Source organism: Heloderma suspectum, chromosome 17 (assembly GCF_057233095.1).
Source record: "Heloderma suspectum isolate Gila_16-S chromosome 17, 16-S_ref, whole genome shotgun sequence".
In the NCBI taxonomy this organism is placed as follows: domain Eukaryota; kingdom Metazoa; phylum Chordata; class Lepidosauria; order Squamata; family Helodermatidae; genus Heloderma; species Heloderma suspectum.
Genome location: NC_139474.1, coordinates 11,702,086 through 11,985,543, shown reverse-complemented (window position 1 = coordinate 11,985,543; position 283,458 = coordinate 11,702,086). Strand labels below are relative to the sequence as shown.

Here is a 283,458-nt window from a genome sequence, read left to right as displayed (position 1 = left end):
GTCTCAGTCATTTTCAGCTCTCTCACGTGGGCCCTGGGGGCAGAAGGTTTGAGAACCCCTGTGTTTGGGGCAGTTGTGTGAAAATCAGTGCAAATTTTAAAAGAAATTCACAGATGGATGAGGAAGTGTGAGCAAATGGATTTAGGAAGGAATGCACACCAGTCTGACACAGACTGGATTCGACCGTCCCTAGTTCCTGGACCTTTAAATGCTCGGTTGTGCAGAAAAGGCCTGTCCCCTGCCACCCCACCCCTGCATGACAACTTCAGAAGGGCTGTAGTTCAGCTACGTACGTAGGCCACCAGCTGTGCATACAGAAGGAAAATCCCAGGTTCAGTCCATGGCTCCCCCAGGTAAAACAGCTGGGGAAGACACTCCCCCCACCCGCATTTTTCCACCCTATTTACAAATGGCAAAATACAGGGATGGGGGAATTTTGGCAAATATTCTCGGCGGGGGGCAATGGGGGACACACACAGAATTTTCCAACAGTTCCAGGGCGGAAGGCGAGGGGGAAAGTAAATGGTCTTCTGAGATATTTCAGTTCAGATCATAGCGATGAACGAAATTCTACAGCTGGTTTATAATGCTGGGTGAAGGAAACAATGGGATAAGGGAGCAGGGCTGGAAGGATCAGGGCCAGGGCACGTGCTTCCTTCATCCTAAAAGATACTAGTGGGGCAGGGCATGGTCTGAAAGCACATGAGGCTGACGCCTTGCTGAAGCTAAGCAGGTCTGAGTCTGGTCGGTGCCTGGAGGGGAGACCGCCTGGGAACCGCATGTAGCCACCTTGTGTTCCACGATGGGAAAAAAGTGGGATATAAACGTAACAAATAAATCAGTGGGGACTGGCTGCTACCAAATCTTGCAGTGTATATCCTTGCCACCTAACAGGTGACTGTTCACCTGTGACCACCTGTGACCATTCTTTCCCAGCAGGCTATTTTATTCCCCTGCCTCTACCTTTCCTGGTTACTTTTCCAACTAACACACAGTCTTATTGGGTTGTTTTTTGCTGTGTGGGGTGGGGAGGTAGAAGGGGGGTTGCATCCTTATTTTCGTTAAAGATTTTTGGGGGCACTTCTGTAAACCTTTGGGTTCCTGGGAACACGCCAACAGGCTCTGATCCTATTGGCACGCACCACATGAGTTGACTATTAGCAGGAGAAGGGAACTATGGTCCTCCAGATGTTGGTGTACTACAACTCCCATAATCCCCATCTGTTGTCCATGCTGGTTGGGGCTGGTGGGAATTGTAGTCCAACAACACCTGGGGGCCTATATTCTCTCTCACCTTTCTATCATCATCATTTCTATACTGCCCCATCATCGGACTCGATGGTCTTGTAGGCCCCTTCCAGCCCTATGATTCTATGAGTTATATGATCATCATTATCATCATCATCACTTCTATACTGACCCATAACTGAAGCTTTCTATTAGGGTAGAGTAGCCATATATGCTACTGTGCAGGGACGGTCCTTAGATAACAGTCCTCTCTCTGACGGCAACCTCTGTTTGAAAGGCTGCCCAGTCCAAGTCCGGTTTGAAGATAAAGAACTGTAAGAAAGGTGAGCAGAGCAATGTTGCCCAGCCACAGTGAGCCCCTGAGCGAGCACACGGGTCACCTGGTTGCAGGCTTCCCCACTCGGGCTGATGTATTTCTGTTTCACTGAGAGCCATTATTTCTAATTTTGCATCTATGGATATAAATTAGCATAAGGAAATTGTATGCAGCTCTATATTGTATCCTGTCCTCTATTTGCTGAGGGGCCACCCTATATTATTGTAAGGGGCCACCCTATATTAGAGGGTGAGGAAGTGGGTGGGATCCATGGTTGTGTCCAAAGCTATTTGTGGGGGACAAAGTGGGGGAAGGGTGCCGAATATTCTCAGGGATTGGGGGAGACCTGAAATTCTCCAAGGGCGGAATTCATCTGGGCACTTATACCTCTGCTGGTTCTCTGAGGCCCCACTGTTTCTGTTGCACAAGTGGTGGGTCCTGCCAATTGCGAGTGGGACCCACAGCCTGCATGACAGAGATTTAGTGCTTCCCAGAGGAAGCCCTGCAACGAGCGGAAACAGCAGGGACAGTTTCTCAATAGGGACAGGTCAGCAGAGCTCCCTACAGTGAGCTCCGTTGACCTGCCCCGTTTCAGAAATGAGTGTTTTGACTTGTTTCCGGCTGCCCCGGAAGCGCTAAATCTTCGTGGCGCAAGTGGGTGGGCCCCCCTTGCAGATGGGAATTAGCATGAGGGAAATGGTGGAGGTGGAAGCACCCTGTTGGATTCCATCCCAACAGTTCACACAAAGCCCCAAATATTAAATTTTCAGAACTGTTACCAGCAAATTATTTTCTGAGAATTTTCAGGTCAATTGTGTAGATGGTCCTCTTGTGATCATACTGTAAGGGTGTGAATCAGCAAGAAATTCCCTCTGTCCCCTTCGGCTGTGTTAAGGTTGCAGCACTTACCATTTCCTCAATTGTCTTGTTCAACTGTATGAAGGCTGGGGTGTTTACAGACAACATGTCATCGCTAAACTGCCTGTTGGTGATGTGATAATTGACATAGGAAGCTTGAAGGGCTACCGTTGTGGCCTTGTGGCCAGTGGTGGGAGATGCTGATGCCAGGGAGGTCTCTTTGGCAGCGGGAGAGGCCGGGGAGGTCTTGTCGGTGTCGGGAGAGGCCGGCGCCAGGGAGGTCTTGTCAGTGGCGGGAGAGGTCGGGGCCGTCTTGTCGGTGTCGGGAGAGGCCGGCGCCAGGGAGGTCTTGTCAGTGGCGGGAGAGGTTGGGGCCGTCTTGTCGGTGTCGGGAGAGGCCGGCGCCAGGGAGGTCTTGTCAGTGGCGGGAGAGGTCGGGGCCGTCTTGTCGGTGTCGGGAGAGGCCGGCGCCAGGGAGGTCTTGTCGGTGGCGGGAGAGGTCGGGGCCGTCTTGTCGGTGTCGGGAGAGGCTGGCGCCAGGGAGGTCTTGTCGGTGGCGGGAGAGGTCGGGGCCATCTTGTCGGTGTTGTGAGAGGCCAGCGCCGGGGAGGTCTCGGCGGCAGTGGGAGAGGCTGGGGAGGTCTCGGCGGTGGCGGGAGAGGCCAGGGAGGTCTTGTCGGTGGTGGGAGAGGTCGGGGAGGTCTTGTCGGTGTTGGGAGAGGCCGGCGCCAGGGAGATCTTGTCAGTGGCGGGAGAGGTCGGGGAGGTCTTGTCGGTGTCGGGAGAGGCCGGCGCCGGGGAGGTCTCGGTGGCGGCGGGAGAGGTCGGGGAGGTCTTGTCGGTGGCGGGAGAGGTCGGGGAGGTCTTGTCAGTGTCGGGAGAGGCCGGCGCCAGGGAGATCTTGTCGGTGGCGGGAGAGGTCGGGGAGGTCTTGTCGGTGTCAGGAGAGGCCTGTGCCGGGGAGGTCTCAGCGGTGGCGGGAGAGGCCGGGGAGGTCTTGTCGGTGGTGGGAGAGGTCAGGGAGGCCTTATTGGTGGTGGGAGAGGCCGGGGAGGTCTCGTCGGTGGTGGGAGAGGTCGGGGAGGTCTTGTCAGTGGCGGGAGAGGTCGGGGAGGTCTTGTCAGTGTCGGGAGAGGCCGGCGCCAGGGAGATCTTGTCGGTGGCGGGAGAGGTCGGGGAGGTCTTGTCGGTGTCAGGAGAGGCCTGTGCCGGGGAGGTCTCGGCGGTGGCGGGAGAGGCCGGGGAGGTCTTGTCGGTGGTGGGAGAGGTCAGGGAGGCCTTATTGGTGGTGGGAGAGGCCGGCGCCGGGGAGGTCTCGTCGGTGGTGGGAGAGGTCGGGGAGGTCTTGTCAGTGGCGGGAGAGGCCGGGGAGGTCTCGTCGGCGGTGGGAGAGGTCGGGGAGGTCTTGGCGGCAGCGGGAGAGGCCGGGGAGGTCTCAGCAGCGGCGGGAGAGGCCGAGGAGGTCTTGTCGGCCATGGGAGAGGTCGGGGAGGTCTTGTCGGCGGTGGGAGAGGCCGGGGAGGTCTCGTCGGTGGTGGGAGAGGCCAGCGCTGGGGAGGTCTCGGCGGCGGCGGGAGAGGCCGAGGAGGTCTTGTCGGCCATGGGAGAAGTCGAGGAGATCTCGGCGGCGGTGGGAGAGGCCAGGGAGGTCATGGTGGTGGTTGAGTTGTTGGCTGATGCCATGGATGCATGTTCACCTGCAAGAACCAGCCATGAAGAGATTGTGGAGAATATCATTAGTTACCCATCCTAGGAATATTGGTGGTTGAGGACTAAGGGACATATTTGTTGTTTTGTTTTTCTTTTGAGATTCCACTTATCCGTGTTACTTAAAGCCCCATTTGTGTTTTATTGCTTTTGCTAAAATCTTCGCTGTCTTGGGATGTTTTGTTCATTAGCGTTTCCTTTCTCTCATATTTGCCAATAGACGTTGTTGGGTCTTACCCCTGCCCCTGCTTTTGTTTTCTGTTTTCTGTTGTACTGTTTCTTTTACCATCTCCTGTAGTGGTGGTGGAAGAGAGGCAATGGGGATGTGCTGGGGGAATGGTGTTCCTCCACTGGTGGCTGCCATTCTCCTTCCCCAGAATGCCCTGGAGAGTGACGCAACCTCTGGGGCATTCTGGGAAAACCACAAAGTGGTGGCCACCAGGAACAGTTACCAAAGAGAGAAATTAAACCCTCTTCCCCAAATGGGCTCAAATGGCATGCCAAAGTGAGACTGGCTCATTTGTGCCTATCTTGGTTCACCTTGGGACCAATGGAACTGGAAATTATAACCCTTGGGCTTGTCACATGTGTGAAGGTAGGCCTGACTAGGCCTTGTAAGTAGTTTGGTTCAGACGATGTGCCTGATGGGATTGAGAGAATGTATATGTGTCTGCGCATAAGAAGGCAACTGTAACTTGCTCATTATAAGCAGGAAGTTCCCATCTACCAAAGTAAGCTCATCTGTAAAGATAAGAAGACAGCTGTGCTGATAAGACTATTGCTTAGCTAAATTAGCTCTTGAGCATGCATAGTGTGTTTTCCTGGTTCTCCAACTTTCATTCGGTATAAATGCATCCTGTTTCTTTTCTTTTTTTGGTGAGACACAGTGTTGACTATCTCTCCCTCAGCTGTGATGTGCTTTTATAAATTTCTGGCTGTTCGACCTAACCTGCCTTGGATAGTTCCTTAACACATGTGAGGCAGCCCTAAAGTAGAAGAGCGGGCCTCATAGATCAGGGGAAGACCCCCATAGCCCAGAGGCGGAGCCCCGCTTTGCGTGCAGAAGGTCACAGGTTCAATCTCTGCCATGTCCTGTTAATGAAAGGATTGGGGAGCCAAAGGTGGGGGAAACTCCTTTCTGCCCGAGACCCTGAAGGGAGCCGGCCAGCGTGGACCAGGGGTGCTGAACCTCTTTCACGTGGAGGGTCAGATTCCACTTTGGAGGAGCTCTTGGGGGACCACATTCCAGTGGTGGGTGGGGTGAGAGGCAAAAGGGGTGTGGCCAAAGGCAAAGGGGCAGGGCCTAAACGCCAACAGTACCAGCATATTTTTGCTTAAAGGTAACTAACTTTAAGAGAAGCATTTCAACCTTCTGGGGGAGGGGGGAACTACACAAAAGCCAGAAACAAAAAAATGATAGGCAGTCGGGGGTAAAGGGCTGAGGCCTGGGGAAAAGGGTGGAGTCCAGGGAAGGGGATGGCCATTTGGGGAACCCTGGAGGGCCAGGTGGGGACCCCAGGCAGGCCGGATTTGGCCCACAGGCCTACGGCTCTGCACACCAAGGTTGACAATACTGGGCTAAATGGACCAGCAGACAGTCTCGACGCATGGCGGTATGTTCACAAGAATGGCATTGAGGAAGGACTCCGTATTTGTGACACTTTGCTGCTTGAATGGCAGCTGTCAAGGCCAGCCCTAGCCTTGGGCAGAGTGAGGTGGCCCCCTCAAGCGGCTGCTTTTCAGTGTCATGAAAGGGCGGCAAATGGTTACTTATTTGATTTTTTTATGGGTTGTGTTTACCACCGGGGAGGAGAAGAGGCGCTTGTGAAAAATAACTTGACTGGTTTTAGGTACTATACATTTTGACTGGGGATGGGGGGGTCGTTTGCCGCTCTGTCTCAGGCAGCAAAATGTTTTGGGGCTGTGTCCCCTCATCGACAAGACCAGGGAACGGGAGCTGCCTCTTTTGAAGTAGCTGATGGAAGCACTCAAATGCTAGCCGAGACGAAGGAGAATGTGGAACAGTGTCTGCTCCAAAGCATAAAATGGCCGACAGGCGAGGCGGTATGTGGGCTAGGCGGGCTAGGCCATCGTCTATTCTCCAGCACCTCATGGCCACTCATGAGGCGGAAGCCTCACTCTGCCTAACGGCAGGGCCGGCCCTGGCCCCCTGGTCTGATGTGAAAACAGGTGTTTGCTTTGGGCTTTGAAAGGGTTTTTAGTTGGTGCTGTTTCTTTTCTTGTTGCGCTTCTAATTCTGCATTTTAATTTGTTTGGCTTCATGGTATGTTTTAATTAAGGTTTTGTTTGTATTTTACTGTTAGCTGCCTCGAGCGCCATTCCTGGGTGGAAAGGCGGGCTGTAAGTTAATTAATTAAAAAAATTAATGTACGCACACACACAACCCTAACACACACTGTTAGTAGGTGGGTCCTAAGAATGTAAGAACATAAGAAGAGCCCCGCTCGATCGGACCGAGGATCTGTTTCGTCCCGGGGCATGGAACCTCTGTCAGCTTGAGGGCGGCGTTCAGCTTAAGGGGGCCGCATTTCAGTGGTGGGCAGGGCCGAGGCCAAAAGAGGGCAGGGCCAAAAAGTACCAGCATATTTTAGCGCAAAGCTCTTATTGACGCTAACTGAGCCTGAAGAGAGAGATGCATGGCGACCTTTTAGAATGGGGCGGGGGGGGCTGCAAAAGCCGGGAAACCACCAATTCCTTTGGGGGGGAGCCCGAGGAAGAGGGAGTGGCCATCTGGGAAACCTAGGTTTGACCCACAGTCGGGCCGGATTTGTGTTTTAGTCCAACATGAACCTAGGAAGCTGCCTTATACCAAGGCAGACCCCTGATCCATCTAGCTCAGTATTGTCAACACTGACTGGCAGTGGCTCTCCAGGGTTTCAAGCAGGGGTTATTATTATAGTTATAATATATATTATAATTATATAATATAATTATATAATAATAATAATAATAATTATTATTATTATAAACGTTTCTCGACCGCCTTTCAGGGCAGAACTCCTCCCAAGGCAGCTCACAGCAATAAATAGGGTTTTCTCAGCCTTAAGTGTAGATGCCGGGGATCGAACCTGGGACCTTCTGCATGCAAGGTAGGTGCTCCCCCACTGAGCTATGGTGCCTCCAGGAATTCTGTTATCTCTCCCATGCCAGTTGTCTGTCAGCAACTCTTATTTGAAACTGCTTCTGTGCCTGAATGTTTTGTTTGGCGATTGTAACTAATAACCATCGATAAGAAGTGTGCCTCCAGTAACCGACCAAAGATTCGTTTAGACCAGCATGCTGTTAATGTTGCTGGCCAGCCGGATGTTTCCAGGAAGCCCGAAAGCAGAACATGAAGGTAAACACCTTTCCTCTGTTTGTCCCTCAATGTATCCGGCACTCGGATAAACTGCACAGCAACATGGAAGTTCTGAGGATTGACTATCATTGGCTGGGTGTTGCTAGACATGGGTCCATTGGGCTCCAACCCCGAACCTATTTCCCAGAGCCCTAAGTGCCCATCGGTGCCAAATGAACCAGTATAAAGGTGTTATTAATAAATAAATAACACAGCAAAGGGATTTTTTCCCCTTCTCAGCCGAATTGTCATACATGCATGGTACTTTAGCTTAGAAAAAGCTGAATTACCAGCTTTTGGTGCTAATACGAGTTTTTCCTTAGCTGCCGTGCAAGGCAGTGATTTCCAGGGGGATCATATTTGGGCGGCAGGGAAGGGTTATCCCCTGTTCCCTGTGCCCCTCCACATGGTCATTAAGCTTAGAAAAATAAAACCTTGCTTTGATACCAATGGTTAGATTGGAACCCAAATATATTAAGCGCCCCTATGTTTAGTCAAATACATTGGTTAGACGAATCACTTAAAAAAAAACACACAAGCACACACATTGTGACCAGCTAAAGACATGCTCTGATGAATTGGGCAGTACAGTTTAAAAACATGTTTGTATTATTTTAATACAGGTAGTTATAAACAGAGCAGGTGGCCAGGGCCATCTTAGAAGAGGTATTCCTTCCTCTTCTGTAAGGGTACCCATCTTCTGAGATGATGGGTGCTCTGGCACAGATGCACATGATCTAAGGTATTCTCCCCCCGCCCCCCCAATTGGGAAAGGTTGTTTTTTCTAATATACCAACGGAGGCAGATCTTATTGAAGGATTAGGTGATTAATTGCCCCACACATATATGATGGTTCAAACAAAACTTCCTAACAGTAAGAGCTGTTGGACAGTGGAACGGGTTACCTTGGGAGATGGCAGTCTCACTCCTTCGCTGGTGGGTATTTAAGCAGGGGCGGGCTGGCCATCTGTCAGAGATGGTTTAGTTGCAAGAATTTTACTTTGACTGGGGTGGGGGTTGGATTAGATGACCTTCAGTTGCCCTTTCAGCTCTAAAATGCTATAATTCTAAGCATTGGTGCAGCTAGGTAATTTCAGACCTAAGATTGAGTGCGCAATCCTGGGGCATGTTGGGAGTTGTAGGACTTTTTTTCTGTCTAAACCTGCATAGGATTGTGACTTTATGGGCCTTCCTTTCAGATGGCCATTTGTATCCCTTCAAATGTGACACACACAACTCTCATTTCTCCTCCCATCCACCCCAGCCGCAGTTCCACTCTTTACAATTAATTGCTTCTACACTCCTGATTTAGAGAGAAAAGCAGCTAGTGCTCCTGACTTGGAAGAGATGCAAGATCCCTGGGCAAAAGTACTTAGCAGCCAAGGCCTTGATTGCCTGCCACTCTCTGGGCGGTCATGGGGCGGGGCGGGGGGGAGCTTTAGCCTGTCCAACCCTAGGTGCACCACTGATTTGAAGATCTCTCTAACTGGAGATCAGCTGTTGATGGGCTTTGTGTGTGTCTGTGTTCCAGCACAACGCCTTCTACAATTCCTGTTTGCTGGCCTTCCCCCAGCTCCTGTGCCCCAAGACCAGCTGAGAGCAGTTTGCCCAGTCTCTTTGGCAGAGTTGTGGTACCGGGCACACCCTTGCTAGCAATAAAGATCCAGGTTTTGCGTCATCCCTTATCCAAATCGCGTTCCCCCACTGCATAGCCCAGCTTGTCGCAATCCCCGAGGGCAGGTGAAACTTGAGTGGCTCTGAGACAGGTGCCTTCTGCCAAACCAGGAGCTGGATCCACTGATCCCAGGAAAGAAAATGCCCTAGAATTGGTTGCAACATTTGCAACATCACGACCGGAAAGGTCTGGAATTAGTCAGTTGGGACTTAAGAACATAAGAAGAGCCCTGCTGGATCAGGCCAAGGGTCCATCCAGTCCAGCACTCTGTTCACACAGTGGCCAACCAGCTGCCCACAGGAAACCCACAAGCAGGACATGGGTGCAATAGCACCCTCCTGCCCATGTTCCCCAGCAACCGGTGTACATGGGCAGACTGCCTCTGATACTGGAGGTGGCATATAGCCATCACGACTAGTAGCCATTGGCAGGTAGCCTTCTCCTCCAGGAATTTGTCCAGTCCCCCTTTAAAGTCATCCAAATTAGTGGCCATCACTACGTCTTGTGGAAGTGAGTTCCATAGTTTAACTCTGCATTGTGCGAAGAACAGTTGATCTCTCTTCCGTTGATCTCTCTGGAATCTCCCGCCAATCAGCTTCATGGGAGGACCGCATTGGGCTCTGGTATGATGAGAGAGGGAGAAAAATGTCTCCCTGTCCACTTGGAGGCCAGATTCTGTAGGAAGGGCGGCAACTCTCTTGGTTTGTACACAGTCTCAGGTTTGATCCCCGGCATGTCCGTTTAAAAGATTCTTGGGCCACCTTCCCCAACTTAGTGGTCTTCAGATGTGCTGTACTACAATTCTCAGCATCCTCAGCTGGCCTTATGATGATAATTTAAATAAATCATTGTACTTCCTTTGTTTTAAATTATGTCTCAATCATCTAATCGATGACGTTTTGATGGCTGGTGGCTGCTAGCTGCCAGATGCAAAAACTGTGGTTGGCAGGCAACATCTTACAAGAGGTATTACCTCAGTGACAGAGAAGGGTGACTACCTTGTGTTTAAGTACATAAGAAGGTAGTCCAGTTTAGAATAACAGGAGTATATCAGTTAAGAACAAAATTTCAAGGAAAGAAATCGGAATAATCAGAAATAGTAAAAGGTTGGTTTGGGTACATCTGCCTTTCCCAACCTGGCACCCTCAAAAAGTGTTAAGACTACAACTGCCCTTACCCCTCACCACCGACCATGCTGGCAGAGGCTAATGGGAGTTGTAGTCCAGTATATTTGGAGGGCATGAAGTTGAGGAAGGCTGATCTTGGGCAGCCTGAGTGTGTGTGTGTGTGTGTGTGTGTGTGAAATATTAGTTTGAAACCTTGGAGAGCAGAGCCAGAGGAGGCAACATTGGGGCAGATGGATGTACTCTACATACGGATGGGTCCAGGTTCGATCCCTGGCATCTCCAGGTAGGGCTTGGAAATATTCCTGCCTGAAACCCTGGAGAGCCGCTTTCAGTGTTGAAAATACTGGGCTAGATGGACCAAGGGTCTAACGCCATATAAGGCAACTTCTTAGGTTACTATTTATTTCAGCCCTTTATGCAGAACCACGAGGACCAGAACCTCTATTTTTAGAGATTTTTAAGATGCTTTGAATGCAGAGGGTCCCAGGTTCAGTCCCTGGAATCTCCAGGTAGGGCTGGAAAGGCCCCCTGCTTGAAACCCTGGAGAGATGCTGTCAGTCGTTGTTGAAAATACTGGGCTAGATGGACCAAGGGACTGACTAAGTATAAGGTGGCTTCCTAGGTTTCTGTTTAAAGTAGCCCTTTATTCAGAACTATGAGGACTGGAACCATATTTTTAGAGGACATAGCTCAGTGACAGAGTGCATATTTTGCTTGCAAAAGGTTCCAGGTTCGATCGCCTGGAAAGGAAATCCCCCCTGTCTGAAACCCTGGAGAGCTGCTGCCAATCAGTGTTGAAAATGTCAGGCTATATAGCCAAAGGATTTAATTCAGTATAGGGCAGATTCCTGTTTAAATAGACCATGAGGACTGGAATCTTAGTTTCTTTTTAGGGGAAGGGCCATAATTTAATGGCAGAGCCCATACTTGGCACGCAGAATGCCCCAGTTCAATCCCTGGCATCTCCAGGTAGAGAAAGACACCCTGTCTGAAACCCCGGAGAGCCGCAGCCAGTCAGCTTCGACGTTACTGAATGAAACAGACTGCCAGTTTGTCTCGGTAGAAGGCAGTCCCGTCCCCCCTGCTCCAGAGTATGGACCTAGTTGTGCTTTTGAAATCGGTGTCCAGTGCCTCTCCAAGAGCTAAATCGCCACAGCCTAGTAATGAGTTGCTTTCATCTCTGGCTCATTCATTATCATGCTGTCCTGAGTCCAATAATCCAGATGAAAGGGAGAACCGAAACAGAATCCGTGCGTGGGAAGCGGGCAGGGGTGGCTTTTGATGAAGCAGCCGTTCGTCTGCGAGAGCTTTATCCTATGCCAAATCTGTAAAGCCTTGGAAGCTGCCGCTGGACTCTTTGTTGTTCAGGTTAGACAGTTAACTCGGCTACAGGCAGCCCTGCGAGGCGGGATGGAGGGCGGATTGAGGCATGCTATCTTTGCAGATCCAGAACTGACTCATCTGCATCTCTGGGACTAATGCCAAGACCGGAATGTAGCGATCCACCGGATTGCGCACTTCTCCAAACATCGTGTGTGGTTTTCGGCACCATTGCAAAAAAAAAAAGTGCATTGGCGTGCCTTTAAAAATGCATCTTCTGAGCTAAAACATGCTTAGAAATGCATGTGTTGAGTTCAAATATGTTCAGAAATGTATCCATATATTTAAAATGTTCCAAAGTAAGCATTTAAGTGTGGATTTTTTAAAATTGTAGATTAATGGGAAACACGACCGAACGGATTTACGAGTGAACAGATATGGAAGTGACATGGAATGGAAATAGACTGATCCCTAGATTATGGGGGGGGGGGGGGCTGCATTCAAAACAGTGAGCGGGTAGGTGCAAAGGATGACAGGGGGTGCTCCACACCCCTCCTTTCAAAAATAACTTCCAGAATTCACCCGAATTGGGAGTGCAAGACGTTGGTTAATAATAAAGATTGGTTTAGACTCGGGGAGGGAAAGCAATGGCCATTTGGGCTAGGGAGTGGCTGGAAGCTTCCCCCCACACACACTCTTTCTCAATCTCTCCCCAGTCTTTGCCTCTGGGCCTTGACATTTGCCAGTACTATGGCCCTTTAGAGCCAGCCATAACCATCTGGAAATTTTGTGCGCCTATGTAGAAGGGAGAATCTCAGCCCATGCAACTTCTCCAGCAGGAGAGGGAGACAATCAGCTGAGATCCCCCACCCCTCCAGCACACAGCTGTTCAAGGATCCTTTGTGTGGGTCACCCTACAGCCATCCAGAAAAACAGGAGAGAGCTTCCCCAGATTTGCTCCTTCCCACCTTGTCTTGATGTCAGTGGGGTTGATCTCTCCTTCCCCCCCACTCCCGAGCTCCAAGCAACACCCACCCACCTACCCGTTTTATCAGCTCCTCACCTGTGTACAACACCAGCAGGGTCAGTGCCAGAGCAGCGGTGGGCAAACTCTTCTGTCCCATGGCAGCGATCTGGGTGGGTTAGTGTCTGTTCTTCTCTGTCTTTGTAATCTCCCTGGGCAAGTACACTTCAGTTCCAGGGATCAAGAACTGGCAGGAAGTACCGCTAGGTAGCGATTTATAACTGAAGCACCTGAGTACAGGTGAAGAGGGAGGGGGGGAGGCCACACCCCACGGGGCTGGCCCAGGAGAAGGAAATGTACGACCAAGAGGCCTGTTTCCTTGAAGAGAAGCATTTGTTCCCTTCCAGCCCCCTCCCACATTTGGAGTCTTTGCTTTTGATTTGGGGATGAGTTATGGGGCAACCACAGAGACACTGAAACTCAAGGATTCCACAAAGGCATGGAATCCTGTGCATATGATTTATTTACTCGGTATGTTTTTGTCCCTCCTATCTTTCGTCTCCAGAGCTCAGGGTGATATACACAGTTTCCCCCACACCCACCCATTTTATCCTCACGACAACCCTGTGAGGTAGGTGAGGTGGAGAGATAAGCCGGCCCAGGTTTCCCCCAAAATGGACCCGGCATGGGGATGGGGCAGGGCAAGAGGTGTAAACGTTAATGCTGTGTGAACCTGGAAATCGCAGAATCCCAAGTTCCGCTTCATGGCTCTTGGAAGTCCTTGTTTTCAAGCCTTTCGCTTGCACCAACCTTGCAGGGCAGGTTGCTCTGGGGGATATGCCTGTGCATTCTATGCATGCACAGTTAAGGAGGGATAAAAGAGTCCTTTGAATCCACACTTTGCAGCACCAACAGAAACCTATCTCACAGCGATCCCAGCTGCCAGTAAGAACATGTGTTAACTGGTTTTCTTAAGTGGGAGGGCTAGGCTCCAAGGAAGGTACCCCAGGGGTGCTCTGGTGCCTGCGGGCACCAGGTTGCCAACCCACGATCTAGAGGTTCTAGCTAAAAAACAGTTGATCCTGCAAGCCTGAAGTCTGCCCAGCCCTGGTTTCGGTGGAATAGATTTGATTCCCTGTCTCCCCTGACGCTGCTCTGTAAGACCAAAGGGCCAGTGTCAAGGTAGGCATGGTTGGACACCTGCCAAGGGCCCACAATTCAGCATGGGCCCACTGGCGAGAGCCCCCCAGAGTTGCTGCTCCTTTTCCCCATTGCAAGTGGCTTGCTCCAGCCCAGAAAACGGTGGTGGTGAGAAGGAGGAGCAGGAGATGCCATGGCTGGCTTCCTCCCTGGTGCTCTGCCTGCCAAGCAAGCAAGTGGGAGCCAGGATGAGAAAGAGGAGGGGCAGCTGGTGACGACGGCACTGGGAAAGGGGACTCACTGAGGGAGGGGGGCCCATGGAGGGGGCCTTGCCCAAGGGCCCTCCAGAGCCTGGCGCGGGCATTGACCTCTTTGCTCTCACCCTTCCAGGGCTCCACGGAGGCCCTACCAGTGGAGGTTGGTGGCTGCTATTTCAGTGGGGCTGTGAATCCACTTTGGGTTTGAGCCAGAACCAGTCAGAACGCTAAAGGAGCTCTCTAAGGTGTGGAACCCATTTTGGAGCCCAGAGGCCCCACTGAAATAGGAGCCACCAGCCTCCACTGGGCCCTACAACTTTCCCCCACTTGCACCCTGTCCGGAGTCAATGGTGTGTCACACCCCCTCAGCCTCCCTCCCTCTTAGCAAACAGGGGAGGTGACCAGGTGGGGAGACGGTGCCCCCTGGCTGTCAGGTTTTTGAAATGCGTGGAGTGAAGATGACTGCTTGTGGTGTCTCACGGGGCTGCAGAACGTTTTTCAGCCCGGGGCTAATCCCGTTTCCGAGGAGTTCTTGGGGCGGGCTGGCTGGGCTGTCACATTCCAGTGGCGGGCGGGGCCAAAGGCAAAAAGGTGTGTGGCAAAAGGCAAAGGGGGTGGAGCCCAAAATACCACCATATTTTAGCTTGAGGCTCTTTCTGCCAGTAAATAAGCCTCAGGAGAGGCATTTCACCCTTTTAGGAAAAAAAACTGCACAATAGCTGGGAAACAACCAAATAATTGGTAGTGGTGAGAAAGGTGGTGGGACCAGGGGAAGAGGCCATCTGAGGAAGCTGGAAGGGCCGATTTGGCCCCCAGACCTGAGGTTCTACGGCCCTGATCTCTCAGCTGAGTAGGAGCCCATTTCTGGTGGACGTCTAGCACTTCCTGGGTACTCTGATTCTTGCTTAGGGTGCTGGAATGGGTGCAGAAAAGGGCAGCCAGAGAGATCAAGGGGCTGGAGCAACTCGCCTATGAGGAAAGGTTATAATTTGGGGGGCTCTCATATGTGCCTACCCATGCACTAAAGCAGGAGTGAGGAACCTCTTCCATCCCAAGGGCCGAACTGCATTTCGGACAAGCTCTTGGGGGCCAGGTTCCAGTGGTGGGCGGGGCCAGGGGCAAAGGCGGTGTGGCCAAAATACAAAAAAATGCCAGCATATTTTAGTTTAAAGATCTTATTGGTGAGGGAAATGGGGGTGGCGCCACAGGAAGTGGTTGTGGCCATCTGGGAAACCAAGGGTTCCCCAACCCTGCCCTAAGGTGATCCATGGAGAGGTCCCTAATTCTGAACCCTGCAGGGTGGCTACAAAATAATGGGCCTTCTCAGTGGTAGCCCCCTAGTTGGGGAACAAGGAAAGTCATCCGGTGGCAACATTGTTTTCTTTCCGTTCCCAGGTTAAGACTTCTTTTGTTCTCCCAGGCCTTTCCAATATTTGCTCTTTCCATCGCTCTTACATGTTGGCAGTCTGAACTCTTGTTTCTTGGCTGGTTTGAGCTCCTTATTTTCTACTGTATTTTATCAGGTTGGCTTTACAGTTGAACACAAACCCTACACCAGGGGTTGGCAACTTCTGAGGCTCCAGGGGCTAATCCCCCCTCCCTCGGGAACCCAGTGGGGGCAACCCCCTCCCTCATGCCACTGAAATTGCTGCTGAAATTTGGTGGGCGCACCCTCCCTAATTATTCACTAAAAATGTATGAAGCTTACCATGAGTTCTATAGCAGGAGCAGCACTCAGCGGACTGAGATCACTATTGTTCTATATTATTTCTTCATCAGAAATCTCATGTGTGGGACACCACCACCACCAGAAATGTATTTTGCCTCTTCTGTGTCCCCTTCCTTCCCTGAGGTCTGTGGGTCTTTGAAGACTTTTTAAAATCCCAAACTGCCTTTAACTGATCTTTATGTTTGGTATTTCGTTGCTGCTAGGTTTATTGCGGGCGTTAAGTGTTGTTTTGAATCAATGGGCATTACTTTTTCTTTTCCTTTTGGTTTGTATATATTTATACTCTTCTGCTGGTATTGTTTTCTTACCTGCTACTGTAGTACTGTTTTTAGTGTATTTAAGATTACGGTGTAATGGTTTTGCAGTTTCCTACATCCTTATAGATGGTTTTAATGTGTCGAGAGCCACCTCGAAATATTGGGGGTGTGTGTGTGTTAGATTTTATGATAGGATGGCTGGGCTGAAATGAAATGGTTATACGGCTCTTTATAAATAAAACAAACTCAAAGTGGCTTCGAATTTCTTTCTCCCACGAAACACACTGAAATAGTTCAAGTCCCAGTGCAATAAAAAACACTTCAAAATTACTTAAAATCAATTTTGTACATTAAAACCAAGAACAGGATAAAACAACCCAGTAAAGAATGGCTAGGAGGCAGAACCCACATGAAAAACACTGCAAACTCAGAAGGTATTAGCCGCTCGCTTGAAGCTTAGAAGAAAGGGGGCCAACGGAATGGTTTATCATCTGTAGTGTTTTTCACTTCGTTTCCTTGTGGAAGTTATTCATCTCAAGGGAGTAAGGAGAGCCCTACTGGATCAGACCTGTGGTCCATCTTTTCCAGCCAGGCCTTCGCCTACTGTTTGTCTCCTGGAGCTGGTAATTAGTGGTGTACTGCCTCTGAACATAAAGGTTGCATGTAGCCACCATGTGCTATTAGCCACTGACAAGTGGGCCCCTGCAACAAAATGTTGCAGCATGGAATGTTGGTGTTTGACATTTCATTTGCTCCATTCTGTTCCCCTCCCCAGCAATCAGTTGACATTTTGAGGCCGATGAGTATGCTCAGTTGTCACTGGGCTATTTTGGCCCTACCCCAGGGCTTTCCCCCCACTAAATATTTTGCAAGGATACTTCCTTCTTGTGTGTGGGTGGTACGGCTTTGGCTGCATATAAGTGGTGGCACTCCCTGCCTGAGCATCGGAAATAGAAGGAAGAACAGTAGATGTTTCCTCCTCTGTCTGCTCCCTGCTTCAAAGAAATCATTCAAGACAGTGACCATTGCTATATCTTGTGGTGATGAATCCTGTAAGTTATTTCTGCAATGTGTGCCAAAGTATTTCCACTTGCCCAAGGGTGGCTTGCTGGTGGCCCTCCAGATGTTTTGGCCTACAACTCCCATCAGCCCTAACAAGCATAGCCAGTGGTAAGGGATGATGGGACTTGTAGGCCAATAACATCCGGAAGGCAACAAGAATATGACTAACAAGTTTCTGGTTTTCTCCCTCTTGTCACAGGACTGAAAAGAATTACCTTTCATTTATGATATTTCTATACCACCCCATAGACAAAGCTCTCGGGGCAGTTCACAAAAATGAAAAACCATTAAAAGTATATTATACAAAGTGCAAAAAGGACGTATAAGCAGGTAGTACACACACTGACGACATAGACCTAAAAGCCGTTTCTTGTCTCTGTGTGCCAGTTGCTGGGGAACACAACTAGGAGGGTGTTCTTGCGCTCTGCTCCTGCTTGTGGGCTTCCCACTGGGGCATCTGATCAGCCAGTGGGGGAACAGAATGCTGGACCAGAAACACCTCTGGTCTGATCCTGCAGGGCTCTTCTTAAGGTCTTCATTTTATTTCTTTTTTTAAAAAGAGATGTCTTTTTTCTGTTGTGGGCGTTCTGTGATTAGAACTCCTGTGAATAAAGGATGAGATACATTTACAGTGGGCTGGATGATCCATAGCCATGACAGCTGAGAATGGAAATTCTGTGTTCAGTAGCAGTCTACCTGTGAATAACAGAAGTTTGGGAGGGGGCAAGCAAAGCAGAGAAGGAGGGCGGTTTGCTTCCTGCCCTGCTGATGGGCTTCCTGAATTTCAGCATCAGGCTGGACACAGCTGGGGATGGGATGCTTGTCTGCAGTGTGGCTCCAGGTTATGGAGGGCCCTTGGGCAAGACACCTGCAGCGGGCCCCCTCCCTCAGTGAGTCTGTCTTTTCACCGCTGTTGGCACCAACTGCTCTTGCTTCTCCGCTTCCTCCTCATGGCTCCCACTTGCTTGCTTGACCGGCATTGAGCCCGTGAGCAAGCAGGCCGTGGCGTCTCCTGCTTCTCCTTCTCCCCACCACTTTGCCTGGGCCGGAGCGAGAGGCAGGGGAACCAGCAGGTTGCAGTGGGGAAGAGGAGGAGCAAGGCCAGGGGGCTTTGATCAGTGAGCCTCTACTGGGGCATGGGCTCTTGGCAAGTGCCCACCCATGCCTACCCTTGATGCCGGCCCTGCATGCCTGGACTTGATAGACTTTTGTCTATCCTCTTCTTACGCTTGGGGCAGCAGACAAACGTATTCTGAGATCATTCAGCAGTGGGGCTGTCCTGGGCTGCCTGCGGTGAAGACACCTTTCTGATGTCTGTGCTTCTCTCCTTTATCAGTCCCGGCACAAAGGGCAACGTTGGGGGATCAGGAATCTGAGGGCCAGAACAGGAGATGGCGGGGGCTTCTCTCCGCAGACTGATAAGCAGGGGTCAGCGCACTGCCTGTCCCCACGGAGGCTTATTTCGGTGTTTTTGTTCCCAACTTCCACACTTCAAGGGGCTCTTTCCCCATCGCCTCGTCTGCCGTGTGGTAATGTAGTCATAGTCAGTTTGTTTGCAAACTGCATTTCCAAGGTACGTTGTGCCCTGGTTGGTTCACAGAACAAACACACACAGCCACCGCAATTATAATTGTTACACTGCAACGTTGACTCAGTTACAGTTCATTTAAAACACATCCCGGTTTAATTACGTGCAGGGCATTCCAGTAGGTCAGTTAGCGATACCCCAGACCAATAATAACACACACTTGCATGAAACGATTCACTAAGGGCGCAAATCCTATGCATGTTTAGACAGGAAAAAAGTCCTACAATTCCCAGCAAGCTTGCTGGGAAGTTGTAGGACATTTTTCACCTGTCTAAATATGCATAGGATTGTGCCTGAAAACAGCCTTCCCCGACCCGACACCTTCCAGATGTGTTGGACCACTTCTCCCACAACCCCCCAGCCACTGCCGCCATTGGCCACACGTGGCTGGGGATAATGGGAGTTGTAGTCCAACACATCTGGAGGGCACCAGGTTGGGGCGGCTAACACTAAGCAGTTCATGTTAAGAGACCTAACGCTAAACATATCTCAACCACACCAAACTCACAACAAAAAAAGAAGTACTCCTCAACCTTTTTCGCATTTAACCCCAATTTAATCCTCGATTGCAACAGGGGAACCATTGGTGCTCAAAAAGTTATTTTGTCTCCTGCTGGGGATGCTCCATTAAGATGTGCTTAATGCGATTGCATGGCATCACACTATAAGTTAAATATCCTGAGTGGAGAATGGAGCATCTCGTCTCTAGCACTCATGACGATAAATACGTGCGCACGAACACTGAGGCACCAGGCGGTGCGCAGCCTGCCACGTTGCACCGCTTTCCCTGGTATGAACAAAACCAAACGTTCCAGATTACAAGGAATTGACTTGTGCATAATCTTATCAAGCAGCGACATCAGAAATGCCACTTCTGCAACTAAAAATCAGAAGAGAACATCATGAGCGCGATCGGCCCACTGGATAACTTCCTCTCTCTGAATGAACTCACATAATTTGTATGTGCGTGTGCACACACAAAGAGAGAGAGAAAGATGTTTCATTTGCATAATTATTGACTGAGGTTGCACGATAATTGTCATTTGCATCATGATATTGTTTGCAACCTATCACTTGCAATCATAATTAACATGTTACTTGCATAATAATTATCATTTGCAAAATAATTTGGTTCTTTTAAAATTTAAAGTTTCTTTTATTTTTGCAAAACCAGAGGTTGTTTTGGTCCATAGCTTCTACGGTTTCCTTCTGTGCATTTTTAACCCTGGAGGAAACTCTCCCTAAATGATGTGTGGACAGGTTTCAGTGAGGTAAAGGAAAAGCACCCTTCACAGACTCAGAAGCACTCTTGGTTCCTATTACAGTGTCACATTTTTTCTGGGGCTGAGCTTTGGCATTAAATAGAACAGTTTGGTCCACAATTTTATGCCAATTATCCTAATCCAAACTTCCTCATAGGATCAGAGAGTTGGAAGGGGGCATTTAGGCCATCAAGTCCACCTGTCTGTTCAGTGCAGGAATCCAGTTTAAAGCATCGCTGACTGATGGCTATTCAGTCTCTGGTTGAATACCTCCAGCAATCAAGAGCCCACCACCTCCACAGGCAGTTCGTTCCATTGTCTGAGTGCTCTGACCATTAGGAAGTTTTTCCTGATGTTCTTCCTGTAACTTAAGCCCATTATTTTGTGCCTTACAGTCTTGGGTGACAGAGAACAGGTTGCAGCCCTCTTCTATGCGACAACCCTTTAGGTGCTTGAAAACTGCTATGGTAAACACCCTCAGTCTTCTCAAGGCTAAACAAACCCAGTTCCTTCCGTCTTTCCTCCTAGGACTTAGTTTCTAGTCCTCTGATCATCTTTGTCGCCCTTATCTGTACTCATCTCTATTTACCTGAATCCTTCTTAAAGTGTGGTGTCCAGAACTGGACACAGTATCTGAGGTGAGGTCTGACCAGCAAAGAGCAGAGTGGAACTCTTACTTCCCATGATGTAGAAACAATACTTTTATTGATGCAACCTAATAGTGCATTTGCCTTTTTTGCAGCCGTATCACACTGCTGACTCATATTCAGCTTGGATTGAACACATGGACTGGAATGCAGTTGTCCTTTGGACTGTGTACGTCTTGGCTCGAAAAGTGCGTATTTATGGAAAATGTGTACAAAATTGCATATTTTATGGAAAAATGCATACAGAAGTGTACATTTTACAGGACAATATGTACAATTTAAATGTGAATTTTCATGCTTTTTGAAAAAAATGTGCAGAAAACAGGATGGAACAGACATGCTTGAATATGCATGAGACTAGAAATAGACTAATCTGTTCTGCTCTAGAGAGCAGCAAAAGGTCACTGGAAGAGTGTAAACAGCCCTTCGGGTGAGTCTATATTGGAAAGCACTAGGGGATATTCATTTTATTTATTTAACACAGTGTTCTCCAACTGACCACACCCTGGTGCCCTCCAGAAGTTTTGGACTACAATATCCATATTTCCTGGCCTTTGGCCATGCTGGCTGGAAATAATGTGAGTTGTAGTCCAAAACATCTGGAGGGCACCAGGGTGTAGAAAGCTGATTTTTCACATTTATAGCCCAGTTTTTCATTCAAGGAGCTGTAGGTGACATGCCTAGTTCTCTCCCCCTCTTTTATCCTCTGAACAACCCTGTGAGGTGGGTTGTTCAGCTGAGAGATAGCGACTGGCCCAACTTTCCTGGCTGAGCAGGGATTTCATGGCTGAGCAGGGATTTGTACCTAGGTCTCTCAAGTAATACGCTGGTGCTTTAACCACTCCACTCCACTGGGATCTTTTTGAGGGTGGTGAAGAAGCTTCTGGCTGTGATTGGGTGAAGGTGCCCTTATATCACAGCAGCTCTGATCACATGTGAATGAGAAGGAGACACAGTGGAGGCTGGTGGTGCAGTAGATGTGGCGTTCCACACACATACATCTCCTCAGAGGAGGCTGGTGGCTCTGATTTCGGTGGGGCTCTGAATCCATTCTGGGATTCAGTCAGAACCAGCCAGAACTCTAAAGGAGCTATCCAAGGTGCCGAGCCTGTTTTGGGGATAGGGTTCAGCTGGTTGGTTGGGTCACAGCCAGCATGTGAGGGAGGGGAGGGTGGGCCACTGTGGCTTAGTTCCCCTCCGTGATAGTGCGACCTTGTCTGTTCTGTGATGGGAAGGGTTGCACAATCACGGAGGGTTAGGGAGATTGTGGATAGGGAGACATTTCTCTCTTTGTGTCTCAAAATACTAGAACCTGGGGTCATCTCAAGATGCTGACTGGTGGGAGATTCAGGTCAGAAAAAAGGAAGGACTTCTTCACAACAGTGCAGAGTGAAACTATGGAACTCGCTTCCACAGGATGTAGTGATGGTCACCAATTTGAATGGCTTTAAAAGAGGACTGGACAAATTCATGGAGAAGGCTACCAATGGCTACTAGTCCTGATGGCTATGTGCTACCTCCAGTCCCAGAGGCAGTCTGCCTATGTACACCAGTTGCTGGGGAACATGGGCAGGAGGGTGCTGTTGCACTCATGTCCTTCTTGTGGGTTCCTGGCCGACAATTGGTTGGCCACTGTGTGAACCGAATGCTGGACTAGATGGGCCCCTGCTCTGATCCAGCAGGGCTCTTCTTGTGGTCTTATGTCTGATGATGGTTCTTCCCCTACCCATCCATTCTACCCTTATGACAACCCTGTGAGGTAGGTTAGGTTGAGAGAGAGAGAGTCATGCCACCACTGGAGGAATTTTCTTCAGAGGAGGACCTAGAGCTCGTGGAGACAAACCAGATCAAGGAGCAGCCTGTGCCAGGAAATGGGGAGGTGGACCAGGAGGCACCTGGGCCTTTGGGGCAGATGGTTTCAGGTTCATCCCCACGAGAGGAGGGGAGTGCATCCTCTGAGATGGAGGCTGAGTGATCACCAAGCCCGCGAGAGCATCTCAAGAGGCAGGCTAGAGGAGGAGCACCTGTTTGCGGAGGAAGGCTCCTCGTGAGTAAGGGACTCCTCGTAAGGGACTCCTCATGAGTAAGGGACTCTTCATGCGGAGGGCTTCTTTGATGTGCTGCAGCTGAACCCTGGGCGAGGATGTAGAAGCTCCAGTTTATAAGCCTCTGTCCTGGGCAGGGAGGGCTGGTAGAATGTTGTCTTTATGCCAGCCGTGGTCTGTGCTGACCTGACCTTGCCTCTAGCTTTCTGGCTCTCCCTCCTGTGAGTAGACCCTGGATTGCCTTGTGACTTTGTGTTCAGACTCTTCCTTGGCTGATACTGTACTCTGTGTGTGAACTCTGCTGGCCTTGACCTTGGATTGCCTGTTGACTGTGTGTTTGCACTCTTCCTTTCCTGGTGCTGTGCTCTTTGTGTGAACCCTGCTGGCTTAGATTTTGGGCTGCCCTGACTCTACATTAGAGTTTTCTCCTGCCTTGGTTCCCCCATAAGCGGGACAGTGAGAGAGACCGATGGTCACCTAGCGGGCTCCATGGCCGAGTGTGGATCTGAACTTGATCTGATGGATTAAATTTACTTGGCCATCCATTGATAAATATTATCTGGGTGGCTTAGCAGCCAGGACATGCAAAATAGTGTTTAAAATACAAAATACTGTAATGAGAAACAGCAAACAAAGAATTACACTTGCAGTACAAAGCACTTTCCTTCAAGGGGTGGCAGCATGAAACCGCCCTCCTTGGCCCAGTTTGCTCCAGAGGTGTTGGGCTACAAGCCCATCAACCCCAACCGGCACAGGGCATGCTGGCCCCTGGGGATACTGGGAGTTGTAGCCTGACTCATCTGCTACACACACACACACACACACCCGGTTGGGAAAGGCTGGAATAAAACACTGAGCTGCTCAGATTAAAACCCATACTAAAAGCCATGAGAGATACTAAAAAGTGAGAGGGTGAAGAGTGTTTAAAAGGCCTGGTGCTGAAAAGATCATAAAGAAAGGGCCAGGTGAAACTCTCTAAGGGATGCTGTTCTATGGTGGTGGGGCGCCACCACCAAGAAGGTCCTCTCCTTAGTAGCCACCCACCACACTTCATTTGCTGAGGGCACACAAAGCAGGGTCTCAGCAGGGGACAGTATAGCTCAGGATGACACTCCAGCCAGGGGTGGGCAGAAAGTAGATGTGCTGGACTTCAACTCGCAGCATACCTGATTGTTGTCCACGGGCTTCTGGGAGTTGAAGTCCAAAATGTCTGGAGACTTATCATCTGTCCACCCCTACTCTAACCCAGCGATAGGGAACATGTGGTCCTGCAGATGTTGTTGGACCACAGTTCCCATCATCGCTGACCATTGGAAATGCTGGCTGGTGCTGATGGAAAGTATAGTCCAGCAACATCTACAGGGCCACTCGTTCCCCGCTACTGCTGTCATCACTGCACCACATTGGCTTTTTCTGCAGCACGTAAGCAGGTGCATAGAGATATTAAGCAGTTGTAACTTCTCCCTCTCTTTCTGCCACCCCGTCTTCTTCCTCTCTTTTTCTGCTAGCCCTTTTTCTCTCTTTCTGCCTCCCTCCTTTTTTCTCCCTCTCTTCCCACCCCTTTCCTCTCTTTCTGCCACCCTCTGTTTTTTCACCTTTTCTCTCTGCCACCCCCTTTTCTCTCTGCCACCCCCTTTTCTCTCTGCCACCCTCCTTTTTTCTCCCTCTCTTTTTCCCCACTCCTTTCCCTCTCTTTCTGCCACCCCCTTTTCTCTTTGCCATCCTCTTTTTTCTCCCTCTCTTTCTGCCACCCTTTTTTTTTCTGTCCCTCTCTTTTTCTTTTTCTGCCACCTCCTCTCTCTCTCTCTCTTCCCCCCCCCCCGTTTCCCTCCCTCCCTGCCCAGAGGGCTGCTGGAAAAAGGACAGATTGCCCTTGCCGGAGGTCTGAACCGATCACTTTCAGAGGGCCTTTGTCCACCCCTGCATTAAAGCCTGATCACCTGTTATAGGGGCATTTCAACTTTCTCGCTATTGTGGAAGTGCCCTGAAGTTTTGCTAGCACCCCAGAGTCAGGAAAGCTCATGCTTCTTTACACAGAGTTACCAGCGCACCTAGTTTGCATTCTTTGCACTTTCTGAGAGTTCAAAACGCTTCACCTATGACAAGGCTGGTCTGTTTGCTACAGGAGCACGAAATGCTGAGAAGGGCACTTGCAACAGGAAACGCTGGTGGACAGACACAAAGAGGGACTATTTTTCCCCTCCTGCATGTGTTAAATCTGACATACATACATACATATCTGTCTGTTTATGGTTTTATGCTTCTGTGTTCTGTTCTCAGTGGCATTGTTTATATTATTATTATGGTTAAAGAATACAGTTGTTGACTGTTAGATGTAAAAATATTACAAGCACCTAAGAACTACTTTGCTCAAATCAGGCCAAAGTTTAGTCTCATCCAGCATCCTGGTTCACACCATGGCCAGCTGAATGTTTCTAGGAAATGGACAAGCCGGGCACCAAGGCAGCACTCCCTCCTCCCCCAGTTATTTTGCCCCCTAGCAACTGGTTTTCAGAGACACAGACTGCTCCTAAGCATGGAGGTTCTTTCACAACTAATAGGCACTGATAAACTCCCAAAAGCTTCTCCGAAATTGGATCTGGGCCTCAGGCTGAAAGAGGCTCAACACCCCTGATCTATGGGGTCTGTTTGTCTCCATCCACATGTTTTTATTTTCTTTTTGCATGGGGAAGCTGCACACATTCCACTGGGGAATTTAAAACGGCAGCTCATAACCACTGCTGCAGGTAATCCTGCACCTGAGGGGGGGGGGTGCTGATGCAGGAGGGGGCCCACAGAGTAGGGACATCTGTTGTTGGGAAATCCGGCTCTTTTTTTTTTTACTTGATGGAGTTCTGTGGCATGTATGACTCAAGTTGTGTTTGTGAACCGAGCTACAGGCTTTTCCCTGAACTCCAGGAACCTTTTTTGCGCATTTTCCCACAGGTTTTGCAAGTTGAACAGATGACGGCCAGATCTGCACAGATAATGGCCATATTTGCACAAATTTCGGCTGTGATTTGCCCAACTGGCTACAGTCAGGCACTGGAACAGGAACTGGAATTAAGTCCAAGGGGCTGAACCTAGGGATGTACGAAACTGACTTACCTTTTCGCGGAATCTTTCGCGGTGGGGGGGGAAGGTGCTCTTTCCCTCCCCCCAGAATCCTCGAGGGGGGCGGTGAGGCGATCCAGTCCTCCCTCCTGGAATCCTTGACAGCTGGCGGTTCTGGCGGCGGCTAGTCTCCTGGCTGGCCGTGGCCGGGCTGCTGCCGCCGCCATTGCCGTCCTGGCTTGCAGCCATGATAGGGTACGTAAGAATTTATGTAGCCTATCATGGCTGGGTTAAAAAAAACACAAAACCCAGCGTACGCAAATGGCGGCGGCTACGGCGGCCACCATTTGCATTCCCCTTTCTTTTGCTGTTTAATCTTACGTAAATATTTACATAAGATAAATCGGCGAAAAATAGGGAACGCAAATGGCGGCCGCCGTAGCCGCCGCCATTTGTGTACACTGGTTTTGGTTTTTGTTTTTTAACCCAGCCGTGATAGGCTACGTAAATTCTTACGTACCCTATCACGGCTGCAAGCCAGGACGGCAGTGGCGGCGGCAGCAGCCCAGCTGCGGCCGGCCCGGAGACCAGACACTGGAGCTGCCACCACCGAATCCGCCGCCGCCGCCAAATCCACCCCAGGTAAGTACCGTCCCGGGGGGATTCCGGGGGGGGGGGCAGGAGGCCATTCCGCCACGGATTCCGGGGGGCCAGATTCTTTAGAATCTCACTGGAATCTGTGGCGGAATTCTCCACCATCCCTAGCTGAATGTAGGAAAACTTGTCAAACTCCACCCTGCAAACAGATTTGTAGTCATCCCAGAGTGCAGGACGTAGAATAATGGGCTCAAGTTACAGGAAGCCAGATTCCGGCTGGACATCAGGAAAAACTTCCTGTTAGAGCAATACAACAATGGAACCAATGACCTAGGGAGGTCGGGGGCTCTCCCACACTGGAGGCATTCAAGACGAGGCTGGACAGCCACCTGACAGGGATGCTCTGACTTGGATTCCTGCATTGAGCAGGGGGTTGGACTTGATGGCCTTGTCCATCTGACACCACCCTACTGTTCTATGATTCTATGATTTCTCTGACATCCTTACCACAGAAAGCTCCTTCAATATAATTCCTTTTTCTTTGCTCTTTTTATTATAAGCCACCATCTGTCTCTCTGTCTGTCTAAGCCCCACATAAAAGTTATAAATATTTCCCCCAAGAGAAACAGAATCAGCTTCTCCTGAGCTGGTTTTGAAAAATTCAAAGTTTTCACTTCAATTCCAGTAGATTCTTGAGAGAGAATGAATGAAAACTTCAACACTGCTTTCATGTAAATGAGCAGAAATGTTTGGGTTTTGTTTTTTTTTACAGACGAATTTATTTCCATGAATGTTCCCCATCCCCATTGGTTTTTGAGAGAAAATACACATTTAAACAGTCTTTTGAGAGGATCTCTTAAAAACAAAACGAAAAAAGATCACGGCTGAATGAGGAAGCGAAACAGAATAATGGATAAACACATGCAACAGTGACATGAACTAGAAACAGATTTGCCCAAGTTTAGCTGTGGCCCGCTCATGCTGTTGGTCTTCAGCCAACTTACCTGTTGCCCAGAGGTGATGCTTGTGTCTTAAAATATTTGGAGTCAGAGTCCATTGGACACAAATCTGCATAAAATGCATATATTAAAATCTGTACGTGCAAATTTAGAAACAATGGCTAGGATTTATTTCAGTTTCACAGATGGCAAAGCCAGCCAGTTAAATTTCCTGTCCAAATCGCACCAGAGGAAAGAAATACTTTAATTTGCTCCCCAATCCCAGATCATCCTACATCAGTAGTTCCTCTTCAATTACAATTAATTTGCAATAGCTCTGAACAGGTGTAAAAATATGTGCAAAACAGAGCTGTTAGGTTTTTCCAGGAACCCTTTCATACACATTCCCTGGCCCACCAATGCAACTAAGGGCACAATCCTATGCATCTTTACACAGAAAAAAGTCCTACAACTCCCAGCATTCCCCAGCCAGCAAGGGGTTCTAGGAAAAGGTTTGGGGCCAGGATGTCTCGGGCCCATGGGTAACCACATCCCTGCTGTTGCCCAAGGTATTTGCTCACCATTAGGCTTCAGTGCCTGTAAAAATATTTGAGAAACAGGCAGAGGGGCAGAGCAGTTTAAAAAAAGTTGGCAGTCCTTTCCATCACATACACACCCACACTCTTGACTCTGCAAACTTTGCTAGGGAAGAATGAACCAAAGCCACCAAGAAATCTTGGACCTGTTCCTGATCACTCCTCAATCTACAAAACATTCAAGGACTTCCTTCTCCTTTTATCATCACCAAGCCAGCCAACGCCCTTCCATGAATGCAAAAGCATTAAAAGATTACCCCTGTATCTGTTAACGCAGGCACAGTCCCTTTTCAGAACCATGGCAGGCTAAAATTACTCTCTGCTGGGAAGAGGAAGTAGAAACAAAGCCAGGGGAAAGATTATGGTAGAAACATAAATATCCTATGGGTACTATTTATAGGAAACATGGCAACTGATGTCAATCCAGCTTTCCATTGCTTTTGCACAAGGCATTACCCTGCTTGCAGAAGCCGTTCTAGATGGCTCATAGTACTACGAATCGAAAGGCATTGTGTAGCTCTTCTACCTTTTTGTCCTCAACATTTTTTTTAATGCATGTTTAGCCAGAAAAAAGTCCTACAATTCCCAGCAGTGGAAAAGGGGAGTCCTGGTCCCTTTGGGGATATTCCTCTCTCAGTATTCTGTGTTCATTTAAAAACAAGTCTCTAGTTCCTTTTACTAGGAAGATAGAAGGAAAAGCCTGAAGGTAGGATTCTGCCCCCCCCCTCTAAGTTGTAGTAATATGATTAAGGTTGCAGTCCTGTGCCTGTTTAGACAGGAAAAAGCCCTACAACTCCCAGCATGCCCCAGCCAGCCAGGGGACTTTTGGATGTATAGGACTTTTTTCTGTCTGGCTGGGGGAATGCTGGGAGTTGTAGGACTTTTTTTATGTCTAACCATGCATAGGATAGCGTCCTAACATTACCAATAAAACCCAACAGCCCAATGAAATCCAACAGCATGGCTGGTTGGGGGAATACTGTTGTAGGACTTTTTTCTGTCTAAATATGCATAGGATTGCAACCTTAAGCACTCAAGTATTAATGACCCACAATGCGCAACCATAACAGTAAAATGCTGTGGGCAAGCTTTCCTAAGAACATCACAATAGCCCTACAGGATCAGACCATCAGATGCAAGCCCTCTCTAGTCCTGCATTCTGCTCCCACAGTGCCCAACCAGATGCCCCAGTGGGAAGCCCACAAGCAGGAGATGAGTGCAAGAACACCCTCCTGCTCGTGTTTCCGAGCTAGCTGGTATACAGCGGCATTCTGCCTCTGATACTGGAAGTAATATATAGCCATCAGGACTAGTAGCCTTTGGTAGTCTTCTCCTCCATGACTTTGTCTTTTATATAGCCATCCAAGTTGGCGGCCATCATAAAACCGTAAGTCCATAAGAAGAGCCCTGCTGGATCAGGCCAAGGGTCCATCTAATCCAGCATTCCGTTCACACAGTGGCCAACCAGCTGTTGACCAGGAACCCACAAGCAGGGCATGAGCACAGCAGCACCCTCTTGCCCATGTTCCCCAGCAACTGGTGTACATAGACACACTGCCTCTGATACTGAAGGTAGCATATAGCCAACAGGAACAGCAGCCATTGATAGCCTTCTCCAGGAATTTGTCCAACCCCCTTTTAAAGCCATCCAAATTGGTGGCCATCACTACATCCTGTGGAAGCGAGTTCCATAGACAAAGGGGAGGTGATTTGGGAAGGCTGTGGCTTGCACGGTCTGGATCCTCGTGTTCGGAGAGCTGGAGAAGATTGCTACATCTTCTGGAAGCAAATCTGTAATTTAACTCTTTTGTCTCTCCTGAATCTCCCACCATTCAGCTTTATGGGGTGACCTTACTGGGTTCTAGTATTATGCAAGATGGAGAACATAAGAATGTAAGAAGAGCCATGCATGGGTCCATCTCGGCCAGCTTTCTGCTCACATAGTGGTCCAACAGCTGCCCGTGGGAAACCCCCGAAAAGGACACGAGTGCAATAGCACCTTCTCGGTTTTTAAATTTTATTTTATTCATTTATTTAATTTCTATACCGCCCCATAGCTGAAGCTCTCTGAGTGGTTTACAAAGTTTGACAAAGGGGGTGTCTCCATGAGCAATTTACTCCGAGCTGGCTGCGTTTGGATGTCGTTAGGGATAGATGACGTCACGGCCATCCAGCAGCCACCCTGGAGCTTATCAGGGAAAACCTGGATTTCCTGAGACTGCTTAAAGTCCAATTATTTTCCTTAAGTCGGGTTCTCCCCGGTATAATTGCTGTGTGCCCCAACCCCCGCATTGTCCTCAGGTATGCTAGCCCTGCTCAGGGGTGTGTCTTTCACCGTAACCCCGGTCAAGGGGTGTTTCCTGTCCCTGTGTTTCCCAGCACAAACCAATTAGTGTCTACTCAGAAGTAATTCCCATTGTTGTGCCCTGAATGCGCACACCAGAGATCCCCCTCAATTGAAATAGCACATTTTAAAGCACTGGTTCCCTAAAGGCTGTAAAGCGCCATCTCGAAGCTGCGATTCTCCATTGTGTGGTTTGTTGCCTTTGGAAGTAACTAATTCAGACCTTTGTTTCTGCACTGCATCGGGTAGAAAGGGGGCTGGTTTCCCCTGCTTCTTTCCCAGCACAAACATATGTGTGTCTACTCAGAAGTAACTCCCATTGTGGTCAATGAGGCTTGTTCCCGAAATGCACACCGAGATTCCCATGAATCGAAATAATGCATTTAGAGAGCCTTCATGTTGAAGCTTTGAAGCGTCGATTGATCGTGTTCTGCAAAGGATTGTTCATTTAAGGAAGTAAGAGTGGGGGGCGGGGAGAAGGAGATTGTTTCTGTCCCTCCTGTGTTTCCAACACAAACCAATTAGTAACTCCCATTGTGAGCCACTCTTATTGGTTGAGCAGCCCCTGCCAGTCAGATGACATTCACTCCAACACCCCCATCCTACCCGGAAGTATGTTCTGCGAAGCGACTTTTACTGGTGCGATACACTCACGCATGGAGCCCTGTTTGGAGCAAAGTCGGCTCCTTGAAAAATCCAGGTAAGCCACGATTGGCTTCGCCTTCCGTTGTCGTGGAGACACCCCCAAAGTTGTGTTCCCCAGCAAGTGGTGTTCATAGGCAGACTGCCTCTGATACTGGAGGCAGCATACGGCCATCAGGACTAGTAGCCATTGAGAGCCTTCTCCTCCAGGAATTTGTCTAACCCCATTTTGCAGCCATCTAAATGGGTGGTCACCCCTGCATCTTGTGCTAGCAAATTCCATAGATTAATTCTGTGCCATGTGAAGTCTCCACTTCTAGTCTCCACTTCCTCCACACCATACATAATTTTGTTGCCTCTGTCGTATCCTTCCTTACTCACCTTTTTTCAAAGCTAAAAAGCCCCAAATGTTAACTTTTCCTCATAGGGAAACAGCTTCACCCCCTTGAGCATTTGAGTTGGCCTTTTCTGCACCTTTTCCAGCTCTTCCGTATCCATCTTTGAGACACAGTGACTAGAACTGCACACATTCTTCCAGGCGTGGTCATGCCATAGCTTTGTTGGAACGACATCCCACTGACGCCTTTCTCATCACATATTTACTATGGGCGTATGAGAGCCCCTGCGTGACGCAATCGCTGGTCTTGAAATGTTATAACAATGTTCCTTTATTTGTTTCCCCCCGCCCCCCGAAACAGACAGGGATGATTAAGTGTTCTTTAAGCTTTCAGAGATCCTTGAACTTTGGACTAGCCCGTGATCTTCAAGGCATCACATGAAGAGGCAGGGTGGGATTACAAGCGTCTGTTCCCGGAGCGCATCCTCTAGAATGGGATCATGCAAACCCAAACACAATTTTTCAAGTGCGGAATGTTTCTGAGCCAAAAAGGGCACCACCACCCCTGCACAAGAGGGAAGTCTTGGCAAGCTTGGGAGAACCCCATGATTTGCAGAAGTTAAAAAGAAGACAACTTTGGGGGGAAAAACCTTGTAATATTGGCTGACTGTTGGGAGGAGGAAGAGAAACATTGGTAGGAGGGAGAATGGAATGTTGCAATGGAGCACTTCCTGTTCCAGAAGCCAGCCCGTCAGTTATGCCCTTTCTACGATACTCTGTTTTGTTCTCCCTCCAACTGCGTTTCCATTTCCTCACCCCCAACAAGCAGTCAATGTTTTGTAGCCACTGAGCAGGCTATCCTCATTGGCCTATTTTGGGGTCTCCCCCATCCACCCACTGCAGGGTTCCCCCCCCCCAAATATTTGTTGTATTTCTGTCCAGCCCTGCTTGATAACCTCCCTCTTGTGCAGGGATGGTGCCATTTGGACAATGTATGGACCGGCATCCGGAGAATCAATTTACTCATGTGCGCACTAATTTTAGTGGAGAGGTGGGATATAAATATAACAAATGGATAGAGAGAGACGAGATAAATAAATATGAGATAAATAAAGCAACAAAGAAGTGACTAGAGTTGACATTGTTCAGGGGCTTCTCCCGGCAGCATCTCCAGAAGTTACACTTCTAAGATGGAGCCAAGCTTTTATTCAGACAGGCGTTGGGCATTTCGAAGCTGAAATCGTTGCTGTCTTAAGGTTTTAACCTGGTGGGTGCCACTTGTTACTGATGTATTTTTGGATCTGCTTTTTAATGGATGGGCTTTGACGTTTTAATTGTAACTTTGATCTTTCGTCTGCATTTTACTTTTCGCAGCCTGGAGCGCAATTTTTAGTGGAAAGGCTGGCTGTAAATTTAATAAATTAAATAAATAGGGGAAATGTATCAGGGAACAGATACAGCTCATCTATGAGCATAAAGGTGCGTGCATAGACACTATGCCACTCTAGTGCTCATGAGCATAAAGGTGTGCGCATGAACACTATGCGTTTCTAGTGCTCATGAGAATAAAGGTGTGTGCATAAATGCTATGCATCTCTAGCACTCATGAGCATAAAGGTGTGCGCATGAACACTATGCATTTCTACTGCTCATGAGCATAAAAGTGTGCGCATAAACACTATGCATCTCTAGCACTCATGAGCATAAAGGTACATGCATGTACACTATGCATCTCTAGCACACATGAGAATAAATGCATGAACACTATGCATTTCTAGTGCCCATGCATGTAAATGCATGCACATGAGCTCTATGCATCACTAGCATACATGAGCGTAAAGGCACATGTTTGAGGCTGACAAACGCAGTACATGGTCTGCCTTTTCACACACATAGCAAAGATGCGGAGGTATGTTTTTGAATTGCTGGTGACTTCTGGTAAAACTATTATGGGTTTTTATTATAGCTTTAAAACACAGAGAACAAACACTTCTTTGGCTTCTAAATCAAGGGAGGACAGGATATTGCTAAGTGAGTAAATACAGCAGGTGGGATAGCACATTGGGTGCATAAGAGCTGTGATCTTTGGCGTGGCGAGAGTGGTCTCCCGAGCATGTCCTTATTTTTATCTGGGAAATATCGGAGGTTACGTATAACATTAACACCCTGGCTGGGATTTCTAGCATGTGGCCCCAGACAGTATAACCTACAAACAGTGTTTTGTTTACAGCAGGGATGGGGAACTCAGGCCTGTGGGCCAAATTCCGGCCCTCCTGCGGTCTCGTTCTGGCACACTGGGTTTCCCCAGATGGATTCACACCCTCCTCTCCTAAGCTTACTTACTGGCAGTAAGAGCTTTAAGTGAAAATATGCTGGTGTTTTAGGGGGTTTTGGCCCTGCCCCTTTTGCTGGTGGCTCTGCCCTCCACTGGAATGCAGCCCCCGAGAACTTCTCCAAAATGGAATTTGGCCCTCAGGCTGAGAGGTTTGAGCCCCGTCCCCCAGTCTAGTCCATCTAGATCCAGGGGAGAGTGTGATGTTTTCCTAGATTGCCAGCTCGCTTTGCTTCCTCTCTGTGCCCTGAGAGAAACAGGGACCCCTTTTTCAGGGCATGGAGAGGGATCCAAGCAAACTGGTGTTCCAGGAAGAAATCACTCTTCTCCTGGAGTGTGTGTGTGAGAGAGAGAAATGGGGGGAGGGCTTGGGTTCTGGCTTCGCTCACTGCTGGCCTGCACCCCCGGACAGGTTTTCCCAGAGAAAAACTCCTCCACCTCATTGGAGTCTGAGATCAGCCTCAGGGTGGGACAGCCGTTTTTAGAGATGAAATGAAAGCTTTCTGCCTGCAAGCTCCATTCCCCAATAATCAGACAGGCCGGCAGGGGGCTATCGGCTGAACAGTCTTGGGCCACAGGTCTGATGGAAGCCCCCATTAAAAAGAAGCCAGACTAGGGAAAAACAAAACCAAATCAACTTTTTCCAGTGGTACAAACAACAAGAAAAAAGAGGCGGTCAGCCGTCAGGCGCCGTCAAGAGATCCAAATAGGTTCACCAGAAAACAAGGATGAATTATGCTTACAGGGCTCAGCCCCAGAACGTGCATAATAATGGGCGAGTGTTTTGTTGAGCATATGCAGAGTGCCTTTCACTCAGTGGCAGATGCTCACAAAGTGTTGCTAGCCTAAGGGAAACGCGTGCTTTTCTAAAAGTCCTTGGCTGTTCGGCTCAAGGAAGGACGTCGAAAAACAGCCACAGACATTCGCATGGGGCGAAATTTGGGGCCATTCTAGTTTCAGGTCTTATCTGCCTTTGCCTGCTGGAACAGGCTGGTTTGATGGACTGAGATTTGCTTTGATCCAGCAGGGCTCCACTTACGTTCTTTTGGCTCCCCTTCCCATCTTCCTAGTATCCCCTTAACCCACTCCCATCCCCAAATGTCTGGCTACAGGCCCCTGGTATCTGTCCTTTTTGCAAAACACAGAGACCTACACACCCTCTCCTATCGTTATTCGTCGATGGTTTGGGACCTTTGTGGCTGATGTGTTAATGGCTTCCATGCGTTCTGTCAGGTTTGCGTGGTGTGTCCCTGCCTGTTTGTTTTTTTAAAATGCCAGCCCTGAAGGAAAGAGGTGAAAGAACAAGGGTGCTTCTGAGCACATGCAGAGTGTTTTTTCCCTTCCCACAAAGAACCCTCTGCCAATCTGAGCTGTGACTGATTAGGGCAGCCTTCCCCAAGCTGGCGCCCTCTGGATGTTTGGACTGCAGCTCCCATCACCCCTGGCCATGGGCCCTGTTGACTGGGGATAATGGGAGTTGGGGCCCAACACATCTGGAGGGCCCCAGGTTGGGGGAAGGCTGGAATATGGGCATGTGATTTCTGTACTTGAGCTCCTGGTCCTCTTGCTTTAGAAATTCAAAGACTCCCACGTTAATCCTCACTGCGTCCTGCAATAAGCCCAGAATATACCTAATACTCTCCTCCTGCCCTTAGCAGAGGTGTGCGAAACACTTACCCCATTCCAGCTGGCAGTCCATGGTGTGGGGGGAGGCGATCCGTCCCTCCCCCCCTGGAATCCTCCCTGGCCGGCTCCGCTCCTGCCAGGTAGGCCTGTTCCGGGGGGGATTTTGGGGGGTGGCGGGGGGGTAGTCCATCCACCATGGACTCCGGGGGGCTGGATTCCAAAGAATCCGGCCTCACTGGAGTCCATTCTCCAACATCCCTAGCCCTTAGCATCACCATTCCTGGGGCTGCACCGCCACCCACTGGCTAGTTTTTCCCAGCAGCATCGCTGCAGCACCTTCTAAGCTTGAATTTCCCAGACTGTCATGTGGCACCTTGGTAATGCAGCGAGAGGGAGAAATTGGGGAATTAAAACTATTTCACTGGATCCCAAAGCCTCCACATGCACACGCAGTAGAGGCTGCTGGTAGAGTGCCTGCTTTGCATGCAGAAAGTCCTGGGTTCAATCCTGGCATCTCCAGGTAGAGCTGGAAAGACTCCTGCCTGAACCCCTGGAGTTTCTCCCAATCAGTGTGGACAGTACTGGGCTAGATGGACCAGTGCTCTGGCTCAGTATAAGGCAGCTTCTATATGGTACCTCTGTTTAGCAATCTAGCTTTGCCTCCTTTCCAACCAGCAGGGCACTTGGGTAGCGGGGTACCCCACATCAAGGGTAGGCATGATTGGGCACTTGCTGAGGGCCCACAGCCCAGCAGGGGCCCCCTGGCAAGAGCTCCCTGGAGTTGCTCCTCCTTGAAAAGCTTGAAAAGCATCGCAACCTGCTTGTTCCCCCACCTCTCACTCCAGCCCAGACAACGGCGGTGGGGAGAAGGAGAAGCAGGAGATGCCGCGGCCTGCTTGCTCCCTGGCAATCTGCCTGCCAAGCAAGCAAGCGGGAGCCAGGATGAGAGGGAGGCGGAGGAGCGAGAGCTGCTGGTGACCGTGGCGGTGAGAAGGCCGACTCCCTGAGGGAGGGGGCCCATGGAGGAGGTCTTGCCCAAGGGCTCGCAAAGGACTGGAGCCAGCATTGCCAGCCATCCTACACTAGAGGGCAGGACAGTTCACCACATGTCACATCGGCTGCGATCATATCATACAATCAGTGACGTTTGCAGAAGTACAGAACAAATATATTAGGAGGGCTGGCTAGAAACCTGAAGGGGTTGCCAGTCCCACTAAGAAATACTGCCGTTCTTATTGTCAGTATTGCTCTTATTATATTTATTTGCGTCTTTTATTAGCCCATTCCCATCCCGTCTTTCCATTTTAAATTTGATTTATTATTCCACCAAGGACCATGCCACTTTACCGAGTTGTGCAGCGCCTCTGCCCCAAGGAGCTTGCAATCTTAAACTGCAGGAAAGGGAAAGAAGAAGCGGGGGGGGGGGGAGGCTGAGTATTTTGGCAGGGCCGGATTAATGGGAAAAGGGCTTATGACATTCTGATCTGAAACGTCTGGATTTCGAAGTTTTTACGCATTTGAGTTTTCACATCCACTTATTTGGGGACTGTGTTGTTTTTAGCAAACGTATCTTCCATCTCATTGAGCTGGCATCCATTAAGGGTGCAATCCTATGCATGTTTAGACAGAGAAAAGGCCTACAACTCCCAGCATTCCCCATGCATAAGACTGTGCCCTAAGACAGTTAAGAAAAGCCATATTGGATCAATGGGCCAATTAGTCTAGCGTCCTGTTTCCGATTGATGCTTCCAGGAAACCCACAGGTTTCCTTTTCCCTTTTGTGTCATGTCTTTTCGGGTTGTAAGCCTGTGGGCAGAGACTGTCTTGTTTTTATTGACTGTCTATAAGCTGTTCCAGGAGCCTTTTTGGCTGAGGAGTGGGAGGTGTCCTTGCTTTGCATTCCCCCCCCCCCAAGGTTAAAATGCCTCTCCTAAGGCTTAGTTACTGGCAATAAGAGCTTTAATCTAAAATAGGATGGATTTTTTTGGGCCCCACCCCTTTTGCTTTCGGTCCCGCCCACCGCTGGAATGCTGCCCCCGAGAGCTTCTCTGAAATGGGCTGAAAGAGGTTTGACACCCCTGCTTTAAATATATAAGTAGGACATTAAGGTAATTATCATCTCCCACTGTGGTTCCTTGTATTCATTGTTAAGACTGCTTCTGCACATGGAGGCTCCATTCAACTTTTATGCCTAATAGCAATTGATAGACCTCTTGTCCTCCGTGAATTCGTCCTGTTCTCTTTTAAAATCCTCTAAACCAGTGGCCCATCAGAGCACCTTGTGGCAGTGAGTTCCCAGAGTTAATTCCATATTGCTTTGTCTATAGACCCTTAAGGCGGTAAAGCAGTGTTCCTCAACCAGGGGCCTTCCAGATGGTATGGATCACAATGGCATGGTTGGGGATAATGGGAGTTGGAGTCCAAAGCATCTGGATGGCACCAGGTTGGATAAGGATGCAGTAAATAATTAGAAACTGACTTGCTGTGTTCAGTATTTTGTATAGCTGTTGCATTTGTTTTTTAAAACCAGCACCATCCGCCATGCAGGCTGCGATCCAGTGTCCGGTTACCTGGGGCTACAGTGGGGCTTACTTCTAAGTAAACATGCACTGGGTTGCTCCACTAGAGCACAGCACCAAAATCCCAGTTAGGAAAAATATACATACGATTTGCGTTCCGGCAAGTTGATTTGAGTTAGGCAGGGAGAAAAAACTCATTTGAATTCGCATGTGTGTGCAATTTTGTCCCCCTTTGTGAACTTTTCGGAGTTTTCCCCTTGCAGAGAGAGCCAAGGTGGAGTAGAGTAGCCATCCCCAATCTGGCACCCTCCTGAAGCTTTGGACTACAGCTCCCAGCATTCCTAACCATTGCCCATGCTGGCTGAGGATGATGGGAGTTGAATTCCAGAACATTTGGAGGGCTCCAGGTTGAAGAAGGTTTAGAGGTTTGAGTGTTGGACTAAGGATTTGGGAGATCTGAGATCAAATCTCTCAGTCATGAAGCTTACTGAGTAACCTTCATCCAGCCACCCATCTCTTAGCTTAAGACAACCTCCCAAGGTTGTTGTGATGATAAGGGGGGGGCAAGGAGAGAACTATATTGGCTACCTTGAGCTCCTTGAACAGAAAACGGTGTATCAGTAAACAGGGCAAAATGCCTTGAGCGTCTTTGGGTAAAAAGACGGGATACACATTTAACAAATAAAAACAAAAATAACTACAAATGAAAAGCAGGCAGCGAGGGTGGCTGGCGCAACAAAAATTTACCCTTGGAATAAAGTTTGGGAAACCGATGACCCTAGAGGTGGGGGCGGGGAACCAGTGGCTTTCCAGATCTTGTCGAACTACAGCCCCCATCATCCCTGACCACTGGCCACACTGATGGGAGTTGGACTCCAACAACATTTGCAGGGCCCCGGCTTCCCTGGCCCTTCCCGTGGGCCCTCTTGGAAGCAAGGGGAAAGCAGCCTGCATGTGCTCAGAGGCACCCTCGGAGAGATGCAGGGTTGGATTTCCATCCGAACCGTTTCCAGGGTTGAGGAGCGTCTGTCCTTCCTAGGGCGGCATCAGGGGTGGGCATGGGCAGGCAGCTGTGGAGGGCCGGCTCCCTGGCTCCTTGCCTGCCAAGCACGCAAGCGGGAGCCACGAGGAGGGGAAGCGGGAGCAGCTGGTGAGCCCGCGCTGAGGAGGGAGACTCCCTGGGGAGGGGGGAGCATTGAGGGCGTCTTGCCCAAGGGGCCCCCCCACGCCTGGAGCCAGCCCTGCTCCTTCCCCCGCAACCCTCTCTCCGCGCGACCCGTGTGGCGCGGCCCCATCGCCCTTTGCAGCTCGAGCGTTGCCCTTTTAAGAGGATACTTTTTGCTGCTTGAATGGGCTTCGGAGTCCAAGCATGTTCATTGTTGCCAGTGCTCCCGTCCCGGGCAGCTCCATTGTGCGCCAGAAGAGCGGGGGGGGGGGGCTGCCGCCTTCCGAACAGAAGTTCTGCGAGAGCCAACGGCGGCCGGAGCCTGAACTGGGCGAGCACCTGACCCACGGGGAGCGGGTGTCAGCTGCAGGGAGCTGCCCAAGAAGCTGCATCGGGACCCGCAGCTCGCCAAGGCCAGGGCACAAGCCAGGCTCCCTTTCTACAGGCAAGTATATAGTGCTGGGAGGAAAGCGGCGGCAGAGGGGACACTCCACCCTTCTACGAAGAGGGGCTGGGAGCCCCGGCCGGGCCCTTTCGGCCTGTGGCCCATGCTTGCCAACAGGGGGCTGCCATGGGTGCGAACTTTCTCCCCCCAACCCCACCGGCAGAAGCTTCTGTGCCCCCTCATCATGAAAAGGGAACAGGAGTCCTGTTCCCTTTTCATGCTGAGGGATGAGGGGGCACAGAAGCTTCTGCCGTTCCCATTTCTCTTCCTCGGGGTGGCTCTCAAAAGCAGAGGAGCCGCCCCGTCGCAACAGGTGGCGACCCCAGCTTAACAAATGTGCGTGAATTCAGGAGGCAAAGGGGGTGGGCCGGCTATGTGGCTTGCGAATGACGCCCGGGAGATTGCACCGGTTTTGGAACGAGGCGGAAAAGTCTTCCTGGGGCTCGAGAACCTCGTGGGTGCCCCTTCTGTTACGTGGACGGCACTCCTGCAGGCCCTCTAGAGCGAATGGGGGGTGCTTCTCCCACCCACCCCAGCTCCTTGCCGCCTGCGAGCGCGGCATTCACTTGACCGTTGCCGGGACACCCGTCGCCACGGCAACGTCCGAGTGCCTCGGCCAGGCGGGTGATTATTTAACCAAATTCCCAGCTCCCAAGTGCCAGCAGTGACTTTGGCGCTCGGGGGACCCGCTTGGCGGCCGGGGACTCTCTGTGCTCCACGAGAGCGCTGGGGGACGTTCAAGAACCCTGTGATAAAACTTCTGAACTTCTTTTTGCAGGGCCAGTGGCATCATTCGGGCCGGCCGAGGGGCCCAGCAGTGACGATGCAGCACTTCCGAGGGCCTGTTCGGCCAGAGGCCTGTAAGCGTCCCGGTTTCCAGTTCAGCAGGAGGGATGGGACGCAGTGCAGTGTTGTTCGTTCTCCCGCTAATATTGCACTTGTCCCGGCCTCCCGCTGTCTTGGGCTCACCTACGGGTGCCTGCTGGGGACATACCTGGCCAAGAGACCTCCCTTGCACAACGTTGGCTACTGAGTCACACTCAGCTTTGGAAGGTTGGAGGAAGGGGGCAAAAGAGAACAGGAGAAAGCACACGTGTCCGGTTGCTTAAGCAGGTTGGGTTTTGTTGGGGCGAAGCTTCCTCGTGGGCCGTGCTTTCTGTTGCTGCAGCCAGAAGGAACAGTGTGCCGCATCAGAGAGGGAAGAATAAATTATAACAATATGAATAATTATTATTCTCTCTAGAATGCTTTCCTTAACGCTCAAAAATGCCTCTGTGCCTTGGCGGATAATTCAGATTTTTAAAAAGCAGAATGCAACCAGCTTTGAACATGGGTTTATCGACATGAACATCAGCTGGTTTAATGACCCCTCACATACACACACCCCTCCCCAGGAAATGCTGGAAATTGTAGCTGAGGTAGATGGAAGAGCTGGGGATCTCTCACAGAGAACTGGGAGAGCTCTCGCTAAACTTTTCCTTTTCGGGGAGGAAGAGAGAAGGTCAAAATAGTATAAAAAACCCTAATACGTAGCAGGCAAGGCCCGCTGTAGTATCTTTTCTATTGCACAAAACAGCCTTTGGCAGCTCCACAATGGGTGAAGCTTGCATGGTGAAAATTCAGAATATTCCACAAGGGTGAACAGGGACAGGAAGCTTAGAAAACGGGGTTTGTATCAGAAATGTTCCTCAGCCATCTGAGGCTTTCAAGACCCCTGACCCACAGCCAAAACAACCACAGGGACTGAGAAGTTAGAAAAACAGCCAGAACTTTTATGGGCGAATTCATGTTTCCCAAAAGGGACGGGAAGAAACACCGGAGGAGGCAGCATACCAGTGGGAATTAGCTCTGTAGCAGCCCTCTCCTATTGGCTGGTGCCCTCGCTGCCCCACAATCCTTTGCTGATTCCTTTGGTCAAGGATTCTTGTGAACCCACAGACGAGACTGTGTTTCCAAAAAGCTGCAGGGTGAGGTTTTCCAGTTCATGGTGTATCTGTGTGTGTGTGTTTGTGTATGGGGGCACAGAAATGATGCCCACTTTCTTGGGGTGGGACACCAGGAGTCTTTGTGAAGAGAAGTCCTGGTTTAGCATGGGTGGCAGGTCCCTGTGACGACCCCCATTCAAGCCCCTTCCAGTAAAATCCGGTGGAACGGCTCGAAATCTGCAGGGATGGTATCTACCGAGAGAGAAAGAGAGAGAGCTTGAGAAACAGAACATCAAAACTTCACGCTGAGCCTATAAAGTCCGGCCACTGCGAGTTCATTGATGCCACAAAATTATAGGTGTTTATACACCACTTCAACTGCTGTGGCTTCCTCACCCCATCGGCAAGGAATCATTGTGTGACAATTCTCCATGATCGTTGAATTCCCCCGAAGACTCCCTGGGGAACCGGAACTGAGTGTTAAGAGCCGTGCAGTGAAAGCCTTTGAGTTCAATGGGACTTGCTCCCAGCTCGGTATGCATTGTAGGATGTATTTATTTATTTCGTTACATTTATATTCCACTTTTTCCTCCAAGGAGCCCCAAAAGCTCCTCACTATTTTATCCTCACAACAACACTGTGAGGTAGGCTAGGCCGAGAGTCAGTGACTGTCACCGAGTGAGCTTTATGGCCGAGTGGGGAGCAGAACCTGGCTCTCCCAAGTCCCAGCCCAAAACTCTAACCACTACATGACACTGGCTCTCTTAAAAGTGCAGTCTAAGTAGGATCATTATATTCTCCCCAGAACAGAACTTAGCTTTCCCTTTTTTGAGGGGGGGGGGGGTTTCCTCTGCTTCCAATCCATCTCCACCCGCCTCCTGCTATGGTGGTGAATTCTCCGACATAATATGTTCTGTGAATGCAAGCAATCAGGCCTCGTTGGGGCTAACAAAGCTATGCTTAAACAGCCTGTGTTGTTCATGCACTGCCACGTGCTCACCGTTGCAACGATACTGCAGGTTGGACCAGATGATGTTCTCCTGGGAGAAGCAGAACACCCCCAAGCGGCCCCCTCGCATCGTCGTGTCGATGATGACGCCCGAGTCGGCCACCAGCTGGGTTCCTTCGTAAAGCAGCACCCTATGAGTGGGAGACAGAAGGAGACCAGGAGTGTGGAAATGTCATTACGGGGTACGCTATGGCCAGGAGACACATGTCTGGGGGAGGTTTTGCCCCTGGTTGGCAAGAGTGGATCTTAGGGAAGGAGTGTTGCCAAATTCTAAGAGCATGCTGTTTGTTTTTGGGGGAACTGGTGTCATTATGGGCTATGCCAGCTTTCCCCAACCTGGTACCCTCCAGATGTTTGGGACTACAACTCCCACCATCCCTAACCATTGGCCATCCTGGCTGGGGTTGATGGAAGTTGGTCCAAAATATCTGGAGGGCACCAGGTTGGTGAAGGCTGGGGTTATGGGCAGGAGACAGGAGTCTTGACTTTTTGCAGCTGGGGGTGTTGCAAAATCCCAACGGCATGCTGTGTGCTTTGGGGGGAACTGATGCTTTTCGGAAGGCCTCCAGGGCGCCCATCGCCTCCCCAACACTCATCTTGGGTACTTCTAGCTAAGCAGAGATGAGAAAATATGAGATGTCTCCAGGACTTGCAGTTCTGTCAAGGAAAATTTCTCCTGAGGCACACAGCCAGAACCAGGCAGTGTTTACATCCCCTCTCCCCCAGGCTGACGGAGCACTTTTTTCCTCTGGTCAAAATGCTGGTGGATTTGAGTAACTTCTGGGAGATGTAGGAGGAGGCCTAGTCTGGTTTGAGGCACGGAGGGGAGGTCCGGGCCGGATGGGGAAAGGGGGCAGCATGTGTGTTGTTGTTTTTTCTCATGGTCTTGCTGAGAAAGAGGGAAAGCGTTCCCAGGCCTCGTTCCTCCTCCTCCTACCCCACTCCTGGCCCTATTCTCCACACACTCACCCCCTACCATCACCACCACCATCACCGTCTCCCATTGTCCAGTTTCTTTTTGCATTTTAAAAAGGCCTGTGGTGGGCCAAAGCATTCCACGGGCACTGGGTTGCCATGGCAACCAAGACAATGGGCCTTGGGGCCCAGACTGAATGGTTCTCTGGGAAGGGAGTGGACGGAGGGGGGCACAAATTCCCAGTGGAAGGAGTCGTCCCCCCCACACACACACAGAACTGTCAACCCAGCATGAAGGCTGACCACGTTATTAAATAGGAAACGCTCCGGGTGGAGGGGTGCAGAGAGCTTTCACCCCCAAACCCTTTAGTTGCCCCCCAAACTCCATCTCGATGGTTTCCCATCTCACAAGCCAGAAGCCATCTCGTTTCTCCTCCCTACCCCTTTCCATCTATAAGTCATCCCTTTGCAATCCCAGACAGCTCTAGCGAGCAAGCCAAACTGCACGATCCCAAAGCAGGGCATGAGAGGCCTTTTAAGGTGCAATCCTATGCATATTTAGAAAGAAAAAAGTCCTACAACTCCCAGCATTCCCCAGCTCCAAAATGCAATATAAAATGTAAACGTTTAAAACTACAGTATAAAAGTAAAACCAGAATAAAACCTAACAGCAATGCAGAGATTTAAAATACGGCAACTGATTTAAAACAATGGAACTAAACGAACAAAATGAAAGAAACAAGTGTCTAGTCCTTCTGCTTGCAAATTCGTAAGAGATCCAACCCCTACTCCCACCTTCCCGTGTTTCTGCCTGTGAGTGCATGGGTGCTATGACCACTGACAAACCTTAGGCCAGCTTTCCCCAACCTGGGGCCCTCAAGATGTTTTGGACTACAACTCCCAGCATTCCTGGCTGTTGACCATGCTGGCTGGGGCTGAAGGGAGTTGAAGTCCAAAATATCTGGAGGATGCCAGATTGGAGATGGCTGTACTTTATACGCACGCATGCACGCGCGCGCACACAGAGTGGAATACTTCCAAACACATTTGGCTTCCTGTATTTAGTTGCACTGCTTGTTCTGCACTGAGTCCCGCCTTCCCTCGCAGAGGAATATAGGGAGCTGCTTTATTCACTGGGTCAGACTCAATCTGCCCATCTAGCCCAGTACTGTTGGCATTGATGGAGAGCAGCTCTCCAGGGTTTCAGGGAGAGAAAACTCCTTCCCGTCATCTCCTACCTGCAAGCACGTATGTGCCACGGCTACACCACACACAGTCTTCCGTTTACCCTGGGAGCTGCCTCACCAGATGATTTCTGGCTACAGGCCTGAGGACAGAGATCCTGGAAAGGGGGGGAATGGCACTCTGCCACAGCTGAAGAGTTCGAATAGCAAGGCGGTGTTGGGGGCTTACGAGGACATGATCCCAAGCAGGCTCCTCCACAATCCTGCTTCTTACCTGATATAGCCCACCTGGGGCCGGTGTAAGAGACGCCAGCGGTAAGACGTTTTGTCATTCCACCCCACATTGCGCGGGTCCTTCCAGAGCAGCCGCACGTGGTCAGGTGTGTGGCCTGTGTGCCACAGGGCGTTGCGCAGGTATTCGCCTGGGCCCGTGCTGGACTTCACCGCCTGCCAGTAAGGAGAGATGGGAGGGAACCCAGAGAAAATGCAACGTTTTTATCTGCACGCCTCCAAACGCTGAAGCGTTGCGGTATGTTCTGGGAAGGAAATGCTTGAATCGGCTCGTGAACCAAGGGTAATTTCGGACTTTCTCCTCCCCACCCCATTTGGGGGGGCAAAACAAATTTGTGCTTTTATAGCGTGGCTCCACTTTGGAGGGGGGGGCCCTTGGCAAGATCCCTCCATGGGCCCCCTCCCTCAGTGAACCTACCCTCTCACTGCCATCGTCACCAGCTGCTGCTGCTCCGCCTCTCTCTCATCCTGGCTCCCGCTTGCTTGCTTGGCAGGCAGAGAGCCAGGGAGCAAGCAGGCTGCGGCATCTCTGCTCCTCCTTCTCCCCACCTCCATCGTCTGGGCCGGAGCGAGAGGCAGGGGAACAAGCCGCTTGCACCGGGGAAGAGGAGGAGCAACTCCAGGGGGCTCTCATTAGCAGGCCCCTGCTATAGTGTGGGCCCTCAGCAAGTGCCCAACCATGCCGACCCCTGACGTCGGCCCTGTACGTTTAACTCATTTGTGGAAAATTCTGAATAAGTCAATGTTGTGTTGGATGTTTGGGCTACTTGTCCCATGGGGAAGGATCAACAGGGGAAGCTAGGACCCAGAAGATCCTTGGCCACCTCCTGACTTCCTAGTGGGCAGGGCTGGGGCTATGGCTCCTGTATATAAAGTGCTGGGCTGGCCAGGAGTCAAAAGCTCCACCTAAACGCATTGCAGGTGGTGGGTCTTTCCCTCCCCTCCCCTCTTGATCTATGTTTCTCTTGCAGGGGAATGTGTAAGGAAGACCCAAGGTCCCTGCCCATTGGCCATGCTGGCTGGGGCTGATGGGAATTGTAGTCAACCACCTCTGGACTCCTGGGCTAGGCTACGTTAGGCAGGAAGAGGCCCCGAAATCCTGAAAAGCCACTTGGCTAGTTGCTGTTCTTTGCCTCTCGATAGGGAGAGGCTTGATTTAGCCATTAATGGCTAATGGGTGGGAACAGCATGAGAGAGTTGTGGATAGGGTGTCCTACTGAAGAGAGGATGGTCCTCTATTTGAAGGCATCCTCTGCCCGGTCCAAGTCCGGTTTAAAGATAAAGAACTAAGAAGGGGGAGCAGAGCAGGGCCTCTGAGCTGCACATCCACAGCCAGCGGTACTTGGACAGCGGATAGAGCAGGCAGGTACACAGATCACCTGGTCACGGTCTTCCTCAGGTGAGATGCATTCTGTTTTTATTTAAACAATGGCAAGTATTTCTAAATCTGCATCTACGCATATCAAACAGCACATGCGCATTTTGTGCAAATGCCCCCCCCCCCGTGCTTTTTAAATGGACTTTCAAAATGCCTTTTCGCTCCTCTTTGGCCGTGTGTCAGTAGCCACCCTAGTCGTGCTGGGGGAGAGGGCTTTGGCAGATCAGGTGCATGCTATAGGAAGCCTGGCACCGTGCAAAAGGAGAGCGGCTCCCCCCATGCCATGTGGCTCTGGAGAGCTTCCTCAGACTGTGTGCCAGCCCACTACAGAGACAGTGCCCAGGTGACTTCTTGGCTGAAGGCTGCCTCCATGGTGGATGCTGATCCTCCCTCAGCTGTCACCACTAGCAGCCGTTTCAGCCAGCATCACAGAGGGAGATGAGCGAAGAAGCGGGGTCCTTCTGCTAGCCCTGCTTGGACAGGCTTATTTATTTTCCTCTTCCCTCCTCATCCCTATTTCCTTGTATGTCACACCTTTTTTAGAATGTAAGTTTGCAGGCAGGGATGGTCTTGTTTTATGGATTATACATAAACTGTATAATCCGGGAGTTTATGCTCCGGGAGCCTTTTTTGGCTGAGGAGCGAGATAAAAACCCTTTAAATAAAAAAAGGGTTTTTATCTCGCTCCTCAGAGATAAAAATTTAAATATTTTTTTTTTAAATAAAAAAATATTGGCTGGAAAGGGAACCCCTGACATCCTGAAGCCAGCTGTCACTGGGGCTAAAGGTACTGCGGCTGCAGCAGCAGATTTCCGCGTCGACAGGGGGATGGGCTGGATAACCCTTGAGGTCTGACTCAAGGCTTCTCTCAGGGGAAGATGACTGACCTTGAGCTGCAGGCCCGGCTCTGCCATGGCTCGGAACGGCGTAGCCTGCCAGTACGTCTGCTCCGTTTGTTTCCACATGACCACATAGAAGCTGGCGCTGTCCTGGTAGGCAAAGATGAAGCCGGCGTAGTCGTCGTCGGTGATGGTGTTGACGTGGAAGGTGCCCTCGAAGTCCACCCCATTGAATGCCGTGTACCCTGCCCCACAGAGCCAGAGTGAGTTAGGGAGTCAGGCGGAGCCAAGGGGAAGGGGACGGGCGGGCGGGAAAATGTCTGAGCTACAAATGTAGCCTGCCCACAGTTTGAGGTCATCAACAGAGGTGCTTCTCAGCTGCCCACTGGCAAGGGTGACTAGGCTGGTGAGAGGGCCTTCTCCAGGGTGGCTCTACACCTCTGGAATTTGCTTCTGTCAGGAGTTCTTCAGGCCCCTTCTTTGCAGGGCTTCAGGAAAGCTCTGAAGACCCACCTGTGTTTGCTGGCCTTCCCTTAAGCTGGGGCTGTTGGGTTTTATTGGTAAGTTTAGGACACAGCCCTATGCGTGTTTAGACAGAAAAAAAGTCCTACAACTCCCAGCATTCCCCAGCCAGCATAGCTGGCTGGGGAATGCTGGGAGCTGTAGGACATCTTTCTGTCTAAACATGCATAGGATTGCACTCTTAGTTTTTAATTATTTTAACTGGCAATCTCTGCTTTTATGGATTTTATTGAAAAACATTTTTATGGGTTTTAAATTGTATCCACTTTGTGTGGTTTTTATCTTGTCCGCTGCCTTGAGAGGGTTCCAACCTTAAAAGCAGCCCAGAGATAATTTTAGATAGAAATATATATGCCCCTTTTGCAATATGCTTCAAAGCTGCGGGCCGCGGACCCCCAGAAAACATGGCGCTGGGGAGGAGCAAGGGGGCCGCCCGCAAAGGGTCCTTGGTGCCCTTGCAAAAATTCCCGGAGGCTTCTCGGGGGAAGCGGCCACGGTGAAACTACCTTTGACACCAGAGCTCCAAAGTTTTGTTGGCCCAAGTCCAGCGGGGCTTGCTCCCAGGTAAGTGGGTAGAGCTGGGGCAGGCAACCTGGTGCCCTCCAGATGTTTTGGACTACAACTCCCATATGCCCCAGCCAGCAGAGAATCCCCGATGGGTGCTTCATGCCATTGGGGATTGTGGGAGTTTTAGTCCAAAATATGTGGAAGGCACCAAGTTGCCTACCACTGGGGTAGAGGACTGCAGCCGTAGTGTAACTAAGGGCAGAGACAGGGGAGGATGAGAAGGGGAAGCAGGACCATTCCACCATGCCTGCTGAAAGACTACTTAATTTTTTCCCCTCTTCCCTCCCCATCCCTTTTCCTTGCATGTCGTGACTTTTTTAAAAATTGCAAGCCCGCAGGCAGGGACTGTCTTGTTCTACTGATTGCACGTAAGCCATTACGGGAGGCTTTTGGACTGAACAGTGGGGTACAAATTCTTTAAATACATAAAGTAACTATGCCCCCATATGGGAGAAAGCCCCATTCATCTGGTCCCTCTTCCCCCCCTCCCCTGCCGTCCCATCATGCAGCAGCTGTTCACTTTGGGTGAACGTGTCAAGGAGCTTGCATGTTGTCATCTATGCATGTGTAATTCTAAAAGAAGCGCGTCTTTAAATTTCTCTTACCCACAGCCAAGCCTGGGTCGCTGTTCATTGTCTGTACGATTTCCATGCCCTGGTGGGGTAGGTGGGGAGAGAAAAAATCGCAAACGTTCCCCAAGAATTGCGTTCCTAGTCGTGTTCGGGTTTGCAAACGGAACATGTCCACACTATTTGCCAGCATGAACGAAATCCTCGTACGTCATAAGAACAGAGGAAGCTGCCTTATACCGAGCCAGTCCATGGATCCACATAGCCCAGTACTGGCTCTCCAGGGATTCAGGCAGGATTGTATTCCTGTGATACCTGGAGATGCCGGGGATCGAACCTGGGAACTTCTGCATGAACAGCAGGGGCTCTGCCACTGAGCCACAGCTCCACCCATAGTCTCCACCTGCTAATTCCCCTGTACAAGCCGTGGGTTGCCCTCCCCCAGGATGATAAATCCCTGCCACATTCACGCAGCCCTGTTTCTGAGCCCTGTGTAATCTTCCAGCATCCCCCGCTGTACCTGATTGAGAACCACCCAGTTGGGATCGATCTGAGCGTCGCCTTCAGGATCCAGGATGACCGTCTGGTACGCTCGGAAGTCGGTCAACGTCACCTCGGAGCTCTCCGGGCATACGTCGAATGGGTCGGCCACGGTGTCATTGTCAAAGTCCTCCTCGCACGCGTCGCCCACACCGTTGCCTGCATGGGAAGGTAAGCCTCAGAAAGCCCCATCCACCAAAATGTGTGAGAAGGACGAACCCATGTACACCTCCATCTTCGGTGTGGACGTGGGGAGCGAGTTGTTGCTTACAGAGCCCAGGGGTGCAGAACCTCTTTCAGCCCGAGGGCCAGGTCCAGTTTTAAAGAAGCTCTCGGAGGCCGCATTTCATTTGTGAGCAGGGCTGAAGGCAAGGGGGGAGGGGCAAAAATTCCAGCCAATTTTAGCTTAAAGCTCTTGCTGACAGGAACTAAGCTTTAGGAGAGGCATTTCAGCCTTTTAGAATGGGTGACACATGCAAAAGCTGGGAAAACACCCACATTTGTAGTTGGGGGAAGGAGCCCCAGAGGGCTAAATCAGGACCCTGGGCGGGCTGGATTTGACCCCCAGGACTAAGGTCCTGCATCCCCCGGTGTTCCCAATGCAACATCACCCATGTACAAAAGGGAAGGATCCGCACATGCGGGGGGAACCCTGAAGTGTGCAGGAGTACAGAAAATCTTTAGGGGAAAATGTCTTTTGGGGGAGGGAACTCCCCAAAAACGGTCCAGTGAGGATGCAGGGAGCTCAGCGGGTACAGAATGTGAAATGCCCTGAGGACAGGGGATGGAATGCTAGAGAGACACGAATAGTTTGCCTGCACATCTTCTTTACTGGCCTGTTGGCACCACCACCAAGAATGCTGTATCTCCTCCTGCCCACAACTACTTCAGTAGTGGCATCCACTATGGATCAAGGGGCTGGAGTGACTCTCCTATGAGGAAAGGTTACAACATCTGGGATTGTTTCACTTGGAGAAAAGGCAAGTGAGGGGAGACATGATAGAGGTGTACAAAATGATGCCTGGTGTGGAGAAAGTGGAGAGGGAGACATTTTTCTCCCTCTCTCAAAATACTAGAACCCAGCGGGCTCATCCCATGAAGCTGATTGGTGAGAGATTCAGGATAGATAAAAGGAAGGACTTCTTCACATAGTGCAGAGTTAAACTGTGGAACTCCCTTCCACAAGATGTAGTGATGGCCACCAATTTGGACGGCTTTAAAAGGGGGATCAGACAAATTCATGGAGGAGAAGGCTATCAGTGGCTACTAGTCCTGATGGCTATGTGCTACCTCCAGTATCAGAGGCAGTGTGTCTGTGTACACCAGTTGCTGGGGAACATGGGCAGGAGGGTGCTGTTGCACTCGTGTCCTGCTTGTGGGTTTCCTTTGGGCAACTGGTTGACACTGTGTGAGCAGAATTCTGGACTAGATGGACCCTTGGTCTGATCCAGCAGGGCTCTTACGTTCTTGTCCCCATCACTTCCTCCCCAATTACTTCCTCCTCCCAAGGACATCTACAAGAACCGATAAAGCAATAGGCACTATCTCTGCTAGAGAGTTGTCATCTCCTCCATTAGGTACCAGGTTAGTCTGTCTTCTCCTTAAAGTGTGCTGCCCAGAACTGGACCCAGTAGTCTCGATGGGCCCTGGCAGCTAGACCTCTGAAACTGACCTGAGCACGTGAGGCTTGTATGGGAGGAGATGGTCCATCATAGGATATTCATATATCAGGGTCTGTTTGTTTGGGAAAGAGTTCCAGATGGATTAGAATTTGGTGCCAGTCACAGTAACTCTCACCATCTGAATCCTTCTGGTTGGGGTTGGCAACGAGGCGGCAGTTGTCCGGGCCAGGGGGCACGTAGTCTGGGATCCCATCGTTGTCGTCGTCATTGTCGCACTCATCTCCCAGGCCGTCATTATCCGAATCCAGCTGCGAGCTGTTGGGGATCTCTGCGCAGTTGTCTTTTGTGTCCTGGTGGCCGTCACCATCACTGGTCAGGACAAGGAGAAAGCAGCAAAATTTTACAAGGAGCCATCCCATCAGTCGTGGGTGTTTGTGGGAGTAAGAGAGGAGCTTCTTGGAGAATGCCAGCTTTTGCTTGTTTCTAGCGAAGTTCTAGACCTCATGGCCTTGCATATATGTTCGAACGTGCTGCTAGATCTCAGGACCCAAAAGGTGGCTGAGGAAGTCCTGCCCACTGGGGCAACAGAGAACGTGTCTGTGCCCCCTTCTGCCACATGGCAGCCCTGCAGGCATCCAAAGCCAAAGGGAAACCCCTTAAGAACTGCCAAAAAAGCCAAGGGCAAAGGGGTAGAAAAAAGAATGTGTAATGCAATGAAAGAATGAAATACAACTCCGATGTGTTTTGGACCCTCAAGTCCTTCTTCAGGGTAATCTAAAAAGACAGTACATAATGTTTATACACTTGCATGTCCACCATTGTACATCAGATAAATCATACAAATATACATCCTCATATAAAATTATACATCTATAAAAGGGATGAGAGGCTCAAAGCATGCCAGCTATTTACAAACCAGCTATTTTACTTCATCTCTGGAAGATAAACTGACTCACTTGTTAGAATGATATCGATTGCATTCTAACAAGTGAGTCAGCTTATCTTTTAGATATGTGGATGTCTGTGAATAGCTTGTATGCTTGGAGCCTTTCATTCTTTGAGTGTTACCCTTTTATAAATTTATAATTTCATTACGTTCTAACAAGTGAGTCAGTTTATCTTCCAGATACGTGAATGTTTGTAAATAGCTGGCATGCTTTGAGACTTTCATTCTTTAAGCGTTATCCTTTTATAGATTTATACTGTTACATGAGGATTTGTATTTGTATGATTTATGTGATGTACAGTGGTGGACTTATGAGTGTATAAACATTATGTACTGTCTTTTTAGATTATCCTGAAGAAGGCCCTGAGGGTCCAGAATGCATCAGAGTTCTTTCATTGCATTAAACATTTTTCCTACTCCTTTGCCCTTGGCTTTTTTGGCAGCCCTTCAGGTGTGTCTGCTTTTTAAAGGAGCAAGTTTCTAGACCTCATTGCTGTAAATATATGCTTCAATGTGCCTCCTAAATTTCAGAAGCACAAAAGGTGGCTGAGAAAGCCCTGCCCTCTGGGGCAACAGAGAACAAGTCTGTTCCACTCTCTTTTGCGTGGCAGCCATGTCTCTCCCTTCCTCTCCAGGCTAAACATACGCAACTCTTTCAACCATTGGTTTAGACCCCTCATCAACAATGGTTTAGATTCCATCTCTCCAGTAAAAACGTTTGGGATTTCAAATGAGTGCCGGGAGTCTAATTCTAAAAATAGATTTATTAGTTATTACAAATATTTTTACGCCGCCCTTCATCTTACCATACCAGGGCAGTATGCGAAATATAATCAAAACCCCTCCTAGAATAAAACTAGTACTACTACATCAATAAAAGGCAGAAAATATATAAAATAGACTTTTGGGTTCTGCGATTTAGCAGGCACCTGCAAGTGGTGCAGAGTTGTTCAGGAATGGAGCAGACTCATTCTCTATTGCTCCGGAGGGCAGGACTATAGAACCAATGTTTGGAACTTGCAGGGAGGCAGATTTTGGCGAAACATTTGGAGAGACTTGCTAACCATGAGGGTTGTTTGGCAGTGGAACAGGCTGCCTAGGGAGGTGGTGGCAGAGCTGGGGTCAAAGGTAGGCATGGCTGGGCACCTGCCAGGAGCCCACCCCCCCGCAGGGGCCCACTGATAAGAGCCCCCCGGCGTTGCTCTGCCTTTTCCCCATTGCAGCCTGCTTCTTCCCCTGCCTCTTGCTGTGGCCCAGACAACGGTGGTGGTGAGAAGGAGCAGCGGCAAATGTCACTGCCCACTTGCTCTCTGCCTGCCAAGCAAGCAAGTGAGAACCATGCTGAAAAAGAGGAGGAGTGAGAGCAGCTGGAGACCGTGGCAAGGAGAAGGCAAACTCCTGAGGGAGGGGGCCCATGTGGCCGTGGGGAGTCACCTCATGAAATAAAGTCAATAGCTGAGATGATAGTTTGAGGTCTGGGTTTGGTTTGGCGACTTACAGGTCCTCGTTGGTATCGCAGACATCTCCCACCAGGTCACTGTCAGCATCTGTCTGAAAGAGACCACAGCCTCAGGTGAGCAAACGAGCAATGGGGGTGGGGGGGCGTTCTACTACAGTGGATGCACTTCTGACTTATTCAAGATTTGGTCGGATTCTGACATTTCAAAATGTGACTCGGAGGAGCACTCCTCAGAAAGAAAAAGAACAAAAATCCTAGCCTCTTACTTGCCAATTTAAAAGTCTACATTCTTAAGCCCTGGGCTTGAATACTTCCCATCCTGCACTCTGGAACCCTTAAAACAGGGGCGCCCAACCTTTTTGGCCTCCAGGGTTGCATGCGATGTGCACACACGCACGCACACACTTGCACATATGCGCACGCGCACACACCAGCTATCCTGATACAGATTGCTCTGTCCTCACGGCTGCTACCAGCAAGGAAAGAGCGGTCCGTATGAGGTTGGCCCTGTGAGGATCGCTGGAGGACGGAACTCGATGGGATACCCATGCAGAGCTGCAGTTCAGGCCTGGAGGGGTCCACCTGTGTGCCGGAAGCACAGGTCATGCGCCCTTGCCTTACAAATACTACAGTGCCTGTAAGTGAAAACAGTGTGTAACATTCACATGATGAAGGCTTGGTCTGTTTCTTCACTTTCGTAAGCTGATTCTGCTTAGGAGAATTGTTGCCTTGAGATTTCGTCCCCAGTGCATTTTGGCTCTGCTTAGCCCACTGCCCTTCATTCCTAACCTCAACTAAATCTAGGCACGTGTCACTGCACTGACTCGCGTTCAGTTCTGGTCACCTTGGCGAAGGACGTAAGAAATGCCCCGCCACCCTCAAGCCTCGCTCTCCACTTGGGTCCCGCCTGTATCACTTCAGATTGTAAGTGGAGGCAGGAGGGCTCACATGACTGAACCCTCCTCCATACAAAATCCCTGCTTATAGAAAGCTAGCATGTCAGGTAGATAGGTAGGCCCGGAACCCTTCTCCCTGACGCGCTCGTTTTCTAGGTTCAGTGTTTTGATTTCCTATGGAGGAGTGTTCAAACATGTGAGTCCCGCAACGGCAGCCTGAAGTAGTACGCTCCAGGCACAGGTTGACCCCCCTCCTAATGGGTGCTACCACCCCACTATCTTTTCCTTCCCACATGGCCTGCAGAGATACCCCACCCCCCTCCCCAGGCACCCTCACGCTCATACTTGAGTGGGGTTGCTCATCTCGGGGCAGCTGTCGCAGGCGTCTCCCACTCCATCTTCGTCACGGTCCGTCTGCAGTGGGTTGGGCACCTTGGGGCAATTGTCCAGCCCATTCGGGATCCCTAGGGGAGGGAAAAGGGAAGACAGCGAAAGGTGCGGCTTACTGCCCTGGCCTTGTTCGACGCCGTACCTTTGGCAGCTCCAATTGTTCCTTGCGTGCTTCCCTTAACCATTATGCCAGAGGAGAGTTTTGATTTCCTTCTCCGCTCTAGCATGCTTCTCTTCTCTTTCCTGCCCCACTTTTCTCCCGATGCCCCCCACAACCCTCCTTTCCTAGCCCCGCACCTCTGCCTCCTTTCCTCTCTCATGTTCTTCACTCCTCCATCCCAGCCCCCTCCGCCTTCTTTCGTTCCTCCCGTCATTCTCTTCCCTGGGTCTTTCTGACTACCTTGCTCCCCTTTGTAGGATCACAGCAGCTCATAGCACCTGGAGTGCCTTCTGTGATGTCAGGGCAGCTCAGCCAATCACTGCCTGAAGCGTCATCACTATTACAGTACAGATTCTCCCATCGGCCTGTGTGTGTGTGTGTACACCAGAAGACTCCAGCTCTGAAGGCTGCTTCCAGACGGAGGTTACCCCATTGAGCTGCGTCCCCGGGGGCATGCTTGGTCTGCTTCTGCGACACAGCCAGACCTAAAGGCTTCCCACCCCTTCGCTCTCCCTCCACCTCCTCCCCCGCTTGGCCTCACCATCCCCATCGATGTCGTTGTCACAGGCGTCCCCCTCGCCGTTGCCATCCGTGTCCTTCTGGTCGTTGTTGGGTACGTTGGGGCAGTTGTCGCAAGCATCCCCAAAAGAATCGGTGTCTGAATTCTGCTGGTCTTTGTTGGGGAAAAGGCGGCAGTTGTCCTATTTAAGAGAGGAGAGGATATATGGCTGCAGTTAAGGAGATTAAGGGCGCGATCCTATCGATTGTGCTTTCGCTGCTCGGAAGCCCCCAAACGCAGAGGTTCTGGGTCACCTAAACCCTACTGTGCTGAAGCCGACAGGGCGGGAGGAAGAGCGGAGGTGATCTTCGCCTCCCCGTCCTCCAGTGTTTTCCCTAGATGGGGTTTTCTAGTGAGGGTGCTTTGGAGGGGGAGGGAAGGAGGCTGGGGAACGCGCCAGTCTCCTTCCCTCCCCATCCACCAGGACTCCTTTTCCTGAGGTACCAAGGTCACTTTTCTGACCTCAGAGAGGCTGCTGGTGCGGTTCTCTCCGTACCGGCTGTGACAGGTCTGGGGCCAGACATCTTACTCCCCCTTCTGAGGTCGGAGTGCTGTCTCCGGCCTCAGAGGGGTTTGACAAGCCATCTAGTGGTCCCTGGGATGGCATTCTACACTGCCTTAAATTGAGCTAAACCATTGGTCCATCCAGTGTAGTACTGCCTGCTCTGTTTGGCAGAGAGAGGGTGTTGCCTCAAGCTCACTGCCAGTGATCCCGTTAATTCAGGCCTGGGGTCCAAATCTGGCCCTCCAAGATTCCCAAGATGGCCACGCCCTCTTCCCTGGGCCCGCCCCCTTCCCCCAACCACTGATTGTTCGGTAGTTTCCTGGCTTTTGTGCAGATTTCCCCCCGCCGTTCTAAAAGGTTGAAATGCCTCTCCAAAGCCTTAGTTACTGGCAGAAGACCTTCAAGCTAAAATATGCTGGCATCTTGGCTCTGCCCCTTTTGCCTTTGGCCCCATGCACCACTGGAATGCGGCCCCCGAGAGCTTCCCTGAAATGGAATTTGGCTGTCGGGCTGAAAGAGGTTCGACACCTTTGGCTTAGGTGTACCTCCACATTCTTGATCCCGTCGCCATCCGCATCATCATCACACTGGTCCCCGATGCCGTCGTTGTCTGCATCTTCTTGTCCCGAGTTGGGCGTCAACCGGCAGTTGTCCTGCATGAAAGGGGTGTGTGTGCATGAGACAAGATATGAAAGGGAATCCGCCTATCGGTCCATCTAGCCTAGCCATTAAAACCTATGACTTACAGCCACCTAATTAAGCTTTCCCCCAATCTGGGGGCCTCCAGATGTGTTGGACTACAATGCCTATCAATCCCTCAGCAACATGGTCAATGGCTGTGCTGGCTGGGAGGATGGGAATGGTAGCGGGTGCCGGGCTGGGGAAGGCTGATCTCACTAAAAAAAAAAGTGACTGACAAAACAGAAATCAGCCAATAGCTGGGGGATGATGGGAAACATAGTCCAAGATATTGCTGTTCAGAGTGACAGACAACACAGAAATTAAAATTTTTACATGTGGTTGTTCATATTTAGGGAACACAACGAAACAATCCACAAAATAACCACATCTTATTTAAGGGCTGAGCGCATTACAGCTATTGTTATCAACTGTTTACATCTGGTCCAAAATGAGTTAGTTTTCAGCTCCTGCCTGTAACACAAGGTGTTAAGGTTTCAGTATAGGAGCTAGACATATACTGACAAAGGTGGAAGCCAAGATCTTTTAACTAACATCCTTTGAACTAAATCAAACTGGACAGGAAAACAGAGATATGCTTTTCATTTATTCATTTGTTGCTATTTTAAAAAAGGCATCTGAGATGGAGGTGGTGATTTAATCCAACCCCCTTTCCTGGGTGGGTTTTAGCAAAAAAGACACAGGGAGATCATAGAATCCTAGGGTTGGAAGGGGCCTACAAGACCATCGAGTCCAACCCCCTGCTCAGTGCAGGAAGCCTGATTCCCAGGCGGTCTCCCATCCAAGTACTGACCCCTCTTTTGTCCACCGCTTATTTCTTTGAGGGTTGTGCAATTTTAACTGCCTCCCAGTAAGGATCCAGAGCCTCACTGGATTACTGTTTACTTTTCGCCGTTGTCAGTGAATGATGTACAAAACGAAAAGAGCAATACATGGGCAGTTGCTCTTTTTGGTGTGTGAGAACAGGATCTTACAGTGTCTGCCCCCTACACATCTGGGGGCTCCCTTGACAGCCCGTTTCTCCCACTGCTGCGTTCTACCTGGGAACAGTGCTTGTGGTTGTCAATGCAGGGCAACGGCTCGTCCGGGTAGCCGTCAATGTCCGTGTCCCGTCCGCACACATTCCCGTTTCCAGCCCAGCCCACGTTGCACTGGGGAGGCAAAGAGAACACGATGCTTGAATGCAGTTTTGATATGCATCCATGGCTTCTGTGTATTCACTGTTTTAATTTGTATGGTTCCTGGAGGAGAAGGCTATCAGTGGCTACTAGTCCTGATGCCACTATGCTGCCTCCAGTCTCAGAGGCAGTCTACCTGTGTACACCAGTTGCTGAGGAACATGGGCAGGAGGGTGCTGTTGCACTCCTGTCCTGCTTGTGGGTTTCCTGTGGGCAGCTGGTTGGCCACTGTGTGAACAGAATGCTGGACTAGATGGACCCTTGGTCAGATCCAGCAGGGCTCTTGTTCTGTTCTTTTGACCCCTTACATCAGGAGCACAGACCGATATTGCGGATTGCCACCCACCAAGCCCTCTGCAGGGCAGATGATGTCGGTGGGCGTTATCGCCATTTGTCCCCCCATCCATCCCTTTTAGCCTTTCTTCATGTCGGGGCGTTCCGTGCCTCTCCCACCTCGGAGAAAGGGACACGGAACCCCAGGAGGTTCTACGGGCCGCATGGGACAGCCCGTCCGGGGGGTTATGCATTCCTGCCTTACCTTCTGAAGCATCATGTCCCCTAATCTGGAACATGGCTGTTCTTATGTTCGGACACCACCTTTGTGGAAAGGCGGCATATCAATATTATGAACTAGTGAGTGGACCTGGCTTCACACAGGTGGGAATAGAATTCGCTTGATACAGTGACGCCTTCAAGGAAACATACGCAGATGTCAGAACTGGACACATTGTGCCCGCCCTGTCTGAAGGCACTCCCGCTGCCATGGTGCGCTGCTATAGCCTCCTGATGGAGGGGTCTGTCCACTCCATTCCCCTGAAAGGGGCTTCCCCACAGCAGGTGGGAAGGTGCAGGTGCATAACTCTGTGCCTCGGCCTACCAATCTCCCCTGGCTTCCAACCGTATGGACTGCAAAGCTGTGTGCTGCCTAGTGAAGTCTGCCACTTAGAGCACAATCCTATCAATTGCACCCTCGGTGCTTGGAAGCTTTCGAATTCGTTTATGGAACAAATCGCAAGTTTGGAAGCGTACAGATTTCTGACTGCAAATTGCGTTCAGTTCTGGGAGGTCATAAAATCACAGAATAGTAGGGCTGGAAGAGGCCTATAAGACCATCGAGTCCAACCCCCTGCTCAATGCAGGAATCCCAGTCAGAGCATCCCCGACAGGTGGCTGTCCAGCCTCGTCTCGAATGCCTCCAGTGTGGGAGAGCCCACCACCTCCCTGGGTAATTGGTTCCATTGTCGTATTGCTCTAATGGGCAGGAAGTTTTTCCTGATGTTCAGCCAGAATCTGGCTTCCTGTAACTTGAGCCCATGATTCCGTGTCCTTCACTCTGGGATGCTCGAGAAGAGTTCCTGGCCCTCCTCTCAAATACATAGTTTATTTAAAATTAGTTTGCAGACCATTTAAATATCATTACAAATAAAAGGGGAAAAGCTGATGTGAACAAAAAATTATAGGCTCGTAACAGTATGGGGACACCAACTGCATGCACTTAATGTTAAATGAGCAGAATCAAGGATCTGTATTTGCAAGCATGTCAGGTCTCATTATATTGGGACCTGGAGCGTTTACCTCCAGAAGCTCTAAAGGCAGAGTAATTAATCACTCGGGGGTTCGTTTAGCCGCTTTTGCAATGAGACTTGGGCTGAGTATTCTGGATGGTTTGGGTTCGCAAATAGGTAACCCTGCCCAAAAATGCGAAGCTGACGAATCGGTCACCTATCCCTGGCGTGCAATGATTTAGTTCCGTGTTTTGCATGTGAGAGTTTCCTCCGCCGCTTTGCCGTGAGAGGACTCACCGCGCAGGAAACATCCCCGTTGCGTTCGAAGAGGCAGTAGCCGTTGACGTCACAGGGGTTGTTGCTGGGGCTCTGGCAGGTCTTCTGGGGGGCGCAGCTGCCCGTCTGGTTCCCGACAAAACCTGACTTGCAAGGCCCGCATTTGAAGGATCCCTGGGTGAAGGGGACAGAACAAAAAGTTGCTGGGATGGGAAGGAGTGCCTGTCCGGTCCCAGGGACTCTGAACCAGGCTCTGCTTCTTCCTGGCCCCTGGACAGAGGAAGGAAATACAGGCCAGTTTTTTTTACGAGCACCACACAGAACCCAGAATCCTCCTGGGCCTGGGAGTCAGGTGATTCTGGGCAGCCAATCCTGTGCCATAGCCTGCTATATATCCCCAGGGCCTGCTGCCGTCTGTCAGTCCAGGCAACGCATTGCTAAGGGAGGCCACTAGGCTGCTCCTGTGCTTTTTCCAGGCTGTTGCCAAGCCTTTCGGCCCTGGTTCCTTCACTGTCCAGTCTACTATCCAGTTCCTGGGCCTATTCTGCCCGGTCATCCCCTTTAACTCCAGGAAACCACGGTCTGACCTGCCCATTCAACGGGGCAAGGTCAAGGAATCCTGAGGTGCTAATGGACTGCGCCACTTCAGACCAGGGGAGAGGGATGCCACTTTCGAATACTTCCCTCCCCTGCAATAAACCCCACGTGGATAGAAAAGTAGGGAGCTCTTAGCTGGCGAGGCATAGTGCCCAAGAGACCGGGCTGCAAGCAGGACATCCCTGGTTCGAATCTCACCCCTGCCATGAACCCCATAGGTCATGAATGCCTCAGTCCCCCCATTTGCAATATGGGAGATAACGATGTAGCTTACAGCAAAGATTTCACGTAGAGAAGGCAGGTGAAAAGTGGGGCAGCTAGGGCAGGACCATGGGACCAATGCCCAGGGGCCCCACAAATCACCCCCTGGAGCACAGCAAGAGATGGAGGCAGCGGCAAACGGTTCCGGCATCAGCGCCCAGGCTGGCATGGGTTCATTGGGGCTGACGGTGTCAAAGCACCCTCACCGCAGCACCCTTTTAACAATTAGTTTTACAAACATGTTCTAGTTAGGGGCGGCCAGGGAAGGCGACAGCTGAGTGAAGTCGGGCTGAGCAGCTTTGCCTGCCTCAGGTCCTTTCCCCAATGGGAGAAGCCCCACGCGCAATGAGTATTTTTAAGTATTAGTGCTACTGTTTCTCTTTCTCCTTCCAGGGAGTTTATACTCGGTAACAGAAATGTGATTCCCCATCTACTGCAGCACGGCCCAGTCAGCCACCTCAGACTTCTACACCGCCTCGTTCCGCTCCACCACGAGCCACGTGGTGCTGTCTGGGGCCTCCTGCCTGGGCTCCAAAGGCCAGCTCAGACCTTGCTCCCTGAGTCCTTACGACAGGGGGAGGCCATGAGGTGCTTGCGGGCACCAGTGCGCCCCCGGGCACCTTTCTGGGCTCCCGCAAAGGTGCTCTATCTTTCCCATGTTTTTTTTTTTTTAATAAACACATTTTTCTTACCAGCAGCTGGGCTGGCTGTGAAATAAGTTTCTGTTGGTGTGAAAAACTGTGGGTTCAAAGGAGTTGTTTAGTGTGTTGGGGCTCGGGCCCCGCCTTTGCCTTGTACGCAGTCATTTGGGGCAGGTGACTTGTACTTTGCCACGCCTCTCACAGCAGCCATTTTGTGTCGGTGCACAGGCCAGTTTCCTGAACGGCCAAAGGTGCCCACGGCTCAAAAAGGCTGCCCGCCCCCATCCTACAGGCTCCGCGGTTCCCATTTGGCTCATCGTATCCTCAGCGCCCTGAGCCCCCAGGGCGGACAGACTCACCATAGTGTTCGTGCAGATGGCGTTGGGGTCACACCCTCCATTGTTCCCGTCGTTGCACTCATCAACGTCCGTGCAAATCTAGCAGAAACAGGAAAGAGGGGGAAGGCCTAGCAAGGTGGGAGGGGCTGCCCAGGGCTGAAATCACTGGGGAACGGGGGGAACAGAACGGTGGGGTCCTTTCCCTTTTGCAACAGCCCCTTTAAGCTACTACATGACAGATCTTCATCTAGGCTGGGGGTGTGGCCCTCCAGAAAGATAGATAGATGAGAGAGACAGATATAGATACCCAGAGGGCCACACCCCTGGCCAAGCTGGAAATCTGTCAAGTAGTAACTTGCTTGCTTACTAATTAATTAATTACATTTCTATATTGCCCAATAGCTGAAGCTCTCTGGGTGATTTACAGCAATTAAAACAACGAAACGCATCATAAAATACAATATAATATGTAAAATTACAGTATAAAAGTACAAACCAAAACAACACCCAGCAGAGACAATGCAGAGAATGAAAATACAGTGACGGATTTAAAACCACGGAGCTAAACAACTTAAATGCCTGGGGAAATTTAAAAAGGTCTTCATCTGGTCCCGAGAAGAGTATGACATAGGCGCCAGGCGAGCCTCTCTAGGAAGCTCATTCCGCAACCAGGGTGCCACAGCAGAAAAGGCCCTCTTCCTAGTAGCCACTCTACTCCAGTTCTAAAGTCAGCCTGTCGGTTGGTTTTATTGCATACTAGTGAACGGCCCTGGCTTCACATTATGGAGTTGGATTAGCCGTTAGTTTGGTATAGCGAAGCCTTTGAGCAAACGTGCACAGCTGTCAGAGGTGGACACATCTCCCTGCCCTGTCTGAGTGAAGCCACACCCACTGGCACCCTGAGGGACGGGCCCGGCCAGGGTGCAGCCCGATAGCCCCCTCAGGGAGGGGGTCTGTCCACTTGTGAAGGGGGATGCCCCAGAGCATAGGAGAGGGGGCAGGTGTGTCATTCTGTTAGGGCACCATCTTATGCATGTTTTGTTCAGACAGAAAAAAAGTCCTACGACTCCCAGCATTCCTGGAAGGTGTAGGAATGTTTCTGTCCCCATACGCATAGGATTGCAGCCTTGCTCAGCCTCGTCATCTCCCCTGGCTTCAAACCATACGGACTGCAAATCGATGTGCCGGTTCGGGAAGCCTGCCCCTTGTGGCTGAGGATGGTACAGCAGGCTTCAACCACAGGGTTACATTTAAATGAATAAAAATGAATCCATTCATTAAAAAAAAATAAAAATCCTGAGGTGCACATCTCCTAGGGTCCTGTTAGTACCTTTTTACCACAGGTAGGGATGTATGGATTTTGTAAAATCTGTTCCATCTGCATTTCGTAGATTCTCAGGTGCCCTTTGTTCTGTCGTCTGCTCATGGTCAGAATCGGACTTTTTCCCAGTTTCCCAAATCTGCACTTGCAAAAATGCACAAATCCCCCAAATGTGCAAATCCGCCCAAAATGTGCATTTTCATCCTTTAGCCTATGGGGGAAATGTGCATTTTCGGCTGCTGTTGTTGTTTTTTTAAATGAGGTACTTTTCCATGACTAAATTTGCGTAAAATGTTGGAAAGTTTAAAAACAAACAAAAAACGGTTCACCAGGCCATGGAATCCGTGCAACTCTGCTGCTCCACTGCGGTATCCGGAGGTCAGGTTCATAGAAATACAAACTCATTTGAAGCCGTGGCAGATTTCTCTTACATCGCTCACCACAGGGAACTAAGCGACTTGACTGGTTACATAAAATTCTATATCCTCAACTGGTTTACACATTTGCTCAGCCAGTGGTCTGTTAGTCATGCCTCCCAACAGAGAAGCAAGATTTTTTTTCCTGGGACCTCCAATTCCCATCAGCCCCAGCCAGCCTGGCCAATGGGAGCTATAGTCCAAAAGCAGCTGGAGGGTCACAGGTTCTAGGCAACACACAGTGTGAGGGCCACATAAGCCCGCCCCCTCCCAGTCTTTTTTGCAGGCTTCACCACCGCTGAAATTTGATGGCGCAGCTGTCAAAAAGGGCTGATTTTTCCTTGAGTTAAGGAAAATAAGTTGCTGTTTGCTGCCGAATTTCTGCAGCAAATTCAGGGTCAGGGGCAGTGCTGTTGCCCCCCGTGAGTTCGGGGTGTGTGTGGAATTGACCCCACCAGAAATTGCCCACTCCTGGCCTAGGCCAAGGAAGAGAAACCTGTCAGCCATCTTGGTTTCAACCACAACCCGTTACATTTCTCACCTGCCGGCTGGCCTTAGCATAGTCTGCTCCCACACCAGAGATGAGGTTCCCCTTATAGCCAGGTGGACACGGTTCGCAACGGAAGCCAGGTGCGGTGTTGAGGCACTTGGATCCAGGAAAACAAGGGTTGGCGTGGGCACACTGTGGGGAACGAGAGACCTCAGCTGGAAGCCTGAGAGGGTGGCCATTTCCCCGTCCCCTGTTCCAGCCTCATGCCATCCCTCAATGCCCAGCCCTGCTTACCTCGTTGATGTCGGCACAGTGGGTGCCGTTGCCCTCAAAACCAGGCGGACAAGGCCCGCAACGGTAGCCTGGGTATTCGTACGTCTCCATGCAGTCGACGCCGCTAAAACAAGGATTTGGGTTGCAGCGGGAACGGTGTTCATGAAACCCTGTGGTGGGGGGGTGCAGAAATTATGGGGCTCAAGTGCCCGTTTGTTGGAGTAGAGAAATAATAGGAGGACTGAGAACATATTGACAATCTCAACTTTCCCCCCACCGCTAATGCAAGTTTCTAGTCCTCAAGAGTGCCGAACTAAGCTTGAGTCAGCATGGCAGAAACCAGAGTGTGGCTCCCAGTGCAAGAGGCTGAAGCATTCAGCACAGCTCCTCACAAAAGGTAAATCCCCACCTGTTTCTGTGTGGAAATGTTAAAGGTGAATACTGTAGGTGATTGGGAAGATGTAACTGATATTTCCCATATTTGTAGTGTATGTTTTCACCTGTCTTAAAACTACTTGTTTATCTGCCCCAAGCCTTTAGCCTTTAGCTTTCCCCAACCTGGTACCTTCCAGATGTTTTGGACTACAATTTCCATCAGCCTAAACCATCGGGAAAGATGGGAGACGTACTCCCAAACATCTGGAGGCCACCAGTCAGAGAATGCTGCTTTAGGATTTAAAGGTAAGCATTAGTTATGACTTATCCTGGGATAGAAAAACAGGTGAGTCAAAAGCCCCCTGATTATCTAGGGGCTTTTGGGGGGCACACTCAGTTTGGTTTGGCCTCAGATTACCTGTCAACTGTATATAAATAAGGCAGTGGCAGAAAGGATGGTTAACATCAGATAACAGATCATATTGTGAAGCTCTGTCGCAGGGGAGTAGGGACGTCTGTTGCTGGGAAATTCGTTTCTCTTTTTCCGCAGCGTACCCAACTTAGTTTGCATTTGCGGGACAAGCCATGGGTTTTTCCCAAATGCTGGGAATGTTTTGCATAGTTTTTGTGTGTGTGGTGAGCTATAACTTACGCAAGTAGAGATTTGTGCAAATTGTGACCACAAATTGCATAGCGTACAAATTTCAGCTGCATTTTTTGTAATTTGCACAAGTTGCAGCTGACATTTGTGCAACTTAAAAGATACAGAAAACGTGCAAACTGGCCCAACTTGATGCAGGTCAAAGGCTCTGCAGCAGAAAGCAGACCAAGGTCTGGGAGGGTGGGGGGAACCAAGGGTTTCTCATTGAGCTACTCTCCCCAAATGGATTCCTCCAACAGTCCCAGAGGGGAAGAAACTGGCCAATCTCTTAGTGTCCAGTCTCTCTGAGCCTAGTCTTTCCCACCTCCCTCGGCACTCACCGCACACCTGGCATTCCATAATGGTGTTCCGGATCAAGGACATCTCCTTCACCTGGAAAGAACAGACAGGCATCACAGTCTCATGCCGGAATGGAGGACACTGGAAGAGGGACTGGCTGGCGCACGGCCATCGGGGTGGACTGGGAGTGAAGACTATTCCCATTTGCTCCAAACTGCACAGACACCGAGTAAGCAGATGTCTTAGTGCCCCTGACCCTCAAGCGACGAGTTCCCAAGGGTCTCATACCCACCTGAGCTTATTGGCACTCACCTGGTCTCTCATGTCCTCTTGAAGTTCCATCAGGATCTGGTTGAAGAGGGTGAGCTGTTTCACGAGGGCCTTGGTTTGCTCACCTGCCGCACAGTTTGGAAATTCAGTTGCCCCTACCCTCTAAGACAGGGGTGGGTGACTTGTGTCCCTCCAGAGGTTTTGGCCCACAACTCCCAGTGGCCCTCACCAGCGTAGCAAATAGTGAGAGATTATAGGCGTTGTAGGCCAACACCTCTGGAGGGCCCCAAGTTGCCCGCCTGGACAAAGAACATCATCTCCCCCGCAACCCCAACACATCCACTCATACAACCTATCCTGGCTATCGGTCTCCACCCAAGAGGGTACAGACCCACTGAATCCTCCATCTTGACCCTTCTGGTATTAAACTGAATATTTAGGGATGTCTGTTGCTGTGGAATCCTACCCTTTGGGGGCTCGATGGACTCCTGGTGAGCACCCAACTCGGCTTGCATTTGCAACACCCCTCTACGTCCACAGAAAACCATGGACTATTGATCCTCCACCCCATGCCTCAGTTGGGGCAGCTTGGCCAGCCCCACACCTTCCCTCATTGGGGAGGACAAGGGGCGGGGGAAGCTCTTAGCATACCGCTTGCCCTCCCAATTGGGAGGAGAAGTGGCATGCTATAAGTAAGGGAAATTCCCCTGTTATCTCCGATCAGTGGTTGGAGATAACAGGGGGATTCTCTTTCCCACACCCTCCCCAAGCTTGGTGGGCCAGATGGGGAAATTTGGCATACCGGATGTTCCCCATCCCTGCTCTGGTGAAAAAATAATAACAACACTGTACCAGGACCTGTGCAGGATTGATTTATTATAAGAGGGTCTTGGATACGGCTGAAGACTGCCTCCCCAAACTGTGCTTGAGAGAGCAAATGAAGAAGGGTGCCTGGGCTAAATCTTGCCAAGAGTTGCTAATCTCCAAAAACCTACCACCTAATATTTTCACCAGCCAAGTGATTGGATATATGGGGTAGATGATAACCAGGACTTAGGTCTAATTAAGCTTTCAAATTTTTCCCAGTGGTACTGCCTGTTTAAAATGGATCATGAAGGAGCCCAGTACCTACAGACTCTCAGTTTTGCTTCTTTGAGAAGCTCATTTACAGAACTACGCCTCCAAACCACGCCCATGGCATTCTTGGAGGGAAGATAAAGGCATGTCCCAAGTAACCTTTGGTTCTCTATCTGCAGTCTGGGAGAGGCAGGGGATACCTCACAGTATTTACTGCACTGCATCTATAACAAAACCCCAGGGACAGATTCTTGGGACAGATTTTGGCATCTTTGTGGGGTAAAAGTATCTGTGTGAAGATCTGCTGGTTACTGTCAGATTATTATTTATTATTACATTTATAAAAAGGTAAAGGTGTCCCCAGCCAGTCGTGTCCGACTCTAGGGTGCGGTGCTCATCCCCGTTTCTAAGCCGAAGAGCCAGCGCTGTCCGAAGACGCTTCCATGGTCATGTGGCCGGCATGACTGAACACCAAGGTGCACGGAACGCTGTTACCTTTCCCGCCGAGGCGGTACCTATTTATCTACTTGCAATTTCTTGCTTTCGAACTGCTAGGTCGGCAGGAGCTGGGACTGAAGACGGGAGCTCACTCCATCACGCAGCACTTGGGTCTCGAACTGCTGACCTGCCGACCTTCCGGTCTGCAGTTCAGCGTCTTAATCACTAAGCCACTGCGGCCCCCTATTACATTTATATACCGCCCTTTTTCCTCTTGCAAAGAAACCAAGGCAGCTTACATGATCCTCCTTCTCTTCATTTTATCCTCACAACAACCCTGTGTGGCAGGCTAGGCTGAGAGTCAAAGTCACCCAGTGAGCTTAATAGTTGAGTGAGGACTAGAACCTGGATCTCCCGAGTCCCAGTCCAATACTCTAAGCACTACACCACACTGGCTCTTGCGACACTTTTGTTTCACACAAAACAGCCCTGTTTGCGAAGGCAGGAAAACATATTTGTGCAGTCACTCCAAATGCTATTGCAGTTGATTGTACAGGCAGTTTGTTAACTTGATTTATGTTTCTGTTCTGTCATCGCATGATGTATGAAGTTGTGTTGTTTGCCGTGGCTATTAGTCAAATACAGTACAATGTTCTTATGGATTGTTTGCCCGCCACTCACTACATGATGGAGCTGGGACCCTGAAACACAGGTGTAACCCCTCTTTGGGACTTTATTTCTCAGAGCCTGGATTCAAAGACAGACACAAGTGATACGGTGTGCAATTAAGGGGAAATCAACACCCGAGGGCGGCAGAGCCACCATCAAACTCACCGAAGAGGGAATTGATCACGTTGGATACTGAAAAGGAGGGGAAGAAAGAGGTATAAGTTGTGAGTGGAAGATTTGAAGTTCAGTAACAGACTGTGAGGAGACCCGATCAACAGACAGGCAGCAGAACCTCTGTGCCACTGTGAGTGGCCCCCAGATATTTTGGCCTACAACTCCCATCAGCCCTCACCACCTCAGTCAATGGTGAGGGACTATGGGAGTTGTAGGCGAAAACTTCTGGAGGGCCACAGGTGGCCTGCCTCTGCTTTAAAGACGTAGCTAGCAAAATCGTAAATCAGTTTTGAAAGGAACCGCGGAGGGGACTTGAAGGAGCATAAAGGCTCACATAAGCTGTCAGCAAGCGGAGTGGTTCCATCATGCTTTTTCCCATTTCTAAATCTCAAACGGGAGCTGAACATAAGGCCAGCCATGCTGGATCAGGTTGGTGGTCACGGTTGCCACGGAAAGCTGACGCGTCAAGCAGAGGAGGCAGGTGAGAGACGTCACAGCGCAAGTGGAGAAAGCAGCCTCATTGGAGCTAAAATGAACCGGGAGAGCCAGAAGCGAGCGGTCTGCAGCCTGAGGGTATACCCCAGAATCCTTTGCAACTTGCTACGGTTCCATGGTGGATTTGTAGGCAGGTGAGACAAGGCACTTCCATTCTCCCAGAGGATAGAAAGTCTGGGAGCTTCCAGACAGGGCATTTTATGGGGGGGGGGGAGGTCCAGATGGCGCATTCCGTGTGTAACCCTCCTGTGTTTCCCCGCTACTACTTACCTGTGTTCTGCATGGAGTCGTCGCCCTGGAAGGGGCACTCGCTTAAGGCTCCCACACGACCCATAGACCCTCCTAGGATCAGTTTCAGCGACTCCACAAAGCCCTAATGGTGGAAACAGGGCAGTGGCATTAAGCGGAGGCAAACCCTCCTGCAAGGACCATTGAGTTGCCATCCGATTCACACTTACCTAGGAGTAAACCCCAACAGAAGACAGGGGGATTTCAATTCCAAGAAAGTGTGCACAGGGTTGCAGTGCAGCTCTGCTCCCGCTCCTTTAAACCCACTTCTTTTGGGACTAAAAGAGAGTCCAGTTTCTCCCTTCCCGTGTGTTGTTCAGGCTCTGCTCAGATCGTCCTCTAAACCAGAGACAGGCAACCGGGTGCCCTGCAGATGTGCTGGCCTACAACTCACATCATTCCCTGCCAGTATGGCCAATAGTCAGGGATGATAGGAGTTGTAATCCCAAACAACTGGAGGGTGCTATGGTTTTAGAGCTGCCTTCCTGAACCTGGTGCTCTCCAGATGTGTTGGCCTAGAACACATCTGGAGAGCACCAGCTTGGGAAAGGATCAGAAACAAGACACAGGCTCACAGCCTCTGTCCTCCCCTTTCACACCCGGCTTCCCTCTGTTTTGCTATTTAGTACCAGCTGAAATCTGCACTGGCAAACAATCCTTAGTATTTGCCCTACAGCCAGGTTGGATGTGATACAGATAAGTTATTCGAGTTTTTTCGTTCGTGGTTTTCTTGGTTGCAAGCTACCATTAAGGTGTTGAAGCAGAAAAGCGGGGGATAAAACCAGTGCGACATAGGGGTTATAGTGTCAGTTCATGGAGACCTGGGTTCCAGTCCTGACTCACGCGTCCTACTTTATAAGGGCCACCAGGGGACAGTCCTGTATTTGAAGGTGTCCTCTCAAGGTGTCCTTGCTTGCTTGACAGGCCAAGACCCAGGGAGCAAATTGGCAGCAGTATCTGCTGCTCCTCCTTCTCCCCTGAAGGCAGGGGAACAAGCAGGTCGCAGTGGGGAAGAAGAGGAGCAACTCCAGGGGGCCCTTGTCAGTGGGCCCCTGCTGGGGTCTGGGCGCTCCTCAGCTGCCCAGCCATGCCGACCCTTGACGCCAGCCCTGCATAAGAGCCCTACTGGGAAGTAGAGAAAGCCAAGGTAGTAAACGACTCCAGGGGGCTTTTGTCAGTGGGCCCCTGCTGGGGTGTCAGCCCTCGCCAGGTGCCTACCCTTGACGCTGGCCCCTGTAAGCTTTGGAGGAAGAGCGGGACATTAAAAAAAGGGAGTTAAAAACATGTCCTTGGAACATAGGAAACAACAGCAGCCATTCTCGAGGTGGGCTAAACCTGTTCCCTGCTTGGGGTGACCCAGAGCTATTAAGAATTGGAACCGCCCCTTTCGTTTGCATAACTCTGCCCCTTTCGTTTGCATAGCCCTGCCCCGATTTCTGTTCCTTGGCTACGCTTGAGGATGGCAGAACATTGGGAACTGTTTGAGTGATCAATGCCCTCCTTACCTGCATGCGGAGGTAAGCTTTCTGCCCAGTCCGCACCTCCACGGCCTCCACCTGATCCAGCTCGACGGGCTTCATCTCGGGCAGGCCTGCGCTGGAGTCCACCTGCTTGCAGTCTACGTACAGCTGCGTGGCCAGGCTGCTTTCTTTCAGGCCACTCACCCGCAGGAGGGCGGTGTGGCTGCGCCCGTCCGCCAGGTTGGCGTTCTGCAGGTTGACTGAATGGATCTTGCCGTCAGCACGCAGGTATCGGATGAGGACTGGGGACAGGGGGATTGAGAGAGAGAGAGAGAGAGAGAGAGGCAATCTGGTTATGCTCAAGGCTGGGCATATGCTGCAATTCATTTGCAGAAAAAGTTGCAAAAATACGATTTTACAGAAAAAATTGGCCAAAGAAATTTGTAAAGAAATTCTGCCAAAGAAATTCTGCAAAAAAAAAATCTGCAAAAATTCTGCAAAAAACAATTTTGCAAAAAAAGATGCAAAAAAGAAAAAAGAGAAAAAGACAGGTGCCGGGGAAAGTGGCAGAAATGGGCAATCAAAATGATTGTGGGTTGGAGCACTCGAGGAAAGCCAGAAGATGACTTAAAGGGAGGGGAGATTTGTCCATCTGTCCATTTGCCAGATAGACAAATAGTCTTGACCAGGGATGATCATAGCTCAGTGGGTAAGAGGAGCTGCTTTGAACACAGAAGGACCCTGGTTCAATCCCCAGCATCCCCAGTTTGAAAGGTTCAGGTAGCAGGTGAAGCATCTTCTCTGCCCGCAACCCTGGAAAACCGCTGCCAGTCAGTGTAGACCAGGGGTGTTGAACCTCTTTCAGCCTGAGGGTTGAATCCCATTCCAGAGAAGCTCTCAGGGGCCACATTCCAGTGGTGGGCAGAGCCAAAGGCAAAAGGGCCGGACCAAAATACCAGTATATTGTCACTTACAGCTCTCCCTGCCAGCAGCTAAGCCTTAGGAGAGGCATTTCAACCTTTTAGAATGGGGAGGAAACTGCACAAACGCCTGGGAACCAGCAAACAATTGGGGGCCAGGGGAAAGGGTGTGTGGCCATCTTGGGAACCCTGGGGAGCTGGAATGGGACCCCACGTGGGCCAGATTTGGCCCACGGCTCTGAGGTTCTGCACACCTGGAGTAGACAACACTATGCTAGAAAGATTAATAGCCTAACCCAGTACAAGGCAGCCCCCAATGTTAAAGTCCCCATCGACCCTGGTTGCTTGGGACCCTTGCCGGACCGATATCGTTAAGCCTTTCCCCCCTCCACCCCTCACCTTTGTTGGTCTTTCCGACAACGGAGGCCTCGAACCAGCGGCTGTTGTCCTTCTTGTAGTAGAGCCCAAACAGCACCCCGCCTTGCTTGGGAGGCAGGCGGAAGGTGGAGAGCAAATAGATGTCGTTGACAGAGAGCAGTTCCATCCGGATCTTGCTGGCCACGCTGGCCATGTGTCGGGGCTCAGTTACCGTCAGGAGGTCAACCACTAGGGGAGGAAAGGAACAGAGGTGAAGTCACCGAGTCAGCAGAGCTTTTCTGTTGCGTTTGGTTTGTATTGTGTTGGAATTGCTTTTATGGTGCGTGCTGCTTTGAGAGGGGTCTTACCCTTGCAGGCGACCTGAAAATCCTTTAAAATAAATTCAGTTAATAAGGCTCCCAGAGTGGTTTACGCATAATTGGTAAAACAAGATGGCCCATGCCTGCAGGCTTACAATCTAAAAAAGACACGACACGCAAGGAAAAGGGCATGGGGAGGGAAGAGGAAAAAATGAGTAAAAACCAGACAGTCCTTGCTTGCAGGCTTACAGTATAAACAGACACAGCACGCAAGGAAAAGGGCATGGGGAGGGAAGAGGAAAAAATGAGTAAAAACCAGACAGTCCTTGCTTGCAGGCTTACAGTATAAACAGACACAGCACGCAAGGAAAAGGGCATGGGGAGGGAAGAGGAAAAAATGAGTAAAAACCAGACAGTCCTTGCTTGCAGGCTTACAGTATAAACAGACACAGCACGCAAGGAAAAAGGCCTGGGGAGGGAAGAGGAAAAAGTTAAATCTTTCAGCAGGGCTGGTGGAATGGCCCCACTTCCCCCGGAATGGCAAGGAAAAAGGCCTGGGGAGGGAAGAGGAAAAAGTTAAATCTTTCAGCAGGGCTGGTGGAATGGCCCCACTTCCCCCGGAATGGCCCCACTTCCCCCCTCTCATCTCCCTTAGTACAGCCTGCTAGAATTATAGAATGAGTCGGAAGGTCCTTGGAGGTCATCCAGTCCAAACCCCTGCAAAATGCAGGATCTACAATGCAACAAAACAGCTGCTTGCTGATGTCAACCCATGTGCATTCAAATTACAGCAGCAGAGGTCTATGAATGGCTGTCGGCCGTGACAGCTAACTAAAACCTCCACGTCCAGGGTTGGTCTACCTCCGTATACCAGCTGTGGGAAGCAACAACCAGAGAAGTCTAATGCAGTGGAGGCTGGTGGCATCGATGTCAGTGGGGTGGTAAATCCACTCCAGGTTTCAGTCAGAACCAGTCAGAACTCTAAAGGAGCTACAGTCAGGGCCAGAAATATTGGAACAAGGATAACTGTTTTGGCAGTTGGCCTCTGTACACCACCACATTGAAGTCAAAAGGAAACACACCCAGATGGGAGCGAAGTCAGGACTTTCAGCTGTAATTCAAGGGGTTTGACACAAGTGAGGCACTAACCATTCAGGATGTACAGCCAGTGGCATACACACACACACACACACATCATTGGTGGCTCATAAGTATTGGAACGAATGGCTGACAAGCAGCCGCATGGCCAGGTGTGGCCTGTTTCCTGGGTACCCCATGACCAATCAAGCAGATAAAAGTCCTGGAGGGGGTTCTGAGTGTTACATTTGCATTTGGTAGCTGTTCGCTGGAACCCACAGCATGAGGCCCAAAGAGGTGTCCATGCGAGTGAAGGAGGCCATCATTAGGCTGAGGAAACAGAATAAACCCATCAGAGAGATAGCAAAAACATTGGGAGTGGCCAATACAACAGTTTGGAACATCCTGAAAAAGAAGGAATTAACTGGCAAGCTCAGCAACAGCAAAAGGCCTGGAAGACCATGGAAGACAACTAAAGTGGATGACCGCAGAATTCTGCTCATGGTGAAGAGGAACCCTTTCACAACATCTAGCCAGGTCAAGAACGCTCTTGAGGAGGTAGGCATGTCACTGTCAACATCTACAGTCAAGAGACGGCTTTATGAATGTAAATACAGAGGCTTCACAACAAGGTGCAAACCACTGGTAATGCTCAAGAACCCAAAGGCCAGATTAGCCTTTGCCAGCAAATGCCTAAAAAAGCCTGCCCAGTTCTGGAATAAGATTCTTTGGACTGATGAGACCAAGTTTAACTTGTACCAGAATGATGGGAAGAGAAAAGTAGGGAGAAGGAAAGGAACAGCTCACGATCCAAAGCATACCACATCATCTGTCAAACATGGTGCTACATAGGCAGTGCTACAGCATGGGCATGTATGGCTGCCAATGGAACTGGGTCACTGGTGTTTATTGATGGCCTGGCTGCTGATAAAAGCCGCAGGACGAATCCTGAAGTGTATAGGGCTATACTTTCTGCTCAGATTCAGCCGAATGCTGCCAAACTGACAGGACGCCGCTTCGTATTGCAGATGGATAATGACCCAAAACATACAGCAAAAGCTACCCAAGAGTTTCTGAAGGCAAAGAAGTGGGATGTTCTTCAATGGCCAAGTCAGTCATCTGATCTCAGCCCAATAGAGCATGCTTTTCACTTACTGAAGACAAGACTGAAGGCAGAAGGACCCACAGACAAGCAGCAGCTGAAGGCAGCTGCAGTAAAGGCCTGGCAAAGCATCTTGAGGGAGGAAAGTCAGCATTTGGTCATGTCCATGGGTTCCAGACTTCAGGCAGTCATTGACTGCAAAGGATTTTCATCCAGGTATTACAGGCGATCCTTAAGTTTGAAATTATGTTGGTTTGTTCCATTACTTATGAGTCACCAATGATGGGGGGGGGAGTGTATGCCACTGGCTGTACTTCCTGAATGGTTAGTGCCCCACTTTTGTCAAATCCCTTGAATTACAGCTGAAAGTCCTGACTTTGCTCCCATCTGGGTGTGTTTCCTTTCGACTTCAATGTGGTGGTGTACAGAGGCCAACTGCCAAAACAGTTACCCTTGCTCCAATATTTCTGGCCCTGACTGTATCTAAGGCATGGAGTTCTGACTGGTTCTGACTGAAACCCAGGGTGGATTCACTGCCCCACTGACATCAGAGCCACCGGCCTCCACTGGTCTACTACCTTCAATGGCTTCCTAGAGACACCAGGCTAATGCCACTAGAGGAAACAGGATCTTGGGTGAGACGCGCCCTTTGCCTGAACCAGGAGCAGGGCTGTTTGCATTCTTAATTCCAGAATTTTGGATTTGGATTTGCAAGCGTGGACTTTGCTGCCACCAGACATTGGCAACGGCCACTGGCTTAGATAGTTTTAGGGGTCAAAGGGTCAAGCTTAGGAACTTTAGAGCTGGCAGGGACCTCGGAGGTCCTGTAGTCCAACCGTCTGCTCCAAGCAGAGATCTTGCATCGACAACATCCCTGAGACAGACGACCGCCAGCCTTTGCTTCGGTATCTCCGTGGAAGGAGAGCCCCTCGCCTGCCCACCCCCAGCCGAGGCAGAACAGCTCTTCCTAGTAGGAAGTTTCTCCTAATGTCCAGCCAAAACCTTCATCCCTGCCATTTCCACCCACTGGTTCTAGTCCTGCTCTCTGGAGCAACAGAGAACAGGTCTGCTCCATTTTCCTCATGGCATCCCTTCAGATATTTCAAGGCAACTATTACATCTCCCATTCATCTTCCCTTCGCCAGGCTAAAACGTACCCAGTCTTTTCAACGCTTCCCATAGGACCCTCACTGTCATGGCCATCCCCTCTGGATGCTGAAGGGGGTAGCAAAAGCCGATGCAACTGCTGTTCTCCACACAAGGTGGCGCCCTCACTGGGTATCATCTGTGTCTCATAGGCCTTAGCACGATGGGTCTGCTTTGCTTGAACTCCCCATAGAATCATAGGCCACGTTTGGACAAACAAGCCATGGGTTAACTTGGGGTTCTTTAACCCACAAACAACGCCATGTGTCATGGAATGTCATGGAAACAACCTACGAACGCCGCATTCTAATCGTATGCCATTCATCCCCTCTCCCCAGGCAAAAGGATGGTTGTTTCTCCCCTACCATTTTTGTGGCTTGGGAAGTGGTGGTTTGAATGTGTCAATGGCTGTTGAGCATTGAGCAGGGGTTAATCCTTACTCCAGATCAATTTAAGAGAGCAAATCTGTGACCTTGTGTAATGCAGATGGCTAAATAGATCCTCCATGTTCAGAAGAAGTCTGCACCCGACTACCTATTGCCAGGGTGGGTTGGGCGAGGACAGACAAAGCAGGAGAACTTTGCATTGGTCGCTTTAGGAAATGGGACGGAGACATGATAGAGGTGCACAAACTGATGCCTGGTGTGGAGAATGTGGACAGAGAGACCTTTTTCCCCCCTCTCATAATACTAGAACCCAGTGGGGTCATCCCATGAAGCTGACTGGTGGGAGATTCGGGACGGATAAAAGGAAGGGCTTCTTCACAGAGTTAAAACTATGGAATTTGCTTCCACGAGATGTAGTGATGGCCACCAATTCGTATGGCTTGAGAAGGGGATTGGACAATTCTTGGAGGAGAAGGCCATCAATGGCAACTAGTCCTGGTGGGTATATGCTACCTCTGGTATCAGAGGCAGTCTGCCTGTGTACACCAGTCACTGGGGATCACAGGCAGGAGGGTGCTGTTGCACTTGTGTCCTGCTTGTGGGTTCCTGGTCGGCAGCTGGTTGGCCACTGTGTGAACAGAATGCTGGACTAGATGGACCCTTGGTCTGATCCAGCAGGGCTCTTCTTCTGTTCTTATGACCCCTTACATCAGGAGTGCAGAACGATACTGTGGATTGCCACCCACCAAGTCCTCTGCAGGCCGGATGATGTCAGTGGGTGTTATCCCCCTGTGTGTGCCCCTCCCATCCATTTTAGCCTTTCTCCATGCTGGGGAGTTCTGTGACTTTCCTACCACAGAGAAAGAGACACAGAACCCCAGGAGGTTCTGCAGGCTGGAGAGCCCAGCCGGGGGGTTCTGCATTCCAGCCTTACCTTCTGAAGTATCACATCCCCTAATGTGGAACATGAGGCACTGGAAAGCAAAAGAGCTGGAAGGAAGAGGCCTCCAGTCGAAAAGCATCCAGTTCAATATTTATTTTCGAGAATGGCTGTAACACACACTGTCCCAGTTCAAACACACAGAAGCCTTAAGTCTGGATCTAGCTGGGGCTTTGAGGTCTCCTTCTGGCAGAGGCGGGTGTCCCTTTTTGCAACCCCCAGACCAGACCTCCCAAGGATAAGTGGCGCCTCTAGATAAGATTCCACCTGGGATAGACCCAGAAACCGCAGTTCCTGGCATAGATGGCCCCTGCCCAGAACTTTTGGGTACAAACAAATTTGGTTAACGCCACATATTTTGGACAAGTGGCCTAGAAAGGAATGTTATAGCCTTCAGCTAAGGTTGCCAGTTGGCTGGTTAAACAGCTGGCCTGGTTTGGGGGGCTGGCTGTTAGTCCAAGCAATACAGAAGCTGGACACAGTGCTGGTTCTGTTAGACAGGGAAAGGGATGTGCGTGTGTCACCTTGACTCAGCCTTCATCCACACAAGGTGGTAGAATGGATTCCAGCGGGAGGGAAAGGTGCCATTTCCCCTCCCCCCATGCTCCTCCATGTTAAAAGCTCCCTGCACATCTTTCTCCCTGAAGTGCTAGTTATCTACTTGCAGGGAGTCTGTTTCTGTGTTTGTTGTACACAGAGGAGCTTTCAAAAGTGGTTATCTCCTGCCTGCAGTCTGAAGTGGTACAGTCTGTTCTACTAATTTGTTCCCAGCTCCTTTTACTGCATGTGTAGACCCTAGAATCATAGAATAAATATCAGGGTTGGAAGGGGCCTACAAGGCCATCGAGTCCAACCCCCTGCTCAGTGCAGGAATCCAAGTCAGAGCATCCCTGACAGATGGCTGTCCAGCCTTGTCTTGAATGCCTCCAGTGTGGGAGAGCCCACTACCTCCCTAGGTCATTGGTTCCATTGTCGTATTGCTCTAACAGTCAGGAAGTTTTTCCTGATGTTCAGCCGGAACCTGGCTTCCTGTAACTTGAGCCCATTATTCCGTGCCCTGCACTCTGGGATGATCGAGAAGAGATCCTGGCCTTCTTCTCTGGGACAACCTTTCAAGTGCTTGGAACAGTGCTATCCTATCTCCCCTCAGTCTTCTCTTTTCAAGGCTAAACATGCCCAGTTCATCAGTCTCTCTTCATAGGACTTTGTTTCCAGTCCCCTGATCATCTTTGTTGCCCTCCTCTGAACCCTCTCCAGTTTGTCTGCATCCTTCTTAAAATGTGGTGCCCAGAACTGGACACAGTACTCCAGATGAGGCCTAACCAGTGCTGAGTAAAGGGGAACTAGTACTTCCTGGGATTTGGAAGCTATGCTTCTATTAATGCAGCACAAAATAGCATTGGCCTTTTTTGCAGCCACATCACATTGATGGCTCATATTCACCTTGTGATCGACAACAATTCCAAGATCCTTCTCGCTTGTAGTGTGGTTGAGCCACGTATCCCCCATCTTGTAACTGTGCATTTGGTTTCTTTTTCCTAGGTGCAGAACTTGGCATTTATCCCTATTAAATGTCATTCTGTTGTTTTCTGCCCAGCGCTCCATTCTATCCAGATCACTTTGAATTTTGGTTCTGTCTTCCAAAGTATTAGCTATCCCGCCCAATTTTGTGTCATCTGCAAATTTGATCAGCATTCCCTGCACCCCCTCCTCCAAGTCATTAATAAAAATGTTTGAAGAGCACTGGGCCCAGGGCTGAGCCCTGCGGTACCCCACTCGTTACCTCTCCCCAGGTTGAGAAGGTCCCATTGATAAGCACTCTTTGAGTCCGATTCTGTAGCCAACTGTGGATCCACCGGACCGTTGTTTCATCTAGCCCACTTTGAGCTAGTTTGCTCATCAGGAGATCATGGGGCACTTTGTCGAAAGCTTTGCTGAAGTCGAGGTATATGATGTCTACAGCATTCCCACAGTCCATAAGGGAGGTTACTTGATCAAAAAATGAGATCAGATTCGTCTGGCAGGACTTGTTCTTGACAAATCCATGTTGGCTTCAAGTAATCACTGCATTGTTTTCAAGGTGCTTCCAGATGGATTGCTTTATCATCTGTGCCAGAATTTTCCCAGGGATTGATGTCAGACTGACTGGTCTGTAGTTCCCAGGTTCCTCCTTTTTACCCTTTTTGAAGATAGGGACGTTAGCCCTCCTCCAGTCATCTGGCACTTCCCCCGTCCTCCATGATTTCTCAAAGAGAATAGACAGCGGTTCTGAGAGTTCTTCTGCCAGTTCCTTTATTACTCTAGAATGCAGTTCATCTGGCCCTGGAGATTTGAACTCATTCAAAGTAATTAGGCTAGAATGCTACAGTAGCAATATAGACTGTACCACTTCAGACATAGGTGGGAAGTACTAGTTCTGAATGCTCAGGACAGAACAGCAAGATCATTCAAAGAAGGGCCATTCTTCCTAGCCAGAAACCACAAGCAGCGACCTCACCAGGGACTAGAGGATTGCAGGGATGAGTTTGAAGAGACAGGGTATGGGTGAAGGAGTGTGGGAAATTGGGATATTCAAGGATCTAGTGAGCCAGAGGAACTGATGTCAAAGTTCCAGACTATGAAATTTGAATCAGGTGAACTAGGGTCACCAAAGTCCCTTTTGAGCTGGGGGTAGGGATGTATGGATTTTGTTAGATCTATTCCGTCTGTGTTTTGCAGATTGTCAGGTGTCTTTTGCTCTGAATTTCATTCTACTTGCGCTAATTCACAAGTGTGCATTCGCATGAATGCGCACTTGCACAAATGTGCTGATGTGCATTAGTGCAATTCCCCCCCCCACACACACACACACCATGAAAAACCAGCCTACAAGTCTACAGAACCAGCGTGGCTCGAAAAAAGCTGTCCCGCTGCAGAATTTTCAGGCCGAATTCATAGAAATCTGAACCCGTTGTGGATTTCTTCCACGTCCTTAGCTGGGTGTGTGTGCAGGGAATCAGGACAGCCATATGCTAAATGCCAACCGTTGTATAGAAAACAATGCCTCTACTTACATATCCCTCAGTAATCTTCCATTAATGTATAGTATAACCAAAAGAAGGAAGGCAGTATTTACGTCTGTACACCCACATTCCTTCTTTGCCCTCTGCTTCCAAGCCTGTAAAACAGCAGCAGCAATCTTTCTCTCCCCCCGCCCGGCCCCCCACTTTCTTTCATGTAAGTTAGCCTTCCCCAGCTTGGTGTCTTCTAGATGTTTTGAATGTTATCTCCCATCACCCCAAGCCAGCATGGCTAACAATCAGGAACTTTGGAGTTCTAATCCAACAGCTGGGGAAGGCCGGTGTAAAGTGTGTTGATTGCTAGGCATGTAAATAGGCCTGAGGGGAAGGTGGGGATTGGTTGTCCTTGTTGCTGATGTGACACAGGCACTGATGTCTCCCTATTTAGCTTCGTCGGGGAAGGCAGTAGTGCAGTTAGGTCATTTTAGAGTTAGGTCATTTCAGACCTAACTCCGGATTTCTTTTTACATGGCACTGTATATTACTTCACTCTCTTCATGCTCTGGTAAGCGAGCCACGCTGCATTTGGCACCTCCCTTACACATTCCATTCAGTGGGGACCCTTGAGTTCTGCTCCAAACTCGTACCCCAATGGCACCACTGGAGGAAGGGGCTTTGTGGGTTGGGTGGGGATGGGAATGTTTCAGGCTTTCCATGTTCTTGCTCTCTCTCCTCACACCTCCCCTGCCACCAACCCTCGGACACTATCTCTCTGAGGCGCAAAGGGGTTCAGCCAAAAACAGAGGGACCAGCAGAGGGCTTGGTGATGACAGAAGAAAGCTATTATTGCATTATGTTGTTGTCGCAGAAGGCATCATTTTCTCTTGCTCTGGAACTTGGTTCACTGGTGTGGCAACCCCCCAGCCCCTTGTGTGAGTATATATATATATACACAGTCTGGGGAGGGGGGTATTGTTCTTGCTCTGGTTTAGCTGCTGTTGTTCTGTCAACAGTCAAAGGTGTTGAGTGAACAGTCCCATGGGCAGACCCACATACGAAATCACCCTATACTGAGACAGACCATTGGTCCGTCCAGCCTGATATTGCCGATAGGGACTGACAGCTGCTCTCCAGGGTTTCAGGCAGGAGTTTTTCCCACCCTATCTGGAGATGCCAGGGATCAAACCTGGGACTGCCTGTGTGCAAAGCAAGGCTCTGCCACTAAGCTATGGCCCTCTGCTCATTCCTAGGCAGCACAGAATATTATTGGCTAGAGCTCCAGGCAGGTGCCAGACATATTAAAAAAAGAAAAGACAAAAGTGCCTAGTTGGATCAGTCTCTGAGATCTATCCAGTCCCAGCATCCTGTTTCCTGCAATCCAGCGGCCAACCAGGTGCTTCTGGGAAGCCTTCAAACAGGGCACCCTTCTCTTATTGTTTTCCCACAGCATCTGCTGTCCTGAGGTAGGCTGGCCTTGTGGGTGGAGGCTCTACTATCATGACAGCCATGAACAGCTCTCCATAAGAACTTACAAGAACTTATATCGCCTACCTTATAAGAACTAAGATCGCCTACCTGCATTGGACCAAGATTCCATCTATACAGCATCTTTTTTCCCTGGTGTCAGCAACCTGGTGCCCTCCAGATGTTTTTGACCACAGCTCCTCTAGTCCTTGGCTATGCAAGTTGGGGCTGTCATCCCACACATCTAGATGGCATCAGGTTGCCTCCCTCTGCTGGTCTTTCCCCTAATCTTTTGGTTGTGCCCTCTGCCCGCAGGAAACTGGTGTGCAGAGATAGACTGCCTTTGACCCTGCCGGTTCTAATTGAGCTCTCCTGGCTCAGTAGCCTTTAGTAGACTCTGAAATGGTGTCTAAAATGTCCTCCCGCCTTTTTGTTTTGTTTTTAAGGGCGCAATCCTATGTATCTTTAGACCAAAAAAGGTCCTCCAATTCCCAATATTTGTTGTAGGACTTTTGTAGGAGCTGTAGGACTTTTTTTTTCTGTCGAAACATAAATTTTATGATACGTTTTGTGTTTTTAATTGTTGTGAACCACCCAAAGAACTTTCGCTATTGGGCGGTAATAAATAAAACAAATAGGACTGTGCCCTGAGTTTGCCAAATCTCTAGACATCCCAGGCTCAGGCTCTCAGGATTCCAGGAGCGGCAACGGCCTGCTGGGGTGCGGTGGCGGACTTGCCTTTCCCAGAGCGTAGGCAGTGCTCTGGAGTTGTGCAGTGCTGGATGTAGGGGCATGTTTTGCATGGGAGGGGGCGGAAGGCAGGCGTCCCTAGAATCGGAAACCATGGAGGCATCCCCAAGATGTTCCAAGGGTGGTGCAGAGTGCCAAGAAGCGCATGGAAACGCATGGATTTTTTTCCCCTTTCTGGGGCGGCATGGTCGCTGGCAGAGAGCAGGGGGCGCCCAGGGTTAGGAACATAGGAAGTCGGACCCCCTGGATCCAACCTCCCCGAAGCTGGCGCGTTGGGACTACAACTCCCATCTCCCGGCGGTTGCGGACGATGGGCGTTGTAGTCCATCTCGTCGCGAAGGCTGGTCTGAACAGGTCCGGTTGGGGGGGGGGGGAGTTTCCGAAGGAGGGAGTCCTTTGCCTGGAGACGCCGGGGATCGAAGCGGGCACCTCCTCGGTGCCAAGGCGGCGCTCTCCCCGCGCGGAGCGGGACGGCTCTGCAAGACCAGGGGAGCGGCGCCGGGGCGGGGAGGGGGGCGAGATGTTCCTCGCTAGCTTACCTTGCAGTTCCTGCCTGACTGCGCCCGCTGCGCCCCAGAGAAGGAGAAGCAGGAGGGCGCGGGGTCTTCGGAGGAGCGTCCGCCGCTCCATCGCTGTTTCCCGGGGGGGTGGGGGCGCCCGATCGGGGGCCCCGAGGAAGGGGCGGCGCTGCTGGGACAAAGGGCAGCGGAGGCGCCTGGCTCTCTTTGAACGGCGCGGCCAACGCGCTGCCCTCCTCCGGCGTCCCTCCCCTTCCAGGATCAGGGCCAGCCCATCGAGGCCGGCCCCAAAGAGGGCAGCAGGATGGAGAGACTGGGTGGCGTTGTGGGGCGGGGGGGTGTGCTCTGATCGCCTTTGCAAAACCCGAGCACGACTACAGGACCTCGCTCCATTGGAGCGCCCCCCTCCCCCCGTCCACCCCCTCGCAAGGCGCCTGGCCCTTTAAGTGCCGCATGGAAGCGAGGTTTCCATTGCATCTGATGTGGCTGCACATTTTCCCTTCCCAAACATCAAAGAGAGGCGATGAGGGGAGAAGCAGCAGCGGGTGGAATTTTCCGTCCTGCCTGGAATCGCTCTTAAAGGGGCAGGAGCTCTCTGGGGGAGAGGAGAGCCCTCCTGGGGGCTCGAGAGACCAAGGGCCAGTCTAGTCCAAGCAACCCAGAGCCCGCCAGATGTTTTGGGATACAACTAGTCCTGGTGGCTGTATGCTACCTCCTGTCTCAGAGGCAGTCTGCCTATGTACACCAGTTGCTGGGGATCATGGGCAGGACGGTGCTGTTGCACTCCTGTCCTGCTTGTGGGTTTCCCCTGGGCACTTGGTTGGCCACTGTGTGAACAGAAGGCTGGACTAGATGGACCCTTGGTCTGATCCAGCAGGTCTGTTCTTCTGCTGTTATTCCTGATAAGAACATAATTCCTCCAGTGAAAGCAGTAATGTATCTAGAAAGTCTATGCAACCATCTGTGGGAAGCATCAACGTGCTAAACTCTGCAGGACTTTTGCAATGCATGAACCAACCAGAAGCAGCCCTCGTATAGAAAACTGCTTTATACCAGGGCAGACCAATACCATTACCAGTCCAATATTGTCTATTCCAACTGGAGGCGGCTCTCCAGGGTTTCAGGAAGAGAGAGAGAGGTATCTTTTCCTATCACCTGCTTACTGGTCTTCCTAACTGGAGATACTGGGGATTGAACCTGGGACCTTCTGTGTGCCAAGCACGTACTCTACAGCAGAGTTGCGGCCCCTCGCCTTAATGGGACGAGCTCCAGGGTCATCAGTGACCTGGGATTTGTCAAAAGCTTATTGATGGGAAGACCAGTAGGGTCAGTTATAACATCTTCTGTTTGTCACCTTCCTGGGTTTCCCCACCGTGTCTTCCGCCTTTTTTCTTACCACCCACACAGAATGTTAAGGAGGGAAGCAGAGAATGGCTACTTAGTGCCTTTTGGTTTGTAGCCCTAGGACAGAACTGCAAATGCTCAGGCCTGTAGCCAAATCTGGCTAACCCGGAGTCTCCATCTGCCCTTCCTGGGTGGTCAGACCCCTTCCCCCTGGCCACTGATGGTTGGGTGGTTTCTCAGCTTTTGTGCCATTTCTTCCCCATTCCAAAAGGCTGAAATGGCTCTCCTAAGGCTTAGCTGCTGGCAGGAGGAGCTTTCAGCAACAGTGCGCTGATATGTTTTGCCCCACCCCCTTTTCTCTTTGGCCCCGCCCACCACAGCAATGTGGCCCCCAAGAGCTTCTCTGACCGAAATTGAATTTGGGCCTGAAAGAGGTTTGACATCCCTGCACTAGGAACTGTCTGGAACCGTCTTGCCATTTCCTTGGCAATGTACCCGCCTCAGGAGAGTCCTGGGGACGTGATTGCTCTTGGCTCATGAGGGCAATGGTGCGGAGGTCCGACATGCCGGCCATGCCCTGCGTAAACTGAGGATGCATGCTAAAAAACCCAACAAATCCCCCCAGAGCCCTCTTCTACGTGCTTGGGTTCCATGACAGCTGAGTCAATGTTATAGGTCATTTGCTTTGACCCTAATCTAGGCTGTGCTTCGCACTCATCTCCCACGGAACAGCGTCTTTGGTCGGCGTTTCCGTCCAGCTGTGTCCCAGCTCCCATTGATCGGCAGGACGGCTGTGCTGTGCTGTGCTCTGCCTCTCCACCAAATTCCTGGTCTGGGCTCTCGTTGATCACAGAGCTTCCAAGATGACCTCATTGTTTTCTTCCAAGACTTGGGTTGACTCCCAGGAGCTGAAGGGATGGGTGTATGTGTTTTGGGGAGGTTGCTGCTGTTTCTGCTATGGCCTGGCTCCGTTCCCCCTCTCCACCCAGCGAGCACGGTGTCCTAATTTGGGGCTAACCCGTGAAAGGGACAAGGCAAAGGGAATCCCTGTCCATTTTGCAGAGGGCCGGATACGTTTCCTGGGAAGACATCTCCTGCAGAGCCTGTTTTTCTGTGGCCAAAAAACTGCTCTTGCATCTTTAACTTGTGTACCCAAGGCCGGCTCGAGATATTCCCACATATTCTTGACACATATTAATCAATATGGGGCACACTGACTGGAAAAACAACAAAGAGTCCTGTGGCACCTTAAAGACTAACAAATGTATTTATTCTGGCATACGTTTTCATGCGGAATAAATACATGTGTTAGTCTTTAAGGTCCCACAAGACGCTTGGTTGTTTTTACTGCAACAGGCTAACACAGCTACCCCTCTGGAATGGACTGGAATGTTCTCCTGTACACGCCCCTGCCATGGCTCCTTTATGTAGAACTTCCTGACAGATTTGGAAACTTCAGCTGGTGCAGCATGTGCCCCCAGCCCGTTTATCAGTCTGCTCATGTGACATCAGTAGTATTCTTGTAGCACTGGTTGTTAGTGCGTTTCCGAGCCCAATTTCAAATGCTGGTTTTAACCTTTAAAATCTTAAATCAATTTGGCACCAATTACCTGGAAGGCCATCTTCTCCCGTACCAGCCCCCCCACACTTTGCGGTTATCCAAAGAGGTCCTTCTCACCTGCACAACCGCCAAGGGCGGTTTGGCTGGTGAGTACAATGGAGAGGGTCTTCTCAGTGGTAGCCCCTCAACTCTGGTATCGGCTTCAGGAAGGATCCAAAGACCCATAGTTTGTGGGCTGCAGGTTTTATTGGGCGCTACCTGTTTTTATTGCATTTGCATTGAATATTGATTTTCTATTATATTTATTTTGCTTAGTTTTGTCTTGTTTTTATCTTGTATGCTGCCTTGGGAGGGTTCAACATTTAAAGGTGGCCTAAAAACATTTAAAATAAATAATCCAGTTTAGCATCCTGTTTCCTACAGTGGCCAGTGAAAATGCTGCTTCCAGAAAGCCCGCAAGCAGGACACAAAGGACTTGGTGCTCTCCCGCTGTTTGCTTGCCAGCAATTAGGATTGCAATGTAGACTGCCTCGGAACATAGATGCCCTACCCAACTATCACAGGCTCATAACCATTGATGAACTTTGCCTGTTCCATGTCTAATTGCCATTTAACGGTGCCTCAGCCAGTAGCCAACACCACCTTTTGCCGCAGTGAGTTCCATCAGCTAACTCTATGTTCTGTGAAGTATTCTGTATTGTCGTTTTTTGTCAGTTTTGACCCAGAGTTCTAGTGTTAGAAGACGTCTGGCTCCCACTCTGCCACCTTACCACATGCTCTGTGTCTGCCCGCCCATGCATGCATCTGTCCGTGCATAATGCGCCCGCTTCTCAACAATAAAATGGTAACCCCGTGGCAACATCTTGGAATTGTTTTTAAAAATTTTAAAGTTCCATTTTCTCTTTTAAAATTTGGCTTGAGAGGGATGCTTTAAAAAATAATATTAAGAGCCCAGTCATAGCGACGTTTACTCAGAAGTAAGTCCCACTGATTTCAACAAACTTGCTTTTTAGTACACGCACCTACATTTGCAGCCGTATGCTTGGTGAACTGTAAGGCAGAAGTATAATCTTGCCAAGTTCAATATTTTAAACTTAAAACTCCACAAATTCACCATCCATACGTGGCAAATGTTGGGGAGAAAGCAAATTCGAACAAGTCTCTAGAGCTGCAATTCTATGCACATTTACCTGGGAGTAAAGCTCCATTGAAACCAGTGAAACTTTATTATTTATTATTTTTGATGTTTTCTATTCTATTACTATTTCAGTATTAATCAATATTATTATTGAAGTTTTCTATTCTATTAATATTTCTCCAGGCCACTTTTCCACCAGGGAGGCATTCAAAGCTTACACAATAAAAACATAACTTAAGATCAAAAGTGTAAAAATATAATACTATATTTATTTACAAGTAAAAATATAATACTTTACTTGTTATAGGTAAAGAAAACAAAGCAGCAAAAAACAGGACCGTAAGAGTTTATTTCAGAGTAAACATGCATATGATTGCACTCCATTTAAACAAAATAAAACATTTCTAACACCACCCTTTCTTTTAGCCCATAAATGACTATCATAGGTATATTTTGGGCAGCAGGGAACTTTGCTGTGGACTAGTAACTTGCAAATCTGAATGAGATTGTTATTATTATTATTATTATTGCATTTTTATCCCACCTTTCCTCCAACAAGCTCAAGATGGCATATTTATTTATTTATTTACAATATTTATATACCGCTTGACATCAGAAAATTTCAGAGCGGTGAACAACACGGTAAAAGAATAAAAGTGCAGGTTAAAAGAGTTAAAACATTTTTAAAAAAGACAAACCCAATAAAGTGGAATTTAACAAACCATGGCTGGTCGTGCAAGGCCTCTTGAAATAACAACATCTTCAGGAGGCATGGGAAGGAACACAATGTTGGCACCTGCCTGACCTCTAGAGGCAGGGAATTCCACAGGAAGGGGGCCACCACACTGAAGACTCTTTTCCTGGTGGACTCCAACCGGGCCATGGGTTCCCTTCTCCCATTTTATCCTCACAACAACCCTGTGAGGTAGGTTGGGGTGGGGGAGAGAGAGAGAGACTGGCTCAAGGTTTCCCCCCTTTATTTTATTCTCACAACAACCCTGAGACTGGCCCGAAGTTACCCAGTGAACTTCTTGGCAGGTACGGGGGGGGGGGATTTGAGCAGTAACGTCTTGGACTACAACCCACATCACCCCCACCCAGACCTTGCTGATTGGAGCTGTAGCCCCGTACATCTGGTGGGCCCCAGGTTGGGGAAGGCTACTCTAACCACTACCCCACACTGTTCTTCAAACAATTACAAATGTGGTGGTTTGAAAACGATTTCAAATCTAAAGGATATGCTTAGAAAATGCAGACGCACACTCCCAAAAATGTGTTTCCGCTCTCTGTGAAGGCCCCAAGCCTTTGCGAGCTACTGAGATGCAGCTGTCGGTGGCTGGGGGAAGACCAAAGAGACCTCTCCTCCCTGTGAAGTTGGCCAGGAAGGTTTTCCCTGAGCGATGGCCAAGCCCTCAAGCTCTGTTTACTCTTTGTTTCCCCGGCAGCCATAACAACGGGGCCTAGTTGCTTCGCTAGGTCCAGGTGGGCCTTTCTGTGGCTTCTCGTCTTGCCTGCCCAGGCCGCAAAGCCAACTGACAGCGGGCTTTTGTGGTTGGACAAGACCCCAACCAAATCTTTAATGAAATGGGCTTCTTTGGGTTGGGGGGGCGGGGGAGGAAGGGGGATTGGAGGAATATTCATTTCCTGGATTGCCCCAAAATTACAGAGCGAGAGGGCTTTTTTCCACCCGCCGTCCAGAAGCCTTGTTTTCTCTCCATGGCAACCAATTTTGGAGACTCCCGCACGAGCCAGGTTTGGATTCAGCAGCAGCATGACCTCCCAAAAGACAATTGGCTACTGGCAAGAAAAGCAGTTAAGAGCTGAGAACGTGAAGGGTGTTTGCACGGGCCACTTGAAAACCGCTTTCTTTATCATGTCAGAACAGAGGAGCCCCGCTGGATCAGACTGAGGCGCCTTCTAGTCCAGACAGGTTCCTCTGAGAAACAAACAGGAACGGCATAAAGGCAATGAAGTCTTCGCTTGTTGGCTTGCACCAGCAGCGGGTATTTAGAGCGACATTGCCTCCACACATGGATGTTCCGTACTGCAGAATTTGAGGGTTGGAAGGGCTGTCAGAAGTCATCTAGTCCAGCCCTCTGTTCAATGCAGAAATCTTGCAACGGCAGTATCCCCGTGACCGATAGCCATCCAGCCTCTCCTTCAATATTTCCAGCAAAGGACAGAGCCCATACATAGTCAAACTATGGAATTCGCTAGCACAAGATGTAGTTATGGCTACCAGTTTCTATGGCTTTAAAAGGGGATTGGAGAAATTCACGGAGGTGGTTATCAATGGCTACTAGTCCTCATGGCTATATGCTGTCTCCAGTGTCAGAGGCAGTACACCAGTTGCTGGGGAACATGGGTGAGAGGGTGCTGTTGCACTCATGTCCTGCTTGTGGGCTTCCCATGGGTAGCTGTTTGGCCACTGTGCAAACAGAATGCTGGACTAGATGGACCCTTGGTTTGATCCAGCAGGGCTCTTCTTATGTTATTACCTCCCAAGCCGGTCTGTTCCACTGCCGAACACCTCGTACCATTAGGAAGTTTCTCCTAATGTTTACCCAAAATCTGCTCCCCACAATTTCCACTCATCGGTTCTAATCCTGCCCTCTGGAGCAACAGAAAATCAGTTTGCTCCATCTTCTCAATAACAGCCCTTTAGATCAGGGCTGTTGAACCTCAGGCTGACAGGCCAAATCTGGCCCACCTCAGGTTCCAATTTGGCCCTCTGGGGTTCCCCAAAGGACCACACCCTCTTCCCCTGGCTCCACCTCCTTTCCCCCAAACACCAATCGTTTGGTTTTCTGGCTTTTATGCACTTTTTCCCCCATTCTACAACCCTGAAATTCCCTTCCTAAAGCTTAGTTACTGGCAGTACAAGTTTTAAGCTAAAATATGCTGGTATTTTTGGTCCCACCCATTTTGCCTTTGGCCCCACCAGTGGAATGCGGCCCCCAAGAGCTTCTCCGAAATGGCATTTGGCCCTTGGGCGGAACGAGGTTCAACACCTTGGCTTTAGATACCTGAAAACTGGTATCTGAAGACAGTAGTTGATCAACCTCCTCCATGAATTTGCCATGAAAAGACATCTAAGCCAGTAGCTGTCACCACATCTCACGGAAGCAAATCCCATACATCGTGTCATGCGTTGCATACAATTTTGGCAGCATCAGCTTGGATCCAGCCAATTTGCTTAACACCCTCTTCACAAGTGAGGCTTCTCCCATTGAAAATGTCTCATTTTTTTAATGCCATCTTGAGCCAGTGTTTTTTGTGTGTGTGTGCGTGTCCCCATCCTGAATCTTGTGGCAGATTCTTATTATAAGCATGAAATAAGATTCTTATTTCATAAGTTAATTATCCCTTGTGTGAAGAAGCATCCCTTGTTCTCCAAAATCTGTTGCCACACAATTTTATCAGGTGGCCATGATCCCCAGTTTTCGGATTACGGGAGAGGAAGGGGAAAACATTTTCTCTGTGCCGGATGTGAATGTGAACTAGATTCTTGCACATTCAAAAATGCATTCGCACATCCACAGAAATAGGGAGAGAAAGATTTAAAGGCATTTATAGGGTCGCTTGGTGGTGGGCAGGGTGTTGAAAGAGCATCTTCTCTGGGAAGGCTGTAGCAAGGGAATCTAACCAGAACTTTCTTTTTCTGCTCCGGTTGAGGCTTAGCTACGGTCTCATGCTATTCAGGAAGCGTATCTGGGAAACTAATTACCCCAGCTATCCTTTTGCTCAGTGTAGCAAGCCAGTATTCCCTAAACTGCAGGAACTGAGCACCAAAATTAAGATCTGTCCCAATTTTCCTGTATACTGAAACTTTATTTAGTCAGTTCTAGCTCAGGATGTCTGAGAGGCAGTGTGGTGTAATGGTTAGCTTGTCAAATGAGGAATGGGCGGACATGGTTCAGATCCTCAGTGGGCCATGAAGGCAACTGGGAAATATTGGGCCAGAGCCTTATACTGTTGCCATCTGCCTAGCCTCGGAAGGCAGGGATGTCCATTGGAGTAAGGCAATGATGCAGGCAAAGAATCTCAAGTTTCTAGCCCTCATGTTCGCAATAATATGCTCAGAAGCGTGTCAGGAACGCCAGGTGAAAGAAATGTCACAGAGATGGCCGAACAAGATTTCTAGTGGCAAGAGAGGTATGGCTTCACGGTAACACTAGTGCAGATTAGTAGGGGGAAATTACATCCAGCTACTGAGCTCATATTGCCAGTGGACACTGTATGCTGATCACCTGAGAGACGCTGTCTCACGCGGTTCAGATGGAGCTGACAAGCCACAGTGATTGCAACAGAACAACCCATTCCTGAACTAAAGTGACAAGACACGCAAGAGAAGGGGAGTGAAGGGGAAAGGAAATGGAGGAAGATCATTTCAAGGCCAGAAGAAGCAGGCATTTAAATACGCTGTGAGGCAGGCTGATCCTCCCTTGTTGGTGTGTCCCTTTGGCCTTTCCTATGCCTGGCAAAATCAGACTAAAATCTGCAAAAGGAGCTGATGGCGGAATTCATTTTGGTTGCGGGATTTTCCGGGCACAAAATGTGGATGGGACGACCTGCGTGTACATTTTGCTTTTGCTTTGATCTCCCCCCACCCCCAGCTAAAGACTGTACATGCAGCAGATCTGAGCAACCGTGGCGCGAGAGAGGCTCTCCCTTTCTCCCTGCCCAGTAAAATATATACACACTTCTGCCCAGGATGTGATGGAATGGCATTTTGGTGTCCCCTCCGAAATGAGATCATGATGGAGGGACCACTTTGCAAGGGAAATAACATGCGGCAAAAGCCGCAGTGGAATGCACTGGCCGTTTGCCTGGGTCCTTTCTTAGCCAAGGGTGCCCCTGCGAGTGAGCTCTTTGCCTCAAACAGGAACAAGGTCCATATGTTGTAGCCTCAGAGCTGGATCTCACCTCCCTTGGCAAAGAGAGACAGAATGCGCCTGTCCACTGCCCTGGCCCACCCACCCCAAATCAATCCCTTCTTGTTTCTCCTCTCCTTGGGATCCTTCACTCTCCTACAAAGGCGAGAGCATCTTCAACGTCAAGTCTGCCCTCTGCATCTGGTGCTCAGCTAAGCAGGGGCAAAGGAAGTTATTTTTCAAAATGCGTTTATTTTAAATGGTTTAGATGCCGCCTTTTCTCTGAGAAGTTCCTAGGCGGCTTGCACAGAAGTCCCTTAAAAGCATCTTTCCAATGGACTCCCAGTGATGTAGTGTAGGCAGGGCGTGCAGGGAGGCACGGCGGGCACTTTTTTCATTAGCAGAGACGCTGATGTCATCTGCCGCCACCCCCACGCCCCTTCAGACTTCCTTGTTCCCTCTGAGCTTAGCTGCAATCTTCACAGTAGCTGGGGGAGGAAATGGATTTCCCAGCTACAATCTGTTCCCTGTTGTAATGAAAAGCATGTTGGGATAGTTTGGTCTTGAATGGACTATTGACGTCCATCAGTTTTACAGAAGACCTGCTCCTGGTGGAGATGAAAACTGCTAGAATTTGTTGATATGGATCAACACACCTGCTTGCGTTTTTGGACTCTCCTTGGGGGCGTGGCTATGGGGACTGTCAGGAGGAGCGCCTGCACTCCCAATTTTACCCTGCACCACTGCTGACAACATCACATAAAGCACGCCAACAGCAGCAGCAGACCAACACACCCATTATCAAAATTCATAATGATAAAAGGAATGTTCGAGAAGGCCTGACCCTAACAGGTAGAGGGGGTGGGGGTTTGGCGTTCCCTCTGTTTGATGACACCCAGAGAGAAGGTGAGTAGGTATACTGTAGCAGCTACAAGACTGAGGCACCTGGTTCGAATGTCGGGCCTGCCCCACAAACTCACTCGGTGTGTGGCCTTAGGAGAGCTGCTGTGCAACCTCAGTCCTTCCCCCTGCAGTAGGGGGATAATACTGACCAATCTTATAGGGTTGTTGCAAGTGTTATGGCAAGACAGTATACACGGAATGCTTTGAACGCAAGTATTAGGCTAACAGAAAGATTCCCTGTGCATGCTCAGAGAAACTCTTTGTTAATTATTTTCTAGGGTGAAGTTGTGATCTCTCTCGCTCCCCTGCGCACACTGGAAGCTATCTGAAAGTCCTTCCCCAAATCCCAGGTGAGTGAATGCCGAGTAGTAAAGTGAATGCATTCTGCATGTGATCAGGAGTCTCTGAAATGAGTCGGGGCTTCAATGCCCTGTGCAGCCGGATCTCTGTGCATGTTTACAGAGAAAGGAGTTCCACTGAGTTTAGCCAAGCTTAACTCCATTGCATAGAATCGCAATCTACCTGATCCCAGACACATTTAGCCAGAAGTACGTTCCTAAGTGGACCCTAACAGGACTTTCTGTGCCTAGAATTGCAGCTTGACCCCACTCACATTTAGTCAGAGATAAATCCCACTTGTCAGGCTACAGTCTTAGGCACTCTTATTTGGAACTTGCACTGAACAGGACTTACTTCTGAGTAAGCATGCAGAGGCATGGGCTCTTAGACTAGCACACATTTACCTGGGAATAAATCCCATGGATCTCAGTGGAATTTATTTCCATGCAAGTGTGCACCGGACCCCCGACCTGCAGTTCTAGGTAGGTGCCAGTGAAATGAGCGGGACCTAACTCCTAGGGTGTTTCCAGATGGACAGCTCTTTGCACTACCAACCCAAAGGCATTGTGCAGTTATTGAGTCTTTTCCTCCTCTATGGATTTGTTTCTGGTAAGAAAAAAGACAGAAGAACCAGTGGGGAAGCCACACCGGGGTTACAAGATGAAGACCAGTGGCTCCCGTCAAATGCTGTGAACGAGGTAGGGCGTTGCAAATAAGGATAGGATTGGGGCCGAAAGTCCCATTGCACTCTGCAGCACTTACATCTAAGCACCCATGCGTAATGCTGGGATCTGCAAACCTACCAATACACCAGCCCTCCCCAGCTGGGTGCCCCTCCAGATGTGTTGGGCTACAACTCCCAGCCTGGCTGGGGGATGCTGGGAGTTGTAGTCCCAACACATCTGGAGGGCACCAGGCTTAGGAAGGCTGCAACAGAGTTACAGAAGAGGAGGCTGCACTGAATACAGGGGGATTTGCGGCATGCCCCTAGCCATGTCTGCTCCAAAGTATGCCCTGCGGAATTCCGTGGGACTCTTACTCCCAGGCATTTATTGGCAGTCTACCCCAATCCTGTTGCTCTCCAGATGTTTTGGACTTCAACACCCATCAGCCCAGCCTAGCCAGTGGTCAATGCTGGGCATTGTAGCCCAAACCAGCTGGAGGTTGGGAAAGGCTACATGTATTTAAGGCACAATCCTATGCATGTTTAGACAGAAGTCCTACAACTCCCAGTATGCCCTAGCCAGCTGTTGACTGGGGCATGCTGGGAGTTGTAGGACTTCTGTCTAAACATGCACAGGATTAGACCTTTAGGCTGCAATCCTATTTCTGGTTTCCTGGCAGTAAGGCCCACTGAACTCAATGGGGCTTACTTGTAAGTAACTATATATGGGGTCGCGCTATTATCTTTAATATGAACCACCCTGGAAACCCCTACTAAAGGGAAGCAAACGAAAACTATTTAAAAATGTAAAAATAACAATTGCTTCCGCGAAAACGTGGGTGGGATCCCCTACTTGCAAGCGGGCCCCCCATTCAGTTGTCCTTCTACCCACGCACTTACCTGGGCGCAAGCCCCCGCTGACCCCAAAAGGGCTTACTTCCAAGTAGCGGCCCTGCATTTGCGACGCGTCCGATCCGCCTTGAACTCGGCGCGACTTACTCCGGAGTAAATGCGCCTCGATCGGCTCCGTGCTTCACACACGAAAACCACAATTTTTATTTTTTACCTGGGAGTAAAAGACCAGAGAGAGAGAGAGAGAGATGTTTTTAAAGGGGGGTGCTGCTGGGGGAGATTGGCATCCGTGCGTGCGAACGCGCGTTTGAGATCGGGCGAAACCGGAGTGACTCTTTTCCTGTTTTCCTTTTCTTTGCGTTCTCCTTTCGGTGCTGTGTGTTGTTCCGGGTCGGAAGGGCTGAAAGATGGCGGCGCCCATGGAGCTGTACTCCTGGGCCGGGGGCTGGGGGTTGCCCTCGGTGGATCCCGACTGCCTGGCCGTCTTGGTGAGTGGCTTCGCGGGGGCGCCTTTTGCAGGGCGACCTCCCCCAAATCTCTCCCCTTTGCAGGCCACCCCTTCGCCGGCACTGGCAGGCGCGTGGCTTTGCGGAACACAAGCAAACCAAAGTTTGGGGGGGCACACGCGCACAATTTCCAGGGGGGTCTCAGTCTGACTGCATGGATTAAAGGGTTGCCAACGTCGTCCTCCGGCCCTGCTCCTGTACCTTTTACGCAGCAGGGTTTTGAAGCCCTCCTCGCTTCATGTTAAGAGGTGGATGGAAAAGTCCAGAGACGGTCAGTTATTTAATTCCTGCCTTTTGGCTTGGCGGAATGGGGCTGGGGAGCATAGGAAGCATAGTTTTAAAAGAAAAGAAAGTTGACAACTCTCCCCTTAATCCCAGCAGAGTTTTGTTTCTTGAGAAGTGGACGTTCTGCCTCAACCTGGTGCCCTTTTCTGGGTGCCTTGGATTCCAGCTCCCATCATTCCCAGTCAGCATGGCCAAGAGTGATGGGAGTTGTAGTCCAGCACATCCGGCGGGCGCCAGGTTTGGCGGGATGGTTTGCCTTTGCGTCTTGCTCCCTTCTCGAATCACCGCCCCACCGTATGGAAAAAGATTGTCCTTTTTCAAAAACTTTGGGATTCTAACCGGTGTCAGCGCTGTATTTTGAGCCTTCATTCGGACGCTGGTTGTGAAGGGTGAGGCTTTTATGTTTTTGATGCTTTGGGGATGGCCGTTGAATCAGAGATCTGGAAGGGATCCCAGAGGTCATCTAGGCCAACCCACTGCTGATGCAGGAAATCCATTGCTACTGCATCCCTGCAAGGTGGCCTTCCAGCCTTTGCTTAAACGATTCTTCTTAACAAAGGGGAGGCCACCACCTCCCAAGGAAGTGTTTGCTCTGCCATCGAACAGCACTCCTACCCTTGGGAAGTTCTTCCTCCTGTTCAGTCAAAATCTCCTCTCTTGTAATTTGGTCCCATTGGTTTGGGTCCTACACTCTGGAGTGACACAGAACAAATTTGGCTCCATCTTCGACGTTATCCTTCTCCAACCTCGTGCCCTCCAGATGTGTTGGAATACAACTCCCATAATTCCCAGCCAGCATGGGAATCATAGAATAGTAGGGTTGGAAGAGGCGTATAAGACCGTCGAGTCCAACCCCTGCTCAATGCAGGAATATAAGTCCAACACATCTGGAGGGCAAGAGGTTGGGGAAGGCTGATCTACGTGACACAAAACAGCAGAGAAAATATTCTCAGGTGCCTGAAAAAGCTTTTATTATGCCCAGCATGTTTTGGGAAGGAGTTTCTTTTCTCAGAGGCCGCTTAACTTTCTCCAAATGTGTCGCAGAGAATCTTTCCCGTGCATCTTCTGTCTTAAAATGCTCAAATGCCTTCCCAACTTGGTGTTTCCTTGATCTACAGTCCTCCAAGTATAGTCTCTTAATCATCTGTTTGCCAGGCTGGTTTTTTACTGGTGTTTCGGTCACTTTCTGTTTTATCTTACAGTTCTCAGGTTTTAATTTTTTTGTGGTGGTTTGGGGGCTTGGGGTTTTCTCTCCCCCCCCCCCACCCCAAGTGTAGTGCCATGGTCCGAGTATTGGACTGGGATTCGGGAGATCTGGGTTCTTGTCCCCACTCGGCCATAAAGCTCACTGGGTGACTTGGGCCAGTCACTGTTTCTCAGCCTAACCTACCTCGCAGGGTTGTTGCGAGGGTAAAATGGAGAGGAGGAGGACCGACTGTGTAAGCCACCTTGGTTACTTGCAAGAGGAAGAAATGGTGGAATGTTAATGTTATGATAAAAAAATAATAAAAGCAGTTGTATTTAAAACGTTAAAAAAGAAGCTGCTGCCTGACTTCACTGAGATAAGGAGTATAGGGCACAATCCTATGCAAGTTTAGACAGGAAAAAGTCCTACAGCTCCCATGCTGGCTGGGGAATGCTGGGAGTTGCAGGACTTTTTTCTGTCTAAACATGTGTAACATTGCATCCTTAGTCCATTTCAGAGTTCTCCCAGCTGGACGCCTTCCCAATGGGTTATGTACTATATTTATATACCACTCCACAGCAGAAGATTTTGGGGCAGTGAACAACAAGCATAAAACAATAAAGCACCATATTAAACCAATTAAAACATTTTCAACGAAACACATTCTGAATTTCATAAACTGCAGCTGGTCACTTAAGGAAGGCCTCTCAAAATGATAATGTCTTCAGGAGGCGCTGAAAGCAACACAACGTTGGCGCCTGCCTGACCTCCAGAGGCAGGGAATTCCACAGGAAGGGGGCCACCACGCTGAAGGCTCTTTTCCTGGTGGGCTGCAGCCGGGCCATGGGTCCATGTGGAACCACCAGGGACAGGCCCTCTGATGACCTCCGTGATCGAGTAGGTTGGTAAAGAAGGAGGTGCTCCCTTCGGGTCCCAAGTTGTTTAGGGCATTGTTGTTTAGTACAACAATGTGTTGTGCTACAACTCCCATCACCCACAGCCAGCACAGCCAAGCTCCATGCTGCCTGGGAGTGATGGGAGTTGTAGGCCCACACATCTGGAAGACACAAGGTTCAGGAAAGTTGGTCTAATCATTTCAGTATTGCCACTCTGTTTGTAAGGGTTAACTGTAAAGTGTTATTCCCCCCCCCCCCCCGGCCAAAGAACCCACAACAGGCACACCAGCACACACACCAGTGAGAGCTAATATGGTGGTAGCAGTTTTAGCAGCTTTTCCCAACATGGAAAAAAGCCCTCCAGTTGTTTTGGACTTCAAGTCCCATCAGCCCCAGTCAACGTGGCCAATAGTCAGCATTGCTGGGAGTTTTGCTCAAAACATCTGGAAAGCACCAGGTTGGGAAAAGATGGTTTAGGACTGGGGTTACCCAGGTTCAAGTCCCAGCTGAAGTCGTGAAGCTCACTGGGTGATCATGGGTGAGTCACTCAGCTTAACCTACCTTACAAGGTTGTTATGAGGAAAAAGGGGAGGTGGGCGGAGCCATGTATGCCCCCCTAAGACCCTGGGAGGAAGGACAGGATAAAAGTACAAATAAATAATCTCATTCATGTTTGCAAGTTACTAGTCCTCAGTAAAGTTTACTGCCTGCCTGTCTGCAATATGCCAATGCTAGTCATTCATATTTATTGGTGAGTATGTTGGACCAGGACTGGGAAGAGTTGGATTCAAATCCATGCTCAGCCATGGAGCTCGCTGTGTGACCTTGGGCATTCACTCCTTCCTAGGCTAACCTACCTCACAGGGTTGTTGTTAGGATAAAAGCAGGGTGGAATCTTTTAAAGCCACCCTGAGCTTGTTGGGGGAATAAACAGTTTTATAAACAGCTGATAATAAAAAGCTGAGTTTGGGGAGTGTATTCATTTGTTTGTTTCCCCCCCCCCCTTTTCAGACTTATGCCCGGTTCACAGGAGCACCTCTCAAGGTTCACAAAATCACAAATCCTTGGCGAAGCCCCTCAGGTAACATTCTGGTGGGAAGGAGAATGGTGCGGTTGGGGAACATATGGAGGAAGAGAATTGATGACAAATTTCAGCGATGCCCGATCACCATCCTCTTATTATGGGGCACAAAAGCTGGTGGACCTGCCTGTAGAAAAGCCAAGAAATCTCAGTGTTTGCATTTTTAAAAGGGAGCGTGTCTCATGTTTCTAGTTCTCAAGATGGATGGCAGAACCTGGAAAACATGGGAGCAGGTCGAACGATGACCTGTAGGCTTAGATGATGTATCACCTCACCTGGAAGCTTTGCCCTCTGGATCCCAGGTGCATGGGTGGGGCTGGGGAAGGAAATATACTCTCTCATGGACAGAGGCACTTTTTATTATTACTTCCTATGCTGACCAGGGCCAAGGACAGATGGTGAATGCAGGTTCCGGATCTGAGCCTTGGTTAGCCAGATTAAGTGCTGGTCAGTGGCTGGTTTGCCCATCCCGAATCCCTCCTGATGTGGCAACCAGCAGTGGTGTTTGGCCACTGGCCAGCCCTCAGGAATGGTAATTGGTCATTGAAAGGCGAGAGATACATTTTAGGAAGAAATAGGCAATTGAGATAAAGAGGCTAGAACTTTTCCTGCCGTCCCCTTCCTGCCTACGCAAAGTCTGGCGGGATGGAAAGTTCCGGACAATGCTGCAGGGGGGGCAATTTGGAGCATTCTGTGTGCCTCGGCTGCGTTGCCCTGGCATTTTCTCTGCTAATGCTCTGCCGCCTCAACTGGGCCGGGTGTGGTGTGGAGAAAATGGGTGGAGGGAACTCTTTTGGGGGTTCCTCCGTTTGCCCTAATGCCAGAAGTTGCCCAGTGGACCTGATCGGTGGTGGAACTGGGACAAAAAAGTATTTCTTAACTCAAAGTTTCAAAGTTGTTTTTAGTTAGATGTTGTTTGTGTGTATGGTCTGTGTGGTTTTCTGTAAATGGCTTTTTAACTTTGTATGGTGTACTTTAATGTTTTAACTTCTGTAAGCCGCCCAGAAAGCTTCGGCTATGGAGTGCTATAGAAATGGAATGAATGAATGAATGAGGTGTAGTCCAGCTGGGCGCCATCCCGATGGGTTGGGCTACAGCTCACGCTACCCCCAGCCAGCATGGGTGGGGATGATGGGAGTTGTAGCCCAATCCATCGGGAGGGCGCCAGATTGAATTAAATAGACATTTGGCCTGATCCAGCAGGGTTTATGTTCCATGACGGGAGGGAACAGGTTTGGAAAATTTGGCCTTGCTGACAGCTTCGCACAAGACCCTTCTTCTGTTAGTTCCAGATCCCAGCGAAGGCTGAAAGGGGACCTTCCTCTAGCTACGTTTGCCAACATTTTTACTAGCCTTGCTCCTGTGCGGTTAAACCAAGGCCTGCAATGCAGCCTTCTGCGGCATGGGGGAGTAAGGATTTGACGGGGCCAGGTCTCTGCTGGTGGGAGAAGGACTCCACCGCCTCAGCATCCTGTTTTGTCTGGCATCTTTGCCGACAGGGGAGCATGCCCCACAGTTTTGAAATGCCACAGGTGGCAGGGCTTTGGGGGTAAAACCAGCTCTGTGGACCGTGTGTGAAAATCAGCCGGTCACTTCATTTTTTGTCTGCTTGCAGGAACCCTCCCAGCACTGAAGTCAAAGGAGGAGGGCACCATCTCAGATACTCAGCAAATCATCACACACCTCAGGAAACAGGTGATCACTAGCATCCCGTGACCTCCTTCTTATCTCTGGGGCAGTCCTAGAGGGACAAAGGTGGTGGGTCTCCCCAGGGTCACCCCCATACACGCACACACAGTTTAGATCAGACATGATTCTCAAATCATGACTGACCCCAACCTCTAGCACAGGGCTGGGGAACCTATTTTCTATTGAAGGCTGCATTCCTTCAGGGATGGTCTCTCAGGGCCCACATAGTATCAGTGGGTGGGACCAAAGCCAGAAGTGGGTGAGGCCACCCTTTCTCTCTCTCTTTGTGCCACCCCCCTCACTCTTTGCCATCCCTTTTCACTCTCTCTCTCTCTCTCTGCCATACCTTCTCTCTCTCTCTCTCTCTCTCTCTCTGACACCCGCTTTTTTCTCTCTGTGCCACCCCCTCCCCCCTCCCACTCTCTCACTCTGCCACTCTCTCTTTCTGTCTGCCACCCACTTTTCTTACTTCCTCCCTACCATTTCTAATTTGCTGTTCATGCCATGATCCTTGAGCCTATGCCTACGCCAAGCAGGGGATTGTATGGTGAAATATCCTTGGACTGTGCTGTTTCCTGCTGCAGGTTTGGGCACAGTGAAACACTCCCTGCACAGAAAACAAGCAAACAAATCTCCCTGCACATGGAAAACTGGCATGTCAAGGAGAAAGCTTGGGTAGAACCCCTTCTTTTAAATGCTAGTTTTCTATAGGCAAGCAGGGATGTGTGTGCGCGTGTTTTAAATATATGGGGAGTAATAAATTATGCAATTCACCCCCCTACCAGTCTGGAGTGATACATTCCAGGGACAACTGGACTGTGTGATCCGCTGTTTGTGTCCACTGGACTCTTTTGCCTGTGGCTAGAAGTGGTATAGTCCAGATGCAGTGCCACCAGTCCAAAGTGATATAATCCAGACACAGGGCCACCAGTCCAAAGTGGTATAATCTAGACACAGGGCCAACAGTTGGAACTTGGAAGTGGTACAGTCCAGACACAGGGCCGCCAGTCCAAAGTGGTACCACCAGACCACAGTATTGTCTCATCTCTTCTGTGGGTCTTGGATGAGTGGGTGATCTTCAGTGCGGCCCTGACCTGTCCCTGCTTCTCTGTAGAAATTCAATGCCGACTACGACCTCTCTGCTCGGCAGGGGGCCGACACGCTGGCCTTCGCGTCCTTGCTGCAGGAAAAGCTGCTGCCTGTGCTGGTGAGTAACAGCACCCAGGTTGGAGCAGCAGGGGAGGGCCTGCGACGGGGTGGGGAGGCTGCGCTGATCAGAGTGCCTGACTCTCCTTTCCTCTGGGCTTGTGGGGCCACAGTAGTCAGCACGCTGTATCTGCGATTGCGTTTGGGTAAGGGCAAGGACCATGGGGAGTGGAGTTGCATAAGCAGGAGTGAAGCAAGTGGGATCATCTCCTTGCTGTAGCTCAGTGGCAGAGCATCTGCTTTGCACTCAGAAGGTCCCAGGTTCAGTCCTTGGTGTCCAGGTTTAAGGGATCTGTGGAGGCAGTACAAGGAAAGGCTTTTTCGAATGAGACCCTAGACAGCCTCTACCAGTTCGAGTAGGCAATACTGTACCACATAAGCCAGTGGTCTGACTTGGTATAAGGCTGCCCCCTATAATTTTAACTAGAGCTCCAGAATTTTTAAGTTTACTCTATATGATCTGGGTTTAGCTTTATGTAAACATGTTATCCTTGTATTGATACTTAAGCCCTTTTGTTAAATGTTTGTTTTGTGGTGGTCTGGTGACTATATACAAATAAACAAATCTGATCCGTGGTGCCTGATGCTGCATTTGGGGTACAGGTATGGCGTATGCCCTGGGTGAAGATAGCAAGAATTGGGCTGGTGGGGAGCTGATTGTGCCTGGCTTCTCCTGCCAACAGATTCACACGTTCTGGGTGGACGCCAAGAATTATGTGGAGCACACGCGGAAGTGGTATGCTGAGGCCATCCCCTTCCCGCTGAACTTCTTCCTGCCGGGCCGCATGCAGAAGCGCCAGCTGGAGAGGCTGCAGATGGTCTGTGGGGAAAACTGCCTGGAAAATGAGGAGGAGCTGGAGAAGGAGGTGAGTAGGAGAGCCCAGGCCTGAGAGGCTAGGCCTCAGAGCCCAGAAGCTAAGCCTGAGAGCCCAGGCCTGAGAGGCTAGGCCTCAGAGCCCAGAAGCTAGACCTGAGAGCCCAGGCCTTCTTCCAGAAGAAGGGTGTGTGGCCCTCTGGAGAACCCGGGTGTGCTGAATCTGGCCCCCAGGCAGGCCGGATTTAGGCCTGAGGCTGTGCACACCTGGTGCAGACAATGGTGGCAGATTCCTACTTTATAGAGTGTTTGCCTAGGGGTAGCAGGCCGCAGGCAGATGGACCAATGTGGATTCCACCACTCCCTTAACGACTTAGAACCTCCAAGAGTTGTCTCAAGCGTGTAAATGGTAAACTATCAGTGGGGGGGATCTCTGCAGTCCCTTCCTGTGGCATGGAGCTATGCTTGATGGGATGGGTCACAGGCCTGAGAGGCTAGGGGGGCCTAAGGCTGGCCTAGTGGAGCCTCCCCTTTTCCCAGTCCTCCTGTTTAAAAAATGTACAGCTCTGGGCTGCGAAGAAAAGCACTGGGGTAGGCAACCGCTGCTGCCACCATCATTTTTGTTGTTTATTTTTATTCATCTGTTTACTGCATTTTCAGCCAGAAATGGCTCCCAGAAAGATGAATAAGCAGACAGCCCCTGGCTTCGGGCTTACGATCTAAAAGACATGACACAAAAGGAAAATGGATTGGGAGGGAGAAGCAGAAAAGGAGAAAGAAGCAGCAGCAAAACTCAGGCCCCAGTTCTTAGTTTCAATGTTAGTATAGGTGTTCTTTCTTGCAGGGGAGGGCCAAACAAACTCCCTTGTCTGGCTGATGGATGGGGTCAGCTTGGTCTCCCCCCTGATGTTCTTAATCAGAGGCAGGGGGGCTCCCTCCCAGTGGCCGTTGGATTTTTCCCCAGTGCCTCTGGGCTTTGCCTCTGACGTAGACTGCATTGGGGCCCAGAGGCATTAGGGATAATAAGAACATAAGAAGAGTAGACCAAGGTCCATGTAGTCCAGCATTCTGTTCACACAGTGGCCAACTAGCTGCCCATGGGAAACCTGCAAGCAGGGCAGGAGTGCAACAGCACCCTCCTTCTGCAGCAACTAGGGTATATAGCCTCTCTGGTTCTGGAGGGAGCATAGAGCCATGAGGACTAGTAGCCATTGACAGCCTGATCCTCCATGAATTTTTCTAACCCCCTTTTAAAGCCATCCACACAGATTGCTTTTAAAGCCATCTTGTGAAGAAGTCATGAAGGTGGCCATTGCAAGCCCCACGCTTGGTGCTTCTCTTCACAGGGCTGGGCTGAGGGACAGCCCAGTGGCTGGAGCACCACCGCCTGGCAAGCTCTGGGTCCCCAAGGGCGGTGCTGTTGTTCTCTGTCACGCCAGAGGGTAGGACTAGAGGAACCAACAGCTGGGAGTTGCAGAGAAGCATTCGGAGGAACATCCGATGGCAGGGGTGTTGAGCCCAGGGGCAAGTCCAGCCTGCCTGGAATCCAGATCCAGCCCCTGGGGTTCCCCAGAATCCCACCTCCCCCACGTCACCAGTTGGTTTCTGCTCCCTGCCACCCCCAGACAGCCAGTCGTTTGGTATTTTTCCAGCTTTTGCACACATGTTTTCCCCCCTTTTCAAAAGGTTGAAATGCCTCTCCAAACCCTTAGGGACTAGCAGCAAGAGCTAAAACATGCCGGTGTTCTGGCCACATTCTCCATTTTGGAGGAGCTCTCTGGGGCCAGGAGTGGACGGGGTCAAAAATATGAGCATCTTTTCGCTTAAAGCTCTTCCTGCTAAAAACTGAGCCTTAGGCGAGGCATTTCAACCTTTTAGAATGGGGAAAAACTGGCACAGATGCCAGGGAATCACCAAATGGCCAGGGGGAAAAGGGTGGGGCCAGAAGAAGGGAGCGTGGCCCTCTGGAGAACCCGGGTGTGCTGAATCTGGCCCCCAGGCAGGCCGGATTTAGGCCCGAGGCTATGCACACCTGGTGCAGACAATGGTGGCAGAATCCTACTTTATAGAGTGTTTGCCTAGGGGTAGCAGGCCGCAGGCAGATGGACCAATGTGGATTCCACCACTCCCTTAACGACTTAGAACCTCCAAGAGTTGTCTCGAGCGTGTAAATGGTGGGGGGGATCTCTGCAGTCCCTTCCTGTGGCGAGGAGCTATGCTTGATGGGATGGGTCACAGGCCAATGCATCTTCTCTCTCTCTCTTTCTCTCTCTCTGTGTCCCACAGCTGTACCGTGAAGCCCGCGAGTGCTTGACGCTCTTGTCCCAGCGCCTTGGCAGGCAGAAGTTCTTTTTTGGAGACTCGTAAGTAGCTTGCCGGGCGATGTTTGTCTGCAGCGAGGAGTCAGGAGGGAAATGTTTGCTTGCCTGTTGCTCCTGTTGAATTGGAATCCCTAAGCTTTTAATCCCTGGTTGTGGAAGCTATGCTTAAGTAATCAGCTATGAGGGAAAATGCTCTCTGCCTGTGCTCAGAGGCACTCTGTTCTCTAGTATTTATTTGACATGTTGGCACGGCTCCACCCTGGCATGAAAAATAGGGCTGGGAACAGAGCTGAGGCAACCTCAAGTCCTGTAGCAGCATGAGAGAAGGTGGAAATGGTTAAAGGGGAAACCTGATGTGAAGGGAGGTTTCGGTTTATAAGCTGGTGGCATGTTCAGGGCTAGCATTCCCTTGAGGATATTGGATAGCCTTTGTGTGTCTCTGGTGCTGTGGCCCCCTTTCTCGCCAGTGTTAAATGCAGCCTAGATGCAGCTTCCAAGAATTCCCTGCGGGTATTACAGCTGCCCAGGAAGCCAAACCACACAGCAAGATGGCCACTCCCAAGCGTGAGGCACAGTTACCTTCCTGCCTATAACCATTTCTTCATCCCCCTTCCTCTGTATTCAGAGCTGGAATTTACTGCTAGAGCCCCCCACCTTCCACGCCCCAGTGGGCCACAGTGGGGGATGTTTGGGCTCAGCAGGCGGAACATCAGTGGCTCAGTAGTGGGAGAATAATTCAATAATAAAAGGCAAAACAGGTCTGGTCATTTGGTGAGGTGGCCCATTTCAGGCCGTAGCTCCTGGGATACTGTGAAAAGGACAGCTGAGTTTTCAATTCTTGGGTCATTGCTCTATTTTTACCATCAATTGGCGATTTTTACCACCGGTGGCTAATGCCGTTTGGAATTTTTGCCTCAGGCACCAAAACAGGCTGTCTCTGAGGCGAAGGAAGATAGGTCGCCATGAATTGTGCTCTTCTGTAAGACGAAAGCCCCATGAATTACATCACGAAGCTGAGAAACAAAAGGCTGCACTCCCCAGTTGGATAATATCCTTCTTAGGGGGTGTTCTGTGGCCCTGCCTGCAAAGCTGAGAACAGGAGCACATCTCTCACACTGGAATTCCCAGTGTGCCCGTGTTTCCTTTTCTTTCTGTTTTTAGGCCTGCTTCCCTGGACGCCATAGTGTTCAGCCACTTGGCTCCGCTCCTGAAGGCCAAGCTGCCCAACGGGAAATTTCAGCAGCACCTCAAGTCCCTGCCGAACCTCTGCAATTACTGCACAGCCATCTTAACCCTCTACTTCCCTTGGGACGGAGGTTTGTTGGTTTCTTTATTTAAAGTATTTTTCATCCCTCTCCTCCACCAAAGAGGCTCCTGGAGAGGCCTACGTATAATCAGCAAAACAAGACCATCCCTGCCCACAGGCTTACAGCCTAAAAAAAAAAAAGACAGGACGCGCAAGGAGCAAGGGATGGGGAGGGAAGAGGGACAACAAAAGGAAGACTTGCAGCAGGGCTGGCGGAATGGCCCTGCTTCCTCCTCTCATCTCCCTCAGTACAGCTGCTGAAATGGCTGCTGCTGATGACAAGACAGTGCTGTTGCTCTGAAGATCGGAGCAGCAAGGGGGCAGTTGGCGGTGGGGTCTGGGGCTTGAAACCCCTGCCACTTATTGGCTGTATCCACAGACAGGCCATTTCCAAGCGGTCATCTCCGTCCCTGGCTGCTGGAAGGGTCGTAGGCAGGTCTGTGGAGAGTGTCTGTGTATCTCTTTCTCTGTGTGTGCTTGTATATATCTGTATGTGTGTGTGTGTGTAGATCAGGAGTGGGGAATTTCCGGTGGCCACACCCCCTTCCAGCCCCACCCCGTTCTCCCAAGCACCAATTGTTTGGTGATTTTTCTGCCTTTCCTGCTGTTTTTTTTCCCCCATGGCAAGAGGTTGAAACACCTCTCCTAAGGCCTAGTTACTGGCAACGAGAGCTTTAAGTAACTATGTGCTGATATCATTTGTTTTGGCCCCGCCCCTTTTGCCTTTGGCCCCGCCCACCACTGGAACGCAGCCCCCGAGAGCATCTCTGAAATTGGAGTTGGCTTTGGGCTGAAAGAGGTTCCACACCCCTGAGATCCATCGATGGCTGGATCTTCCAGCGTCAGAGGCAGCAGCCCTCTGAATACCACTTTTGAGGGAACACGAGCTGCTCCCCTCCAGCCCGGCAGCACATTGTTTCTTCAGCTAATGCAATAAGGTCAGCTCAGGCCGCTCAAGGGCTTTTGCCACCTGGCGAAGGATGAGATTCTCTCCCACCATTCAACAGAAACCACCTGGCCTGGCAGCTGAGTCGTAGTTCACCACCACCGCCTGGACAGCGTTCCTCACTGTTCCTGAGGGCAGAGGGCTGGCTGTGGGGGGCAGGCCCCATGGCTTAACCAGCGGAGTCCTCCCAACTCCCCGCCCCTCAGCACCTACCGCCTGAGGCGGCCACCTCACTCTGCCTTCACGGTAGGGCTGGTCCCAAAACGATTATGCGAAATTGTTATTCTTCACCGCGCGTTTATATTTTATTTGTTGCTTCTTCCCCAGGTGACCCCCCGCCCAGCGCCCCCAAGGCAGCTGCTGGGGATGGGAACGACGCCGAGGATGAGCCCTTCAAGCGCCGCAACCAAATCCTGTCAGTTCTGGTGGGCCTGGTGGCTATGGTCGGCTACGCGCTCTTCACGGGCATCGTCTCCATCCAGAAGCAGGTGCCCCGTCACGGGGGGCCTCGTGCCATCGCTCTGCAGCAGGAGGAGGAGGAGGAAGAGGAGGAGTGAGCCGCCCGGCTGAGGGATGATGTACTCTGTGCTCTTCAAACAGACTGTTGTTCTTTTACTACACTAGGCCCGATGCGGCCGTTGTTCCTCAGACTCTTCTTCCCCTCCCTCCGTCTCCCCTCTTGTTCATTCCGGAATTCGGGGCTGGGTGGGGAGCAGCCGAGGCCAATAAAACCCACCCTTTGCAGGTCCGCTTGCGTCCACCCAGCCTCCCTAGCCTCAGTCCTTGGAAGTTGTGGGTTGAAGTGGAACTAGCTGTTTCGCAGAAAAGATGCCGTGGCCCCCATGGCTGTGTTCCTTTATTTATTTACATAATTTTTGCTGCGCCCTTCAGCTGAAAAAGGCTCCCAGCTTGGCTCACAAAGACTAATCTTAAGACAGTCCCCGCCCTGAGGTTTACAAGCCAAAAGACACAACGCAAAAGGAAAAGGGACTGGGAGGGAGGAGGAAAAAAGCAAAACTTGGGCATTAGTTCTTAGTCTTAAAAAGGGCGTCTGGCAAATTCCTGAAGCAGGAGCAGTGGGCAATGTGTGGCCCTCCAGCAGCTGTTGGGCTGCATCTCCTATCAGCCCTAGCCAGCACAGTGAAGGATGATGGGAGTTGCAGTCCAACCACATCTGGAGGGCCAAACGTTCCCCATCTCTGTCCTAAAGGCAGTGGTAAATGTTCCTACGACGTATCCTCCATAAACAGGTCTCGTCCTCTTTTTAAATATGCCAGTGCACATCATTCTGTTTTCTGGTGGCGAGTTCCGCATGGCCGTTCCCCCTTGTTTGAATGAGCATTTATTTCCCTCTGCTCCCATGTCCTGAGGCTGCAGCCCCGCAGACCTTTCCCTCAATTCTAGTATGATGGCAGTGGGGGGGGTCCTCTCTCTTGCTCTCTGCCTTCTCCACACCACCTGCTCTTTTATAAATCTCTCTCCCACTCTCCTTCTGTAACTCCTCCCGGGAGAAAAAATAATAATTTAAAAATCCCAGAACTGTGGCTGGCCAGACATACAGATTCCCTGACCTCATTCATGCTGCCCAGTGTGCTCCATTTGGGCCCGCCGCTGCACAAACAGCTTGGCTGTTGCACTTTGGCCGTAGTCGGTTCCTGGCAGCGTTTGCCAGACAGAAGCTCTGGCCTGCCTTGGCTGTCGATCCAGACAGGGTGACGTCGGCCCTTCCGGGCCTGCCAAGTTCCACAGCGGCATCGTGCATCTGTGTCCGCAGCGAGGCCTGGAACGGGCCCAACCCCGCTCAGCCCCTTGCTGGCTTGGACATCTGTTAGCTGTATGCCTTCAACGTATGCAGTGTTGTGGTTGACCCATTTAGCTTGGCATCGCCTCTCCCCTGCTTCTATGGGCAGCATGAGTTTTTGGAATCCAGAGTTTTTTGTTTTTTTTTAAAGAGACTGGATCTTTGGGATTCTCAGTCGTTAAGCTACTGACATGCTGGTTGGCCTGGGTGGGTATGGGGGGGAGGGGTGGTAGACATGGTTGACCTCGCACCAAGCGGTATCTCTCAAGACTGGGGCCATCAGTGTCCCCTCTATTTCTGATGGCCAGGCTGTGAGTGCTGTTGCTTACACAGCCAAAACAGCACCACCCATGGACAAGCGGGAGGGGTCAGCAGGCAAGGTCTGCGGAAGTACCACAAAAAATTGGGATGCGGGGGGAGACCTCAGAAATAGCCCAGTGATGGTTGATCATTCTCAGTGCAGAATGCTGCCTGACTGTTGGGGGTGGGGGGATAATAGAATGAGGTTTGCAGGAATCCTGAACTGCACAATCCCACCCAGCCACACTTGTAATTCTCTAAACTAGAACCGTTAGTCTGCTAATCCCAGTTTGGGGCAGTGGGAGTTAGCTGGCATCATTTTGTAATAGGTTTGCGCTCTGCACATGCTCAAGGACCCAGTATTGTCTCTCCCATGTTAAGGCCATGTTAAAAAACATTACAGATGGGGGGGCCTAAGGAGAACCCCTTGCTTAGCCCTAATGTTTAAATTCTGTAGCCCCGTTTCAGCTAAGGTTAGCAGTGACTTAATCGCCCTGAGCAACGGGGCAGAGTTAGTCATGACTAACTTAAGAACTCGAGAATCTGCCCTTCCTGGATAAAGGCTGAAGTCGATCTAGCCAGACAAACTTCTCCCCCGAATGAATGCTTCTGGAAAGCCCATAAGGCAACCGTTTTTGATAGGAAAAAATACACTGCCTCTAACCATGGCAGTTCCATTTAGCTGTAATATGGAGCTGGTTATTCATCCATTTATTCAGTTTATTGGTTGCCCACTTACAGCAGTTCTCTGCTCAACACGCAGTGCGGGGAGACAAATCACAATGACAAACAAAAATTAGGAAGCAAATTAGGCAACTGCAAAATTGAAACACTTGTATACTAGAGATCAAAACTTTGCAGCAAGAATCCATTAGAGCAGGGAGGTGAAAGAAGACCGATTTCACCAAACCAAGCAGCCCTACTAAAACCAATGTATAATGTACGAGTATAAAAGGTCTATGCGGAAATAAATATGTCTTTGCCTGGTGCAGGCCAGTAGGTGCCAGGTATGCGTCTTTAGAGGCGTGGGGCCACTGGTGAACAAGGTCCCGCTCTTGTAGCCTTGTGCTGTATCTCAACTGGGGGCACGTTAAGAAGAGCTTCAGAGATTATGTCAAAGCTCAATCTGTGTGCAGACGGGCTCTAGACATTTTCCACTGTATTTGTGGAAAGCCTGACACGTTTTGGCCTCTTTTAGTTATTTTTTTTACTTTTAAGGCCTTCTTCAAGGTGTTATAAAATGCCTACAGACGTTCTAATAACAAAAATATCTCCTGCTGTAATTTACTGGCAACTTACAGCAGGAGATAGTTTGTTATAAGAATTTCTGCAGGTGTTTTTATACCTCCTTCAAGAAGGCCTTAAAAGTAGAAAAGAGGCCTAAACATGTTGGGCTTCCCACAAATAAAATTCTTGCATCCTGAGACGTTTCTCTCCTTTTTGCCCTCCAGATGTTTTGGCCTACAATCTCATCAATCCTAACCAGCACGGCCAATGGTGAGGAATCATGGGACTTGTCGGTCAAAACATCTGGAAGGCCAACGTTGCCCACCCCCACTTTATAATGTCATCAATGCCCTTTTTGTAGAGCATTAACTAATACTGCACTTCTCAAATAAAATGAGGTTCACTATGTAACAGGTGTGTGCGCATGCTTTTCTGCAGATGTTTAACTGCTGTCCACTCTAATGGCGGCCTCCAGTGAGTGGCAAAGGAAGTGGACATTTTTAAAAAACTGTCGGCAGCCATTTTTAATTTCCCAAAATTACAAACACACACACTTCAGAACAAGGCTTTCTGGGAAAGTCAAAATGGCAGCCGTTCCAATTCTCTTCCCACCCTGCCAAGACTGAGATAAAGGATGTTCTCATTGGGATAAAGGTTTTATTTTTTATCAGACTACGTGTGTTAGGTGCTTGTGTTATCAGCAACAACTACACTGTGACTGACCACTGTTAATGTGATTGTCACGTTTTGCATTTAATTTTCCTCTGCCCTCACTGTTTTTCTTCCCTGTTCTTCACTTTTCTTCTCCCCTCCCGCTCCCACCCCCACCCCACCCCTATTGCATATAAACCTGAACCTCTCCATGATAGTCCTTGCGCATCTGATGTAGTGGGTTCTAGCCCATGAAAGCTTATGCCAGAATAAACGTGTTGCTCTTTAAGGTGCCACAATCTTTGTTCTAATGGTTAAGATCTTCCAGAGGAAGCTTTATTTTGTTTTAGGAGCTGCTGCCTCCTTGAAGTCTGCTTGCAATTAGATTCTCCAAAGCAGGGGTGGGCAGAAGGTAGCTCTCCCGATGTTTTGGACTTCAGCTCCCAGAAGCCCTTGCCAGCATTCTGGGAAGTGAAGTCAAAAACATCTGGCGATCTACTTGCTGTGCTCACCCCTGCTCTAAAGTCCCCTCTCCTCCTTGGGAGACAAATGGTAGTTCTAGGGCAATGTTTTTTTTTCCCACAGCTGGTGCAGGAGGAAAGTCTACTTGCAGATCTGGGGGTTTGGAGTTCGAATCCTGTTTCAGGCATAAGCTGTTTTTATTTAACTCTGTGAGGCCTGAAATAGAACTTCTGAAACGTTATTCCAGCCGTTGATATAATGCAGAGGGGAAAGGGCATTAGTTGTGGGGCTAGTGGCCAGAAGTTGGAGTCTTCTTTGGATTATGTTTGTGTGTTTGTTTTTTACCTGAAAGGCTGCATGGGACAGGAGGCTGAAAGACAAGTTCTGAAAACTCTTGCTTTAGAGCTGCTGCACCTCAATGAGGAGAGAAGCCTGGGTTGAACATCTAGAGTTCAAATCTTGTCCTTGGTTTGTATTTTTTTTTTCCCCTTGAAAGGCAGCTTAGGTAGGAACTGAGCCTGAAATATAAGTTGTGAGGTACATCCTCCACCTACCAGTATAACATAGGGAGAGAGGCCAAGTGCTGGAGCTGGAGTGCAAATTCCCTTTGGACTGGTGTTTTGCCTTGTAAAAAACAAGCAAACAAAAGGCCTGCTGCCTGCAATATATGTTCCGAAAACCCCTTTTCCCAGCAGCTGCTCCGGCACAGGGAGGGAAGAAGCCGCGAGATGCAGTCCGAGGCTGAGCCTTCAGATCTCCCCCGTGGCACGTGCGCTCTTCGCCCGGAGAGGCGCCTTGGGCCGGGGCCTCGACTCGACGTCTGGCAAGGCTTGCTCCCCTGCGTGCGCGGCCCGTGGGGAAGAAGGCCCCCTGCTCGCAGCCCGGCCCCCCGCGTGGCCTATGCTTCTCCCTGGAAACGCGGCCTAGAAGCTGAGCCTCCAACAGAAGCCCCGGAGCACCTCTTCAGCCGGCGGCGTGGTGCCGGGGGAGGGGGCGCCGGTTGTGCCGCCAGGGGTTAGCGCCGCGGGAGGGGCGCCTGGCGCGGGCCTGAGGCCGCGCTCGACCCCGGGCGCCGCTTCGTTACGCGAAGGCGCCGGACAGGCGCGCCGGAGCTCTTCCCAGGCGCCGGGGCGGCGCAGCGGGCGCGGCGCGGGCCGGGAGGCCCGCAGCCGCCAGCCCGAGCCCGAGCCCCGCCGCGCGTCCGGGAGAGGCCGGCCGAGGGCGCCCGCAGCCGGCGCCCCTGGGCTCCGCGCCCCGCCCCGCCCCGCGCGGCCCGGCGCCCCTCGCCCCCGCCGGCGGAGGCCCGCGCGGCAGGGGCGCGCTGCGCAGGCCGGCCAGCGGGCGGCCGCCTGAGTCCCCCGGGGGCGTCGAGGGCCGCCCCCGGCGAGCAACCGCGCGCGCAGCCGCCTTTGGATACAGAAAATGAAGGCGCCAAACCTTGCGCGCTCGGCGCCCCCCCCCCCCAGCCCCGGGCGCTCCGCCGCGCAGCTCGCCCGGGGCTGCGGCGCTCTCAGTCGCGCCAGCCGAGCCACCCCCGCGGGATTCGAGCTCGCGCCGCGGCGCCGCGGCCAGGCGCCTCCGCCGCTGTGCTGCACCAGCTGGCGCGCGGGCCTCTTCGGAGCGCCTGTTGCAGGCGCCAGGCCCGCGCAGCTGCTCCGGGAAGGGAAGCGGGCCGGGGAGGGGCCCGAGCTCGCCGCCTCCGCGGCCGCGCGCACGGCCCCCCCGCCGGGCTGCGCCGCCAGCGGCTGCGAGGCCTCTGCGGGGCTTGGATTGGCGGCTCCGGGCCGGGAAGCTCGCGCCCCGCCCCTCGGCGCCCCGAACCGCGATGCCCTCAGCCCCGGGGAGCCGCGCGGGCGACCGTCTGCGGGGCCCTGCCACAGCTCCCGGTGCCGGCTGCCGCGGAGGGCTCGGGCCGCGCTCCCGTGCCTCGGCTCCGCGCCCGCCGGCCTTCCAGGGCGCGCCGAGGGAGCCGCGATGCGGGCAAGCGCCGCCCGCGGATGGCTCGCGGCGCCAGGGGCGGCCGCCGCGCGCGGCCTCTCGCGTCGTTCCGGCCGGGGGCCGCCGAAGACGCGGGCCCCGCTGCTGGCTCCGCGGGGCCGGCCGCGCGCCCCACGCAGCCGGCGCCGGGCAGGGCGGGGGCAGCGACGGCGGAAGGCCGCCTCGGGGGCCGCGCCTTCGGGCGCCCGGCCCGCGGGCGGCGAAGCCCCGCTCGGGAGGCCGCCCCGGGGTCCTTCGACGCCAGCCAGGGGCGCCCGCGCGGAGCGGCCCGCTCGCTCCCCGGCCCGACCGCGGCGCGGGCGCCCCGCGCTCTGCCCCTTGCGGGGGCCTCCCGCCTCCCTCGCCGGGGAAGGCTCCGTGGGTCGCGGCCGCCGGCCGGGCGGCTGCGATGCGATGCGCGAGAAGCGCACGGCCTGGCTGCGCTCCCCCGGCGCCCGCCGGTGCGTCGCGCTTCGGCCCCCATCCGCCTCAGCCGGCATGCCGCGGGTCGGGAATGCGGGGGCGGTCGGCCAAAACTCTGGAGGGCGGCCGGTCGGAGAGGGCCGGCCGAGCCCTGGCGTGCACGCGGGCCCGTCCCGAGCTCCGCCACGAGCACGCGCGGCGCCGCGGGCCGCGGAGGGGAGGGGAGGGGAGGCGGCGTGCGTTTATTTGGAGGACTTTTGTCCTGCCCTGCAGCCGCGAAGCCTCCCGGAGCAGCTTACCTGTGATCGGTGGAAGAAGACGGTCCCACCCGAAAAGGGACGGGGGGAATAACGGGGGGGGATTGGGTCTTTTGGGAGGGCAGGTGGAGCGCCCCGCTTTCCCCGCGTACCGCCCTCGGCAGAGCCCGCAGGAAGGGCTGCCGGGGGCGAGACTGGCCGATGCGCGCATTTAACGGCAATGGAGACCTCAGCGCCTGCACCGGGGCGCCCTCCGGTGGCCACCTCTGGGCACTGCAGCCTGCCGGTCTCCACCGCCCTGTAAAGGCATCAGCGCTTGCACTGGGGTGCCCTCCGGTGGCCAACTCTGGGCACTGCAGCCTGCCGATCTCCATCGCCCTGTACTGGGGTGCCCTCCGGTGGCACCTCTGCCAATCTCCATCTCAACCTGCCAATCTCCATCGCCCTGTAAAGGCATCAGCGCTTGCACTGGGGTGCCCTCCGGTGGCCAACTCTGGGCACTGCAGCCTGCCGATCCACATCGCCCCGTAAAGGCATCAGCGCTTGCACTGGGGTGCCCTCCGGTGGCTAACTCTGGGCACTGCAGCCTGCCGATCTCCATCGCCCTGTACTGGGGTGCCCTCCGGTGGCACCTCTGCCAATCTCCATCTCAACCTGCCAATCTCCATCGCCCTGTAAAGGCATCAGCGCTTGCACTGGGGTGCCCTCCGGTGGCCAACTCTGGGCACTGCAGCCTGCCGATCCACATCGCCCCGTAAAGGCATCAGCGCTTGCACTGGGGTGCCCTCCGGTGGCCAACTCTGGGCATTGCAGCCTGCCGATCCACATCGCCCCGTAAAGGCATCAGCGCTTGCACTGGGGTGCCCTCCGGTGGCCAACTCTGGGCACTGCAGCCTGCCGATCTCCACTGCTCTGTACTGGGGTGCCCTCCAGTGGCCAACTGTGAGCACTGCAGCCTGCCGATCCACATCGCCCCGTAAAGTCATCAGCGCTTGCACCGGGGTGCCCTCCGGTGGCCAACTCTGGGCACTGCAGCCTGTCGATCTCCATTGCCCTGTACTGGGGTGCCCTCCAGTGGCCAACTGTGAGCACTGCAGCCTGCCGATCCACATCGCCCTGTAAAGGCATCAAGCACTTGCACCGGGGTGCCCTCCGGTGGCCAACTCTGGGCACTGCAGCCTGCCGATCTACATCGCCCTGTAAAGGCCTCAGCGCTTGAACTGGGGTGCCCTCCGGTGGCCAACTCTTGTGGCCAGCTTTGAAAGAACCCAGATATACTGGGCATTACAGAAACCTGGTCTTTGGGCGGGGCTGGTGGCATGGCCCCACTTTCCCTTCATTTCTCTCTCAGTAGAGCCTGCAGGAATGGCTGCTGGTGATGAAACTGACCGATGTGCACATTTAACAGGGCAATGGAGACCTCCGCATTTGCACTGGGGTGCCCTCCGGTGGCCAACTCTGAGCACTGCAGCCTGCCGATCTCCATCGCCCTGTACTGGGGTGCCCTCCGGTGGCCAACTCTGAGCACAGCAGCCTGCCGATCTCCAACGCCCTGTAAAGGCATCAGAGCTTGCACCCGGGTGCCCTCTCATGGCCAACGCTTATGGCCAACTTTGAAAGAACCCAGATATACTGGGCATTACTGAAACTTGGTGGAATGCCAAGAAGCAGTGGGATACGTCATCTCTGGATATGAACTCTACAGGAAAGACAGGGAAGGGCACCCTGGAGATGTTGCTCCATACGTCAAAGACGGCATAGTGTCGAGCGGACTAGAACACCTGAAAGGGACAGACTCTTCCACAGAAGCACCGTGGAGGACAATACCGGGCTCCAAAAGTAATTTAGTACTAGGAATGTGGCACTGCCCCCAAGACCGGAAGGCTCAGGGTGACCCTGAGATGGAAAACAAAATCAGGGATAAATATATATAGGGGCTGCCACCAGGGAAGCCCTTCTGCTCCTCCCTCCCCAAGCTCTCCAGGAAGCCCAAAAGCCAGCAAGTGGGTGAGTTTCTAGAAAAGAAAACACACTGGTTTATTGTATGAAAACATCTAGAAAAGAAAGAGCTCATGAAGGGGGTAAATGCAGAAGACGAGGGAACTGACATCAGCACGTGGCAAGTAAGACTGAGTTAATGGACCATTAAATACCCTGGAATTTAATGGCACATTAGCTTAGCCAGTCCTGGTTGGGAGCGGGGGGCTGGTGGGAGCGAGGAAGCACCCCACTTTCCACTCCTCGTTTTCCTGGTCCATGCAGGCCTCTTCACACAGCAGAACCATCCTCAGGATCTTATGCCAATATCCCTCTGCATTTGCCCTTCTCCTGGGAACAAAGCATCGATGGCTGAGTGGTCGCCCCATGGCTGAGGCTGCCCCTGGCTTAGGGGGCTCAGGCTGGACTACTCCGAGTCACCCGAGGGTCGCTGCCAGAGGTAAGTCTGGATGGAGTTGGCAGTCGCTACTGCCTCAATGTAGCCCACGCCAGGGTCTGATATCCCAAATGGCACATTTTTGGCAGACCTGGGGAGGAAAAGAAAAATTGAGGAATAATTCTGGAGGCCCCCTTCATGGATCACTCCCGTGTTGTGGCAAAGGGGCTCGCGTAACTCAGTGAAGCCATAAGCTATGCCGTGCACGGCCACCCAAGACGGACAGGTCATGGCGGAGAGTTCTGACAAAATGTGGTCCACTGGAGAAGGAAATGGCAACCCACTCCAGGATTCTTGCCAAGAAAACCCCATGGAATGTATCACAAGACTAAAAGATATGACGCCAGAAGATAAGCCCCTCACGTCGGAAAGTGTCCAATATACTACTGGGGAAGAGCAGAGGGTATTTCCAAGTAGCGCCAGAAAGAGTGAAGCGGCTGGGCCAAAGCCAAAAGGACACTCAGCTGTGGATGTGTCTAGTGGTGAAAAGAAAGCCCGATGCTGTAAAGAACAATATTGTTTAGGAACCTGGAATGTCAGATCAATGAATCAAGGTAAGCTGGAGGTGGTCAAACATGAGATGGCAAGATTGAACATCGACATCTTGGGAATCAGCGAACTAAAATGGACAGGCATGGGCGAATTTAATTCAGGTGACCATCGTATCTACTACTGTGGGCAAGAATCCCTTAGAAGAAATGGAGTAGCACTCATAGTCAACAAAAGGGTGGGAAAAGCAGTACTGGGGTACAATCTCAAAAACAATAGAATGATCTCAGTACGAATCCAAGGCAAATCATTCAACATCACAGAAATTCAAGTCTATGCCCCAACCACTGATGCTGAAGAAGCTGAGGTTGGTTGGTTCTATGAAGACCTACAACACCTTCTAGAACTAACACCAAAAAAAGATGTCCTCTTCATCACAGGGGATTGGAATGCTAAAGTAGGAAGTCAAGAAATCGCAGGGATAACAGGCAAGCACGGCCTTGGTGTACAAAATGAAGCAGGACAAAGGCTAATAGAGTTTTGCCAAGAGAATACGCTGATCATAGCAAACACTCTTTTCCAACAGCACAAGAGGCGACTCTACACATGGACATCACCAGATGGTCAATATCGAAATCAGACTGATTATGTCCTTTGCAGCCACAGATGGAGAAGCTCCATACAGTCAGTAAAAACAAGACCTGGAGCTGATTGTGGCTCAGATCATGAGCTGCTTCTTGCAAAATTTTGGCTGAAATTGAAGAATGTAGGGAAAACCACTAAACCATTCAGGTATGACCTAAATCATACCCCTTATGAATATACAGTGGAGGTGAGGAATAGATTTCAGGGATTAGACCTGATAGACAGAGTGACTGAGGAACTATGGACGGAGGTCCGTAACATTGTTCAGGAGGCAGCAACTCAATCCATCCCAAAGAAAAAGAAATGCAAGAAAGCCAAGTGGCTGTCTGATGAAGCTTTACAAGTAGCTGAGGAAAGAAGGGAAGCGAAAAGCAAGGGAGAAAGGGGAAGATATATCCAACTGAATGCAGAGTTCCAGAGAATAGCAAGGAGAGACAAGAAGGCCTTCTTAAATGAACAATGCAAAGAAATCGAGGAAGACAATAGAATGGGAAAGACTAGAGATCTTTTCCAGAAAATCGGAGATCTTAAGGGAACGTTTTGTGCAAAGACGGGCATGATAAAGGACAAAGAAGGCAGGGACCTAACAGAAGCAGATGAGATTAAGAAGAGGTGGAAAGAATACACAGAAGAACGATACAGGAAAGATCTGAGTGTCCCTGATAGCCATGATAGTGCAGTCACTGAACTTGAGCTGGACATCCTAGAGAGTGAAGTCAAGTGGGCCTTAGGAAGCATTACTAACAACAAAGCTAACGGAGATGACAGTATTCCAGCTGAGCTATTTAAGATCCTAAAAGACGATGCTGTTAAAGTGCTGTAAAGAGTTAAATATGCCAACAAATTTGGAACACTCAGCAGTGGCCACAAGACTGGAAAAGGTCAGTTTACATTCCAATTCCAAAGAAGGGAAACGCCAAAGAGTGTTCAAACTACCGTACAATTGCGCTCATTTCACATGCCAGCAAGGTGATGCTCAAAATCCTACAAGCTAGGCTTCAGCAGTACGTGAGCCGAGAACTACCAGAAGTACAAGCTGGGTTTCGAAGAGGCAGCGGAACTAGAGATCAAATCGCCAACATTCGCTGGGTCATGGAGAAAGCAAGAGAATTCCAGAAAAACGTCTATTTCTGCTTCACTGACTACGCTAAAGCCTTTGATTGTGTGGATCACAACAAACTGTGGCAAATTCTGAAAGAGATGGGAGTACCAGACCACCTTACCTGTCTCCTGAGAAACCTGTACAAGGGTCAAGAAGCAACAGTAAGAACCAGACATGGAACAACCGATTGGTTCAAAATTGGGAAAGGAGTACGACAAGGCTGCATATTGTCACCCTGCTTATTTAACTTATATGCACAGTACATCATGAGAAACGCCAGGTTGGATGAATCACAGGTCAGAATTAAGATTGCCGGGAGAATTATCAACAACCTCAGATACGCAGGCGATACCACCCTAATGGCAGAAAGCGAAGAGGATCTAAAGAGCCTCTTGTTGAGGGTGAAAGAGGAGAGTGCAAAAGCTGGTTTGACACTCTACATTAAAAAACCTAAAATCATGGCATCTGGCCCCATCACTTCCTGGCATATAGAAGGGGAAGAAATGGAAGCAGTGACAGATTTTATTTTCTTGGGCTCCAAGATCACCACAGACAGTGACTGTAGCCATGAAATTAAAAGACGCTTGCTCCTCGGGAGGAAAGCTATGGCAAACCTAGACAGCATCGTAAGAAGCAGAGACATCACCTTGCCTACCAAGGTCCGTATAATGAAAGCTATGGTTTTCCCAGTAGTAATGTATGGCTGTGAGAGCTGGACTATAAGGAAGGCTGAGCGCCGAAGAATCGATGCTTTCGAACTGTGGTGCTGGAGAAGACTCTTACGAGTCCCCTGGACTGCAAGGAAGTCAAATCAGTCCATCCTAAAGGAACTCAACCCTGAGTGCTCATTGGAAGGACAGATACTGAAGCTGAAATATTTTGGCCACCTAATGCGAAGAGAAAACTCTCTGGAAAAGACCCTGATGCTGGGAAAGACTGAAGGCAAAAGGAGAAGGGGACGGCGGAGGATGAGATGGCTAGATAGCATCACCAATGCAATGAATATGAACTTGAGCATGCTCCGGGAGAGAGCGCAGGACAGGAAGGCCTGGCGTGCTATAGTCCATGGGGTCACGAAGAGTCAGACACAACTGAACGACTGAACAACAAATTTTGGAGGCATCCTGGGGAGGTGTTAGAAATACAAAGACAAAAACACACTCCAATCCAATGCACTTTAACAACCCTTTTAGCACTCAGAACTTTTAACAAGTTACCAAGCAGTTTCCTTGATGGTAACCAAGCTGCGTTAGAGTTAAGTGAACCACATTGATGTGCATTGGTGTGATTGTTTCCTTTAAAGCTCAGGTAGGAATATTACTTCTCTCTGGTGAGAGGAACACATTGTTTAAAGCAGGGGAGGCAGATGGTAGAACGTGATCTACTGGTAGATACCTGGGTGATTTGTGGGAGATCAGCAAAGATTTCGGTCTCCCAATTGTTTAACAATATCAACAACGAAAAGCCAGCAGTTCTATGCACCTACTTGCCTGACTGGTGGGCAGGTGGTTTCTCCGAGTGTCAAAGCTCCCCCATCTATATAAAAAGTGACTTTATACTTAAGACTAGCAGTGACTTGCCATTCCTTAAAACTGCAACTTAAAAAAAAAGTTATGGAGAAAAAGAACAGCCTCGTTTCGTATGCATTTGCTCAATCTTTAAGGAAAAGCTGTGCCACCCTTATCTAAAGACTGAAGTTTATCTCTGCTTCATAGAACTTTAGAGTTGGAAGGGAACTAGGGAGTCCTCTGGTCCAACCCCCAACCTCCTACTGTTCAGCCAAAATCTGCTCCCCTGAAATTGCCGCCCCCTGGTTCTAATCCTGCCCTCTGGAGCAAGAGAGAACACGTCTGCTCTGCCGCAGCCCTCAAGCGGCAGCATGGCGCACACTCAGCACCTGTCCGCGTACCTGTTCAAGACCACGACGGCCGCCGAGCCATCCGGGCGCAGGAAGGCCGAGAATTCTAAGCTGTTCCATTTGCTGCTTTGGATCCCGATCCGCTGGGTTCCTTCTGGGAGGAACTTGCTGCATTCACGCACAGACACACACACAACAACAGAAAGTGCCGATGGATCAGGCAGTATGTAAAGGTCCATCATCCGAACGCAGCTGGCCAGTCAGCTATGGTGTCCTGTCATGGCTGGCCTATTTTACAGAGTATCTGAAGGTATCTTCTATTTCAGGGCTGCGGGCCGGTGGGCCAAATGTGGCCCCCCGAAATTCCCAATCTGGCCCTCCGAGGTTCCCCAGAAGGCCACGCCCCCTTTCCCTTCACCAGAGGCTTTGGCAGACTCCCAGCTTTTGTGCCATTTCCCCCCTTCAAAAAGATGGAAATGCCTCTCCTAAGGCCTAGCTGCCCCTGCCCCTTTGCCCCACCCCATTTCACCTCAGCCCCCCTCCCGCCCCTGGAAGGCGGCCCCTGAGAGCTCCTCCGGAATGGCATTCAGCCCCCGGGCTGAAAGGGGTTCCACACCCCAGAAGCGGCCCGGAAATAAATATAGTCCGTTTGCTCGGCCTCCCTTGGGGGCCGGCTGACGTGCTTCCCAGGAGGACGCCAGGGCCTGGGCCGCCTCACCTGAAGTGCGCCATGTGGTAGAACATGGGTTGCTTGTAGAAGACGTTGTTGGCCGCGTCCACGATGACCGGGCTGTCCACGTAGTTCTTGCTCCAGTTGGGCCCTCCTTTCATGTCCAGCGCCAGGTTCCAGTCGGTCCAGCCTGTAACGTGGTTGTTGAGGTTCTGCAAAAGAAAGGGGGCAAAGACGAGACATTGTTTGGTCTGCTCTCCTCCACTCCTCGAGGAAGGGCGAGCAAAACCAAGACCCTGCCCTGGCCCTTCGGAAGGCCCTTGGGCGAGACCCCCTCAGCGGGCCGCCTCCCTCAGCGCCTCCGCCGCGCCATGGTCACCAGCGGCTCGTGCGCCTCATCCTCCCTCTCTTCCTTGCTTCCTCTCGACAGGCAGAGAGCCAGTGAGCACGACGCCGGTGGCATCTCCTGTTCCTCCTCCTCACCACCTCCTCCATTGCAGGAGCGGGAGGCAGGGGAACGACGGGGAAGAGGAGGAGCAGGTCCGGGGGCTCTTGCCAGTGGGCCCCTGCTGGGGGGTGGGCCCTGCTCCAGCCCCCCGCCAGACGCACCGCGAGAATGCTGTGGCTGTACTTGCTGCCGCGGTCCCAGCCCCCCAGCACCACACGTGGCTCCCAGAAGTAGGACCCCGCGGAGGCCTCGGTGGAGATGAGGTAATAGTTGGGGAAGAGGTGATGGGTGATGGACAGCGTCAAGTCGATGGGCGCCAGGAAATCCAGATACCAATGGATGCCAATTCCGCTGATATAGCTGGAAGCCACGGGGTCCCGGAGAATCTAGGAGCGCCGTGAAGGAAGAAACAGAGCTATTACGCGAGCGGAGCTCCCACAAAAACTTAGGTTCTGTCCTGGCCCCCTCCCCATCCCCCACAGTCATGTTTCTAGGCCTCATTGAGAAGAAGCTCTGCTGAAAAGCCAGCTGAGTCTGGTTTTGCCTCTCCTGCAGCCATCATCCAGCAGCTATTCCGCCAGGCTGCAGCCCCTGCCCCCCCGCCCCCCGGGATGCAGAACCTCTTTCAGCCCAATGTCCATTTTGGAGAAGCTCTCAGGGGCTGCATTCCAGTGGTGGGCAGGGCCAAAGGCGAAAGGGGTGGAGCCAAAAACCAACAATTCCACCCTATTGTCGCTTCAAGCTCATTCTGCCAGTAACGAAGCCTTTGGAGAGGCATTTCAACCTTTTAGAATGGGGGACGGGACTGCACAATGCCAAGGAACCACCAAACAATCAGGGGAAAGGGGAACCCTGGAGGGCCGCATTGGGTCTCCAGGAGGGCCAGATTTGGCCCCCGGGGCTGAGGTTCTACACCCCTGCTGGACCAGAAGGAGAGATAGGAGCAGGCCCAACCCACCGACTCAACTGAGAGCGCAGCAATTTGGGGCTCCTCGTCTCTTTGAGCCATTTTCCATTCCAGCCAGTCGCAGTGAGAAAACTAACAAGATCCAGCTGCACTGCAGCTGGTCATGATGAGAACTGGACGACACCAAGAACTGGTGCCTGAGTTTACTTCTTTTCCTCTCCCCTCCCCGTCCCTTTTTCCTTTTCTGTTGTGTCTTTCTTTTTTTAAAGAATCGTATGCCTAACGGGCACGGGCTGCCTTGTTTTTAGTGAACCTTCCTGGGCGAGGAGCAGAGTATAAATTAGAGCTGTGCGCAAATGGCCTCTCAAAATTCGCCACCTTATTTGTGGGGAAATTTCACCGAATTTCTCCAGGGGGAGGAGAAATTCTCCAACCGTTTCTCACAGGTAGGGTTCACCACTGGGACGGAGGGGTTGTGGCACAGCTTTTCTCTCCTTTCCTAAGGGTTTTTTGGGGGGAGGGGGCATGTCACAACAGCAGTCAGTGTGGCCCCCATTGTATACCCTCCACCATGTCCCATACGTTCCAGAGCACTGCGGGGGAAGAGAGGGAAGGTGGCCACCGTATGAAATTAACTGAAGGAAGCTACAGGCTGTAGCCACCTCAGAAGTAAGGTAAGCACAAGAACCGTGAACCAAACCCACGAGAATTGCCCCCAAATTTCTTCTCCTTTGAATTTCTTTTCGAAAGCCATTTCTTTTCCATCAAACGGAATGAGAACGGTCGCAAAAAAAGTGGGAGATATTTTCGGCACAGCGCCAGTATGAATGCTTTAAATAACGAAACAAGCAAACGACTGAAAAGGAAGGACATCCAATCAAGCACCTTCAAAGCCAATCCATGCTTTGGATGATCGAGGAAGAGTGTTTGTGGTGCGCCAGGGCCAGCCCTCCCATGAGGCAGAGTGAGGCAGCTGCCGCAGGCGGAAAGTGCTGGCGGGCGGCAGCAAGGGGGCGGAGGAGAGAGCTGAGGCCTGCCCTGCGCCCCTGCGCTAACCTCCTCCTTCAGGTGCAGTGCAGGATCCTGTCCCGTTGTCAGTGTTTAAGAAACAGCCCAGTCGGCTTTTGTACATGGAACGGGAGAGGGAGCCATCTTGCTCTTTGCCTCAGGCAGCAAAATGCCCGGAGGGTCGCCAACTTACCACTTCGGCCCAGTAAGGAAGCATCACCCGCTGGTCGTCGAGCATGATGAGCTCTATGCCTTTATACGAGCTGTTGGCCAAGGCGGGTCCCAAGTCTTGGGCGATGAAGTCCCTCTGGTGCTCGGGAGAGAAGCCCAGGCACTGGAAGGGGTAAAAGATGATGTCCCCGGCCGTTGGCTCGTTCCCCGCAGTCACGGCCCAGAAAGTCAAGTTATACTTGGCGTATTCGTCTAAGAACCTGTCAGGAGGAGGAACGGCAGTGAACGTTAGGGGCGGGGGGCAGGGGCCTGAACAGGGCAGGAATTATTAACACCTGGCACAGCCCCACAGCCCAAGAAATATAATGAATTAAGAACTGGAGCTGACTGATTCTCTTAGGCCATAAGCCTATGCATGTTTAGACAGAAAAATGTCCTACAAGAAAAAAAGTCCTACAAGAAAAAAAGCTAGCTGTGCTGGCTGGGGAATGCTGGGAGCTGTAGGACTTTTTTCTGTCTTAACATGCATAGGATTGCACCTTTCATATAGTATAAGCTGAGCTGGCGGTGACCGACCAAGAAAGAGATCTTGGGACTGTGGCGGACAGCGCAACGGAGACGTCAACCCAGTGAGCGGCCACTGTGAAACAGGCATGTGAAGCATAATTAGGAAAGGAATTGAGTAATAATAATTAGGAATAATAATTAGGAAAGGAATGAAGATGAAACTGCCAAGATCATACTCCCCTTATGCAAAGCTGTGGTGCGGCCACGTTTAGAATACTGCAAACGGTTCTGGTCACCGCACCTCAAAAAGGATATTGTAGAGTTGGAAAAAGGGCAGAAAAGGGCAGCTAAAACGATCAAGGGGCTGGAGCAACTCCCCTGTGAGGAGAGGGTATGACATCTGGGACTGTTTAGCTTAGACGAAAGCTGAGTGAGGGGAGACATGATAGAAGTGTACAAAATTATGCCTGGTGTGGTGAAAGTGGAGAGGGAGAGATTTTTTTCCCCTCTCTCATAATACTAGAACTCAGGATCCTGCCACGAAGCTGATGGGTGGGAGATTCAGGACAGATCAAAGGAAGGACTTTGTCACACAGCACAGAGTTAAACTACGGAACTCACTTCCACAAGATGTAGTGATGGCCACCAATTTGGATGGCTTTAAAAAGGGGTTCGAGAGATACCTGGAGGAGAAGGCTGTCAACGGCTACTAGTCCCGATGGCTTTATGCTACCTCCAGTATCAGGGACAGTATGCCTATGTATGCCAGCTGCTGGGGAACATGGGCAGAAAGGTGCTGTTGCACTCCTGTCCTTCTTCCCGTGGGCGCTGATTGGCCACTATGTGAGCAGAATGCTGGGCTAGATGGACCCTTGGTCTGATCCAGCAGGGCTCTTCTTAGGTTCTTGCTAGCCTGGAATTTGGTCTTACACATTCACAGTCCTGGTTGGCAACACACTAACCAGGCTGTTCAGGAGTTTAAAGGCTGCTCTAAAAAAGGGGCCTCTGTCCTTCTCCATGTATCAAAGCTACACGCCTGTCTTCTCCTGTGGGGAAAAGAAGTCACCCCGCAAGTGTCATGGCCGAGCGGGGAGTAGAAGCTGGATCTCCAGAGTCCCAATCCAACGCTCTAACCACTACATCGCTACTCTGACCACACTAACCCAGTCCAGTACTCTAACCACTACACGCTGGCTTTCAGGTTCTACAGATTTGGGAGAGGGAAAAAGGTGTGTGTGGGGGAAATTATTTGAGAGAATCCAACAGCACTCCCCTTAAAGTCCCACCACCACTCTCAACTCATCCCACCACTGTTCCCAGGCAGAGAAAGGCCAGGGAAAGATAAGCGACATCATGGACCCGGGAGCCAATGTAATGCCAGCTTTCGACACCTTTACCTGATGAAATAGTTGGCCCAGGTCTTGTGGAACTTGTCTCCTGGTTTCCCCTTGAGGGTCCCCCGTCCTGTCATGGCCCCGTTGGTTTTCATCCACACTGGAGAGGTCCAGGGACTAGCGTAGAGGGAAAGAGGCCTGGAGGCGACCGCTTGAGCTTGCTGGAGGATTGGGATCTGGTAGGGACGGACGAGAATTGTAACGCTCCACTTTAGGAACTCTGGCAGGAGTGGAGGCTGGGGCGGTGAATCCTCTCCAGGTTTCAATCAGACGTTTAAAGGAGCTACCCAAGGAAGCACCCTGGATCACTCCATTGGAGTTCTGACTGGTTCTGACTGAAACCCAGAGTGGATTCACCGCCCCACTGACATCGGAGCCCCAGCCCCCACTGTCTGGCAGACAGGACTCTGCCGGGGGCAAATCAAGAATACCGACTGTGCTGTCGGAGAAATTCAGGCTGCAATCCGACATCCACGTATTTGGGCGCACGCCACACTGAAATCAATGAGACGTACTTCAAGTGAGGTGTGCAGAGGGCTGTGCTGCAAATGAACAAACCAAACTGCCTCATTCCAGATCAGATTATCTGTCCATCTAGTCCTGTACCGCCTTCCCCAGCTGGGCCCCCTCTAGATCTTTCGGACTACAAATCCCACCAGCCTCAGCCTGCAATGGTCAGGGATGATGGGAGTTCTAGTCTAAAACCTCTGGAAGGCTGGTCTGTTCCAGCTGGCCGCTGTTCTACAGGGTCTCAGGGAGAAAGGGGTCTTTCCCCATCGTCCGCTCCCCGATCTTTTTAACCGGAGATGCAACTGGGTTCAACCTGGGACCTCCTACCCTATCCTTTTCAGAAGGGAAATGCCAAGAATCTGCCCTGGGATTCTCTGCATGCAGGGCTGGCGCCAAGGGTAGGCATGATTGGGCACTTGCTGAGGGCCCACTCCCCAGCAGGGGCCCCCTGGTGAGACCTCCCTGGAGCTGCTCCTTCTTTTCAGCATTGCAACCTGCTGGTTCCCCTGCCTCTCGCTCCGGCCCAGACAACAGCGGTGGAGAGAAGGAGGAGCAGAGATGCCGCGGCCTCCTTGCTCCCTGGCTCCCTGCCTGCCAAGCAAGCAAGTGGGAGCCAGGATGAGAGAGAGGCGGAGGAGCGAGAGCAGCTGGGGACCATGGTGCTGAGAAAGTAGAGTCATTAAAGGAGGGGGCCCACTGAGTGTGTCTTCCCCAAGGGCCCTCCAATGCCTGCAGAATTCTAAGATGCAGTTTAGTGTTCAAAATGAGGGGCTGCGGCTACTATCTCTTTATGCGGATTCTTAACACACAAACAATACACACGTTCCTGCTCAGACCCTTAGGTCATCTTTGGAGGTCCTCCAGCAGGCGCCCCCGCCAAAAGAAACTAGGCGGGTGGCTACAAGAGAGAGGGCCTTCTCAGTGGTGGCCCCCCCACTTATGGAATAGCCCCGCCCCCTGGCACCCACGTTGTTATCTGTTTGGCACCAAGCAAAGGCTTTTCTTTTCTCCCAGGCATTTTAGAGATCTACTCCTAGGTTATTATGGCTATTTTATCCATTCCGGTGCCATTTATTGTTTTGCATTATGTTGAATTTTATTCTTTTAAATGTTTGTATTGTATTTGATATTTTTGATGGGCTGTAATCTGCCCAGAGAACATTAGTGACTGGACAGATTAGAAATGTACCGAATAGATAATGAAGAGCTCATGACGTTTTTCTGGACAGCATCCAGGTTGTTCATAGCTGCTCACTGGAAATCAGCAAATGAACTCTCTCTTACCCTATGGAAATGGAAAATGTGGGACCTTGCGCTAATGGAGAAACTCACTAAAGATCTGCAGGTACAAAGAGGCCAAGCAGAAATGGCCACTTTTTATGGAATGTGCTATTCGTTTATTGAATTCCCTAGTGCTGTGAAGAGTTCAAGGTAGCCTCTTTTAAGACCCACAGAACTCTGGATGAACATTAGGATGGTGAGTGATAACTTTATCAGGTCATCTTGCTTGTAGCAAATAGAGACTCTGAGTGATAAAAGGACCATAAAGAAACCGACTTGCATGTGGTGTAGTTCAATTTGTTGCTGTTCACTGTTACTTTAAACAATTCAATAAAAAAGGAAAAGGAAAAAAATGAGGGGCCAAAGCGCTTGGCTATCAGCCACAGACTAGCAGGTCGCTCTGGCCTTTTTAAGAATCTAAGAGATCGGGAACGTGGAAGAGACTGTAAAGCCCAGAATGGCAGGTGGGGGTGGGTGGGAAGAGAAATAATAGGTGTGCGCTTCACAGCTGAAGTAATACACACGGCCATCTAAAGGTTGGGCCCATAAGATCATTAAGTCCAAGATCTGAACATTACCCAGCTGTAGCATGGAGCAGGCCTGACTTTAAAAGCACTTTCCCTCCCAAGCCCCACGTGAGAATCCAAACTTCCAAATTAAAAGGAACAAAGCAAGTTTCTAGCCCTCAAGGTTGCAGGGCTAAACTTCAAAACAAAAGAAATGAACAGTGACGGCTGTGTCAGCTAAAGAAGGAGACTGCCAGGAACCTGGGAGAGGCTTCCAGCAGCCTCCTTTTTGCCCGCAGCTGCTTCTGCCAGATGTTTAGCGACACCCTTTATTTACACGCGTACAGCCTGAACAAGGAATCAGAGGGGAACAGGCACAATCACACAGGTGATGCCAGATTCATCCAAACATCAGCCTTGTTTCCTCAAACCAAATCTCCAACTCAGGATTCCTCTCCAGGAAGGTTTAAAAACAAACAAACAATGTTACCAGAGAAAAGCAAGTGCTCCCTGCACCCTAAGAGTGAAGAAGAGGCACTCAGGCCCACCTGTGTCTAAAGATCACTCCAGGTAATATAGATTCTACACCCCTCCGGGTATTGTCTGTAGGAAGGGACCACACAGATCAGGTTCATGATGTTATGCCTCCTACACCAGCATGACAGCCCCCCGAGGGAGTGGGAGGGCATGGCGCTATCATGGCAAATAGTCACGTAATCTTTCTGACCCACGTGGCTCCGGAGAATCTTACAGTGGGGGCTGGTGGCTCCGATATCAGTGGGGCGGTGAATCCGGGTTTCAGTCAGAACCGGCCAGAACACAAAGGGAGCCACCCAAGATGCTTCTGTTCTGAGGGAAGAGGGGGCCAAGGCGGGAGGAAGCGCAAACTCCCCTCGGGTCTCACCTTCATCTTGGTGTCCTCCTCGGTCAGGCTGAAGTTCTTCAGCTCAAAGTCATTCTCCGAGTCATCGTAGGTGTACAGCCTGACGGAGAAGTCGCAGCTCGCCATGGGCACGCGGACCAAGGTGTACTCAATGCCTGGGGAGAACGGGAGCAAAAGGCGCGGGCTGACACAAAGCGGTGAACCCAGATGCCGCACAGAGGCCCCGTCGCCACCGGCAGCCCTGTCTGAGCCTCCTCTCTACAACGGGGTTTGTGAGGACTGGGCCAGGTTAGCAATTAACTCCAGCGCACGAACGAGAGAGAGAGAGAGAGAGAGAGAGAGAGAGAGAGAGAGAGAGAAAGAAAGAAAGAAAGAAAGAAAGAAAGAAAGAAAGAAAGAAAGAAAGAATCAGGACTGGCTGCAGAGTTTTATTTATTTGTTTGTTTGTGATACTTCTATACCACTTAATATTATATCCCAGCTTTTACCCCTCTTGTAAGGAACCCAAGGTCCTCCTCCACTCCCTTTTCTCCTCACAACAGCCCTGCGGGGTAGGTCAGGCTGACAGTCAGGGACTGGCCTAAAGTCGCCCAGTGAGCTTCATGGCCCACGTAGGGACTAGAACCCAGCTCTCCCGAGCCCCCGTCCAACACTCTCACAACTACATCATGCTGGTTGAGGGAATTCTGGGTGAAGTGAGCCAGAGTGGTGTAGTGGCGAGAGTGACGGACTGGGAGCCAGGAGATCCGGGTTCTAGTCCCCACTCAGCCAGGGAAGCTCCCTGGGTGGCTTTGGGCCAGTCACAGACTCTCAGCCCAACCTACCTCACAGGGTGGTTGTTGCGAGGCTAAAATGGAGAGGAGGAGGATAACGTAAGCCGCCTTGGGTTCCTTGCAAGAGGAAAAAGGTGGGATATAAATGAAATAAATAAGTAAGTAAGTAAGTAAGTAAGTGCCAGCTGGGTGGGCATTTAAAGGAGAGGCGCAGAAAAGGTGTTAGTGGTGGGATCTCTCAGGGCCCTGGCAATTCCCAAGGATTCCAGGTGCTGGGGCAGTGGAACAAAGCCAGTAAAGTAAGTTGACAGCTCTGCCCTCCCACACACCTCTTGGCACTTACCTTCTTTGGAGAAGTAGGATTTGAGAAGATTTGTCTGAGCCTTTGGGGATAGCGCCAAAATATTGATAGCAGCCGAGTCTGTGAGGGCACCTCCGAAGCCCTTGATTTTTTGATACTTCTGGGATGGCTTGAGTTTCAAAGTGAGGCTTCCTACTGCAGGGAAAGTGGAGGGAGAGAAAGAAGCTGGTTTGAGTATGACAGCAACAGTGCACTCCCCCCCCCCCGACACACACACACACTGGGTATTCAGTTATTTCAGTTATTAGTCACTGGGCAGTTAACACAAACACATATATTTTCAATGAATTTCCACATGCTAAGAACCTGGAACACAGTGGGTAAGAGCCTGAATGTGAGCCACCTGCGTGATGCTGAAGCACATGAGTCCAATGCTGTTTTGTCTTCAATTAATGCAGGACGATCATGTCTAAGGCCAGGTAGAGTTTAGCTTGGAGAAATAAAGATTCACAGCACCAGCCTATGCATGCTCACTCAGAACTAAGGGCCGACCTAGATGTGACATTTAATGCCTCATCACTTCTGTGCGCTGGAAAGCATGAGGCCCCACATATTCAGTCTATGGGGCTTCTGTACACCTTGGCAGACATTCACAGAATTGCACTGTAAGATCAGGAGGGGAGAAGGACTGCATGGGGGGCATTAAAATATTTATAAGGATTTAAGAAAGTGGGGGAAATGTTCAGTTTATCCATCTAGTGTGGGAATAAAAACAAAGCATCATTTTCAGCTCAAAATGGTCCCCAAAATACTTTGTCAGCTTGGTATCATAAATCTATTTGATGCTGTCATTATGGAAAAGATAAACACACCAGCAACCATTGGCAGGACTTGGTTCAACCAGAATCTTTCTATACTTCTTTTTTTTATATGTGTCAATTTATTTTAGATGTTTTTTTTCTTCAGTAGAGTGTATAGGTTTTCTTTACTGCTGCTTGGAATTTATTTATTATTGTGTTATTTTATTATGTTTTAGTGCTGTTTTCGTTGTAACAACGTTGTACGTTCACCGCTGTGAAAAGCAGTATATAAATCTGGGATGACAATAAAAATAACTGCAGGAACAACAAATTATATACTAACTATGGAAGATGGAACACAGCAGTGCACCTCCCATGCAAAGATGAATCCAGCTTCTCCGTATTTCAATGGCCCTTCATAGGAAAATGGTCTCCCCACCTTAGAGGGTCAGACTAGGTCCCGGGAGAGCCAGGTTCAAATCCCTACATGGCCATGAATCTCACTGGATGACTTGGGACCAGTCACTCTCAGTGTGGCCAACCTCACAGGGTTGTTGTGAGGATAAAAAGGAAGGGGAACTATGTCTGCAGCCTTGAACTCGTTGGAGTAAAGTTGGGATATATAATGGAAGGGGACACTAGGGATGTGCACCTGGGGCTTGTTTTGTTATTTTAAAAAGCATTAAGGAATTGTAGTGAATTTTAACATATCCATGTGGTTGAAGCCTGCAGTAACATCTTCAGCCACTAAGTGGCAGACTTCCCTTTGCAGTCCATGTCCTTGGACAGGGGAGATTAGCAGATCGAGGGACACATTTATACTCCTTCCCTCCCGCCTGCTGTGGCGCAGCCCGCCCCCCGGAAATGGAGTGGAGAGACCCCTACCTTAGGGGGTTATAGGGCCGCACCATGGCAGGGGCCGTGCCTAGGGGTGCCAGTGGGCACAGCTTCGCTCAGACGGGGCAGGCCCAACTCTGACAGCTCTTTAAGTTTGCTTGAAGGCTTTGCTGTTTCAAACGAAGGGCTATTCGAAGCCATGTGAAGCCAGGTCCGTTCACACGTTTGTGTGAGTAGAGTTCTCTGAGACTATAGACTCCGGCCTCATCCGTCAGCCAGAGAACTCAGGACCATGGGGAGGGTGAACATCCTGGGCCTCCCAGAAAGAACACCATGGCAAGAAGGAGACCAACATAGCCCCCTACATTGACCAAAGAAAGAAAAACTGCAGAGAGTGCATTTTCGCCCTTTCCTGCCAGAAAGAACACCTATAAGAACTTTAAAACTAAGAACTACTGCCCGAGTTTTGCTTTTTTCCTCCTCCTTCCCAATCCCTTTTCCTTGTGTGTTATGTCTTAAGGCTTCTCCACACAGGGCTTTTATCCTGCCATCGAGACTGGTTACTCAAGGAAGTTTGCAGCTCCTTTACATGACGCCGTCAACCTCCAGGGCGTCTCCCACGCTAACTGACCTTCATCCCGGTTTTAAAAAGATCGGAGATAACCTGATAAGGAACGTTAATCTGATCTATCGGCTGTGTGTGATGACGGAGTTCCACTATACCACACCACCACCTAGTGGCTACATAATGAAACATATAGAACTTGCAGATAAAGAAGTCCCACAAATAAAGCACATGCCTGCCTGTGTAAAGGAGCCGATCTGAATCCCGCAAAGAATCTGGAAGTCAAAGCCCCGGTAAATTGCGAGATTAAAAGCCCAGGGTGATGGCAGCCTTATCGTAAGCCTGAGGGGAGGTACTGCTGTAAATCCCTCTAGGAGCCTTTTTGCTGTTGTTGTTGCTGAAGAGTGCGGTTAAAATGCTGTAAACAAATATATAAACACAGAGGGAGGGGTGGGGGAACTACATCAAGATGGACTTAACCAGGAGACCAGCTCACCTTGATCTGGGGGGACGCTTTGCAGCACCCCCTCGCTGCGCTCGACACGGCTCCCGGCCTTATTGCTTTCATACTTGACGTACGAGCCAAGGGGAAGGAGAGAGACGGGCTCTAAGGTGTCGCAGTAGTCCGCGCTGCATTCGCACACCAGCGAGCCATGGCCAAAATTCCTGGCTGAACAGGCCTGGCCACCTAGGGAACAAGAGGAAGGACGGGCGCTTCGTTCAGGCAAGGGAGAGGGAACCAAGCGGGGATCGAACAATCACGCTGCTGGTCCAGAGGAAGGCTTTTACCAAGTCAGCCCGCTGCCTCGTGAATTTGGGGTGCTCTGCAGGGGCGTAGCTAGGCACATCAATGTTTCGAGGTCCAAGCCCATAAGACACACATCTGCATAAAATCTGCATATGCTAATACATGATGGAAGCCCCATTGTGGATCCAGACCCTCCTTGTTGCTTTGCTGTTGTGCTGCTTTACACACACATACCCCATATATAATATATGCACATTTAGAAACAATTCCAGCAGTGCATTTCAATTTCACAGGAGGCTAAGCCATTTCCCATCCAAGTAATGTCCAATAAAAATACATTCTTAAATTAATTTGCACCCTGCCCCAGATCATCCCAACCCAGTGGGAAAGAAATTTCTCAGTGGAATTGCCATGGAGGGGAAGGTTAGGAGGAGGGGGCTGTAGCAGCACGCGGGAAAGGGAGCGTTCTCTTTCCTCGCTTGCTACAACTCCCCTTGAAAGTTGTTCCCTGCATGGCAATTAAGCTGAGGAAAAAAACCTCCCATTCGTCCATTACATTTATATCTCGCCTTTCCTCCGAGGAGCCAAGCTGGCATACATGATCATCCTCCGTCCTCTCCTCACAACGACCCTGTGAGGTAGGTCAGGCTGAGACTCAGTAACTGGCCCAAAGTCACCCAGTGAGCTTCATGGCCAAATGGGGATTAGAACCCAGGTCTCCCGAGTCCCAGTCCAACGCTCTAACCACTACACCAACAGAGGCACCAACAGACACTCAGGGCTCTGAGGAAGAGATCCAAAGTCCTGGGAAATAGATTCGGGGCAGGGCAGCCATGAGTCCAGGCCTCACAACACCCCTGATGCTCTGTAATAACTCCCTCGTCGAGGAAGAGGGCTCAACCTTGCAATGTATTATTAATGCCAGAACACAGCACTGAAGCAGCATAATATCTGAGTAATGGCTTTAGTCCGCACAGGTCCTTGACTTGACTCTGTCCTAACCAACAGAGATGACTTAGTGGATAAAGTAGCAGTTACAGGAACTCTGGGGGAAAGCGACCATGTTGCACTTCAGTTCTTGGCTCTAAGGGAGGCAAAAGCCGAGTGTAGTCAAACACGTACCCTGGATTTTAGGAAAGCTGATTTTAGTGAACTCAGAACAATGGTAAGTAAGGTCCCATGGCAAGCGACAATAACGAGAAAAGGAGTCCAAGATGGGTGGTAGCTTTTAAAAAAAATTCCAGCAAGAAGAAAAGGTGGAAGACAACAGAAGAAGCCAATGTGGCTTCACAAAAAGCTTAGAGATGACCTGAAAACAAAAAAGGACACATATAGGAAGTGGAAAGAAGGGCAAGTAACAAAGGAAGAGTACAGGCAGGTAGCACAGAATTGCAAGGATGGCATCAGGAAGGCTAACGCTGAGAACGAGCTGAGGTTAGCGAGGCATGCTAAAAACAACAAAAAGGCTTTCTTCAGCTACGTGCATAGTAAAAGGCAGAGGAAAGAAATGGTGGTTCAGCTATTAAATAAGGATGGCAAAACAATAACAGCTGACAAAGAAAAGGCAGAGGTGCTCAATTCCTACTTTGGCTCAGTCTTCTCCCAGAAGAGGGTCTATGACCCCCCTGGCAAAGGTGAAGTACAGGCTGAAGGGGCAGGATTGCAGCTTGAGATCGATAGGCATATGGTCAAGGAACACCTAATTACATGGAATGGGTTCAAATCTCCAGGGCCAGATGAACCGCATCCTAGAGTAATAAAGGAACTGGCAGAAGAGCTCTCAGAACCGCTGCCTATTATTTTTGAGAAATCAGGGAGGAAGAGGAAGTGCCAGATGACTGGAGGAGGGCTAATGTTGTCCCTATCTTCAAAAAGGGTAAAAAGGAGGAACCTGAGAACTACAGACCAGTCAGTCTGACATCAATCCCTGGGAAAATTCTGGAGCAGATGATAAAGCAATCCATCTGTAAGCACCTTGAAAACAATGCAGTGATTACTCGAAGCCAACATGGATTTGTCAAGAACAAATCCTGCCAGACGAATCTGATCTCATTTTTTGATCAAGTGGACCCTTGTGGACTGTGGGAATGCTGTAGACATAATATACCTTGACTTCAGCAAAGCTTTCAACCAAGTGCCCCATGATCTCCTGATGAGCAAACTAGCTCAAAGTGGGCTAGATGAAACAACGATCCAGTGGATCCACAGTTGGCTACAGAAAGGTGCTTATCAATGGGACCTTCTCAAACTGGGGAGAGGTAACGAGTGGGGTACCGCAGGGCTCAGTCCTGGGCCCAGTGCTCTTCAACATTTTTATGAATGACTTGGAGGAGGAGGTGCAGGGAATGCTGATCACATTTGCAGATGACACAAAATGGGGCAGGATAGCTAATACTTTGGAAGACAGAAACAAAATTCAAAGTTATCTTGATAGACTGGAGTGCTGGGCAGAAAACAACAGAATGACAGAAAACAGAAAACAACAGAATGAAATTTAATAGGGATAAATGCCAAGTTCTGCACCAAGGAAAAAGAAACCAAATGCACAGTTACAAGATGGGGGATACGTGCTCAACAACACGACAAGCGAGAAGGATCATGGAATTGTTGTCGATCACAAGCTGAATATGAGCCAACAATGTGATGTGGCTGCAAAAAAGGCCAATGCTCTTTTGGGCTGCATTAATAGAAGCATAGCTTCCAAATCCCGGGAAGTACTAGTTCCCCTCTACTCAGCACTGGTGAGATCTCATCTGGAGTACTGTGTCCAGTTCTGGGCACCACACTTTAAGAAGGATGCAGACAAGCCGGAGAGGGTTCCAAGGAGGGCAACAAAGATGATCAGAGGACTGGAAACAAAGCCCTATGAGGAGAGACTGAAAGAACTGGGCATGTTCAGCCTTGAGAAGAGAAGACTGAGGGGAGATAGGATAGCGCTCTTCAAGTCCTTGAAAGGTTGTCCCAGAGAGGAAGGCCAGGATCTCTTCTCGGTCATCCCAGAGAGCAGGACACAGAATAATGGGCTCAAGTGACAGGAAGCCAGATTCCGGCTGAACATCAGGAAAAACTTCCTGACTGTTAGAGCAATACGACAATGGAACCAATTACCTGGGGAGGTGGGGGGCTCTCCCACACTGGAGGCGTTCAAAACGAGGCTGGACAGCCATCTGTCGGGGATGCTCTGACTTGGATTCCTGCATTGAGCAGGGGGTTGGACTCGATGGCCTTGTAGGCCCCTTCCAGCCCTACTATTCTATTCTATGATTCTAGGTACACTGCCTCCCAAAGTAGAAGCTCTTCTTCTCCATAGCCCTGTAATAATCCAGTGATACCTTGATTGACCTTCCTCCCCAAGTTTATGAAAGCTGTCTCCCCTGAGGGCCCGTCCGCTGCGCATCTAACGGCAGAGAGTTTTGGCAGTTCATTTTGCGCCGGCGGAGAAAGCACTGATTAGAGACGCGGCGTCTGATCATCCCACTCACTCACCTGCCGTGGAGATCATCAGCTGAAGAAGCAGGAGGCAGCCCAGGAACCCGACACCTCCTTGCCACATGGCTACACCCTGGGACAGCTTGGTATGACGAAGGCCACAGTCTCAGAAAATCACCCCTGGCACCACGTCCCTGAAGCAGCAACATCACGAACGGAAAAAAGGGTGTCGTTCAGTTATTCTTTCAGAGTCATTGTCAGGGCTGGTGTCAGGCAGCTGTCGGGGGCCCACACCCCAGCAGGGGCCCACTGACGAAAGCCCCCTGGACTTTCTCCTCCTTTTCACCATTGCGACCAGCTTGTTCCCCTGCCTATCCCGCTAGCCCAGGCAACAGTGGTGGTGAGGAGGAGGAATGGAGATGCCACAGCCTGTTTGCTCCCTGGCTCGCTGCCTGTCGAGCAAGCAAGTGGTAACAACGATGAGGAGGAGGAGGAAGAGCAGCTGGTGACAGTGGCAGTGAGAAGGGAGACTCACCGAGGGAGGGGGCCCGTTGGGGGTGTCTTGCCCAAGGACCGTCCAAAACCAACACCGTCCATCGTAGTCAGTGGTGCAGGGGTACATTTGGAAGAGCAGATGCTCATCAGGACGGCCCCCATGACTGCACCCCCCCAAGGGGAGTCCCAAAATTCAGGCAGCTGCGTTGATCCATATCAACAAACCAGTTCTAGCAGTTTTCGTCTCCACCAGGAGCAGGGCTTGCTAGAACTGGTTTGTTGATATGGATCAACGCAGCTGCCTGAATTTTGGGACTCCACTTGGGGGATGCAGCCATGGGTCGTAATTACCCCTTGGAGACCAAGCCACCCCGAGATACTTTTGCATTACAACAGGGAACAATAGATCATTTTCTTCCAGCCATGGGCACAATTGCAGCTAAGCTCAGAGGGAGCAGGAAAGTCTGCCGGGGTCAGGGCTGGGAGGTGCCATCTTCATCTCCGCTATTCAATAAATCCCGGGGCTTCAACCCTGCAAGGCCTGGCTACACTATTTGTTGTGCTCTCAAGTCTGGCCAGCTCTTCCATCAGCTTTGGACCCCACTCTCTATGCCATGACCCAGGCCTGGGGAGGAAAAACCCACTACACAATAGTAATAAGGATGAGAATGTCTCTGGGCATGCACAAAGTGTTTTGCACATAAGTCCACATAAGCTCAGAAATGCTTTTACTACCTCCTCCCCTTCTTGCCATCCAGGCCGGTAGCCAGGGGGGCTGCCCCCTAAATTTTCTCAGTCCCCCTCTTTTTTTTTTTTACAAACAAACAATTAAAAATTACAATTTTGTCCTTAAAAGGCCTGCAAACCATGTGAACAGCCCCCTTACTCCCCCCCCCCAAACTTTTAGACTGGCTACAGACCCATTGCCATCTATGCCAGTTAGCCACCTGGCTTGGAGGCTGGCAGGGGGAAAGAAGCAAACACCCTCGCCAGTGTTAAAATCTTCACCCAGGGGTGTAACGGAGGCAGGGCTCAAAGCCCCCAGGACTTTTTTTTATTAGCCGGGCTCGTGATGTCATCTGCCACTCACCCTCAGACTCCCCCTGCCCCCTCTGAGCTATAGAAATAGAATAAATGACAGGAAAAGAAAATGAGATTCACATCATAAAAAAGTGAAAGAAAATATTTAATAAATTAATATCTATCTAACCGGCTGTTCTGTTTTTGTAAAGTTAAGACGGATTTTTCTTCTTTAATTTAATCTTAAATTGAAAAGAAAAGAAACACACACCTTGACACAGTGTGTACTTACCAGAGGCAAATGGCTGCCCACTGTTGGAAACAGGAAGCTGGGCTAAAAGGATGCTTCTGGTCTGATCCTGCAAGGCACTTCTGAAGGGTTTTGGCCCCAAGAATAGCAGAATTCAGTCATCATCCTCATAGCAGGCTACATCATTATCCCAATCCTGTTTTCACCTGCTTCAACTGTCTACACTCTGGTAACCTCCAAACTAGATTACTGCAGTGCACTCTACGTGGGGCTGCCTTTGAAGATGGCTCAGAAGCTGCAGCTCAGACAAAACACAGCCGCCAGATTGATAACAGGGCCAAGAAGGTCCGAGAACATAAAACTGACTCTGGCTGCTTGCGCTGTCTGCCTATATGTTTCTGAGCCCTATTCAAGGTGCTGGTTTTAACCTATAAAGCCTTACACAGCTCAGGACAGCAGTATCTGATGGAATACCTCTCATGACACGAACCTACCTGTACACTAAGTTCAAAGGCCCTCCTCTGGGAGCCTCCTCCGAGGGAGGCTCAGAAGGCAGCAACAAGGGAGAGGGCCTTCTCGGTGGTGGCCCCCTAATTATGGAATGAGCTCCCCAACGAGGCCCACCTCGTGCCTACCTTGTTATCTTTCAGCACCAGGCTAAGACTTTTCTCTTTTCTCTGGCATTTGGCAGCATATGATGAGTTTTAAGCAATCCTGGATTTGTCTCATGGTTGATGGTTTAAAATTGTTTTAGATAAGATAATGTTGATGTGCATGCATTGACATGCAATGCACAACAGAACAAAGATCCACCCTGTTCCACCCCACTCTGTTCCGCCCCGCTGCAGACAGGAATAGCAACTTTCGCCCATGTGCGCACAAACCCTGAACCTCTCTCGAAAACCTGTCCCCCAAGATTCTCCAGAAACAGAGAGCAAAAGAGAGCAGCCTGCCCCAATCTGCGTCCCTTCAAGGGTGTCGGACTGCAACTCCCAGGTGCCTGAAAGGCATGGGCCTTTCCCAGCCATTACCTGGAGATGACAGGGATAGAACCAGTTCTGTTCAAAGCATGTGCTCTACCGCTAAGCTACAACCCTCCCCTAAAAAATAAAGTCAGGTTTCCAGTCCTCAAGGTTCTGAAGAAGGGCTGGCTTAAATAGAAACACAGGACACTGCCTTCTACTGAGTCAAACCCTCAGTCCATCTAGCCCGGTACTGTCGACAGTGACTGGCAGCAGCAGCTCTCCAGGGTTTCCAGCAGGAATATTTCCAAGCCTTAGCCTGGAGAGGCCAAGGATCGAACCAGGGACCTTCTACATGCAAAGAATGTGCTCTCCCACTGGACTACAGCCCTTGCCAGGAAGAAGGCTTTGAGGAGGGAGTGAGACTCAGGGCAGAGCACCTGCTTTGCAAGCAGAAGGTCTGAGGCCCGATCCCTGGTCTCTCCGGGGTAGGGCTTGGAAACATTCCTGCCCCAAAACCTGGAGAGCCGCTGCTGCCACTCAGCATCAACAACACTGGGCTAGATGGCCAAAGAGTCTAAGGCAGCTTCCCACATTCCTTGCCGGATCAGGAATAATGGCTGCCCTGCCCTGCCCTGCCTCCTGCGCAAGAATCCCGGCCACTGGAAACTGGCCGGCAGAGGCCCATGAGCAGGCTGCAGGGTCTACCATCTGCCCACCTCTCGCCTGAGCCAGCCGGGTGCTCATGACGGCAGGAGCCCTGTCAGTCTGGTCCTCTGGGATTCAGAGAGGCAGACTACCCCTGAACATGGGGGCTCCACGCTGCTGTCATGAGAACAGACGAAGAGCCCTCCTGGATCAGACCAAGGATCTATCTAGTCCAGCTTTCTGTTCACACAGTGGCCAACCAGCTGTCGACTGGGAGCCCACAAGCAGGACAGGAGCGCAAGCAACAGCACCCTCCCCCCCCATGTCCCCCAGCGACTGGGGTACGGAGGCAGCGCAGAGCTATCAGCGCGCGCGGCCCTTGAGAGCCCGATCCTCCGCCCTGAATTTGCCCAGTCCCCTTTCGAAGCCACCCCCGTCGGGGGCCGTGGCTCCGTCTCGCGGAAGGGAGTTCCGCAGTTCAGCCCCGCGCTGTGCGAAGGAGCCCTCCCTTCGGTCTGTCCGGAACCTCCCGCCGCTCAGCTGGGGGGGGGGCGCGCTGGGGGAAAGGCCTCCCCGCCCACTCCCCCGCCCGGCCTGCGCTGGCGCCCCTGCCCGGGGAGGGGGGCGCCTCCGCCCCAGCAGCGGCGACGCCCCCGGGCGGGCCGAGGCGCGAGCCCCGCGCGCGGCTCACCGGTGGCTGGGCTGGGCTGGGCTGGGCTGGTCCGGTCCGGGAGGGCGCTGCGCCGCTGCTCAGTCAGCCCGCGATGCTGCCCGGCGCGGCTCTCGCCTCGCCTCGCCTCGCCTCGCCGGCGCCCCGGCTGCAGGCGGACCCGCCGCGCAGCCGTGGGCGGGCCCGGCGCGCCTCGCCCGGCGGGAATCGCCGCCTCCGCGCCGCGCCCGGCCTCGCGGCCCCCCGGCAAGCGCCGCTCGCCCGCCGGGCCGGGCAGCCTCGCCGAGCCCCGAGCGGAGGCTCGCGCGCGGCCGGGCCGGAGGCGCGGCGGGGCAGGGAGAGGCGAGGAGCCGGTTCCCCCGCGGGCCGCCGGGCTTCCTCTCCCCCGCTCCGCGTTCCTCTCGAAGACAAAGCAATAAACAAGGCGCTAGTCCCTCTCGCCTCGGCAGACCCCAGGGGCAGGATCCTGCCCCCATTCCTCTCCGAGGCGCAGTGGCGTGACTAAGGGCGCGATCCTACGCTTGGGAGGCAGGAGAACGGCGCTCAACGCCCAGCATGCTGGCTGGGGCATGCTGGGAGTTGCGGGGGGTTTTCCTGTCGGAACACGCATAGGATTGCGCTCCAAAGAGCTCGGAGTGCAGCGGGCTGTCCGTCTTTACATTCGGGCGCTTCCGCGATGACTCACCGTAAAAATGGATGGTTAAAAGGCTCGGATACTTCTTTGTGCTTCTTTAGGTTTTATTCTAGAGCATGTAAGAGTTCCGAGAGACCTGTTTTCCTCACTGGAAAACACACACAAACGCCCCCGATTCTGCCCTTCTTTGGTTTGTGGCCTCTGGACTGGAAAGAGGCCAGCCCAAGCAGCAATTCATGCAGAGACACTATGGGCATCCTCCCCAGATAGTAACACAAACGCTGGCGCACCGCTCGCATCAGCAGTGTGACTGAGCGAGCCAGGTGTGTCCAAAGCAGAGGTGGGAGTGGGGAACCTGTGGCGGTCCCAGCGCGGTTGGAGTCCAAGTCCCATCATTCCTAGCCATCGTCCATGCTGGCAGGGGCTGATGGGGCTTGGAGTCTGACACCATTAGGAGGGCCACGGCCCTGATATAGAAGGGCCAGCCCCAACCCAGAGGCAGGTTGGGCAGAAAAAGGAAAGGTCAGTGAATCATACAGAGATGCAACTGGAATACTCACACAAGACAAAGCCATTCTGCTGCACGGGGCGGAACTGAATGATCCAAACCACCCCAACTGCAGACAGGGTGGACTTGCCCACCCCCAGCAAAGGTGATCAAAAGGAAGCAAGGCTGAGCAGTGCATGGACCCAGGGGCTGTGGTGTGTGAAACAGTGCACTCCATAGAGTCTCAGGGTGCATGCGCACCCATTATTTGACACACGTGTGGACCGGAATTAAGTTGCAGCCATCTCCTCCCAACCCAGAGAGAGAGAGAGAGAGAATTTGGGAGGCAGAGAAGGACTGATGCTGAACATACTGAACTCTCTTTAGCTATCATTGTCATCAGGGTGTTATGGGCTCAAAGCGAAACACTCACATCTCTAACAACTCATGCTAACTTTTTCTTTTTTAAGGGAGCTCCCCAAACGTTCAAAAGATAAAATACTGAGGAAACGTGAACAATCAATCATGAAATGTCCCAGCAAATAGGGACTCCCCTGATATGGGAACAGAAGTTACATAGGACAGATCTGTCAACACCAACTAGCCAATACAAGTTTTGATCTGCAACAAGATGTTGCAGCACACAGGGTTGTTGTTTAGGATGCCAGCCATACTATTCCTCTTCCACCCCCACCCCCAAGTCCATCTGCATTCCGCAGCCAGGGAGCGTGCCCGTTCTTCATTAAGCTGTTTCCCATCCTCCCCGCAGTCGGTTTTCTCCCCTAAAGATTTATTGTATTTCTCCAAACATTGGGTTTTTCCCAAGCCTGTTCAGCTGCCTCGGTGGTGTCATTTTGGTTACATATGCATTGGCACTCACCGCCTGAACATCTGAAATAGATGGAATGCCAATAACTAAATGGCAATAGATAACAATGATACTGCATTCAGCCAGTTCGGCCACACTGAGAACCAGCGTGATGTAGTGGTGAGAGTGTTGGACTGGGAGCCGGGAGATCCGGGTTCCCAGTCCGGGTTCCATGGACTGGGCCATGGAAACTCACTGGGTGACTTTGGGCCAGTCACAGACTCTCAGCCCAACCCACCTCACAGGGTTGTTGTCATGAGGATAAAATGGAGAGGAGGAGGATAATGTAAGCCGCCTTGGGTTATTTGGAGGGGAAACGGCAGGATATAAATGCAATTAAATAAATAATTTCATACTGCCCTTATGCAAACCCGTTGTGTGCCCACACCTGGAATGCTGTGTACAGTCCGGGTCACTGCCACACCTAAAAAAGGATATTGTCGAGTTGGAAAAGGTGCAGAAATGGGCAACTAAAATGATCCAGGGGCTGGAGCAACTCTCCTGTGAGGAAAGGTTACAACATTTATTTATTTATTTATTTATTTCTACGCCACCCAATAGCTGAAGCTCTCTGGGCAGTTCACAAAAATTAAAACCAAAAAGCGCAGGATAAAACAATATAAAATATAAAAGCATTAAAACCACAATATAACAATACAACCAGAATAAAACCTGAATAAAACCTAGCAGCAATGCAGATATTTAAAATACAGAGTTAAAACAACAGAGTTAAATGCCTAAAATAGCTGGGAGAATAAAAAGTTCTTCACCTGGCACTGGAAGGAGTACAACTTAGGTGCCAGGCGAACCTCTCTAGGGAGCTCATTCCACAGCAAAAAAGGACCTCTTCCCGGTAGCCACGTGCCTCACTTCCTTTGGCGGCGGCTCCAGGAAAAGGACTGAGGAGGATGATCTTAGGGTCCGGGTAGGCACATATGGGAGGAGGCGATCCTTCAGATTACCTGGCCTCAAGCTGTTTAGGGCTTTGAATGTTAATACCAGCACTTTGAATCAGGACTGGAAATGGACCGGCAGCCAGCACAGCTGGAAAAGTACTGGCGTAATGTGATCTCGTTGGCCAGTCCCTGTTAGCAGTCTTGCTGCCCTATTTGAACTAGCTCAGGTTTCTGGACCATCTGAGATTGTTTAGCTTAGAGAAAAGGCGAGTAAGAGAAGACATGACAGAGGTGTACAAACGTATGCCTGGTGTGGAGAAAGTGGAGGAGGAGACATTTTCCTCCCCGTCTCATAATTCTAGTGCCCAATGGGGTCCTCCCATGAAGCTGATTGTGGGGAGATTCAGGACATAGCAAAGGAAGGGCTTCTTCACATGATGCAAAGTTCAACTATGGAACTCACTTCCACAAGATGTAGTAGCGATGGCCGCCAACGTAGATGGCTTTAAAAGGGATTACACAAATTCATGGAGGAGAAGGCAACCCATGGCTACTAGTCCTGATGGCTATGTGCTACCTCCAGTATCAGAGGCAGTCTGCCTACGTACACCAGTTGCTGGGGAACATGGGCAGGAAGGTGCTGTTGCCGGACAAGGTGGACCTTTGGCCTGATCCTGCGTGGATCTTGTGATATTCTTCTGACCCTCCATCTGTCTGCAACGTTCTCATCCAATTCAAAGTTGATAAAGTCAAAGAAAGTATGTTGAAAATATCAGTCCAGCTGAAAAAGCTCTTTCAGTGTTCAAAGAGATACAACCAGCCAACTGAATGGCTGGAGATTTTTGTTGTGTTAAATTATTGTGACAACTGAATAACACCTCCACGCCCTTCTGACAAGAGAAAGAAAGACACTGTCGCCGTTTCCTTATCTTGATAGCGCTCTTCTGGTGTTTTAATGTTCTCTCATCTTTGATGTGTTTGTATAATTTTGATTCTTGGTTAATAAAAGTATTTTCAAACATAAAACAATAAAAGCGAATGGAAGCTCCATGGGCCAGTGGCAGTCTACCACTGAATGCAAAATGCCGGGGACAAGAAACAGGGGGACAGCTTTCGCCTTCATACGCTTTGTACAAGTGCTGGGAGAGGCTCGTGTTATCAGGACACTGGGCTGTGGTGGCCTGACCCTGCATAGTCCTTTGTACATTCTGATGGACTGCTGGATTGTACGTTTGCACAGAAACCGTCCACACCATTGCAGAACTTCTCCCCAGGACCATGAGAGCTAGAAAATTGATTTGGAAGCTGTTGGCCTTATCAATCCAGAATCCAAGTTGAGTGGTCTTTTCCAGCTCCAAATGTGCAGAAGTGTCTTGGCAGATGTGCCCTGGGCTTAAGAGGAGATACAAAAATGCAGACAAGAACTGCTCCCTCCCTATCTGCAGCAATCGTTTCAGTTCTCACTGAGCAGGTTCTTTGCCACCACGGGGAGAGTGTGGGAAGGCAGGCGAGGTGTGGCAAAAGGCTGGAGGCAAGCTTCAGAGCATGCTGCAATGTAATTATACCCACGCACTTGGTGCCTCTCGGCAAACACAGCAGCAGTCCGATGACGCCTTCGGGCCTGCGTGGATAGCGTCATTACATGGTTTGGTCACTAGGTGGCACTGAACTGAGCTATATCTGGGTGGAGTCCACACCTTTCCCCATGCCCAGCTCATGTTTCAAGAGAGGCTATAAAGACCTTATCCAGCTTCCCGGCATTGTCTAAGCCCTGGTGGAACTGTGAATCCATTCTGGGTTTTAGTCAGAACCAGCCAGAACTGTAAAGGAGCTATCCAAAGTGCTGAACCCATTCGGCCCTGAAAAGGAGATTTTATTTATTTATTTATTTACAATATTTATATACTGCACCACATAAGAAGATTTTGGAGTGGTGAACAACAAAGATAAAAGAATAAAACACCAGGTTAAAAAGGTTAAACATTTTTTTAAAAAAGACACATGCCAATAGGGTCAAATTTAATAAACTGCAGCTCGTCATGCAAATAATAAAAGCAATTGTATTAAAAACATTGTTTAAAAAGAAGCTGCTCCCTGATGTAATAGGGAAAAGGAGTTTAGGGCACAATCCTATGCAAGTTTAGACAGAAAACAGTCCTACAGCTCCCAGCATTCCCCAGCCAGCATGGCTGGCTGGGGAATGCTGGGAGCTGTAGGACTTCTATCTAAACATGTGTAACATTGCATCCTTAGTCCCTTTCAGTGTTCCCCCAACTGGATGCCTTCCCAATGTGTTTATTTACAATATTTATATACCGCTCCACATCAGAAGATTTTGGAGCAGTAAACAACAAACAATAAAGCACCATATTAAATCAATTAAAACATTTTCAAAGAAACACATTCTGAATGTAATAAACTGCAGCTGGTCACTCAAGCAAGGCCTCTCAAAATGACAACATCTTCAGGAGGCGGCAAAAGCAACACAACATTCGCGCCTGCCTGACCTCCAGGGGCAGGGAATTCTACAGGAAGGGGGCCACCACGCTGAAGGGTCTCTTCCTGGTGGGCTCCAGCCAGGCCATGAGGAACCATCAGGGACAGGCCCCCTGATGACCTCCGTGACTGGGCAGGTTGGTGAAGAAGGAGCTCTCCCAGGTATCCGAGGGGCCGCGGTGGCTTAGTGGTTAAGACGCTGAACTGCAGACCGGAAGGTCGGCGGGTCAGCAGTTCGAGACCCGAGTGCCGCGTGACGGAGTGAGCTCCCATCTTCAGTCCCAGCTCCTGCCAACCTAGCAGTTCGAAAGCAAGAAATTGCGAGTAGATAAATAGGTACCGCCTCGGCGGGAAAGGTAGCAGCGTTCCGTGCACCTCGGTGTTCAGTCCTGCCGGCCACATGACCACGGAAGCGTCTTCGGACAGCGCTGGCTCTTCGGCTTAGAAACGGGGATGAGCACCGCACCCTAGAGTCGGACACGACTGGCTGGGGACACCTTTACCCTTTTTACACTAGTGCTAATACCTTAAACCTGGCCCGGTAGCAGACAGTGCAGTTCCCTCAGCGAAAGGGGTTGCACGCTGAAAAAGGGTAGCTCCCGACAACAGCCGACCTGCTGCATTCTGCAAATGATTCCCAACCGTGCGTTACGGGGAAAGGAAGCCCACAATATCTATCTATTTAGAGCCAATGTTGCATCCAGATGACCGGGTTCTAGTCTCCACTTGGCCATGAAGCTCACTGGGTGACTTTGGGCCAGTCACTGACTCTCAGCCTAACCCACCTCACAGGGTTGTTGTTGTGAGGATAAAATGGAGAGGAGGAGGAGGAGAATGTAAGCCACCTTGGACAGCTTGCAAGAGGAAAACGCAAGCAAGATATAAATGTAACAATAAATATCAGTCATAGAATCATAGAATAGTAGGGCTGGAAGGGGCCTACAAGGCCAGCGAGTCCAGCCCCCTGCTCAATGCAGGAATCCAAGTCAGAGCATCCCTGACAGGTGGCTGTCCAGCCTCGTCTTGAAGGCCTCCAGCGTGGGAGAGCCCACCACCTCCCCAGGTAATTGCTTCCATTGTCAATTCATCTTTGTCCTTCATCTTTGCTGAAGAGGGCCATAAGTGCAACTAGGAGCGTGTTCTGGCTCAGGCCAGGTGCTTGATCCAAGTTTACGAGTGGGTCTGCTTCCCTCAAAGAGCTCCAAAGCCAGGTAAGAAACTGTGGAGCTACTCATTAAAGCTGCGTTCATGGAAACACTGAGAATTTCAGCCATCCCCTTGGCAGAAACCCAATCCCCAACGTTGCATGGCTCAAAGCAATATATATATATATATATATATATATATATATGTATATGTGTATATATATATATATGTATGTATGTATGTGTATATATATATATATATATATATATGTATGAAAAGCATCTCTTTCAGGTGGCTTTTGCTCTTAGCCCTGCCCCTTCTCCTTTAACCACACCTACTTCCATCTGTGGAACAGCACCTCTGAGCATGTACAGAATGCCTTCTGTGCTCACCGCTGGCCACCTGCAGCCTGTCCCCATCCGTTTAGAATTAAAGAGCAGGGTTTCCTTAGGGGTCTATCTGTTATGACAGCTAAGTGGGAACTCCATGTCTACCTTTGTGTACTAGCTGGAAGTGGCAATGGAGGGCAAATACCAGGACTCAGTCCCCATCACCAGAATCATCCAGCTGTCCTGCTGTTGGGAGCAGGATGCTAGATTTTATGGGACAATTTGGTCTTCCCCAGCAAGCAAATTCTAATAAAGAACTGGATAACTTTATGTCGGACTGGCCTTTCAGTAGCTATTAACCACGACAGCTGGGAATGAAACCCCGATGCTCAGAGGTAGTCTACCTGGGAAAGCCAGATTGGAGTTAAAGCCAATGAGCCAAACCAGAGCCAAACCAACATTTCTCAGAAGACGTGTGAGAGTAAACATTCTGTTGAATGGGTTTTGCTTCTTTAAAAATAATAATGGTGACACACACACCCCCCCGAGGGCCATGATGTGGCACATGCATTCTCAAATAAATCAAAATGTGTTAAAATAAAGCAAGGAAACATGTATGGTCGGTTTGCAAATATCTCTGCAGTAGAAGCCAGTGCAGGACAAGAGCCTGCAGCGTAAATGAATACGAAATAGAGAAAACAAATGAGAAATGCAACAAAAAGTTGCGGGATGAAGGGCTCCTGCTCAGGGTTCCAGCCATCCCGCCATCACCTTTTCCAAGCCATTCCCCTCCACCAACAGATATGCAGCATTCTGTAGCCACTGAGCATACTCAGTCTCAGTTTGGGGATTTCGCCTCCCTATGGGGCTCTTCCCTTAAAGTTAAAAAAAGACATTCTGGCCACCTCAAGGTTTCCCGTCAGCCAACCGGCGCCTCCCTCTTTTGTGTGGAAGGCTCCTGTCGGGCTAGGAAGGACCAGCACTGGAAAAACCTGAATAGATACGCTAAATACAGGCGAATAAATTAACACAGCCGGGCGGAACAGAGCTCTCAGCAATGTTGTAACAGTAAATAGGTTAAGGCTTGCGGAGTCCTCTTTGGAACGAGGCGTGTGACAGAAGCAGGCCCAGCACCAAGGGTAGGCCTGGTCGGCAGCTGCCAAGGGCCCACATCCCAGCAGGGGCCCACTGACAGGAGCCCCCCGGAGTTGCTCCTCTTCCCTGTTGCAACCTGCTTGCTCACCTGCCTCTGGCTCCGGCCCAGACAGTGGTGAGGAACATGAGCAGGAGATGCCACGGCCTCTTTGCTCCCTGGCTCCCCGCCTGTCAAGCATGCAAGTGGGAGGCATGATGGGAAAGAGGAGAAGGGGGAGCTGGGGACGATGGAGGTGAGAGGGTGGACTCCCCGAGGGAGGGGCCCCACGGAGGGAGTCTTGCCCAAGGTCCTTCTGACATCTGGAGCTGGCATCAGTTATCAGTACAGCAATGTGTTACACTTTTTATTAATGAAATGTTGATCGGGTCGAGCCGTCACTGAGGCATTTCTCTTTCAAAACTCATCCACTGAATTATCTCCTCCTTCCCGTCTCTCTGTCAGCGTGCACACAGGCACAACTACGGATAACACCACATGCATGCGATGAAGCAGACTCCAGTCCATGAAAGCTCATAGCCAGGGTGGCCACCTTTTCAGGCAGTGGGCTCATTTGGGATTTTGAGAGTGTCCTGGGTGCTCTCACAAAATGGCTGCCATGGGGGGCACCTTGCCACGGCCAGTCACAGGGGACACTCGTTTCCCCGACGCCAAACTGGTGAGACTAAAGGAAAAGTCACTTGCTCCAAAACTGAAGTCCGAGACAGAGGTGGGGGTCTGAGCTCCGAAACACAAAAGCTCCCTTTGGAACCCGAAGAAAGATGGCGCTGGAAGACAGCACTTTGCTTTGCGACGTGCCAGCCTCCCTGTTAAAAAATATTTTTAATTGAAGGGGGGGAAATGTTAAGAATGTTTTTAAAAAATCAGGATGGGCAGGAAGACTTGCGAGGACCCAGAGAGGCGTCTGCGGGCACACTGGGGACCCACACGTATGCCTTCACAGATTTGTTAGGGCAGAATCCAATGGGGCGCTTACGCCCCTGCCGATTCTCTTACACCCCGCCGATTCCCTCCCACAAGCTGTGGGTCCTGCCAATTCCACTGTGCAAGTAGGGCCCACCGCTTATGCAAGCGAGATTTAGGGCTTCCTAGGGAAAGCCCCAAAACAAGTGGAAACACTTGTTTCCGGAAGGAGCTGGGGGTGCAATGGAATTGGCCGGGAGTAAGAGAATTGGCGGGGTGTAAGCTACCCAGTGGATTCTGCCCTGAAGTTAAAATCCAGTGTACTTTCTACTTAGAGCAGACCCATTGAAAGGAAAGGGGCTTAAGTTAGTCATGACTAACTGAAGTCCCATTCATTTCAGTGGGCCTACTCTAAGTAGAACGTACGTGGGATTTTAGCGATCGCCTTTAAGGTGCAACCACACCCTCTGCTCTTGTTGCGATACCAGTGGGGTTGTGGCGTCAGCACATTTTGATTAGCAGGGACGCTGCTATCACCTGCCACACCCGCCCCCGGAATTCCCTGTTCCTTCGCAGCTGAGCTGCACTCCTCACCGAGGCTGCGAGAAAATACATTTTTGCACCAAAAACATATTGTTTCCTGTGGTAATGCAAAATATTGGGGGTAGCTTGGTCCAGAATGGACCGTTCAGACCCATTTGCTTTACAGAAGACCTGCTCCGGTGGAGATGAAAACTGCCACACCTAGTTTGTTGATGCAGATCAACCTAGCTGCCTGCATTCGGGGGCTCTCCTTCGGGGTGTGGTGATGAGCGCCTGCAGGTATACATTTAACACTACCCACTGTGCAGTAAGTACACAATGACCAAATCTATCTATCTATCTATCTATCTATCTATCTATCTATCTATCTATCTATCTATCTATCTCCCTTCTCATTAACCCTTCTTTTGCTGCTCAGTTTTCATTCCAGTTTCATGCCCCAAATGACGTGACTGGATATCAGAGGAAGCAAGATAGCCACTGCAAGAGGTCAGCTGCCCACTCAAAACAACAGCAACATCAGATGTGCAAGACCTGAAGGACCGCCTGCTCCCCTGCCAGCCCACTTGGCCATTAAGATCAGCCTCAGTAGCCCTCCACCTTGGCCTGCCAACAGGGCCCATCAGGGCCTTTTCAGTGGTGGCCCCATCATGTGGAACTCCCTGCCAAGGGAAACTCTCTTGGCTCCTCCCGTGTGTGCGTGTGTGTGTGTGTGTGTGTGAAACAGGCTGTTCACAGTCCTGGCCTTGACATCCACTTTTCCTGATCCATTTGAAACTGGCTCAAGTGTCCATTGGTTTTTAATTATGATTTTCAAATGGCTGCTGCTTGTTTTCCTGCTTTGGTGCGCTTTTGTGGTCTTTATGCCCAATTTTGCAAGACATTTATATGACTTGATTATAACTATGCTGTGCGAACCCGAACCGCTGGGAGAGGGATGTACAGTCCTTAGAGGTGATACATAAATATTTAAAAGAAAATAAAGAAATAAAACGAGAGCAAAGTTGAAGACTGCAAAACAGAGCAGAATCAAAATGAAGACTTACCCCTTGTGTTCAGCCCCCGAGTCTGAGCTGAGACTTTCCTTTAGCATGGCACCATTTCTTACACCTCTAGGTCAACCATCTTACCATCTGCTTCTTACCTAGCAGGGTTCCCGGTTCTTGAATATCAGGCAGTTCAACCTGCTTATCTGTCCCTCCATTTCCAAAATCCAGAGCTGAGTGCCGGTTGTGTAGCCAAAACAGCACCAAAAGGGAGGTGGCACGTGGCTTGGTGAAATAATAATTTTAAAAAAGCTCGGGGGGAGAGAGCCTAGGGGAACCCAAAAACAGGACAATGAGAACTGAGCATGCTCTGCTGTCGTGAAATGCTGACAAATGGTTGTGGGAGGGACAGAAAAGCAGGGAAGAGAGAAATGGAATGGAGTAGAGTAGAGGCGGCGTGGCTGGCTGAACAGGAGCAACATCTGGTTCTATCTCCAACTTGTCCTCTGCCATCTGCTTGTGTTAAAAGCACAGCAGTCAGTCCCAGCTCCAGGTTTTGGAGGGTCCTTGAACAAGATACCCTTAATGGCCCCCTCCCTTCTCCCTGCTGTTGTCACCAGTGCTTTTTCTTCTCCTCTTCCTCATCATGGCTCCCACTTGCTTGCTTGCTTGGCAGACAGCCAGGGAGCAAGCAGGCCGTGGCATCTCCTGCTCCTCCTTCTCACCACCAGCCTGGCCTGGGCCGGAGCGAGAGGCAGGGGAACAAGCCGGTTCCAAGGGTGAAGAGGAGGAGCAACTCCGGGGGGCCTTCCCAGTGGGCCCCGGCTGGTGTGTGGGCCCTCAGCAACTGCCCAACCATGCCGACCTGTGACACCAGCCCTGACCGAAACCTTACTCAGCACTGAAGGACCAGAATCAAACTGCACACAATCTCAGTTTCATCTTGCCATGAGCTCCTCCAGGGATAAGAGGCCCAAAGCCCCCAACCCTGAAAACAGAGTCACTACACTTTGTTTTGTTTTCTCCCTGCCCTCTTGCACCTTTAATAGCAACCAGACACACACAGAGACTTTATTTAAGAGGTGAAGCTCTGCCTACGCTTGATCTCCATCCCAGGGAATGCTCCAGCTGTCGCATTTCGGGTGGGTGTTAAAGGCACAGGAGCAGAGCCAGGGAGAAGAGTTGGCAACCCCATGAGGAAAACACCTGCTGGGTTATGCTTTGAGGTTTACCCGGCAGCCTAAGGGTGGCGGGGGAGAGACACCACTGCAGAGGATAAGCACTTTTAAATAACTCAATGGCAGGCAGATGGTTCAACAGGTCAAGTGCTTCCGGTCATGGCAGAATAGTAGCAGAGAAAGCTTGCCTTGTTGGGCTTAAACCTGTTAAAAGGAAACTGTGGTCCCTGCTAGAAAATAAACCAGGGATGAGGAACTGAACTGCAGCCCTCCAGAGATGGATTGGTGGCGCCCCCATGTGGCCCTCCCCAGAGAAGCTCACCCAGTGCCCACACCAGATGGCAGCCTGTTGATTTATTGCATTTCTAAACCGTCCAACAGCCAAAAGTCTCTGAGCAGTTCACAACACTTAAAACTGTTTTTCCAGGTGTTTAAATCAACAGCTTTTAATGCAGCTTTCCCCGACTCGATGCTCTCCAGATCTGCTTGACCACAACTCCCATAATTCCCAGCCATGCTGGCTCGGAAATATGGGAGTTGCAATCGAACACAGGTTCAGGAAGGCCCTTTTGCTGCCTTGAACTCTGCTGTATTAATGTTTTGCTTGCTGGTGGTTTCCCCTTACATTCTGGTTATTTTTATTCTGTTTTGATCCCACGTGCCCCTGCTTGCTTTAAGCTTTGTGGTTTTTTATTTTCTTGTTAACCTCTCAAAGAACGTCAGTTATTGGGCAGCATAAAAATATTGTTAATAACACAAATCCAGTGATAGAGATTTGCTCTGCCCTTTGAGCTATTTAAGTCCTGGCTGCTGCCATTAAAGGTTTGATTTATTTGGCTCATACTTTTGCATTGTCTTTCTTAATCGATTCTTTTAAAATTGGAATGGTTTCATCATTTATTCATTCCATTTATATTCCACCTGTCCTCCCAAGGAGCTCAGGGTGGTTTTTCTCTCCCTACAACAGCCCTGCGAGGTAGGTGAGGCTAAGAGATAGTGAGCTACCTGGGATTTGAACCTGCATTTTTCCAATCCTAGTCTGACTCTGTCTCCTTTGGGGGCATGGGTGTGCATGGAAAGAATTCTGGCTGGGGATAATGGGACTTGTGGTCCAACATGAGAGCCAGTGTGGTGTAGTGGTGAGAGTGTTGAACTGGGATCCAGGTTCTAGTCCCCACTCGGCCATGGACGCTCACTGGCTGACTTTGAGCCAGTCACAGACTCTCAGCCCAGTTGTGAAGATAGAAGGGAGGAGGATGGTTCCTTGCAAGAGGAGAAAAGGCAGGATAGAAATGCAGTAATAATAATAAAAGTCTAGAGGGCACCAACTTGGGGAAGACCTATCCATTTTAGTATAAAGACACAAAATAAATGTTTTATCCAGTGAGTGCAAAGGATGACAGATGCTGATTTTTTTTATAAAGCATCAAACACTATCTCCCAAGTAAATATAACTTAGCAGCACAAATCCTATGTATGTCTACTCAGAAGTAAGCCCCACTGAGTTCAATGGGGCTTACTCCCAGGGAAGTATGTACATTGGATTGCAGCCTTAAACATGCATGGCCATTTATGCTCTGGCTATCTTGCCCGAAGATAAAAGCCTTTTGGCCGCTCAACACACGTTTCTGGTTACAAGCCCTGAACTGCAAAAAAAGGGGAGTGGGAAAATTACATAGGGACACTGCCTTATCTGGGTCATGTTCTGGAAAACTTGGGGTGCCTCTGGGAAATAGGGTGCATTGTAGAGCATATGCTGATCTGATGTTTGGAAGAAGAGGCTGTGTAGCAAATGTTCCCTTTCCCACCCACCCCAACACACACAGCCCAGAGTAAGGGGTATGGCAAAGAAAATAGGGATGGGCAAATTACCAACGCTGCAGCTTGCCAAGTCTCTCTTCGCTTTGGGGTTTGCGCTCACTATTCATTTTGTGCGAATGAGAACGCTGCCCCAAATGAACAGCGATCGAACAAGAAAGTTGCGCCCAAAAAATTCCCCCAAATTTGTGCAAATTTCCCCCATAGACAAAAGTGTTGGCGATGTGAAAGTTGCACATTTCAAGAAGGTTTTTCAAGAACAGCTTTTGCAAATGCAAGTTTGGGGATTTGCAAATATTTTCAGAGAAAATTTGGGATTGCGAAGGGGGCATTTTTGAGTGATTTGCGAACTGAAACAGAATTCTCATTTGGTAGGGATGTCAGAGAATTCCGCCACGGATCTCGGTGAGGCCGAATGCCAGTGCATTCAGCCCCCTGAAATCCATGGCGGAACGAAGCCCCCACCCCCCAACCCACAAAAGGCGCGCGAAACGGAGCACTTACCTGCTGCCGTCCGCGCTGACTTACGAATGGCAGCCGCCCTGCGGCTTCCATTCGCTTCCTCCTCATAGCCATGATAGGCTACGTAAATACTTACATAGCTTATCACGGCTAACTGCGGAGGCCGTGATAGGCTACCTAAATAGGCTACGTAAATACTGCAGCAGGCAAGCCAAAAAAACCCAAACAACAGTGTACGCAAATGGTGGCGGCTACGGCGGCCGCCATTTGCATTCCTTATTTTTAGCCGTTTTAGCTTATGTAAATATTTACATAGGCTATTATGGCGAAAAAAAGGGCAATGCAAATAGCGTAGTGGGTGCTATTTGCGTTCCCCTTTTTTTCTCCATAATAGCCTATGTAAATATTTACGTAGGCTAAAATGGCTATAAATAGGAGACGCAAATGGCGGCCGCTGTAGCCGCCGCCATTTGCGTACGCTGTTGTGTTTTTTTGGCTTGCTGTGACAAGCTACGTAAATACTTACGTAGCCTACCATGGCAGCTTCGCAGGACGCAAATGGCGGCCGCTATGGCAGCCGCCATTTGCGTCCGCAGCAGTCCGTCCACAGCCAGAACTCCAGCTGCAGATGGCCCTGGCCGGTGGCTCCGCAGAGCCGCCGCAGAGTGGAGCCGGCCAGGGAGGATTCCGGGGGAGAGGGACAGAGTGCCTCCCCCCCCCATGAATCACATCTGCGAAAAGGTAAGTGACTTTCCTACATCCCTATGGCAGCCCGTTCATTCTTGAGTCTGTAGCGCCCCCTGGTGGACAAACATCCCACAGCCACCTTGTTATATAAAAGCATATTTCCTGAAACAAAGTTTACCTACCTGCATTTCTTCCTCCATTCCCTCTTTCTGCAATCAAACCTACCCAAACCACCCCCACTTTCTGAAATCACACTCACCTGAATCCCCTCTTTCAGCAGTCCCTCCCATCTCAAACTCCCCCAGCCCAGACAAGAAAAGGCGAGGGGCGCACAGAACATCTGCACACATTAACAGGTTTCACCAACAAATACCAACTTGGGATGTCAGAGAAATCCTCAATGGATTCAAATGACTTTGGATTTCTATGAATCTGACCAGCTGATCGACCCTTGCAAACCAGCTTTTCACGGGGGGGGGGGGTTGCGTGAATTCAGAAATGTGCAACTGCGATTCTGCACATGTAGAACAAAATTCTGGTGAGAAAAAATCCAATTCCATCAGTGAACAGACGATGGAATGGAAGTCTCCTGACAATCCATGAAACACAGATGGAACAGATTTAAGAACATCCGCAATCGCGACAACGAACCAACTTTTACATCACTGGGTAGAACGTTTGGCCCATGAGGATAAGGTGACCACTTACAGCTCACCAAAAAAGAGGAAAGGCATCACCAAAAGAGAGAACAAAAGAGGAGAGTGGTTTGCATAGATTCTGCATGTGCTAATTTGTGCGTATAGATGCACATTTCGAAAAAGCTATTAAAAATATGTAAATAGCCATGCAGTACATCTCAGCCAAGTGCAGAAGACTGGAAGCAGGTGACGTCTGTGCCTGGCTGTTTGGCCTGCCCTTCAGGTGCCGGGCAACAGTTTTTATGGTTCTTTATCTTTAAAGTGGGATCAGACCACACAGCCCTTTGAAGAGGACTGTGTTTTGCAGAGAACTTTGGGCATCTTTTACAAAGGACCCACGGCCACCCTGCGTCTCTGGCCCAGCTTGCCATCTATCTTGTCCCAATCCTACAGGTGGTTTGGACATTTCCCAGCTGGGGAGGAGCCCAGTCTGTCCCTTAGTTAGGGGCGAGGATAGCCAGTCCAGGAGAGGAGGGGGTATCCGGTCCCCATTCCCAGCCCCTCTTCCATCCTTCCCCCGGCTGCTTCTCTGAGAGCAGAAAACACAACTGGGATGGTTGCAGTTCACATTTAATGCTAGATAAATAAAGGTTCAAGCAACAGCAGGAGGTTGACGATATCTTTGAGACATCTCTGGAAAGGGGTCTACTGGCCTCAACATTACTGGCTCCAGGTCTTCTCTGTTCCAGATATGTCTACTTTGTCCCCGCAATGGGGCTCCATACATCTGCACGGTGTGGGGTGGGGAGGGGGAGGGATGCTGCCCTCTCTGCAGCAGTGGGATGACCCCGGCCTTTTGCCAGGGCATAACAACACCTCCTCATTCAGCATCACGGGCTCATCTTCCACAAGTAGGTTTGGATGGAGTAGGCCTGAGCGACGTCTTCGATGTAGCCAAACTGGTTGTCTAGGATGCTGAAAGCCATGTCTGAGAAGCACCTGAGCGAGAGCAAATGGTTTGGGTCAGGGAGGCCCACAGAGTAGCTGGGAAAAGGGCAGGAGCAACCCTGGAAAAAAAGACAGGGGTCTCACGAGGCCACCTGTAGGGGGTTCTGCTCCGCTAGGAAGGGAAGAGCAAAAATGGGGAGATTTGAGCCCATCCCAGCTGATGTGACTGGAGAAGCAAACACAGAGGAAGGCATATAGGTCCCAACCAGCTGGCAGTAAATAGGAAGGTAAGCTGGTGAGGAAAGAGTGCCTATTTGGGTTGGAAATCAGCCATTCTCAAGAGGGGAAAAAGCATATGTTGTTTTTAGATGATGCATTGTGGTTTTAAAAGCTGCAGGGGGGAACTGTCATCTTAGAAAAGCCATCCCCCCTTCTCTCATACACAAGGGAGAATGCCTCTTCTAATTCCATCTTGAAAGAGGCATCCCTCTTCTATCATACATATAGGGGAGAATGCCTCTTCTAAAGTCATCTTAGACAGACATTCTCCCCTCTCTCACACATAGGGTGGAACGCCTCTTCTAAAGCCAACTTGGAAGAGGCACCCGCCCCCTTCTCGCAAGCATACAGGATGGAATGCCTCTTCTAAGATGGTATTTACCACCAGTTTGATTTTTTAAAAAAATATGTGCATTACAAATAATTATGAATAATAAAGGCAAAGTCTGCTGCCAATCCTTAGAGGCATCTTTTCAGTTGATGAAAAAGTTCTGATTCAATGGGCCATACCAATTCATCGACTGAGCATTGCAGTCCTATCGATAAGAGCAGAATTTGACCTCCTACAACCTGGAGGTTGCCCTGGGAAAGCCACTTTCCCATATCGGATGCAGGATGTGCATTGGGCCCAACTTTTCCTGGGCTTCTCAGACCAAGTTGCCAGCTTGGGGAAGGCTGGTTTAGACACTCCAACTCCCCTTCCCCTGCACACTTACCCATTAAGCACAACAGCCACGGCGACACCATCCGGGCGCAGGAAGCCTGCGCTCTGCAGCTGGCAGCGGCCGACGAAGCTATTGCTGGTCAGTGATACTCGGATGGAGCCTTCAGGGATAAATTTGCTGGTAAGGAGAGAAGAGAGGTTAGGATGGTGATGGGCATCATGCACGATGCCGCAACCAGAGATGTGGGAGGAATCCGTCCAGGGGATGGAGTTCGCCAAGCTTTCAGCAGCTCAACCCCCGGATTTCAGTTCGCTTACCTGTAAGCTGGCCTAACTTGATCTGAAGTTTCCAGTGGGTTTTTTCGTCACTAGAAAGTTGCCCAAATGGCAGGCGTAATTTGCACGAATCCCAATTGCGAAGCGCGCAAATGGCGCAAATTATGGGCACAATTTGCGCAACTTTCTAGTGATGAGGAAAACACCCCCCCGCAAAACATTCCTGGATTTTGGGAGAAGTCCGCTGGCTCAGCACATGAACGCAAGCCGAGCTGGATGGGCAGCAGGGATCCGTCGGGCCCCCAAAGGGCCAGATTTTCAACAGACGTCCCTAGATATCACCACCGTCATATAAACCAGGTGTCAGCGACCTAGTGCCCTCTGGCTGTTTTGGACTTCAACCCCCATCAGCCCCAGCCAGGGTGGCCAATGTTCAGGGATTCTGGGTGTTGTAATCCAAAACATCTGGAGGGCACCAGGTTGCCTAACCTGGATATAAATTAACAGCTTTCTCAGTTCTCCAAGCATGGATCCTTATGCAGCCCAAACAGCACAACCCATGTATACAAGGGGTGTATCAGCAGGTTCAGGGGGAGCCCCAAGGTTTGCAGGCGTGCAACGCATCTTTGGGGTGCGGGGAGACCTTAAAGGGAATGCTCACTGACTGCTGGGAAGGGGTAAATGGAAAAATAGGGAGGAGAATATGGAATGGAGTCCTTGAAAAGGGCATGGCTGGCTGGAACCCTGAGCAGGAGCACTTCCACACTGTAACATTTTGTTGCATGTCCCACTTGTAATAGTTTAATAAAGATAACAATAATATCTTTATTAATAATATAATAAAGATAATAATAATAACACTGAGCATGCACAGAGTTTGTTTCCCTTCCCACTGAGCAACTGCAGCCTTCCTCTGCACAGAATTTAAGCAGCAGGGATCCCTCTGAGGAAAGAATTGAAGGGAATCCTGCACCATTCCAAACCCCAGGATCTCTGGTGTTAAAAAAAGGAATGAAGAAAAGCATTGTTCTCAGCTCTTGGGCAACATTTTCAGAACCCAATCCAATTTAGAAGCAGCAGCAACAGCAGCAGCTTTTTAAAAAGCTTAATCATTAAACCCTCTCCTTCTCCTCAGATTTAAAACCATCTAAGCTGGTAGATGTTAATGTAACTTGTGGAACTCACTGCCACAAGGTAATTATGTGTTGTGAAGAAGGACTCCTCTACCATTGTTTAAAGTTCCTCCCAGTGCTACATACCTCCCTCCGTTTCACTGTTCTCCCAAGCGTTTGGGTTTGGGGGGTTTCCTGGTGAGCAGGAGGGATTTGGGTGGCCATCTGAAGCTCCAAGACACACTCGGCTTACCTGAAATGGGCCAAGTGGTAGAACATCGGCTGCTTGTAGAACTCATCTTTGAGGGGATTCACAATTATTGGGCTGTCCACAAAGTTTTTGACCCAGTTGGGGCCCCCTTCCATATCCAGAGCCAGGTTCCAGTCGATCCAACCCGAGATAAAGTTGTTGAGGTTCTGCAGGGGTTAAAGGTCAGTCAAAGAGGGGGTGGGCCAGAGGCTGTTGCCCACAGAGGGATGGACGATAGCTTAGCAGCAGGGCACCTGTTTCACACACAGAAAAACCCAGATTCAGTCCTTGGGATCTCCAGGTAAAGTTGGGAAAGACTCCCATCTGCAACCATGAGGACTAGAATCTTACTTTATTTTTAGGAGAAGGACCATAGCTCAGAGGCAGAGCACCTGCTCTGCATGCAGAAGGTCCCAGATTCAGTCCCTTGGATCTTCAGGTAAAGTTGGGAAAGACTCCCATCTGCAACCATGAGGACTAGAATCTTGCTTTATTTTTAGGAGAAGGACCATAGCTCAGAGGCAGAGCACCTGCTCTGCATGCAGAAGGTCCCAGATTCAGTCCCTTGGATCTTCAGGTAAAGTTGGGAAAGACTCCCATCTGCAACCATGAGGACTAGAATCTTACTTTATTTTTAGGGGAAGGACCAGAGCACAGTGGTAGATCCCCTGCTTTGCATGCAGAAGGTCCCAGTTTCAACCCTTGGCATCCCCAGGTAGGGCTGGGAAACAACCCTGTCTAAAACCCCAGAGAGACAATACTGAACTCGATGGACCAACGGTCTGGCTCTGTATAAGGCAGCTTCTCACGTTCTCCCCCTCCGGCCATCCCCATTACCAACCCACAGGCATGTCTTGATCATACACTGCAAAGGATGTGCTCCAACACTGACCAACAGGCCCACCCGCCTTTCCCCAATGGAGACATAGGCGGGGGGACTCAAAGCTGCAGCGATTCTCTGCAGAACTTTCGGAAATGCCGATTGTTCGAAAAACAACATGTGGACTGATGGAGGATCCCTAATGCATCGCTTCAGCTTTCCAAACGCAGACCATCTAGCTCAGAATGTGAGAATCCGAGGACAGATTTGGAGGCAGGTATTGGAGGCCTTGCTAGCCATGGCATCTCAGGGGTGGTGGCCATGGCATCCCCCAACGCATCCCCCACCGAGACGCTAGGACAGGCCCTACCATCAGGATGCTTCGGCTGTATCGGGTGCCCCGATCCCAGTTCCCCAGATCGACTTTCTTTTCCCAGTATAGGAAGCCAGTGCAGGATTCTGTGTAGAGCAGAAAGAAGTTGGGATAGAGGTGATACGTGGCTCCCACTGTCGGGCTGGCAGGGATCACGGTATCCAAGTACCAATGGAGTCCAATGCCTGACACATATTTGGCAGCACTGCTGTTGCCGATGACCTGCCAAAGAACAGGGAGAGAGAGAAAGGGGGAGTCGGAGACAGACATATCACCGTTATGGGTCTGGCCTGAATGCCTTTTCGAGGGTCCCTTACAGCCCAGGGCTTGTGATCTCTCAAAGACATTCAAGATCCCTTCGACGATGTCATGCTTGACCCGTTTGGATTTTTGCAAGTAGAGTTATCAGCCGTGGTGTAATAGAGTCTGGGCCCACAAAGATGCAGCATCAGCACTTTTTAATTCTAATTTCACTTGATTTTCTTTTATTATTACATTTTTATACCGCCCAATAGCCAAAGCTCTCTGGGCGGTTCACAGCAATTAAAACCTCAAGATACTGCTTTAAATACAATATAGAGTTTAAACAGTTAAAACTACAGTATAAAAGTAGGCGAGCTGAACTTCAAGGAGGAATTCAGCGAATCTCTACAAGTCTGAATGTTGCGTGTTCACCCATTCCTAAGGCTAGGCCAAGTTAAGAGAAGATTTTTGAAATGATTGGGCCAGGCTTGGGGGGTGGAGTCTCCAGGGCAGAGGGTCTCCAATTTAGTGTGGGGGCAGTGGGCAGATTTGGAATGTCAAGGAAGTTGTCAGCGGTGCTGTCACAAAATGGATGCCATCGGGGGCATGCTGTTTCACAAAGTGGCTGCCACAGTGGCCTGCCACAAATGTACCCCCCCCCCAAGCAGGGCACTTCGTGGGCGCAGTGGGAGGTGTCCAAGGTCACAGTGTCACCCTCCACACTTGGAATAGCTCACAGATGGGGTTGATCTTGGCAGAGTTTGGAGATCACTGACTCTTCAGAAGGCAATACGGGTTGCCTGACAACAGAGCAGTGTTTGGCCAGGAAATGGCACCAACTGGACCCTGGCAACCCCAGTCAAGATTCAAGCTTCGGAGACATACCACATTGGCCCAGTTGGGCAGGTTGAACCTTGTGTCGTCAAGGGTGATGAGCAGGACATCTCTGTGACGGCTGGCAGTCAGCGCAGGGCCCAGGTCCTTGATGATGAAGTCACGATGATCTTCGGCCGAGAAGAGGGTGGTGGGGAAGTCCTTAAAGGCAATGTAAGCGGAGAAGATGGGCTCATTCTGAGCGGTGACTGCCCAAAAGGTAATGTTGTGCCTGGCATATTCGTCCAGGAACCTGGATTCGAACACACAGGAGAGACGGGAGATGTTGGTGCAGCGTTCAGCTTTGTTGTGGGGAGGGGGCGTTAACCCAATCCAGAGCCATGGTGGGGAGGTTGCAGCCCCCTCCTCGGAGTTGTTCCAGACCAAATCCCAGAACGTTCAGATTGCATTTAAAATTAAGTTTCTAGTCCTTTTGCTTACAAAGATACCTGCGAGAACATCCAGGGTGTATTCTAACCAATCAACGGGCAAACTGATCAACTGATCCCACCTTCCGGTGTTCTGGCCCAGGAGTGCAGAAAAGGACAAGAATGATGGATGGATGGATGGATTGGCAGCTTATATTATTCAAATTTAAAATGTGATTAAAATTACTGAATCAGTTCAAGCATGTTAATTTAAAAGATATTGGATCGCTGGTATCTCTTTTGGCAACTGCCAGCTCTGTTTTGGTGTAGTGCTTAGAGCTGGGGTAGACAACCAGGTGCTCACCCTTGGCCATGCTAGCTTATGAGAGTTGTAGTCCAAAACAGCTGGAGGGCAACAGATGGTCTTACAGCAGCCTTCCTCAACCTGGTGTCCACCAGATGGGTTGGGAAAGGCTGGATTAGTGTCGTATTAGGATCAGGGAGACCCAGGTTCAAATCCCCGTCCAGCTCTGAAGTCACTATCTTTCAGCCTAACCTACCTCACAGCCATGTTGTAAGGACAAAAATGTAGGGGAGGAGCCGTACATGATCCCGTGAGCTCCTTGGAGGAAGAATCAGATATAAATATAGAAATATAGAAATAAATAAATAAATAAAAGAGTCAGATTGAAATGTTCATCACATTTTAGTGAAAAAGTACGGATCGGTTCCATCTGGAACGTTCACACTCAGCTAACACGTTCCCTTCAAAGACACGCAGAGTGTTCCCTCATCTCCACCTAGGGCTGCCAATTTGTGGTGCGTGTGCGTGTTCAAAGCGGCTGCTCTGTGGGAGTGGCCACTGGTGAGTAAATGGGAGGGGCCAGGACATGTTTTGGCTTGGCCGGGGGTGGAGCTTGGTAGCACTCAGCAGGGGACAGGGCGGAGCCTGGCAGCTTTTCACATGTCATGATTGTGAGCCCTGGTAGACTAGCACGTGTGTGTGGCAGCGGGGGGTCAAGAGGATACAAATCTGAGCTGCCCCCCCACGCACAGCTCAAGATATACCAGATGCCGCACCTAAGGCAGCAGATCAGGGCCAGCGTCAAGGGCCGGCCTGGTCGGGCAGCTGCTGAGGGCCCAGACCTCAGCAGGGCCCCCCGAGCAAGAGCCCCTGGGGCTGCTCCTCCCCCTCTTCGCCAATGCAGCCCCCCGTCTGCCTGCCTGTCGCTCCGGCCCAGACAGCGCTGGGGGTGAGGAGGAGGAACGGCCGATGCCACGGCCTCCTTGCTCACTGGTTCTCCTGCCTGCCACGATGGGAAAGAGGTGGAGCGGTTGTTGACCGTGGCGGTGAGAAGGGGGTCTCACTGAGGGAGGGGGCCCATGCCGGGGGCCTGGCCCAACAGCCCACAGAGACCTGGAGCCGTCACTGCACGGAATATCAAGGGAAACTAGGTAATAAGATCTCAGGCCAACAGCAGGAAAGACACCTGATGCTTGGTAACCATGTCTCCATCATACAAACATGAGAAGAGCCCTGCTGGATCAGGCCAAGGGTCCATCCAGTCCAGCATTCTGTTCTCACAGTGGCCAAGCAGCTGCCCACGGGAAACCCACAAGCAGGACGGAGTGCAACAGCACCCCCCCGCCCATGTTCCCCTGCACCTGGTGTAGCTTCCGCCCTTGCCACAATGAAGCCATTTCCCTCCACCCAGGCCCCACGGATCCATTATTACCTGATGAAATAGCAGGCCCAGGCCTTGTGGTATCTGTCCCCGGCTTCCCCTTTGATCGATGCTTTGCCCAGCACTTGGTTATTGGTCCTCAGCCAGGAAGGACCAGTCCATGGGCTGGCAATGAGGGAGAGGGGCCACTTAGTTAAGGCCATGAAGCGGTGAAGGAGAGGGATCTATAGGGGAGAGGTGATGATGTAGATGCAGTGAACGGATCCTGGTCCCAGCAAAAAGCTCACCTATAGCCAATACACACACACACACCACCATCTTCTAAGTTGTCTTTGGAGGAACTACATAATCCTCCCCGTGATGAGGGTAAATGTCCAAGTGCATTACAAGAAGGAAAATGACACATGGCAAAAAGAGTTAAGGTAGGGATGCAGGAGAAATCTGAGACAGACTAACATGAGTTTGGATTTCTAAGAATCCGAAATGCGGAATCAACTGTGGACCAGCCTCCTTGGGCTGTGTGGAGTCCGTGGACTTTCTGATCTTAAAAGAACTGGATTTCTTTTAACCAGAATTTCATTCTACTTGCGCTAATTCACGTTCGTGCTAATGCACACTCGTGCAAATGCGCTAATTTGCATTAGTTCATGTGCTGTAGTGCAAATCCCTCCCCCAAAGTGAAAAACCACTCTGCAAGTCTGCAGAATTTATGTAACTCAGAAAAAGCTGGTCCACTCTGGAATCCACAGATCAGATTAATAGAAATGAGAACTCATTTGAATCCCTTGCAGATTTCTCCAGCATCACTATCTGCCACAGAGTGCTACAGTGCGAAGTATTCCTGTGCAAGGTTCCAGCTAGCCATACCCTTTCCCAGGGTACTCCATTTCATTCCCCCTTCCCCCATGCTGGTTTTCCATCCCATCTCTCCCAGGATATCCACCAAGCATTCCATGCCCGCTGAGCACACACAGTCCTTAATGGCGGTGGTGTTGGCGGGGAGAATTATTGCTGGAAAAATACATCCCCCCACCGCTGGCTACTGTGAGAATTGCTGCGAAGCTCAGGGACCAGGGAAGCCTGAGGGGGGAGGCAGATGACATCAGCGTCCCTGCTGACAAGTGGCTGCCCCTGCAAACCAGGGCTCTGCTATACCACCGATAAAGAGCCAAGCTCAGGGAATATTTTGCAATCGGTGTACAGGATAGGCGCCAGGGGGCGGTACAGAGTTTGCCTTTTATCTAGGCTTTGCTCACCCTGACGTTGGTGTCCTCCGGTGCCAGGCTGAAACACTTCAGCTCCCAGTCATCTGGGCAGTCATCGTCGTAACTGTACGGACGCGTGGAGAAGTCAGAACAGCCCATGGGCAAGCGCAGAAGGTTGTACTCGATCCCTGCAGAGACGGGGAAGGAAGTGAGCAATTCCCACCTGGGTTGTTTGTTTGTTTATATTCTGTGGGCTTGGAATTTGCCCTACAAGGCTGCCCTGCGGAATTCCAATTTTAATAAGGACAAATTCCAAAGTGGGGCTTGCCCCTTTTGTCATGGCTTGCCGTATTTCCTGTGCATTGGTGAAACAATGTGGGCAAAAATCTCAATACCGCTGTATGAGTGTTTTATTGAGCCACACACCGGGTGCTTCCAGATGAGGTTTTTATTGTGCAATTGCCCTGCCTGGTTCACGGAGTTTTAAAGGGGTTCCAGACATCATTGTCTTCATCTTGTTACCCTCCAACTGCATCTTCTGCCGTCTTTTTTAGCACTTCAAGGAATGCAAAACAGAATCGCTGTACAAGGTCTTTTGGTTGGTAGGGCCAAGAGCCATCCATCTAAAGCAGGGGTGGTCAACTTGTGACAAGGGATGTCAGAGAAAACCGCAACGGAATCAAATGAGTTTGATTTTTATGACTCCGTCCCACAGTCAACTGGCTTTTCCCCCGTCGAGCAGATTCCGTGGACTTGCAGATGGCTTTCTAACTTTCTGGAATTTTGTCCAAATTTAGTAATAGAAAAATATGCCATTAAAAAATGGCCAAAAATGCACATTTCACCATAGGCTATAGTGTGAAAATGCACATTTTGGGGGGATTTGCACATTTTTGCAAGAACAAATTTGCACAAGTGCAAGTTTGCACAAGTGCAAATTTGCACAAATTTGGAAATGCTAAATATATGTTTCCATCTTTCAGCAGACAACAGAACGAAAGGTGCCTGATAATCCACGAAATGCAGACGGAACGGATTTTTCACAGTCCATACATTCCAGCTTGTGACCCTCCAGATGTTTCAGCCTACAACTCCCATCATCCCTAGCTAGCATAGCCAATGGTCAGGGATTATGGAATTGTAAACTGAAGCAGCTGGAGGACCACAACCTGGTCTCAGAGCACCAGGAGAACCCGGACAGGCCGGATTTCATCCTTGCACCTGAGGTTCTGCATCTCTGACCTATTTCTTTATATGTCTTCTTACATTTATTTAATTAACTGGAGCTATAAATACAAGACAGCTCTGATCCAGTAGCCCTACAACAAAGCGCTGTGTGAGATGCAGCCACAAGAGGTCACTCACACGCAGCACTTATGATTCAATATGGAACCAGCTTTGAGATAGAATTTGGAGAACTTTGGTGAGCTCAGGTTTTGCTGATTTGCGCACCCCTAGCCTAGAACGGCTAGCTGCATTCATCTGAATTGTGGGGCAGGAAGAAGGAACTAACTAACCCCAAATTGCTTGTGCCTCAAGGACTGAGAGGAGGGTCAATTTTTATGAACCTTGGATTATACACCCATAACAAATGGATAAGTTTTAATTTTTGTGAACCGCCCAGAGAGCTTCGGCTATTGGGCGGCATAGAAATTAATTAATTAAATAAATAAATAAAGTTGAAACTGTCACGGACTCCCCAATTATCAGGGACGATCCGTATTTACCGTACTTGTTCCTGATATATGTCTAGCAAAACCAGGTGGTAGAAAAAGTCTTCTTTGGATCGTTCCACTTCAAAGTGCAGGTGTGTGAGGGGGCAGGGAGAAGATCACAATTTGGAATGCATCCATCTCCTTGCTTGTTTTTCATCCCCACAGGTAGAAAGGTAGGCTTTCTAGGCTGCTTCCTCTCCCTGACCTGCTAGTTTTCCACATTCTGCTGAGACCCGTTCGTTGCCCTTATTTTCGCCGTAGTCTGCGTAAATCTTTACGTAGACTACAGCGACCAAATAAGGAACGTGAATGGCGGCTCCCTATGGGGGCCGCCATTAGCGTACGCGTTTTTTTTTTTTTTTAAGTCAGCCTTGATAGGCTACGTGACGATTAACGTAGCCTATCACGGCTGACTTTGCAGATCTAGCCGTGATAGGCTATGTTAATCATCACGTAGCCTATCATGGGGCGTTTTTTGTTTTTTTTTTACTTTTCTTTTGAAGTTCGCGGCCGAGACGGGGCGCTTCTCCCCGGCCTGAATTTCGGCCGGGCGAGGCGGGAAGCCTCCCCCCCTCCGGCCTGAACTTCGGGGGGAGCAGCGAAGCGCCTCCGCCCCACCGCAAAGCAAGCTGCGAGACCAGGTAAGTGACTTTCGTGCACCCCTACCGTTCCCTCACCCTGGTGCTCTCACCTTGTTCAGAAAAGTAGGACCGGAGCAGGTGGTCCTGAGCCGCCGGAGACAGCCGCATGATGTTAATCGCAGCTGCATCTGTGTGCGATCCACCAAACCCTTTGATGTGCTGGTAGCGAACAAAGGGGTTGTATGTATACTGGAGCCCTTTAGAGGAAGAAGAATAGGCTGAGCAAGCTCAGGGGCTGCCTGTCTTTTTGTGTTGGGGGCACATTTGGAATTTTGAGAGGGTTCTGTGGGGGTGCTCTCACAAAATGGCTGCCATGCAGCAGGGCTTGCCCATTCATAAAATGGCTGCCGTGGTGGGTATGGCCAGTCACAAAACACTCATTACCCAGAAGGTGAAACTAAAATAACTCTGCCAAGAACCGAAGCACAAGGAAGAGGTGGGGTCTGAGCTGCAAGCCACAAAATAAAATAATCTTAAGGGGCAATTCTATGCATGTTTAGACAGAATGAAGTCCTACAACTCCCAGCATGCCCCAGACAGACAGAAAAAGTCCTACAACTCCAAAAGTCCCCTGGCTGGGGCATGCTGGGAGTCGTATGGCTTTTCCTGTCTAAATAGGCATAGGATTGCACCCTTAATCATATTACTACAACTTAGAGAGGAATTGGGCAGAATCCTACGTTTGGGCTTTTCCTTCTGTCTTCCTAGTAAAAGGGACTAGAGCCTTGTCTTTAAATGAACACAGAATATTGAGGGAGGAAGCCCAGAACATCCTCGAGGGGACCGGGACTCCCCTTTTCCACTGCTGGGAATTGTAGGTCTTTTTTTCGGTCTTAACATGCATAGGATTGTGCCCTTAAGAAATAAAATACAATTCAGCAGAGGCAGGGAGCTGGTGGGTGCCAAAAGAGATGCCCAAAGGCACCATGCCCTAAAGAGAGACGCTTACCTGAACCCCCGCGGTTTGGCTTCAGCTTCTCTTTGCTGCGCTCCAAGCGCTTGCCAGCCCTGGTACTTTCATACTTGAGGAAGTATCCTGTCGGCGGGAGGGAGACGGGGTCCAGCGTGTCACAGTAAGTTGCGTTGCAGACACACACCATGGCATTGGCGCCCAGGAATTTGGGGATACAAGGATGGGCCGCTGTGCATGCAGGATAAGAGAAAGAGGCAGGGGTGAGGAGAAGGAAAAGATGGCACCCTTCAGAAAGGGAACTCTGTACATGCTCCAGGCCAGGGATGGAAAAGCATTTTGCTATGAAGGGCTCTTCTCGGGTGGACTCCAGTCAGGTGAAACCCCCAGGAGCATGCCCGCTGATGATCTCCGTGATCAGGCAGGTTGGTAAGAGAGAAGGCGCTCTCTCAAGTATCCTGGTCCCAAGTTGTTTAGGGCTTTGTACACTAGTACCAAAACCTCAAACCTGGCCCGGTAGCCAACAGGCAGCCAGTGCGGTTCCCTCAGCAGAGGAGTTGCATGCTGGAAAGGGGCAGCTCCCGACAACAGCCGAGCTGCTGCGTTCTGCACTAACTCCAGCTTCTGAAGCAGTCTCAAGGGCAGCCCCACGTAGCAGGCATTGCAGCAATCCAGTCTTGAGGTTACCAGGCGCCTGTACCACTGTGGCCAAGCTGGTGAACCAGCCGAAGCTGGTGAAAGGCACTCCGAGCCGCTGAGGCCACGTGGGCCTCCAGCGACAACGAGTGGTCTAGGAGTACCCCAGACTACAAACCTGGTCTTTCAGAGGGAGTGCAACCCTGTCCAGAAGAGGCAATGTGCCTGTCTCCCAGCCTCCGGAACCGTTCACCCACAGGGCTTCCGTCTTGCCAGGATTCAGCTCCAGCGTATTGGCCCTCCTCCAGCCCATTACTGCATCTAGACACTGATCCAGGACTTGCACAGCCTCTCCTGATTCAGATGTCGCGAGGAGATACCATCCGCAAACTGATGGCATTTAGCGCCTGTTATGTATCCTGGTGGGCGGGACGGGGACTGTGGCTCAGTGATTGCTTTGAACTTTGGCAGTTCTTGTAGAGCTGGGCGTAGCAGCAGAAGTGGTCACTTAAAGAACAGTTGTGTCTGAGGCCTGCTGGTTCTGCAGTCATTCCTTCTACCTATGCAACAGCTCCAAATCCCCTAACGGCCGTGCACGACGGCCTCGTATAGATGTTTATTTATTTATTTATTTATTTATTTATTAAATTTATTAATCGCCCATCTGACTGGTCACCCAGCCACTCTGGGCGATGTACAACACACCATAAACAATTTAAAACAGTAAAATTTTACCATAAATTTTTTTTTTAAAAAATACCCTAACCCACCCCAAACGCCTGCCTGAACAACCGCGTTTTTGATGCACGACGGAAGCTCATTAAAGAGGGGGCATGACGGAGTTCCCTAGGGAGGGAGTTCCACAGAGTGGGGGCCACCACAGAGAAGGCCCTCTCCCTCGTCCCCACCAGCCTAGCTGTCCTGGCTGATGGGACAGAGAGAAGGCCATCCGAGGCTGATCTTGTTAAGCGGCCTGGCTGGTGCTGCTGGAGGTGCTCCTTAAGGTAGGCTGGGCCGGAACCATATAGGGTTTTAAAGGTCAAAACCAACACCTTGAATTTGGCCCGGAAAACAACTGGTAACCAGTGCAACTCCTTCAGCACTGGAGTGATGTGATCTCGCCGGCGGCTGCCTTTAATCAGGCGAGCCGCCGCGTTCTGTACCAGCTGCAGTTTCCGAACCGTCTTCAAGGGTAACCCCACGTAGAGCGCATTACAGTAGTCTAAACGAGAGGAGACCAGGGCATGTACTACCGATGGGAGCAGATGGTCGGGAAGGAAGGGGCGCAGCCGCCGTATCAGATGGAGTTGATACAGCGCTGTCCGGCTCACAGCTGACACCTGAGCCTCCATGGACAGCTGGGAGTCCAAAATGACCCCCAGGCTGCGGACCTGGTCTTTCAAGGGTAGCTGTACCCCATTCAACACCAGGTCAACATCCCCCAGCCTCCTCTTGTCTCCCACCAAAAGTACCTCGGTCTTGTCAGGGTTGAGCTTCAGCTTATTCCTCCCCATCCAGCCACTCACCGTCTCCAGACATTTGGACAGGGATTCTACGGCCAACCTTGGTGAAGATTTGAATGAGAGGTAGAGCTGAGTTGAACAACAATGGGGGAAGATGGTGTCCTGTGGAACCCCGTCGCTCAATTGCCAAGGGGCCGAGGAAAAGTCACTCGAGGTTACTCTCTGAAATCGGCCCCGCAGGTAGGACCGGAACCACTGTAGCGCAGTGCCTCCGATACCCACCCCACGGAGTCGATCCAGGAGGATATCATGGTCGATGGTATCAAAAGCTGATGAGAGATCAAGCAGGATTAATAGGGTTGCGCTCCCCCTGTTCCTCTCTCGATAAAGGTCATCCATCAGGGCAACCGAGGCTGATTCAGTCCCTTAACCAGATCGAAACCCAGACTGGAATGGGTCCAGATAATCAGTATCCTCGAAGAGTGCCTGCAGTTGGCCCGCCATGACCCTCTCCGGTACCTTCCCTAGGAAAGGGGTATTTGCAACCAGGTGGTAGTTCTCTAAAACCATTGGGTCCGGAGAGGGCTTCTTCAGGAGTGGTTGCACGAGTGCCTCCTTAAGGGCACCAGGAACCACCCTTCACTCAGTGATGCATTTATCACACCCTGGACCCACCCGGTCATACCTACTCGGCCAGCTTTTTTTAGCCAGGAGGGGCGGGGATCGAGAGGGCCGGTCACATTGCGGCAAGCATCTTGTCTGCGTCACCAGTTCACAGCAACTGAAACCGATCCCACAAAATTGGGCAGAGCGTGGCCTCAGGTACCATGACTGGAACTGCGCCAACTGGGAGGGCGACTTGGACCCTCTCAGTTTTCAGACTAGCCCTCTCACAGCTTGGAGCAAGGACCAAATCAAGGCTATGCCCCGCTTCATGTGTTGGGCACCAGTGCAATGTATCAAGGATCAGAATGGGTTGTTGTGAGAGTTTAATGTCTTTAAGAGAACCTGCCTCCTTTAGCTCTTGCAGGAGGCCCAAGTGGAACCTCCCCCCGACCTCTTGTGAAGGCACCTGAATCCCCCCCCCCAGTATTAACCACGCTCTTCAATCTTGTAATGGCCTTTGGCCCAAAGAGCCATTAAGAGGTGAAGGGAGTCCTACCAATACAGAACACTCTTCTGCGTTCTTGCTGTTCAGTTCCCAGGATCTCTGACTACTCCGTGTAGGCTTCTAACCATCATGGAAAGTCACACTAAGCAACAAAGTGCACACACAAGGAAAGGGCACAGGTGTGTTGTGGCGGTGTGTGCTATGTGTGTGACTTACAATCACAAACTGCTGTGTGGATTTGCCCACCCAGAAAGATTCGAGGAGGAGGAGGAGGAGGAAGGAGACCAAGGGTGTGAGAGTCAGTCGCAGGGTGAAGCGGGAAAAGTCAGGGGCAGGGCTCAGACGCTCTGCCAGGTTGGCCACTCGTGGAAGCCGACGTAGGAGGGAGCCACCCTAAGGGAGGGGCATCCCTGCGAAGCTAGTCTGGCCCTGAAGTTCTTGCCCAGACTGCTGGCAACTTCTCTAACTTCCACTTTGTCTCCTCTATTGATATTTGGAGATGTGTGGATTAGCTGGTTCTATGCAGTCTGAGACTTTCCTAGAATCTGCATTTGTAAAGAAGCGAGTCATTGACTGATAAAGTAGTGTTGGCCTGAAGCTTTGTTTCCTGGAGTGTGTTGATTGCGAAGGGAGAGGATGGAGGAATGTGACACACCCCAATCTAGGGTCATGCCAACCGGGTCAGATGGGAAATGTAGTCCAAAGTATCAGAAGGGTACTTCTGGGGAAAGCCAATTTAAGCATTTGTTGTTGTTCAGTCGTTCAGTCGCGTCCGACTCTCCATGACCCCATGGACCACAGCACGCAAGGCCTTCCTGTCCTGCGCTCTCTCCCGGAGCGTGCTCAAGTCCATATTCATTGCATCGGTGATGCTATCTAGCCATCTCATCCTCTGCTGTCCCCTTCTCCTTTTGCCTTCAGTCTTTCCCAGCATCAGGGTCTTTTCCAGTGACTTTTCTCTTCGCATTTGGGAAAGCCAATTTAAACAATAGCAATTATTTCTACATGTGCATCTGGACAGATAGCAAGTATAAAATATATGCAGAATGGCACCCTCTTTGGTCCTCTCTTTATGAGCAGGGTGACAAGTTTCCTCTTTCTGGGGGTGATGGGCCAGCAGGAATAAGTCCAAGAAGCAAAGGCAGCTGAGGACAGCAGAGAAAAACAAGGCAGCAAGCCAAGAAATCAGAGTTAATTGTGAGGTGGGGCAGGATTTATTTATTCATTCATTACATTTCTATACCAACCAATAGGGAAAGCGTTCTGGGCAGCTCACAACAATGTTTATCCCTAACAGCTGCAGGGTTATTTCCTTGCTTTTGTTCACATCTGTATGCACAGAGGAGGTGCAGAACTCCACCTTGTACACGTAATGTACAGCTCCCGATGACGGAACACAGAAAAGAGGCATCTCAGCAGATCTTAATACACAGGCAGGTATATACAGGGAGAGGCACTCCCTCAAATATTGACGTCCAAAGCCGTTTAGGGCTTTAAACATCAGCACTAGCACCTTGAACTCAGACTGGAAGCATATTGACAGCCAGTGCAGTTCCTTTCAAAGTGGCGTTTCACGATTCCTATAAGCTGTCCTTGATAGCAACCTAGCAGCAGCTATAGCTGCAGCATTGCGTCATCCTCAAGGGCCACCCCACAAAGTGCACATCACAGTAGTCTAGACAGGAGATTAACAGTACATGCATTGCTGTAGCCAAGTTATCCTTGTGCAGGATTATGGTGTGGAATGACATGTATCTTTGCAAATGAACCGGCCATGATTTATCTGCCCTTTTGTGTCATTTACAGCTTGAATCCTAAAACAGACTTAGTGAAGAGTAATCCCCGTTGAATATGCACAGGATTGAACTGCAGAAAGTCCATGTCTGCCAACAGTCCCTATTTATCAGCAATAGTCTTTATCTTCTGCTCCCTATCTCTGGTAAGTGACTGCTCCATGCTGCTTCATAGAACCATAGAACCATACGGTTGGAAGGGGCCCTATAAGACCATCAACTCCAACCCCCTGCTCAAGGCAGGAATCCAAGTCAGAGCATCCCTGACAGGTGGCTGTCCAGCTTCACCTTGAATGCCTCCAGCATGGGAGAGCCCACCACCTCCTTTGGTCATTGGTTCCAATGTCGTATTGCTCTAACAGTCGGGAAGTTTTCCTGATGTTCAGCTGGAATCTGGCTTCCTGTCACTTGAGCCCATTATTCCGTGTCCTGCTCTCTGGGATGATCGAGAAGAGCCTTCCTCTCTGTGACAACCTTTCAAGTACTTGAAGAGCGCTATCCTACCTCCCCTCAGTCTTCTCTTCTCAAGGCTAAACATGCCCAGTTCTTTCAGTCTCTCTTCACAGGGCTTTGTTTCCAGTCCCCTGATCATCTTTGTTGCCCTCCTCTGAACCCTCTCCAGTTTGTCTGCATCCTCCTTAAAGTGTGATGCCCACAACTGGACACAGTACTCCAGATGAGGCCTAACCAGTGCTGAGTCGGGGGAACTAGTACTTCCCGGGATTTAGAAGCTTTGGGGATGTCCAGTGGTGTAGTGGAGGCAGGGCTCACAGGGACGCAGCCCGGACACTTTTTCATGAGCAAGGACTCTGATGTCATCTGTCACCCCTTCAGAATTCCCTGTTCCCTCTGAGCTTAGCTGCGATCCTCACTGTAGCTGTGGGGGGAATGAGATTTTCCAAGCAAGAATATATTGTTCCGTGTTGGAATGCAAAGTATTTGGGATTACTTTGTCTGGGATGGGCAATTAAGACCTATTCGCTTTACCAAAGATGGGCTCCTGGTGGAGATGAAAACTCCTAGAACTGGTTTGTTGATATGGATCAACACAGCCGCCTGAAATCTTTGGACTGCCCTTGGAGACTGTCCCAGTGAGCTCCTGCATTTCCAGATTTACCACTACGCCACTCTGTGTGTGTGTGTGTAGCTCAATCCAGCTGGGTGTGTGGTCGTTGCTGTTGGAGGGGGAGCGGGGAGATATAATGAAGGAGCTTAGGGAGGGCTAATGGGTAATGTTGGGGTGCTAAGGGAGTGTGCAAGGGGGCTGTTTAAATGAGAAGGGATCTGTCCATGAGGGCTGAGCTGAGAGGGTGGAGCTTCCTAGAGTATCACATTTTGAAAACCTAAAATGTTTGTGTGTGAGTGAGTGAGTGAGTGAGTGAAAAAGATTTTAACACCCCTGCATTTTTTTCTCAGACATCGAATTGAAATACCACTGCCTTACTCTCAGCTGCACTGTTTTTGGATCCTAGTTGAAGGCTGCTTATCTTACAAGGTTGTACAATCTTAGAAGGGGCCATGTCCGTGAGGGGGCATGGCTGTGACTGTCACGGAGGGACCCTGCACTTCTGAATTTGCCACTATGCTACTGGGGATGTCTTGGAAATATATACAAGGGGGTGAGGAGAGATATTGTTAGTTTGAGTTGCTAGCATTGTCCTCCTTTAGATTTCAGTTCTCTTTTCACCCAGTCCTCAGAAGGTAAATTCTTGAGTAGCGTGTGTTGGTGGGCTTACATCATTCCTTCTATTTCTGATGCTCGGTGACAAATGCTGATGATTATGTAGCCAAAATGGTACCACTCACACATATAAAAGGGTATTGGGGGTATCACAGGCTCAGCAGAGGCCTGAGCTGGGCAGAACTACGCAAAAATATCTAGGAAAAACTCCAAAACAGCGCAATGGGGATTGGGTGTGCTCAATGGTCACAGCAGACTGACAGACAGTGGCAGGAGGTGGAGAAGGGAAAACCACCAGTGGGTTTCCGATGGAGAGGAGCCATTCCCAGCCCTACCTGAGATGCTGGTTATTGAATCTGGGACTTTGGGCTTGCAAAATCTGTGCCCTAGCACTGAGCTATGGCTTTTCCACATCATTTTACCCTTCTTTTTGCAACTCATCTTGGGAATATAATTGAAGGGCAGTCTAAAAATACTGTTAATCAATACAGACACCATTACATTTATTTTTATGTATCCATTTCTGAAATTTGCAAACCACTTGTCATCTGCAAGTATCCCAGGCTGGTGTACGCAACATTAGAAACAAAGATACTCAATAGAAAAAGCCATACGATGGCACATTAGAAGATAAATTAACACAACCACAACAACCTCTTCAGCCAGCACACCAAACCCAAATGCAACTATCCGTTCAGACTAAAAATAAATAGAATTTAAAATCTTAAAGGCTGAAAATGCTTGGGCAAAAATAAACACTTTGATTTGGTGCTGAAAAGAAAGCCACATTGGCGCCCATCGTATCTCCTTTGGGAGGGCATTCCAAAGCTGGGGTGCCACTCCGGAGAAGCCCCCGCCCCCTTTGGGAGGGCATTCCAAAGCTGGGGTGCCACTACAGAGAAGCCCCCGCCCCCTCTGTAAATGCTTCATAGCGTATGGCTCCCCTGCTGATGGCATTCAGAGAAGGGCCTCCTCGGAAGATCTTAGCACAGGGGCCGGATAGTACAGGAAGAGGCGACCCTTCAGCTATTTGGCCCCCCAAGCCATTTAGGGTCTGACTCAGTATTCGGCAGTTTCTTATGTTCCCATGCCTGTGTTTATCTGAGTCAGTTTAACAAAGCAGAGAGGAAACAGGATAAGGCCGCGGTCCCCAACCTTTTTGGCACCAGGGACCGGTTTCGTGGAAGACAATTTTTCCATGGACCGGGGGGTGGATGGTTTTGCTGGCGGACTTCCGGCTGCTGGACGCAAATGGCATCTGCATAGCGGACGCCATTTGTGTCCCAGCGGCTGGAAGTCTGCCAGCGGCCAGAGCCAGCCGGCAGCTCTGCAGACTCTCCACGGAGCGGAGCCGGCAAGGATTCCAGGGGGGATAGACGGATCGCCTCACCCCCCCATGGACCCCTGTGGACCCAAGGTAAGGGGGTTTCACACACCCCTACTATGGCCCGGTACCTAACAGGCCACGGACCGGTACCGGTCTGCGGCCCGGGGGTTGGGGACCCCTGGGATAAGGAACTAGACAGACTGATTTCACACTGCTTGCTCTCAAGTCCTTTCATCCCACTCACTCACCTGCTACACCTGTGACTGCCTGGAGGAGGAAGAGGAGAAGCAGCACCCAAAGGCCAGGTTCTGCAGTCCACATTGCAGCACCCTGGAGAGTCATCACGCCTGCAGGCAGAAGGGAGACCGTGATGAGAACAGCCGATGAAGGAATTGGATTCTCTCTCCCTGACACACACCTTAATTCTGCAACATCAAAATAATGTAAAAAAAATCAACAACAACCCTGCAGTGTGGTGCACTCGAGAACCAGCATGGTGTCGTGGCTGGTAGAACATGGGACTGAAGGGTGGGGAAACCCACTTTCTCAAATCCCAGCTCCAGTCAAAAGCCTACCTTGGACAGGTTGACTGTCTCCCAGGCTAACTACCTCGCAGGGTTGATGCAAGGATATAAAAGGCCACACACACCACAGATGAAGAGTGGAATACAAGTGATATACGTAACATATTTTTGGTGCACCACTGTTGGCAACCTGCACTGACAGGTTTCTCCAGGATAGATCATCTCCAAATTAGCAACCCCGCTCCCTTCCTTAGAAAAATATAGAACACATATTGTGTGTGTGTGTGTGTGTGTGTGTGACTACTGAATTGCTTACTTTTATTTAATTATGGTCACAGACCAGCCACTAGGAATACAAAATATACATCAGGCTAACAAATACAAATACCGTACCAGCTGCGAAGACAAAGCATGCACAGAATAACGAGTTCCGATCAAAACTACCTTCAGTGACAGTATCTGTTGATATCAGCTAATACTAAAATGAATTGTTATAAGATTTAACCCTCTGATTCCTAATCGAACATGCCCAGGCGCAGAATTTTGCCACCTTAAAAGTAAGTTCCTTGTTAGAGTCTGAAAGAAGAAGGGAGGAGTAGAACATATCAGATCTGCCTGGGAATTTTATTAAAAGCAGGGCAATATAATGGGAGTGAATGCCTTTATAATACAAACAGAATTGGTTACCAGTTGTTTTCCAGGCCCAATTCAAGGTGTTGGCATTGACCTTTAAAACCCTATATGGTTCTGGCCCAGTCTGTCTTAAGGAGCTCCAACAACACCAGGGATGCCACTCAATGAGACTGGCCTCGGTAGGCCTTCTGTCTGTCCCATCAGCCAGGACAGCTAGGCTGGTGAGGACTAGGGAGAAGGCCTTTTCTGTGGTGGCCTCCACTCTGTGGAGCTCCCTCCCTAGTGACCTCCGCCATACCCCCTCTTTGATGAGCTTCCACCGGGCTTTAAAAACCTGGCTGTTCAGGCGGGCATTTTGGGTGGGTTAGGGTTTTTTAGAGCAGTGTTGTTTTGTTGTTGTTTTGTTCAGTAAATTTATTATTACTATTGTACGCCACCTAGAGTGGCTGGGTAGCTGGCCAGATGGGCAGCTAATAAATCCAATAAAATAAATAAATAAATAAATAAACAAACCGTTTCAACCATGGCTGAATGCCAGGGGCAAACACGTCGAGAGTGCGGGATTTGTGAGTATCTCCCTTCCAAAACAACTGATGGTGAGATGTAAAAATGAGCCAGGGTAAAGGCTCTGCGATATTTAGGGGTTTCCAGAGCATAAAGATAATCTGCGGGAGGAAAGTTTTTATTGTGATTACCAGCTGCCGGATAGTACTGAGCCCTTGCCCTGTCTTCCTGTCATCCCGGATCTGGTGCTTGATTATTTCTTTAGTTCTCAAAAATTCCAGCTGTAATAAGGCTGGGGGAGAGAGTCCATACTGCAGTAATTTCTGCGTTACTATGATTTAACCAAGTGTTGGGGGTGGTAGAGTCCCACAGCCAAGGTCAGTTGATGTTCTGGAGGAGAAAGCAGGAAGCCATGTTGCCAAGTGGCTACCAAATATACTAGTCCATAGCATTTTTTAAGCCTGATTTAAACCAAGAGAAAGACAACTGATTCTCTTCAAATTTACAAAAATGTCCTTAACTGAGTACACCTGGAAACTAGATCTAAACTTATTTCTAGGCTGCCTTTAAAATCTGACGCTTTCCTGCCAGTTTCTGCTCCGGCTTTCCCATAGCCCACCAGCTTCCACCCTAGTTCTACCCCCTCAGTCAGATTCTACCCCAGTTCCACCTGACCCACCAGAATTCACTAGACCCTGTCCTGATGTATCAGGTATGGCTTGCTACACTTCCAGGCATAGATGGAGGACAGCAGAAGGAGAGTGAAAGAAGTTCATAAAAAGCACAGGTTGAGAAGAGCGCGAGAAGGCAAAGAAGCTGCCAAGAAGAGCAAAACAAGAAAAAAAATTGGCCATAGCTTGCACAAACTGCTCAGACATTTGCATAAACTGATTGGAAATTGGCGCAAATTGCTCCGAAATTGGTGCAAATTGCTCGGAAATTGGTGCATATTGCAGAATCCGCCCCCCAAAATGTGTGAAAAAAAGTTCCCAGAGTTCGGGGAAAAGCTCACAGCTTGATTCAAAAACACAAACTGAGTCATATACGCCACGGAACTCTGTCAAGTCATAAAAGAACAGGATTTCCCAGTGATGGCATTCCCTACCAGTCACCATGCTGCCTTGTTTTGGGACAGAAACTGCAGCCACAATGCCCTGCAACACAACATGTCATAATTATAATTACAGCTGCAATTACACATCCTTCTTCAGGAAGACAAATGCCAAGGAGTTCTGTGGCTCCCCATTTCTTTGAATCTTCTAGCTCCCTTCCCACACTGGGTCATATTAAGTCCTAAAAATGCCCTCCTACGCCCTTCTCCAATGTAGGTCCCATTAAGCACCAGACTTGGCAAGGCCTTGGCAGAAACTGGAACCCTTCCCAACTTCAGCTGCACCTGCCTGCACCCATCCCCTTGCGGCGAAAAAGGCGGCATTCCCGGTTGCAGATCGGTAGGAAAGGAAGCAAAACTAAAAATGGAATCATAGCAAAATGGCTTTATGTGAACCTATGGTGCGAATGTGCTCAGAATATTGTCTGCCGTTCTGGTGGCTGCCCCTCAAAAGGGATCGCGTAGAGGTGGAGAAGGGACAGAAAAGGGTGATCAAGATGTTCAAAAGGCTGGAGCAACTTCCATAAGATGAAAGATTTTATTTATTCACTATACATTTATATCCTGCCTGTTTTCTTCTTTCAGCCTCTTCGTTTGTAATTTGCTGTCCCAAGCCAAAGAGGCTAGCTCTGATTTTCTTTATTTTTTAAAAAACCTATGTTACTAGTCCTCTTTGATGCAGGAAAAATATTTTAAAACCCCATGGCATCCTTTGAAGGGTGGAGCAGTCGCAGCTATATCTTTGGAACTCCACAGCCACCATGTCAACACAGACTGTTGTATACTCCAGGTACAGTCGGCAACAGACACCCCAGCCTGATTGCAGAGAGATCCACAGCCTCCGCAGTCTTTGGGGGCTGACAACAAGAATCTTTGCTTGGGACTCTAGAGATAGGCCACTGACTCCTCTGACTCATGGCTACCTTTGGAAGATTCAGACATCATAAACTTATTTTGTCGGGTCCCTGAGGTATAGTTATTCCGGTTTTCTAATTTGCATTCTATTTATCAAGATGAGAGACAAGCAGATCTAATGATAGTTAGTCACATAACAAAGGAAGAACAGAAAACCCAAGCTTGGGTGGGGGAAATGTACTTGCGTATTTGTTTTAGAGATGTTGCTGTAGATTAACCATACTAGTTCATACAGCAGAAGGATGGAATCAGGGATACTGCAGAGAGCTGACCTATAAAGCTTGCTGGAAAATTGGACTCCATCTCCACATTGAAATGGGAGAGGAATTTATTCGGTTCGCATTTTAATGCAAACTTTATTTATTTTATTTATAAAAGGGAACTAGGGAACTCCGCCATGCCCCCTCTTTAATGAGCTTCCGTCGTGCATTAAAAACGTGGTTGTTCAGGCAGGCATTTGGGGTGGGTTAGGGTATTTTAGAAAATGTTTTTATTGTAGAATTTTATTGTTTTAAACTGTTTTATTGTATGCTGTACATCGCCCAGAGTGGCTGGGTGACCAGCCAGATGGGCGATTAATACATTTAACAATAATAAATAAAAATAAAATGTATAAACCACTCTAGATCTAAAAAAAGAAGCCCAGGTGGTGAATAGTAAAGAAAAGGGGGGGAAAGGAATCAAAATACAATAGAACAAACGAATGGGTAAATAAAAACCAAATTATACCAATAAAGCCATGACTAGCCATTCAGGAAAAACTGGTTTAAATAAAAATGCCTTTAGCAAATGCTGAAAACAAAGTAACATTGATGCCTGGCTGACATCAACTAGCAGGGATTCCACAGGGGGGAAGCCAGGCCACTAAAAAGTTCGGCTGTGTGGTGTGCTCTAGACGGACCTCAGGTAACTCATTCCATACTTTTGAACCACGATGTGAACTGAAACTCAGTTTATCCCTTGAAATACACATTTCTCTTAATTTTTGCCACAGAGTTCTCCAATCAAAGAAGTGTTCAAAAAAGCATACTTTAGGACAGGGGTGGGCAACTTGTGACCCTCCAGATGGCCTGGCCTACAACTCCCATCAGCCCCAGTCAACAGAACCAATGTTGGGAGATGATGGCAGGTGTCGGTCAAAACATTTGGAGGGCCTGCCCACACCTGTAGCAGGGAAAGTGTGATGGCCCCCTTCCTGTGGAACTCCCTGCCTCTGGAGGTCAGGCAGGCACTGATGTTGTCTCCCCTGGATCAGCGCCTCCTGAAGATGTTGCTATTTTGGGACGCCTTCCTTGAGGGACCGGCCATGGTTTATTACATTCAGCCTTATCAGAATTCATCTTTTAAAGTGTTTTCGTTGTTTTAAGATGCTGTTTTATTATTTTATCCTTGTTGCTCACAGCTCTGAAATCTTTTGATGTGGAGCAGTATATAAATTTTGTAAGTAATAAAATAATAAATAATAAAGTGTGCACAAACAAATGTGTATATTAAAATAGCACTTCAAAAATTCATTCTCCTTGGGAAATTGGGGGAAAAATATATGTATTAGGCCAAATTGTGTACAAACATGCATGTATTAGGAGAAATATGAACAAAAGTGCATAAAATTTTCTTGCAGGAGTTTGGGGTGAACTGAACTCAAGACTGGGAAAATTAGAAACCAAAAGAAGTCAAAATGGATGGATGAGAAGCCGAAATGGACGGATGAGAAGCTGAAATGGACGGATGAGAAGCCGAAATGGACGGATTTGTCCATACCTCTCTCCAGAATTCCGTTTCTTTTTAAAAATAGTAATAATTTTAACATGGTGTTTTATTCTTTTATTCCTTTCTTGGTATCTTTTCTTGTTCGCCACTCCGAAATCTGTCTAGATGTGGAGTGGTATATAAATATTGTAAGTAAATAAATAAATAAACTCCCTGCCACAAGATGTGGTGCGACAGCCACTTGCTGAGACACAAATTCACACAGGAGAAGGAGGGATCTGTCAGTGGCCGTTATAGAACCTCCGTCTTCACTGGCACTCTACCTTTGAATGCCAGGTGCTGAGGAAGCTACAGCAGCAGAGAGCTAGTGCTCTCATGCCCTGCTCGTCAGCTCCCTGAAGGCATCTGCCTACCCTTGCAGGAAAGAGGAGGTAGACTAGACAGACCTTTGCTCAAACTCTTCTGTTTCTTCCTCTGATCTCTTCAGTTGAAATTTTAACTGTAAGCTCCTCAGGGCAGAGACCTGTTTTGTTTTGGGTTTCCCCAACCCCTTTGCCTATGTTACCCAGTACTGCCACGTAGACAGGGCTATCTAAATAAATTCTCCATCATTATCCCCCTCTATTTAGACTGTAAGCTCCTCAGGGCAGAGACCTGTTTTGTTTTGAGTTTCCCCACCCCCTTTTGCCTACATTACCCAGTATTGCCATGTAGACAGATAGTGCTATATAAATACATAATCCATCATTATTCCCCTCTATGTTCCTCTATCTGTCCCTCTATTTCCAATGTACCAGGACACAGCTTTGCTTGAGACAATATGACCAAATCCTATAAGAGCTACAAATACTATAAAGCAGAGGTGGAGAGACTTCAGGTTTGCAGGATCGACATTGTTTGCTTGTTTGACTACAATCCCAAGATCCGTCAAATGGAGTTTGGTGCAAAAGACGCGCATTTGAAATTAAAGAATTCTGACTCCAAGAATTTGTTTTGAGTGCCAGAACTTGAATGAAGCTCATAAAAATTCACTCCTGGTGGTGGCCTCTGCCTGAGATGAGCTTAAGAAGGAAAAAGAGAGCGGTGTGTCAACAGCCTCACCAGCCTTAAGGAACCTGTATGTAAAAAGGCAGTCTATCAGCTTATCAGTTGTTGGGAGGAGGGAATAACCGTCAGAGCTAGCTCCAGGTTTTGGAGGGCCCTTGGGCAAGACACCCTCCATGAAGAGTCCACCTTCTGACAGCCGTTTTCACCAGCTGCTCTTGTTCCGGCTTGCTAGCTTGGCAGGCAGGGAGCCAGGGAGTGAGTAGGCCATGGCATCAGCTTCTCCTTCTTCTCACCACAGCTGTTGTCTGGGCCGGAGTGAGAGGCAGGTGAACAAGCAGGCTTCGTGAAAAGGTGCCACAGGTCCAGGGGGCTCTTATCAGTGGGCCCCTGCTGGGGTGTGGCCCTTGGCAGGTGCCCCACCATGCTGACCCTTGACACAAGCCCAGATTTTGCATCTTAGGTCTGGTATCTGATAGAGATTAGAGATTGGGGGGGGGGGAGGTAGGAGAGAGAGGGAGAGATTAGAGAGATTAGAGACAGAGACAGAGAAAACAGCAAAGGTTTCTGACAGGGCCAAATCCAGGTCTGAGGGAGTCCATGCTGGCTCCAGGTTTTTGAGAACCCTTGGACAAGATACCCTTAATGGCCCCCTCCCTCAGTGAGTCTATTTCCTTCCTGCCATTGTCACTGCTGCTGTTGCCCCTCTTCCCCCACTTGTTTGCTCGACAGGCAGAGAGCCAGTGAGCAAGTTGGTAGAGGCCTCCTCCTTCTCACCACCTCCGTTGTCTGGGCCAGAGCGAGAGGCAGGTGAACAAGCAGGTTAAATCTTCATTTCATTTTTACCCCATCCGTTCTGAACAGAGCCTCAGGGGAGCATACATGGCTCCTCCCCCTCCCCTGCTTCTCGTCATACAACAACCCTGCAAGGTACATGGTCAGGCTGCAGGAGAGAGAGGCTGAACCATCCAAGGTCACCCAGCGGAGCTTGAGGACCACATAGAGATTCAAATCCAGGTCCTAGCTTGCTACTCACCAAGATAGGGATTCAAACCCAGGTCTTAGAATCATAGAATAGTAGGGTTGGAAGGGGCCTACAAGGCCATCGAGTCCAACCCCCTGCTCAGTGCAGGAATCCAAGTCAGAGCATCCCTGACAGATGGCTGTCCAGCCTCGTCTTGAATGCCTCCAGTGTGGGAGAGCCCACCACCTCCCTAAGGAAATGGTTCCATTGTTGTATTGCTCTAACAGTCAGGACGTTTTTCCTGATGTTCAGCTGAAATGTGGCTTCCTGTAACTTGAGCCGATTATTCCGTGTCCTGCACTCTGGTCTTCCTAGCCTGCCACTCTATCCACTACACTAGCTTAAAGGCAGATGCATAATACAAGTACAACTCTTAACTGGAAGCAAACCCTTTTCGAGACAAAGGGCCTCATGGCAGAGCAAGGACAGGAGATTCTACTCAAACTGTGCCTCAGTTGTCCCATCTGCAGGATGCCTTGTTCTCCAAGGCGTGCCCATTTTCCAGCAGGCAGATCTCCTAAGCTGGCCCGACACACACATATGCAACGCACGCACCTCTCCACCCTGCCATTCATTCCAAGACACTGAAATAATTTATGTTCTCTTTTAGAACCCTGCCCAGTTTTCCCACCCTTCTGTCCGCGGTTCCAGATACGGTGGGCTACTCACCGCCAGTCCACTGCACCTGTCAAATCCACCCCACTGTTTGGAAAGGAACCTGGGCTAGAACCATCCAGTAAGCCAAACGGGACTCAAGATTATGCTCTTGAGGACCAAAGGCTGGCTGAAAATATGCAGAGAAACTCCAAGGCTGATAGGGGTATAGCAGGATGACGTGGAAGCCAATACTGAATTTCTGGCTCGGCAAGAAAAGTGGCATCTACAACTAGCGTAGCAGGGGAGGTTCTTCAGAATTTGAATTCATTTTGAGAACAGATTGAGAGATGTCCCCAAAACATCTCGTACAATACTCTAAACTGACCTCAAAGTTGGGATTTGTTAACACCAGTGATGGTCGTGGAAGCTAGAATTCGTCGTGCAAGATTTGGGAGGCATCAAATAAGGTCACCGGTAGGGAGGCTGAACATCTGTGTGGGCAGAGGGAAGCATGGAGAATGTGAGATCTCGCTCCCCTGGAGGCAAATTGACAACCTAAGTCAGAGAAAACAAAGAAGATGAAAGTGGAAGATATGTATGCGGTTTTGGCAATTGAAAATTGCAACCCTCATCTTAATAAAAAGAGAGAAAATGGAGTAGTGTAATTTGTAGCGATGCCCTTAGAACCCTCAGATAAATGACTTGAGGAAGGAATTTGCTAAAAACACCACATCAGTGTAACTCCCTGAGAATATTTAGCAGTGGTGCAGGCGAAAATGCATTGAAGGGTTTTTAAAGGATGATAAAGGAAGTTGCTACTTTTCCTTTACAAAAACGTAGGTGCCTAGGGAAGTAAAACAAACATAACACAATAAAAATAGTACACAGTCGTCAAGTTCCACTGAATGCAGTGGGGGAATTGCTTTGGAGAAAACATGGAAGAAAAGACATGGCGGCTATATATTACCTCCAGTATCAGAGGTGGTGTGCCTCTCAATATGAGCGGGATGGTGCTGTTGCGCCCCTGTCCTGCTTGTGGGCTTCCCATTGGGGTGTCTGCTTGGCCACTGTGGGAACAGAATGGTGGACTAGAGAGGCCTTGGGTCTGATAGTCTGACCCTGCAGGGCTTTTGTGATGCTCTTAGTAGAGCTGTGTGCAAATGGCTTCTCAAAATTCTCCAGCCTATTTGTGGGCAGAGAAACTGGGGGGACAATTTCACCGAATTTCTTCTAGGGGAGGAGAAATTCTCCAGCCATTTCTCACAGACAGGGCTCTCTATTGGCAGGGGTTGTAGCACAGTCCTTTCTTTTTCCCTGAGGGTTTTTGGTTTCTTGCACTGCTCCTGTAAGTGGCAACAGCATCAACTGTGTTGAGGCTTCCACGTTTCTGAGGCAGAATTTTGAATTTCTGTTGGTTTTTGAGCTTCCCTAATCACTGCAAGGTGGCTGAGGGCACTGAGTGTGTTTTCTCTCTCTACTACACATCTTCCCATTGCTCTGCAGCCTCCCAGGCCACCTGCACTTTCCGAACTGGAAAAGACCCATGGGAGGAATTGCCTCATGAGGTCTTCCTCAGGGTGGCTTTCATTGAAGTGTGGGAAGCCAAGAAGACTACCGGCTGCAAGAGAGGTGACTGTACGATGACAGACAGGACACTCATGCACACCCCTCAGCTACCTCATAAGTAAAGAAAGGACAAGAATCCCAAACCCAGCCCATGAGCATTTCTCCTAAATTCCTTCTTGTTTGAGTTTCTTTTCGAAAACAATTAATTTTCTATCAGATTGAATGAAAATGGTTGAAAAAATGTGGGAGAAGTTTTTGGCACATTTCTAGTTCTTAGCAGTGACAACAGAAAATAAATGTAGCATAGAAAGCTGCCTTATAAGATGTCAGACTGTTGGTCATCTTGCCTACACTGACTGGCACTGGCTGTCCAGGGCTTCTGATGTTTTTAAAGTTTATTTTATTTTAATTTTTTCGAGTCCTACTTGGACAAGCCGGCAATCAAACCTGGGACTTTTTGCATCCAATGTGCTCTATAAATGGCTCTTCTCCTATAGCAGAATTCTTGAACCTCTTTCAGCCCTGGGGCCAAATTTCATTTTGGAGATGCTCTTGTAGGGTGCCATTTCGGTGACAGGCAGGGCAGGGCCAAAATGCTAGAAAATTCTAACTTGAAGCCCTTACTGCCAGTAACTGAAAGCATTTCTACACAAGGCATTTATTGGGCACTCATCATTCCCTGCTCATGGTTGTTTATGTGTTCTTTACATGACGTCCAGGTTTCGCTACTGTGTCTAATGATCCGTTCCGATGAGGTTTTTTTAGAACAGAGGAAATGCGGCATTTATTTGTGAAAGCAAAAGAAATCGCTTTCACTTATGTGTTTCCACTATTCCACTATACCACAGTGCCACCTAGAGGTTATGTAGTGGGAAAGCAGGAAAGGAAACATTCTTTGGGTAGTGCTGGGATCTCAGTTCTGCATCAAAACTGAAAGTAACTACAGCTGATTAGCAGCCGATTAACAGCCTCATGTAGAGAAGTTCTAAGCTTTAGGAGAGGCATTTCAACCTTTTAGAATGGGGGGGAAAGTGCACAAAATCCAGGAAACCACTGAACAATCAGTAGTTGGAGGAAAGGGGGTAGGGAAATGGGGGCAGCCATATAGGGAACCCTGGAGGGCCAGATTTGGCCCACGAACCTGAAGTTCTGCAGCCCGGGCCTAAGGACGCTTAGGCAATGCATTACAAGTATTTAGCATCGAAGTAAACTGAGTAATAAACTGAGTAAGTAAACTCTTGCCTTCGTTTAGAAGGGTTGCATGCTGTCACACTTGGTTCTGTGCTGGGAGGAGAGGTGCGTCGCCTCCACCATGCCTTGCAGCCAGCCTGATCATCTGCTTAGGCATCCAAATCGTGGAACATAGGAAGAGTGTCCAGAATGTAGGTACCTTGCTTGTGTTGTGTCTTTGAGAGGCACAGTGGAGTTACCCTGGGCTCTGCACACACGCACGCACACATGCTTGGAGCAATGCCAGTTCTTCTCATCTGTTCAGCAAGTTGGCCCAGTGTCCTTCCTGGTCCTGCAGACAGTTTGATTGCCCAGTGACTGAAGTTTAAGATTTCCTTAATTATCCGTTTCTCGATGGACGGTAGGGATGTCTGTCATCTGGAAATCTGGCCCTTTGGGGGCTCGACGGATTTCCCCTGCCTGCCCAACTCAGCTTGCACCCCCAAGTTGCGGGGATGTTTTGCAGCTTGGGGGAGGGTCTGGCCGCAGATTTGCACCAATTGTGGCTGCAATTTGCACAAATTGTGCAAATTGCACAAATTGCAGTTGCTATTTGTGCATATTGAAAAAAAATGGAAAAACTGCTAAGTGGCCTGACTCACTGCAGACCCAGTCAGACCAGGAACATGGAACAAAGTCCAGGGGCTGAGCTGATGGAAGCTCGTTGACCTCCAGCCCCCAAACAGATTCCTCTGACATCCGTAACAGGCAGCATTGCCAAGGTAGTCCTGAGCATGGCTGGTAAAGAGGTTGCTTTACCTCTTCGGAGCAGAGAATGAATGTCCACTCCACTTCTGCCATTGTCACTGCAGTGGTGACCAGGATTTGGGGGAATGCCACAGCATGCTCCTGAAATTACCCCCAGACATTTCTCCAAATGCAGGCATAGGAATGGAAAAGCACCTTTGCAGCTGTTAATTCATTTGATTCCTTAAACAGTTCACAAAAGAAATTCTCGAGGTGTTTTACAAGATCAAATGCAATCGTCATGACACCAAGAAAAGCCTAACAAGAACCGTCAGTGATATAAAACTCATAAACAAGCCGACACAGCAGAAAATATATCAGGTATAAGAGGAAAAACCACCTCACAGGGACTACACTCAAACGCCCCAATGTTGAAAGAAGACTTTACAGGCACAATCCTATGCGTGTCAAGACAGAAAGAAAAAGTCCTACAACTTCCAGCAATGCTGGGAACTGTAGAGCTTTTTCCTGTCTAAATATGCATAGGATTGCACCTTAAAAGACCGTAAAGGCCTGGGAGAACAGGAAAGTCTAAGCTTGCCTCAAAGAGATCGCAGCGTGGGCACCAGGCAAGCTTCTCTTGGGAGAGAATTCCAGAGCCAGGGGGCAAGGAGGAGTCCGAAGCCCAGGGAAGAGCTAGGCTGTCAGGGACATACAAGGCCGGCATCTGGGAGCTGATACACAAACCTTGTTCCAGCCCTCTGTGCCTAGACCAGGAGGCTTTTAAGCCTGAGTCTCCAGAACACAGTTGCAAGCCATGAGGACCACCTGAGGGAAGGTTACACATGAGCAGAGTCTTCCTCACGAAGATACCTTTACTCACAAGGAGCCCTTATTCCTGGTAGCCAGCCAAGTCTGTGCTCCCTGGGGATCGATGGCCACTTGACATCCGTCTCTGAGCCTGACTGGGGGCTAACTATGTCTTTAGGGGAAAGCGTGATGGCTTTTCTCCCCCAAGGGGCCAGGATTTTAGGTTTATTTTTTTTTTTATTACATTTATATCCTTGTTTCCCCCCTTGCAAGTAGCCCAAGATGGCTGACATGGTCCTCCTCCTCTCCACTTTTATCCTCACAACAACCTTGTGAGGTAGGTCAGGCTGAGAGTCGGTGACTGGCCCAAAGTCACCCAGTGAGCTTCATGGTGTTGCACAAAATGCTAGTTTTGCCCCCTGGAGGCTAGTCCAATTTGCTCCAAAGAGGAGAGTCAACTTCAGGCCGGGTCCAACTCGATTTTATTGTTTGCAAACAGTTCGACAAAGGAGCTCACGCTCAAAAGCAGAGTCGACCCTGGGCAACCCCTGCGCTCCGGTTTTATCACTTAGCTTGCATTCCTCAGCCAGCGTGTTACTTTTGATTGGTTGCCAGCGGTTTGCCTAGCAACCTTATCTTAGGGTTACTGTCCGCTCATTTCAGGCATGCGCAGCTCTTACGATGCTACGCCTGCTTAAGGCACATACAATGGCACTAGGTTACATTTTTTTACCACAATGGCCAAGTGGGGACTAGAACCCGGGTCTCCCCAGTCCAACACTGGCTCAGTGTGTTTATGTATAAGTGCTAGGCCTCAGCCACAGATCTATTCCCCAGAGACCCAGGTGTCCATTGAAGCCAATTCCTTTATTATTTACTTATTTCTTACATTTATATCCCACCTTTCCTCCCAGGAGCACAAGGCGGCATGCACATAATCCTCCTCTCCGTTTTATCCTCACAACAACCCTGCAAGGTTGCTTCAGCTGAGAGCCAAGGACTAGTTCAAATTAACCCAGCGGGTTTCATGGCTAAGTGGGGACTACAACCCAGGCCTCCCGAGTTCCCGTCCAATACTCTAACCACTACACCAGACAGGATCACTCAAAGACTCAGGCACTGCGCGCATGCACTGAAAACAAAGCAGTAAAAAACAGCAGTTTGGAAGTCTGGAAGCTGGGAGTTTGACATGGGGGACACAGCCAGGGCTCTGCCCCCTGTCCTAAATAACAGCCCATCCCTGGAGGAAACGGAGGGATGAGATCAGGCCAGAAGAGACAGGTCTCAGCTCTCTCCCCTCAAAGCAATGGCCAGGGTAGAGGGGAAAGAACATTTTTTCCGCAGAGAAGATGACACTGGGAGTGGCTTAATCTGCAGTTGAACCAATTTTCAGCTTTCTAGCTGGTGACCTTTGTGATTAAACTTTTTTCGTCTGCATCTCAGCAGTTTGGAATGACTTCCCATTCCTATTATTGCAAGGCTCAAGAAAATCCTTACGCTGCTATTAAGCTGAGTTTTATTATACTAATAATACTAATCATCAACGGTTTTGCTGGCGTGTTCCTGAAATCCAGAAACTTTCATGACTTTTTTTCCTCTCAGAGATGTCACACCAGTTGTAGCCACAATGTGCATAAATGACGTTTTTATGAGAGAGAAGAAAGATGTGAAAATCCGTGAGCTGGCCTGACTCCACTCAGATCGAGTCAGACCAGCTCGTGGACAAGCAAGCTGGAGCTTGGGGGGCTGAGCTGCTGAAAGTTCAGCGAACTTGACCCCCCCCCCGGATTCCTCCAACATCCCTAATTTCTGAGCTTGTGGCATGATTTATGGAACAACAACAAACATTCAAAAATGTGCACAAGAATGCATCCTTTTGAAAATTGTGCACGAAAAAAATTCCTTTGGGGGAAAATGTGCATAAACATGGTTTAATCAGGGGAAGAAAAAGGCAGTCATTCCAAAATGGCACATAGTTGAGACGTACATTTGAAAAAATGCGCATGAAAACACACTGAGGTGGACATGAACCCGAGCGAGCCTCCAGGTAGAATTCGGAGAACCTCACCGAGCGTCGCCTTTTGCTGATTTGCATCAAGTGCTAAGCTCCCGGCCGTCTTCGTCATCACACAGTGAAGACAAATCTCTTTGGAAATAGTGTTGATCATGCAAGCCAGACCAGCCATGCTTCAGGTCACAGATGCAATCTGCATTCGGCAACACAGATCTAAGTTCGCTCGTCAGCTTTGCATAATACTAATTAGACTACAAAGGGCTACGTTGATGAATACACTGCAACAGGAAGTTGCAATGAATGCGGGCGCCAGCCAACAGTATGAAACCTGAGTAGCTTTTCCAGTCTTGCCTTCAGGGAGGATTTTCCCGAGGGACCTCTTCTGAGCGGCCAACCTTTCAGAATGCCCCACGTCCCGAGGTTGCTCCTCCCTCCTCACCTGAGGTCTGATTCCTGGGTCCACCACTCCCAAATCTGCCCCCACTGTAAGTTCTGGCATTCCCACAGAGGGAGATATCTCTGGCTGGCTTTGAACCAACCAACCAGCCGGCATCTGGAAAGACTCTTTTGAGTCTTTTCTGCCACCGCTGCCCTGCCCTGTCTCCCACGACCTTGTTAGCACCTTCGCGCCCTTTCCCTCATCTGACTCTGAATCTGCTGCCATGCCTTCAGGGAGTGCTTCTGCAAAGACGTGGGACCCAGTCCCTACAGCAAGTATGTCCCTAGCCTTCCGCGGACAAATGTTTCGGCAACGTAAGAGGGTGTCTGCCGATAGTAGGGGCGCATGGCTGCACAGAGGTATGCAGATCTTCTGGTAGCTCTCTGGGTGATTTGCCAAAGATCTGGGTGATCTGCCCCAAAAGCATACTTGGCTCCAATGCTGGCTTTCCTCTTCCCTCCTCATTCCTTCTTCCTTTGGTAAGGATTACAAAATGCAAGAATTTCTGGCTCCCATTTGTTTAACAATAGCCACAATGACCCCCCCCCCTCCAATTATTCTGCTGAAACGATGAAAGCTTTCTGCCAATCCCTGAATCTTACTATAGTGACTTTGGGACAGTCCCCCTCTCTCAGCCAAACCTCATTTTCATGGTAGTATTTCTATTAATATTATTATTTAATATGTATAAAGCACCTACAATTTTCTAAGCACTGTAGAACTATTAAAGGATTAAGCATTGCCTGCCCACGCAGGCTCACGATCTGATAGTCACGAGACAAAAGGAGGAAGGGAAGAAGAGTGAAGAGGAAAGCACTGGAATCAAATATACTTTAGGGCAGGGGTTATTTCATAGAATCATAGAATCACAGAATAGTAGGGCTGAAAGGGGCCTACAAGGCCATCAAGTCCAACCCCCTTCTCAATGCAGGAATCCAGGTCAGAGCATCCCTGACAGATGGCTGTCCAGCCTCGTCTTGAAGGCCTCCAGTGTGGGAGAGCCCACCGCCTCCCCAGGTAATTGGTTCCATTGTCGTATTTCTCTAACAGTCAGGAAGTTTTTCCCCCGATGTTCAGCCAGAACCTGGCTTCCTGTAACTTGAGCCCATTATTCTGTGTCCTGCACTCTGGGATGATCGAGATCCTGGCCTTCTTCTCTGTGACAACCTTTGCTCTTCCCCTGGCTACTGGATGGGGCAAAATTGATCTGCCCCTTGCCATGATATTCTTCCTGGGTGCTCCTTGGTCGCCTGGTCATGGGGAGAGGCCAGGGTACATCTCTCTTCAGCTCCGCAGTCCAAGGGCAGCTGTTGTCAATAAGGCCCGGGAGTTTCCAAGAAATGAAATTCAGGTCTCAGGTTGAAAGAGGTTCTGCACACCTGTAGAAAGGAGAACATTGGAACATCCCAGGGCAACTCGGAGGAGGCTGGAAGGTGCCCTTTGAAAAGGGTTTCTAGTATGTTTTGAATATTTGCACATTCCTTTTTCACTCTCAAAACACCCGTTTTCATTGGATCAGATCTGAAGCACTTGTTATTTGATGAAACAGACCATAGCCCTTGAGATGTTTTTTTAATCTTTGTAAACTGCCCAGGGTGCTTTGGCTATTGGGTGGCACAGAAATGGAATAAGTGAAATGAAAATGAGACATATCAACCAATCCCATTAGAAGCCAATGGAAGATGAAAGGCAGGTGAAAGAAAATTCAGCCCCAAGAAGAGCCAAACCAATTAACAATATAAACAGGAGGACAAAAGACACCAAAACCTCTTTCAAGGTAAGTAGATGTGACTCTGTTCCATATTCCACCAGAACTCTTCCGCAACCTAGGCAAATTAAATCCTTTTCCTGCCCTAATTCTTAATTATAATGGCTACAGTGAGTCCATTAACTTGGGATGTGTTAATGAGAGGGAGGGAGAGAGGGAGGGAGGGAGAGAGGAAGATGAGTTAGGAGTTCTGGGTCACATACACCCATGGAAATTAAACTTCTGAATGGGATAATGAATTTATAAGCCTTCTAGCAAAATTAAGTCACAATGGCAACTGACGCATTTGGACTGATTTTAGTCACAGGTTTAATTTCACCGAGACTAAGTGTCACATAGGACTTCCAAAAAAACTTGTTCCTCTTTGTTGACTTTTATATACATTATTTATGCTGTGTTTTATTATTGGATTTTTTGTTAAATTGTTTTTAACTTTGCACGCCACCAAGAGTATTTGTATATAGGAGGGGTATAAATTAAATAAATAAATATATTAAGCAGATACTGGAAAGTGCTAGGTTTCTAGTCCCCATGCATATAGATGAGTATGTTTCTTGTTGGTATAAGTTTGGGTTTTACAGCTTGGGGTTCTAACATTCACTACTTTTCCCCACAATTGCTACAGGGGTTTATGGTTGCCTGCACCCTCTGCAGTAACGAGTATCGTATATTCTGCATCTTCCACTTTCGTCTCCTTCGTGCTCTCGGTTGAACACAGGCGCAGAATGCTGGTACCAAGGGCAGAGGAGTGTCCCGGAGGCACCGAGATCTTAGGGATGCTGGAGAAATTTGAGATGTACTAAAATGAGCTCGGATTTCTAAGAATCTGACCTGAGGAATCCACTGCAGAGCGACTCCATCAGGCTGTGTGGAGTCCGTGGACTTTCAGATTTTTTTTTACTTTCCCGAAATTTACACATATATATGCGTAAGAAAATACGTAAGTTTCTGCTAAGGAAACATTGACTGAAATGGGGGACAATACGCTAAATGTCACGTACTGAGGTAAATTATGTAAATACTTACATAAATACTTAATTATTTACAGATGTTTCTGCATGACGAAAAAAAATCATCTGCCTCCATCTGTGGGTGGACGATGGAACAAAAGGCACCTGACAATCCACAAAACACAGACGGAGCAGATATACATAGTCCGTACATTCCTATGAGAGATTTGGATCGGCTTGATATTTGGGGTGAGCAAAAAATCCAGGAACAACCTGCGTCACCACAACACTGACTCACAAAATAAGTAGCCGCGGTCACAACCGTACGGGGGCGAAGTGCCACTCAAAACAAAGCGTATGAGGCTGGGGTACTGCCGAGTGGTCAACCCCAGTGCAAAGTCCAGGAATGACACAGCAACCTGCCCATACTTTCCTGAATAGCACAGTATTCTTCACAGAGATCCTACAGTGCATCCAAAACACGTGTCTGGAAGTATAAAGATTATTCATACTGAGGCGCAAACCCCTCGATGTCTGGTGAATGTTCCCCTGCAGCATGTGGCCGAAGGATCTGAAGAGCTATTCGGCGAGGATCTCCAGGCCATCGGTGTTGGGGAATTCGTGGGTGCTGAGGTCGTTGCAGGTCACAAGTCTTACTGTGTACGCGTGCGCATCCACCTCCAACTCACATGTGCAGTCGCACAACCAGACACAGCTCTCGGGGCCGAAAAGGTTATGCACCCCTTGTGTACAGGGACACCTCCTCACTCGTTCCTAACTCTGACTATATGTATGGATATGGTTGGCTACAGTCATTCTTGAAGAGCCACATTTGTGTCTTGCTCTTCCTCCAAGGAGCTCACACAAACAACAACCTTGTGGGGTAAGGCAGGCTGAGAGGCAGTGAGGCATTATAGATTATTTGAGCCCCGTTCCCCACATTTAAACCCAACCCACCGGCAGCTAAACACACTGCATCCTACAGCTTCTGGTTTGGCTGAACCGGTGTTAGATTGCCATCTGCTGGTCATCTTGAAAACTACAACTGTTGGGACACACAAGAAGGGAGGTCCCATGGTCCTCACATCTTCCATGCGCATTGTCAAAACAAAGATTCCTTAAGGCTGCAATCCTATGCATGTTTAGTCAGAAAAAGGTCCTACCAACTGCTGGAAGTTGTAGGACTTTTTTGCTAGGAGATGTAGGACTTTTTTGCTGGGAATTGTAGGACTTTTTTCTGTTTAAACACGCATAGGATCACACCCTAAGAAAGTCTTACCAAAGCTGAGGGCTCCCAGATGTTTTGGACTTCAACCCCCATCAGCCCCAGCAAGCATGACCAATAGTCAGGCATGCTCTGGGAGCTGCCGTCCAAAACACCTGGAGGGACATCATGTAGGAAAAGAGTGCCTTAAGATCTTTCTCCTCCCCTTGATTTTAAGAATGATATTCTTGGGAGCATTTCATAAAATGCGCCTGGTATCAAAGTGGAGGGAGTCATAAATGGTACACATCTTCTAGGATGGAGGCTGAAAACTGAAAGGTGACTTTAGGCTCCCGTTGCTTATCCAGAAAGATCACTAAGGTAGGGATGTCGGAGGAATTCGTCCAGGGGGTGAAGTTTGCCAAACTTTCATCAACTCTGCCCCCCGGACTCCGGTTCGCTTACCTGCAAGCTGGGCCAACTCTATCTGTATTTGGGGGTATTTTGTGAATTGGGGGGGTCCTTAAATTGCAAAAATTATGCAAATTTCAGCCGTGACTTGTGCAAATTGCAGTTGTAATGTGCTTCATTTGCACAAATTGCAGGCACAATGTGCCAAAAATTAAACATATTAGGTCTGCAATTTGTGCAAATTAACCAAATCACAGCTGAAATTTGCATAAACTATTCAAATTGCAACTGCAATTTGCATAAATGGCAACTTAAGGGGGGACTTGACAAAGCACCCAGGTTTCAGGAAAAAGGCCACGGCTCGGCTAACAAATACATGCCAAGGCAGGAGCTCCAGGGAAATCTGGCAAGCCCCAAAAGGGCTGGATTTCCCCATGATGGACATCTCTACTCTAAGCACTTCAGTACTCAGGGCAGAATCCAACTAAAGTCCTACTCAGAGTAGACCCACTGAAATGAATTTTAATGGGCCTACTCTTAAGTAGGACTTTAGTTGGATTCTGCCATCAGCATCAGCAAAGTCATGTTCTGACTTCTCCTTGGCTTCTCCCACTTTTTGCAGGACCAACCCAGGGCTGCTGCCTCCTTTTGCCTTCAGCCCCGCCTTCCACTGGAATGCGGCCCCCAAGACTGAATCCATTCCTCGGGCCAAAAGAGGTTCCACGCCCCTGCTTTAGAGACGAGATGTGCTGATGGCCACTGGCAAAGATTTGTCACAGAGTTTTTTTGCCATAATCTGACAGTGCTACTATGATTAGCGCTGTGGAGGTGGAGATGATTAAGATTAAACCTGTTTTAGAGTGGATTTCACTGACAATTACCCAGCGTTAACCACACATGGTGCAGCTTGAAGAACAAAGGAAACAAACCTACAGTAAGCTGAAGTGTGGTTTGAATGCTATTAGAACTTGTAATCTCATAAAAACCCACTTCCACCCGGCTAATCCCTCCACCCCCTTCCTCATCTATCAACTAACCGAATTCTCACCACCACCCCGAGTGTAATCCCAGGCTCCATTCAGCTCCTCCCTTTCAGTGAAGTTCACATTCCATACTATCTCTAAATCTATCTGAAATAATTCCTAGGGTGCTTTGAAGGGTGGAACCATCTCAAATACAAAACCAGCGATGGCCCTAGCCTAGCTGCCAAATGGTGCCCTGGGCGAACCACGCCGTGGGCACCCCGCACTCCAAACCCCAGGGGCAGATCTAGGCTGAGGTTTTGGGCCAACTGGGAAACAGTTTTCCCCCATCTTCTGATAATGAAAAGGCAAACCCCACCCCACCCCCACATCTTCGGAAGCAGAGATATTATTGTTGATCATAAAACGCACTCAAATGTTGTGGGGCTTTTCTTTTTTTTACTACGTGCTGTATCAGCACGGAGGGTGTGATAGAAACAACCAAGGAGATGAGCCCAGCTGTCCGCTCTGTGAAGGAGCAGAGGTCCCAGCCACAACGCCCCAAGGAGGTCCCTGGAAGAAGGGTTCTAGTTGCACCCTCGGGGAGGTATGGCCACAAGGCGCCACCAGCCCCTTGGCTCAGAGGACAAAGGAAGCGGCTGTTCTCGTGGGAGCCTCTCATGCCCCGCCCCGACTGGGAGCAACAGGATATCAGTGGAGCAGGATATCCCCGGTCGCCTGACTCACTTCCACAGCCTCAGTCGTATTCCCTCTGTCCGTGCATGAATTTTTTGGTATTCTTCCCTTGAATTTGGTGCCCCGCTTAACTTGGCGCCCTAGGCAACCACCTAGTTTGTCTGTATGGATGGTCCTCCCTTGCACAAAACCCAGACATTGCTCATTGTATGTTGGGAAAGCGTATGACAAATCTATGGCATCTTCATGCTGTCCAAAGGACTTCCTTTGGTCATTCCCAATGGGGTAGTGGAACCAGGGCTCCCAGGGTGGAAGGGCTGGACTGTTTGATCAGCAAGGACACAGACATCCTCTGCCACCCCCCTCAGACTGCCCTGTTCTCTCTGAGCTTAGCTGAAATCCTCACAGTAGCTCGGGGGGGGGGGAGCAGGGGGAATGAATTCTCCCAGCAATAACATATTGTCCCGTTATGACCTGCTCCTAGCAGAGATGAAAACTCCCAGAACTGGTTTGCTGACATGGAACAACACAGCTGCCCAAATATTCGGACCCTCCTTGGGGATGTGGCTACGGCGACTGTCACGATGCATGCCCGCACTTCAAAATTTACCACTACACCACTGGAGTCTGTCCAGATGGAAACTCCTGCCAAGCGATTTCATCCATCCGATCCTTATGTTCCTGGGCCTCTTTGATTCCCTCACTTTCTGGATTTTATTCACCTCCCCACCCAGCACTCTCATGATTTATAAATGCAAGAAGCACTCAGCATAAACACAATACACCCAGCCATGGCTACATGGCAAGGGAAACAACCCACAAACCTTAGCGGCTGCCACTACAGTTGGCTTCAGAATACAACGTAAAATGGATGAAGAACACAACATACGGATGGGCTGAGAACATGGCGGGGTCTTCTGTCATAGCCAGTCTCTGCAGTGCACTGGCAAATGGCCTGCATTGTATAGGCATGGCCTACCATGCATCTTAGCCAGAGCCTCCAATCAGCCAAGTGGCTGTGGTGCCATGGAATGTTCACAAACACTGCTACTTCTGAGAGAGAAAGCGCCAGCAATAGAAGGTTGACAGGGCACAGGGAATGGAAAGTGGCAAACAAGAGCTCACAGCAGCCAGGGAAAACCTCACACAGAGATCTGAGGGCAAAAAGGGGCCACAAGCCACTGATGGGAATGTGTGCGAGTGTGGGAGGGCAGCAGAGATACACAGAGCACTACAGTACAGACATTGGGTTATTTATTTGTTACATTTATATCCGCCTTTCCTCCAAGGAGCCCCGGTGGCATACGTGATCCTCCTCCTCTCCATTTTATCCTGACAACAACCATATGAGGTAGGTTAGGTTGAGAGCCAGGGACTGTGTCCCATTCAGCTCCTTGCTATGCAAACACACACACACACACACACACACAGTTCATTGCAACAGAGGAGTCAATTAAGCAGGCCAAGAGTAAAGCAGGGGATTTACCAGCAAATTTTTGAGAGGTAAGTCAGGGACGTAGCCAAGGTCAAATGCACAGGAGAGCAGGCAGGTATGCTCAGAATCCAGAGGCAGCATCAGGCCAAGGTTGATAATACAGAGGTCTAAATATGAGTTAAGGTCAGGGAGACAAGAAGCTGGTCAGGATAACAGGTGTTGTTTTCAGTGAAGTCCAGACAGAAAATGCAGGCTTATATTCCCATGGCTTCCTGGCCAGCATCCAGAGCTCAGCCGCTGTATATTACAATTCTTGCTCCTGAAGAGTTCTCCCTTGGCATCAAGTACTTCATCTTAAAGGAGCCTTGCTTCTCTGCATCTTAAGGCAATGGTGCTCTCTGGGACCAGGTGGATGCTCAGCCTCTATTTCTGAGAACTCCCCTCTCCTGGCAGGGGCGCACGACCTGTGGCCTTCTCCCGTGAGAGCCCAGGCTCCCTCATGTCTCCTGACAGAGGGGGCTCCATGGCTTCATCTGTCTCAGGGGGTTGCAGCTCATCAGAAGAGGGGGATCCCTCCAGCGGGGGCATGACAAACTGGGTCTCCGCAGTCCTAGTCCAACTCTAACCACTACACCACACTGCCTCTTTAGTCATTTTGATTTTTAGTTCTGGAAACACCCCTTCTCTCTGCTTATTGTTGGGACAACTGGGAATATGCACCTCCAACCCTGCGAGGTAGGCCCAGGCCTGTAGACAGCTAAAAGTTGTGGGGGGCTGCTGAAAAAGTAGGGGCAATTCATCTGGCTTGCAGGACTTTTAAAGACAACATTGTACACTGTATTTTAATTATTTGTTTGTAAAGCATTTCTGGGGGAGCAGAGAAAATTTAAGGGGCTATGGGCCTGGTTAGGACAAGCTGCAAGTCACCCTTTGTTGTATATTCCAGGGGTAGGGCTGCCACCGCCCACATGATTAATAATATCCCTTAGTCTGAACACGTGAGTAATGCTGGTTGTGGCCCAGCCTTTCATCTCTGAAAACCAGGTTTCGCATAAATGCCAAGCAGCCCAGCACATAAGACCAACCTCAGGCTAGGCAAAATAACCTAGGGTGCAGTCCTATGCTTGTCTAGACAGAAAAAAGTCCTACAACTCCCAGCATGTTATGCCTTCATTCAGACAGGGTGGGCAACATGTGTCCAGGCGGGCAACATGACGTCCAGGTCATAAGGGAAACCCTGACAGTGCTTGATTTCAGAAATTAGAAATACCATGGAAAGCTTAGAGGATGCACCAGAAAGGAAGCTTGACAAGAACAGACATAGGAAATCCTTCATTCTAATGCAATGCCACCTACTGACTCAGCCAGGCTTCACCACATCTGGTGTGTTCCAGATGTGTTGGACTACAACTCCCATAATCTCTAGCCAAGCTGGCTGTGGATGATGGGAATGATAGTTCATATGTGATTGCCCCTCCATGTGAGGGGGGGGGGTCCCAACTGGGCCAGGTTTCCCCCAGCATGGAGGGACTCTATATGAATACGTCAGTAAAATCGTTGTCCCTTCACGCAGCAGCTGAATGTGGGGACAACAGGGCGTCTGACGTCAGGATATATTTACTATATAACTTTATTTATTATTTAAATATTTCTAGGCAATGAGATGGCTAGATAGCATCACGGATGCAATGAATATGAACTTGAGCACGCTCCGGGAGAGAGCGCAGGACAGGAAGGCCTGGCGTGCTATGGTCCATGGGGTCACGAAGAGTCGGACACGACTGAACGACTGAACAACAACAACAACAGGCCACCTCACAGGCAAAAGCCTTCTCAAGGAAGCTTCCCAGATATATAGCACTGCATATATTTACTATATTATTACTATATAAGTGTGTATTTTTGGTTAAAATATGTGTTGTATGTTATTATCCCCTTGTATATTCGATACATTTATGAATTTTGTATTTATTAACTGACTGGATTCTTAAGTTCTGAATTGAAAGTTTGTTTGTGGGATTATTGCAGTATTTTTATTAGATAATTGTTCATATTGTTTTGATATTTTGATATTCTACTTGATACTGCCGTGTTCTCTCTGGTGATGTTAGCCGCCTTGGGCCTCCTTTTGGAGGGAAAAGCACCCCTGCCCCAAACCTTCCTCACACATTATTTCAACATGGGTGAAGGGGGGAGCGAGCATCTGAACCTCTCCTTATGTAATTGGATTATCCACGCAACACAAAGCCTTAAAGAAATATGAGGGGTGGTGTTCATGCTTGTTTTTCAAAAATGGAGACGATCCTGATGATAGGGGACAGTTGCGAGGGACAGAGGCGCCTCGCAGCTCTTGTGGAGAAACACAAGAAATGCTCAGGACAGGCCATGTGGTGGATTGTGGTGGAGCGGGTTTCCTGTTAATGTCCAATGAAAAAGACACCCAACAACAGACTCCCAACCAGCAGGCAAAGAGAACACATTGCTTCCCTCACGGACCCATCCAGTGGGGCCTCCTTCATAAGTAAGTAAGTTTCTTCTCTCACACCAAGCGAGGATGTGTTTCCAGTCATTTCTTCAGGCCGCTTCCAGCACAGAGTCTGGCCCTTGCTCAGGGGTGAGGCAGAAACCAAGGCTCGGCCGCTTGGCTCACCACGCCTAGTCCGGCCCTTGGCTTCGGAACGGAGAGTAAATGAGGTAGGCCTCAAAAATCAGAACCACGGTTCCCAAGAGTGGCGGCAAAACGTGAAGGCTTTGGAGTGTCTTCTCTCCTCAGCATAGCCTAGGCTCCCGCCATCTTGGCGCCAAACCCGGGCCTTGTCGTCACTGGCGCCGCCACAAGTAAGTCTGGATGGAATTGGCACGGATTTCAGTCCTAATAAGGCCACTCGTGTCAGAAATCCCAAAGGAGACATCGAACATAGACCTGAGGAGAAAGGCGGCAGAAATGAAGAAAAATGAACATGAGGGGGGACAGGAGCAATTCTAAAGAATCTCTCCCGACAAAAACAAACAGACACAGACACGCAAGTCCAACAGGTTCCTTTTCCCCTCAAAGCTAGAAGAACCCTCTCAAATATTAGAAGGGTCCATGTTTAGGGTGTGCATAAGAAGAGACGTGAAAGCTCAAAGGCAGGAGGAATGGAAACATTCAGGAGGGAAAACTGTTTCTCCCCCCCGCAGAAATATTTCTACTCGGGGGGGGGGGGCGTGTAAAACATGGGGTTTTCCGTCTGGATTTTTCTGTTCCAGCATCCCACCCTCTGGTATTTTTCCAGGCTTTCACATTGCTAGGCATAATGTTTCCAAATCCCTATCTGCCTAAGATTTAGGAGCCAGCATGAATACTACGTACACTGGCCCAGAAATATATAAAAATAATAGAAGAAGGTATGTGTCTGCTCATCACCACCATAGCACCAAGACCGTGAAAGCCAGACACCTGAAACCTGGCATGCATACTAGGAGACCCCAGGAGTGTGCACCCTGGGGTTATTTTGCTTTTGTTTTTTAAAGTATTAATTAATTTCAATTAATGTGAATGCCTGTGTGGTCGAAGCCTGCAGTAATGTCTTCAGCCACAAAGTGGCAGACTTCCACAGATCACTTTGCAACCTGCACCGTTTGAAATCAGGGAAATTAACAGGCCGAGGGACAGAGTTATAGGCCTGCTCACTCCCCTCTGCTGTAGGGCAGCCCCCCTCAGGGAAAAGGGGTAGACAAGACACCTCCCTCAGGGGGCATAAGGGATGCACTATAGCAGGGGTTGTGCCTAGGGGTGCCAGCACGCAGGGGAGGTGGGCGACTCTGATTTCAGTGGGGACTCCGAGTTTCAGCCAGAACTCTACAGGAGGTATCCAGGGTGCTGAGCCTATTTTGGGGATAGGGTTCAGCACCTTGGACAGCCCCTTTAGAGTTCTGGCTGGTGCTGACTGAAACCCAGGACGGATTTACCGCCCACCGAAAGCAGAGCCACCAGCCTCTGCCTCCAGCAGTCGTGCCTTCATTCAGACAGGCAACATGTGTCCAACCTTGAGATGTGTGTAGGTTTGCTTGAAGGCTTTGTTGTATCAAACTAAGGGCTATTCCAAGCCGGGTCCATTCGCTAGTAACGCGTACGTGCGTGCGTTGCATATGGATTTATTTTGAGTCATGTGTATCTCCTTACAGAGGAGACATCAATACATGGATCTGGCTGTGTGTGTGTGTGTGGGGGGGATGCTTTAGCCCTACCCCTCAATGCAGACCCTATCTGGATACCGCCCCCCACAAATGTATCTTCTCTTTGCATCAAAAGAATAGTGTTCACTGGCACCTGCTACTTACTCTAAAAAACTCACATTCCACGCAAACTGCTAACTGTGTGCAAGGTGCGAGTCACATCTAGTCTGACCCTTACTTTGTGCCGATGGGGGATATAACCTCTTCCCACAATGCAGGCTCAAGCGATGGAATCCACTTCTACAAGAGGTAGTGATGGCCACCACTCTGGATGGCTTGAAAAGGCGACCGTAGAAATTCCTGGAGGAGAAGGCTACAAGTCCTGATGGCTCTATGCTACCTCCAGTAATCAGAGGCAGTGTGCCTGTGTACACCAGTTGCTGGGGAACATGGGCAGGAGGGTGCTGTTGCACTCCTGTCCTGCTGGTGGGTTTCCGCTGGGCAGCTGGGTGGCCACTGTGTGAACAGAATGCTGGACTAATGGACTTTGGTCTGATCCAGCAGGGCTCGCCTTATGTTTTCATAGCGGCTCACAAACTACCAGCTTCCATCATCTGGGGGACTTGTCATGGGGGGTGGGGCTGGGAAAAGAGGGCCCGCTTCTCCTTTTGACCCTGTTTACGCCCAGCCTACCTGGCCTCCACACATCTCAGCTGCCTGCCTCTAAGGTGTGCCTTGGAACCCGTGCACCCGAAACTCACCGGTTCAGAACAACGACCACGGCAGATCCGTCGGGGCGCAGCAGGGCCACGTGCTCCACGTTGCACCCAAAGCATTTCTGCATGACTGTCACCCCGATACGCTGGGAGCCTTCTAGGATGAACTTGCTGCAGACAGGGAGAGAAAGGGAGGTCACAGAGGGTCCAGTAGGTCAGCAAGGTGTGAGTGCGCCTTTAGCAGGGCTGAAAGCTGCTGGGTGCTGGCCTCTCATGGATCACAGAACCACAGAATAGTAGGGCTGGAAGGGGCCTATAAGACCATCAAGTCCAGCCCCCTGCTCAATGCAGGAATCCAAGTCAGAGCATCCCTGGCAGGTGGCTGTCCAGCCTCCTCTTGAATGCCTCCAGTGTGCGAGAGCCCACCACCTCCCTAGAGAATCGGTTCCAGTGTCGTATTGCTCTAACAGTCGGGAAGTTTTTCCTGACGTTCAGCTGGAATCTGGTTTCCTGTAGCTTGAGCCCATTGTTCTGTGTCCTGCACTCTGGGATGAGTGAGAAGAGATCCCGGCCTTCCTCTCTGTGACAACCTTTCAAGTACTTGAAGAGCGCTATCCTATCTCCCCTCAGCCTTCTCTTCTCAAGGCTGAACATGCCCAGTTCTTTCAGTCTCTCCTCACAGGGCTTTGTTTCCAGTCCCCTGATCACCCCTGTTGTCCTCCTCTGAACCTTCTCCAGTTTGTCCGCATCCTCCTTAAAGTGTGGCGTCCAGAACTGGACACAGTACTCCAGATGAGGCCTAACCAGTGCTGAGGAGAGGGGAACTAGTACTCCCTGGGATTTGGAAGCTATGCTTCTATGAATGCAGCCCAAAAGAGCATTTGACATTTCTGTAGTCACATCAGATTGTTGGCTCATATGCAGCTTGTGATCTACAAGAAATCCAAGATCCTTCTCGCTTGTAGTATTGTTGAGCCAAGCATCCCCCATCTTGTAACTGTGCATTGGGTTTCTTTTTCCTAGGTGCAGAACTTGGCAAGAAGTTCTCAGAAGAACAGGTCCTGGGATGAACTATTCAGGGAGAGGACTCAGTTACAGAAAAGCATCATGTGGCTTCCAACTCCTCAGGACCCAGTTCTCCAGGGAGACCCAAGGAACCTGCCCCCTTGCATCCAGATGATTGCCCTCCTCCATCTCTGTTGATTCCAGCCATGAAGATACCCGCATGCTACAGCCACCCTCACATTGTTGCAGCCTGAGGCTGCTAAAACAGACCATACCCATGAACAACCCAGGAGGAGAACCCATAGTTTGCAATTGGCTTGTTCGTGATTAACAACCCCTACTTAAAACACAGTGCAGGGTTTGCATGTAACGACAACCCACGATTCAACAACAACCCATGATTCAACACGTATGCTGGGCTGTCGTTACGTGTGAACCAGGCCAATTACTGCTGCTCAGATGCGGTGGTACACCTGAAGCTGGCAGGCGTTATGTGAGCCTCACCTGAAATGCCCCATGTGGTAGAACATGGGCTGCTTGTAGAAGACATCACTGACTGTATCCACAATGATCGGGCTGTCCACGTAGTTCTTGACCCAATTGGGGCCTCCTTCCAAATTCAGGGCCAGATTCCAGTCGGTCCAGCCTGCGACATGGTGGTTAAGGTTCTACAGGGGAGGCAGTGGTGAGAGGGTCAGGAGTAGAGGTGTTGGGTTACCTGAAAGACCATCTCCTTTCATATGTACCTGCCTGGAGCCTAAAATCATCTTCAGAGGCCCTTCTCCTGGTGCCACTTCCAAAGGAAGCGGGACTGGCAACTACTAAAGAAAGGGACTTTTCAGTGGTTTTCCTGTGGCCTGGTGCCCACATTGTGGTTTTTTGGATGCCAGGTGAAGACTCCCCCCCCCACCCCGCCATCCAGGCTTTTTACTCCTTCCATTTAAAAAAAAATTGCAGCAATGCATTTTTACATCTTTGCCCTGCTGGCTTTTTATCTTGGCTTTTATCCTGGTTTTTAAATTTTGGTTTTATTCTGCTCTAAATTTAACGGTTTTTATATTTTGCTGTACTATGCTGTTGCATTTTCAGTTTCGTTCTGTGAACTGCCCAGAGAGCTTTGGCTAATGGTCTTAAGATCTTCAGGAGAGGCCCTTGTTTCGGTAGTGCTGCCTTCAGAGGTGCATTTATTTATTTCTATCATTTATATTTTGTATTATATACAAAATTTAAAAACAAAACAGGGAGGTGAAAATACGACATCCGGGGCCACTTCACCTGCCCTGCCCTGCCCTGATCACAGGTTGTACCTCCAGAATACTGTGGCTATAGTCATTCCCCCGATCCCAGGAGCCAAGGACCACATCCCTCTCCCAAAAGTGCGACCCGACACAGGCCTCGGTGGAGAGCAGGAAGTAGTCTGGGAAAAGCTGGTAGGTGGCTTCCACAGTGTCGACGATGGGAGCAATGTAGTCCAGGTACCAGTGCAAGCCGATGCCATGGATGTAGCGACGTGCTTGGCTGTCCTCACTCAGCACCTAGGCAGAGGAAGGAAGGAAGGGTGCGTCAAGGGGCTCAGCACAACAACAGAATGGTCAAGCCAGAGAAGCTCATGCACGAGAGGCAGGGAAGGGCAGTAACAAATCGCAGCCTGCAGCCAAAAACCGTGTGGGCCTGCAGGAGTGAAGGGACCAAATTCAGCTCTCCAGGGTCGCCCCAGAGATCATGCTCCCTTTCCCTGACCCCATGTTCTTTCCCCTAACCAATGATCATTTGTTAGTCTCCTGGCTTTGTGTAGCTTTTCCCCCATTCTAAAGGCTGAATGTCTCTTCCAGAAGCAAGAGCTTTAAGCTAAAATATGCAGCTATGGCCCCATACCTTTCGCCTCCCCTGCCTTACAGCAATCCTATGCATCGGTAGACATGCGCAGGACTGTGCTGTAAAAACAATGGGTCTCACTTCTGAGTACACATGCATAGGGCCATGCTGTAAAACAGTTCTGAACAAAGACTCCAGCTCCCATTAGCCCCAGCCAGCATGGTCAATGATCAGAAACAATGGCATTTGTGGTCTTGGTTCAAAGGTTCTCTCAAAATGTGCCTTCTGCAAGCAGGTGATCCTGGATCACCCATTAAACTGAACATATTCAAATTCCCCCAGGGAAAAAAAAATCATCCCAGTGCAGAAGAAAATTCAAAGCCTAGATATACATATACTGACTTTTTATATTGACCAAGAAACACTATTAAAGCATAAGAACATAAGAAGAGCCCTGCAGGATCAGACCAAGGGTCCATCTAGTCCAGAATTCTGTTCACACAGTGGCCAACCAGCTACCCACAAGCAGGACATGAATGCAACAGCACCCTCCTGCCCATGTTCCCCAGCAACTGGTGTATGTAGACAGACTGCCTCTGAGACTGGAGGTAGCACATAGCCATCAGGACTAGTGGCCACTGATAGCCTTTTCCTCCATGAATTTATCCAACCCGCTTTTAAAGCCATCCATTTTTAAAGCAGGCCCGTCTGTCCTCCTTTCACTATTAAAATATCAATACTCATTGGTAAGCAGTGTTTACCAACATCGGTAAAATACTAATCATCAGGACTACACAGTACAGGAGCATTTGTGACAAAAGGATCTGTTCTTCCACTACATGCTGTGTGCGTTTATGTGTCTCCTAAAACAAATCCCCTCTCAGCAACTCTTCCTCAATCCCTTCTCTGTTTACATTCCCAGTTTTATGGATCTTTTAGGATTTAGCTAGCATCATGGGTGTTTAAGTTCACACCCTCTGCTCTGCTACTTTCTTCTATCAGATAAAGATAGGCAATTATCTATTGTTTATGCCCTGGCACCTCTGTTGCAACCCAGGATGGCTCGGGGGAAACGCTTCCTATCGCTGTTGCAATGAAGTCACTCTTGCGATGCCACTGTGATCCCAAATTTGTTTGGGAGGCATCTGGTGATTGAATTTCCTGACTGCCTGCCTGGGCAAGGTGATACATACACACGGTGCTGACGCCGGGTATCTGTGGACCCTCGGGGAAGACACCTTCAATGGGCCCTCCTCCCTCGGTGAGACTCTCTTCTCACCACCACCGTCACCAGCTGTTCTTGTTCCTCCTCCTCTTTCTCATCACTGCTACCGCTTGGCTGCTTGATAGGCAGACTGCAAGTGAGCAAGCAGGCCGTAGCATCTCCTGCTCCTCCTTCTCACCACCACCGTTGTCTGGGCCGGAGCAAGAGGCAGGTGAGCAAGCAGTTTTCGTGAAGAGGTGCTGCAAGTCCAGGGAGCTCTTCTCAGGGGGCCCCCGCTGGGGTGCGGCCCTTTAAGCATACCTGAACACACACAAACTCTGCACGAAGTACATTAGAATTTTGCAGCCTGCATGCACGATGCCAGTTGAGCTTTGAAGATGACTGGGAATCTTATCCAGCTTTTCTTTGTCTGCCGAGATTTCAAGCGTCACCTTTCAAGCAGCTCTTTGTAACCATAACGATTTGGAACTTGATTTTGAAACTAAAATAAATGGGAAAGCTTGGGATTTGCTGAAAGCTGGATTCTGTGCTCCCATGGAATTGCAGCCTAGAACTATGCCCTGACAACCTGCCCACTCACCACTTTGGCCCAGTAGGGCAGATGTATCCGGTTGTCATCCAAAATGATGAGGCGGATGTCCTTGTGCGAGCTGTTTGCCAGGGTGGGACCCAGATCCAGCGCAATGAAGTCACGCTGCTCCTCGGCTGTGAACCCCAGGCACTGGAATGGATAGTTGATGATCAGCCCAGCAGTAGGTTCATTCTGGGCCGTCACTGCCCAGAAGGTCAAATTGTGCTTGGCATATTCATCCAGGAACCTGGGGTTAAGGGGTGGGGGGATATACTTCAGTTACACCAAGTGAGACAGCAACAGGCTGAGGACTCAAATCGTTATTTTGAATTGTTAAATTATACACCTTCTTTTGTTATATTGCTGTTAGTTTTATGTTTATTATACAGACTTCCTTCTGGGCATCTTGCTTCCAAACAAATATCCCACTTGTGATAAAAATCTTAAAATGAAAAACTAAAACAATCACAATTTGTGGTACCCGATGTAATGGAATGGGTCCTCCTCAAAAGTTTAAAACAGGGCATTCCTTTAAAAAAAGAAGGTGCTTCCATAACTTATGGCGCCCCCATGGCAGTTTTGCACTTACAGGAATGAAGACTATGTATGTCAGTAATCCTGGCATGGCTGGGCCAAGTGCCAAGCTGCCCTTAGGCAGCTGAATACGTATGTCTCGGCTGGGAGAGCATTCCAGCGCAGCGGAAAGATACTTAACAAGACTGGCGTCAAAGGTAGGCATGGTTGGGCAGCTGCCAATGGACCACAGCCCAGCAGGGGCCCTCTGAAAAGAGCCCCCTGGACTTGCTCCTCCTTTTCACCTCTGCAACCTGCTTGTTCCCCTGCCTCTTGCTCCGGCCCAGACAACGGTGGTGGTGAGAAGGAGGAGCAGGAGATGCTGCTGTCGACTTGCTCCCTGGCTCTCGATACCCGTCAAGTAAGCAAGTGGGAGCCAGGATGAGGAAGAGGAACAGGAGCAAGAGCCACTGGTGACAATGGTGGTGAGATGGTCGACTCAATGAGGGAGGGGGCCTTTGAGGGTACCTTGCCAGGGCCCCCCAAAAACATGAAGCTGGCTCTGCTTCTCATCCAACGTGCCAAGGCTAACCCTAAGAAAAACGTCTCCTGAGTTGCCACCTGAACTTCCCTGGTTTGGACAAGAACCAAACAGGGACATGGACAGAGATGCGAGGCCGAGGGGCAGCCCATTTTGCTGTGCAGACCTGGCAAATGCAGGCGGGCTCCTCGCATTTATACCAGGCCTGTCCAACTCAGAATCTTCACAATCGCAAGGCTGCCAATCGCAGGGCTCGATGTTGCACATTGCAGTCCCTTCTGTACGTGTTCAGTGGGAGTGGGCAACTTTTTTTTTTTTGCTGAGGGCCACATTCCCTCATGGGTTATGTGTCAGGGGCACTGAGCAAGGCCAAAGCCAACGGAGCGCAAGGCCAGAGCCAAAAGCGGGTGGGTCACTCCTTTTTTCTTTCTCTGCCACCTCCTTTTCTCTCTCTTTGTGCCACCCCCTCCCCTTTTCTCTCTTCCCCTCTTTTTTCTGGCCCAGCAGGCTGACAGGGATGGGACAAATCGCTCTGGCCAAGTCTGAACTGTTTGCACGCAGGGGGCTTTTGAAATTAGGCCAAGGGCTGCATAAAGTTAGGCTGAGGGCCGCATAAAGTTAGGCCGAGGACCATAGGTTGCCCACCTCTGCTGTAGAGGGCTGTTGCACCTACAATTCTGGGAGAAACCAAACCGATCCAAGATCAATTCCCCCATGATGGTCAGGTAGCCATCCTGACTTCACGTTGGCCAAAGCAAGAAGCTTTGCCCCCTTCCCCACCCCCGCCCCCACTCACCTGCCCATTTTACCTGACAAAATAGTTGGCCCACATCTTATGATACTTGTCTCCTGCCTGCCCCTTGAGGGATCCCTTCCCTTTCCAGTCCTTGTTCGTTCTCATCCAAATCGGAGAAGTCCACGGGCTTGCGTACAAGGAGATGGGTCTCTTAGACATGGCCTTGGCGCGATGCACAATAGGGATCTATGGGGAGAGGCAATGGGGAGCCAGTGAGGAAGGTCTTGGCTAGACAGAACCAGAGCCAAGGAGATTCAGACCAGGCGCAGGCAAATGGTGACAACTCTCACGATCCCAGACCATTAGCCATGCTGGCTGAGGCTGATGGGAGTTGTAATCCAAAACATCTGGAGGGCACCAGTTGCTGACCCCAATCCAGACACTCTTTTTCAGTGGATGATGTGTCATTATCAAGGAGGAAATGACATCACACATATACTTTATATCAGGGCTGTTGTTGAACCTCTTTCAGCCCAAAGGCTGAATTCCGTTTCAGAGAAGCTTTCGGGAGCCGTATTCCAGTGGTGGGAGGGGCCGATGCCTAAAGGGGCGGGGCCAAATACCAAAAATACCACTATATTTTAGCTTACAGCTCTTGCTGTCAGTAACAAAGCTGTCAAGGGCTCCTTGGAGGGCTCTCTCAGTCTAATCCAGTAGCCAAGTCCAGACACAGACAAAGGGATTCTTTTCAAAGCTTTATTCTTCTTTTACAACTTAACAGCTCTACAGGTAGCAACTAGATCTGAGCAGCAGCATCCCAATGCCCTAAGTTGGAACAGTTGGTCCCCGTTTGAAAGGCAGTTACTGGCAGACCCCTGAATATAAGGACTAGGGAGAATCCCTCCCCTTTTCCCTTGGATCCTCTGGGCGCAACCGTTCTTTGAGTGCCAACCGGGCGCTACGCCTCCTTTCCGCGCCCTCCATTTGGCGCCGCTCTCTGCGTCTGCGCCGCGCATCCACCCAGTCTGCTATCTGTGCTGGGTCACTCCCTGGACTGCTTTCTAATCTAGGAATGTGGGTGGGAGGAATCTCCGTCAGCTGCGGGCCCTGGGAAAAAGGGGTGCGCTCCTCTCCCAGGAGCGACTGCTCTTCCTCTGAATCAGAACTACTCTGGGATTCTATGGGCTCAGTGTCCACCCTGACAAAAGCCTTAGGAGAGGCATTGTATGAAAAATAGGACAAATAGTTAAACTAACAGGTAAACTTTAAAATAATCAAATAATCAAAAATAATAAAATTTTATGTGGATTTATATTTCCTGTCAGTTTTTCCAATAATTATTAAAAAAAAATAGAAGATCCCAGCACTGCCAAGCTTGCCTGTTTGTGGTCCATCTGCACAAGTGGGTAGTTTCTATAGAAACAAATACAAAAAGAGGAGCTTTGGGGGACTCCGTAATAATAATCAGTGTCACCAGATTAAAGAATTGGGGTCATCAGGTTAGCGAAATCGTGCAGAACCAGCTTGCTCCCGCGTGGCCCCCACACTCTCAACTAGTCTGTCATGGCACAATCCTATACACGTCTACTCAGAAGGAGACGTGCTCCCGTAGAAGTGTGTACAGGATTGCAGCGTCGGCCTCCATCTTGTCTGTAACAGCTAGAGGGGGCAACTGAGGACAGAGCGTGTTTGCCGCTCCAGTCACCAGCCTCAATAGAAGCTCTTGGGGGCCGCATTCCAGTGGTGGGCGGGGCTAATGGCAAAGGAGGAGGGGCCAAAAATGCCAGCCTAGTTTACCTGAAAGCTATTCTTGCCTGTCACTGAGCCTTTGGAGAGACATTTCAACCTTTCAGATTGGGGGCGTGGGGAACCACCAAATGATTGGGAGTTGAGGAAAATGGGGTGGGGCCAAAGGAAGGGGGCATGTTCATCTGGGGAACCTTGGGAGGGCCAGATTATGGCCCCCAGACCTGAGGTTCCCCAACCCTGCTCTGCTGAAATGGGCAAGCACCCATCCTGAGCCTCTTTGCCTCGGGCTAAGAAGTTCCTGGTCATGCAAAAACCAAAAATCACCTGCCCCCGGTATCCTAATATGACCCAGAATTGAGCATTCCCCCGTTCAGAAAAGCACAGCCACGCTTCCTTTTTTGTGCCCCCTCTTAGGTACCACCCTGTGTTTCCCCCCCCCAAGATTGTAACTTCCCAACTCTTTGGGCTTCTTTATCTGGGAGGGCCCCTGCATGGTCCACGTTGCCCTCAGTTCTCCCTCTTCTCCAGAGGTCCTGTCAACAGCACCTGCTGTGCCCCCTTTTCTGGGCCTTGGCCTGCTTCCAGAGAGTTATCTGGCAGGCACTGACTTTGCCTGACCAGTTCCTGGAGCCCCTGGTTCCAATGCCCACTTGCACCCACACCTTCCACAGTTTGGCCCAGGAAAGCTTTTTCTCAGGCACCGATCACCAGCTGTAGCTCCTGCTGTAGGTTTACCAGGACGCTGCAAACACCATCCCCACCCCCTCTGACATGCTTGTGAGAAATCATAAAAGGAAGGAAGGAGAGGCACAATCTCTCCCTCATCAGTTCCCAGTGCTCCGCACTCCTTTCCCCCAAAGGGTGAACCATCACCACACAGCTGCATTTAGCTCACTGCTATCTCATCTCTCGCTCACTCTCGCTCTCTCCCTCCCATCTGGGACAAGCCCTCAGAAAACCACTTTGCAATTTCCCTTTTCTTCTGCTCTGTCAGTTGCAAAACACACACACACCCTGTTCTGGAAGAACTCTGGCTTCATCTCTGTTCCTCCTTCCCCAGTACTATACCAGGGCACTACCTAGACCTAATGTGAGCCACACGGTCTTCCTGTCTGGTAAACTGCGAATTTCTGAGCCAGCTCTCCTGGACTGATAGCCCATCATCTGGCAGAACACGGCCAGTGTCCCAGAGTGAAGAGGTTCCCCCTAGCACCAGAGCAATTTTCCCATCATTTGTATTTTATCATTATTACTATCATTATTAACTCGGAGGCTGACAGGCATTCTATGCAGAACGAGAGGAGCACGAATCTTTGCCTCCACACTCCTCCTGCTCTGCAGTTTTGCTAGACAGATGTTTTTGCCCTTCTAGCTGGGCCCCTGCAGAGAGGGATGGAAGGAGGCTGGGGAGGCCAGAGCCGACCCTGCCAGCCCCCTCCCCACCCACAGAACTGCCCCCTTCCTCTCCTCTCTGAGGTCACTTCTGCAACCTCGAAGAGGCAGCTGGTGTGGTTCTCTCTGTACCAGCTGGGCTGGGGAGCTCAGACTCCTGGGTCCAAGACTGGAGTGCTGTCTCCAGCCTTGGATCCAGCAATCCGAACTATCCTATGCCCACCACCCCCAGGACACTGTCTAGGGGGCCACATGATTGCTCTCTTAGATGCTTTTCTCGAAACAAAAACAAAAAGACTCAAAGTGACTTACAACAGAATTAAAGGCATACAACATTTAAATTGACTACAATTATCCATTAAAATACAACCACCCCATAGGACAACTGAAACACCAGTAACAACCATAAACAACTTGACTGATGCATTGTATTAATGATGCGTGTAGCAGCCCTTCATATTCCATCAAATGTCAGGAAATATAGGACAGTCTTCACCTGGTGCCGAAAAGATGACAACTGGCAAGAGCGTTCCACAACTGTAAGCAGGTTGCAGATGTGTATACATCTGTATACACACAGATCCAGATCAATCCTAAGCAAGTAAGCACCACTGCATTCTGTGGATTTTACTCTCATGTAAAGATGCATGGAAGTGAAACCTTATGCTGTTAATTCCTATGCTCACCTACCTGGGACAATGTTCCAGGTTTACTTGGAACTAAATCTCACTAAGTGAAAGATGCACAGAATTGGTCTAGAAGCTGATTGTATGAGTTGTTATTGATTAATCGATCAATCACTCCTGCAGAGCTCTGCAGCTGAAAACAGGCAACACCTCTAAACAAAAAGGCAGACACACATCTATACTGCAGCAGGCGTCATCTTAAAAGAGGCATTCCCGCCTTCTTCTCTCTTGTACCGGAGGGAATGCCTCTTCTTAGGTGGCTCTTGGTACCTGAAATATTTATAAGGACTCACATTAAAATAATTTTGGACATGCCCCGCTCTGCTGTCCTGTTAATCGGCAGCAGATTTTGGTCAAAATGTGTGTGTTTTTTTAACTTGATTCACTAACTCGATGATGCAGCCTACAGTATCATTTATTGTTTCTTCTCTTATGGTCATTACAACTGTGGTCCTATATGAACAGGGAACTCATTCTCCAAGTGCTGATCCTTATGTAGCCAAAATAGCAATATCCTATACATCCCAAACTCATTTTCTGAGTGACGATCCTTTTTCAGCCAAAACAGCACCACCCACACAAAAGATGGAGGTATCAAAGGGTTTGGGTGAACCCCTGAAGTTTGCAGTTGGGATGGGGGAGGAGGAGAACCTAAAACAGCTCCATGAGGACTGAGCATGCTCAGAGGCCACGGAAGTGTGGGGGTCGTGTTGAGGAGAGGGTGGAATGGAAAACCTGGGAGGAATATTGGAATGGAACATTCTGGGAAAAAGAAGCGCTGACCGGCACTCTGAATAGGAGGCAACATTTTGTGCGAGTGTCTGTTGGGGGGAATATGGAAAACTAGGGAGGAGAGGGGGGAATGAAAGGGGGTATTCCCAAAAAGGTTGTGTCTGGCTGGCACCCTGAACCAGAGAATTCCACACTGCAACATTTTGTTGCAGTTCCCACTCGCATTGTCTAGGCTCTCAACTCCTTTTCTATAACCTGTTCTCCGCAGATCTCGGTGGGAGGATGTAGTGGTTTAATCAGTTAGATGTTTTGTCACAGGTATTGATACACCTTGCGTGGTGCATCAATACCTCAAGAACAGCGACTTCTACCTCCCAACAAGGGGGGTGGGGGGGCAGCTGCTCCCTGCCCACCCGCCCACCCCCACTCACCTTCATTTTGACGTCCTCGTCCACCAAGCTGAAGTTCTTCAGCTCAAAGTCATTCGGCCAGTCGTCGTAGGTGTAGGTCCGCACGGAGAAATCGCAGCTGGCCATGGGTATGCGCACCAGGTTGTACTCGATCCCTGCAGATGTAGGGAAGGAGGGCGGACAACAGGAGGACACAGTTGACTGGGGCATGCTTCTGAACATAGGAAGCTGGTAGGGACAGCATCCAGGGCATGCTGCTCTGGCTGCTACTGCCGTTAACATTGCTGCTGGTTTTATGGCTGGCTTTTGTTTTTTATTGTTTTTATAACTTCTAATATTTTAACTGTTTGCATGTATTTTATTGCTGTAAGCCACCTTGGGAGGGCTTCTGCCCTCGAAAGTCGGCCAAGAAATGTTTTAAATAAATTAATTTAATCCAGTGAAGGGCGGGCATAGTCGGGCAGCTGCCGAGGGCCCACACCCCCAGCGGGGGCCCACTGAGAAGAGCCCCCTGGACTTGCTCCTTCTCTTCACATTGCAACTGGCTTGTTCCCCTGCCTCTCGCTCTGGCCCAGACACCAGCAGTGGTGAGGAGGAGCAGCAGGAGATGCCGCAGCCTCCTTGCTCCCTGGCTCTCTGCCTGCCAAGCAAGCAAGCGGGAGCCAGGGCGAGAGAGAGGAGGGGGAGCGAGAGCATCTGGTGACGTGGCGCTGAGAAGACAGACTCACTAAGGGAGGGAGGCCATGGAGGGGCCTTGTCCAAGGGCCCTCCAAAACCTGAAGCCGGCACAGGAAGCTGGATTATACCGGATCAGAATGTCGGCCCATCTTTCATCTACTTTGCCCAGCAGCCTCTCTCCATGACCCTTCCCAGATGCGCCACCTGTGGCTCTTTCATCTGCCGATGCCGGGATCAAACCTGAGACCTTCAGCATGCGAAGCATCTGCTCTGCCACCAACTGCAGCCCCTCTTCAGAAGGAGACCTGGCCCCGCCCTTCTGGCATCCCAGCCAGTGAGTCCCAAGGCACTGGGAGGTTTAAAAAGCATTTGAATGTATGAAGCTGCCGTTCCCTGAGATGCATCATGGGTGCCATCAAGCCCAGTATCATAGACTCCGACTGTCAGGAGGCCCTAGCCGGCCTCTTTCAGTCTACTCCAGTAGCCAACTCCAGACACAGACAAAGGATTCTTTTCAAGGCTTTATTCCTTTTACAACTTAATAACTCTATCACCAGCGACTAAGCTATGAACAGCAGAGTAGTCTATGCCCCAGGTTAGAAACAGTTGGTCCCCATTTGAACAAGAATCACTTGCAGACCCTGAACGTATGGGCTAGGAAGAGTCCCTCCCCCTTTCCCTTGGGTCCTCTGGACGCGACCGTTGCTTGCGCGCCAAACGGGCGCTACGCCTCCTTTGCGCACCCTCCATAGCTCTTTACTCTCTGCGTCTGCGTCGAGCATCCAGCCAGCCCTCCTCCTGCGCTCTTTTACTCCCAGGACTGCTATCTATGTCTGGAATGCCGGTAGGAGGAATCTCCGCCAGCTGCAGGGCCTGGGAGGGAAGAGCGTGCTCCTCTCCCACGGATGGCTGTTCCTCCTCAGAATCAGAACTGCTCTGAGGTTCTATGGGCTCAGTGTCCACCCTGACACCGACAGGCTGTGGCTCTTTGAGACCAACAAATTAGATTCCAGAGCAAAGGAGCTGCACTCAGGTCCCCTTCAAATCAGTGTCCAAATTTGGTCACGACTGGCTAAGGGGACTTCAATGCAACGCACTTCGTCTGGAGCAAATCCTTTGACTGGTATCCCCAAGCGAGGGTGCCTCCCACCCACCCACCCGGCCAGTTCCCCGGCACTCACCTGTGTCCGAGAAGTAGGAACGGAGTAGATTTTCCTGGGTGTTGGGCGTCAGAGAGAGGATGTTTATGGCAGCCGCATCGGTGATGGAGCCACCAAATCCCTTTATCTTTTGATACCGCTGGGCTGGCTCCAGAACCAGCACCAGATCTGAGATGCAAGCAAACAGAAGAGAGGAATGGTTGTGCTTTCAGCACTAGAAACTGGTAAACCAACACCCAGAGCATATTCCAACAATGGCACCCTTGTAAATAAGCCCACAAAAGTTACTTTTCTGCAAAAACAACAACACCAAAGCCGTTATGCCAGTACTTTGCCATTGTCATGCGGCAGCCATGCCTTTTTTAAATTTCATTTTCACTCCAGAGTAGCTGTAGGGGTCTTTTAAAGGCATCTGAGCATGTGGTCGTCACCAAATCTCAGGACAGCAAATTCCACAAACAGATTGTGTGTTGTGCGAAGACAGGCCCTCTTTCATCGGTCTTGAACCGACCCCCCGATCAGACTAGTTGAATATTTTAATTGCCGGAATTAGACGAAAAGCCTGCGACGTCACCATCGTCACATTTCCCATGTGCACCCCTATGATAAAGCATGGTTTATCCAGACCTCCAAATGCACCCTTAATCTGGTGCTGTGTCTCAGCTGATGCTGTAGATAACAATAAAAGGGTCCACAGCTCTTAAGGGCAAGGTTCCACCCAAGGCAGCCTAAAATACAATTTTAAAACTGTAATAATAACAGAGGAAGAAACTTGGCATGCATAATAACAGGGCCATCAGGGTGTGAGCCTTGGCGTTATTTTGTTTTTAAAAGGCATTAATTAATTTTAATTAACTTAAACGTGTCTACGTAGTAGAAACCTGTAGTAGCATTTTAACAGTTACTAGGGTAAGGCTTCTCTAACCAGTATGTAGCTTTGCAGACCATGCAGATGGAAACCAAGGGAGATCAGTAGGCCAAAGGAAAGAGTTATATGTCTCCCCCTCCCCCCCAGCTGCTGTTGGGCAGCCCCCCCCCCAAGGGGAATGGAGCAGACAGACCCCTCCCTCAGGGGGCTATGGGGTGCGCCATGGAAGGAGCCATGCCTAAGGGTGCCGGCAGACATCATTTCACTCAGACTGGGCAGACACAACATGTCCAACTCTGACAGCTGGATAACTTTACTTGAAGGATTTGCTGTATCGAACTAAGGGCTATTCCCACCTGTATGAGGCTGGGTCCGTTCACCAGTTAATAAATACAAAAATACAGGCCTATGAACCCATTTCCATTCTCTGATATAGGGCTGAGCCGACATGACTCAAACAGGAACGTTGAACTCGAATTGAGTGAAGGGATTCAGGTCTTCCCCAAAACTGAGGGTGATTTTGGGTCAGGCAGAATTTTTCCAATTTCTTCAGCGGGAGTTCCTCTCTTTCTCTCCTTTCACTATACATTAGCTTCTCTTGGGGGCAGCCATTATTTTCCCAGAATGCTCCAGGACGACACTGCATCCAGGATATGCAGAGGGGGCGAAATAATGGCAACCATGAGGAAAAATGTACACCAGTTGCTGGGGAACCTGGGTGGGAGGGTGTTGTTGCACTCATGTCCTGCTTGCGGGCTTCCCATGGGCAGGTGGTTGGCCACTGTGTGAACAGAATGCTGGACTAGATGGACCCTTGGTCTGATCCAGCAGGGCTCTTCTGATGTTCTTAAAAGTTCTACCACTGCCATCAGTGGTGATGGAGTTAACTTACACTTAATAGAAATAAAGGAAAATGTAAGATGAGAAAAAAAGTGACTACTGTGTCACCAACGGTAAGATGCCAAATTTTTGGAAGGATTTTGCTTCCCCCCACCACACACACACATACACATAACTGCCCAAATACCCCCTGAAATTCACCCCCTAAGAATAGTAGGTGGGGAGAGATACTTTTAATCCATCTTATTTGAACAGGCATATAGAGAAAACTGAGGGGGGACATCAAATCCCTGAACGGCTGTCACACAGGAGAAAGCAAAGACTCATTCTCTGCGCTGCTCCAGAGGGTAGGAACAAATCTATGATCAACATCTGAGGCCCTCCTCTGAGGGAAGTTTGAAGGATAGCAGCAAGGGAGAGGGCGCCCACCACACCCCGATTGTGAAACGCTCTCCTGAGCAAGGCCTACCTGGTGCCAACATTGTCATCCTTCCAGCACCAGGCTAAGACTTTACTCCCAGCCATTTGATGGCATGTGATGGGCTCTTTAATGCTCCTGCTTGACTATTTATGGGTCACAAGCTGTTTATTCCATAAAATGCATGGAGTGATGGCATTTTAGTAGGTCGTTGTTTTTGGATGTTTTAAATTTTTATGCTTTAGTTTTGTTGCAAGTCACCTTGAGACTTTTTTGAGAAAGGTTTCTAAGAAATCTTGTAACAACAACGACAAATTATTATTATTATGAAGCAGCAGCAGAGGAAGAGCCCTGCTGGATCACATCAAGGGTCCATCTAGTCCAGCATTCTGTTCACTCAGTGGCGAACCAGCTGCCCACGGGAAACCCACAAGCAGGACATGAGTGCAACAGCATCCTCCCGCCCATGTTCAACATCATCATCATAAGAAGAGCCATGCTGGATCAGAAGAAGGTCCATCTAGTTCAGTTTCTAGGCAACGGCTGCCCCAGGTGCTTGAAGGACCTTGCTCTCCAAGCAATCATGAAGTCACATTTGGGGCTGACCTCATCGTAACCACTTAAAAAAGAGAGCGAGAGCTTTGTCTACTGAGACAAAGAAGATAAAGGAACTTTGCTCAAGACAACGCTTTAAGATAAAGGAGCTTCGTCTCCTGAGACAAATGTATGAAGATCTAATATCATAAGAACATAAGGATGGCCATGTTCCCCAGCAACTGGTATAGCCTAGATACAGATATACTGACTTTTTTGTATTTACCAAGAAACACTATTAGAGCATAAGAATGTAAGAAGAGCCCTGCGGGATCAGACCAAGGGTCCATCTACTCCAGCATTCTGTTCACACAGTGGCCAACCAGCTGCCCACGGGAAACCCACAAGCAGGACATGAATGCAGCAGCACCCTCCCGCCCATGTTCCCAAGCAACTGGTATACGTAGGCAGACTGCCTCTGAGAATGGAGGTAGCATAGAGCCATCAGGACTAGTTGATAGCCTTCTCCTCCAGGAATTTCTCCAATCCCCTTTTAAAGCCATCCAAAGTGGTGGCCATCGCTACATCTTCTGGACACAAATTCCACCTTTTAACTCTGTGCTGTGTGAAGAAGCCCTTCCTTTTATCTTCCCTGAATCTCCCACCAATCAGCTTCACGGGATGACCCCTATGGGGATCTAGTATTAATAGTAGTAATTAGTAGTAGTAGTAGTAGTAGTAGTAGTAATAATATTTATATACCAGTAGCTATAATATGATCTCTAAGCGGTTCACATCTAAATATTAAATACAAGGAGTAGGCATGATGAATTTAATTTAATTAATTTAATTACAGCTCAGGGAAAGGCTGAGTGAACAAGTGTGTTTTCAGGAGACGTTTGAAAGATGCCACATTTTCTGCCTCCTGAACTGTGCGAGGGAGGGTCTTCCGAAGGGTGGGCGCTGCTACCGAGAAGGCCCGCCGTTGAGGTATTGCAGGGAGGCGTCCCATTAATTTCGGAATGAGCAGCAAGGCCTCCTCTGAGGATCTTAAAGGCCGCATGGGTACGTTCAAGGGAAGGCGAGCTGCCAGGTATCCTGGTCTCAAGTTGTTTAGGGTTTTGTGTGACAATAACATAACCTTGCACGTGGCTAATGGCAGCCAGTGCAGTTCTTTTAACAAATGTTACGTGAGCACAGCTGGGTGGGCCAGTGAGCCCCCTGGCTGCTGCATTCTGCACTAGCTGCAGCTTCCGAACCACGCACAAGGGCAGCCCCACACACAGCGCATTGCAGTAGTCCAGTCATGACGTTACCACTGCATGGATCGCCATGGCTAGGCTATCCGTACCCAGGAATGGGCGTAGTTGGTATACCAACTGAAGCTGGCAATAGGCGCTCTGGGCCCCTGAGGGCCCTTGGGCCTCCAGTGAGAAAGATGGAACTAGGAACAAACTACAGACCTGCTCCTTCAGAGGGAGTGCAACCCCACCCAGAACAGGCAGACAGCCCAATTCCCAGAGCTGGGAACTGCCAACCCACAGGGTCTCTAGCTTATCGGGATTCAGCTTCAGTTTATCAGCCCTCATCCAAGCCCTAGGTGCATCCAGGCACTGGTTCAGAACATGCATGGCCCCTCCCAAGGCTTAAATTACAGGAGGGTAGATTTGGGTTGAACATTAGGAGAAACATCTTGACAGTAAGGACAGTTCAACAATGGATCCACTGGGCCTAGACGGGTGGCAATGGGCTCTCCCTTGCATGACGTCTTCGAGCAGAGTGAAGGCTGGTGGTTCTGATGCCAGTGGGCCAGTGAATCCACTCCAGGTTTCAGTAAGAACCAGTCAGAACTCTAAAGGAGCTCTCCAAGGTATGGAAGCCAACAGCCTCCACTGGGCTTGACAGCCATCTATTGCAGATTCTCTAACTGGATTTCCTGCAACGAGCAAGGGGTTGACTGGATGACCTCCAAGACCCCCATAAACCTCTAGGATTCGAAGCTTCTCTCACACAGGAAGAAAAAACTGGAGGTACCTGGGGCGACCTCTTCATTCTGGAACACTCCTATGCTGCGCTCCAGCCGGCTGCCAGATTTGCTGCTCTCGTACTTGACGAAGAAGCCGGCGGCCGGGAGGGCGACGGGGTCCTGCGTGTCGCAGTAGGTGCGGTTGCAAACACACACCATGGCGTTGTGGCCAAAATATTTCCTGCTGCAGGGTTGGCTGCCTGGATGAGATAAAGAAGAAGTCGGGGGGGGGCGCGACAATTCTCGAGCTCCGTGGCTCAACTTTTCACCATAGGAAAGCGGGACGCCTCAACCATTCAGCCTCTGAGTGGGGGACTGAAGGACTAGATCAACTTCTCCTCCATATATTTAATTATCTGCAGCGTTTTTACCCTTCTCATCAGCCAAAAAGGGCTCCCGGAGTTGCTTACAAAGATTAAGAATGAAACAGCCCTGAGGCTTATGATCTAGAAGTCTTGACACAAAAGGAGAAGGGATTGGGAGGGGGGGAAATGCAAAGCCTGAGCCCCAGTTCTTAATTTTGATGTTCTTATAGGTGTTCCCCTATAGGGAAGGGCAAAAACAAGCTCCCAGGAGCTGTTCTTTCTCTGGCTGATGTATAAACTGCATTCAGCAAGAGAAGTGCAAATTTGTGCAGATTTGGGGAATTGGAAAAATGCGATTCTGCCAATGAGCAGACGAGGGAACGAAAGGCACCTGACAATCCACAGAACGAAAGGCACCTGACAATCCGCGGAATGCAGAAGGAAAGGATTTTGCAAAACCTATACCTCCCTAGCCCGACCTGGAGAGCGAACCGGGGTCGTTTTTCATGCAAAGCAGGTAATCTTTGAGCCACAGCCCCTGTTCCCTACCACCCGACTGACGGCTGATCAGGAAACGTGGTTGGGGCACACCCTGAGATTGGCGGGCTGCACAGAGAGTGGCCAAGGTTGCCCAGACATGCTGTGTAGTAACAGCAAACTCATTCTCCAAGGGTGGGTCCTTAGGAAGCCAAAATGCCCAAGAGGAAACCCCCAAAGTTTGCAGACATACAACACATCTTTAGGAAAAGCAACAACCCCCAAACAGCGCAATGAGGACTGAGCATGCTCAGTGAATACGGAATGCCAGTTGGCTTTTGCGGGGGGCAGGGCAAGGAAGGGGGATGGAATACAGTATCCTGGAAGAGGGCTGGCCAGTTGGAACCCCAACAGGAGCACTCTGTGCTGCAACACTCTGTTGCGGGGCCCACTTGTTATTCAGAGAATCCCCTTCATACACATGGCATTAAAAAAAAAACAAAGACGAGAAGGGAGGACCCTGCCCCAAGGGTCTTACAGTCTAAAATTAAATACATGGGGAAATTACAGGGGAAGGGAAGGGAAGGCAGAGCGTAAACAGGAGATGGATATGTGGTTATTTGAGTTACACCAGCTTAGTTGAAGTCGGCAGGTATGGGGAATGTGCAGGGAGGGAGATGCTAGAGATGTCGCAGAAAAAGTGTGCCTGGAGGAGGGCTTTGAAAGAAATAAGCACCATAACAAGACCTTTGCACAACCTGGAATAGATGCAAGTCGCCCCACGAAGAAAGACAAGCTAACAGAAGAACAGCGTATCTCGCCCCACCCTCAAAAAAATTAAAGGCACAAATATAGGATGAGGGAGACACAACTTGGAACAGTGCATGTGAAAAGGACCTAGGTATGTCTTAGCGGATCACAAGCTGAATATGAGCCAGCGGTGTGATGCAGCTGCTAAATAAGCTAATGCAATCTTTGGCTACATTAACAGAAGCATTTCACAGGATGCAACAGTTTTGCTCTATTCTGCATTAGTCAGGCTGCATTTGGAGTCCTGAGTCCAGTTCTGGGCGCCACATTTTAAGAAGGATCTTGACCAACTGGAGCATGACCAAAGAAAAGCGATTGGGACAGCGAGGAGTCTGGACACCAAATCCCGTCACTCCAGAGGGCAGGCGTGGAAATCACAGGCAAGTGGATTTCGACTAAACGTTAGGAGAAACGTCCTAACGGTGAGGGCTATCCTGCAGTGGAACAAGACTCCCTCGGGGGACGGGGGGGTGCACTTTTGCTGGACGTATGTGGCTGGACAATGGCCATCCGTCGGGGATGCTGTCACTGCACCCTGCACTGAATGGGGGGTGGGCTAGATGACCTCTAAGAACCCTTCCAACTCTAACTGATTATCTGGCAAAAGCTGGCTTTGCAACAGGTGATCAAGGAACTAGACTAGACCCTCCAGGGATGAGACTGGGTAGGGTGTGAAGGAGAATTACTGGAGAAGGGCTGGGGGGCACAGGAAGTGAGACATCAGCTTCACTGCAGCCTAGCTGGGGGAGAAAAAAACAAGAAGCCCCAAAGCCATCAGCTCATGATCCTTGAACACACACCCAAAGCTCTCCGCGGATTCAGACACAGGCCTTTCCCAGCTCTGATAAGAGGGATTCTTTTAAAGCACCTCTCCTCAGCCTGTCGCCCTGGACCACAACTCCCATCATTCAGTGGTATAGTGGTCAATTAAGAAGTGCATGACAGTCCCCAGAGCCCTGCTCCCAAGGAGAGTCCAAAAATTCAGGCAGCTGTTTTGATCCGTATCAACAAACCAGTTCTAGGAGTTTTCATCCCTCCCGGGAATGGGTCTTGTAAAGCTAATGGGTCTTAATGGCTCATTCCAGACCAAGCCATCCCAAAGACTTAGCAGGATAACAGAGAATGATATATTGTGGCTAAGAAAATCCATTTGCCCCCAGCTACTGTGAGGAAATCAACCCTGACTGCTCATTGGAAGGACAGATACTGAAGCTGAAGCTCAAATATTTTGGCCACCTAATGCGAAGAGAAAAGTCACTGGAAAAGACCCTGATGCTGGGAAAGATCAAAGGCAAAAGGAGAAGGGGAGGGCAGAGGATGAGATGGCTAGATAGCATCACCGATGCAATGAATATGGACTTGAGCACACTCCTGGAGAGAGCAAAGGACAGGAAGGCCTGGCGTGCTGTGGTCAATGGGGTCACGAAGAGTCGGACACGACTTAACGACTGAACAACAACAACAACTGTGAGGATGGCAGCTAAGCTCAGCGGGATCAGGGACATCTGAATGGGGTTGCAGATGACATCAGCATCCCTGATGATCAAAAAATCTCAGTGCTGCACCCCTGTGATCCCTGGTTCCATGACACCACTGCCATCATCCCTGAGCATTAGCATGGCTGGGTCTGATGGGAGCTGAGTCCAAATTATCTGGAGGGCACCAAGTTAGGGAAAGCTGTTCTAAAAAGGGAGATGCTGCAGAACTGAACATTGGAACCTTTTACAGGAAAAGCGTGCATCACTCTGCCCTTGAGCAGCTCCTCCTCTCATGACTTCGAAGCAGGTTAAAACTTGTTGACAGAGGCCTGAACCTGCAAAGGCCTGATTGACAGGTTCCTGGAGCCCAGCAAAACAGCTTTGGGCAAGATCCGTCATCCCAGCTTGCTCAAGGCCAAAGACCAGAGGAAACCGAGGGAAAATTATACAGGGCAGAGGGACGCATGAGTGACATCTTCTTCACCAAAACAACAACACCTGCATGCAGGAGGGAGGGACCAGCAGGCTTGGGGGAATCCCAAAGTTTGCCAAAGTACAAACCACATCTCCCAAAAAGAACTTCTGGGATGGGGGAACCCTCAAAACTAGGGCTGTGCAAACAAGGGATTTTTGCGTTTGCCAAAATTCTCTTAACATCACCTTGAAGCTCGTCTCATTTCCCGCATTTGACTGCGTTTTTTTTTTTTTTGTTTCATTCAAACAGGGAAAATGCACATTTCAAACAGGGAAAATGCACATCTATATAAGAATATGTTAGTGTAATGCTTATTAGTAGAGATCTACCAGATTGATTTTGCTCATTTTTTTTTAAACCAAAGCTTGAGCAGCGAAGACATGAAGAAAATTTTGAAACTTCGAAAGAGTTCAAACTCGAGCTTTAACAGGAGAGAGCAGACGACAGGAAGGCCTGGCGTGCTATGATCCATGGGGTCACGAAGAGTCGGACACGAATTAACGACTGAACAACAACATGCTTATTTGCTCCGTGCCAAACACTCTCCTATTGCTCTGTGGTTTAGTGCCAGTTTATCTGCTCCGCGCCAAACGTCACCTGGCCTGACATCACGTTTTCATCCTGAAACTTAAAGAAATGCTAAATGATCTTTTAAAGAAGATTTGTGCCAAACAGCGACTGATCTGACATCACGTGTTTTCTATGTCCGTGACCTACACCCTTCTGCTTTCCATTTTTCTATTTCTGCTTGGGGTTGTTTTTATTTGTTTTCCTTCACAGGCAACCTTCATGGGGCGCTGCTAGGCCTCAGGGCAGTTTCTAGGGGCAATGGCCACGCTCCCCCCGCCCCCAAATTGTACTGTTTTGAATGGGACAAATCAGAGAGCAAGGAAGAATGGTTGGTGTGGCTTCTCCCATGATGCCCTGCACGTGGGTGGGGTTTGTGCATTTGTGTGTGTGTGAGGGGGGGGGCGTGGTTTGCGGGCGATGTGGCAGGAACAGGCAGGATGCAAGACCAATGCTATATTGGATGGCTCTGCCTCAAGGCAAATGAGAGAAAGGTGGCCTTTTTTCTTCTCTCCCTTCCCCGTCTCACCTTTTGTTTTTCAAGCCCAAATGAAGGTGGGCGTGGAGGTGGAGCTCCTTGGGTGGGGGCTTGGAACACTCCCTTTCCTTGCCACAGAGGACAGGTGGACCTGGCTATGCTTCCCACCTCTGGGCAGAGACTGACACATTGGAACGCAGTTCCAGAATAGCAGAAGAGCTCTATAAATTTCACAACTTTAAAGCCCGCAGTCTTTATTAGCCTCTTGCTAACTGCCTGCCAGCCCAGTGACACAGAAATAGAAAGTAAGAAAAAAGAAGGCTGCTGCATGCATTCTCCATTCATTGCAATATCAAACCATAGGGAAATGGGGTACAAAAGACATTGGAGGCCATGTGCCACATACCCTTTAAATCCAACCACCTTGTTCTGACTAATGGGTAGGAGTGCTCCGGATGCTGCTGTTGCTAGATTTGTCCCACTTCACTCTCCACAGGATACCTCAGAACCTAATAAGAACCAAAGCCCCATCCGTTCCAGCATCCTGTTTCCAATAGTGGACAGCAAGATACCTCTGGGAACTGCACAAGCAGCCTTCCCTTGCTCCTATCTCCCAGCAACAGATTTTGAAAGGTAGAGTGCTACTGAACATGGAGTTTCCATATAGCTATCATCATCCTATAAAGGACAAAGAAAACAGGGACCTAACAGAAGCAGATGAGATTAAGAAGAGGTGGAAAGAATACACAGAAGAACTATACAGGAAAGATCTGAATGTCCCTGATAGCCATGATAGTGCGGTCACTGAAGTTGAGCCAGACATCCTCGAGAGTGAAGTCAAGTGGGCCTTAGGATGAATTACTAACAACAAAGCTAGCGGAGATGACAGTCTTCCAGCTGAGCTATTTAAGATCCTAAAAGATGATGCTGTTAAAGTGCTGCACTCAATATGCCAACAAATTTGGAACACTCAACAGTGGCCGCAAGACTGGAAAAGGTCAGTTTACATTCCAATTCCAAAGAAGGGCAACGCCAAAGAGTGTTCAAACTACCGCACCATTGCGCTCATTTCACATGCCAGCAAGGTGATGCTCAAAATCCTACAAGCTAGGCTTCAGCAGTATGCGAACCAAGAACTACCGGAGGCACAAGCTGGGTTTCGAAGAGGCAGAGGAACTAGAGATCAAATCTCCAACATTTGCTGGATCATGGAGAAAGCAAGAGAATTCCAGAAAAACGTCTATTTCTGCTTCATTGACTACGCGAAAGCCTTTGATTGTGTGGATCACAACAAACTGTGGCAAATTCTTAAAGTGATGGGAGTACCAGACCACCTTACCCATCTCCTGAGAAACCTGTACGAGGGTTAAGAAGCAACAGTAAGAACGGAATATGGAACAACCGATTGGTTCAAAATTGGGAAAGGAGTATGACAAGGCTGTATATTGTTGCCCTGCTTAATTAACTTATATGCAGAGTACATCATGAGAAATGCCGGGTTGGATGAATCACAGGTCGGAATTAAGATTGCCGGGAGAATTATCAACAACCTCAGATATGCAGACGATACCACCCTAATGGCAGAAAGCGAAGAGGATCTAAAGAGCCTCTTGTTGAGGGTGAAAGTGGAGAGTGCAAAAGCTGGTCTGAAACTCAAAATTTAAAAAAAAACGAAGATCATGGCATCTGGCCCCATCACTTCCTGGCATATAGAAAGGGAAGAAATGGAAGCAGTGACAAATTTTATTTTCTTGGGCTCCAAGATCACCGGAGACGGTGACTGTAGCCATGAAATTAAAAGACGCTTGCTCCTCGGGAGGAAAGCTATTTATTGATTTATTTCATTTATATCCCGCCTTTTTTCCTCTTGCAAGGAACCCAAGGCGGCTTACATTATCCTCCTCCTCTCCATTTTATCCTCACAACAACAACCCTGTCAGGTAGGTTGGGTTGAGAGTGTGTGACTGGCCCAAACTCACCCAGTGAGCTTCCACGGCCGAGTGGGGACTAGAACCCAGATCTCCCAGCTCCCAGTCCAACACTCTCTCCACTGCATAGTAAGAAGCAGAGACATCACCTTGCCGACAAAGGTCTGTCTAATCAAAGCTATGGTTTTCCCAGTAGTAACGTATGGCTGTGAGAGCTGGACTATAAGGAAGGCTGAGCACCGAAGAATTGATGCTTTTGAACTGTGGTGCTGGAGAAGACTCTTACGAGTCCCTGGACTGCAAGGAGGTCAAATCAGTCAATCCTAAAGGAAATCAACCCTGACTGCTCATTGGAAGGACAGATACTGAAGCTGAAGCTCAAATATTTTGGCCACCTACCTAATGCCAAGAGAAAACTCCCTGGAAAAGACCCTGATGCTGGGAAAGATTGAAGGCAAAAGGAGAAGGGGACGGCAGAGGATGAGATGGCTAGATGGCATCACCGATGCAATGAATATGAACTTGAGCACACTCCGGGAGAGAGCAGAGGATAGGAAGGCCTGGCGTACTATGGTCCATGGGGTCATGAAGAGTCGGACACGACTTAACGACTGAACAACAACAACAACAGTCATCATCCTATATATGCAGGGATTATCAACTTTACTGCTGGCTCTTTCAGACACAATCCTACGCATGTTTAGACAGAAAAAGTCCTACAGTTACCAGCATTCCCCAGCCAGCCATGCTGGCTGGGGAATAGGACTTTTTTTCTGATAGAGCTTCGGCTATTGGGCGGTATAGAAATGAAATAAATAAATGAAATAAATAAATAAATTCTGTCTAAACATGCACAGGATTGCGCCCTTAATGTTCTAATATTTTGATATTTTTATTGCTGTATTTATTGTATTTTGATTGCTATTGTGCGGTTGTTCAGGGGTTGTTGTTTTTAATGATTGTAACCCACCCCAAGACACCTGCCAGTTGGCTGCTACATAAAATTAATTAATTTTAAATGTCCACCATTCCAGTGCATTGTCTCTAAACGCAGGCCACCTGCGCTGTACTTACCCATCACTCCAACAGCAGCACACAGCAAGAAGAACGAACTGAAAAGGCTGGTCCCTCTGAACCCCATTGTCACGCCTGAGCACAGCCACAACAATGTCAAACTGTAACGCCCGGCGAGCAGGGAGAACAGGGGTGCACCCTTGGCTCGTCACATCTGCAAGCAAGAGAGAAGACGTTGTTTTTTTCACATTGTTCCTTTTAAAAACTTTTTCACATTGTTCCTTTTAAAAAGTTTTCACATTGTTCCTTTTAAAAAGTTTTCACACTGTTCCTTTTAAAAAGTTTTCACATTGTCTGTAAGGTTTTGTTAAAAAAAATTTTTTAAAAAACTGCTGCAAGTTTTAACTGTAAGTCACCTGGGTGGCTCTATTTGGGCCGAAAGGTGACTCATAAAATCAATCCAGAAAGAAAGAAAGAAAGAAAGAAAGAAAGAAAGAAAGAGACAGAGAGAGATCTGGAATGCCACAGGTTTCCTACCGCTGGTCTACAAATGGTTGTTTTCCCCAAGATACGCGCAGCATCGTTACCTCGGAATCAAGTCCTGTTCCGCTCAGTGGGGCTTACTTCCAGGGAAACATGCACAGTGATTGCATCCCGAATACAGAGAACTTTATGCCTCAAGACAAAATTTGAACCCAGGACACCCCACTCCCTGCTCCCTCTTTTAAACTGCTGCATCAGACCAGCTTTCCACCCACCTGCCAAGACTCACTCCCTCTGCCTCACAGCAGCTGACCTGTCCTCGGCTGCAAGCGTTCACCGCTCGTTCCCCTTTGCTCTGACCAATGGCAATTTTATGTGCACCACTGACACTCCTGCCTGCGACACACCTTCAAAAGAAGTGCCTTCCATGGCTTCCTTCTCTAGGTTGAACGACATTCCTGCCTACATCTTTCCTAACCTCCTGTCAGTTCATAATCATCTCCTCCCTTTAAAAAAAAAAATGTGGTTAACCTGCCCTCTTCCAGTATGAAGTAACAGGGCTGGCCACATGACAGATCAGGGGAAAAAACAGGTACAGATGGTGTTAGCACAGGCGGTTTACATTTCTGGCCCAGTCTCTAGCCAATGGCCCCCCAAATGCTTGGAGAACCTCACTCTCCAAGTAATCGTGAAGTCACATTTGGGGCCAATTTCATCTTAATCGCTTAAGAAACAGAGTAGGAGCTAGGTCTATTCAAAGAAAATAAAGGAACTTTGATCAAGAAGATGCTCTAAGATAAAGGAGCTTTGTATCCTGAGACAAATTTATGAAGATCTAATACTATAGGAATTTAAGAGTCCCTCTAGTCCAGCAGCATTCTGGTCACACAATGGCCAACCAGCTGCCCACGGGAAACCCACAAGTAGGACAGAGTGCAACAGCACCCTCCCGCCCATGATCCCCAGCAACTGGTGTACATAGGCAGATTGCCTCTGCGAATGGAGGTAGCACAGAGCCATCGGAACTAGTAGTCACTGATGTCAAGGGCTCCTTGGAGGGCTCTCTCAGTCTAATCCAGTAGCTAAGTCCAGACACAGACAAAGGGATTCTTTTCAAAGCTTTATTCTTCTCTTACAACTTAACAACTCTACAGGTAGCAACTAGATCTGAGCAGAAGCATTCCTATGCCCTAAGTTGGAACAGTTGGTCCCCGTTTGAAAGGCAGTTACTGGCAGACCCCTGAATATAAGGACTAGGGAGAATCCCTCCCCTTTTCCCTTGGATCCTCTGGGCGCAACCGTTCTTTGAGCGCCAACCGGGCGCTACACCTCCTTTCCGTGCCCTCCATTTGGCGCCGCTCTCTGCGTCTGCGCCGCGCATCCACCCAGTCTGCTATCTGTGCTGGGTCACTCCTTGGACTGCTTTCTAATCTAGGAATGTTGGTGGGAGGAATCTCTGTCAGCTGCGGGCCCTGGGAAAAAGGGGCGCGCTCCTCTCCCAGGAGCGACTGCTCTTCCTCCGAATCAGAACTACTCTGGGATTCTATGGGCTCAGTGTCCACCCTGACAACTGATAGCCTTCTCCTCCAAGAATTTGTCTAACCCCCTTTTAAAGCCATCCAAATTGGTGGCCATCACTATGTCTTGTGGAAGCTAATTCCATATTTTATGCACTGTGTGAAGGAGTGATGTCCTCTTATCTGTCCTGAATCTCCCACCAATCAGCTTCATGGGATGACCCCATTGGGTTCTAGTATTATAAGAGAGGGAGAAAATGTCTCCCTGTCTTCTATCGGTTTTGTTTATTATTGATTGATTTGATTTGTACCCCGCCTTTCTGCCAAGAAAAATGACACTCGAGGTGGCTTAAAATCAGAAATAAAAACTTGACTAAAACAAGAAGAAAACAAATGTATTTAAACACAATTAAAAACACAACAATAACAGTTGAAATATCTCTGCTCCACACCTCAAAACCTTGCTTTTGATGCTCCCCAGTGACACATACCTAAAAAACAGAAAAGTCGCAAAATATTTCTGAACTACGCAGGTGGGTATGGAATGTAAAGGATGGTACATACTGGCCTTTGCATTTTAACTGCCCTGCCCCCATAAATCACACTCCAAAGTGCCAGACACAGAGCCAGTACTTGACTTTCTCACTTTTGTAAAATGGCAGACTCAAAGATCAAGATGGTTTCCGTAGGCAGGCCAACCACAGCCAAGTAAACAATAAAAGTTTGGACATGTTGGGTTCAGCCCTCCCCGTCACAAGACAGGGGACTGTTGGGGCAGAAAAAGGTGACCACATCAATCAAGAATTGGACCACCGTTCTCTATGTCCCTAGGTAAGGGTACATTTTTTAGCTTAGAAAAAAGGACTAAAAAGTGGACATGACAGGTCTGTAAAACTTTTTCTCCCTCTCTAATAACCTTAATTCTTTACTGACTCTTGGGGGGGGGGGATTGTCTTTGCTGCTGCTTCTAGCTTGTTGTAAATGTGTTTCTGTTGAGTATATATAACATTTTATGTTTAAATACTGTGCAAGCCGCTTGGAGTGACTTCCTTCTTGGAGGGGTAGAGCTCTGAGCAGTTTGGAGAAGGTCAGCAAGGATTTCCAACTGTTTCTCAACAACCGCAATGAACTGTACTCCTTCCCTGTCCTAAATCGACCGTCGAAAGGAACAAAGCATGGATTTCTGTGTGGAAGGACTGTCTGCTCTGTTCTATTGTGGTTTTAATATTCTATATATTTTAAATTGTTTTATTGTGTGTTTGGTTTTTAATTTTTGTGAACCGCCCAGAGATCTTCGGCTATTGGGCGGTATAGAAATTAATTAATTAATTAATTAAATAAATATTCCGATGGTCAGATCACATTCCTGGGCTCAGAACTCTTTAATTCGAAGTGTGTGTCTTTTGCACCAGGCTCCGGCTTGTGGCTCTCAGGGTTCTAGTAAAAAAACAAAGTAGATCCTGCAAACCTGAAGTCTGCCCTGCCGACCCTGGCCCTTCTCCTTCTCTCCCAGTAATGCAGGGGCGCTGCAGGGGCGCTGAACCTCTTTCCACCCAAAGGCAGAACTCTCAGGGGCCACATCCTGGAGTGGGAGGAGCAAAGCAAAGGGGGCAGGGCTATTGGCAAAAGGGGTGGGGCAAAAAATACCAGCACATTTTAGCTTAAAGCTCTTCCTGCCAATAGCAAAACGTTAGGAGAGGCATTTCAACCTTTTAGAATGGAGCGGGGGGGCGGGGGGAGTCAGAAAAGCCAGGAAATTACCAAATGATTGGTGGTCAGGGGAAAGGGGACTTGGCCCTTGGAAAACTCCAGAGGGCCAGATTTGACCCCCGGGCCCAAACGTCTACCCTCCTGAACTCAAGCCTGGTGCAAAAGACATCCACTTAGAAGAAAATAATTCTGAGTGGAGGAACTCTTTTTTGAGGACCAGAAAGTAACAAACCTCACAGTCCTTCTGCCTCAATATCCACCCCAAGATTTCTTCTTTTCAGCAATCTAATTTATGGTGGAGTCATTTTGTGGCTGCTAGTGTTAAACCATCCAGCAAATTACCCAGAGATCTACCAGGAGATTATAAGAATATAAGAGCCATACTGGATCTATTTTTGGCCAGCATTTTGTTCACACAGTGGCCTACCAGGTGCCTGTGGGAAACTCCCAGTGCAACAGGAGTGCAACAGCACCCCACCCCACCCAGTTGTGTTCCACAGCCACTGGTGCATACAGCCAGACTGCCTCTGAGACTGGAGGTAACATATCACCACCAGGGCTAGTAGCCAGTGATAGCCTCCACCTCCAGGAATTTGTCCAATCCCCTTTTAAAACAGTCCAGGTTGGCGGCCCTCACTACATCTTCTGGGAGCAAATTCCATAATTTTAAGCTATGCACTGTGTGAAGAAGCCCTTGCCTTCATCTGTCCTGAATCTCCCACTGTTCAGCTTCATGGGGTGACCCCACTGGGTTCTAGGATTATGAAAGAAGGAGAAAAACACCTCCCTATCCACATTCTCCACACCAGGCATCATTTGGTACACCTCCATCTCCCCTTACTTGCCTTTCATCTAAGCTAAAAAGACCCAGGCATCGTAACCTTTCCTCAGAGGGGGGCGGCTCCAGCCCTTTGATCATTTTGGTTGCCCGTTTCTAGCTCTGACATATCCATTTTTGAGGTGCAGCGACCAGAACTGTACACAGCGTTCCAAATGTGGTCACACCCTAAATTTGAATAAGGCCAGAATTGCAGATCAAGTTACTTCTTCTGCCAAGCTCACATCCTTCATGGTGAGCATTCTTTGCTCTAGTACTCGAAATACTTGCACCAGGGCTGGCTGGAAGATAAACAGCACCTGGGCAAGGAATACCTTTGTTGCCCCTCCACCCCCACAGTCAATTTTGTAGGGCCACCCCGAGGATTTACAGGGCCTGGTGCAGGTGTGATGTCCATTGAGAGCGCCATTGCTCCAAACCTTAATCCCTCAGCAACTTGTGTGACAGTTTGCACAAGCTGAAGCTGGAAAAGCCACATTCTCAGCAGTGTCAGTGCACCATGCAACACAGCAGAACCACCACAGGTTTTACTTATTTTTGTTTTGTAGCAGTTCCTATGTTTTGGTAAGCATTCTTTATTTCAGAATATCCATTATTTTTATCTGCAAAAATAATAAAGAAAAGTTATAAATAAAGAAGGCGTCCAGCTGACCCCTGACAGCTTATGGCTTTGGTTTATTATTTATATCATGCTTATAGTGCTTGTGGTATTTGAAGTGCTAAGTGCTTGGTAAAGTTTCCTCAAAGTAAACCTGTGTTCCACTGATTTTTACCTCATGCAAATGACATCAAAGCGGAACTTGAAAAAGACACGTACTTTAAAGCAAACGTACTCGGTAAGGTTGCCTCAAAGTAAAGCGTATTCGGCAAGGTTGCCTCAAAAACGTACTCAGTAAGGTTGCCTCAAAGTACTTTAAAGCAAACGTACTCGGTAAGGTTGCCTCAAAAAATTTACTCAGTAAGGTTGCCTCAAAGTAAAGCTCCATTCCACTGATTTTTACCTCGTGCAAATGACATCAAAGCGGAAATTGAAAAAGAAATGTACTTTAAAGCCAACTGAAAGAAGAATATTTTTGTAGTTAGTACCCAAACAACTGGTTCAAAACTGGGAAAGGAGTACGTCAAGGCTGCATATTGTCGCCCTGCTTATTTAACTTATATGCACAGTACATCATGAGAAACGCCGGGTTGGATGAATCACAGGTCGGAATTAAGATTGCCGGGAGAATGATCAACAACCTCAGATACGCAGACGATACCACCCTAATGGCAGAAAGCGAAGCGGATCTAAAGAGCCTCTTGTTGAGGGTGAAAGAGGAGAGTGCAAAAGCTGGTTTGAAACTCAACATTAAAAAAACGAAGATCATGGCATCTGGCCCCATCACTTCCTGGCATATGGAAGGGGAAGAAATGGAAGCAGTGACAGAAGAATGGATGCTTTCGAACTGTGGTGCTGGAGAAGACTCTTACGAGTCCCCTGGACTGCAAGGAGGTCAAATCAGTCAATCCTAAAGGAAATCAACCCTGAGTGCTCATTGGAAGGACAGATACTGAAGCTGAAGCTCAAATATTTTGGCCACCTAATGCGAAGAGAAAAGTCACTGGAAAAGACCCTGATGCTGGGAAAGACTGAAGGCAAAAGGAGAAGGGGACGGCAGAGGATGAGATGGCTAGATAGCATCACTGATGCAATGAATATGGACTTGAGCACGCTCCGGGAGAGAGCGGAGGACAGGAAGGCCTGGCGCGCTGTGGTCAATGGGGTCACGAAGAGTCGGACATGACTTAACAACAACAACCCAAACAACCTGTAGACCCTTGAAAGAAAGGTTACAGACACTTGCTTTTTGCCACCCTAGCTCACTGCAGACAGTACATTAAAAAACGCCACAGCCACTGAAATCAGCTTGGTGCCAGGGAACCACCCAGCTTGCCCACCCCTAAGGCTGGCCCTGACTGGCATGAAAGAACACGGAAGCTGTTTTTATTGCTGCCTCTGCTGCAAGGGTGGCTGGATTGCCTCCACACACTACAGAGCTGTGCCTAAATAAAACTGCATAATGTGCCACAGGGACAGAGGGTTGGAGTCCATGCTGCCTGCCCACGGAGCGCAGGACTTCAGGATGTTGTTGTTGTTGTTCAGTCATTCCGTCGTGTCCAACTCTTCGTGACCCCATGGACCACAGCACGCCAGGCCTTCCTGTCCTCCGCTCTCTCCCGGAGCGTGCTCAAGTTCATATTCATTGCATCAGTGATGCTATCTAGCCACACGCCAACTTGGTAGCCGGAACACCTCTCTGCTTATCTCAGCCTTCTGACTCCAGGAGAGTTTGTGTGTCTGTGTGAATTAAAACCAGGGCAAGAGGGAGACGGGCCAGCTACACATCCAGTGACAGAGCGGTGAACTCCACCTATTTGGGCAGAGGCAAAAAATAACAATAATAAACATCTAAGCCAGCATTCCATCTGGTAGCAATGTAGTTGCAGAAGTTTAATTATGTATGGTGTAGACTAGAGCACACTTTTGCCACTTGAATCTTTGCTTGCTGTTAAAAGATGTTAAAAGCACCAGAGTCTAGCTTTTGGGAGGCCAGGGGGTGGGGGAGGAAAATCAGCACCCCTAGGCAGAAACATGACTGCAATACTGTAGAAGAAGTATGCAGGACATGGGTCCTGGCAAGAGGCGGGTCTCTTCCTGGATGCTTGAGGATCAGCTATTTGAAGTGGCTTGTGCCTTGGGAGCCAGTGTGGCATAGTGGTTAGAGCGCTGGACTGGGACTTGGGAAATCCGGGTTCAAGTCCCCACTCATCCATGAATCTCACTGGATGACTTTGGGCCAATTGCTGACACAGCCTGACCTACCTCACAAGGTTGTTGTGAGGATAAAATGGAGAGGAGGAGGCCCATGTAAGCTGCCTTGGGCTGCTTGGAGGGGAAAGGTGGGATAAAAATGCAATAATGAATAATAAATATTAATAAATAAATAGTGTGCGTGCAGAGGGATGCTCTTTCCCTTTTTTTGCTATGACCTTGATGTGGATGAGATATTTTATTCTCTTCACTCAGCAGCTCATGCTAATTGTTTAATGTGAGTATAATGTTGATATTATTGATACTGGGCATTGCTGCCTGATCTATTGGTATGTACGGTGGAGGCTGATGACTCTGATTTCAGCGAGGCTGCAAACCCATTCTGGGTTTCAGTCAGAACCAGCCAGAATTCTAAAGGAGCTATCCAAGGTGCTGAACCCTATCCTCAAAATAGGTGTGGTGCCTTGGATAGCTCCTGTAGAGTTCTGGCTGGTTCTGACTAAAACCCCAAATGCATTCACAGCTGCCACCAGCCTCCACTGGATATGTCTAGGGTTCATTTATGTTTCTCATCCGTAAATTTAAATGCATTGTCATTAAATTAATATTGCATTATCAAAATAGTGATTGGATTCATTTCTTTTGTGAGGCGCTTTGAGCACAACACACAGTGGGAAATGCAGGCTACAAATAAATTGACTATGACTATTTTCCTTTTTCTTTCTTCGCACAATGCAACTTTCATCTATGGAACTCACTGCCACAAAGTGTGGGCTTAGATGGCTTGAAAAGGGAATCAGATGTTTACCTTTATGTATTCTTTTTTATTATTTTTTTTTCTCCCTTTCTCTTTATGTATCTTCTTCTATTTTATATTTTAAAATAGACAAAATATGTAGTATAAAAAATATTATTGACTGTTGAACATTTATCTTAAGTTTTATTATTATACAATACTATACTCTCTCTTTTTGATTACTACTATTCTTATTCTTATTATTAATATTCAGACTTTTGGGAATGAAGTGTAGAACTGTTGGGTTGATATAAAAGATTGTTTTACTAAATTGTAAGATTGTATAATAGATATAGTTTTTTAAAATAGAATACCATTGGAGGTTGGGAGATGCTGGAGTTTATTTTTATTTTTTCCTTTCTTTCTTCTCTTTCTGTTATTATGCTGTCCTAACTAAAATATTGTATGGATGAGAATTGAAGTACTGAGTAGGTTGTTGGTAATTCTGGTAGTGTTTATAAAGATAAAATAAATAAAAATATATTCCAAAAAAAAGAAAAGAAAAGGGAATCAGATGCATCACAGAGTAGGAGGAGAGGTTATCGGTCAGGATGGCTACATAGCATCCCACTGAATGCCAGATGCTGGGGACAAGCAAGCGATGGGGTAGGCTGGGTCCCTGACCCATTTGGCCCAATGGGCAAGTTTGGAATTTTGAGCGCGTGTCATGGGCACTCTTGCAAAATGGCTGCTGGGGAGGAGCTTGCCTATTCACAAAATGGTGGGTGTCGCTGGTATGCTATGGTGAGTGTGGCCAGTAAAGCAACACAGATCACCAATTTCCCAGAAGACAAACTGGTGAGGATAAAAGAAACGTTAAAGGCATAATCCTATACAGGTTTAGATAGAAAACTCCTACAATTCCCAGCATCCACCCGGCAGCATGGTAGAAGGGTGGGCTGAGCTTAAACACCAGGAAAGACTCACAGCCACACTAACAGACAACACACACACACACACACACAGAAAACCCAGGCAAAGCACACACTACACCAAAACAAGTTATTATACACACACCCACACCCAAAAGCTAAACAACATCAACACAGAAACACATACAACATAGGCAAAACACCTCTCTGCCAAGCGCCCAAGAGCCCACATGGGGCCCATAGGCATTCTTAGAAATTAAGATCGTGTTGGAGCTAGCACTTTGGTTAGCAGTATTCTTGCCTCCCACTTAAAAAGTAATTTAAAAAACCTTTAATGTATCTATTTTTTAATTAGGTGAGGCAGGGAGCCTGCGAAGAGCCAAGACAGGTCTGCATAGGTGCCAGTGGAGGCTGGTGGCCTTCTGTTTCGGTGGGGCTGTGCATCTATTCTCAGTCAGAACCAACCAGAACTCTGAAGGAGCAATCCAAGGTGCTGAAGCTATTAGGCGGTTGGATTCAGCACCTTGGATCGCTCCTTCAGAGTTCTGGCTGGTTCTGATTGAAACCCAGATTGGATTCACAGCCTCTACTGTTGGGTGCATTGATGCGTAAGGGCACCATGTTGGTGACCTTGGGGTTCATAGAATCATGGGGTTGGAAGGGGCCTACAAGACCATCAGGTCCAACCCCCTGCTCAATGCAGGAAGCCTTATTCCCAGGCAGTCTCCCATCCAAGTACTAACCAAGGCTGACTCTGCTTAGCTAAGGCCTGTTACCATCATGCCCTTTTTGTGGGCTGCCCAACAGCATCTGATTCTTCACTGTGGGGATCTATGATCTTATGTTAATAACCATGCTACTTAGGAGCAGAAACTCCATGTAAATATGCAGTCTACCTCTGAATACAAGATTAGGAAGATAAGCGCCAGGGTTTCCGGGAGGCAGCTGCTCAGCCACAGTGGGAAATGCAAAAGAATAAATGGACAGAAATCAGACATGAGGAAAGGCAATGTTCAGAAACCAGTGGGCGAATATTCAATCTCTAAGGACACATCCATAGAATTTATAAACTGGACACACTACTGGTGATCATTTGTTTTGTTTTGGAGTGCATTTTCAAGGCTATCTTCATAAGAGTGAGAAACTTGCTTTGATTGGGGGGGCAGGGTAAGCAACAATTAATGTTTGAACATTAACAAGCTGTCCTCCAGAAAGTGCCCATTCCTGAACAAAGGAATTTTCAAAGAGAGGTATCAACATGAAATTGCCGGAAGTACAATTCATTACGGGCGCAATCCTATGTATGTTTAGACAGAGAAAAGGCCTACAACTCCCAGAAAATTCCCTAAGAAATTCAACTCTATTTCCTGTAGTTTGAGTAAGACCAATGCTTTTTTGTTTTGTTTTTTAAAATCCCACTACATATGTTGATCAGCTCATTGTTGCAATGATATATGTATTATCAGCCAACAATGTTTTGTGAATGGCACCTGCTAAGATAATAGTCATTGCCTGAATATTTGGGCATTTCAAAACCTTAATCGGCTTACCACTGCAATGTCTGCATAATTGTGACCGCAACTCTTTCAATTCCCTCTGACAACACTGTTTACATCCCCACCTCTGTGTGTGTATCTATATCAGCCTGTTTTTATTTATTTCATTTCTATACCGCCCAATAGCAGAAGCTCTCTGGGCGGTTCACAAAAATTAAAACCACAAAGCGCAGTATAAAACAATATAAATCACTGCAGCAATGCAGAGATTTAAAATACAGATTTAAAACACTAAAGCTAAAAGACTAGGAAGCTAAAATGCTAAAATACTGGGAGAATAAAAAGGTCTTCACCTGGTGCCAGAAGGAGTACAACTTGAGTTCCAGGGGAACCTCTCTAGGGAGCTCATTCCACAGCCGGGGTGCCACAGCAGAAAAGGCCCTCTTCCTGGTAGCCATCTGCCTCACTTCCTTTGGCAGGGGCTCCCGGAAAAGGACTGCTGAGGATGACCTTAGGGTCTGGGTAGGCACATATAGGAGGAGGCGATCTTTCAGATTACCTGGCCCCAAACCGTTTAGGGCTTTGAATGTTAACACCAGCACTTTGATTTGGGCCTGGAAATGGACTGGCAGCCAATGCAGATGGAAAAGTACTGGCGTAATGTGATCTTGTTGGCCAGTCCCTGTTAACAATCTTGCTGCCCTATTTTGGACTAGCTGAACTTTCTGGGCCGTTTTCTAAGGCAGCCCCATGTATAACATTGCAGTAAACCAGAGAGAGGTTATCAGAGTTTGAGGTTGACACATCAAGCATCTGATGAAGTAGACAGTGTCTACCTGAAAGCTTATGAGAGTATAAGGTGCCACAAGACTCTTTGTTGTTTTTGCAGAACACAGGGGGTAGCATCCAGTGTTAGTCCTACTTAGAGTAGATTCACCCATTCATTTAAATCGCACTCATTTCAATGGATAGTACCCAGGCCTTGGTCTGATCAAGCTCTTATTATACCACTGTTAACTAGAGACAACGCTGGAACCTGGTCTCATGTTTTTAAAATAGTTATTTAAACTCTATCAACAAGAACATTTGCATGTATGTAGAATCAGCCACTGAGCACAAAGAGAAGTAACCACCTAGTTTGCTGGGTTGTATCCTCAACATTGTATGCATTAAAAGAAAAACAACAACCACATAACAATCATGCAAAATGAAACTTCGTAAGCAAATACCGTAAGTTCAAATATTGAACTTTAACAAGCTTGCATCGTCACCCACACATTTTCAAGGCTATGTTCATAAGGGCTAGAAACTTGCTTTGATTTTTATTTTTTGGTATGCAACAAGGAATGTTTGAACTTTAACAAGCTATCCTCAGGCTGGATGTTATCAAGCAGCATAGCAAGACTTGAAGTGGCAAAAAAATACATCAAGATTTCTGTAAATAAACTATTAACCAACAAGAAATCTTTGTCTAGTGCCTCAAAGTGCACCTCAAAACGTGCCTTTTCTGAGAAGCACAGCCTCCATGCCCTACCCCAGCCTTTGCCATCCTGGCTGGGTATGATGGACAATGTAGTCTGACACCTCAGGAGGGGGGCACCAGGTTGGAGAAGGCAGCCCTCAGCCAAAGAATGTGGAACGGACAATGCAATCTTATAGATGTCTGCTCAGGTGTAAGCCTCATTGAGTTCAATGAGACACACTCCCAGGTATATGTGTCTATAGAAGTGCAGCCTGAAACAATCACAGATCACTACGCTGTTTCTCACTCCCCACGCCCACCCCGTTTCCTCCCCTTCCTCTGTTGTTCCCCCCTCCCCTGTCAAATTTTAGATTGCAAATTCCTTGGGGCAGAGACCTACGAAGTTATACTTTGTAAAGCATGGGTGGGAAATAGCAGATGGGGAGTTAGAGATAGGCAACTTGGCGCCCCCCCCCCCCGCAGATGTTTTGGACTACTGGTCCATGCTGGCTCAGGCTGATGGGAGTTGTAGTCCAAAACATTAAGGTGGGGCACCAGCAATACGTTTGGGTCCGTATCTTAAGAAGATAACTCGGTGGTTTTATTACAAAGAGTTACAGCAACAAGAGTTCTTTGTTGGAGCTCCTTCTGCCAGTTCCGGCTCCACCCCCTCACCCCTTTCTTTAGGGATTATCTCCAAATTCCTATCCCAATGTGTCTGGTAAGGAAATGTCTCTAAATTGCTACAATCACTGCAGCACCAGTTTGCTTATCCCACAACAGCGAAAACAAAACACCTCCCCCTCTGAAATTAAGCTGCTAAAATCAAGGCAGCTGCGAGGGGAGCGTGGGAGAGAAAAAGGATTAGGCAAGCTCCAGTTTTGGGACGCGAAACGAATCCCTGGACGGAGCCCCGCAGGCTCGGAGGCAGCCTCGTCCCTCAATTCCACACGTCCCCCATCCTCTATCAATTGCTTTGCGGTGGATCTCGGGGTTCTGGTGAAAAACGAAGCCCACCCCACCAGCCTAAACTCTGTCCACCCCATACAGGTGGTATTATTATTATTATTATTATTATTATTATTATTATTATTATTATTCCACCATCCTTAGGTTGAAGCTAGGGAAGGGTCGAAAGCAGACCCCATCTTCTCCTGCCCATCAACATCTCCCCCCCGCAAAAAAAAACAAAGACACCCCACCCACCACAATATGTGTGTGTGTGTGTGTGTGTATACCCATGACCCTTACCCAGAAGGATGCCAGGTCCTGAGCACCAACCAGCAGCAAATCTGCTTTTACTGCAATACTCCTGCAGCAAAGAGCAATCAAGTCACCTGATCCTCGGTCACATGACTCCCGGGCATACGATTTTGGAGTGGGGAAGTGGGCGGGTTGCAAGAAAGAGGAAGCAATAGGGCCGGGCGTCCCTGCCGGAGTTCAGTTTTGCCCCAGATGCCACTTTTTTCCAGGAGAAAGATCATCCGCGTGCTGTTTAGGATCTTCGCTGCAAGCCTTGGATTTTTCTTACACTTCATTTTTTCAAAAATAAATAAATAAATAAATAAAGATTGCATTGGGCGCGAATTAAAGCTGTAGATTTCCCGTTCACACAGGAGTTGAGGTGGAAATACCATCAGAGTCGATCGGGACGGGTTGGCTTCTGAAAAGGCCCGCCTGGGGTCCTGCAGATGCTTTGGACTACAAGGCCCATCACTCCCTACTGGCTGGGGCTCATGGGAGTTGGAGTCCACCAGCCTCTGGAAGGCCCCAGGTTGGGGAGAAAAGCTGCACCAAGTTTTAGATTCAGTGGAGGTGATCCCAGATGAGTTGTCTTCCACTAGGAGCCCTCCCTCATCATCACCATCATTTAATTTATATGCCGCTTTTCCACAAAAAGTGCCCAAAGCAGCTAACAAAACAGCAATACAAAAACAAAAAAGCATCCCAATTACAATCGTCGTTGTTGTTCAGTCATTCAGTCATGTCCGACTCTTCGTGACCCCATGGACCATAGCACACCAGGCCTTCTCCGCTCTCTCCCGCAGCATGCTCAAGTTCATACTCATTGCATCGGTGATGCTATCTAGCCATCTCATCCTCTGCCGTCCCCTTCTCCTTTTGCCTTCAGTCTTTCCCAGCATCAGGGTCTTTTCCAGAGAGTTTTCTCTTCGCATTAGGTGGCCAAAATATTTGAGCTTCAGCTTCAGTATCTGTCCTTCCAATGAGCAGTCAGGGTTGATTTCCTTTAGGATGGACTGATTTGACCTCCTTGCAGTCCAGGGGACTCGTAAGAGTCTTCTTCACAAAAACAAACTCATTTCACCGATACTAACATTAGAACACTTCAATTTAATTACAAAATAGGCAAAATCAAACTTTACAGCATCAGCTATTATTTATTAGTAATGGGAAAACCCAAGCCAAATAAACTTTTCCTATGCATTAAGGCCTTAATAACCAGTGCAAACAGCTACCCCAGGAATACAACGTTCGGAAAATAGCAACCAGATTTCTAGGCTGCAGCAACTGATCTCTCTCCTGCTCCACTCTCTCATGCTGGTGCAGTTCTCAAGACTGCAGCAGACACAAGGGTGGTGGTTTAGTCTCTTCCCCTGTGGTCTGGGTGCTTCTGCTGCTTCTGATAAGGGAGCACAAAAGGTATATCGGGATGCACTGAAAACTACAGTTCTGTGACGCATGCTTATTTGCCTGATCTGTGGGCAAATCATATATCTTGGAGCAGTGTGCTGCCAACCTAGTTATGGGACTGCAGCCTCTGGCCTCATCCCTTGGCCAGACAGCCAAGGGCCACAGGGCCGCTGCACCCCACCTCTGTCTCCCAAGAGAAACATCACAAGAAGGGGAAAAACAACCTAGCCCCATAAATCGGCCCTTCCCTGCCTGAAAGAACACCTGTAAGAATTTGAAACTGGCCCCTGAGTTTTGCTGCTTCTTCTTTGCTCCTCCTCCTTCCCAGTCGCTTTTCCTTTTGTGTCGTGTCCTAAGCCTGAGGACAGGGACTGTCTCATTATTAATCTTTGTAAGCTGCACTGGGAGCCTTTTTTGGCTGAAGAACTGGGTAAAACTGCTGCAAATAAATAAAATAAATAAATTTCCTCTGGAGTAAGTCCCACTGTGTTCAACAGGCCCTGCTCCCTAATGTGCTTAGGCCTGTAGCCACGCAATGCACAACCTGACATTCTGCTCCCTGCGCCTGCTGTGCTAAAGTTTGAACTGCTGGTCGGAGGTCCTACAGCGATTCTGTTTTTCTGATGATTTGTAAAACAAAAGAACAAACCTGTCCTGGCTTTCAGAGCGTCAGCACACAGGCTGTTGCTGTGTTCCTGTGTTCCACCTGCACAAAAAGTTGGGAAGTCATTCAGCCAAAGTTAAGCAGGTTTTCAAGTCCCCTTGAATGAAATTGAGTGGATCTAAGCTGGCACGTATATCTCCTGCTGAAATCAAGAGCTTCTAAAAGCACTTCAGTTTGGCTGGATTGTTCTATATTTTCTTCTCCCTAGATTTGAGAACACTTCCGTGCCTGTAGAGCTGGGATGGGAGCTTCTATATCTTTTATATTGTATTTTCATCTCCTGTTCTCGTTGTTTGTCGTGCATTGTGTTTTTATTATTTATTCTTTCAGTACTATGATATAGAGGAAATGCCCTGGAAGACCTTTGTATATCGAGGAGATAGTGTGACATGCTACACCTGCTTCTTTGATGCCTGAAACTCTGGTGAGACCTTAAAAACCAGGTCTCTGAGGCCTCTTCAAGAGCCTTCTAGCTTCCTGGCTTGATCCCTTGTTCTTCAAACAAGTTAGGATGGTATGGCCTTGGAAGGCAGGGAGGATCTCTTTGGCTGCGGTCCACCTGCTAATTTAGCTTATCTTTTGGGTAAGATGAAAAAATGCCTAAACATCATGAGACCATCACCACAGGTGTGATGGTTTAGGGAACTGTGAAAGGCAGCACACAGAAGATTTTGAATGTATAAGTCCCCCCAGGGCATCACTCAGTGGCACTTCAGTGCAGACCAGGACCATGGAGGTGCTGTGCGTCAGCCAACTGGAGTTGCTCCATTGTCATCTAGTAGTGGCTCCCGACAACAGAACGGGGACATAAGATATCTTGTTTAGCTTTGCTTTGCAACACAAGCAAAGGGCTGGATGCATCTGATCTCAGCTGCTAAGCAGGGTCTCAGCCCTGGTTAGTCTTGGATGGGGACCGCCTGGGAATCAGGCTTCCTGCATTCAGCAGGGCATTGGACTCTATGGTCTTGTAGGCCCCTTCCAACCCCATGATTCTATGAAACAGTAACCTACACTATATGCTTAACTGTAACATTCTGCCTGCTATAGTTAACAATGCTTTTTTGACTCTTACTCTCTTGTGTGTTCATTGCTCTGAATCCAAGAAAGAACCTCCCTGACTTTGGCAAAGCATACACGAACCTACCTTTGTTTGGTGGACCTCAGGGTTCTACTGAAAAAACTAAAGTAGATCCCCCAAACCTGGACTATTCCCAGCCCTGCTCTAGAGCAGGAGTGGGCAGAAAGAAGGTCTACTGGTAGATCTCTGGGTCAGTGGTGGCTGATCCTAGTTTGGGTGGGAAAAGTCATTTTGCTGTCACTGCTGTTAAAAAAGTGGGAGCTGGAAACTCTTGCTGATCCACTGTAAATCACACAGAGGAGGGCCAGTGCCAAGGGTAGGCCTGGTTGGGCAGCTGCCAAGGGCCCACGCCCCAGCAGGGGCCCACTCACAAGAGCCCCCTGGAGTGGCACCTCCTTTTCACCCCTGCAACCTGCTTGTTCTCCAGCCCAGACAATGGTGGTGGCGGCAAGGAGCAGCAGCAAATGCTACTGCCAACTCACTCCCTGGCTCTCTGCCTGCCAAGCAAGCAAGCAAGCAAGCAAGCGGTAGCCATGATGAGAAAGAGGAAGGGAGGCAAAAGCAGCTGGTGAGAAGGTAGGATCATTGAGGGAGGGGCCCCTTGAGGGTGTCTTGCCCAAGGGCCCACACAAACCTGGACCTGGCGCTGGGCGGACTTCAAGTGACTGGATTTGTGCCCACATTCTTATTATTTTTGCGTGTCAGGTGCAGTCCAAAGTTCAAGTGATGCCAGAGATAAGTGGAGGTGTGTCTCACATTGCCATGCCCAGCACTGCAGATTAACAACAAGGCCCAAGGAAATGACCCGGAGCATGGCAGCAGTGCCCCACTGCTGACTAGCAGCCCTTGATAATTATTATTATGCCACAGATGTACATGAGTAGAAAGCAGAATTAGCTCCCCACCCTAATTACAGCATAAATTAGACATTAGGGGAGAAAGGAGGCATTTATCTGTTTTAGAAATGTTTAAATAAAAGCATGGGCAAAAGAATATCTCAGATCAGAGGACAGTCATGTTTACTTGCGCATGCATTATATAGCAGCATCTTTCTACAAAAAACTAGGACAAGGAGAGAAGGCGGCTATTCATTTATCTTTAGGGCCTGTCACATCTCTCCGAAACGCCAGAGAGAATTCTAGGTTCAGGTGGAGCCAGAAAGAAAGAAAGAAAGAGAGAGAGAGAGAGAGAGAGAGAGAGAGACAAGAAGCAGGACAGCTGGCCAAGGTGTACTTGGTGCTGAAAGAAAACTAACATTCATACTTCACTTCTGCTAAGCAATCAATTGCAATTCTGCCCTAGGAAAAACTCCAATTCTGCAACTGGCACAAATGATGCAGAATGAACATATTTGCGTAACATCTCTCCATTTGCACACTGTATCTTCCTTTTTTTATTTTAAGCAATTTGTGTAATTGATTTCGGTTTTCCTAGTCCTGGGGGTGTTAGGGCAAGCACTGAAATCCCAGCCCCCATGACCACTACACATTTATTTTAGCCTCCCCTCTCCTGCTTTTGAGATTTCAGCACTGCTCCCATGCTATCAAGTGTATCTTTTCAGCCAATGAGGGCTAGGAACGTGCTTGGTTTTGAATGAAAGTTGCTGTCCTCAGGAAGCTGAACAACGTATTGTTTTCCGCACTCCTCTTTTGTTTCCCAGCATACACGCAGCTCTGGTTGTGGTAATGTCCCAAAACAGAAAGGAAAATATTCTCAGGTGCCTGAAAAATTATTTGGACATAATAAAAGTTTTTTTCAGGCACCTGAGAATATTTTCTCTTCTGTTTTGGGATACATACGTGCCTTCCCCTCCTGCTGCTTCTGTAGTCATGGTAACATACATCATCCTAAGCACAAGATTCGGCATATCATCTCCTTCCAACCACTACACCGAGCACTTCATCAGGGCCAAGTCAATAGGCTAAGACTGCAGAACCCTTTCCTCTGCAGTGACCTGAACTTTGCTATGACTGTGTTGTGCTGCCTGGGGAAAGGGGAAGGAAACATCATACTGCTGAACTGACATTGATGGCAGGGAAAGAGGGGGAAATGTGCAAGCTTTTGCATCCCACAGAATTCTGCATCTGGCAGAAAGTACAAAAGGTCATGGAGATAGCACTGAAAGCTGAAATCTCCCAAAATCACAGAGGGTACAGGCTTAGGAATGGGAGGCTGAGGATAATGCAGAAAAGGGCAGCTAAAGGGATCAAGGGGCTGGAGCAACGCCAGACGAGGAAGGGTTACAACGGCTGGGACTGTTTTAGTTTGGGAAGAAAGAAAGGAAAAGAGTAAAGGGAGACATCATAGAGGTGTACAAAATTATGCATGGTGAGAAAGTGCACATCAGAGAGTGAACCACCCAGAGAGTTTTGGCTATCGGGCGGTACAGAAATGCAATACATAAATAGATCAGGGAATATTAAGGGCTGTTCCAGTTCTATACGCACCTGTGTAATAACCTCTTCTCAAAACGAAGCAACTACAGGGCATTGTCAAAACATGTGTAAAAGAAGTGTTCGCTGTGTTCCACTACCAGCAATTCGCTAAATCAGACAGCCCTTGATGAAACGGACGTTGCGGTGTCCAACAGACAGGAAAGGAACATTTTTGCTGAACGAGATGCAGCCTAAGATCCACAGGGGCAACCTGCTGATTAGGCATTTGGTGGCGGTGCCTGCAGCAGGTTCTCCACTCCCCAAACATGCCCACGGTCCAAACGGGTAGGGGTTCCCTGGCTTACTGTCTGCCTTCCTAATATTCCTGCAGCTTTCCACACACATATATACCCAAACAATGTAACCATTCTTCCTCTTCTTCCTCTTTCTCATCATGGCTCCTGCTTGCTTGCTGGGCAGGCCGAGAGCCAGGGAGCAAGCGGGCCGTGGCACCTCCCACTCCTCCTTCTCGCCACTGTCTGGGCCGGAGCGAGAGGCAGGGGAACAGGCAGGTTGCAGTGGTGAAGAGGAGGAGCAGCTCCAGGGAGCTCTGGTCAGGGGGCCCACCTGAGGTGTGGGGCCTTATAATACTGGCCTTAGCCACCTCGGCAAGTGCCCGAGTATGCCTACCTGTGACGCCAGCCCTGACCTGTTGCCTGAGTGCTTCCCTTCTCTCTTGGGCATGGGTGGGGGACCTTTCTTGGACCAAAGCTCGCATTCCCATAAGGTAGGGGTAAGCAGAATGTAGTTCTCCAGATGCTGTGGACGTCAACTCCCAGAAGCCCCTGCCAGCATGGCCGATGTCAGGAACGTTGGGAGCTGAAGTCCAAAACATCTGGAAACCTGCTTTCTGTCTGCTCCTGCCATAAGGCAGGATGTGTTGGCATACAAACTCCCATCATCCCCAGCTAGCACAGCCAATGGACCTGCTGGCTGTGGTTGATGGGAGTTGTGGTCTCGCTCATCTGGAGCGCACAGGGTCGGGGAAGGCTGCCAGGCGAGAAACGCTTCAGCGGCTGCATGCCAGCAATTAGCAAGGGCAGAGCCAAAAGCTGGCTGGCTCAGGGGCAAAAAGGAGGTTGGGCCATAGCCACCTCCCCTCCTCTCTTTCTGGGCTTCCGTCTGGTGTCCAGTGGCTGGGAGGCCTGGGATTTCAGTGCTTGAAAGAGCTCCTTGCCCACTAACTCCAGTGGCTAGGAAAACCTGAATAAATTATGCAAATCTATAGGAGGTTGCAGCACGCAAACGGGGAGACGTCATGCAAATCTATTGATTCTCTTGGACCTCTCGGTGACTTCCGAGAACATCGACCGTGGTATCCTTCTGGACAGGCTATCTGGGCTCAGAGCTGGAGGCGCTGTACTGCAGTGGTTCCACTTCTGCATGGATGCCCAATTCCAGAAGGTGGTGCTGGGGGATTATTGCTCTGTGTCATTGCAATTATGCCATGGGGTGCCCCAGGGCTCTATTGTGTCCCCCATGAAACCGCTGGGGGAGGTTATCCGGAGGTGTGGACTGAGGTGTCACCAATATACGGATGGCACCCAGCGAAATCTCTCATTTGCATCCAATCCAGCAGAAGCAATGGCTGTTCTGAACCAGTGCCTGAGCGCGGTAATGGACTGGATGAGGCCAATAAAGTGAGACTCAATCCAGACTAGGTGGAGGTACTATTAGTGGGTGGTTTGTCTGCCCAGCTAGGTGATACTCAACCTGTTCTGGAGGGGGTTGCGCTCCCCCTCAAGGTTCAGATTCATAGCTTGGGGGGCTCTTGGACCCAGAACTGTCACTGGAGGCACAGGTGGTCTTGGTGGCACTGAGCATCTTTTATCAGCTTAGGCAGATACAGCAACTACATCCTTATCTGGACAGAGGTAGCCTAGCTACAGTTATCCGTGCTCTGATAACCTCTCATCTAGATGAGTGCGTTATACGTGGGGCTGCCTTTGAAAATGGTCTGGAAGCTTCAGCTAGTCCAAAACAGGCCAGTGAGACTGTTAATTGGGACTGGCCAATGTCATCATATGATGCCAATACTTTTCCAGCTGCACTGGCTGCCAGGCCATGTCTGGGCCCGATTCAAAGTGCTGGTATTAACATTCAAAGCCCTAAACGGCTTGGGGCCAGCTTATCTAAAGGATTGTCTCCTCCCATATCTACCTGCCCGGACCCTAAGATCATCATCAGGGGCCCTTCTCCGGGAGCCCCTGCCAAAGGAAGTGAAGCACGTGGCTACCAAGAGGGCCTTTTCTGCTGTGGCACCCCAGCTGTGGAATGAGCTTCCCAGAGAGGCTCGCCTGCGGCCTATGTTGTGCTCACTTTGGTGCCAGGTGAAGACCTTTTTATTCTCCCATCCATTTTAGTTTTTCAGTTTGTTTTATATCTGATGTCGTATTTTACATTTTTGCACTGCTGCTAGCTTCTGTTTTGCTATTTGTTTTACTTTTATATTGTAGTTTTACACTTTTACATTTTATACTTTATCGTCTGTATTTTATTGCCTTGTATTTTGTGGTTTTAATTGTTGTGAACTGTCTAGAGAGTTTCTCCCATCATGTCTAGCTAGCACAGAGAACATTAGTCACTGGGTGGATTAGAAATGTAATAAATAAAATGTAATAAATAAATTAATCACCATTCATCTTCATCACTTACGCCGGTCGCAGAATCAAAGATTTCACAGCGCATAATGGCGACTGCTGGGCAGAAGTACGTTCGTTTCCTTTCAGTACCTTCCTCTGCCTTGGCTTGAATCCACTTTGCACCTCTTCCATTCCTGCCCTTGCCGGGTTCTCATCCAGATCTTCCATCAGCTTCAATTCCAGTCTGCTTACACCCTTGACTTTCATGAAACTCTCCAGGTTTGCTTTAACCGGGCTTGGCCAAATCGTGTCCTCAAGCCCATTTTCAGTCCACAGAAACCGTTCTGCAGTACTTCATTCCCCTTGCCTTAAGTAGGGTTGCAGAACCTCTTTCAGCCTCAGGGCTGAATTCCATTTCAGAGAAGCTCTGGGCGACCAAAGGCAAAGGGGGTGGGAACAAGGGCCAAAGGGGCGGGGCCAAAACTACAAAAAATGCCAGCATCTTGTAGCTTAACGCTCTTAAAGCCAGTAACAAAGGCTTTGGTGGGGCATTTCAACCTTTTAGAATGGGGAAATACTGTCCTAAACCCAGGAAACCATCAAATGATTGGTGCTTGTGGGGAAGTAGGTGGGGCCAGGGGAAGGGGCGTGGCCATCTGGGGAATGGACATGTCTGAGGTTCAACGCCCTCACTGTGACTGCATGCGCCTGAACACTGGAGACATTGCATTGGATCCAGATTTAGTTACACTTAGAATAGACCCGTTTAATTCATGGGCCTTCGGTTATTTATTTATTTATTAGCTGCCCATCTGGTCGGTTGCCTAGCCACTCTAAGAAGCGTCCACTACTAATAACAAATTTACATAATCATAGTTATGGTTAGTCATGGTTAACCTAAATTCCATGGATTTAAATGGGTCTACTCTAATTATGACTCAATCTGGATCCAAACTGCTCCCTGCCATTCTGATTTCACAGACAGTGCAACCACAGAAGTATGCCCTGACAGGTCATCTCGGGCAAAGATGCTTTAGGAAGATATCCCTAACCAAAACGTCAAAGCACCCTCTTGGCTTTTGTTTCTGTGGAGGACACAGCTCAACTGCGAAGCAAATATGGCAAGAGGCGTACAGCCTTTAAGCCATTTGGTAAGAACATGCTGGAGCTCAGGCCGTTGATCTTCCAATGAGCATGGAGGCATTACAAACTTGCCCCTATTGTAAATGATGAAATGGGGGCGGATGCACTCCATACGGAGAAACATTGGCGACTTGCCAATGTGTACATCAAGCCCGCATGGCAGGTGGCTCAGTTGAGCAAACGGAAACCACTCTGCATACAAGAAGTGAGTCAATGGACCGATTAAGAGCTGTTGCAACTGCATTATTACTGTCAGGAATGAATCTGAATGTGTGCAGAGGTCTGGCAGCTCAGATTTGGAATCAGAATAGGAACAGGAAGAACAGAGGGAGGCACCCTCCCCAGTGAGCCCAGATACGGCGACACTTTCTTCTCAACACCTTGACATGCAGATGGCCCGGGCTGAGCAGCTCCCCCATTCCTCCACCATGAGAACCCAGGTTTTGGAGGAGGAGGAGGAAGAAGGTCATGACTTGAGGGACGCTAGGGTCCGCCACAGAGCGAAGCGGGAAAAGTCAGGGGCAGGGCTCAGACGCTCTGCCAGGTTGGCCACTCGTAGAAGCCGATGTAGGAGGGAGCCACCCTAAGGGGGGGGCATCCCTGCGAAGCTAGTCTGGCCCTGAAGTTCTTGCCCAGACTGCTGGCAACTTCTCTAACTTCCACTTCGTCTCCTCTATTGATATTTGGAGATGTGTGGATTAGCTGGTTCTGTGCAGTCTGAGAGTTTCCTAGAATCTGCATTTGTAAAGAAGCGAGTCATTGACTGATAAAGTAGTGTTGGCCTGAAGCTTTGTTTCCTGGAGTGTGTTAACTGCGAAGGGAGAGAACAACATGACAATCGCAGAACCTTCCTCTGCCCCTTTTGCACTTGACTGCTTTGTGCATCTATCGGCCGCGTCTCCATTTCCCAGGTAGCACGTAGGCACGGTGTTGAGGCACCTAAAACTGCCTAGCAGGCTCGGTTCCTGGCTTCAATATTTGAGAGCCGTCCTCTGTTGTGATACAATAAGTGATATAATTTTTAATCAGTTGATGCATCAATCAAATCTGCAAATATTTGCATACGTGTTAAAAATGGTGCAGAAGGAAAGACATCTCCTTCATTGCTGGTTTTGTTTTAGATGATACACAATCATGTCGTAGCAGGTACCTTATAAGTTGGGGTTGCTGGAAACAGAACGTGAGATGGTAAACCTAGACAAGGATTTTGGGTTGAAATTTGCTTGGTCCACATTTTAATAAGAAGCAACCTGTTTTGCGTTTCCAGAAACAATACATGAACCAGAATGGAATTTTCCTTTGGTTCTTGCATTTCTCTGTAATGCAGTTCTCGCATTTTGTAATGCAGTTCTCTGATCAAAACTGATTAGAAAAATACATACACTCAGAAAAATTGCATATACTAGGGGAAATTGTGTCCAGTACGATCTTCATGTGCACAAAAACACATACAAAAAAACATCCACCAACGGATGCGGAAAGGGGACGGAATGAACTTGTGCTTTAAAAATATGCAAACTTTATAGAAAGTGAAAGACAGATTCATCCATCCCTTGTTTGCACTATACCACTTTAGACTACCGGTACATGACCAAATGCTCCTTTATACCACCACGCCCACCATCTCTTTGCCTGTAGAAAACAGCATGTCAGGGAGATGGGTTCCGTAGCCTGATCTTCTCCGTGACATGTTGCTTCTTCTCCTCCGCCTCCTCTCCATCACATGAGCCCCCCACCTCCAGTGTCAACCAGTACAGCCCAGACACAATAGGACTCCCTCGTCTTCGGAAGACCTAGATCTCGCAGACAGAAGAGGCATTCTCCCTTGTGTGTGAGGGAAGGATTTCATCGGACTGAGTTGTGTGGGTGTTTAATGAAGACATGAAGCAAAACAAACAGGCTCAGAGTATTGATAGATGGATAGATATGGCTTTATTTGGTTTTCTCAGATAAGTATTTGTGCATCTCAGACAGTCGGTGGCGAGCCGCTCCTGGTGCGCCAACGAAGGGTGCGAACTGTTGGATGGCTCCTCTGCCTTTAACAGCTTCGTGCAGCAGGGGAAAATTTGGCAGGGGAAGTTCTTCCCACTCCCTCCACCTCCATGTTTCACCTGCTAAATTTTGCCTGCTGGACATAAAAGGCATAGAGGCCTCTCCAGGGCGAAGAAGTTGGCAACCCTCCTTCCCAACCAAGCCCCCCACATGCTCCCCAGATTTGCAAAACAAAAACAGAGGAAGAGAGAGAGAGGCGACCCCGTCCTCCTGTAGCATGCACCCTGTGGGCCAAAAGAGCCAGGCAGTGAGGGAGGGAGGCTATGAGGTCACATAACAGGCTGAGGGGAAGGACAGGAGAGGAAAGCATGGAACCCAAACTGGTTTGGAAGAGGGCGACCCCCCTCCTCTCACCAGAGGAAGTGCATGCAGAAGGGCCGGCTTCCTCTTTTAGGAAATAGCAGTGCCAGCCCTCGGGGCGCGGCCTAAAGCTTCAGGGCTTCCACTTCCTTCTCAGAGTCCCTGAGGGAAAGAAGATGTCCACGCGAGAGGCCAGAATCAAGGGGGAAGGGGAGGCGAGTTTCTGCTTGGTTCAGGAACGTCTGCTGCTCATTTTGCCTCCTGATGCAGCAGCAACGCACACAGCTAGAACTTTTTTTCCCTGAGCTGCGATATGACCATGCTGTGCCCGGACTCCAGCGCCAAGACCGGGCATCGCCAGGCCTCTGCCGGGGCCCAAGCACTGGGTCTGGGAGCTGCCTGCCATTTTAGTTTTCCCACAGTGCCCCAGAGCACCTGCTGTAGTGTCTTTCTGGGGTATTCTGGGAAAATGTAAAAGTGTGGCTGGGGCCTATCGACAGAGCAAGGGGGGGCCACCTTTGCAGGACCCCTCAAATCTGGAGCCAGACTTGCTCTGCCCCTGCCATGAGCCACTCAGCCCTCCCCGTCCCATCAGCCCACCTACCACCACCACCACCAATGTGCCATGGTCCACCCTTGAGCTCCTACGCTCTGTTCCCTCCGCATCCCTAGCTTGGATGGATTTAAAGAGGGATTAAGCAAATTCATAGCGGAGGAGGAAAAGTCTTTCAATGGCTATTAGCCATAATGGAACCTCTAGTTCAGAGACAGTCTGAGTACCAGTTGCTAAGGAGGGCTCTTGCCTGAATGCCCTGCCCATGGGCTTCCTACAGGCATCTGCTTGGCCAGAGCGGGGAACCGGCTGCTGCCTAGAAGGACCTTCCTTTGGTCCCCTCCAACACAAGCTCTTCTTAGTGACTCTCCGTCCCAAGGCCGGAGCCTCAGAAGATCTGGCCACCCCTACTGGGGGGTGGCCTTTCTCTCCAAAGGGATCACAGATCATGCATCCGCCCCCATCCCAGTTCCCGGCATCTTGCCAGAGGAAGCAGCCAACCCAAAGGCACAGCGAAAATGAGGTATGAGAAGTAAGGTTACAGAGATGCTGGGGTGCTGCACTCCTGGGCACACCCTGTGTACGCTGGGAGGAGGGGAGGGAGCAGCAGCTGTGGGCGAGGAGTCAGGGCGGGTTTGTTCCCACGATAGCAATTCAGTGGGGCACACAAGAGTTCAGGTTACCTCCTCCTGCTCCCACATCGCCCCAGATGGGCAAGCAGGGATCAGACGAGCCAGAGGTGCCAGCCGTCGGTGAGGCACAGCTGCCATGCCGGGAGTTCCAGCACGAATCGTCGGGGTGGGTGCGAATCACTGTCTCCATCTGCGAGAGCATCCGTCACCGTCGTGCCATGGGACCGCTGGTGTGCAGCGACGCACGAGACAAGTCGCCAGGGGTCATGGGAGTGAGGCCCCACTGGGCCACGTCCTTTGTTGCAGGAGAAGACCCGGAGCAAGCCGGAACGATTGTCCTCTAAGGCGCATCAATGAGTACAAGAGGGTCGTTCGCCTGGGTTACCATTCTCACTACGGCCCCTGGGGGTTGGAGCTGAATTCCCCCACAACCTCATGCTTTCCTTCTGTCGTCCCAGTGGAGGTGGGAGGGGGTCCTGAAGAAGCCGCCATCCCGTCCTTCCAGGAATCCTGCCTGGGTTTTCCGATCCAAGGCCAACCCCATGAAGAAGCCATCCCATTCGGCAGCAGGAAGGGCCCCCCGAGCGGCTCCTTACAGGTTGCTCTCTCTGATGAGTCCGCTAAGGCTGTGGGGGCGCCGTCGCTCCAGCCGATGGCCTGATAAGAGGCGTCGCAAGGATGAGGTAGAGCTGAGGTCTCCGCAGCTCTGCAGGTGGATCCCCTCCGGAGAGCACCGTTCAGCCCCCATCCTCGATACCTGAAAAAGCCCAGACATAAAGAAATGTTAGCCAGATGTGCAGTTTCCCCCCTCTGTTTTCAGGGCCAAGGTTCAGCCCTGCCACATGAGAAGCCCTCTAAATAAGCTTCCACTTAACTGGAATTTACGAAACAGGGCTTCCAAAACAAAAACTGTGGCACCCGGGTAACGGCAAGCCTCACCGGCTATCTTTTCAAGATCTTTTTATTATTACATTGATAGCCTGCCTTTTTTCCACTTGCAAAGAGCTCAAGGTGGCTTACATGGTCCCCCTCCTCTCCATTTTATCCTCATAACCACCCTGTGAGGTAGGTTAGGCTGAAATTCAGTGACTGGCCCAAAGTCACCCAGTGAGCTTCATGGCTGAGTGGAGACTAGAACCCCCTGAACCGCCACGCTGCGCTGGTTAACCACACAACAGCATTTTTTCCAGCGGGTCAGACAGACAAGAATAGATAAATTTTAGGGGGCCAGGGACAGGTTCTGGTTAGATCTCTACAGCTCTAGTTTACCTAGAGTCTCCTGCATTTTATATAGAGAATGATTCTACTTCTGACCCTCACCTTAAAATGCAAACATGCTTCCAGCTGTTGCATAAGATGTCATGCAGGCTCTGTGGGTGTTTCCACACCTGACGTTCAGACTGTGGGGCTGCATTTCCCACGTATGTGTGCGTGTATGTATGTATGTACGTATGTGTGTGTGTATTTATTTATTGCTTGCTTGCATTTATATCCCGCCTTTTTTCCTCCTTAAGGAACCCAAGGCGGCATACATAGTCCTCTCTCTCCTCCATTTTATCACCATAACAACAACCCTGTGAGGTGGGGTGGGCTGAGAGTCAGCGACTGGTCCAAAATCACCCAGTGATCTTCCACGGCCGAGTGGGGACTAGAACCCGGGTCTCCCAACCCCCAGTCCAACACTCTCACCACTACACCACGCTGGCTCTCACACTGGTCTTGCGAATCCTACTTAAGCTAGCTGTGTCCCCTCCATGTTCTGTCCTGCATTTCCTCCCTCCCTCCCGTTCACTATTGCCCCGGTTATCCAAATTTTGACTGCGAGATCCTTGAAGTAACAGGCAGTCGGAAACCATGCAACAGACTGACCAGCTTAAAATGCCCGGGGCAAGCAGAAAAGTTTTGATTGCAGACATGATTGCAAGGTCAGCGCCAGTCACAGCTCCGCAGGGAGGGTGTTCGACAAATGCTGCCGCCTCAACAGAGAAGGCACTTTCCCAGTTCTCACACGAGCAGACAGCCCCTTGAGAACAGCCTCATCTACAGATCTTAAGACAAAGGTGGGCTGGTACAGGGAGAGGCGTTCCTTCTGGTATTTGTGTCCCAAGGTGTTTAGGGTGCGGGTGGAGAACCTCATTCAACCTGTGAAAAATCCAATTTTCAACTGAATTGAAAATTCAGTTCAATTCAAATTCAATTTTGAATTTTTTCAATTTTGGGAGGGAAATCAATTTTTCAATTTTTTTCAAATTTTTCCATTTCTTCTATTCAAATCCAATTTTGGAGAAGCATTTTGAGGCTGTATTCCAGTGGTGGGCAGGGCCCAAGGCAAAAGGGGCAGGGCCAAAATTACAAAACCAATGCAACAGAAAACCAATGTATTTTAGCTTAAAGCTGCCAGCAAGTCAGTCTTGGAACAGGCATTTCAACATTTTGGAACGAGGGAAAATGCACAAAGATGGGAAACCACCACATGATGGGTAGTCGGGGGAAAGTGGTCTGTGGTTGTCTGGGGAACTCTGCAGATCAGGAAGCTCAGATTTGGCCCCCGGGACAGAGTTTCCCCACCCCGGTTTATGGCTTTATAGGCAAGCACCTTTAACTGGGTAACTCTGATATCTGCATTGACTCCTGGTTTATTTCTGAGGCCAATCGAATGTGCTGTTCATTACTTTTTCAAGTGGGTTCTATACAGATGAGCCCTTTAGAAATTAATTCCAGGAAAAGGCCTCTGAGAGGTGTTCTGTTCTGAAGCAACCTGCCCTGCATTTCTGCCAGGAGGAATTCATTGCAAACCCAAACAGGAACCCATTTGAATCCCTTGTCATCCTGTTTCACAAGCTCTCTTTCCCAAGGATTCAACCAATTGTTTAACCCTAATTAGCCAGCACAATTAAGCTGCTTCCTGAGGACTGGGAACTTCCTGATCTCAGGAGGTCCACTAAGCAAGAGAATCAAGCTGTCAAAACCAGGGAATGTTTTTGGGCTTGTCATCATGATCAAGAGCCTAATTTCTGCCGCTTCCCCCCCCTTGATTCTATTTCCACCCTCTCTGCCAGGGCTGGTCCAAGTCATTCTGCATCCTGAGGGGAAGAAGAAGGCATCCCCATCCCATACAAAAGCACTCTGGGTCTGGCTGTCCTCCACTGCTCCTGAAGGCAGCAGGCTTAGCTTAGGGGGCACAGGGCAGGGCCGCTTGGCACACAGCTCTCTCCTCTAGCACCTTGCTGCCACATCCAAGCATCTGCTGCCTGAGGCCAAAGCCTCATTCTGCCTAATGGTAGGGCCGGCCCTGCTCTCTGCACAGGGTTTTACACGTATTCAGTTTGTTTTATATTAAACATGCTCACTCACACAGCTTAGAAGCATTAAATAAACCAGAGACCTGCAGCCAAAGTCCTTCCTGGTTTGTTCGTTCGAATCGATATGTGATTCTCGGCCCCCATGCTGGCTTGCTGAGCCCACAGCCTCTGGTGTTCCCCTCAGCAACGCCCAGCGCCACACCTGGCCCCTGTCTTTCCTTAGTAGGCCACTTAGGAATCGCCCCAAAAGAGGAAACGCATCATCAAAAAAAGTGGGCAGAAGAAGGCACCCATTCGCATGTGCTAACTTATACGTGTAGATGCAAATGGAGAAATAATTATTAGAATTTGAAGAGGAACAGTGTCCCTGTCACCAGAGTGGAGGAGCGTGGGACCAGGTGATCTGTGTGTCTGCCTGTTCAGTCTGCTATCCTGGTGCTAGCTGTGGCTGGGCAGCCATTCTGAGGGCCCTTTGGGTACAATCCTACGCAGCCAGCATGCTGGCTGGGGCATGCTGGGAACTGTAGGCCTTTTTCTGTCTAAAGAGGCATAGGATTGCACCCTTTGCCTTTAAACTGAAATTGGACAGGAGAGTCCTTCAAATACGGGATGATCGTCTGGCAGCTCATCAAACAGGGAACTGTGCTCTGTAAAAGAGGGCACATGGCCACCCTAATGCTGGGCCTGGAGACTGGCCTGGCTTGTGACCCCAGAAGGCAAGGAGCATGATGGGTTTTAAAGCAGGGATTTAAAGGCCCAGTCAAGCTTGGACGAATCCCCTTTAGCTCAGCAAGCAGGCAGAGAGAGCAGGGCCTTAGGGAGGAGGAAGAAAGCAGCTGCAAACACCTCTTCTCTATGGGGTGACCACTTACGTACCGCTAAAAAACTCTGTATTGGAACACTCTGTAATATTTACCGATATCCCTGTTCTTTTAAACTATTTACCTGCTTCCTGGAAGTTAACACCTGGTCAGCAATCAGCATAAAGGGAATTTCCAGGCCCTTTTGGCTGCCAAAAGACTGATGCAACAGCACCGTAAGGATAAATGTTCACCTACAATAATGCAATGGATTGAAGACCTAACAACGCTAGCAATGTTTGAAAGGGTGGTATATAGGTGCCACTCACAAACTGACCTATATAAGAACATCTGGTCACCTTTTATTGAAATGTATGTATAATCTACTTTTTGTAGAATGCTGTAATAACGGAAACTGCGACTTTTAAAGCATGTACTTACACGATATATTTTCCTTTCTACTTGTTATTTTCTTTTTTTGTTTTTGTTGAAATTTACAATTAAAAAATTGATTTTAAAAAATAGCCAAAAAAGAGGAAATGCATCACCAACCCCCCCCAAACCCCCCCAGGATGAAAAAAGTCACAGATTTGTGTAAAATTTATATCTGCTAATAGTTATATATAGATGCAAGGTTAGAAAGAACGACTATGGCTGAAATAGAAACACAACACATGTCACCAGAGCAGGGGAGATGGCAACCAGGTGAGCTGTGTGTCGGGCTGGGTGAATATTTTGGAGTGCAACAATCCTCCAAATGTCGTCTTGTCACTCATCTCGTGCCTGATTCCCCTCCATGTTGGCGATGGTGGTTCACTCAGCGTGAGCAAGCATCATGCGCAAAACAAGCAACGACCAGATGGGAGATCTGCACCAGCCTCCCCAAAGTTGTGCAATTTTCCTCCACAGAGCAAAGTGGGGGTGATTCAGTCTCTGGAGGAAATTTGCGCAAATTGAACTGAGAATCGGGAACGAGACGAACGGGAGCCCTTGTTCGACAATTTAAGAATATTTTCGGCGGACATGAGCTCGCGCTGGCGTTCAGAGCTTCCAACGGGGCATGCTCATGCGAAATCCTCATACATCCCTAGTTGTGTGCCTGCATGTTCAGTCTGCTGTCCAAGTGGTGCTACCTGTGGGTGGGCAAATCCAAGGCCCCTGCTCTGCTCTCCCTTCTTAGGGTTCTAGCACAACATGTTTCCCTCTCTCCATCTTGCAGAGATTAGAGTAAATTGCAATTTCCTTGGGGCACAGACCTTGTCTTTTTTACCGTATGTCACTCTGTACATCACCTATGTTGTAATGACAGCACTGATGATCATAATTCCATTGTCATGTTAAATAAAGGGGCGGGGTGGGTGGGGGAGAGGCACCTGAACATCCACAACCTGGTGGAAACCTACATAGCGCCGTACCTGCTTGCGGCCCCAAGCACTGCTGCGCCCGGCTGTTTCTGCTCCTGCCAAAGCCAGGTTGCGCTTGGATCTATGCAGAAAACGGGCCATGAGCCCGCGTGTCCCGCGGCACACTTTCAGGTCCCCCAGGGAGCGCGTGGCAGTCTTGGACAGGTGCTGCGGCACCTTTCGCGGCACCTCCAGCTGGGCCTTGCCCACCAGCTGAGCCGGGGAAGGCAGCCCATGGAGTGACGGATGCAAAATGCCAGCCTCTGAATACGGCCCTGGGAAGAGACAAGAAGCAGGAGTGGTGAAGGGGGACAGGCACAGGGCTTCGTTACTAAGAGTGGCATCAGAAGGCTGGCTGATGCTCAGTGGCAGGCAGAGCACCTGCTTGGCATGCGGAAGGTGCCAGGTTCGATGCCTGCCATCTGCAAGTAGGTCTAAGGAAGACCCTATGTCTGAAACCCTGGAGCACTGCTGCCCGTGAGAAGAGACAATACTGAGCAAGACAGACTCATGACCTGATTCAGTACAAGGGAACTTCCTAGATTCCTAAGGAACATCTAGCCCAGTACTGACATCAGCTGCCCTGTGGCAAAGAAGACGGAGGGAGGGAGGGAGGGAGGGAGGGAGGGAGGGAGGGAGGACCAGGCAAAGGGAATATCAGGGCCTGCTCCAGTTGCACTGCCTCCCCCAGCTCTCCCCCCACCCCGCAGCCGGGAGATGAGAAGGGAAGTGGGGCCCTTCTACCAGCCCTGCTGACAGGCAACTTAATTTTTTCCTCTTCCCTCCGCATCCTCTTTTCCTTATGTGCCATGTCTTTTTACATCGTAAGTCTGTGGGCCAGAATGGCCTTTTTGCTGATTGTTAAGCTGCTGGGGAGTGGGATAAAAACACTTTAAATCTAGTGCTTTAGAGGATTATATGAATAATGAGTACGGTTTTCAATTACTTCATGTCGTTTCATACTCATGGTGATGAATGGATATCATTCTTCATAATAATAACAGCCGTTAGGCATTAGCGAATTGCCTGCTGACTCATAATTAAAAAGATGCAACGAGCAGACACACATGGTTATGTTGTGATGACAATTGATAACTGACCATTTAAACTCCTTGAACTCGGAATCTGAAGCTCCAAGGGAATGTATTGTCTGTGGCTTGCCAGGTTCAAAGATGGCAATCGGAATTCAACATGAGCAGGCACTGCCCTCGCCTGCACCTGCCTGATCATGGCAACCCAGAGGCTGCCCAGACAGCTCCCTTGCCTCACCTGTATCTGCTGAGGAGTTGGACCCATCATCCTCCGACACCTTGCTGCAGAAGACTTCCTGGAAGTCGCCTTCTGGGGTGGGTGGGGTCGGGGGATGATGAAATGAAAACCAGGAGAGAAAGAGTTAAGATGCGGGGATTTTTGTAGTTCAGGGACACAGAACATACGTTTTGTTTTATTTATTTACAACGTTTGTATACCGCTCCCCATCTAAAACAGATTGGGGAGTGGTGAACGTAAGAGGTACAATAGTGAAAAGAGATAAAAGATGAAAATGCCATATTAAAGTTATTAGACACAAAATGCCAGTAAAAACTGTGGCTGGTCATTTAAGGAACGCTTCCTGGAACAGAACTGTTTTCAGGAGGCACCAGAAGCAATGCAGTGTTGGCGCCTGCCTGACCTCCAGGGGCAGGGAGTTCCAAAGAAAGGGGGCTGCCACACTGAAGGCTCTTCTCCGGGTGGCCTCCAGTCGGGCCACAGAACCACCAGGAATATGCCCTTTAATGACCTCAGTGACCGGGCAGATTGGTAAAGGAGAAGGCGCTCTCTCAGGTATCCTGGTCCCGAGTTGTTTAGGGCTTTGTACAGTTGTACTAAAACCTGAAACCTGGCCCAGTAGCAAATGGGCAGCCAGTTTTGCCTGCAGAAGTTCCCAAGTTTAGTCTCCCAGTATCTCTAGGTTAGGCTGAGAAAGACCCTGGAAAACTCCTGCCAGTCTGTGTAGATCACCTTTCCCCAACCTGGCACCCGTCTCCTGGGCTCCTAATTTGGCCCTCCCCAGACGGCCACACCCTCTTCCCCTGGCTCCCCCCTCCCCCCCAAACACCAATCATTTGGAGGTTCCCTGGCTTTTGTGCAGTTTTCCCCATTCAAAAAGGCTGAAATGCCTCTCCGAAGGCTTTGTGACTAAGAGCTTTAAGCTAAAATATGCTGGTGTTTTTTATATTCCCCGCTTTGTCACATGCATTGGACAAATGTCAAAGCTTCTCTGAAAATGAATTTGGCCCACCTCCCGCTCCCCGAAGCATCTCCTTGTAGACTGAAAGCTCTTTCGCGCACCTGCATACATAACCCTCCCAGTATAACACAGTTCCTGGCCCAAACTGGAAAACAACAAGACAGTTTGCATCACTGTCATACTATATATTGTTTTTACTTTGTTCTTTTGTTTGTCTTTGTTTTTAAATTGAGCAGTTAGTGCCTTGGTGGCCCACAGGGGTAGGAAGGCAGGACAGATTTTAAAAACAACTTAAAATAACTTCCGGTTGAATTGTGCCCCAGGGGTCTTTTGTTTCCCATTCTACCGCCCTCAGTGGCACCGGAAATCCCTCAAGATTGAGTTGTCTCTGCTACATCTTCTTCCTTTGACTTCCAGCTATTGAAGAGGCTGGGGAACATTCTCCTGGGGGCCAAACGACATCACATGGCGGATTCTGCCTGTGGGCTGCCGGTTGCCCATCCCAGGTCATGCGCTTCTAGTCAGTTCCCAACCCGGGGCTGCCCACATCCACTCTCTGAACTACAGAAACCTGAGCACACCTGCACCAGCTGTCCCAACATAGGCAATTTCCTCTCGCACTTAGCTTCCCCGGCTTGACGTGCTACTCACCGGCGTCGCTGGTCATGGCAATGCCGGGATCGCTGTGGGAGCGCAGCAGGGGGCACCGGACTGAGGGCAGGCGGCAGGAAGCTTCGCTGCTCCGGCGCTGCCGCCGCCCGGGGCCTTTGCGTCCCGGCAGCGAAGTCTTGGCCTTGACGCGCACCTCAGGGAAGCACGGCCCTGCGCTGTGGCCCAGGCCCTCCAGGCGGTGGCAGCTGTGGGTGTGAGCCCCGCCAGCCTCCAGCAAGCCCTCGTAGCCCGTGCCAGGCGTCGAGCAGGAGTAGGAACGCTCCCCACGGAGGCGCACCTGAGGCGTCTCCTCAAAGGGGCCCTGGGGGTGCAGGCCACACTGGCCACAGTCCACGCTCAGGCAGTAATCGGCCCGGCTGCGCTGGATGGAGCGGAAGAGCACGTAGTCCACCGAGCAGGCCGAGCCGCTTGCATCCAGCAGGCACGAGTCCTCAGATGGGCTGCTGTCACCCGGGATGTCCACGATCTCCGACATGATTAGGGAGCCACTGTCCACGGACACTGCTGTGGGGAAGGAAGGTGGGCCGGAAAGAGGATCAGGAAGAGCAGCACAGAGCTGCAGCAGGCGGCCGGGCTGGACAGGACACGGCAGAGAGACAAAGGGCACGACGTGAGATGTGAACCAGGACGTCCCCCCCTCAATCCCGCCTGTGACCCACGAACTCCAGCCACCATTTGCGACCTACCTGATCCGAGTCAGACAGCTATAAGCCAGACAGTGAGAGGGATTGTACCCTGAAAGGTGGCCTAAAAATAATTTTAAATAAATAAGATTACTGTGGTCCACTGGGGGGCTGGGTAAGTCTCCAGGTCTTGCTGCCTGCTTGACACTGCAAAATAGGGTGGCCACATGTCCTACTTTACAGAGGGCGGTCCTCTGTTTGAAGGTTTCCTTTATCTGAAGGGCTGTTCAGTCCAAGCCCAGTTAAAAGAAAACAAACCCTAAGGTGTGTGTGTGTATATGAGAGGGGGTGTGTGTGTGTGAGAGACGGGGGGGGGGGAAGAGAGAGAGACGGGGGGGGAAGAGAGAGAGACGGGGGGAAGAGAGACAGGGTGGGAGAGAGAGAGAGAGAGGGAGGGAGGGAGAGAGAGAGAGAGGGAGGGATGGAGAGAGGGAGGGAGAGGCTGTGAGAGAGAGAGGGGGTGAGAGAGAGGAGAGAGAGAATGGGATGTGAATGAGTATATGTGTGTTGGGGGGGCACATGCCAGCAATGTCCCTGCCCGCTGCTTGCGGGAGGGCCTTGACATCCCAGCCTTTGGCCAAAACTAGTTCCCCACCCTGCACTGGAAGCTTAATTTGAAGCGCTAGTTTTGACCTTTAAACCCCAACATGGCTTAGGACCAGGGTACATAAAGGCCTGCCTGTCTCCACAGAAGGTCCCAGGGTCAATCCTGGCATCTCCAGACTGGGCTTGTAGAAACAGCTTGCCTGAAGCCCTGGAGAGCCGTTGCCAGTCAGAGTAGATGGCACTGAGTGCAACGGACTGGGGGTCTGGCGTCTGCATAAGGCAGTTTCGGATGACCCTACTGGGGCAGTGAAATCTTCTCAGGCTCCGGAGAGGCCCTGCGTTGGGCCCTTCTCGACAGGAAGGGCTATAAGGCGTTTCCTGTTCCGGCTCAGACTTTGCCTGAGCGCTGATGCTCTTCCTGAGCCTGGCATGTTCTTTGGCTTCTGGTCCCCCGAATTCTGGTACTTGGTTCCCGGCTCCCCTCTGGCGGCCGCATGAGGTTCAACCCTAAGGGTAAAATCCCGCCTAAGTCCTACTTAGAGCAGACCCCACTGAAGGGTCATCACAACTAACTTAAGCCCCGTTCATTTCAATTGGACTACTCTAAGCAGGGCTTATGTTGGATTTTGCTCTAACAGTTTGATGGGCAATGTTGCTGGGTGTGTCGCTTCTGCTCTGCACTTAGTTAGGAGTCCTGGCTCTTTGCAGCCAACCCAGACTCATGCGGTACACAGCCCTTGGTGCATGGGGGTGTAATGCAGGGGCACGTACTGCCCTCAGGGGGTCCTTACCTTCGCCACTGAGCACGACGGAAGGGACCTGGTTGCAGGAGCAGGGGCCGTGCGAGGTGTCCGTAAACTGCGAGTCAAACAGTGTCACCTGCAGAGCAGAGGCAGAGAATGTTGTGCAGGGGTAGTCAATCCACAGGCCGGATGCTCTTTGTGGGGCCCTCGTGAGCCCAGACCACTTTTCCCCCCGCCCAGCTGATCAGCTCTTAGTATCAGAACCCCTGATCAGCAGTTCTTCCAATCAGGGGCTCTTGGGAGGGGTGGTAAAGCCCTTCCTGCAGCACCCCTGAAGCAACCAGGATCCCTGCTTTTGCACTGCTAATAGCAGCAGGGAAGAAGCGATCCCAACTGGGGTTGCTGGGAGCAGGAGGAGACTTTCGACTCCCCAGAGACTCTGAATCTCTGTCACTGCATGTGGCCCTGGGACCAAAATGGTTGCCTGTCACTGGTACGCAGCTGAGAAGAAACATGTGCAAAAGAACCCCCCTGGATATGTCTCACCCGGTACCCTGTTTGCTACAGTGGCCAGCCTGATGCCTCCGAGAAGCCTACATGCAGAGGGCAAAACCAATAGCCCTCCCTTCTGCTTTACTCTCCCCTTCATGGATCACTGCCTTGTTGTCGCGAAGGGGCTTGTGTAACCCAGTGAAGCCATAAGCTATGCCGTGCAGGGCCACCCAAGATGGACAGGTCATGGCAGAGAGTTCTGACAAAATGTGGTCCACTGGAGAAGGAAATGGCAACCCACTCCAGTATTCTTGCCAAGAAAACCCCATGGAACGTATCACAAGGCTTAAAGATATGACGCCGGAAGATGAGCCCCCCAGGTCGGAAGGTGTCCAATATACTACTGGGGACAAGCAGAGGGAATTTCCAAGTAGCGCCAGAAAGAGTGAAGCGGCTGGGCCAAAGCTGAAAGGACATTCAGCTGTGGATGTGTCTGGTGGTGAAAAGAAAGTCCGATGCTGTAAAGAACAATATTGTTTAGGAACCTGGAATGTCAGATCAATGAATCAAGGTAAGCTGGAGGTGGCCAAACATGAGATGGCAAGATTGAACATCGACATTTTGGGAATCAGCGAACTAAAATGGACAGGCATGGGCGAATTTAATTCAGGTGACCATCATATCTACTACTGTGGGCAAGAATCCCTTAGAAAAAATGGAGTAGCACTCATAGCCAACAAAAGGGTGGGAAAAGCAGTACTGGGGTACAATCTTAAAAATGATAAGAATGATCTCAGTATGAATCCAAAGCAAACCATTCAACATCATGGTAATTCAAGTCTATGCCCCAACCACTGAGGCCGAAGAAGCTGAGGTTGATCGGTTCTATGAAGACCTACAACACCTTATAAAACTAACACCAAAAAAAGATGTTCTCTTCATCATAGGGGATTGGAGTGCTAAAGTAGGAAGTCAAGAAGTCACCGGGATAACAGGCAGGCATGGCCTTGGTGTACAAAATGAAGCAGGACAACGGCTCATAGAGTTTTGTCAAGAGAACACGCTGATCATAGCAAACACTCTTTTCCAGCAGCACAAGAGGCGACTCTACACATGGACATCACCAGATGGTCAATATCGAAATCAGATTGATTATGTCCTTTGCAGCCAAAGATGGAGAAGCTCCATACAGTCAGTAAAAACAAGACCTGGAGCTGACTGTGGCTCAGATCATGAGCTGCTTCTTGCAAAATTTCAGCTGAAATTGAAGAATGTAGGGAAAACCACTAAACCATTCAGGTATGACCTCAATCATATCCCTGATGAATATACAGTGGAGGTGAGGAATAGATTTCAGGGATTAGACCTGATAGACAGAGTGCCTGAGGAACTATGGACGGAGGTCCGTAACATTGTTCAGGAGGCAGCAACGAAATCCATCCCAAAGAAAAAGAAATGCAAGAAAGCCAAGTGGCTGTCTTATGAGGCTTTACAAGTAGCTGAGGAAAGAAGGGAAGCGAAAAGCAAGGGAGAAAGGGGAAGATATATCCAACTGAATGCAGAGTTCCAGAGAATAGCAAAGAGAGACAAGAAGGCCTTCTTAAATGAACCATGCAAAGAAATCGAGGAAAACAACAGAATGGGAAAGACTAGAGATCTCTTCAAGAAAATCGGAGATCTCAAGGGAACGTTTTGTGCAAAGACGAGCATGATAAAGGACAAAAGAAGGCAGGGACCTAACAGAAGCAGATGAGATTAAGAAGAGGTGGAAAGAATACACAGAAGAACTATACAGGGCCTTAGGAAGCATTACTAACAACAAAGCTAGCGGAGATGACAGTATTCCAGCTGAGCTATATAAAATCCTAAAAGATGATGCTGTTAAAGTGCTGCACTCAATATGCCAACAAATTTGGAACACTCAACAGTGGCCACAAGACTGGAAAAGGTCAGTTTACATTCCAATTCCAAAGAAGGGCAATGCCAAAGAGTGTTCAGACTACCATACAATTGCACTCATTGCACATGCCAGCAAGGTGATGCTCAAAATTCTACAAGCTAGGCTTCAGCAGTATGCGAACCGAGAACTACCGGAAGTACAAGCTGGGTTTCGAAGAGCAGAGGAACTAGAGATCAAATCGCCAACTTTCGCTGGATCATGGAGAAAGCAAGAGAATTCCAGGAAAACGTCTATTTCTGCTTCATTGACTACGCTAAAGCCTTTGATTGTGTGGATCACAACAAACTGTGGCAAATTCTGAAAGAGATGGGAGTACCAGACCACCTTACCTGTCTCCTGAGAAACCTGTATGAGGGTCAAGAAGCAACAGTAAGAACCAGACACGGAACAACCGAGTGGTTCAAAATTGGGAAAGGAGTACGACAAGGCTGCATATTGTCGCCCTGCTTATTTAACTTATATGCAGACTACATCATGAGAAATGCCAGGCTGGATGAATCACAGGTCGGAATTAAGATTGCCGAGAGAATTATCAACAACCTCAGATACGCAGACGATACCACCCTAATGGCAGAAAGCGAAGAGGATCTAAAGAGCCTCTTGTTGAGGGTGAAAGAGGGGAGTGCAAAAGCTGGTTTGAAACTCAACATTCAAAAAACTAGGATCATGGCATCTGGCCCCATCACTTCCTGGCATATGGAAGGGGAAGAAATGGAAGCAGTGACAGATTTTATTTACTTGGGCTCCAAGATCACCGCAGATGGTGACTGTAGCCATGAAATTAAAAGACGCTTGCTCCTTGGGAGGAAAGCTATGGCAAACCTAGACAGCACAGTAAGAAGCAAAGACATCACCTTGCCGACAAAGGTCCGTCTAATCAAAGCTATGGTTTTCCCGGTAGTAACGTATGGCTGTGAGAGCTGGACTATAAGGAAGGCTGAGCGCCGAAGAATTGATGCTTTCGAACTGTGGTGCTGGAGAAGACTCTTACGAGTGCCCTGGACTGCAAGGAGGTCAAACCAGTCCATACTAAAGGAAATCAACCCTGCGTGCTCATTGGAAGGACAGATACTGAAGCTCAAATATTTTGGCCACCTAATGTGAAGAGAAAACTCTCTGGAAAAGACCCTGATGCTGGGAAAGGCTGAAGGCAAAAGGAGAAGGGGATGGCAGAGGATGAGATGGCTAGATAGCATCACTGATGCAATGAATATGGACTTGAGCACGCTCCGGGAGAGAGCGCAGGACAGGAAGGCCTGGCGTGCCATGGTCCATGGGGTCACGAAGAGTCGGACACGACTGAACGACTGAACAACTGCTTTACTCTCAGCATCTGTTATTAAGAGGTACACTGCCTCTATCTTTGGAGGTTCCTTTTAATTGCCCTACCATATAGCCACTGCTAGGCCCATCCTCCATGGGCTTGTTGAATCCTTAATGCAGAGCTGCTGAACCACTTTCAGCCTGGGGGCCAAGTTTAGTTTTGGAGAAGCTCTTGGGGGGTGCATTCCAGTGGTGGGCGGGGCCAGAGGCAAAAAGAGGGCAGGGCCATTATACCAAACATATTTATTTATTTATTTATTAAATTTATTAATCGCCCATCTGACTGGTCACCCAGCCACTCTGGGCGATGTACAACCCACCATAAACAATTTAAAACAATAAAATTTTACCATAATTTTTTTTTTAAAAAATACCCTAACCCACCCCAAATGCCTGCCTGAACAACCACGTTTTTAATGCACGACGGAAGCTCATTAAAGAGGGGGCATGACGGAGTTCCCTAGGGAGGGAGTTCCACAGAGTGGGGGCCACCACAGAGAAGGCCCTCTCCCTCGTCCCCACCAGTCTAGCTGTCCTGGCTGATGGGACAGAGAGAAGGCCATCCGAGGCTGATCTTGTTAAGCGGCCTGGCTGGTGTTGCTGGAGGCGCTCCTTAAGATAGGCTGGGCCGGAACCATGTAGGGTTTTAAAGGTCAAAACCAACACCTTGAATTAAAGCTACTATAGTAGCTTAAAGCTACTATATTGGCAGTAATTAAGCCTTAGGAGAGGCATTTCACCCTTTCAGAATGGGGGGAAACTGCATAAACCCTGAGGAACCACCAAACAATCAGTGATTGGGGGAAAAGGGGCATTGCCCTCCGCGGAACCCCAGAAGGCTGGGTTGGGACCCCAGGCAGGCTCAGTTGGGTCCCCAGGGCTGAGGTTCTGCAGCCCTGCTTTAAAGAGTCCAGCCCACCCAGCATTCTGTTTCCTACAGTGACCAGCCAGGTGCCTCCAGGAAGACCATAACCAGGGCACAAAGGTAAGAGCCCTCCCCACCAGTATCTGATATTCAGAGATAGACTACCCCTGCACACGGTGCTTCCATTTAGCTGTTGTGGCTACAAGCAGCCAACAGACCTCTCCTCCTCCATGAATGTGCCTGAATCCCCCCTTTTCACAGCCCTCCGAGCCTGAGGCCGCTGCCAGCTGTGTGGCAGTCAAGGCTGTGAACTGGGCCCCCAATTATGAAACGAGCTCCCTGCCAAGGCCCGCCTGGCGCCCACACTGCCATCCTTTCGGTGCCAGGTGAATACCGTTCTGTACTCCTAGGCACTGAATGGCATACGATGGGGCATTTCTGCCAGCTGTCTGAACAGGTCTAGTCTTCTACTGAAATTGTTCTTAGCTGTTTAAATGGTTTAACATTTTTCAGATTTAAAATTTTTATGCCGCATTTTATCGGTGAATTGCTGTGAACAGCCCAGAAAGCTTCTGCTATTGGCCAGTATAGAAATGAAATAAATAATAATAATGTTAATTTTTTCTTTAATGATGACGACGATGCTTTGTACAAGGAATTGGTGGCAGGTAAGCGATGCACGCCAGCTCCCTGGATGTGGGGAGCCAGCCGTGTTGCCGGATTGAGAAGAAATGAAGCCCCCCCCAAAATGGGGTTTGCTACCTTGTTCCCCACCTCCACTTTCTCCTCCTTTGGGGACTAAAGGATGCTCTGGACTTGCTCTGTCCAAACACTGATTTCACATCTCTGATCCCACCTCCCTTCCAGTTTGGATCCCATTCCAGGGAGACCCTCCTTCCACCGTACCTGGCTATCCCCATGGAGCCCCATGACGGCTTCATAACTGGGGGGGAAGTCGGTGGGATACAGCGGCACAGGACTGTCCATGGAGCCGTTGTAGGTAATGCTGACGGACAAAAATACTGACGTTATCCATGAAATAGTTTTCCCCTCCTCAGCTCCCACATGCCAGCTCCTCAGAAACAATCAAGCCTTGCCAGCACCTGGAACCCCCTTCCCCACATCAACTCACTCCCAACAGAGGCTGTCAACTTTTCTTACAGGCCTCTGCTCCTGTGTCTTGACCAGCAGCAGGCTGCGTGGAGACACAAGCAAGCGATCACACTTGCCAATCATAGCACAAAGTTTCATCTGCTGACCTACAAGTCAAGAAGCTGTTCAAGGTGGAGGAACAGGCTGATCCATCGCACCTGCCCCCACCTGGTTAGTTGGCAACCTCCTTCCTGAGAGATTAAACCAAACCAGGACTTCGAGTTCTGGAGTGGTGGCTGGGTTGAGTATGTTACGGCAGGAACAAAGTGGAATTCCTGCAGAACTTTAAAGACAGAGGCGGGTTCATCTGTCACAAGAAGCCACCATGGGGAAATGTCCCCACAGGGCTTTTCGTTGCCGTAGCGGCCGCCATTTTGAACAGAAGAAGAGCCCTGCTGGATCAGACCAAAGGTCCCTCTAGTCCAGCATTCTGTTCACACAGTGGCCAACCAGCTGCCCACGGGAAACCCACAAGCAGGACAGGAGTGCAACAGCACCCTCCCGCCCATGTTCCCCAGCGACTGGTGTACATAGGCAGACTGCCTCTGATATTGGAAGTCGCATTTAGCCATCAGGATTGGTAGCTATTGATAGCCTTCTCCATATTCAAGCTGCGGCGGGGGCATGCTGTAGCTTGTTGTTATGTGTGAACCCAGTGAGGGTGGGTTGTTGGGGTGCTTGACAAGCCACCCATAACCCTGCAACAGCCCACAGGTTCTGGGTGGCTTGTCAAGCACCCTAACAATCCACCCTTGCCAGATTTACATGTAACAACAGGCTACGGCAGCGTGCCCCCAACCGTGGCTTGAATATTCAAAATGGAGGCTGCTGCAGCAACGAAAGATCCCACGGGGTAATTCCCCCACGATGAATTCTTGTTGTGAGCAAACCCACCCAGGATGATCCTTGGTCAACACAATCTTATGCCACAATATTTCTGTTAACCTTGAAGGTGCCCTGGGGCTTCTAAGGATCCTTTCTCCTCCTGCCCACCTCTACGTCCCCTGAAAGGCACTCCTGAGCTTCCTCCTCATAACTCTCCCCCAGCCCCACTTCCTCAGCCATTGTACCTTTGGGCGTCAGTCTCAGAACTGCAGGTGTACTCTGGCGGGTAATACGGTGGCGGCGGTACCGGGGGTACAAACTCGTCCAGGTCCAGCATATGGTGCAAGAAGGTGTCTGGGGGAGAGGTGCAGTCCAGCGTCACGGAGCTGGAACGTGGAGGGGAGAGCTGGGGACGGGGACAGAAACGGGGGAAGTTAGGGGGTGTGGGAAGTCACACTACACAAGTGAAAAGAACTTGGATCCTTTCCAAACGAATCCGATGTGAGCTTGGGACAGTGCGTCGATCCACAGAACTCACCGCATGGAGAATGTCCAAAGAAAAGATCTGGATGCAGCACATGATGGCGGAGAGAGTGCACACCACGATGGCGAAAATTGTCAGGCCGCAAACACTGAAGAGTAGATCCTAAATCGGGGGCAGGGGGAGATATTTGTCACAAGAACAAAAGAAGGGGAGCAGCTCAAAGGAAGGGCACCTGCTTTGCATGTGAAAGGTCCCAGGTTTAGGGAGGTACGGATTTTCTTTAACCCATTCCGTCTGGGTTTTGTGGATTGTCAGCTGTCTTTTGTTCTGAGCCTGTTCACTGATAGAATCACATTTTTTTCCGCTCACTGACAGAATCACATTTTTTAGGGATGTATGAGAATTGTGTTCCACTTGGCAAGTGCATATTAGCTTAATGCAGGAAGCCACATTTTAGAAGGGGCCTCCCCTCCTGCATGCAGAGAAGGAGGTAGGCCTCTTCTGAGTTGGCACCCAGGCCCAGCGTCAAAGATGAGAAAGAGGAGGAGGAAAGGAGCAGCTGAGGAGAAGGTAGGCTCACTGAGGGGGGGGGGGCGCATTGAGGGTGTCTAGCCCAAGAGCCCCCAAAAACCTGGAGCTGGAACTGGAAGGAAGGCCCCTTTACCTTCTGTCATGGCTCCCTTAGCTACTGTTTTAGAAGGTTACGGCAAAACTGCAATTTGGCTAGAAACAGGCGGTGTCAGGGGTGGAGCCTGTGAGTTTCATTCAGAGTCCTTTTTCTCCATAATTTGGACACTGGTGCTTCCCAAGAAGCTCACCTTGCATTCTTCTCCTTTATAAAATCAAGGTTCTAGTCCTTGTCAAGGTAAGCTTGAAAGTCTTTGTGGGAAAAACCAATTCTCTCAGCCTCTCTCTCTCTCTTTCCTTCAGTACAATGTCTGACACAGCTCGAAATGGGTGAGAATTCTAGGTTCTTCTCAAACAACAAACCAAACAAAATCCACAGATGTCTTCATAAGCAGGATGGGAAGAATCTGTGACTGTAAAAATCCAAATGTAGGAGAAAGCAAAAGGGACACATTCGTCTTTCCAGGCGGAAGGCTTTGAGTGCTTATGAAGGCTTTAAAATCTGGGTTTGAATCTCAAGTGTTCAACCACATCTGTGGTGCTGAATTAGGTTGCCACCTCTTTTTTTCTTAGGGGCTCCTCAACATTAACAGCTACATGGCAGGCAGGCGCAGCACGGTCCTCTCCATGCTGGGAATGTTTGTACCTGTCAAATTTGGCAAGTGGGTGAGAATTATGTTTGGTTCGCTTTTTGGATAAGAACTTCCCCAAATTTGCCAATATCTTCATAATTGAGATTTAAAAGATTTGAATGAGGAAAAACTGACAGATGCATTCATCCCAAGATGCATCAGCTAAGTCCACTGTCTGCATTAAAGATCTCCACTGTCCACTCACCTTGAGGACTAGGAGGATTCTGGAACAATTTGGATCTGGCTCTGAATTATTTCCGCACGGAGGAAACCCAGGTTCTGAGGAGGAGTAAATGCATTTCTTGTATAGGAAGTTGCTCTGCAGAAGAAGCAGGGAAGGTTTAAGTTTGTGCTGCTAATTTAATCTGACGCAAGCTTTGGGTGGTTTTGTGCAAGAATGCAGTCGCGCTGCACCATGGGTTTTGTAGTCCCTGCCCTTTCTCCGTTACTACCCTGTATGTTTGGAACTTAAACCCCCAGAACACCGTTTGTGATGCATTCCCCTCTTACTTGCAAATTCCCCTTCAAAATCCACCTTGGTTCATGCAGCCCTTGGCACAACCCCAAAGCCCCCATATAGCAGAGGTGTTGAACCTCAAATCTGGCCCACCTGGGGTCCCAGAAGGCCATGCCCCCTTCCTGGTCCCCACCCTCTTTCCTCTGACTGGCAATGGCTTGGGGACAGATTTGTTTTTCCCCATTCTGAAAGGTTGAACTGCCTCTCCTAGAGCTTAGTTACTGGCAGTATTTTGGCCCTGCCCCCTTTTGCTTTATGCCCCGCCCACCACCACTAGAATGCCCCCTGTGAGAGTCTCCAAAATTGAGTTTGGTTCTCAGGCTAAAAGAGGCTTGACAGCCCTGCCCCATAGCCTATTGTGTGACTATGCCAAACTGCACGTAACCAAAATAAATACATCTCGTCTTCTTCCCCCGTTACACCCCAGCCTCCATCTTCCAATGCTCCATTCTCAGTCTGCCCTGCACCATTTTTTTAGGCCACCCTTCCCCAGCTTGCTGCCCTCCAGAGGTGTTGGACTACAACTCCCAGCATGCCCCCAGCCAGCTATGCACTTTGAACAGCACCACGCACTTTGACAGTCATAAATAAATAAATATTGTAGGGATGTTGGTCGATTGGAAATCTGGCTCGATGGATTTCCACTGTCTGCCCAACTTGACTTGCATTGGCAAGCCAAGGGTTTTCCCTGAACTCCAGGGAGTTTTTGTGGCTTTTGTTTTGGTCGGGGCTGCAATTTGTGTACTCTGCACTAACGGCTGCAATTTGTGCCATTTGCACAAATTATGCAAATTGTGGCCTTAATTTGCACCATTTGTGCAAATTACACAAATTAGTGCAAACTGCAGCCGTAATTTGCATAAATGGAAGAATATGGAAAATCCACTAACTGGCCCAACTCGCCACGGACCAAGTCAGATCAGCTAACGGAAAGCAGAACGAAGTCCAGGGAGCCGAGCCAATGAAAGCTCGTCATGCTCGACCTCCCTAAACAGATTCCTCTGACATCCCTACTCTGCTGTCATGGGTTGATGTGTGCTTGTGCTGTTGCGGGGGGGGATACTTGTGGGGCATTCTTGCGGGGGAGCAAAGCAGCAGCAAGTGGGGAAGGATTTAAGCAGCCCCACTCCCCATTCCATCCCCTCCCGAAGCTGATTTCCCACCGGAGAGAAACAACTGCCAACCCTACACAGGCAAGATGCAGATAGAGTTCTGCTCTCAGCCAACAACTCCCACCTGGGCTCTGAGGCTGCGTCGCCACCCCTGCTCCTTCCAGACCGAGGAACCGTCTTGCTGCCTCACCCGCTCGCAGGCCTCCAGGGACTTCACCTGTTGGGCGTATTGGCAGGACAGGATGGAGCCAGCCAGGCTAAGCATGACTCCCAGCACTGAGAGAAGCGTGAAGAAGGTAATCTGGGAAGGGGGCAGTGGGGAAGTGGAGAGAAAAAGAGCAGTGACATCCTGAAAGTGGGGGGGGGAGGCGCATCAAAGGGTTCATCCAGATGGTGGGATCCTTTCCCGACCCCCTGCACCTGAGGGCAGCAGTGGGCAGCTCCAGGACCCAATGCTCACTCACTCTCTCTCTCTTACACTCACATACATGCACAGGGCCAGCGTCAAGGGTAGGCAAGATTGGGCACCTGCCAAGGGCCCACATCCCAGCAGGGGCCCACTGACAAGAGCCCTCTGGAGTCATTCCTCCTCTTCACCATTGCAACCTGATTATTCTCTCTCTCTCTCTCTCTCTCTCTCAATCTCTCTCTCTCTCACACACACACACACACATCCATCCATCCATCATTCCTCTCTTCCCCTTTCTCTTTCTCCCCTTCTCTTTCTCTCGCTCTCTCCTATTCTGCCTCTTTCTCTTTCTCTCCTTCTCTCTCTCCCCATCCATCCTCAACCCCTCCCCCACAGCAATTAGGTCTTTAAAAAATCTTCCATCGGCACCTAATTGCCACACAGGAGGGCAGAGCTGAGGAGGGGGCACTACGCCAAGGAGTGAGACGGGGGTGTTTTCCACAGTGGCCATTCTTTTGAACGGTTGCCTCTGCACCACTCTGGTTAGAAACTGGTTTCCTGTTTCGACTCCAAAGCTGGGATCGGGAATATGAAGGCTCAAAATACCGCTGGGATGGAAGCAGAAAAACGTAACAAGAGCCCCGCTGGATCAGACCAAAGGCCATTGAGTTCAGCATCCTGTTTCCCACAGTGGCCCAGCAGATGTCTCTGGGATGCTCAAGCCTCCTCTGCTTTTTGATCCACCTGCATCTGGCATTGATAGAGCTATACTGCTTCTGCACATGGAGGTTCCATTTAGCTGTTACAATTAATATCTACTGATAGACCTGTCCTCCTCCTCTGGTAGCTGGAGAAGTGCTGTCACACAATTAGAAACCCTAGTCAACCAAACAGGTGGTTTTTAATCAAGTCACTCATTAAATCTGCACATATCTAAATAAAAACAGAACAATAATTTTGAAGCACGGGGTGGGGATATCCCCTCCTGTGTTTTGAGGTAATGCAAGCACATAAAATGTAGGAAGCCACATTTTAGAAGAGGCATTCCCTCCTGTGTGCAGAGAAGAAGGCATGCCTATTCTACGTTGGCACCCTGGGCCAGCGTCAAGGGTAGACATGGTTGGTGTCAGGGTGGAAACTGAGCCCATAGAGCCCCAGAGCAGTTCTGATTCTGAGGAGGAGCAGCAATCCGTGGGAGAGGAGCCAGCTCATCCCTCACAGGCACAGCAGCTGGCAGAGATTCCTCCTGCCGGCATTCCTAAGATAGATAGCGACCCTGGCAGTGAGAAAGTGCGGGGGGGGGGGGCCTTGCTAGACGCTCGACGCAGACGCAGAGAGCGACGAGCGATGGAGGGCGTGGAAAGGAGGTGTAGCACCTGTTTGGCGCACAAGCAACGGCCGCCTCGCGTGGACCCAAGGGAAAGAGGGAGGATCTCTCCCTAGCCCATAAGTTCAGGGTCTTCAAGTGACTCTCCTTCAAACGGGGATCAACTGCCTACCCGGAGCATAGGCTACTCTGCTGTTCCTTGCTTAGTCGCTGGTGATTAGCATCTGAAAAAGTCATTAAGTTGTAAAAGGATTAAAGCCTTGAAAAGAATCCTTCCGTCTGTGTCTTGAGTTGGCTATTGGAGTCTACTGAAAGAGGCCGCCAGGGCGCTCCTGACGGTTGGGCATCTGCCAAGGGCCCACACCCCAGCAGGGGCCCACTGGCAAGAGCCCCCTGGACGTGCTCCTCCTCTTCCCCATGGCAACCAGCTTGTTCCCCTGCCTCTCCCTCTCGCCCAGGCAATGGCAGTGGTGAGGAGGAGGAGCAAGAGATGCCGCGGCCCGCTTGCTCCCTGGCTCTCAATACCCGTCAAGTAAGCAAGCAGGAGCCATGATGAGAAAGAGGAGAAGCAAGAGCAACTGGTGACCATGGCAGGGAGAAGGTGGACTCGCTAAGGGAGGGGGGCCATTAAGGGTGTCTTGGCGAAGGGCCCACAAAAACCTGGAGCCAGCTCTATAACCGTCTACCTGCACGCTCTCTCTCTCTCTTTATGTATGTGTGCATGGAAGTCCTTCCTGTTTGTTTCCAGGCTCAATTCTGTTGCAGACTAAGGTTTGTCTGGCTACGCTTGACAGAAGGCAATTGCAAGTTTTAAGCAGGACTGCTACAAAACAAGAGGAGGCATCTTCTTACAACTAAAGCAGGCAAAGGAAGTAGGCTAAAGCGAAACCAAAGCCAGCACCCCAATTCCCTACATGCATTAACCACTCAGTGGCTTTTCAACTGGTTATTTTCCTCTCCATACAGTGGGCTTGAACGAATGGCGGTTGCTTATTCCAAGAAATTCAAGGTGCTGGTGTTAAACTTTAAAGCCTGGGAGTCAGGGCCTGGGTACCTCAAGGACCACATGCTCTCACACATTCCTCCCCACATGCTCTGGTCATCATCTGAGACACAACTTCAGATCACCCAGCATCACAAAGTAAGTGGGCGGCCACAAGATCTCAAACCTTCTCTGTGGTGGCACCAACCTTGTGGAATGCGTTGCCAACAAGAGATTTGTCAGGCCCTGACACTGTACTGTTCACGGCAGCTGGCCTGGCCCTACCATTAGGCAGCCTGAGGCAGCTGACTCAAGCGGCCAATGAAGTGGGGGCAGCAGTGAGGCATTGGAGCATGTGGTGTAGGCAATCTTTGGAGCCACCTTGCCCACAGTGCCTCACTCTGAGGAAAGACCCATCACGTCTCACTTTGAGGAAGGCACTGAGGGGCGAGATGGCAGCAGAAACCCTGGGGTTGCTGTTGCAAACAATTTAAAAGGACAAGGAGGAGAAGGAAGAGGAGAAGGAGATGCATATCTTGTGCCGGCTCCAGGTGTCCGGCCTCCTGCTGCTTTCCCGTTGTCAAACGAAGCATCAGCACTTACCACAGGGGTGAAAGGGCGTCTCCAGGATACGATACCCACCACTCCAGAGAACGCCAGCTAGAGACAGAGGCACACAGAGAAGAGAGGCTGGCAAGCACAACCACGGCCAAGGATCCACAACTTGCATGCACTGTCATTTTGTCCCCTCCATGCTGGAGGTGGGGCGGAAAGCCTTTGAGAGCCTGCCCAGGAGGGAGGAAGCTGTGAAAAGTCTTTCCAGTCCCACACGCCCCATGGGTGATTTCTCTTTCTCGGGGACAATCCTAAAGTGCTCGTCCTTGTCTCTGGGAAATCATCTTCCCAGTTTTACTTGGGGAAGGTAGTATTTTTCATACCTACCGTCTACAATAATAAAAGGGGCTGTGTGTCTATCTGCCTGTCTGTCATTACCAGAGCACCAAGGCTGTGAAACTTAGACACCTGAAACTTGGCATGCATACTAAGGGACCCCTAGAATTGGGTGCCTCAGAGACATTTTGCTTTATAAAAATACATTAATTAATTTTAATTAATTTAAATGTGTCCATATGGTTGAAGCCTGCAATAACATCTTCAGCCACTAAGTGGCAGACTTCCCTAGCCAGCACATAGCTTTGCTATCCACACAGTTTGAAACGGAGGAGATTAGTAGGCCAAGGGAGAGAGTTATATGCCTTTCCCTCCTGCCTGCTGTGGGGCAGCCCCCCTGAGGGCAATGGAGTGGACAAACCCCTCCCTTAGGGGGCTATAAAGGTGCACCATGGCAAGGGCTACACTCAGATGGGGCAGGCACAATCTGTCCAATTCTGACTGCTTGAAGGCTTTATTGTATCAAACAAAGGGCTATTCCAACTCATGCAAAGCCATTGGCTAGTCTATAGCATATGAGCCCTGCAGGATAAGACCAAAAGTCTGAAGGAAAACAGCCATCCTCTATTGTCTTTCTCCCAGCATCTCATCTTTTGAGGCTAACTACCTCTGAACATGGAGGCTATATTTCACCACAATGCATAATAGCTATTGAGAGGCCACTCTGTCCTCCAAGGAGTTGTCTAATCTCCTTTTAAACTAAAGCCACCTAAGGTAGCACCCGCCACAGCATCGTGTGGCACAAGGAACCCTTAACAGTGGTCTAGAAATAATTTTAAATAGATTTAATGCGCAATCCTATGCATTTTTAGACAGAAAAAGGCCTACAACTCCCAGCATGCCCCAGCCAGCACGATTGGCTAGGGCCTGCTGGGAGCTGTAGGCCTTTTCTTGGTCTAAACATGCATAGGATTGCGCCCTTCAATAGAGAAATGAACAACACATCATGTAAAGAATAAAAGAAATGCTTGTCTATTCTGAATCGACTGCAAGTTCTTAGTTTGCCATCTGTTATAATCGGTTTTATAGAGGCTGTGGTCTTGTACTTTGCATTAACGGTTGGTTCACCATAGGAAAAACACAAGAAGAGCCATGCTGAATTAGACCAAAGGCCTAATCGACACCAGCATTCTGTCCCCACAGAGGCCAACTCGATGCCTGTGAGGTGTCCACTCACAGGACACAGGCAGCAATGGCACCCTCCCTCTCGTGACCCCCAGCAACTGGTATTCAGAGGCACCCTGCCTCCAGCAGCAGAGGGAATATATGGCCATCATGACTAGTAGCCATTGAAAGCCAGGGTGTCAAGGGTAGGTATGGTCGGGCACCTGCCAAGGGCCCACACCCCAGCAGGGGCCCACTGACTAGAGCTCCCTGGAGTTGCTCCTTCTTTTCAGCATTGCAGCCTGCTTGTTCCCCTGCCTCTCACTCCAGCCCAGACAATGGCGGTGGGGGGAAGGAGGAGCAGGAGATGCGGCAGCCTCCTCGCTCCCTGGGTCTCTGCCTGCCAAGCAAGCTAGTTGCAGCCATGATGAGAAAGAGGAGGAGCAAGTGATAACAACAGGGAGAAGGTGGACTCACCGAGGGGCTCGTTGAGGGTGTCTCGCCCAAGGGCCCTCTCAGCCCTGGAGCCGGCACCGAGCCGTATCTTCCATGAATTTATCCAATTCCCCCTTTTAAATCATTCCACTTTGGTGGCCACTGCAGCAATAAACGTACCTCGCTCCTGCCAATCAATGTCCTTGAGGGAGTCAGAGTTATACTGTTACAAGAGATGGTGAAAAACACTTTTCTATCCACTCTCCCCACCGCATATTATCACCACTAAGTAGACATCGACACAAACTAGCTGTAGTCATCAGATCTTACCCTGCACTATATCCCTTCCTTATGGGAAGGGAAATTGCTGGTTGCTGGGAACAGCTCTGGACTGACCTCCAGAGTGAGGTCAGGATCTCTCTATCCCAGATGGCTTTCGGGAGACGTTGCAGAACTCATCTTTTTGGTATGGCCCTTGGCAGCTGAGTTGAATACGACGACTCCAGGAATGCGGTGTTGATCGGTAGGCTGTGGACTATTTTATTTTTTTAATGGAGTTCATTCACTCTGAATTATTAATCACTATGTTTTTATATTTGATGCGATTCAAAATGTTGCTAATGTAAACTGCTTTGGACTTAGGAAATGCAGTGTAAACATTCTTTGAAAGCCAAGAAAGAGACACACTTTTGTTTGAGTGAATTGATAAAGCGACTTTCCCCAACCTGGGGCCCTCCAGATGTTTTGGACTACATCTCCCAGCATGTCTGACCACTGGCCCTGCTGCCTGGGACTGATGGGAGTTGTGACTCCAACAGCATCTGGAGGGAACTAAGTTAGGGAAGGCGGTGCTAAAGGTTTCAGCTCTTCCTCTCTAGATCTTTCTAGAAATGCAGTGGCAGGGGAATACATCACAACTCTAAGGCACATGAGTGTGAAATGTGCATGCATGAGTGCTGTGGTGCCATGTTGTGCTCAGCCTGCCTTCTCACACGTGCGGCAGCTGCTGATATGGCTCCTTCTGAACTGTTCAAATAGGATAACATATGCTTTTAAATTGATTCAGGACGGACTATTGCAGAGCAAACAGAATACAAGATATAGCTGGCAGGCAGGAGCCTTCTGCAATGAGAGCACAAGGACAGCCCGGCTGGATTAGGCCAAAGGTCCACCTAGCCTTCAGTAGGCCCACAAACAGGACTCCTGGTTTGCCAACCCATACACTATGTTCAGCATCTAAGCCCCTCCTCCAGGTGCCTCCTCTGGGGGAGGCTCAGGGGGTGGCAACAAGGGAGAGGGGCTTCTCGGTGGTGGCCCCCCAATTATGGAGGGGCCTGCCTAGTGCCAACATTGTTAACTTTTCAGCACCAGGTTCAAACTGCCCACTTCTCTCAGGCATTTGGCAGCATATGATGAGATTTTAATCAGGTCCTGGACTGGCTTTGGCTAATTGCTTAAAAATTGTTTTTAGATATATGTTGTCTCTGTGTGCTAGCTGTTAATATGTTTTTATGTAAATAGTTTTTGTACTTTGTATAATGTATTTTAATGGTTTCCAATTTTTGTGAACGTCCAGAGAGCTTCAGCTATGGGGTGGTATAAAAATATAATAAATAAAATGAAAGACTTGTTGCTTATCCTCACCATCTGGTACTCAGAGGTAGACTGCCTCTTTAGATGGAAGTGCCATTAAGAGCTTTTCTAGATGAGGCTGTTTAACCCTCTGTTTCTACTTCCAGTTTCATTGCAGAATTAAGATCGGATCTCTACATGTAATAATTTTCCTTTCCTACCTTTCTGTTACATAACCGCTAGGTGGTGCTGTGGTATAGCGGAATAACACAACCACACTGGTAGGATTTGCAGTTTGTTTCACTTTTGCAAAAAAAGAAAAGTGCTGGATCTTCCCCACTCCAAAAAGCCCCTCATGAAATTGCTTTTCAAAAACAAATGCAAAACTGGATGGTGATGACAACGTCTAAAGCACTTGTAAATAACCGTGAGTGAGGAATGACAAGCAAACAATAAAAGCCTCATCTAGGAAAGCTCTAAGTCAGGGATGGGGAACGTGTGGTCTGCCAGATGTTACTGGACTGCAACTCCCATCATCCCCCACCATTGGCTATGCTAGCTAGGGCGGATGGGGCTAGCAGTCCCACAACATCTGGAGGGCCACGCATTCTCCCTGCATTAAGTAATGGATATCAACCATGATATCTGGGGTGTTGGGGAGAGCATCTCAGACAGTGTTCCTTCTTGCTTTGGGCGTTACAAGTAGACAAGAGTATCCCCACTTTTGTCTCATATGTGTATATATAACATATGGGGTGGGATGTCTGCACAGGTAGCTTATTGTCATGAACTGATCTTAACAGGAAATTAATCAATCTAAATAACCCCACGAAAGTTACTAGCCTGATTCTTTCTTTCTTTTTATTAGCCTACTAGTGAATGGATCCTGCTTCACATAGGTTGGAATAGTCCTTAGTTTGACAGAGTGAAGCCTTCAAGTAAACCTATACAGCTATCAAAGTTGGACATGTAGTACCTGCCCCATCTGAGTGAAGGCATGCCCACCGGCACCCTTAGGTACAGACCCTGCCATAGTACACCCTTCTAGGCCCCTGAGGGTCTATCCATTCCCCGGGGGGGGGGGTGCCCCACAGCATGGGTGAGGGGGCAGGTGTATTACTCTCTCCGTTGGCCTACTAATCTCCCAGGCTTCAAACTGTACGGACTGCAAAGTTAGGGAAGTCAGCCCCTAGTGACTGAAGATGATACTGCGGGCTTCAACATGGACACATTAAAATTAATTAAAATTAAAATTAATTGATGCATTAAAAAAAGATAAAGTAACCCCCAGGTTGTACCCCCACACACGTGCCAGGGTTCCCTTAGTATACATGCCAAGTTTCAGGTGTCTAGGTTTCATGGTTTTGGAGGTATGGGGCCAACGGATGAATGGACAAACACACATCCTCCCTTTGATGATTAAAGACCCCTCCTTCACAGCCAGTACAGAAATGCAGAATACCATCCTTGGCTAATTAAAAAAAAAAGGCTTTCCACCAAGTGGGCCAGCAGAGAATGGTTGAGCTTCCCTTCCTCTGTGGCCAGCACCAAAACCAAGTTGACAGACGGAGGAGGGATAGGGAAATCCATTTGCATTCTGCCAGCTCACCTGCATGGAATTCCTAGTCACTTATGGTGACCAGGTATTAAACACAAGCAGTAATTAATGAACCTGAAGGACCACCTGCCCCCACAAGAACCTGTTTGTTCATTACAATCTGCATCAGAAGCCCTGCTTCTGGGTGCTGCTAACACCTTCAGAGGTGAGAGGGCCTTTACGATGTTGGCTCCCTAACTGTAGTATTCTCCAATTAGTTGATGTCTATTTTGTTGTCTTTCCAGTGCCAGAATATGATTTTTATTTTCCAGGGCTTTTAACAGATAGTTTTGTGTTTGTTGTTCCTTATTTTATTGCTGATTTTTAAACTTCTGTTTTTAGCTGCTGTTAGTTTCAGTGTTAATTACTAGATTTTTAATTTTTAAAATATCCTTGTTGGAAGCTTTGGCTGATGAACGGCAGCCTGGAAATCTGTTAAATAAGTAAGTAATGTTGGGCCTTTTAAAAATGCCATCTGCACATCACTTTAAATATTTCAGTAAATGAAATAAAATCCTCATAGGTTTATCAATGACATGGAGCTGAAGAAAGAGTGGGAATTAGAGAGTCATTGTGGTGTAGTGGATAGAGACACAGGTTCTAGTCCCCACTTGGCCATGAAGCTCACTAAGGTAACTTTGGGCCAAACCCAGATAAGAACATAAGAAGAGCCCTGCTGGATTGGACCAAGGGTCTATCTAGTCTAGCATTCTGTTTACACAGTGCCCAGCCAGCTGCCTACAGGAAACCCACAAGAAGGACATGAGTGCAACAGCGCCCTCCCGCCCATGTTCCCCAGCAACTGGTGTACATAGGCAGACTGTCCCTGATGCTGGAGGTAGCACATAGCCATCAGGACTAGTAGCCATTGATAGCCTTCTCCTCCAGAAATTTCTCTAACCCTCTGTTAAAGCCATCCAAATTGATGATTCTCAGCCTAAGCAACCTCACAGGGTTGTTGTAAGGATAAAATAGAGAGAAGGAGGAGGATCGTGTACCCTGCCTTGGGCTACTTGGAGGAAAGGCAGGATAGAAATGTAACAAATGAACAAATACCACCCTCCTTCCAGCCACGTGCCCCTCAAACTACATCTTGCAAGAGACTCACCGGAAATCCAGCCCAGATGGGACAAGAACTCCGAATGGGGTGCTGAGAGGGCATGTTGGTAGTTACCAGCAGACTCAACGTCACAATCAGAACACCCAGGATCATCTGGATGAAGCCCAGGAGGAGGAGGATCTGCAGCCAGGCGCGCTGGACACGCAGGTGAGTGAAGCTGTGGGACGTGCGGCCAGTCAGGGAGTAGCTGGAGTCACTGCGAGAGGGCATGACGGTGCCCCAAGGGAGGGAGGCTGGAGGCAGCCCAGAAACAGCCAAGGACAGAACCAGTTCTGGTTCTTGGGGACCAGACTCTAACTTCTGTATTACGCAGGCCCTATTTTTAAGAAGAGAGCAAGTCTGGCTGTCCCTCTCCTTTCCAAAAAGGCAAAGCAGCACAGTGTGTTTTGTTTTCTTTTTGCTTAAGTTATTTTTTAAAAGGCTCGCAGCAAAACTTGAGTCTCCAGACAATCTGCTTCTGGGTACCGTT

The 283,458-nt window shown here is 49.7% G+C and overlaps 7 protein-coding genes and 1 long non-coding RNA gene across 13 annotated transcripts in view; 2 read left to right on the top strand and 6 right to left on the bottom strand.

Annotated features, from left to right (window-relative positions):
* MUC1 (mucin 1, cell surface associated) overlaps positions 1-12,825 on the bottom strand; it is a 24,844-nt gene extending 12,019 nt beyond the window's left edge. Inside the window, exons 1-2 of the mRNA XM_084824544.1 lie at positions 12,673-12,825; positions 2,474-4,119 (exon numbers count right to left, since the gene is read on the bottom strand). Of these exons, the coding sequence (XP_084680670.1) occupies positions 2,474-4,119; positions 12,673-12,733 (1,707 nt within the window). The 5' untranslated portion in view covers positions 12,734-12,825. The remainder of the gene's footprint in view (positions 1-2,473; positions 4,120-12,672) is intronic.
* A 27,655-nt stretch (positions 12,826-40,480) lies between these two features.
* On the bottom strand, positions 40,481-82,079 carry THBS3 (thrombospondin 3). Its single transcript, XM_084824034.1, has 23 exons — positions 81,613-82,079; positions 70,932-71,138; positions 69,658-69,914; positions 68,135-68,237; positions 67,361-67,387; positions 65,054-65,136; positions 64,783-64,834; positions 63,448-63,596; positions 63,205-63,345; positions 60,948-61,025; positions 59,111-59,263; positions 57,171-57,281; positions 55,977-56,084; positions 54,909-55,068; positions 54,163-54,281; positions 52,961-53,013; positions 50,692-50,885; positions 48,875-49,053; positions 48,391-48,439; positions 46,745-46,941; positions 44,463-44,635; positions 42,081-42,220; positions 40,481-41,332 (listed from the first exon to the last, which is right to left on the bottom strand). Exons 1-23 carry the CDS (start codon positions 81,701-81,703, stop codon positions 41,277-41,279), a joined length of 2,880 nt encoding a protein of 959 aa, XP_084680160.1. The 5' UTR covers positions 81,704-82,079; the 3' UTR covers positions 40,481-41,276.
* Positions 82,080-93,646: 11,567 nt separating this feature from the next.
* MTX1 (metaxin 1) lies at positions 93,647-109,768 on the top strand. The gene is made up of 8 exons (XM_084824189.1): positions 93,647-93,754; positions 97,151-97,220; positions 98,836-98,915; positions 100,024-100,116; positions 100,799-100,981; positions 103,216-103,292; positions 104,412-104,566; positions 105,830-109,768. The coding sequence occupies exons 1-8, from the start codon at positions 93,674-93,676 to the stop codon at positions 106,057-106,059; spliced, it is 969 nt and encodes a 322-aa protein (XP_084680315.1). The 5' UTR covers positions 93,647-93,673; the 3' UTR covers positions 106,060-109,768.
* Positions 109,769-114,605: 4,837 nt separating this feature from the next.
* On the bottom strand, positions 114,606-139,063 carry LOC146334504 (lysosomal acid glucosylceramidase-like). 4 transcript variants are annotated; one of them, XM_084824185.1, is made up of 12 exons: positions 138,933-139,063; positions 136,674-136,753; positions 134,924-135,060; positions 131,186-131,377; positions 128,530-128,682; positions 127,435-127,568; positions 124,237-124,409; positions 122,355-122,592; positions 120,408-120,632; positions 119,847-120,010; positions 119,180-119,296; positions 114,606-115,125 (listed from the first exon to the last, which is right to left on the bottom strand). In XM_084824185.1, exons 3-12 carry the CDS (start codon positions 134,988-134,990, stop codon positions 115,005-115,007), a joined length of 1,584 nt encoding a protein of 527 aa, XP_084680311.1. In that variant the 5' UTR covers positions 134,991-135,060; positions 136,674-136,753; positions 138,933-139,063; the 3' UTR covers positions 114,606-115,004. The 4 variants fall into 4 exon arrangements, with proteins under 4 accessions (XP_084680311.1, XP_084680312.1, XP_084680310.1 ...); XM_084824186.1 differs by lacking the exon at positions 136,674-136,753 and adding an exon at positions 136,452-136,478; XM_084824184.1 differs by lacking the exon at positions 136,674-136,753.
* A 15,687-nt stretch (positions 139,064-154,750) lies between these two features.
* LOC146334502 (lysosomal acid glucosylceramidase-like) lies at positions 154,751-196,814 on the bottom strand. Its single transcript, XM_084824335.1, has 11 exons — positions 196,794-196,814; positions 174,757-174,855; positions 166,537-166,728; positions 165,638-165,784; positions 163,283-163,419; positions 162,078-162,250; positions 159,986-160,226; positions 158,855-159,079; positions 157,668-157,831; positions 156,079-156,204; positions 154,751-155,134 (listed from the first exon to the last, which is right to left on the bottom strand). The coding sequence occupies exons 2-11, from the start codon at positions 174,848-174,850 to the stop codon at positions 155,026-155,028; spliced, it is 1,608 nt and encodes a 535-aa protein (XP_084680461.1). The 5' UTR covers positions 174,851-174,855; positions 196,794-196,814; the 3' UTR covers positions 154,751-155,025.
* On the top strand, positions 165,456-173,955 carry LOC146334503 (uncharacterized). Its single transcript, XR_014786310.1, has 3 exons — positions 165,456-165,587; positions 171,514-171,646; positions 172,917-173,955. It is a non-coding gene; the product is annotated as an uncharacterized LOC146334503 (long non-coding RNA).
* Positions 196,541-240,359, bottom strand: LOC146334501 (lysosomal acid glucosylceramidase-like). Of its 3 annotated transcripts, none has more exons than XM_084824332.1 (11): positions 240,285-240,359; positions 227,108-227,261; positions 219,524-219,715; positions 214,851-214,997; positions 213,013-213,146; positions 208,096-208,268; positions 206,242-206,479; positions 203,929-204,156; positions 203,126-203,289; positions 201,662-201,787; positions 196,541-199,665 (listed from the first exon to the last, which is right to left on the bottom strand). In XM_084824332.1, exons 2-11 carry the CDS (start codon positions 227,172-227,174, stop codon positions 199,563-199,565), a joined length of 1,572 nt encoding a protein of 523 aa, XP_084680458.1. In that variant the 5' UTR covers positions 227,175-227,261; positions 240,285-240,359; the 3' UTR covers positions 196,541-199,562. The 3 variants fall into 3 exon arrangements, with proteins under 3 accessions (XP_084680458.1, XP_084680459.1, XP_084680460.1); XM_084824333.1 differs by having other exon boundaries at positions 203,126-203,267; positions 203,940-204,156; XM_084824334.1 differs by lacking the exon at positions 219,524-219,715.
* An 11,139-nt stretch (positions 240,360-251,498) lies between these two features.
* ENTREP3 (endosomal transmembrane epsin interactor 3) lies at positions 251,499-283,199 on the bottom strand. Its single transcript, XM_084824435.1, has 13 exons — positions 282,978-283,199; positions 279,156-279,228; positions 276,814-276,870; positions 273,617-273,768; positions 272,069-272,182; positions 270,659-270,766; positions 270,366-270,526; positions 269,050-269,149; positions 263,552-263,639; positions 261,511-262,035; positions 259,899-259,970; positions 258,642-258,904; positions 251,499-253,881 (listed from the first exon to the last, which is right to left on the bottom strand). The coding sequence occupies exons 1-13, from the start codon at positions 283,197-283,199 to the stop codon at positions 253,717-253,719; spliced, it is 2,100 nt and encodes a 699-aa protein (XP_084680561.1). The 3' UTR covers positions 251,499-253,716.
* Positions 283,200-283,458: the final 259 nt, after the last annotated feature.

Coding starts and splice junctions, on each gene's coding strand:
- THBS3 (XM_084824034.1), bottom strand. CDS start 81,703: ATGGAGCGGCGGACGCTCCTCCGAAGACCCCGCGCCCTCCTGCTTCTC. Junction 67,388..68,134: donor CGACTCCATGCAGAACACAG/GTAAGTAGTAGC, acceptor CCTCCTTTTCAG/TATCCAACGTGATCAATTCC. Junction 42,221..44,462: donor CCCCAGGTGGGCTATATCAG/GTAAGAAGCAGG, acceptor TCCCACTCATAG/GGTGCTGCTTTACGAAGGAA.
- MTX1 (XM_084824189.1), top strand. CDS start 93,674: ATGGCGGCGCCCATGGAGCTGTACTCCTGGGCCGGGGGCTGGGGGTTG. Junction 93,755..97,150: donor CCGACTGCCTGGCCGTCTTG/GTGAGTGGCTTC, acceptor CCCCCTTTTCAG/ACTTATGCCCGGTTCACAGG. Junction 97,221..98,835: donor TCCTTGGCGAAGCCCCTCAG/GTAACATTCTGG, acceptor GTCTGCTTGCAG/GAACCCTCCCAGCACTGAAG.
- LOC146334504 (XM_084824185.1), bottom strand. CDS start 134,990: ATGTGGCAAGGAGGTGTCGGGTTCCTGGGCTGCCTCCTGCTTCTTCAG. Junction 120,633..122,354: donor TTCCTTACTGGGCCGAAGTG/GTAAGTTGGCGA, acceptor CGGCGCTCCTAG/ATTCTCCGGGACCCCGTGGC. Junction 115,126..119,179: donor GCCGTCGTGGTCTTGAACAG/GTACGCGGACAG, acceptor TTTCCTCCCCAG/GTCTGCCAAAAATGTGCCAT.
- LOC146334502 (XM_084824335.1), bottom strand. CDS start 174,850: ATGACTCTCCAGGGTGCTGCAATGTGGACTGCAGAACCTGGCCTTTGG. Junction 165,785..166,536: donor GCCAAACCGCGGGGGTTCAG/GTAAGCGTCTCT, acceptor CTTCCTCTAAAG/GGCTCCAGTATACATACAAC. Junction 159,080..159,985: donor TGCCCAACTGGGCCAATGTG/GTATGTCTCCGA, acceptor GTTCTTTGGCAG/GTCATCGGCAACAGCAGTGC.
- LOC146334501 (XM_084824332.1), bottom strand. CDS start 227,174: ATGGGGTTCAGAGGGACCAGCCTTTTCAGTTCGTTCTTCTTGCTGTGT. Junction 214,998..219,523: donor GAATGAAGAGGTCGCCCCAG/GTACCTCCAGTT, acceptor CTTGCATCTCAG/ATCTGGTGCTGGTTCTGGAG. Junction 208,269..213,012: donor ACGAGGACGTCAAAATGAAG/GTGAGTGGGGGT, acceptor CTCTCCCCATAG/ATCCCTATTGTGCATCGCGC.
- ENTREP3 (XM_084824435.1), bottom strand. CDS start 283,199: ATGCCCTCTCGCAGTGACTCCAGCTACTCCCTGACTGGCCGCACGTCC. Junction 272,183..273,616: donor GACGCAGCCTCAGAGCCCAG/GTGGGAGTTGTT, acceptor CTTCTTCTGCAG/AGCAACTTCCTATACAAGAA. Junction 259,971..261,510: donor TGCCATGACCAGCGACGCCG/GTGAGTAGCACG, acceptor CACCCACCCCAG/AAGGCGACTTCCAGGAAGTC.